Consider the following 239,799-nt stretch of genomic DNA (forward strand, 5'->3'; position numbering starts at 1 on the left):
GTGCACACACAAGTGAGCTATTGAAAAGACCATCTTATGAAGTTATAAAGCCATAGTAATACATCTTTCAATTGAAGATTCTTTTTAGTTTAAAATTTACACAAAAAAATTCCGAATATGGCATTGTATCTTAGCCAGGAAAATCACCACCCCTCTGATCAGAAACAGACCAAAAAGGACATCGATGAGCCTGGGCTGACCTGTTTTAAGAATCTGATTGTTCTACCAGATACACATATTTTAAAAATGCAATCCTTAGGGCAGTTCAGTGCCACAGGGAAATGAGCTTAAGTGATCTTCCAGGATTTCTTCCCACATTCCCCACTCACTCTGACATACAAAATAAACCTGTCCCAGTTAACATGGCAAAGCTTTTCAAATCGATACATTAATGAAGTCTAATTGGGTATTCAAATTAAATCAAGAAGTAGGGAAAGAAAAACTACAATGTACTTTCTAAAATTTCTAAAATCAATTTATCTGAAGAGTAGATAACGCATACCATAAAGACTGGTTTGAATCTGAACCATATTTCGTTTAGGTTACAATGAGGACATTTCTTTTTTCTAGCTGTAGAACATGACCTGGGACACCCTGAGTTCTTGAATCTTTGGCGTCAGGTGGCCTTGGGAAGTGGAAAGGTGTTCAAAGACCCTCTCTAGGGTTTCAGGGAAGACCCGTATTTAGCCAGCAAAGGTATGTGAAGGCAAAAGGAGCTGATTTTTACCACCACAATAAAAAGGTTCCCCAACACGTTTTTCCTTGTAAACAACAAACGTTTAAACAATTATATGCCAAGAAGATATGGCATATCCTACAGGGGAGCTGTATGCAGTTGTTTTTCTTATCTGGTATAAACATTCAAATTACTTTCCCCTAAAGTTCAGGATAGGAGACATTTTTTATTGCAAAAGACATAAAATGCATGGGGAGTGGATGTGGCTCAAGTGGCTGAGCTCCTGCCTCCCACGTGGGAGGTCCCAGGTTTCTGGTGCCTCCTGAATAAAACAAAAACAAACCAGAAGCAAAATAAATGAAAAAACCAACTCAGGGAAGTCAATATGGCTCAGTGGTTGCGTGCCGGCTTCCCACACGAGGTCCCAGGTTCAATAGCCGGCCCCCAGCACCTAAAAAACAAACAAACAAACACACAAAATGCATTTCTCATTGTCTCTGAGTAGTACTTCATTAAGCTCTAAATTTTAATGATCCTTTCTTGGAAACTCCAAGTGTGCCCTTTTCAAGGCTAGTTGTATAATACAGAGGTTCCCACTTTAGAAAAAACTTATATCCCATGGAGTGCTTTAATGTTCTGGGAAGGCAGGAAACTTATGCCATCTCTCTAGCAGTTAGAGGATAGCCATCTATTTATTATTAAGGGCACAGACAGAGATGCTCAGGAAGGGGAAGCTATGTTCTACACACTTGAAAACACTTCTTATTTTATCTCGTATATCCTTAACTTTCTTTGAATATTTGAGATGGGCAAGAAGTCCCTGATTTTGGCTGACTGTAAGCATTTCAGTTTGGCAACTGACCTATTAGGCCATAAAGTGTAAATAAATTGCCTCCAGGCACCCCCAAAAAGTGGGAAGTTAAGAAATCACTGTAGCCACTAAAACTGTCCATTGCATACAGTTTATTTCACTAGACTGCAATTTTATACACAGTATGAAGGGGTTTCCTGATAACACACATATAGTTTACTTTCTGTACTGCTGAAGAACCATTTTTTTTACATTATATTGTAATACCCTATCCATAAAACATTATTTAGTGAATTTTTTTCCAACTACATATAAATGGACATTTACCACACACATGGTGCAAGAATGTCTTTATAACATATTGGAGTCACAAGTGTGAATCTAAAAAACATCACTGTAATTAGAACGCTACTTAAAAATTACAATGCCCCATATTATATTAGCCAGATTTGATTAATCTCTGTATGAATCAAAGGAGTTTGGTGGATAACTTCTTGGATAACTGGCAGAACAGCTTTCAATTATGATTTCAAAAGAAATCTTTAAGAACTAAAATCTCACAATTTTCAAAGCTTCTTCCCATATGTGTTTAATATCTCAGAATCAAAATGGGACATATTTTTAGTTTATAAAGTTTCTAGAACAAGGAGAATATTTTCAACTTTGCCTTAGCTGAAAGACTGGGATTGTAATATTAGGTTTCACAGAAACTTAAGAAAAGCATTGTACCGGGGGAGTGGAAATGAGTTACAAAGAAACACAATTTCTTTAAAAACTTCTTGCACTCTTGTGCCCCTCCTCACCTGTCAAATACAGAGAAAGAATATAGTATTACAAATAAAAATGCATTTCCATGAAATGATGTTCTAAAGAAAACGTATGTAAACAAGTCAGAAAGAAAGGTTTCTTCATTTTCCCATTTTGTGGCGTGGGGCAGTGGGATTATATCAGTTAAATAAGAAAAAGAATTCCTTAATTAAAGAACCACTTCATCACACACAAAACAGCTAGGGATAATTGCTGAAAACTTCTCATCTTATGAGTATTTTTTTTCTTTTCCCTAAAGTTTGAGAATGTTTGAAAGTTCAATAAATAGTAGAAAAATAATCCTTTACTTAGAAATTTTGAGATGCATCATTTAGAGCTTAACATGAGTTCCATACAGCAATTGTGGTATCTAGGTACCGCTAAGAAACAAAGTGAAATCTTCAATGTGCACATTTATATCTGAGTGTGCCACATTCCTAGTCTCTGGTTGCCCAGATTTTTCTCTCTTCCAGTTAAGGAGAGCCGAATGTTTCTGGCTCCTTGGAACATTCCTCTGGCTCAGCTTAACGAAGGTCCCAACGTTTTATTTAAAGATTTCGTCTCTATGTTTGGAGGTCTGCCTTCTTTTCCATTCCATTAGTATTATGGCAGGTTCATTTATCAGGCTTATTTCCCCTCCGTTTCAGAACCAGCCTCACATTTTCACAAGTGTGGATTTTGTTGACGCTTCTCTTGTTTTTAAGCACATTAATAGGAAAGGAGCTAAACCACTGGACAAAGCACACACAAGGGGGTTCTTGCTGCGGGTTTTACGCTGGCTCATTTTCTCTCTTGAACATTCCAGATCTCCCAGAGCCTGTCTTCTCACGGAGGTTAGGTCGTTAGCATTCCGCATCCACGGTGTGTACTGTCACGGCTGCCTGTAAGTGGTGGCTGTGATGAAGGGTGGGGTGATGTAACCGGTAGTGGTGAAACTTGTGACTTAGTAGGGCAGCAGTCTGAGGCGGGGTATCCAGATCTAAGTCCTCATCGTGGTTTCCCACGTCAACCCCTGCTGACAAGGGGTCATTGTTGCCTGGAGGATTTTCGCTATCTTCCTGTGGGCTCATGGTGCTGTAACCTAGAAAATGAACAAAACAAAAAGGCAGCTGAGAGAGTCAACATGCAAGGAGAAGATTTCACTTAAAATTCACAGGGCATTGGAACGCATGCTTCTTTAGTGGCTCTGGGTGCAAGTGTTTGCAGACACTGCAGATGGTGAAGCAACATTTTAAAAGAGATCTTCAGTAAAATGAGTTTTCTTAGAACAATTACACATGTGTAATCTTTTTAGGAAATATAATGGATAAGAAAAAACAAAACAAAACCCAAAATGAATAATGATCCCCCTCCCCAAATCCCCAAACCAACAAAATGAAAACTAAAATCACTCTACCTCCCACCATCCCGAGGTAACCACCATTGACATTTGGGGAACTAGCCTCCTACAGTTCTCCCTGGGATAAGATTAAGAGGATCTACTTTGAAGAAATTGAAAAAAAAAAAAAAAAAAAAGGAGCTTTAAGGAGAAGATCTTAACAGGACACAAAATAGTTGGGGAATGGGTAGGGGAAGAAGATGGGCTTTAGATGGCCTGAATGTGATGCCACAATAACAAAAAAAATGCTACTATTAACCTGCACACCTGCCACAGAGCAGGCACTTATTTCATGCAATTCTTGTATATCAGTGAGGCATGTATTTGAATATTTATTTTATAGGTGAGAGAGGGGTCGGATCAGTGGTCAAGGAATTTGCCCAAAGTTCCAGAATCTAATGAAACACTAACTCCACACACACACACATATGTTACATCTCCAAGCAAAGGAATCAACTATTCTTTGTGTAAGCTTGCTCACCTTATTTAAAAATTAATTTCTTTTGGTATGATAAGTAATATTATGTTTCAAAAGAAAATGCTCTTGTTGATCAAAGGATTCCATTCCAGGAAGCTTGGCATGTTTTAAAATATTGCAAAAATCTCCTTTAAAATTTTTGAGAATGACAGCTCATTAATATTTCCACTGCATCTACAGTTAGCATCAATCAGCACTCACCCACGGGTAGTGCTAGTCACATTTGTGGCTGCAAAATTGATGTTCTTGCACACAGCCAAACAGGAAGAGTTTATGGCTGAAAATGTAAGCTCCATGCAAAAATGAGATGGGCAATTCTCTGTCTTCAATGAAACATTTCTCAAATGACAAAATTAATTAGCAGTCCAATTCAACAAATATTGATTAGGGTACCATGATAGACAAAGCACTGGGCTGGGCATGCAGGAGACACCTAGATGAAAACACAGTTCCTATACAAGGAGCTCTAAAGCTACTGTGTGGAGAAATGAAACAAGTTACCAGTACAGCTCAACTCAATTATTCATTGATTAAAGACCATTATGGGGAAGGAGGGAGGAGACAATGAAACATGAATAAGAGGTGTCTCCTTTCCTTAAGGATTTCACAATCAAGTATGAGACAGATGTTCAACAAGCTAGGTGTACTCTAAGTGCACATAATGACGTGTTGTAAATAAGGTATAATTAAAATCCAGAGGAGGGAATAACTAAATCTGGCTGGGGGATAAGAAAGCCTCACAGAAGTATTAATATTTTAGTTGGGCTTCAACACATGAGTAGGAGTTTGGTAAGTGGAAATGAGCAAAAGAACAGCATTAGCAGTCACAGAGGCATAGAAACCAACCATTCCTGTACTATGAGGCTTGGATGAGGGCTGGTAGGGAGCTGAAGAGGAGAGCAGATGGAAGGTGGAAAAGTAACTTGAAGTCAGGTCATAAGAGCAATGCCAAAGAATAGAAAATGGCGCAGCATTACAAGGTTCTGAGCAGATCAAAACAACGGCGCTGGTCAAATCTGTGCTTTTCTGTGCTTTAAAAAGGTAGTTCTGGTGGCAGTTTGGACGATAAATGGTAGGGAGGAAGGGGTAGCAGCAGGTAGGTTATTGCAACAGCTGGGATAAGAGAGGAAGTAAAACTAGGAGTGGGACTGGGCAGATTTAAAAGATATTTCAGATGTGGGAACAATAGAAGAAGTTGGCAAGCAGTTGGACCTTAGGGGCTGTGGGGAGGCAGGATGGTTAAAGGTGATCACAACTTTGAGTCAGGATGACTACAGAGGAAGATTCAGAGACTCTGAGTCTCAGGGAAGAAAAGGAATTTTGTTTCTGTAAGCCTGTGGGTTCTATATGTGGAAATACCTAGGAAGGAACTCAGGAAGTGAAGGCCATGAGAAGTCAGGGCAGACGAGGGAGATTTCATTGACATAAGCATCTATCCCTCCTGAGAGCCTTTCTGTGCCAAGTATTAACCTAATGGCTAAGTGCACAAAGGGCGAAGGCAGGGCAAGATAGTGTCAGAGTGAGGGCACCCACATCATCTCTCCTACAAAAATATGGCTGAGTGGGGACAAAATCCATACTGACTGAGCTGTCTTGGGAACCCACAAAGCAGGAGGCTGCTGAGAATCGGTCTGGAGAGAGTGTGACTAAAGAGTGATAGTTCAAGGCAAAACCGCGGGTTTCTGCCCTTCTCCCAGGGCAAGAAGCTGCAGCTTTCCCCAAACCTCACCAGTCACAGTCAGAGGAGAAAAACTCCGAGAATGGGAGGGTTCTGGTGAAGGGTGGAGAAGAGTCCTACAAATGCAGGTTCAACTGTCTGGACCCCCCTTTTAGAGCTTTGAGGAGAAACCAGGAAGAGGGGAGAGAATCTGCTGAGGCAGCCCAATTTACCTAACCTCTGTGGGATAGGTCTGGGAGAAGATGGAGCCAGGCAATTAACCAATCCTGTGCATCACACCTAAGGGAGTGGGACAGTAGGAAGTGCTTGGTAGGCTTCCAAGAACATATTTAGAGTTCCTGGCAAGGTGTGGGTGCTCTCTCTCAAAGTGACTGAGAGTCATTTTCCGGGGTAATATGGGCTTCCTGCTGCCCTGAGAGAGAGGGAAGTGAGAAAGGGAGAAAGGGGTTTATTCAATTGCAAAGAGTAGATCCTGCTCTACTAGAAGGGGACTTTTTCGAGGAGCAGGTTGACTCAGAAGGAGGGTTTGGCTCAGTGGAGGAGTTTTAGCCTTGAATGTGCAAGGTCTCTGGTTTGGTTCCCAGCTCCTCTTAGAGTAGTCACCCATTGGGACATTAGCAGATACTCTGAGACAGGGAAAACATAGATAGTTATCCTTGTATTAGCTTCCCTTGGGTCTTTTATTTTCCCTAAATAAAAGCTTAAGAGGGAAGTCTGTTTTTTTTTTTTTATTGTTTGGTTGACTCCTTGCTTGAGGGCTTATATATATTTTTTCTTGTTATCTTGTCTTTCCTTCCTCCTTATTCCCCACCCCACCCCCCATTTTTCTTTTTCTTTTTTTTTTCCATTAGGTGCTGCTGGCTGGTTTATTGCTTGCTGTGCTTCCTTGTCCTCACTTGCCCCTTTTCTGTGTGTACTGATTTTGGCTACCAATGTTATCTCTTTTCCTTCCTACATCTTTCTACCTTCCTTCTGTTGTTGCTCTTACATTCCACCTCTCTTTGTTTAGCCCCCAATTTTTCTGGCTTTTTATTTCTAACACTTCTATTCTGTTTTCTATCTTTTATTCACTCTTTATGTTACTCTCCTTTCTTTTCTCTTTCCCTCTCTCCTGATCACACTAGCCTTTTACTTCATACTATATTCTTTTCCATATTCAGTTTCCCATTTCATTGTAGGTACTCCACTTTCTTATTCCTATAACTATATACTGCTTACATGAGTTTAATATTTATTCCCCTAGGTCTTATTCAGTTGTTCTGCTAACACTTACTACCAATATTACTACTCTTTTCTTACCTCTTTTGCTTTCCCAGGCCCTAATCGTTTTCTTTCAAAGTAACTTAGACAACAAAAAGGAACTAGAGTAAGAAGAACAAAGTGTCAAAAAGAAAACTGAACACACACAGAAAAACAGCACCTAAAAAAAAACTGAGACTAGAGGGAGAAGCCAATCAACTGAAGAAACCCACCAGATAAAATGATGACCAGACAGCAACAAAAAATTACAAACCATACCAATAATCAGGAAGACATGGCCCAGTTCAATGAACAAACTAAAAACCAGGAAGAGGAGCAGAATATTGAACAACTAATCAAAGCTTTCCAAACAAATATCATGGACCAACTTAATGAAGTGAAGGAAGAGATTAAGGATATTAAGAAAACACCAGAAGAGCATACTGAAGAAACTGTAAAAATACATAAAAAGATAACAGATATGATGGTGATGAATGGCACAATCCAAGAATCAAAAATACACTCTCAGCAAATAACAGCAAATTTGAAGAAGCAGAGGAAAGAATTAGTGATGTGGTAGACAGTACATCTAAAATGAAACAGATTGTAGAATTGATGGATAAAAAGATAGAAAAAAATCCAACAGGGAATTAGGGATTTAAATCACAACACAAAACACACAAACATATGCATTATAGACATACCAGGAGAAGAGAAGGGAAAGGGATCAGAAGGGGTGTTGGAGGAAATAATGGCTGAAAACTTCCCAAACCTATCAAGGGAGATGGATGTCCATGTCCAGGAAGTGCAGTGCATCCCAAACAGTGGAAATCCCAACAGACCTACCCCAAGACATATACTTGTCAAATTATCCAATGCTCAAAACAAAGAGAAAATACTGAAGGCAGCAAGAGAAAAGAGAACCATCACATACAAGGGAAGCTCAATAAGATTAAGTGCCAATTTCTGGAAAAAAATTTCCAACCAAGAATACTCTACTGAGCAAAATTGGCATTCAAAAATTATGGAAAGTTCAAAATATTCACAGATAAACAGAAACTAAGAGAGTATGCCAGTAAGAAACCTGCCCTTCAAGAAATACTAAAGGGAGTTCTATAGGAGGAAAGGAAAAAAACCAGGAAAGACAGAGTTGGAGGAGCAGGTAAGAACAACTAAAAAGACAAAGCGAGAAATAAAAACAACATATGACATACATAAACCCAAAGAAAATATGGCTAATGTGAGTAAGTCCTTGAGAGTAATAACACTGAATGTTAATGGATTAAACTCGCCTGTCAAGAGACACAGATTGGCAGAATGAATAAGGAAATATAACCCATCTATATGCTGTCTACAAGAAATTCACCTTGACCCTGGGATTCAAGGAAGTTGAAAGTGAATGACTGGAAAACAATCTTACAAACAAACAATAACCAAAAAAAGGACAGGAGTAGCTATACTAATATCAGATAAAATAGACTTCAAATGCAAAACTATTTTGACAGACAAAGATGGACACTACATATTAGTAAAAGGGACAAATTTTCAAGAAGAAAGAACAATGATAAACATTTATGTATCTAATCAGGGAGCCTCAAAATACATGAGGCAAACATTGGAAAAACTAAGTGGAGGAATAGATGCCTTTAACAATTATAGTGGGGGACTTTAATATGCCATTATCACTCTTAGACAGAATATCTCAACAGAGAATCAATAAAGAAACATAGACTTTGAATAATATATTAGAGGATCTGGATTTACCAGACATATACAGAACACTACACCCAAATATAGCAGGATATACCAACACAATCTTAGACAAACAGTGGACCAAGGAGGAAATCTCAAAAGAAATCAGTAAGACCTTGAAACTAATGAAGAAGACAACACAACATATCAAAACTTATGGGATGCAGCAAAAGCTGTACTGAAAGGGAAATTCATAGTCATAAATTCATACATCAAAAAAGAAGAGCTAAAATCGAAGACCTAACTGCACACTTGGAGGAATTATTAAAAAAGCAACAAACTAATCCCAAAGGAAGAAGAAAGAACAAAGATTAGAGCAGAAATAAATGAAATAGAAAATAAGAAAGCAGTAGAAAAAATAAACAATACAAAGAGCTGATTCTTTAAGAAGATCAATAAAATTGACAAACCCTTAGCTAGACTAACAGAGAAAAAAAGAGAGAAGATGCAAATAAACAAAATAAGAAATGAGAAAGGGATGTCACCCATGACCCCACAGAAAAAAAGACTATCATAAGGGGATACTTTGAAAAACTATATGCCAACAAGAAGGACAATTAGAGGAAATGGACGAATTCCTAGAAACATATAAGCAACCTACATTGATGAAAGAAGAAATTGGTGATCTCAACAAACCCATCACAAGTAGAGAGGTAGAATCAATCATTAAAAACCTCCCAACTAAGAGTAGCCCTGGGACAGATGCATTAACAGGTGAATTCTACCAAACATTCCAGAAAGAAGTAACACCAATCTTGCTTAAACTCTTCTAAAAAATCGAAATAGAAGGAATATTGCCTAACTCTTCTATGATGCCAATGTTACCCTAATATCAAAGTCAAACAAAGACAACACAAGAAAGGAAAATTACAGACCAATCTTGCTAATGAACCTAGATGCTAAAGTCCTCAACAAAATACTTGCTAATCATATTCAACAACATGTCAAACAAATTATACACTATGACCAAGTGGGTTTCACCCCTGGTATGCAAGGATGGTTCAACATAAGAAAATGAATCATGTAATATATCACATAAACAGATCGAAAGAATGAAATCACATGATCATATCTATAGATGCAGAGAAAGCATTTGAAAAAATACAGCACCCTTTCTTGATAAAAACACTGCAAAAGATAGGAATAGAAGGAAACTTTCTGAACATGATCAAGGGTATATATGAAAATTCCACAGCTAACATCATTTACAATGGTGAAATCCTAAAATCTTTCCCTCTAAGATCAGGAACAAGACAAGGATGACTATTATCACCCCTCCTATTTAACATTGTGTTAGAAATACTTGATCAAGCACTGAAGCAAGAACCAGATATAAAGCGCATCCAAATTTGTAAGGAAGAAGTCAAAATTTCACTATTTGCAGACTACATGATTCTATACATACCCTGCGATTCTACACAAAGCTTCTAGAACTTATAAATGAGTTCAGTAAAGTCGTAGGTTATAAGATCAATGTGCAAAAATCAGTAGCATTTCTGTACACCAATAATGAGCAATCTGAGGAGGAAATCAAGAAAAAAACACCATTTACAATGGTAAATAAAAAAATCAATACCTAAGAATAAATTTAACTAAAGATGTAAAAGACTTATACACAGAAAATTACACAATACTGGTAAAGGAAGTCAAAGAAAACTTAAATAGATGGAAGAATATTCCCTGTTCATGGATAGGAAGACTAAATATCATTAAATTGTCTATCCTACTCAAATTGATCTACAGATTTAATGCAATCCCAATAAAAATCAACACAGCATTTTTTAATGAACTGGAAAAACTAACTATGAAATTTATTTGGAAGGGAAAGAGGCCTTGAATAGCCAATGACATATTGAAAAGAAAAATGAAATTGGGGGAATCACACTATCTGACTTTAAAACATACTACAAAGCTATAGTGGTCAAAACAGCATGGTATTGGCACAAGGATAGGCATACTGGCCAATGGGACCAAATTAAGAGTTTGGATATAGATACTCACATATAGAATCATCTGATATTCAACAAGGCCACAAAACCCACTCAACTGGGAGAGAATTGCCTCTTCAACAAATGGTGCTGGGAGAACTGGATATCCATATGCAAAAGAATAAGAGAGGATTACCATCTTACACCTTATACAAAAATCAACTCAAGATGGATTGAAGATCTAAATATAAGAGCCAAGTCCATAAAGACCTTGGAAGACAATGCAGGAAAGCATCTACAGGGTCTTGTAATAGGAAATGGCTTCATGAACTGCACACCCAAAGGACAAGCAACAAAAGAAAAAATAGATAAATGGGACCTCCTCAAAATTAAAGCCTTTTGCACTTCAAAGGAGTATATCAAGAAAGCGAAAAGACAGCCTACCCAAAGGGAGAAAATATTTTGTAACCATATATCTGCTAGAAGCCTGATATCCAGAATATATAAAGAAATCCTATATCTTCAAAATAAAAAGACAAACAACCCATTTAAAAAATGGGCAAGAGATTTGGACAGATCCTTCTCCAAAGAAGAAATATAAATGGCTAAAAAGCACAAGAAAAGATGATCAACATCACTAGATACTAGGGAAATGCAAATCAAAACTATAATGAGATACCATCTTACACCCATCAGACTGGTGGCTATTAAAAACACAGAGGACTACAAGTGTTGAAGAGGATGTAGAGGAATGGGATCACTCATCCACTGCTGGTGGGAATGTAGGAGGATCCAGCCATTCTGGAGGACAGTTTGGTGGTTCCTCAGAAAACTAGCTATAGATTTGCCACATGACACAGCAATTCCACTGCTGGGCATATACCCAGAACTGAAAACAAGGACATGAACGGAAATATGCACACCAATGTTCATAGCAGCATTATTCACTATTGACAAAAGTTGGAATCTACCCAAATACCCATCAGCAGATGAATGGACAAAATGTGGTGTATACATACAATGGAATACTACTCAGCTGCAAGAAGGAATATAGTACTAACACATGGGATAACATGGATGAATCTTGAGGACCTTATGTTGAACGAAGCAAGCCAGGCATTGAAGGACAAATACTACATGATTTCTCTGAGATGAATTAAGCAAATCAAGCTGTCTTGGAGAGCCAGAGAATGGAAGATAGGCTTACAGGAAATGGGGAGGGGGAAGAGGAAGGAAGTGAACCAATGCCCACAGGGGTGAAATCTATGATAAAGTGGAGGTAAGTAGTTGTGAAGTAAGGGAGAAGATGGGGCCCAGGGATACTATTGGGTTAGGCTTTGCAAGCTTGAGAGGGGTTGGGAGGTTGGGCCAGATGGTCCATGGAATTGGGGGCAGGGTTAGGGAGGGAGCAGGTGAATGTGAGACACTGTTGGGTATATGGTTGTAACTGTAATGTTGAGAAAACTCTTTAGAAAATGTAATAAGGAAGGGTTATTGGTTTAAGGTGTTTGACAGGGGCATCTGGCACAGGGTACACATGGGGCAGACTTTTAGGGAGTGTGTGAGTGCTCATCATGTCACAGTGTATTATTTCAGTGGGTGGAGACCTATACAATGAGTGGGAAGGTGTTATACCCTCATCCTGGGGAGGACTGCTATTCTCAAATAGAGGGAAGGGTGTCTCTTGAGATCATGGGTGGCTCTCAATCGGGGAGGATAGACTAGTGTATTAAGACCTCAGCATTGTTGCCAGTATCTAGCAATCTTGTCCTTCAAGCAGTGAAGCATGGTTGTCACTGTGGGACCTAATGGGAGGGGTAAAAGGAATAGAATAGTTGGAAGAGTGGGTAACTGGGGGGCAATGGAGGTTTCTACATGATCCTACAATGATGGATACAGGCCATGTTAACTTTACCAAAAATTTTAAAGTATATAGTCTTAAGTGTAAACCATAATGAAACCAAAAATTTATGTAAGTGTACAGTCTAAAATGTAAACCTTATAATATAAACCATAATGGAACCATGGTTGGTAGCTCTGTTTCAATATCTGTACATCAGTTGCAGCAAATGTAACACCCACATGTAAAAAGATCATTGCTGGGGAAGGTGGAAAAGGGTTTGCTGTTGGGTATATGGGAGTCCCCTATATTGTGTATGTGACTTTACTGTGATCTAAAACTTTTTTGAAGATACACACAAAAAGAATGTAAACACTGAGGAAGAAATGGAAGAGAATGCCTGTACATACAGGACAACACCTATTACAGTGATGAAAGGCAAAACATCAAAAATCTTTTTATGATATTTTTCATTTTTAATACCCCAATTAATTTTTTTACTTTTAGTTTTCCTAAATTATTATGTATTCTATCTCTAATCTTTAAACCTGTCATTACTATTTCATTTTCCTGTTAATTGAATTTGGCAATATATTAGACTTCATTTTTAAAGGAGTTCTGGATCACAGAAGGGTTCAACTATGGTAGGGGAAGAGCACTGATGGGGGATGTCATTGATGGGGGATAAATGGGTGGGAGGGAGTTCTCCAGGGCATGCATATAGGGCATATAGATAGGTTTGGATATTCGTTGGGTATTGACATAATGGGTAGAGCTTCACATGACAACTGAGGAAGTGCTGAGTTCCCATTCTGGGGAACTATGTCACACTCCCCAATGGAGCAGCAACAATCTCCCAAGTGTAAGGGCAAAGACCAGTGAAGAAGGATGGTTCAATGATGGGTCCCTGATACTGATGACTATGCTTAGGAGCCTATGTGCTGGAAATTTCAACTAGACCTAGAACTGCAGTGTGCCTAAGAGTTACCTCTTGAGAGCCTCCATGTTGCTCAAATGTGGCCACTCTCTAAGCCGAAGTCAGCATGTAAATGCATTACCTGTCCCCCAGCGTGGGACATGACTCCAGAAATGAGCCTCCCTGGCGCCGAGGGATTTCTACCAAGCACTAGCTGATGATGCAACTAGAAAAAGACATTGAATAAAAGGGGGAAACGGTAAAGACAAATAAGTTTACATGGCTAAGAGACTTCAAAGTGAGTTGGGAGGTCATTAGAGGGGTTGCGCTTACACACATCTCAGCAGGATCTCAGGGACAGCCAAAGTAGATATAACCCCAAGTTATATCTAGTAGTGGTGCTCCTGAGGGCTATGGAGACACCAGGCCCTATGGTCATGATAGATGGCTCTGGAGTTCAGTGCCTTGCCAGTAGGCCCTACTTTGGAATTTGTGTTCCTGAGTGTGATAGAGTTGGACTTAGATGTGGCCTCTCTACACATGCCTCTTCTGTCACTTTTACTGAACCTGCGATTGACACTGGGGTTGGTATATGCTCAAGAGACTTGAATCTATGGATTGACTGTGTGCTGGCTGGACCCTGAGCCTCAGCAGAGTTGTAGCACCTACTCTCCATTTTGCTGGACATGCCCACGTCAGCCAACAGGGAGATGAGGATGGTCAACCACCACACCAGGGAACTGAGAGAGTCTACAACGGCAAGCAGGAGAATTCCATCCATTAGCCATGTGGGATCTAAGTCCCCTCTCGAGTTAGAGGCAGAGTGGGCATCGCCATCCCAGGGTCCTCAGGATGCAGGAGTAAAATATAGATTAGAGTGGACTTACTGGCATTCTACTATAGAATTATTGTGACTCTATCAATTTAAGAAACTGTATCATTGATGTGGAGACAGTGGCCACGGGAATTGCTGAGGGCAGGGAGAGGGAAGAAGAAGTGTGATATGGGGATATTTTCAGGACTTGGAGTTGTCCTGAATGATACTGCAGGGACAGATTCAGGATATCATATATCCTGCCATAACCCACTGAATGGACTGGGAAAGAGTGTAAACTACAATGTAATCTATAATCCATGCTGTGTAGCAGTGCTCCAAAATGCATTCATCAAATGCAATGAATGTGCCACACTGATGAAAGAATTTGATGATGTGGGAGGTATGGGGGTGAGGGTGGGGAGTGGGGGTATATGGGATCCTCTTATATTTTTAAATGTAATAGTTTGTAAGATTGATGTATCTTTAAAAATTTTTAAAAAATCTATTAAAAGAAACAAAAAAAATTAATAAATAAAAGGAAAAAGAAAAATAAATGGACAAAGGGGTAAGATGAATCCTCAGCTCTAGAGTAGCCCAGAGTCAAGAAGGGGAAATGTGCATAGGCTAAAAGAGAGGAACATGGAAAAGAATACCAAGGCCCATTAATTGAGGAGACTTCAGGTGACATGCAAGGTGGCCCTACACCTTAAGAGACAGAAGGAGCTCACTGATTAGAAAAAGGGGAGGAAAGGTCTTGCAGGTAGGGGTATAAGGACAGCCTGCAAGGATATGCTGGATTTGGGAAAAAGAGCTCAGTGTTTGGGTGGGAGAGGTGGGAGATGGGGCTGGACAAGAAGGATAGACCAGTTTAAGAAGGCTGGTTGAAGCTGAGGGTTAGGATTTACTAATGGGCAATGGGGAAGGGCAGCAAGAGGGAGGACCAGGGCTCAGAGGACAGGGTTTGGAGCACAGGTGTGGAGAAGATGGTAAGGACCCAAAACGGGACAGTTGCAGTGTCTGGAAATAAGCAAGCAGCTGGCTTCAAGAGACCCTTCAAGTGCACAGAAGCCTGGATTTGGTGACCCAATGGACTTGTGCAGATGCCAGGGGAGCTGACATTCTTGGGTAAGTTTCGGAGGCTGGGGAAATAGTGATGCAATTAACCCAAATTAAGACTCCAGGAGCCAGCTTTGGCAATGCTAAGTCTAGAATTTAAGAGTAGATGCTAGGTTCTAAAACCTCCGTTACAAAGTACCACGTATGCTTAAACCACCTTATGCCATATCCATAAAAGACAAAAGCAGAAACTTCATTTTGGCACAATTTCAGTGCTTATGTTGATTGTTTGGGCTAACCTTTAGTGCTAGGCTGCCTTCACTTTGCCTCCAAATAACTGCTGGATGGCTTCCCATTCCTGCTCCTTCCAATCACCCATAGTAACTGATCATTTTAACATTCATTTAACATTAAATCACCAGGTTCCTTCGGCCTGGCTCATCCTCCTTGCCTTCCTTCATCTTGCTAGGGCACTTCATACTTCAGTTCGAACCTCTTCTCCTCTGGGAAGCCTTCCCAACCAACTCACCCCCTCCCACTTCTAGTCCTTTCAACCCACACAGGAGCTGGTGTCCCTTCTGTGAGTTTACATGGCCTTCTGTGCGCACTGCTTTCTTAGGTTTTACCATATACAGTGTCAGTCTTTCTTATCCTCTAGTATATTCTTTCTTCAAGGACAGGGACTTGTTTATCTTCACACTGCTAGCATTTAGCTCCATGCCTCTCACATGAAGGCATTTGAAAATGGTAAACTATATTCCCAAAGGAATTCCCAATGAATTTTTCAGAACTTCTCTGTGGCTTTGTCTGGTCTGACACTGACCAGCCCCACCTTCTAGAGCCGCTATTCTGGGGCTCGCTGGTCTTGCCCAGGAGTGCTGACAGTCCACTGCTGTTCGAACGTGTCCACCCTGGGTTGTGGTGGTGGTTGTCTCTGAGGCTCTGTGGAGGCTCCCCCTTTCTCCTGCTACTGCTTTCTGACGAGAACTATGGCAGAGGCCCTTCTAAACTGAAACCCTCACATGGGGCCATTCCACTTAATTTCCTCAACTACGCTACCATTGCCAAACCCCTCTATAACATACTCAGGTTTCTTTTCTCAATAATTAATGAAAATCTGTGACCAGAGAGCAGCACATTGTAGAGAAGCAAGAGAAAGCCAAAAACACACTCTTGGCAAATCAATCATGTTTCCTCAGTGCCAGGTAGTTCTGCTGCGTGCTGGGAACATAGCGATGAAGAGACAGGCATGGCCCCAGCCTTCATGACAGCATTTGAAAGCATATTTGAAAACACTTGGAAAAAAATCTTTACTATACAAAGGTATATATAGAAATGTTTCTGCAAAGAAAATCTCAATAGAGAAACAGTCTTCAGGAAAGAGGCCAGATGTTCTTAAAGAATGGAAGAGACAAGATTAGGCTTTTGCTCTTTTGCATTCTGCTTATATATTTATTAATCTGATAATTCCTAAGGAACTGCTCTTGAATGCAAAGGGACGGTCAGGCATCTCTGGGGACCAACTCACCACCTTGTGGCCACAGAGCGTAACTGCAGGAGAAAAATCTCTGCGCCTCTAGAAAACAGTCTTTTTTGTTGCTCCACACAGTTTTTGATGAGAATCTCAAGGTTCAGTATTTGCCTATTTAGTCTTTTGGAATTTTCCAGTATAAGAACTAGGGGGAAAAGCCCCCTTTTCGAAGAAAAAAATGTTGGTTATTATATATAAAGTAGCTATGAGATAACCAAAAATATAGATTCATAAAGAGCAAGTGTATATTGAAGGTTTTTAACTAAAAATTAAGCCAGTAGATGATTAAAAATAATGTGCTACTTTCAAAAGAAAAAAAATGGCCAAAGATGATATATAATTTAAAGTATAGATAGTAGCAACTGTTTGCAACCTCCATTTGTACATGTAACAGTTTATAGCAAAATGCTGAAAAAAACCATCATTCTCAGTTGTCCTAACTGAATTCAAACAAAAATGATTCTGCTTTAAAAATTTTTCTTAATCTGAATAGTCTTTTTTTTTAGTATTCAAAAATTAAAATGAGATTCCTCTGAAATCCAAAACTCTTGTTTGGCTGCGTAAAATATTTCTAAATATTAATAAAAATGCAACTTAAAGTTTCCAAGCTTAGTTTGGTAACATTCAGTTTTAAGTCTAGGGAAATCATAACTTAGAGCCCTATCAGAGGTTTGGTCTGTTCAGTACTCATATTTATAGATTTTATTCTTCTAAATTTCCTTTTGTGTCTCAGACCCAAGGATGCACACGGAAACATGTTCAGTGGGAAAAAAACCATGATGCCATGTTCCTGCAAGAGCCATCACCAATGCCACCTTGCCCCACCATGTCTTCCATGATTGATTGACAAAGCAGCCTACCTCCCCTTCACAAAAAACTTCGAGGTAGGAATTGCTCATACTGCTTTAATTATTAGCAAACTGAGGTCCAAAGTAGCTTTGCTAAGGTTTTGCAGTTTGGAAAGAGGGGGAGAGGTGGGATTCAAGGTGAGCTCGGCTTGACCTATCTCATAAGCTCTATACCACCCTGCCTTGTGGAAATGACACCCGTCCCATCTCTAACTCTTTGCCTAGCAAATAGCAGATGTTCATTACACTCACCAAATAGAAGAATACACAGATGCATGAAAAGCACACTGACAAAACAATTAAATTTGATTTCCCTGTTTAATGTGTATGCACAGCTTAACCTTTAGGCTTCACAGGTACATGAACCAGATGCCACCACTTTTAGGTGCCACCACTGCACAGGTACAGGAATAAAACAACATGCAGCTCAATGCTATTGATTTTGTGGTGCATTTGGAATTATGAGGAAAGTCAATGTCTTCTACTTCCTTTGGTGTTGCATTCTGTCTGCATGAGAAACTATTTTTTCATTCCTTGGGGGATAAGGATCCAATTATTGTGAAAAATGAAGGAAACCAAGCCTTTAGCTAGATTCCTTGGCTTTCAGATACTGACACTGCACCATTCCCTTTTATCTAAGCTGTTGCTTCATATGCCATTTTACTAAGACAATGAGAGAGCTAACAGAACATTATAAATATCACTCGGAGTTCCAATTTTATATTGATACAATTTCTAGTGGAAGAGAGAGAGAAAAAGGATTCAGTATTTCTACTGAATAAGAAATTATTTCTGTTGAACTTTAGTAGCCTCAAGCCTGTTTTATTATTCAAAGGAGAAGAGGCAAAGAAATGCCTGGCAGAAGAAATTTATGCAGGTTCAAAGGTTTTTAGGAAAGAAGCCAGAAAGTCAAAGAAACTGAAAAATTTAAGTTCTGCTTTGACTCTCCACAGAAACCTAAAGTTTCTATTTAGTTGGTAGGAACAAGGTCATTCAAAGCCCAATTAACAGACTTCCATTTACAAGAGTATTCTTCTTTAGTTTTTCCTATTTCCAAAGGGAACTTGAATACTTGGTTATAATATAAAAGGCAACACTGGTTGCTTTGACAAATAACCACTCCTGAATTTTTTAGCATAGGTGTGGGAGCATACTTTTTGAAGACTTTTTTTTTTCAGGGTATATGTGAAGAAAGCTGAGTCCAAGAGGCATAAATACATTATTTATGCTTTTTTATAAGACCTGATTCTGGGAAGAAATGCAGATTTCTGGAAAATTAAAGAGCCATCTTGAGAAATCAAAAGACTTTATCATGACAAGGAAAGTCCTACCACTCCAGTTATACTTTTTGGAACTATGACAGCAATGCTTAGAGACAAGGATACATCTGCTGTTCTTTGTGATGCTGAGTGATAGGGACACAGAGAGGGTGAGGAGCCCATGTGGTACGGCCAGATTTTTGGTGGAGCATTTGGACTTGATCACCCTTTGGCTCACTCAGCATTTGGTGCCTCTTCACAATTTGGCCCCAACCCTGGGCTCAGATGTGGCTGCAGCTGCTCCTTCCCAAGCCTCCTACAGGCACTTTATGACTAAACTCCGAGCCTCTGCACACACTAGTCCCTTTGCTTTAACGCCCTTGACCCTTCCTTTTCTTCAGCCATCCTTCAAGGCTCAGTCCACATGTTGGCCCCTCAGCGAAGGCTTCCCTGGCCCTCCCAGGTCAAGGCTGGGCAATGCCAGAGGCCAGCCTGGCCTCCCATCACGCCTCAGGAGTATGCGGCCCGAGGGCCCTTAGTGAGGCTGGTATTTGCCAGCTAGCCACACTGCGGAGCCTGATCTTAGGGGGCGCCCAAGCACTGAGAATCAAGCGGGGCGGGAGCGGCTTCCAGGTAGACAAGCGGAGGTCCTTATGGAGGCAGGAGTGCCGAGCGAGCCGAGGAAGCCACGTGCGTGCCCGGAGGTCGCCTGGCTTGCGCCTGGCCGAGCTGAGCATGAGTCAGCTGCCCCGGGGCTCTGCCAGCACCGCGCCCGGGCTGCAGCGTGTCTTCTGCGGAACACTGTCAAGGTAGTTAGGCACGGAAAGACAGTGGGGCGGGATGTGTGCGCTGGCCCACCGGCGTATCCCAGGTTCCGTAGGTCCCGAAAGGAAGGACGCTGGGCCTTACCGTGATCGCTCTCTGTCCCCGATCGGCCCCAGTAGCGCCGCCGCCGCTCCGGGCTGTGCGCGTGTCGCTCGATGACGGCCGCTATGAACCGCGTGTTGCTGACTGTGGGGAGGCAAGGGCGGTCAGTGCGCAGCTCAGGGCAGTGGCCAAGGTGTCCACACCTCTGCTCTGACTGGGCCTAGCACACATGGGGAAAGCTGTTCTTTGGAGAGCTAGAATAAGTAATTAAAAAAAAATTCTGAGGCGCAGAGAAGCTAGCTTTAGAACTAGTGCAGTGGGACATAATTATGTATCTAATGTATGCATCAAGAAGCTATGCTCCAGGGAGCTGTATCTCATGGTACACGGTACCTCAATACTAGGGGTACTTTCTTTTGATTTAAAAAAAAAAATGCTTTTTTTTTTTTCCTGACTTGGATACACCCAGGTAAGGGATTCTTAAAATGCATGCTTGAAGATCCTTTTCCTAAAACAATATACTGGAAAGTAATGAGGAGGACAAGGACAGGGAAGGGTGAGCAAGTTTAATGCCAAAGCACTTAATCCGCCCTCCAAAACAAACAAAACCAAACAAAAAAGCAGAGAGCTCGATAAATCTTTGGAGATTTATCTATACATTCGTTCCTAAAGAGAAGGGGCTGGGAAGAAACACGCGCCATGTCAAAGCTTCTTAAATTTTAATACAAGCCAAAAGGATATAAGAAAGCATATTTATTCTGGATTAGCCTCCTGCTGACATTCTGCAGAGAAGCAGCGGAATACTCACTGATGCCTCTGTCTTCGTGACTATCGTCGTCTCTTTCATCTCTGTCATTCTCCAGGTTGGACATACGCACTGACATTTCTACCCATCATTAAAAAGAGAGAAACATGACTATTTAATCAAACAAAATCACCCGCTTTAGTACCCCGCTGAGTGCTTGTCTGATGGCTGGGTGACAGCATTCCATCAAGGACGATTCCTATCTTGGGGAAAAATGAACTGATGCGCCATTTTTTTTTTTTTAACATAGGAGAGAAGAGGGAGAAAAAGAAGCGAATGGTCAAGAGAAGCACTCAAATTGATTTCTGAAGAAAGGTGCAAAGACGTTGCTGGAGGCCAACATCTTAAACCGTCTACCAAAGTACCTAAAATAGAAGAAAGAGGGTCCAAGCCCACTGCTAACTGCATTTATAAGAAGCTGTCACCAAGGTCTATAAAAGACCAGGCATAAGGTAAAGGTGGACTGGGGCCCTGATCAGTCAAGTCAAATTTTACCAAGGGGAAAGGGCTTTGTGATTATCCCTGTTAACATTATCTCTGCTCAACCTTGAGGAGTCTGGCTATAGTGAAACATTCCAGAGTAAACCTGCTACGACTGGGGCAGGGGTGAGAGGAGTCCTTGCTGACTGAAGCCAGGGAGAGATGTGTGAACCTGACCTCCATTCGGGCCGAGTCAGTGCATCTCTAGGGCCCTTAGGGAAGGATAGGTATGTGGTCATTAAAAGCTTTGTTCTCTCAAAGGAGCACTGACATCACACTAAAAAGTGTAGGTCTTGAAGCCATAGTTAATTACAGATTAATCACTCTGTCCCTGGTTTAGATTGGTTATGCTGTTTTAAGAGATAGGATTATTTAAATGGGTGTTTATGCAATACAACACAATAATAGCTGCAAAACCACAGATCCATTGTGATACGGGCTATTGTTGATTCGCCCATCTCTTTGGAACTGCAAGGGCAATGCATCTAACCTTCATGAAGACGAAACTTCCCACTCGGCCTGCCAGTTTCCCAGATTGGCTTATTCCAAAGGTAGGCCACAGGCTAATGTTGGGTAAGAAGAAAGAGCATCTGGGGATTTTCTGGGGAATTAAAATGGAGCTCCTGGGATTTAGGCACTAAAGAATGAGCAGTGGACTAAAGGGGAAAAGCAGGCTCGGTGGACTTCTGAATCTACTCCACGGGAGCTGAAAATGCAGCACTGCTCTTGCAATGCCTTAGAGGCTGACAATCCCGGCCACTGTCCTTCCAGCCTTGAAACAACCCCAGGGAGGCCACTGCCTCCAGGAGGAGATCTGGGATTTGTTTTCAGCTACCTTGGGCAGCAAGAGGAGACATATGCTGATGACTCCGGCGGTGAATTTGATGGCGATAGGCATACACGGCAAGGACCAGCACCATGATGCATCCCATAATACCTCCAGCCACAGGACCCACGGGGGCACTTTTAATCATGTTCAATGTGATAACCTCATCACCTACATGAAAGCAAACAAACAGGAGTTCATTGTAATTAGTTCCCAAGAGTGGGAGGTGGTAGGGTTGGGGGAGGGGAGGAATGAGATGGGAAGGAATAGAGGGGGAAGGGATTTGGTGAAGATAAGAATGGCCGCTTGAAGCTTTGAATTCCTCGAATATGACCCACCAGAAAGGGGGAGCAATGGCTTTGCTGAGTCCCTGCTTCTCAAATTAAATGTTGGTTGCAAAGCATAACTGGCAAGGACTAGGAAAACAAGTAAGCAGATGAGAACCACCTAAAGCCGCAGCACCCAGTGCTAACATAGTCCTAGCTCCCTGGAGTATGAGATACTCTTATTAGAAAAGAAAACTCATCTCCAACAGAGGTAGGGGCAATATGAGATTCTGTTAGGGTCATGTGATTGATCCACTGATGTAAATGGTATCAGGAACACTGAATAAGGGCCAAATGGATCAAATTTCAAAACTATGGATTCCCATTTGCTCTTTTTAGATAGGAAACTGTGGGTAGGCATAAAGTGATTTCTTAGAGCAAGGTCACTTTAACTATATTTTCACCTCATTTAGTAGTAATGTGAACCCCAAAGCCTTCCTTACTAATGAACTTCCTTCGACAGACAGGCTAACATAGAAAGATGTTAAAAAGCAAGGTATTAAGTACAGGTCTAAATATTTGACTCATCTGTCAGCCAGGCTTCAGGAGTTGGTACTAATTCCAAAATGGCACCAAGAGAGCCTCAGCTGAAGGAAGCAGCCTGCCTGGCAGTATTTTTGAGATGTTGAGGCTCATTCGAGGGGCTCTCCTCCCTACAGAGACCATCCTACCCACAGCACCCACCCTGGATGCAATAGGTAGCCCTGGCTTCTGTTGACCACAAGGCCCTAAGTAATGATTTGCAGCCATGAGACTTCTGCCTTGGAAAAGTCAAGAAGGAAGGTGGCAGCAGGAAATAAATGTGCAGTGGTCACTCCATACATAACTGGGCCTGCGCTTCTGACAGCTGGGACTCACATTCAAACAAGCTCCAGAGATCAAGCATGCAGACATCAGACCTGATAACTCTCTGAACAAGCTTCACAGGAATGAACTCCAGGCCTGCAAAGTTTGGCAGGACAGATCTGGTTGCTCTCTTGGCATAGCTCTGAAGGTAATTGTCTGCCTTGGTTTTGTGACTGACTACTGAAGAAGGAATTGGGGAAGGATGGTAGATAGAAAGGAGATTGTGTGTTCAAGAATCCAACTGTCCGGGGTTCCCAAAAAACATACCTATTGCTCCCAGATCATCAACGTAGGGACTTTTGGCTCCAACAATCCCCCCGAAGCATTCCTTCTGGGGTGCACAGTAGGACTTGTCCAGGTGTGTCTTTCCATCACTGTCCACCATGCACCACTCACAGTCCAGCACACCAAAACAGTCCCTGATAGAAAGACGATACTTTGTTTTCCAGAAAGCAGTATGGGGCAGGGGAGAGAGTGGGCTCCAACATCCGACAGTGCAAGAGTACTATTACTTAATAGTGCTGTGAACTCCTTGAACCTCCCTTTCCTGATAAGTGAGACTAGTAGTAGTCTGCCAGGGGATAGCTGTTTTATGCCCCTCAAGTACTTGGAACTGAGATTAATAAAACGATGAAATCCACATATAGTGGAATAATACAAAGTTATTAAAAATCATTGTAAAAGGCCAAATGGCCTCAAGGTTTGTTAAACCTTAACCTAACATACCCAAAATTATGGTCATAGGAAAAAAAAAAAAAGGAAGGAGGAACTGGCCAAATGCTAGGTGCATTAAAACATATTTCTTAGAGCTTTTAAATGTTAAGTATATTATGACTACTTAATTGGAGAATTTATGCAGTCTTTCCCAAATTAACTGACTTTGGGCTATTGTATAACATCTTAAATTAATGAATCTAATGCCAGACTTTTCCTTTGCTTAAGTATACACCAGTAGATCTACTTGTCCTTTCTATCCATTAATTATTTGTTTCATCCAACAGCACCTTGTAACTACAATAAAGTCATCAACTTCTACCCACATTGCCCTATCACAGTCACTATTCCAAGACTGTCTAATCCCAAACATCCTAGGAAGAAGTGGGAAGGGGAAGAAGGCAGGGGCCACATAGTTTATAGTTCTCAAAACTACCTTGAAGCAAATCTGCTTTCCAAGAAAGGAAAATTGTGGTCTTCAAAATATCACAGATTGAATGTTTTTTCATCAATTATGATGAATGTACAACATTAATGCAAGGTATTAATAATAGGGTTGTATATGAGAACTTTGTATTTTATGCATGGTTTTTCTATGAACCTACAACTTCTTTAATTAAAAGAAAAAAGGAAAAAAAAACCAAACCATCACAGGCAGAACTTTGCCTGCGGGGTTCTGTGTGTGGAATCTTATCCCTTGAGTTCCTGCCCCCTCACCCTTGCTCTTTCATACCAAGTCACCTCACATTTCTTTTAATTGAAAAACAAATTTCCCTTTAAATTAGAGAATTTGTGGATTACAGAATAATCAGGTATAAAACAGAATTCCCATATACCACCCTGTTATTAGCACATTACATTGGTGTGGAACATTTGTAACATTGATGAAAGCACATTTTTATAATTGTACTATTAACTGTAGTCCATGGCTTAAATTAGGGTTCAAAAACAAAACAAAATTCCCACCCACAGATGAGGCTACTCACATATGGCACACATGCCAAACAGCCATACCTAACTAGAAACATGAAAATCAAATGGCCAGGACAACCTTAAACGTGATGGATAAAGGCTAATGGAAATTAGTTTCATATCTGAAAAATTGATAAACCTTGTTAGAAATCAAGAAACAGAATAACATGTATTAGCTGGGAAAGTTCAATGAGGTTGCTGGTCAAGCTTGTTATTAGGTTTCACTATAGCAGCCACTGCCTTGGCCTAAGTACCATCAGTGCTGGGCACTGCTTACCCACTTTCCATCCTCTGATTGCACCTGCTGTTGATACACTGGTGAAGAGCATCTTGCAGTCCAGGGTCAATGGCGGTATACGTTACTGGCTCCTGGTGGACCTCGCAGCTTGGGTTTCTGTGGAGACAGCAAGTATGGAGGGTAGGACCACTACCACCCACTCACCTGCTTCTCTTGCCCCTGGCCTGAGGTTCCATCTGAATGGGCTGCAGGGCAGCTCGATGGAGTGGTCAGACAGATCTGGGTTTGAAATCTGACTTTACCACATAGCATGATCTTCGGCCAATTACTTAATCACTCTGAGCTTCAATTTTGTCAACTTCATGTATAATAGAAACAATAAAAAATTAAGATATCATAAATAGTCAATGAAACAGTAATGTATTAAGTTAAAAGTGAAGGTTACCTCCCCTCACTCTTCATTCTAAATTTCACTTTCAGGGAAGTGGACTTGGCCCAGTGGTTAGGGTGTCCGTCTACCACATGGGAGGTCCGCGGTTCAAACTCCAGGCCTCCCTGACCCGTGTGGAGCTGGCCCATGTGTAGTGCTGATGCGCGCAAGGAGTGCCCTGCCACGCAGAGGTGTCCCCCGCGTAGGGGAGCCCCACGTGCAAGAAGTGCGCCCTGTAAGGAGAGCCACCCAGTGCGAAAGAAAGTGCAGCCTGCCCAGGAATGGCACCACACACACGGAGAGCTGACACAACAAGATGACACAACAAAAAGAAACAGATTCCCATGCTGCTGACAACAACAGAAGTGGACAAAAACAAGAACACACAGCAAATGGACACAGAGAACAGACAATCGGGGAGGGGGGGGTGAAGGTAGGGGAGAGAAATAAAAAAAAAAAGAATATTAAAAAAAAAAATTTCACTTTCAGAAGTAATCACTGTTAATAGTTTAATGAAGTGCATTTTAGACGTTTTCCTCTATGGCTTAATCATATGTATATATATTTACACACATCATTCTCTTTAAAATTCTTCAGAGCAGATTTTCTACAATTTATTTCACAAGTCTTAAAATTTTCACTAATATAAATAATGCTGTGTTATGTGTGGGGTGGATATATGTGAATGTGAGAGAGGTACCTATGTTTTTACACGTAGGTAAAACTAAGTGGCTTAAGGTGTATAAAGCACCTGACATATGGTAGGCTCTCAGTAAATGTATGTAGCATTCTCATATTGTTTTGTATGTAGCGCATATATTCACAGCATTTATATTTAAATGTGAAAGCAGACTTCATCTTAAGGTACTATGGAGCTTAAAACCTGGCTCACTGGGATGCCGATTTGGCTCAACTGATAGAGCGTCTGCCTACCACATGGGAGGTCCAGGGTTGAAACCCAGGGTTCTCCTGACCCATGTGGTGAAGCTGGCCCACATGCAGTGCTGATGCATGCAAGTGGTGCCATGGCATGCAGGGGTGTCCCCCGCATAGGGGAGCCCCACGCAAAGGACTGCGCCCCACAAGGAGAGGCGCCCTGTGCAAAAAAAGCACAGCCTGCCCAGGAGTGGTGCCACACACACACACAGAGCTGACATAGCAAGATGACGCAACAAAAAGAGACACAGGTTCCCAGTGCCGCTGACAAGAATGTAAGTGGACCCAGAAGAACGCACAGCAAATGGACACAGAGAGCAGACAACGGGGGATGGGAGGGGATATAAATAAATTTTAAAAAACAAAACAAAACAAAACAAAAAACAAACCTGGCTCACTGCATACTTTTCATCATTAGAATGAACCATCTTCTTACCCCCCAACCCAAAATGGATCTATAAATGAGACCCCACAGTATTATTATTATTTTTTTACCGGTTCTCTGCATTGGTGAGGTTGCCAGTGCATTCATTGACCTCTAGAGGACATTCGCAAGGACATTCACATTCATTTTGTTCCATTCTTAAAAGCAAAAAGAAAGTTACTATGCAGAGAGTCAGCGACAAACTATACACTGTACATGCACTAGGGGAACTGTGAAGAATCCCTGAGCCAGATAAAAGGGATATAAAAAGGAAGTGATCACCAAAGGTTTAAATACACAACTGGCCTTAAGCCATTGCTCTCTGGACAAGGATGCTGCAAACAATTTGGCTCTAAATGCTCTTGTTACTGGGGCCTTCTTTTTCTCTGTGATGTACTCTAACGCTTTCTGTTTAGCCACTGCCACTTCAAAATGATTAGCCTCAGTTAAAACATTAAACAGAGTGGTAAACAGAGAGCATGACCCACTGAATTTTTACCGATGACAGTTGAGACAGAGCCGATCCACCATGCTACAGGCACAGAAGGCAAGAGAGTCGCATGTTTCATTGACAATACCGACAAACGCGTTGGTTCCCGGGATCCTCGCCAGTCTGTATTTAGAACAGTGGCTGCCATGCACAAGGTTTGTCAAATCCCCCTACAGAACAATCAAGAGGGGTTAGAGTGCCCTGTAAAACTTAGTTTATTTAATCATTTCTGATTACAAAAGTAATCTGTAATCACTGTTAAAAATTTGGACAATCAAGAAAAATCATCCAAAATCCTCTTAGAGAAAATTCTTATTTAATGTATTTTGTAAATTTTATTTCTTCCCTTGTTTATCTATGCTTATATGGATATAAATTTTTATAGCAATGTTGTAACTTGCCTTTTCTTTAATCACATGGCAATATATCACAAAAATGAAAATCACTTCAAGGAGCATTAAAGGCAACTTTCAGGTAAGGAAAAGTTACTTGAAAGGCAAACTTATTCAACTAGAAAATATGCAATTTCCTCCCGCTTAGATAAGAAACCTTCTTCTAGAATAATAAAATTCTTAACAAACCAAAGCCTCTTTAAGAGGCTAGTATTCTGCTTCCAGAATATGTAAACAATTCAACCAAAGCAAGTAACCTTTTCATTCTGTAACAAGTAAATATGATAGCCAACTTTTTGAAATGCCAACTTTGTCTGTCATATTGGAAAACCTACGATTCAAAGTGGGTAATGCAAAGTTGCGCATAATCATTTTATTGCCTAGTCACATATACTAGGCCAATTATTTAGCCCCATCCTGGTTTCCACATCATTAATCTCTTAGAAGTACATGGTGAAGGTAAGCTGAACTCAGAGAATCATGGCATTGATTGTATGGGTTCCTTAGAGATCTAATCAAATTTTCGACTTAATGGAAGATGTCTGCCACTAAATATAAGCAATATTATCTCGATATAAGTTTATCATCCCGTTAGCTCCAATACACAGGAATGCTCCAATTCCATTTTGGGAATTTACCACAGGCGGTTAAAAATTATTCTAATTCATACTGAACTAAAATTTGTCTTTCTGAAAAATTTCTACCCGAATATCCTGGCTTTGCTGGAGAGAATCATAAACCAATGTATAAATGGTGGAGGGTAGCCACATGTAGTAAGTCAGACTTTTGTGAAAACCTTCCTTGGCAGTCTTCCTCTGACTGCACACCAGTTGTCAATGTCTCCTGTAAAGAGAGTGTTGCTCAGAATGTATGGCCTCTAAACGGGGTAAGGATTATTTCCCTTACTTTGAACACACTATCCTATTAATACATCCATTTTTAAAAACTTCTGTCTTCTATCAGAAATTACTTTTTTGAGATTAAATTTAAGATTTTCTATTTAACCCAATAAACTTTTAAAATTAATTTTAATTACATGGTCAAGGACATAAATATAGCTCTGAATAAAAACTCACTTCCTGTGAATAACTTGAATCTGGTTTCTATCGATCCCCATTCTAAGATTATTTACTGATAAATAAGAATGTCTTTAAGATCTTTACCCACATCAAGGTAAATTTGCTGAACCTCAAGCCATACAAAGTATTCTAAGCTGAAAAAGATATTATTTTCAGATGATCTACATGAGAGCTCCCGTCTTAAGAGGGTGGCAGACGAAGGACCAACCTATTTTGGTGTTAGGAATTTAAGAAGACTGAGTGATCTCTAGAAGACAGGAAGAGAGGAACACATGGTGCCACATATATTTATACAAGAGTGTGGGAACAGACTTCGGTAGACATTTCAAAGGACTTAGACTGGGTGACTCTTTAAACAAATAAAACAAAAATAAAATCCCAAGCATGGGACCTTAAATCATTCATTTCACTACTCTGGGCTTTATATTCTGAAACTGTCAAATTGGGGAGCTGGACTAAGGTCCGTTCAGTCCTAGCATTCTGTGATTCTAAGGCAATAAACCAGCAAGGGATCCTATTCAGACAGCAACCATTATTCCGTTTCATAGTTCTGAGTAGGCGGGGAAACAGGAGTGTTAAACAATCAACTTACCACAAGGCTAGTGTTGAATTTATAAAACCTCTGGACTGTTCTGTCACTGAAGCTGTTGCACAGATTTTTCTTTACAAAGTTGGGATGGTTCAGGATGTCATTTGCCACCAGGGGCTCCTAACAAGGCCAAACAAAACAGAAGACATATACCATGTGATGAATTGCAGGCTGTTGGAGAATTGAGCTATCAGCTTCCCAACAAATACCTTGTGGGTGATGTGCTGCTGTTCCACAGGTGCATGTCCTTTGGGATCAATGAGGGTTGGATGTGCCACCAGATAACCTCTGTCCTCCATTATGAAGCACCTGTACCAAAACAAGTGACATCCCTTAGTCCCACAAGCCATTTTTCTATTCTTTCAGAGGGCACTTACCTTTCAAGCCCTGAAACAAATTGCATTTCTCTCAGGTTCTCAGTTTCACTGAAATAATGAAGGAAGGCTGGTGGGAAGGTACACAGGTACATTACTCTTGAAGCTTGAAGTGGTAGATCATACAGGTTAAGGTGAGAGTTGTACCTGACTCTGATCACCAACATAGTTCATACGGAATGTGGTCACCCAGTTCAATTAAGGTGAACTTGAAGATTTTTTGCAAGGAACTCTAAGTGGGAAGTTTCTTCTTTTTAAAGATTTATTTTTATTTTTTTATTTCTTTCTCCTCCCCTTCCCCGTTGTCTGCTCTCTGTGTCCATTTGCTGTGTGTTCTTCTTTGTCTGTTTGTTTTCTTGTCAGGCAGCACCCGGAATCTGTCTCTTTTCGCTGCATCATCTTGCTGTGTCAGCCCTCTGTGTGTGCGGTGCCACTCTTGGGTGGGCTGCACTTTTTTTGCACGGGGTGGCTCTCCTTGCAGGGTGCACTCTGTGCGTGGGGGGCACCCCTGTGTGGCATGGCACTCCTTGCACACGGCAGCACTGTGCGTGGGCAAGCTCATCACATGGGCCAGGAGGCCCTGGGTACCAAACCCTGGCTGGACCTTCCATGTGGTAGGCAGACGCTCTATCAGTTGAGTCATATCCACTTCCCGGAAGTGTATTCCTTTTTTGGGGGGTTGGTTAGGGCTAGAGCTTAGACTGAACCGGAAGTAAGAGGGCTTCAGTGCTTCAGTATTTATAGGCACAAACTTTAAGTAAACCATACACTTTCTTTTGATGATAAACATACACAAAATAAAACACTTAGGGGACATATAAATATATATTTGATGGAAACACTAAATAAGTAAAACCAGAAATACCTTTAATCAAGACTGCATTCTGCTCTATTTTACTCTACATTAGTCCTATCCTTTTCTCAAAAAGCTACATTTCCCCATTAAAGGCCAATGTAAAATTCAGCAGTGATATGAAGCATGGACCATGAGATTGAACTAAAAAAAAAAAAAGCTATTTTTAAAAGCCACCTGCATTAAATCAAGGGAAACCCTTGCTTTGATCAGACACATTCTTTTGAAATTCAGGAGGCAAAGATTTTTAGTTCCATGAGCTTCTCTTTGTAGGGAAATGTAAGAGGAGCAGTCTAAATGTCTGAAAATTTCACAAAGACTTCGATTTAATAACTAAGTCAACATCAAAAGTACTACCCAACAGTACGCTCTGGTCTTTCTAGTACCAAAGATGTGGGAAACCTCTATTTACTGATTTGTTGGGAAATAAGAGCTTTGGGTGCACCCTGTGCCACGATTATTCCCGTTGTTATGAGCTGAGGCTATTGGTCTAAAATAAATCATAAACAGCATGCTTCTAAGAAAATGGAAAGAAAAGAACAAATACCTTAACAGAACGCCCAGGCAATGGACTCAATTTCTGTTTCCAACCATGACTCTGTGGTTACCATTCAGTTAGAGATACCTGATGTATTTTTCTTTATATTTTCATGGTAAGAAGGGAAATGATGTCCTTAAAGGGCTTACCTTATTTTGTTGCCACCATCTTGGTTACAAACTGGTAATAAGTCCATCAGAACCTTGTAGAAGTATCTAAGCGTGAAGTCAATGCCCATCACAGCCACAGTGTGCCCAGAAGACAGCTGCGTACTTTAGGTGAAAAAGATCAATAAAAATAAGAGGCATTTCTCATGTAAAGGCAATGGCTATTTCAATCACAAGGATATAGTATGGAGTCAGATATATCTTCCCTCTGTTCCTTTCTACTTCCCAATTCTACCAAAAACAGACAAGGAAACAAAAGAAAACCAACAAAAAGATTAACTAAGTGTCTGATTTCACATAACATAGAGGTTTCATAGGAGAAAATGTTCAGACTGAGAAGTATATATATTTTTAAGCTAGGACTTTTTAAGAAAGGTTGGCCCTAAACATGGGCAGCTGTGGAATATGGTTAAATCTCTGATATTACAGATGTTCAGAGAGAAGCTGGACTGTCTTTTGGCAAGGATATAGGGGGATGGTAGTGGGAAGACATCATGTGGGAGAATGGAGATGGATGGCCACTTGGTTCCTTCTAACACATCTCCATACACCAGGAATCTGAGTGATCTCTTTAATTATTTCCTTCGTTTTATAGATAAGGACACTGAGATCTCATAAAGGTTAACCGACTGGTATAAAGTCACCCCAAACTTAGTAGGAACAATGTCTAGTCTAGATTTCTTTCCATGATACTAAGTCTAGCTCTACTTAAAGTACAGCTCCTAATCAAGAACAGGACTTTCCTGGTTTATAGGCTAGTACTTTCTCCGTTCCATGATGCTACTCTCAAAAGGAGGAACATCAAAGATGGGAAAGTTGGGTGGTATAACATGGTGTTAAGATTTTGGCTCTGGAAAAAAACATTCTAGGTAAAATCCTGGCCCAGTTGTTTTAGATATGGCCCCTGGATACTACTTAATTTTTCTAAGCCTCAGTTTTCTCATTTGAAAATGGGGATTATAATAGTACCTACCTCATAAGACCGTTACTGGCACTAAATGAGATAGCGAGTTTATAGTACTTAACAAGACACCTAATATATCGCAGACACTCAATAATAGGAAGTTACTTTAAAGAAAGTTAAACAGTGAGGGATTACAGTTCAGGCCTGGTTTAAGAATGAACTTATGACTTTTTCACAGAAAACAGACTCCAAGAAATTGCTAGATACATCAGAAGGGTGGACTTCTCACTTGGAACCTTGATTTTTTTTTTTTTTAAGCTTACGCTCTTGGGTGGTTGTAGAGGCATAGGTACTTGGCCAATGAACTCTTGTGCTCCTGTGGCTGGAAATTTGAAGGGTTTTTAACCCAACATGAAACTTTCTAGGCGCTAAGGCATTACCATCATCTACATTTCTGATTTCTTTATAACAGTGCTAAAAGAAAAAAGGCACTCTTATTGACAAAAACCTTAAAAATAGTAATTGGAAAGCTTAGAAGAAACTTCCCAAGATAAAATCATCTTTTGGAAAATCAGAACTCATCTTTGGAGTGAAATCAGCTTTGCCATGTTAGACAAATGCTCCCCTCTGGTTACAGTCAACATTAATACTAATGTATGTAACAAGAAAACCACTAGAAAAGGAACGATGACCCTTACTGAAATTTCTATCAGAGCTTTGCTATTAACATTGGAGGCATGGTGTGGAGGAGACAATGTCGTGGGGTAGTCCTACTGAAGTAACTTAAATTCTACCCTGGAAGAAATCCAAGACACAAAGGATTTGTGCTTTGTAGCAAACAGTGTTTTGCGGAAGTATCAGTCAAAAGAAGTTCCATGGTGGCACATGATCACATTTCACAAGTTTCTGTGCTAATGGACACATCCCCATAAGCCATGTCTCTAACACAGTCTCTCTGAGGGTTTTGGTGGCAGAACCAGCCCAATGTCCAGAGCAACGAATGGCATCCCTAGCTTGCCTGTACCCACATGTCACTGTGTGATGCTGGGTCAGTCGCCTCTGTGATGGGGATAGTTTTCCTGCCTCAGATTCAATTCTGTACCCTGCCCTGTGAACAGCATGTGTACAGCTTCCACCACAGGACAGATCAGCAAAGGATCCTCTGTTCCCTCAAACATGCGATTTTGAGGGCATTCTACTGCATAGATACATGGCTCTTTGAGAAAGACTAATTTTAAGTGACTGCCATTTAGTAAGCTACTTAAGCAACAATTACTAGAAGGCAGAATGGCAATAAAAGAAAGAACAGAAGCCTCAAGTTGGAAAGTCCTGGGTTCGAATCACAGCTTGTAGTTCAAACCGTGCTCTACTTCTGAAGTGTATGCCTTTGGGTGAGTTACCTAACATCTCGAAGCCTAGTTTGTTTTGTTTTTCCACTTAAAATATGAGTAATATTACCTACAAAAAGGAAACTACTGAGATGAAAAGAAACAAGATGTCTTCATACATACCTGCTAAATAATAAAAATTAAATAAATCTAGCTTCCCCCTAAAAAAAAGTTTAATCCTCTCTTGATTATCCAGGAAGGAGTGTTGAGTCTAAACCATATTCATCATTATGATAACATGAATAGCTTCCATTTTGGACATTCCACAATTTATAGGCACTTTGGCAGGCATTTGAAAGTATTGCAATTATTTCTTACAGCAACCTTATGAGCCATATCATTTTCAGAAAACTGAAACTTGGGAGGATTAAGTATTTGGCCAAGGACACACAATGAAGTAGGGATTTAAACTTAATGTCTTCCAACTCCAAAGCATATTCTCTTAATCACTGTTATACTGCCTCTTTAGATCTACAAAGCATTCAAGAATGATCAAACAATTTTATACATTCTATTTAATTTCTGATGAAGAAGCTAGGAAGAAATTCTAGTTCTCATTTTATAAATGAAAAAGAGTTAGGCTTAGAATGATTAAAAGACTTAAAAAAGTATGACTACCATTTATTTGAGCTATAGAGACCAGTACCCAGCTCTAGCTCTTTCTACATTACTACAACTGGTTCAACAAGAGATACAATGGAGTTTTTTTTTGGATAAATTAATTTTGTTTCTAAACTGCCCTGGTATGACTGCCACCTACTCCAATATGATCTTCAATGCATATTGACTATATAAGCCTACCATTCTTATTTTTACCCACATTCCAGAAATATACATTACCATAGCAACTCATAAAAAATAATTATGTACACAGTACATATCTACATGAATGGTACAACAGATCAAGGTATTTGCAGTATTTTTGTGAGATTTTCTTTTTCACCAAAGACTCATTTGACTTTAATCAATGAATCTACTCCCTCCTTTCTACCAGCATTATCATTCTCCAGAGAATGCAAACTTTGATTTTCAGTTCACTAATACTGCTCATGGAAGAATCACAACCCAGCTACCAAAAGTAATTGATAAGTGAGTGTTGAGTTGCAAAAAGAGACAGGAAATGGCTGATATGTAACTCCTCCCCTTATCAAAGGCCCCTCCCCCAAACTATCAGCCAAACCACTTCTGAAAAAAACAGCAGTGAATGGCAGGCAGTGCTTCATGAGAACACTAGCTTAAGCTTTCTTTTCTGCCCTGTTTAAATGCTAGAATTTAAAACACTAATAGCACAATAAAAAAAACAGAGGCCAATTATTTGGGATTCAGCATTGTCAAGTGTAGTGCTTCATCACTAATTTGCATTATACCATTTCAAAATGGGTGTTATTACATCTATTTTACACGTGAGGCCCAGGGAGGTTGTGAAACATAACAACAGGAGTACTAGTGGTTTATCGAGCCCTTACAACATGCTAGGCACTGTTCTAAGAGTTTTACATATATTATTTACTGTAATCCTTAAGATATCCCCTTGAGACAGTCCCACTATCCCTTTCACAGGTGAGGCAACCAAGGCAAAAACAAACTTGCTTTTCTAGTCACACTTTTCATAAATGGCAAATCTGCTTTTTGCAGAGTAGAATCAGAACTTAGGAGAAGGTAGGCTCTCAAGTAGGCATATGAGGCTCAAATCACTTGTCATCATTTGAAAACATATGTTTTCAACATGCAACTTTGCAAAGCCTAACTATCAACACCACCACAAAGCCACTGGAGCTTCGGATGAGCACCAGAAGAGGTAATTAACTTGCATTCTAAACTATGTCAGATGAAAAATGCACAACATTAAATAATAAAATCACACTTGGCTATGAAAAATGTTCAAATTATCAGGTCTATGGAACTGTATATTGAACAGGGCTAGAGCATGGATACTGATTCCGGGGGATATGATGCACTCAATGAACTGGTGGACAGCATCCAGGATTTAAACTATCATTTCTCATTCTATTGCTAAACTCTCAAAGCTAAATGTGTGTAGGTTAAATACACTATATTAAGTAACCAAAGATGGGATTTGAACTCAGATCTTTCTAACTTGAAAGCCCATAATATTTCCATCATGCTTCATTTGGACTGATACCATAAATACATGTAAATAAACCAAATCAAAATTCTTCTACCTATCCAAATCACAGGAAACACATGTCTACATACATATATGAGCATAAAAATCTACTGCCAACCCCGCAAAAGAATGCTGTATAGAAACTTCTTGATGATGAGTTGTCAAATGAGGGGAATATGACAGGATACCTAAAGACCAAGAGAAGACACACATGGATTTCCCTCTGACCCCACTGTAACACCTTCACGAGCCCTGTTCAAAGACCAAGGTGACTGCTGACCCCTCAAAGAAACAGCCTTCAATTAATTTTTCTCAACTAATATATATGAGAGGGATAACAAGTCTCGCTACTCAGACATTAGTAGGCATATGCCAACAGATGGTCTATTAAGGAAAATATTGAAGAGATCTGTTCTAAATGAGTGTTTACTTGTTTATATGTGAAATATTATATATGGGAGCAGCTGACAGAGCCAAACAGATACCATCCTCTACAAAGGAATCAACATTCGGCTGGCTGCAGGGTCCCACATTCCATGGAGACACCGATGATGATACTGAAATTCCATTCTGCTTCTCAGTGAACTTGTGCTAGAGGAATTCTACTGAATGTCAATCATTTGATATATAATGAGCACCACTGAACAGCATACTGTTAAGCAAAAAATGCTATCTCCTATACATTTTAAGGCATCATTCCAGGTATCAGTTGAAAGAGAATCTGAGGTTGTTAGGGAAAACAGCTATTTGTATAATGTAGGAATTAAAACAAGGTGTGTTACTTGCCTCTTTACCCAAAATTTTATTGACATTTTTAGCTTACTGGCTGAAAAGAAATCTCAAGAGGAAGAATTCCTCTAAATGATATTGGCATTTTTTAGCGTTCTAGAATATCAAATTTCAAAAGCCGTTTTTACTTTTTAAGAGACAGTGCAAGGACAAAGGAAAAAACCCACAAAACTCCTACACAATTCTAAAGTATTAGAACCAGGAAGGAGGTAATAAATGTAATGTCTTGGTACCTTTTTCCTACACTAAAACCGCTCTTTCATTTGGAAAGACACTCTGGCAATGATAATTTTTAGGTTCCAATTGCTATCTCTTCCATCGGTTTAAGGTTGGCATTTTTACAAACTGCTTTATTGCATCTGACATCTTTCTTTTTTGCAATCATTGTCATGGCTACCAAGAACAGGGCTAAGAGCCTTTCACTCGCTTACCTCACTTGATAGTCTTGTGAGGTAGGAATTATCCCCACAGACATCAGGAGGAAGCTTGGGAAATCCGAGGTCACATAGCTAGAGAAGATATTGAAACTCCAACTTGCACCACTTCAAAGGACATGCTTTTGCCACTAGTCCTTTCTGTCTACTATTCAAAATGTCAAAATAGCCTTCATATGTTAAGAAATGATTTGAACATTAAGTAAAACATTACCTGGATGAATGAATTGTATGACTGATGGTTACAACATAGCCAGCTCCTCCAACATCTAAGTAAGGGCCAGTCAAAGAAATCAACCCTGGATTAGCTACTGCATGCAGATACCTAATGAAGCCGTAAGAAAGTCATGTTATTTTCAGATATGAATAACGAAAGTGAGCTTGTAACTATAAAAACACCCAGTATAAATTGTGCTTACGTTACATTAAAATTCAAGAGGATTCTTTTCTTTCTGACTGTCACATCAACACAAGAGGTCAAGAGAACCTGAAATTTCTTCTTTTTAAAATATACAATGAACTCAGTACATATCTGAGCTCATTGTATGACCTATAATATAGCTATTTTAGAGACCAAAATAAAAATTAATGAAGGAAGTATTTGGTACATAAAAACTTACTCTGGTAAGTATGGGGGAATAGGCAATAAAAATAGCCAACAACTAATGAAGGACTCAGCTGCCAGGCAGCATGAGACTAAAAATCCTGCTTTTATGTTGAAATCAGCCCCCTGCTTTACCACCTGGCTAGCTTTTGTTTTTTTAAAATCAGAGTAAAAATAAAACCCAGAAGTCAAAGGACAGTTTTGAGTTTACATGTGTTCATTTTTCATGGGTCATACAGGGGCTATAACATGGTACTATATTCATGTGCAGTGAAATTAGTATATCTATTACATATACATTGTACACAAGGTAGTAATCATATAAACCACTAGGAATTAAAACAGCCAAGCAAAAAGCAGTTCAGTCTCAAAATTTCAATGAAGAGATAAAATTATTGTAGAGAGAAGAAACTCACAAAGCTTGTTGTTAGTGCTACATTAGAAAAACTATTTAAAAACATGTTTTCACCTCCATGAAAGTACTTTTCTTAATGTGGTTGCTTGAGGGTACTTTATTGTATGGACTCATGTCTCTCCAGGATTTGGGGGGATGTTTAATAATGGAAGCCCCTAAAACTCACCATTGTCTCCTAGTGGGATCAAATGCTTTGTCCATGAGGGAACCAGGATAAATTCTGAGGACGCCATTGGGTGTTGCTATGTAACGGCGGACAATGTAAGTATTCAGGCTACTCATTTCCATTTGTGTCATCCATTCATCTGTGACGTGGCTGGTAGCCATTACTTCATTTCTGACAGAGAACTGGGAAACAAAGGAAGACATAGCAGGGATCCTTTAAGACTCACATGAAAAGAGAGCGGGCTGCTGGCAGGGCTTCCCAAAGCTCTCTTGCAGAGAAGCCAAGCCCAATTACTTCTTAAAAATCTTTCCACAGCAGATGGATGCAGCTAAAGTTGGTGAAAACAAAAGCTTACTGAAATACGGTCAGTTGATGTGTCATAACTCAATTGTTCATCTTAGCAAGGTTTTCCTAGTTTAAGAGGAAAAACCCTGTAGTGAAGTACATTAAAACACAAAAACAAAACAGATCGCAACAAAAAACCCCAGCGAAATCTTTGCTCCTTAAGCCTTATATTGAGCTCAACAGACAGCAGGGGCACTTTACTTCTTTCCCCTGGGAAAAATGGGGCTGGGAAAGTTTCCCTGGTCTCTAAATCACACCCCCTCTATGTTGGAAATCCCCAGAGCATCTGAGGTTTGAAAAAGAGTCTTCATCTGGCTCCCAGGGCTTCTAAACCCATCAGAAGGGTCATCACGGACCAGCTTCCCCGGGCCACACACTCTGCCTTTCGGGCTCTCAGCCGAGAGGCACAGATCCAGAGCCAGGTTCTGACTTCCAAGGCTCACTGCCAGCAGCCCTTCTCCTGGGCTCATGGAGATGGCACCCCAGAACTGGGGCCCCATGCTGGCACTCACTTTGAGCCCTGGGTTAGCGATGAGGCGGGTGTTGTCACTGAGATAGGCTGTGTAGTGCTCCACCATGCGCTTTGTCTCCGGCTGGCTGAGGTGCTCGTAGGGCGAGGAAAAGCTGCCAGCAGACAGCATGACCGTCGGACTTTCTGAAAGAGAAGAAAACAGCAGGCCTGAGAACACTGAGACTTCCTCTCGGGTCAAAACAAAAGCACCACCAAGCCTGTGCTGAGGAGTCGGTTATGCTGGTCTCAATGTTTTCTATAAGCAAAGCCAAGAGCTTGGCAGTAACAGGAACTAAAGAGTTTAAAAAAAGGCACATCTTCCCCTCTCAGGGAGCTTATATTCATAAAGGTGAATCAGAAGAGATACACACGCAAATAATACAAATGCCCGAACTGGCAAGTGTTTAAAATATCTTGGATTTACACTCAATATTTTATCCTTTTTAGGATCAAGGAGGCAGGGTATGACATGCAGCCAGGTTGGGTTGAATCTGGGCTAAACCATTTCCTGACAGTGTGATGTTGGGCAGTTGCAATATATGTAATATTTTTCTCATCTGCAAAGTGGGGGAAATGACAGTCCCAAACTTAGAGGTATTGGGAGAATTATATGAGTTAATATGTGTAAAACAAATGAGTCAATAAATATAAAGTACTAGAAGAGTGCTCAGTAAATGTTAACTATTACTATTTATATTATTATTTAGGAAGAAGAAAAGATAGAAGATAGGACAGTGGAGTCAATGTAAAAATCAAATGGAAGTAATGTTCTCTCACATAGGGCCAGCCAAAGTAGCATAAATAAAAGCATGTGGAAATAGAGGACACATATTTAATTGTTGGCCCGACCTAAAAGAAAGACTCCAGTTCTCTATTTGAGACAAAAATCCTAACAATGAATGTCAGTATACAAAAACACTGTCTTTGAAATTTTTCTGTTAATTCTCATTATCTTTTTATTTTATAAGTTTCAAAATACTTTAGAAAACACTATCATGTGTCCTAGCTCATTTAAATCTGTGGGTTTGTTCCTATTCCTTTTATTAGTTCCCAATCATTGTGCCTTTGTTTCCTCCCTGCCTGGTTATCTTTGATTTTGCTGCATATTGTAATGAAAACTAATTTGTCAGGAGCAAATGTGGCTCAAGCAGTTGAGTGCCTGCCTCCCACATGGGGGGAGTCCCAGGTTCGTTTCCCAGTGCCTCCTGAAAAAGCAACAAGCAAAACAAAAGAAAAAAACAACTCAGGGAAGCCAATGTGTTCAGGGTTGAGTGCTGGCTTCCCACATATAAGGTCCCAGGTTCAACCCCTGGTACCTCAAACAAACAAACAAACCAAAAAACAAAACTTAATTCGTTTAAAGAGTTTGAGGCCAAAGAGGATGGTAGTACCTTCCTCCAGAGAGGACTGTTTAACTTTGCGAGGTGCCACACCCCAAGGTAAAGCAGAGTGGAGTGGGAGAAGCGTTCCCAGTAAAGAGCCTAGATACTGGCCTAAGTGCTTCATGTGTGACTTCAGTTTTCAACTTGTCCGTGACCATCTTATTTCAAGTTTAATGCTTGAGGTTCCCCAGACCACTCAGGTGACAGGAATCCCAAGTCAAGGGCTGGTATATCTTCAGCTCACCCTACAGGTACAGTCCTTCAGGATCTCTGCAGGTATGTGTGTAAGGTGTGAAGGGAAAGGGAAGTGGTTTCATTAATTAGAGTCCCCATCTTTTGCAGATCCTGGATTTGATTTGTGGTTTTTCTCCATAGCCCCAAGCTGCCATGTAAATCACAGAATCAATTTCAATTCAAATAATGCAAAGTATCTGAGCTCATAAACTCTAATATTCCGAGCATTCTCTATGATGGAGCATTGTCTAGCTGAAATATGATGCAATCCACAAATGTAATACTTGAAATTTTCTAGTAGCCACATTAAAAAAAAAAAAAAACACAAAGAAAGAGCTTAAAATCATTTTAATAATATATTTTATGGAATTCAATATATACCCCAAATATTATCATTTTAGCATTATTCAATATAAATAATTAAGTATTAAGTCTTTGAAATCCAGTATGTATTTTACACTTACAATATAGCTCAATATGGACTAGCCAAGTGCTCAACACCACATTGGACAGAGTATCTATGCAGGATTATAAGAAGGAAATAAAAGATGGAGGCCTGAGCTTTGTTCTCATCAAAAATATCTGCTGCACTTTATTGTTTCAAATTTCAAAACAGTGACCTTACTTGTACCAGCAATAGTGTTTAGCTTACTCACACAGCACTTAAAAGTCCTGCATGCATTAGCTTAGCTGTTCAGGAAGCATTTCTTGAAAACATGAACTAAAAGGCATATGCATTCTTTTGTATAAAAATAAAAAAACAAAAACCCCAAATCCTAAATGAAAACTAATAAAAAATGCAAAATCTACTCTAATTTGACTGACACCCTGGCTCTCTCCAAATTGTCTACAATGATGGAATGCATCACAGATAAGAATACTTACTTACCCTGGCCTGTCCTTCGATCTCATATCCAGGCAGAACTCTCTAGCATGGAATTTAAGAGGAACCCAAACACAAGCGGTCTTACTTGGAATCTAGAGATTAGTGACATCTGTCTTTGATCTTCTCACTTGCACCCCTCTCTTCAGTTTACCAGCTGTATGCTGATCCTTAACTATCAACTTGTTTGAACCCTAAGTATCTTCAATAGTGAAAAAGACAATACTTGTTTGACAAGAACTGTGAGTATACTGTGGTATACGGACACATACACCACAAATGCCTTAGTATATGTCTGGCCCATGGCAGCATACAAATAGAAGAGTCTGTAGCATGATACAGGGAAGGCACAGGAGCTAAATCTCAGCTTGGCTACTTTCTATGTTGTTATCTTGGGAAAATGGTTTCTCTCTGGCAAACCCAAATGTCTTTATATAAAACAGATCAATTCAGATGATGAATATAAAATACCTGACACAAAATAAATGTTTCCTTTGAATTAGTCACCAGTTTCCTAAGCTCTTTAGAAGATAAGGGCCTGTGGTCAATATTGTCAGCACTGTATAGATTTCCTTGGAATCCTCTGTGCCGTCTCCCCACCTGTGTGCTTGCCTCTAATGGGCTATATTTGCGGCTGTTTTTGGGCTACTAACATATCGTTGCCCAGGACAAGCAGAAAACTCAAAGTGACTAAGGAATTCAAAAGCCCAGTTCACTTCCTGAAGTCTAGACAAAACTCTGAGGCATAATTTATACTCCAAAGCTCCTCCACAAGGTCAGGTCCAGGCCGGAACTTCATGTTAAATCAAACTCCCGTTTGCCTTCTCCCTCTTCTCTGCCCTGTTTTCACTTCCTTTTTTTTTTTTTTTTCCTGAGAGCCCCTCCCTTGATAGATCACTGGCACACAAGTCCTCATCTCAACATCTGCAAGAACCTGGCCCAACCCCAGGCTTCAAATCCTCTTTGCATTTCTATCTCCAAATCACTTGGCACTGCAGGCATTCAATATCTTTCACTTTTGAAAAATTCACAATGACATTTATGGGGAGCTGCTATGATAAAGATCATGACGGGAGCTAAGAAACGGAAGGGCTTTACCTAGAGTTGCCAGCTGTTTGAAGTGTAGGCAAGAACTGGGCTGCCCCAGGAGATCCAGGCGGTGGTACAGCAGTTTGCTGCTGGGAACAGTGTTGAGGTTCTTCAGCTGTTTGACTGGTATTTCTGGTTGTATCACCACAATACACAGAATAAAGGAAGTGTCCTGTACCTAGAAAAGCCAATAAAGAATTTCTAATACAGAAAATGAAGGTTCGATGGGGACGGAGACTTTGCCTGAATCATTTTTTACCCTCTCTTTGTTCTATCCTCACATAGAATATGCTCCTTAAATATCTGACGAATGAATGAAAGACATGAAAATGGGGTGATAGAAATATCTCTAGCAAAAGTTTACATCTTATATTTTCTTTCTTTTTCATTGAGGCAAATTAATGTATGTAATAGAAAGTCATGGAGCTAATGGAAGGATTAGAAAGATGTCCCTTTGAAACAGTGACCCTAGGGACCGCCCCCCTATTTTTTTTTTCCTTACTCGGCTAATGGATACAAGCTGGAGTAGGGTATAAGAATACAACACTGGTTTCTCTTTGAGTTCGAAATTCATTGCTTTTACAGTCATTGTTCTGAGAACTGGCCATTTTTCAAGTCACTTCACACTTTTATAAAAAGAATTCAGGAGTAGTTCATACAGAATCCTATTTATCTATTCTATTCCCAAATAATGTTTTTATTTTTCCTGGTTGGAGACATCAGCATCACTACTAGATTCACGAAAGGCACAAATTCTACGATCCTCCCTCAGAGACTTCCTGACTTGTCAGTGTAGGTAAATGTGCTATATAGCTTAGTCTAATTTATTATGCTCACATTCAGAAACAAGAAAATAGTCAATTCTTACTTATTTGCAGATTCCATATTTGTGAATTTGCCTAAAACCTTTTTGTGATTCCAAAATCAATATCTGAGGCACTTTTGTGGTCATTCAGCAGACATACAGAGTGGCAAAAATTTTGAGTTGCCTGATGCACATGTTCCCAGCTGAGATCTAACAAGATGACACACTGCCTTCTTTGTTTCAGCTGTCATACTGTAAAGAAATGTCATTTTTGAGGCATATTTAGTTTTTCAACATTTTTGTGTAAAATTTTTGGTGACTTCATTGTTTAAAATGGCCAAGCATAGTGCTGAAGTGTCGTCTAGTTTTCCTAAGTGAAGGAAGGCTGTGATGTGCCCAACAGAGAAAATATGCAAGTTGGATAAGTTGCAGTCAAGCGTGAATTATTATGTTGTTTGCCAAGAGTTACAATTTTAATGAATCAACAATATATTTAACTATGTGTCTTTACACAGAAATGCACATAAAATGAGGGTATATGTTGATTAGTTGATGAAAACACGACCAAAAGCTCATAGGATTTAACCCTGTGTTTCCCTTAGAAGCAGTGGTTCAGTATTTGCTAATTCCGTGTTTGTGGTAACTTTACAGAATATAACTACTGCAAATAATGAGAATCATCTGTTCTTTCAAATTCACTATCCTCTTGGAAAATTGTTGGCTGAAACAAAATAGGTGGGAAAAATACCCACCAAAGAATCAAAAGCTAAGCAAACCTCCCTGGTTTTATTTCTGAAAAAGACTTAAAAATGTAATAAAGCTAAACTTCTCTGTAAATCCATTATTTAGAATGCAGAACCTACTTAAAAGATGATTTGTAATATATGAAGAGGGCAATGACAAGCTAAGCCAGAAAAAAAGCTGGTGCCTTATACAGCAGTACAAAGAATTTACTTTATGGTCAAGGAGAAATTTTTAACTAGGCAGGTTAGAGTTAAGTGTAATTAGGGTTTGTGAGGATGGTACAGAATCTTTAAACCTAGGAGAAATTAGCACATTCCTGGAATTGCTTTCATGTATTACAGCCAAATAAATTCAGTTAGATTAGCAAATTTAATCTTTTTCTCCATGTACCAAAGTAGAAAGTGACAGGATATTCTGAAGTGGCATTAGCCATTTCCTCTCTTTCCATCTCACACAGTCATCCTTTTCTTTTCCTGTGTAGAGTGTTCCAAGGAACCAGAAGATAAAAAAGAACCTACCCAAATGACCAGGGGATAATTTTATAATAGCGTCTATTCTGTAAGAGAAAAATAAAATGTTACTCTACTCTATCTAAAAGCAATACTTCATAAACAGTCCTTAGCTGGAAAGGGAAACCAATTTCAAAATAGCCTTTCTCTCCTGTTAAGTGAAAACAGAAATAGTCCCTGCATGAAGGAACTATGATGCTCCCAGATGAGCTCTCCAGAGCTACAGAGCAGTTTTTTCCACCGATTGAACATGGGATCAATTTTCTGTAGTGAACCATGATTGTGAAGCATGGCATCCTTCAATATCTTCTGATCACCAATACTTCCTTGGGATCAATTTTCTGTAGTGAACCATGATTGTGAAGCATGGCATCCCTCAATATCTTCTGATCACCAATACTTCCTTCTGTCCCAGCACAAGGCCTCTTCAAATACTCAAAGATGGACCAGGGCTTCATAGTGACAGAGTGATCTCTTAAAGCTGCTTATGTAGTTTCTCAAATTGTATATAAATTAATTCAGTGAAATAATCCATTAGTACCTGCTAAATCTGATGATACTAAGAAGGTTAGTAGAAGAATCCATTTTATTCCTCAGGATAAGATGTGTATCTCCTTCCCCCACTTTCACCCCTCCACTCACCCCCCACCAAATTAAATAGAGTTCTAAATATTTACTTATTGTTAGATAACCTGGCAAACATTTTACATTTTGGTTTCATTATTTACTATCTGCCTACTTTTTTCACTTAATAGTGACCTAATTGACAATTTCAGAACTGAGAAAGGTGACACTTCTACCTGAAATGATTATAGGAATATATCTAATTTGGCTATGAAGAATGGCCAGAATATTAGTGACTCTGAAAAAGGACTCAAAGAAGATAGCACTTCTTTCCAAAGTGTTAACATTGGCTTTATTTACTGAACAAAGAAGGTCTTTAAAAATGTCTACATTTCTTTCTTTCTCTTTTAATGCCAAAAATTATTAATGCAAACTTCTTCTTAGGTGATAAATGAACTGCTTTCCATCAGGATGTGCTGAAAGTAAATAACCACTAATTTTAAATACAAAAAGGCTATTTTGAACTAAGAACTCTATGGCTGGCCCACCCTTTCTGATGTGAAAATTAAGCAATTCATATTTACTTAAAAAATATATATATAAAGATAAGGGCAGAAAGATTCTTAAAAGTTCTGAAAATGAACTGGTTCAGAGAATTTCAAAGTAGACTTTGACCTTCCTCAAATTTGTATTATCAAACAATAAAATATCACTATAATTAGGCTTGTAAATGTAAGCTTCTCAAATGCTTTCATTGGTTATTTTGTTTGCTTGATTCTCTGTTTTCATAATTGTTGTGCCATAATGATGCTTTAAGGCCTAAACAAGAAGGCTGGAGGAGACTCCTATGTAAAGGCGCTCTGGCCACTCCAGGACCCTGCCACTCCTAACGCAGACACAGCCAAGGTACTGAGCTGCTTGTTTAATAGTCTGCCTCTACCACTAGGCTGGAGGCTCTAGGAGGGCAGAGAGAGCACTGCTCTTGTTCATCTTCTTAGCCCACAGGAAGTATTCTATAAGTAGTTCCTAAAGGAATGAACAAACAGATCTATTTGGAGTCAGCAAGTTAGACACCAGGTACAACCATCCAAGGGAATCTCAAGTATGACTGCATTTTAAGTTCAGTGATTAAAACTGAACTTTAAAAGACAAAAATGAAAGTCCACTCAGCTTTTGACAGTTACAGAATATTAAGGTGCCACAACGGCATTGCTACGTTCCGGGAAGCGAGGGTAGAGGAGAGGGCCACAGGTAACACGGACAGCATGTTCTAGATTCTGTTTCTATGTGATTCTTTGAGACCCAGTATCTGAACGAGGCTGATAAAAGAAAGCGTACATGGATGTCACAAGTTATGGCTAAACTGTCAATCAGTTCGTGCTGAACATGAATAATTCAATTTCTAATCTGAAAGCTTCTTCTCCTTGGACAATGTCAGTAGAGGGCATTTATATTTTCATACCTCCTTTTCAATTCCCAACTTCTCTATTCTGATTTTTTAAATGATAAAAATGATTTGGACATAATCTAAATGTACATTAATATGAGATTGGTTGAAGAAATTATGATCCATCTAGAAAATGAACAACTACTTAGTCATTAAAAGTACACATGGAAGCGGATATGGCTCAAGTGATTGAGCTCCCGCCTACCACATGGGAGGTCCAGGTTTGGTTCCTGGTGCATCCTAAAGAAAATGAGCAAGACAGTGAGCTGATGCAACAGGCAGGCATGGTGAGCTGATGCAACAAGATGATTCAATAAGAGACATGAGGAAAACGTAATGAGAGACACGACAAAGCAGAGAGCGGAGGTGGCTCAAGCAAATGGGTGCCTCCCTCCCACATCGGTGGTCCTGAGTTCAGTTCCTGGTGCCTCTTAAAAAGAAGACCAGCACAAAACAGACACACACAGCAAATGCAAAACACCGAGGGAGTGTGGAGAAATAAAAAAAAAAAAACAACAACTAAAAAAAAGAAAAAAGTACACATGTCCCATAAAGGCAGATATACCTGTGTGTGTATACAAATTTTCTGGAAAGTAATGAAAGTGGTTACTTATGGGAAGTGGGAGGTCAGAGGCAGGAGGCATAGTTTACTTTTCTAATTTATAATCTTTATATGGTTTGACTTATTCATCATGAGCATTTATTCATTTTATAAACAAAAAATGGAAATGGCTATAAAACATCTGTGGGATCTCTTCTTTTTCCCATAACTATAAAATTGATTGGTGTATTAGTCAGACTTGAGTTTCCCTAAAATCCCCACATAAAGAAGAGCGTGCACCCTATAGTGCCTTCAGACACAGGTGACTTCCTTTCACTCACCATCTTCCAGGCATAGCTAACGTTGTAGGCTTCCTTCCTCGTTTCTCTCAGCTTGTTTATGTGCCAAGACAGGGACGAGTTCACAGGGACCGCAATAATCTGGCTGCCCAGAGGGAGGCTGTGTTGGCAAACAGAATTAAATGCTTCAGGCAAAAGATGAAATTAAGCACTTAATTAAAGGCAGGGAAGAAGCTGTGAGTCAGTGACCACCTCCTGAGTTTGAAAGCAATGAAGCCAGTCACTCCTGAAGGAGATCATGAGCAATTTTCAATTTTGTAAAAGAATCATGTTGGCTCTGCACTAAGAACATTCCTTACTCTCTACACTTGTCCCCCCACCCCAAGTCTAATTCATCACAGAGACAAGACTTTCCTCAAATTGCTTGGCCATTAATTTCCTACCAATGAACTCAAAAGACCCATTTCTCTATAGGTTACCCTTTGCCAAAATAATGTATAACTATTGGAAAAAATCCAATCTCATCTTTATTTCAAAAGAAAATGTTGAGTAAGATTGTACTCTCAACTTGGAGTGGACTTTACTTTGCCAAGCTATAATTTTATCTACAGTAGAGTTCTCGACCTTTTTATTTTGCTAGCTTTTCTCAGTTTGGCTTAATATGAATCTTTTTAAAAAATGAGATGACACACATCTGATTTTACAATTAAAATCAAGGGGAATATGGATTTTTATTTACAAGATCCCTCCTCCCCTCCAAATAATAGTTCTAGAAGACCCTATATAAAGTAAATGAAATCTTGGCTATTATTCTTATGGAAAAACTTCTGAATATACTTTTGATAAGTTTAAAATAATTTATATACTTCTTTTTATCCATACTAAACACTCATATTTCACATCAATATTTCACTTCACTTTCACTTCTAAGAGAAAAACAAAATACTATGACCCTCACCTTTTCCTTACCTTAGGATATTTTGCCGAACCAACTCAAATTTGGGGATATTTTCATAATGTATGATATCAGTATGAAGTGGGGGTTCTGATAGTAAATATGGCCTGGTAAGAGATGGATGCATAAGTGTATACCCTGAAAATGAAAACGAAAAACAAAAATGTATGCTATGGGAAACATGTAGTAGCATGTACTTATTTTAATAAAAGTATCTATCACCGGTTTGAAGTGTGGGCTTCTCAGAGATAATGGCCCAGTATTCAACTTCTCAGCAAGTAACTCTCCAGTCCAATAAAAACTAAGCTCATTTTATATGTATTTAATAAAACAGATGAAGAATGGAGAGATGTCTTAAATTATTAAACATCTGTCTAATCAAGGATTTTTTTTTTTTTAAAGATTTATTTTTATTTATTTAATTCCCCTCCCCTCCCCCGGTTGTCTGTTTTCTGTGTCTTTTTGCTGCGTCTTGTTTCTTTGTCCGCTTCTGTTGTAGTCAGCGGCAAGGGAAGTGTGGGTGGCGCCATTCCTGGGCAGGCTGCTCCCTCCTTCGCGCTGGGCGGCTCTCCTTATGGGTGCACTCCTTGCGCGTGGGGCTCCCCTACGCGGGGGACACCCCTGTGTGGCAGGGCACTCCTTGCGCGCATCAGCACTGCGCATGGGCCAGCTCCACACGGGTCAAGGAGGCCCGGGGCTTGAACCGCGGGCCTCCCATGTGGTAGACGGACGCCCTAACCACTGGGCCAAAGTCCGTTTCCCAAGGATATTTTATGATACTATTCTTTTGGTTTGGTTTTCAATTTAAAATGTTATACTTTATCACATAAACCTTTATACCAATAAATATAAAGATAACAACATAGACAAAAAATGTCACAAAGGATCACAGTCTACACATCCTTCAAATTTTAAGAGTCTGATTTGTTGAAATGACAAATAACTGGTATCTATCCCTCAACACAGGACAGAAACAAACGCATACTTTTTAGATTTGCTCTGCCGTCATGTTGGTGTTCTACTACAAATGAGCAGTCCTAGTCAACTGTTTTTCTTTAAATACTATCATTCTCAAACTCTGTTAGTATCAGAATATCAACAGATATTTTCTTCAGCTTGCTAAAGAAATTATTCATCTCTATGATGGATTGTTAAAAGATTACCTTTGTCATCTATGAGAAAAGTATAGGAAGCCAGAGAGTCTTGGTAATACGTCACATCTTCAAGGATGTAAGCCAGGTTCACATCCACACCTACAATTCCCAGAAGTAGGTTTCCAAAATAACAGGGTTTACTCACTGTCATTATCAAACCTATGGGTTAAAAACAAAAAACAACAGGGAATAGCAGAGAAATCATTGGCTAAAGTCTTGAGGCTGTGCTCTACTGAATCTTGAAGGGTAATATCAGCCATCTCAATTTTGCTTGGAAAAGTTTCCTGTGTGGTCTAGTAACCAACAGTCAGTAAGCAAGTTAAGAGTGCCCTATGAGGGAAATGGAGTTCTTTGGAAGTTCAGATATCCTGGTTAATGTAATTGGAGGTAATTCATATATACTTTCCACTATATTTTCACCTAAATGGACATGACATTTTAGATCAGGGCAAAATTTAGCAGCATTAAATATACCATTCTATTTCTGGAAGTGGGGTGATTCTGCTGAACTTGAAAGACCGCTGGACAAAGAATCTAAAAATCTGGGTTCTAGACCAGCTGTGCCCCTTACGTACCTATGACCTTGGATTTAACTTCTTTGAGCCTCGGTTTCTACATTTAAAGGACATAGTAGTAACTGCTCTATTGATTTCTAGAGATTGTTTCTTGAAAAGAGATTGTGGATAAAGGAATGCCTATAGACACCATTATTACAATTCATTAATGTAGCCTTAAAAAAAACAGGAAGATAAGAAGAAAAAACTTAGAAAAGTACGGAATCTTATTTTCTGAGCACACATATGATGGAAACACTAAGTTTCCAAAGACATATTTTTAATCCACCTTGTCCAGAAGCAAGCAAATTATTATGTAAAGGGCCAGATAGTAAATACCTACACCTTTGTGGGTCACGTGCAGTCTCTGTTGCATATTCTTCAGTTGTTTTTTTTAACAACCTTTAACAATCTAAAAAACATTCTAAGCTCCGGGCTGTTCCCCAAACAACATGATAACCAGGGAAAGGGAAGAGCAAAGGGGAGGAAAATATGCCAAGGAGAGAGTATGACAGAGTGAGTTGATGCACGGCTCTGAGCACCAGGACACCTGGGGTTCTACTTCTGAATGTGTCACTTGGTTGGCAAGTTATTTCACTTCTGTGAATGAATTTCTTCGTGTATCAGATTGGGAGCTGAGACAAAATGATCTGTATGATCCCTAACATTCTATAATCCTAGGGCTGTAAACAGAATTCTAAACAAAAAGATGGATATTTTCTATTTGGTTGCATATTTTCCAGTACTGGATAGCAATGTGCATGGCTTAGCAGCATATCAGAAAGCCATTCTTCCAGGAAAGGGATTTGGACACTCCTGAAGACTTCCACAGAGAATGTTACACACAGAGAACTGTGTACAATGTCTACTTGAAGTATTATAAGTTGCTGTGATTGCAAAGGGCAACTAAATGCATCACCAGGTAGGCAGAAGAGGACACAATGCAGAAAACCTTGTGAAAAGTAATGCAACGGACATCTACTTATTGTAATTTCAAAAGCATTCTTTAAGCACTTTGCATTTAGGATGCTTTAGTCTACGATGAAAGCCATTTTCATAGAGCAGTAATGCCACTGAGATGTAAGTTCTATTCTCCCCTGGATATATTGAGAACAAAGCCTAAAAAAAAAATACAATCTTACTTTTAAATTATCAACTGGGAAAGTCATCCTGTTATGGCAAATAAACTATGCTAAGCTTTTGAGACACTAACAAAAATCCCCAAATGCCCTCCCTATCTTAATCTAAAGCACTTAAGTTTCCTTTATAAAAGAAATATGCCTGAACTGATATTTTAATCTCTGGAGGTTCTGCATTAAAGCCAGGTAACTATGGATTTCCCTAGACTCTGTTTCCATGTCATAGAGTGAGAGGATGTGCCATCCAACAGTCTAGGAACTGAAAAGACAAAGAGGGAAAAAAAAGATAATCTAGTAATCTAGTGGGGGTGGGGTAGGGAAGTGACCTAGACTTGTAAACCAATCTGTGAAACCCATTGCATAGTCCTCTGAGATCAGATATGTATTAAAAAGTCCAGAAACTAATATTTAGACAGTATCAGTCAACATGGGACCAAAGTTTGCACACAATTTGGATTAAAGCATTCAGGGGGGCTCTCTGAGTTGTAGAGCAGACTATGAGGTAAGCTCACACCCTACTTGATACCACTATTTGTAACAGAAATTGGGTGCATAATCACCCATTTTTGCACAGGACTTGATTTCTACAACTGTTTTTGTTCCAGTCGTAAAATGATTTGTTGATCTGTCTTTCTCTTATCAGTCTTAGACGCATTTTGAAGGTGGAATGTGTCCCTTCCCTGTCAATGTCTGCCACAATGCTTGGCCGGCACTCAATAATGTTTCTTAAGTGTAAAAAGTGCTACTTGCATTCAAGACTTAACATTCTCTCTATGAAGGGAAATAGCCTTATCTAATGGTGGGTAGCTTCTATTCTATACAAATCTGTTGGCTCTGACAGAATTAGGAAGGATACAAAATTTGAGGCATGACAGTAGCTGCAATATTTCTTCCTTATAGAAAGGCTATGTGTGGTGGATTGAATTATGTACCCCAATTTAGACATGCTCTTGATCAGCATTCCTGTGGGTGTGATTCCATTGCAAATAGGATCTCTTGAAGATGTTAATTTAGTTAAGGCATCAGAAAGGGATAAACAAGAATATGGATTAGGGTGCAAAAAAGCTCTACTTTTATCAAGCACATACTGTTGACCAAGCATCATTCTTGATGCTTTACATAAATTATTTCATTCAATCTTCACAGTTACCTTGAGGGAAATTTTACAGGCATGGAAATTCAATTTTGTGAAGGTTAAGTACTTCACCCAAGATTATATTATGAGTAATAATGAGAATAATAATGAGTAAAATAATAATATGGGCAATTAATACTATTGGGAGTACGCTAGGCTCTGATAAGCCTTACGTATATTATCTAATCAATCCTTCTAAAAATCTGAAAAAAGATTTATTAACTCCATTTTGAAGATGACCAAATGGAGAATTAATGAAATTAAATAATTTACCTAGGTCAACAATTTAAGGGGAAGAGAGGGAATTGAAACCTTATCTGATACTAAGCCTGTTTGTTTGACTATATTATGCCTTTGAGGCTGACTCTTAAGTTACTTCTGGACTTTATTCACTACCTGCTATACAACGCTACTCTTTTGTCCCAACTAACTTTTGGATATTGGGGAATTCCCTTCGAAGCCTTCCCAAAAGATACACCCAGTGTATCTACTGAGGTTGGGGTAATGAAGAAGAAATAGGTCTGAGGATTTGTCCTCTAGTAATTGGAGCTACAGAACAGTGGCAGGAGACTATGCAATGCTCTGATCCAGAGAAAGGGGACACCTACTGCCTTGTCCAGCCTAGATCCTCCAATGTCTGAATTCAAGAATTGAAAACCATCTAACAATTATTGTCTCTGTGGACACATGCCCATTTCTATTTGTCTACATCTTTTCTTCCTCCTTTAGTGGAAAGTTTTCCCCAAACTCACCATCTCCCATCTCATCAGAGAAGGGAAGGCTAAAAACAGCTTCGTCTATCATTCGGTTGGGAAGATTTGTATAGAACCTTCCAACTGTGGTCTCCAGGTTACTCAGCTGGTTCAGCACCATCATGCTGCCCTTAATCACAGGCAAGGCTGTCCGGTCCAGCACACCATACTTCCCAGAGTTCTGTTCAGCCAGGTCTCTCAGAAAGGCCAGCTCTTTCAAACCAGTCACTCCATCTGAAATGGAAACCCAAGGGAAGACAATGTAAAACAAAATGGCTGACATCCATATCATACAATACATCTATTTGCATCAAATAAGAGCACGAAAGAGGTCTCGTAGTGGTTAAAGGAGCATGCAAGATATACAGTTACTGGTTCCTGTTGGAGAGCAAAGAGAAGGCATGATCCTTTTTCCACCAAGAGGGAAAGGGATTCTTTAATAGGCAATGATGAAAAACACATGAAGAAATAAAGGAGTCTTGTTGGTCAGGAGGTGTTCTCTCCTAAAAGTTTAATTATAAATTTTAAATTATCTTTCTTCATTTAATCTTCAAAAGCACAAGTAATGATTAGCAAGTCTGCATTTAATTTAAATAAGTAGATGAAGCCTTAAGAGTTTTAAAGGGGAGAGGTCTACCATTTCATTCCTTACCTCTGCCTGTAAAATTTTCCAAAGTTTCATGCAACTAAATGAAAAGGATTATGGATTGTATTTAGTGATGCCCCCAAACACTGTTTCTTTAAACTCATTTTAATTACAAATGCTTTTCTGCTTGATATTGATAGGATAATATGGGATTTGATTTACTTAATGTATATTTTTTATATTAGAGGGTCTTAAAAACTTTGTAAAACATTGAGACATACTGGGACATTGTTCTACAACATCTGTAATCTATAGCATAAAAATAAATTTAATAAACTTTTTTTAGTTCTATTGTTGGAACTCAGTCAAAAGGATTAGTAATTGATCACACATGAGCACAGTTATACACAAATTCAAATGATTTGAGTCACTAGTGAAATTCTACCAATGATTTTTAAAGATTTTGCCTCACGTTCTTGATGATCCAATAGCAAACATGAAATGTTCAGTCTATTAGAAAGAATATGAAGCATCCATAGTTCATCTACTATATGTGCCTTTATCATTTCCAGAGACTTCTACTTTTAGAAGTCCATTTCTGGGAAACGGACTTGGCCCAGTGGTTAGGGCGTCTGTCTACCACATGGGAGGTACACGGTTCAAAGCCCGGGCCTCCTTGACCCGTGTGGAGCTGGCCCATGTGCAGTGCTGAAGCGCGCAAGGAGTACCCTGCCACGCAGGGGTGTCCCCAGCGTAGGGGAGCCCAACGTGCAAGGATGCGCCCCATAAGGAGAGCTGCCCAGCGCGAAAGAAAGTGCAGCCTGCCCAGGAATGGCACTGCACACACGGAGAGCTGACACAACAAGATGACGCAACAAAAAGAGACACAGATTCCCGTGCTGCTGACAACAACAGAAGCAAAGAAACAAGATGCAGCAAATAGACACAGAGAACAGACAACCAGGGTGGGGGGGGAAGGGAGATAAATAAATAAATAAATCTTTCAAAAAAAAAAAAAAAAAGAAGCCCATTTCTAAAGTTGTGGCAAAATCTAATGGACATACTTCCTTCTTTAAAACATTGCATTGAAATAATGTGGGTTTTACTCTACTCACATAATACTATAGGAAAAGAAAAATTACCTGGATCAAATTATTTTCTATTTTGAAATAGAAAGGTGACAAAGAAGAACATCTACTAGGCAAAGAGGAATACTGTGGGAGAGAAGGTGAGCAAAGTTGGATATTTAGTGATACTTTATTGTGAAATGTTATGCAGGGTTGGCAAGCAGTAGGGTGACAGGCTGGTAAAGTGCTAGATTGTTCTATTGTAACTATGGTCATGCTGGGAGCTACAATTCCAAGAATCTCCTTCCCCATAAGTGTGTGCTTTGAAAGGCAAAGAGAAGCAGCAGCCTCTAGGCCCTTAGGTTGTGATTAATAAGAGGTGTTGAAAGAAAACATGGAGGGAAGTGGACTTTGGCCCAGTGGTTAGGGCCTCCGTCTACCACATGGGAGGTCCGTGGTTCAAGCCCTGGGCCTCCTTGACCTGTGTGGAGCAGGCCCATGCGCAGTGCCGATGTGCGCAAGGAGTGCCGTGCCACGCAGGGGTGTCCCCCGCGTAGGGGAGCCCCACGCACAAGGAGTGCACCCATAAGGAGAGCCGCCCAGTGCCGAAAGGAGGGAGCAGCCTGCCGAGGAATGGCGCCGCCCACACTTCCCGTGCCGCTGACGACAACAGAAGCGGACAAAGAGACAAGACGCAGGAAACTAAGACACAGAAAAAAAAAAAAAACAGACAACCGGGGGAGGGGAGGGGAATTAAAAAAAAATAAAAATTAAAAAAATTAAAAAAAAAAGAAAGAAAGAAAACATGGAGACATTTCAGAGGGTTCTGCTTTACCCCACTCTTCCCAACTGCTGGCTTGCTCACCATCAGCAACCCCAGGCCCACGGCAGACCCTGCACTGAGAACACACGGGGGGAGTAAGCATGGAGAGCTACCAACCATCCATGGACTTCCATGCCTCTGCGTAGTCCTTACTCCCACAGCGAGATATTCTTACCTTCTAGAGTCTTTATCCTAAAATTCTCAGAGTGGTTCTGCTTCCTTGTTTGACTCTTGACTGAGAGTAAGGGGAGGGGGTCTTTCCCAGTGAACAGTGCTCAGAGATGGTATTTGGAGAGAGAGAAAAATGAGCAGTGAGAATGTGTATTCGGCAAGATCAAAGAGAAAGGGAAGAGAGAAGGATGGTTAAAGGAAGTAACCAGAGGCCCAACAAGTGCATAAGAGACTCTGAGGGAGGACTTAGGACAGTGAAAGGATGAAAGACAATAAGCAAGAAGCTTCTTTACTCAGGATATACCTGTGCAGACCTTCCAATGAAATGGAAGAGAAGCAGCGACCACTTTCTCTTGGCTCCTCTACTATAGGACTTAATTCATCTGCCTTGTCAGTCTTTCTTCCTCACTGGATTATAAGGTTCTTGAAGACAGACACTTGGTTTAACACAGCTTTAAATCATCAGTCCATTAAGAGCAGCATGTAGGTGCTTAATAAATTCATTTTCCTCCCTTACTTCTCTCCTTCCTTTTATTCCTCCCTTCCTCCTTCCCATGAATAAAAGAAGCTCAACTATAGGAGACAAGTGCCACAGGCAATCAGAGATGACACTCAGTAATAGGTGGCCTCAGCCCAAGCAGGCCATCCTCAGCTACCTCGGCTGAGCTCAACTCTGTGTTCAGAATTCAAAGAAAAAATAAAGCATGGTTCATGCCTAAGAACCTCACATTCTTGCAGAAAGCAGAGGGAGAAGGAAGGGAGAATAACACATGAACACATCGCTATGGTCTAATGGGAGACAAGCTTACAAGAAGTAAGCACAAGACCCTGGAGACATGGGTACTGACCAGGAGAGCTGGCCCTACCCCGGAGCGGTGAAGAAGTGCCTCCATCTCTGAGGTGTCCTACCTGGCAGGAAATCTCACAATCATCTGCTCCCTCATTCAGCTGGCCTTCAGGATCTATTATTTATCAGGTACTGCGTTAAGAACTTTAAACACTCCTATTTGGTTTATTTACTGTCACCACACCTCTATGAAGTAGATTTAATGATTCTCATTTTATAGATAAAACTGAGGCCTACAGATAATAACAATTTGCTATAAGCCACACAGCTAGGGAGTGGGGACTAGATCACTGGACATCAGAGACTGAATTCTTCCTTCCATGTGTCCACAAACTATCTGGAAAATCAGCATCCTCGCCGAAACACATAGCCTTGGACCACACCTAAAAGGGTCTAAATAAGAATTTGATGGTAGTACCTGGGAATATGCATTTTTAAAAATTCCCCATGTGGTTCCTAGCACATTAAAATAGGAGAACTTCTGGCCCTAATACCACACAGTTCTCCATGGAAATTTGGAAGTGGAGAAGAGAAATAGAAGTCTCTAGGTGTCAAGGGCTATTGGATCAAGACATGCCCTCTTAAAAACAAGAAAATGTAGCCACTTTGAATACTAAGGGCAAGGGGTCCAAAGAAGATTCTGTGAAAGAAAAGCAGTGCAATGGGAGACACAACACAGTAAAGAGGTCAGAAGACCGGGCTGTACTCATATTGGAGTGCAAGGAGGCTAGAAGAAGGAAAGAAAACCAGTACTTCCTCAAATTTGTCACATTACTGATCCCATTTAACTGCCACCATTTAATGAGCATCTAGGAAGTGTGAGGCATCGCCCTGGCATTTACTGTACATTCAATCCAATCCTCACAACCCTGTAGATTAAATAATTCTTATCTCCATTTTCAGCTGAGGAAACTGAGGCAGAGAAAGTGGCAGAAGCAGGTGGCAGGTGGTAATTCTACAGGGACATGTAATATTTGCAGTCTTGGTTATACAGAAGAATGATTTGACTTCCTGCAGCTTAAACCTATGAGATAAGTTAATAACCTCATCCAGCATCAAATCCCTAGATAATCCTAGAATGTAAAGGAGAACTGATAAAGACTGAGCCTTAAGAAATCCTCTGTGAGACCACATACCTGGAGAAGGTTTGGAAAGGAGCAGTGGTTGGAGAGGGATAAAGAGAAAGGAACATCCTGATGCACGTCCTGAATATCAGCAATTAGCTAGAGCAAGCTACGTGGGGAAGGAAGCTGCTTGGCTGCCTCTTCCTGTACACTTCATCAAAGCACACTGTTACGGCTCTTTATTTTAAAGCTGTATACACTCAGAGAAAACTTTCATCTGCAAGAAAAGTCTCAAACCACTACCTACCATTCATGAGGGCATAGGTGAGAATCATTACGGAGTTGTTTAGAAAGCTATTTTCTTCATTGATGATACGGAGAGTAGCCTTTTTATCTTCTTCAGAAGAGTCCTTTGATGTAATGCCAGCTGACAGGTAAATTATGACCATGTCTGTATCTAAACAAAAACATACAAATTGAATGATACTTTGGGATTCTGGCTAAAGGCAGCAGGCAGTTCACTTTCCTTTTCATCTCCCCTGGACTTTCCCTTCTCAAGGACCTGCGTGGCCCACTGTTTCTACTTCTACTTATTGACACAGTGGCTCTCATCTCCCTGCCTCTGCTTCCCCTCCATCTGCCCTTTGTAGACAACAAGGCCCATTTTCTCCAGTATCAGGTAAAGAGATGTTCCCAGCAAAGTTACCAGATAAAAGAAGGAGATTTCTTTAGGCACCCAGTGCTAGGAGAGTTTAACAATCCCAAATGGAAATATTTCTCGCTTTCTGAAATGGGAAGATTTAACCTTTCCTCAGTGAGTCAGCATCACCACTACCAACATCCATTTCTGGAGGACTAGGCTTTAAATGTTTCTCCCAGGGGTTCTTGAGACATGTAAGGTTATTTGTCCCTACACTAAAAATCTCTAGCTACATTTTTATTTTTAAAAATTCACCAGAGTTGTATCGCAGTAAGAATATGGACACTGGAGTCAGACTACCTGTGTTCTTTACAAGCTGTGTCTGGGTAATTTAGGCAAATATCTTAACCTCTCCATGCCTAAATTTCCTTGTCTATAAAAGCGGGATAATGATAGTACTTATATTTGGCATAAATAAAAGGGTAATTGGCAAAAAGAGGGTAGAAGAGAAAAGAAACACACCTCAACAAACACAAAACAAGTCTGGAACTAAAGATTAAAACTCTTCTCCAAATAAGGCTGATGGACAGAGAAATTGAGGAGTAATTTTTGAAGAAGTATGAAGAACTTTCTGCCAAGTGGATCTACTCAAAAATAAGAGTGGTGACTTTCCGACCACTAGAGATACTTAAGCAGAGACCGAATGATGGCTTTCATGGAGGGAGAGAAGGTAGGAAAGCTGAAATTTTCCATTATCTTTCTCATCTGACATAATTTGCATCTCTTCCTATATATTTTTAGGACATACTACATAGAGTCTATCTTTTTATTGAGAAAAATATTTTTTGGATAAGTTATGTCATATTTCTTTAGTTTCCTATTATTGTCATTTAATGGATGGTTGCTTTAGAGTTACTGCAATAGGAAACCTCCAAGTTAACCTCCCAATAATCCCGTCTTCCGGTAGTCACATCCTGTTGTAGCGGCCTCTCCTACTGGGTGTGCACTGGACCTGGTAACTTGCTTCTAGTGAAGAGAACGCAGCAGAGATGATGGGATGTCAAGACCAATAATAGGTTACTAAAGGACTGTGGCTTCTGCCTTGGGAGCTCTCTCACTCCACGGGAGGTCAGCTATGGTATATGGAGAGACAAAGAAAGGAGGCCCTCGGAACTGAATCCGACCAGCAATCATGCAAGTGACCTTAGAAGTGGATCTCCCTCTAAACTGTGAGATGACACCAGCCCTGGCTAACAGTTTGAAATCTCATGAGAGATCTTGAGCCAGAGGTGCCCAGCTATGCTGTGCCCAGACTCCTGATCTACAGAAACTGTGAAATAATAAGTTTGTTGACTTAAGCTACTAACCATGGGGTGATGTGTTATGCAGGAAGAGATGACTAACACAGTTACCCTTCTAAAAATTACTCTAACAATGAAGATAGAAAGCTTAAATTTCTTTGTATTTAAGTTTCCAATTTAGACCTTGAAAGAATCTTTATTATTCAGAATTATATAGTTAATTTATGCTGTATCAATTTTGTAGATAGTTGAACTGAATTTAATAAAATTTGACTCAAAGATGTAAATGCATTCAAAATTTCCAGGTCTTGGTTACTACTAAGATTTAAAAATCCAAGCAAGGTTTAAAGCCAATTTTGATGCTTGAATAATTCTCTAAATAAACACTAAGTGCAAATTTAAATTGCAATGTTTAGTTTTCAGAGCTCTGGAAAGGAATGCCAAAGCAAAAATAAAAATCCACAAGCTTAGGAATATTCTTGTCTTAAATTAGATGTCAATATTTTTTCATTGTTGTAAATAAACTGTAAATTTCTGCAGGACCCTAAACATTTCAATTTAGGCTTCAAACTAGAAAAAAAAAATACTGCTTGGCTCCCCACTGGAGGGACTCCAGATATACCATGAGACCTATCTATAGTGTGACCCCCAATGCGTGATAATTCTCAAACTGAGTTTTCTCATTTAGTCTAGATTCTGAATAAAATATGCCATTACTGAGAGCTGATTTTGACTTAGCTAAAGGGAGATGATCTTATTTGATATAATCAGGCCAGCCCTTGAAAAGAGGGCTTGAATCTTCCCTGAAGTCAGAGACTGGAAGCAGAAGAGATGCTTTCCTGCTGCTTTGTTGCGGGCAACTGACTTACCTGTCTGTTCCTTATTGTAAATGTTACACCTGTTCTATTGTAAATGTTGCAGTTGTTAAATGTTGCACTTGTTCTCTATTATTGTAAATGATGTTGCAGGTTTAATAGCAAACAGCTGCTTGGTAGTTTCCAATTAATACGAGGTAGAACCTAGGGTCAAGGCTCACAGTTCCAGAAGCTGTGAGTCTCCTGGTCCCAGCTTTATCTCCTCTCTATCCTTTTATTTCTTAAAGTTCTGCATTGTCTTCCCTTCGAGCCAACCTATTGTGAGCTGACTGTGGCATTGCTTGAAGAAGGAAGCTTACATGAGTTCTAGAGTTGCATGGAAATAAGTGAATTCTGCTACCTTGTGAGCTCATGCGAAGATGCTGAGCCTCAGATGAAGACCACAGCCCCAGCTGACACCTAAACTGCAGCCTTGGGAGAGCCTCAACAGGGAACCCTGTTGGTTACAACTGGATTCATGACTCATGGTAACTATGAGATGACAAATGGATGCTTTCTTAAACCACTGGGTTTATGATAATTCATTATGTAGCAACAGAAAACTAATACAACCAACAAATACAACTAATAATTAGTTGGTGTAATTACAGCAACTTTATTTTCTTGAGGGTCCACCATGGGCTAGACACTGGGCTTTGAGTTTTACTAATGCTGTCCCCGTTTTAATGCAGAGACATTAAAGAGCTTGAAAATGAATTCATTAAATTTATCAATAGGCTACGTTAATATTCTCAAAAAACAAACTATAAACAGACTTTCAAATATGGAAGGGAAAGTGATAGATTCCTTTCAGTAGTTTCAAAGCATGAGTCTCCTCTTTCAAATATCCTTTCCTTTCTTTCAGCATGCATCCCAATTCTGGATTTTCTTTAGCACATGAAAATTAAATTAGAGTGCTTTTGTACATTTGAAGTGCCATGCTCATCTAAATGACAGCTGGTTGGAAGAAGGAAGGATCAAGGAAAGAATTCTTGAGTGCAAAGGCACATGAGCAGACATCAGCTCCCAGTCAATGAGGAGGCTAGGCTGACAATTAACATTTAAAAGGATATTGATATTCCCTGGACAAATAAATGGGGATATGCTCTTAATAAAGGGGCAGGAAGAGGAGGAGGTTCTGGGAGTGAAGAGCACCTTTGATTGGGAAAAAAGAGAAAATCTAGCAAGATCCTAGTATTAGATGATCACTACAGTAATACATAAAAATGTTTCAAAAATCCCTCTTAACATATTTGTATCACCAATTTACAAAATTTTGCTTTCACTACCTTTAACTGTTATAAGTCTTCTGAGATGATGCACTTACTGGCTTGGAACTTTGTGTTATTGTTTGTGCTCCGAATCAGCTGAAATGCCTTTTGAAATCCCACTGCGTGCTGGGTAGGACTGTCCGAAGACTTGATGTTGCTAACGAAAGTGGACATTTTCCTTTTTGTCTCACTGGTGGCTGGAGATAGGAACGTCTTATAGCACTGGTCCAGTGAGCAAGTCCTGACAGTGTCTGCCACTGTTAACACAGAAATCTTGAGAAAAGAAAGAAAACCTTGTTACTCTATCATTTAAAGGCTATTAAATGTTGCAGAAGAGGATGAGAAGGCCCACAGAAAAGATTTTGGGAGTTTACAAATAAATGCCTGAGGCATAAAATCTATCAAATTTGAAAAGGATTAGTAAGGATTGGTAAGAGGAAAATAATAACAACACACTAGCTTTTGACTTTGGTTCCAAGATGAAGTTGGCAGTGTGGTGCTCAGAGATGACACTTCAACAACAACAACAACAACAAAAACAACAACAACAACAACAAGTATTTCATGCTGAGAATCATCTTAGCAAGGGCTAATCACCTTGGTTTTCATACCTGGGGTGAGGGCGGGAGTGTAGGGTGTATGTTTTAAGCTACTGGGTTAGTGGACAAAACCTTTGGAGTTGGAAAGTCAAAATGATGAAACAGAAAATGGACACAGGCAATAGATTATTGTTAGATGTAAGCACACCCATCTATGAGGTTTCTGGAAGATTACTAAACCTCAAGCATCCTTTCCTTCTCCCTTGCCTCCCATCAATCTTGAGAAAAAGCTCAGCCATCCACCAACATCCAAACTCTGGCCCTCCTTGCCGCACAACTGCCAGTGTGAAAGTCACAGCTAATTAGAGGAGGCCTCAGAGGATGCCACATGGAAGCATGAGACTCAGTGCGGTGGCGGCGTTGATTATGAGATTCTGGACCCAGGGTTGGCAACTGCTTTCTTAAATAGTAGAATAAAAACTAAACTACCCTTTTTCCCCAGTTTAAAAGAAGACTTTAGGGGAAAAAAAAGAGAAAAAATACCATAAAATAGGAAGTGCTTTGAAAAAAAAAAGGCATTCAGGGAGGAGCCACCACCACAGAGCCATGGGGATGGCGGTCACCTTATCGTGTTCATCGATGGCGCTGAGGATGACCTGGGCGGCATCCTTGGCGATCTGGAGCTGGGTGTCTGTGACTGAAGCCCCGTGGTCCAGGATCACTACTATGTGCTTCGACTGAGGCCGGACTGTGGAGACATAGATGGGCCTGGAGGGGAGAGAAGTTCTCTGGGGTTAGGCCTGGCTTAGCTCGAGGACTTCAGCCCCACCCTGCTGTGAAACTCATGAGGGGTGGCCACGCAATTTTTTCCAGGGACAGCACAGGGATGATGGAGAGATCAGCATGGAAGGAGCATCTATTCCGGTGCATTGAAAACGACACATCGAGGTGAGAGAGTACGTCTGCAGAAGAGGGACCAGATATTTGTGTCCTCTGAAGATTAAAGCAACCGGAGAAACCCTTGGAAAGGTGGCTTTGCGGCTCCACTGTACCCAGCGATGTTGCTCGATGTCACTCTACCGGGTCGCCACAGGAAAAGGAACGTGTGCTCCTTGGGCTGCACAAACAGCATAGTAGAGAGAAAACGGTCCCCTGGCCAGTGTTGGGCCCTCCTTAGCAGATCTACAGAGCAGGGTGCCGTGGGGAGCAAGGCACGACCTTGTGAGCATGTGGGCAGCTCTGCCTAGCAAGTTTGGTTCAACTCTTTCCAGACAAAGGCTCCCGCTGGAATGGCCTTTCCTTTCCGTACTGACGTAAATTCCTAATTCACACAGGTTAGCTACCAAAAGGGCCCTGATCTGAGAATTTAAAGCAGTGCCATCAAATTTTGTCCAAGCCTGTGATGGCCACTCTTCTTGCCAGGTTTTTGTTTGGCAACATCAAGGAAGGGGCGGGGGTGGGTGGGAGGAGAGCCCAAAAGGAGAAATGCCTCCCATCAAAGCAGGCTTCTGTAATGTGCAGTGCAGGGTTTGTGAGAAGAGGTTTAATGAGGTCCTATTCACAGTTTTAAAGCTGGAACAAATTAGGGAGAGCTTAAGAAAGCAAATCAGTCTCAAGAGAATTCTCTCCTTTATTGACACCCTTAAACACCAGATTTTTCTGTGAAATGTTAGATGTTAGTTGAGTCACAAAAGCCTGGGCCTGGGTACAAAATTAAGAAATGTAGGCAACGTACCAAAAAATTTCAAAATCTGGCTGAGTTTACATTGATTATTCTGAAGCCAAAAGTCATGCATTAATACTAAAGTACCAGTGGTTTTTTTGTTTTGTTTTGGTTTTTTGTTTCACTAGTCAATACCATTGAGTCAGTAGAAAAATGGCAATCTAGGAGAGGTGGCTTTAGAAATAAAAGAGGGAAAAGAAATGAAAGAAATCTGACCATTCCTACATGACAACTAGGTCAAGTATCTAACTTTTTAAGGTCTCTAAGGTCACCATAGCTAGGCGACAGGATTTTCTTTCAAATAATGCACTTTCCTTTTTTCTAACTCAACTCACATATATGAAAAGCAGAATACGCATCAGCATTGTCATAAAGCATTAAACCTGCTTTTGTGGGACACGTGAGAAGAACCGAGAGGTGATCCATACAGTACCGGCCAGTTCCTCTGCAATGTTTCTATGCTCCGGAAACTGCTCCACAGCTTCAAAGGAATGTAAAGAACTTGCAAAGGAGTCAGAGAAAAGCAGTTAGGACAAATAAAGAGACGGGAATGCAGCGGTAAACTAGGAGATGAGTGCAGATTACTTAGCCAAGAGAGGAGAGGGTGGAGTGTTGATTTAATGCAGATTTAGGGTGGAGATTTCTATAAAAACCTTCCTGGCATAGGTGAGTGTTGATTTGTGCCAAGGTCCTGCTTTTCCTCTTGGACTCTCCCTGGCAGGTATTTCTTTGAAAGAAGCACAGCATTTAAATCTATCTTCTTAGAAGCAAATAAGTAGTTGGCTCATGGAGCCTTTTGCTCTCATGACAGACAAGCCTGACTAGAACACAAAGGTCATGACTGGTCTCCACTAGGATGTCTGGGGAGGGAATTGAAGGGACCATACAAACAATCAAAGAGCCTCTCTGTGAAAAGCACAGAGGTATTTTCCTTGGGGAAACCCTAGACACAATCTAAAGTAAAGGTGAAGGAAAACTTCAGTGATGGCTAGTTTAGACTCCAACTAAAGACATAAAAAGTGGATACTTTTGCCTGGCTTCAGATGTTCTGGCATCAAACATTTATACTACTGCAAAAAGAAAACCATCAGGATTGAAAAGAAAACTCACTTTGCTTCAGGGATTCTGCAAATTGACAAGACTTGCCAGACAAATTATCTCACCATATGGTTCTTCCAGTGAAGTGGTACAATCTCAAGTCATTTCCGTGAGAAAAGCAAGATGTTAGTGATCTTTAATCCAATGCTTTCTGGACAACTGTACAATTTCTAAGCTAGATGAGGTGTGCATGCAAATTTCAAAACTCTGGCCAAGCACATAAGTATAGAAAGGGAAGCTGAGAATCCCAAACTCTCCTCTGAGATATGCTGTAAAGTCTTCCAGAGCTTTCAAAAAAATTAATTTCTTTAGTAAATATCTAGTTTTACTTGACTTGTTTACATAGTTCTAGAATAGTGTTAGACTTGATCATTTGTCCTACCCTAGCATTTCAATATCCACAAAAGAAAAATGGAGAAATCAAGGTAAGTACAAGTTTCTGAATACACAGTTTAGAGAAAGAGCTGTGTGTGCAAATGAGGAGTCTGTATTTCCTACTGATCACTATTAAGCAACAATTAAAACTTCAGCAATCAACGTACCTGCTGCGATGCTCATAGGAGCCCTTACACCGGAACTTGTGTGCTGGGAAGACGGTGAAAATTCCTTCTTCTGAACTGAAATACTGCCATTTAATTCCAGGGTTGGATTTCAAGTTGTCTGCAAGAACTACAGCAGTGGGCAAAATGAAATATCACTACCAAATCCACAGGTGCACGTAGGTACTGCTTCTCAGGCATCTGTTTTGCATGTACGACTTACAGTATGAAAGAATCCCATTAGAAAGAAGGTTGTAATTTTTCTACTAAACATTTTTTGTTTCTTAAGAAATGAATACCCATGGATAGGAAAAGTAGTCAGGTGAAGCTATTATTCTTAACCTTGTCTTTGACACACATGTGCTGGATTATTTTTTTCAGCTTGAGTGATGCCTTCGCCTGAACCTATCCCCTCACTTGGCTAATACCTCTTGGGCCAGAGTACGCTTGCTGGCTTGGGGAACATTCTCCACCTGTGGAAAACAGTGACATTAACAGGCAGAGTGTTCACAGGGGCCTGTGGCCTGGCCTTCATTTGTCTTACTTCACAATGAGGGAAGCCTCATAGATTTGAAATCCCAGAACCACAATAACTCAGTAATGGCTGCAACTTCTGTAACAATTTCCACATGCCAGCGGTTGAGATAAAGGCTTTCCACATATTATCTCATTTAATTCTCACAACCATCCTAGGAGGTAAGTGGGATTATTGTTCCCTCTTAGGGTTGAGTAAATATGCTTAGAGAGCTTAAGCGATTTGTCTAAGGCCCCAGATCCGTCAGCTGGCATTCAAACCTGAGCATACCTGGCTTCTGTATTCTTTACATTGTGCTGAACTGCTGTCCTTTCTGGACATCTTGATCCTTTCCATTTATCTGCATCTGCCATTCCCTTAGCTCAAGTGCCAGCCATCTCATTTTGTGCAACCCTGTGCTCAACCTCCACAAAGTCTTTCTTACACCTGCAATCAGATTTCTCTCCCTTCTCTGAGGTCTCATGCTCTTTAAACCTGTTCTGCATCAACTCAACTATTTATTACCAACTTACTACGTTCAGGGTACTGCTTTACATTCTGCAAGATATGCAAAGAAGAGCCAAAAAATTAAAAAACCCAAGTCATATTATAATAAGCGATATACCATATAATTATTATATGGATGGAAATGGAGGAGACAGCAATTCAATGGAGGGAGGCAATAAGGAAGGAAAGCATGAGGTATAAAGCCCTAAATGTCCACATGGCCAATCAAAGACCTGTTCAGATGGCTGTGGGAGCTGGGATGTGACTCTGATGATGATCATGGTCTTTTACTATTGATAAAGAACTTCACACAGGAGATTTTCTTTCTTTCTTTTTTTTTTTACTTTAGATTTTGGTTTTCTTTTTTTGAAAATGAAATTTTTTTATTGTCTTTTTTAAAAAAAATACATAGATCACACAAAATGTTACATTAAAAAATACAAGAGTGGGAAGTGGACTTGGCCCAATGGATAGGGCGTCCGTCTACCACATGGGAGGTCCGCGGTTCAAACCCCGGGCCTCCTTGACCCATGTGGAGCTGGCCCATGCGCAGTGCTGATGCATGCAAGGAGTGCTCTGCCAGGCAGGGGTGTCCCAGGGTAGGGGAACCCCACGCGCAAGGAGTGCGCCCTGTAAAGAGAGCAGCCCACCATGAAAGAAAGTGCAGCCTGCCCAGGAATGGTGCCACACAAACGGAGAACTGACGCAGCAAGATGACGCAACAAAAAAAGACACGGATTCCCATGCCGCTGACAACAACAGAAGCGGACAAAGAAGAACATGCAGCAAATGGACACAGAGAACAGACAATTTGGGGGGCGGGGAGGGGAGAGAATAAAATAAATCTTTAAAAAAACAACAACAACAAGAGGTTACCATATACCCTACTCCCCACCCCACCCCACTCTTCCCACATCAACAACCTCTTTCATCAGTGTGGCACATTCACTGCATTTGATGAATACATTTTGGGGCACTGCTACACCGCATGGATTATAGTTTACATTGTAGTCTACACTCCCCCAGTCTATTCAGTGGGCATGGCAGGATATATAATGTCTTGCATCTGTCCTTGCATTATCATTCAGGACAACTCCAAGTCCCGAAAATGCCCCCATATCACACCTCTTCTTCTCTCTCCCTGCTCCCAGCAACTCCTGTGGCCACTGTCTCCATCAATGATACAATTTCTTCCATTGCTAGAGTCACAAGAATGTGCCTGGTCTTGTCTGATCTCAGAAGCTAAGCAGGGTCAGGCCTGGTTGGTACTTGGATAGGAGATTTTATTTCACTTCTACAAAAGTTTACCAGATATGTGGCATCATTGCTATTTTGAAATGGAGGAAACTGAAGCTCAAGGAAATTATATGGTACTTTACAAGAGTACCATGTTTCATTTCTCTCATATCAGTTACCATCTGAAATTACCTAGCTTATTTGCTTAATACCAGTCTCTCCCACCCCATTAGAATTTAAGGTCCATGCGAACAGGGACTTGGTCTTGCTCCTCTAGAACCTAGAACAATGCATGGCACAGTGAGAGTCCAGTAAACGTTTTTTGAGCAAATGACTATCCACGGCTAGTAGATGGTCAGGTCAGACCACAGACATAGCATTTCTGACTCTAATGTACTCTCCACCAAATCCTTTTGTACTAAATATAAAATATTATGTTTTTGTGTCACACTTAGCATCAGAGACTAAAATTCTGAAATGGGAAACAGCAAGCTCTGCAAGGTGTGGTTGGGAGCCACACTATAATCTACACTTGCTCTTAACCAAAGGCTGAGAGGCGATCACACTATAATCTAGACTGTGATCTCCAGACCAGAGTGATGGTACACTGGGAGTCAGATGGTGTGGTGCCACAATGAATCTTGTGCCTTTCTCTCTTTTCCTAGATGACCATGAACTCAATGTGGACAAGACGCTGGTCTATTCTGTCTCCTTAGCATCTAGTACAGGGGCTGGCCTGTCTCAGTGGCTCATTATATTGGCTGAATGGAATTCCTATTTGAGACAGGCAGGCCATGCTTCAGGTCTAAAGGGCTGTCGTCTCAAGCTCATTGTATTTGCATCAACTGTTACCTTGATTGCCCATGTGGCTTTGATCAACTCTTCCTCATTTGTTCTTAGTCTACTATGCACAGAGAACTGATCTGTGGGACGTGAGTAAAGAGATCAAAAAGATCAGATTCTTACCTACAAAAGACTTAGAGACTAATTGAGGGAAATCGGAAATACACACTGGACTTTTTAATAATCACATTATCTGATTAAGAGCTTGGATGAAGTTCAGAGAAGGGCTATGGAAATCCAGAGATAACAAAGTTCTCCCTGTTGTTCACAAGAGGGGTTAGGGACAAGTCCTGAATAAGGGGCTACGAACTACCAGGTACTATGATAGGTGCCTCACACAGGCTATGGTGGAATTTCACCACTTGAGCATGTAACTTGAGAACAATCACCTCCCAAGATACAACCCATGTATGAGGGCAGGGGAGTGGGGTCACTCCAGGAAATTCTGAATTGGCAAGATGGGAAACCAGAGGCCAAGTTCTCTATAACTCATCAAGAGACAGTAAATATAAGTGCATGTCATTTGCTGTTGACAGAACACAGAGTGAAGACATCTTTGATTCCCTTTCTGAGTATGAGCAAAGCTCACCATTTTTAAGTTTAATTTACTTTGCTGGGGTCTTTCTGCCACTTAACATGTTTTCTAAGAACTATCTTTTATAGCTGTGGCAAATATTTTTATTCTTTTCCAAAAATCAACGAACATGACAGCAACTAAAATATGTGATGGATGTTAAAAATGCAGTTTCTTCTTTATTCTTGGTAGGTAAGAAGGATAGAGAAATAGGTCAATAAACTTTCAATTCATCGTTCAAAAAACTTCCAACTTACACTGATCATTAACAGTAACTTACAAAGGAGAACATGCTGGGACTGCGTAGTGATTGTGCCATAAAAGTGCCACATGGTGCTGTCTTTGTCAGCCTGCCCATTTCCAGGATCATAGCCCCAGGGTGGAGCAGCATATACCCGTCAAGGCCTCCATCAAGCAAAATCTAGAATGCACTCCAGCAAACACTTACCAGGCATTTCTATGGGTCAAACCTTGTGCTAACACTCCCAGATCTGTCACTTAGTTCTCACCTCTACAAATAAATCTATTAACATGTATCAGGTTGCAGGGGTTACATGAAATCAGAATGGGGTGAACCACACAGGCATGCAGGACCACTTTAGAATTCCCACTCATCCTCTATTCCTCAATCGTTTAAATGCCCAGACATCTGCATAAAAACTCTCCTTTGGTTTGTCTCAGGGGTCAGCAAGCTTTATCTGTAAAGGGCCAGAGAGTGAATATTTTCAGCTTTGAGGGTCACATGGTCTCAACTGCTCAACTTTGCTGTTGTAGCACAAATGCAGCCAGAAACACATAAATGAGTGTGGCTGTGTGCCAGTAAAAGTTTATTTACAAAAATCAGTAGTGAGCAGATTTGGTCAGTGGTTCTCCAACATTAGTGCGCATCAAAGCCATGTAAAGTGGAGGCCATGGAGGACTTAAAGCTTTTTCACTGCTTCATGCCTTTAGCAATTACCCGCTTGTTCCCCCTAACACCCTAAGTTGCTGTAGCACAATTTATTCTCACAAAAATCCTGGAGTACAAGTTATTATTCCCAAGTTACAAGCTCAGAGACGGTTTTTGATGTGCTCTAGGTGTCCCTGTGGACAAGAAATGGACATGGCGTCAAGTCAGCCAGTGACCTCAAGTCCGTCTCCAGTCATTTCTGCCAGGCAACTCGTCCTCATGAGGTCATCACCTGGACTAAGGCCACCACATTCTGGTGAGACGTCTGGCTGACATGCTGTGGGTGTAAACATGGGAGAGACTTTTTCTCTGTCTAGTCTCCTGGGGGTCTGAAGCCTTCACCTTGATCTCATGTTAGCACTGTTCTCCAGGCAGCCCTGCCAGCATTGCAATAAAAAGGCAAACACTGCCTTCGGAAGGAAAGGAAAGCCCAATGACCTCACTTAAAAGCAACATCTGTAACAATAAACAGGCTATAGTGAGACTATTAAAAGGGGAGCCAAAGGGAGCAAGGATGCTTTAAAAATAAATCAGAATTCATATAGTGCATAATACCTTTCACCACAAAAGATCATTTTGATTCCTTATAGTCATTCCAGGGCTACAGCACAGAATCAGGCAAAGTTTCCCAAACACTCCTGCTGAGGACTCCTTTGGAATCTGATTAAATCTCATCCATTATTTGGTACTAGCAGAAAGATGACGGATATGATGGTAATGAGGACCCCAGGGCCCAGAAGTAATCTATCAATGTGGTGTGTATCCCCAGAGGGCCCCTCTCTAACCTAGATGTGGAGGCAAATGAGAGCCTCATTATCCAAGCAGGCAACCAGAGGGGCGTCCCCCATCCACATGAGTCAGTGAGGTGTTCTGGCCACTGGTAACTTGGGCTGGTGTCCAAGCTCAGGGTCCTGCACACTCACGCTTTCCTCAAAAATGCTGGAAGCCATCCAGGAAAAAAAGCTGGGCAGACACCCAACCTGCTGGCCCAGGCGCACAGCATTAGGCTTCAAGTCTCTTAAGGGGCAGGGTGTGTATCTGTCTAAATTACTCTGCTCACCTACATCAGGCAGACACACGTGGAGGAGGCAACACATGATTTTTCCCCACTGGAGCTTATCCCCAAGCCAGAAGTAACTGAACCCTCTGAAATACGCCAGCATCTTAGGTCTCCAGATCTTTTGCTTAGTATAGTTGTTATGGGTAGGTTTCAGCTCCTCCATCCTATGCCCTAAGTTTCTGAAGGGCAGGATCTATAATAGACTCATCTCTGTATCCCTAAAGCAGAGATTCCCAGCTTCTTTCACGTCAAGGCACCCCCTCTGAGAGCTGTGAGACTATGATCTGCAGCATAGAAGTTGAGAAAATCTGTAGTGAAGTACCATTTCTCAGCTGTTGCACTATACCTCTGTTTGATATAGTCTAAAACGTACCCTTCCTCTATTGCCAAATCCAATTAAAAAATAAATTAAATATTGTGACTAAATAGAGAAGCAATGACCAATTTGGATTTTAAAAAAACAAAAACTATAAACTCCTTTCTCCCAACACCATTACAACCAAGCTCAGAAATAGATGATAAATGAATAGATAAAAAGACTGCCGGTATTATGGCTTAATGGGCATATACGTAAGTCAAAATGTATGAATGGTATACAGTTAAATATCTACATTTGTGTAGATCATTTTAATTATCAGATGGCAAACCTCAATAAAGCTGTTTTTTAAAAAATCTGCTGTGATAATAACAAAGCAAAAATACATTGAGCATCATATGAGAGTTTCACATGTGGTTTGTTCTTAAGAGCACCATTTTACAGATGCAGAAGTAACTTACTCCAGGCCACTATGGCAGAGACATGATTTGACCTGGATGTGGCTGCCTCCAAAGCTCTTGCTCTTTCCAGAACTTCTATGTGTCAATAAATACACGTGAAACGAATCAGCAAATAGAAAACACACCATCTAAGAGAGGTAGAATAAATACATAAGCACAATGGTGCTTCTCAATCAAATAATTAGTCATGCTGGCTTGTAAACATATGAATGCAAATAAATACAATTAAGGAGACACTTGGCAAAAGGAAATAAAGTCATAACTGAAATAAGACATAAGGCTAAAGTGGGCATTTAATTTGGTGAGAAAAACAACTGCTGAACTGCTACACATGGCACAGGAAAGTTGGAAAGTCCTAAGTCACAGGCTTCACCACCAACCCACAGGATTGGCTCAACCGGAAGATGGCACAGACACAAGCTGCAGCTTGTAAGCAGAGTCAACAGTAATTACAGCACTCATGATTCTGAGCGACATCAAACAAGTAATAACATTTTAAATAAGAGATGGCATTTATGTACAACAGAGGAACTATAGCGGAGTCCTCTTAATTATTTTGTGGCTGTTCAACAGGCTCAAGATGTGAGCCTTAAGTATCTTTTTATCACTGTCAACTTCAGTGGGCATAAGAAAGCCATTTGGACATGAGTTCAGAGCTACTTTGTACTTTCTATTTAATTCATGTTGGCATATATGAACTAGAAGGAAGAACCTGATGAATTAGAATGGATGGGGAGTGAGAAGCCACAGTTCAAGACCGGCAAGCTCTCTGATCTTAAATTACTCTTTCTATAGCATCAAAGGCATCATTTTTTTTAATGGCCAAATAATATTCCACTGGGCATACTAGATTTTGTTTATCCTTTCATCCATTGATAGACATTTGGGTCGTTCCCACCTTTTGGCTATTATAAAGAGTACTGCTGGGAAGCAGACTTGGCCCAGTGGTTAGGGCATCCGTCTACCACATGGGAGGTCCGTGGTTCAAACCCTGGGCCTCCTTGACCCGTGTGCAGCTGGCCCATGCGCAGTGCTGATGTGTGCAAGGAGTGCCCTGCCACGCAGGGGTGTCCCAACGTAGGGGAGCCCCACGCACAAGGACTGCGCCCTGTAAGGAGAGCCGCCCAGTGCGAAAGAAAGTGCAGCCTGCCCAGGAATAGTGCCGCACACATGGAGAGCTGACACAACAAGATAATGCAACAAAAAGAAACACAGATTCCCGTGCTGCTGACAACAACAGAAGTGGAAAAAGAAAGAACGCGCAACAAACACAGCAAATGGACACAGAGAACAGACAACTGGAGCGGGGGGAGGGGGGAGGAAGGGGAGAGAAATAAATAAAATAAATCTTAAAAAAAAAAAAAAGAATACTGCTATGAACACTGGTTTACAGGTAACTGTTCTGAGTCCCTATTTTCAACTCTTTGGGGGTATATTCTTAGGAGTATGTTTATTTCTGTGGCTATTTGTTGAATCTCTCACACCCATAGAAGCTATAAGCTCCACAAGGGCAGGAGCCAAGCCATTCTTTTCACTGTCCTATTCTCAGTGACTAGAACATACCTGGCTTTTAGTAAGCACTCGATCAGTATTTGTTGAGTGAACAATAACTTTGGCCAAGGTTCTTCATCTCTGTCCCCCACGGCAATTCACAATTTATTGATCTGAAAAGTAATGGATTTGGACAAGGTGTTTCCCCAAAGTCCTTCAGAAACCCAAAATGAAAAGTGGTAGGAAGGAAATACACAGGTTTACAGCTAGGGAGGAAAAACAATCTTGCAACATGTTTAAAACCTAGTTTACGCCAAAAAAAAAAAACAGACAAAAGGGTAGGCATCCTCAGGTTCTACTGAGGTGGAAGATGTAAGTCAGCAATAGGAAGTTCTTAATGGTGATCCAAGACTATAGAATCAAAATGCCCAAAGTAATGGGAAGTATTGTTCATATGAGAACGATGGAGAAAATTTAATATCAGCTTTCAAAGAACATGGAGTCATCAGAGATGGCTCTGTGTGATCTTCTCTGATGAGCAAGAGCAACAAGAAGTGTTTTCATTTCAAGCATTTACCTAATTATCCAGGCAATGATAAAATCTCTTTCCCTCTAGGTTCTTAAAAGCAGGAATAATACCTAATAGCTTAAGATAATTTGGATAGGGTCCCGTCTCAAGTTGGCAAGCAACAGGTAGCCAGTGGAATTTGGGTTTGTTCCTAATATTTTTGCTTCTGAATATATCCAAGATCTTTGTGTAATGGTAACTTTTGTATTTGGTTACACATTCTGGACAAATCTTCCTCCAATCAATTCTAAGGCTAGGGCTCTTAACTTACTTTGTGCCATGAACCCTTAGGTAGTCTGGAGAAACCCATGGATCCCCTTTTTAGAATGTTTTTAATGTCTCAAAGTAAAATGTATAGGATTACAAAGAGAATCCATTATAATAAAATAGTTTTTAAAATACTAAATTCAAGTTTATAGCAATCCATGTGCTTTCTTATTAAGGCAATAAGAAGTACTTAATGGCAGTTTTAATACCTTCCACAATGTGGAAAAAGTGATGAGCATAAATGATATTTCAAGACATCTTCAACAAGTATTATGTGAAATGAAAATAGCTCTGATCTCTTTGGTGACAAAGTTACTGGTGCGACAAATACACTGTGGATTACTGCCTTCATTTATAATTAAATTAGATGTTAGTGAAAATAAAGATCTAATTTATTTAATATCTAAATTCATGGCCCCCTGATTTCTTGCTTGGTGTGTATCTGTGGATACCAGATTTACCAGGTTAAAAAACCTTCCCTTAGGGGACAATACAGTTCTGCTACTTTTAATATTAATATGGATTAGAAGTCTGGTTCCAGAGCAGGTTAACACTGAAAGGAGAGTTCCCATTGTGGCCATTTTTAGGAAGGTGCACTTCTAAACAGCTATATCTAAGGCCAGGAGGGTATCAAGATACTTACTTTTTCCAAAGTTACTGTTCTACTTTAGTAAGTGCTTACATCAGATCAGAAGAGACCAAAATGTTTCTGAAAATTCAAACCTAGAAGGCCTATGATACCTGAATAAAAAGACTGCTGGTAAAGTCAATGGCATTGTCAGCCCAACCCTCTTTCTTTAAACCTTCTCCTCCAACTTAAAATTCCCATGTTGCCCAAGAGATTATAATCAGTAAAGAGGGAGATGGGATTGAAATAAAAACCATAATAGTCAGGAATTACTCTAGACATTTTATTTATATTATTTTGAAATCTAACAACAATTTGTTTTAAAAATCAATAAAATTACTGTCATGTTACAGAGGAGAAAACTGTAGCTGAGAGAGGCTAAGTGACTTAACCTTGACCACACAGTTATTAAACTATAGCAAGCAAACTCCAATTACTCTGTCTACTAAATCATCTTGCTTAAATCATCTTTCTTTCTTTCCTCCTTCCAAATACCACAGAGCCCTGATTACGTGTATGGTACTGCACAGGAATAATATCTTCTGCCTTTGGGTCCAGAACACTTTCGACGAAACCAAGGGAAGGTATTTCACATGCAACCGTGAGAAGGTGCAGTGGGGATGGGTGCTTAGACCTGACCTCCAGCACCTACCACCAGTATGCCCCCCACCCCTGCCCAGGTAATTCTTTCTTGGAGCTTCCCAACAAGTCAGACTCTTAAATACAAGGGCTACTTGGTAAATGCTTACAAAGAAATATCATTTTGACATGTTCTGTCCCCTTGTGCTCCTCTATGTAAGGCCTTCAACAAACTGACACTTTTTCTCTCATTGCTCCTATGTAATTTTAAATGAAGACCAACAATTTTACAATAACCATTAGCTTATATTTCTTCAGCCACAACACAAAATCTGTTGTCAGATAAGCAGCCTCTCCCTTTTACAGGCATTCTTCCCTTTTACTGAGTCTTGAGATCCATCTGTATACAGTATACTAAACTCTCAGTGAATCATTCTAACTCCCAATTCCCTGGGCCCCTAATATTTTCCTTCCAATTCCACCATCTACATCTGACCAGTTCTTATACCATCAGCATCTCCAGTCAAAACAAAATCAACCACGTCTCCAAACTCTTTGCCTCTTCACTCTCTTTAAAGCTTAAACTACCAGACCAATGAGAAAGAGATGGATTACAAACCACTTGTAGTTGGGCTGTGATTTTTTATTTCTTTCATAGGAGGTAGGGACAAAAAGAAAATTCTCTATGGTAGTAAGCTTATTACTATCAAAGAACACTTGCTTTCTGATGTCCAGCCCAATATCACTCAGTAAAACACACAGAACTGCCTACCTCCCATAGTGTGCTAAATGCAAAATAACAAGTACTGCCCTAAATACACAGAGAAGCAGACATGCAAAACACACAAACTTCCCAAACAGATCACAATTTACATATAGCACATTTCAGTACTATTCTGTCCCATGGCAAACATTTTGGTGGGGAAGAAAATAAGTTAATATTCTGAGAATTCCAAACAAAATTTCTGGCATCACCCCCAGTCACATTTCTTCAATACCTATTCCTCACTTACATCCTGAGTATTGTTTTACCATATTCTGGAAGGTACCATATTTTATGAACCTCAAGATGCCATTTATGCTGCTCCAGAAGTGGTAAGCATATTGCGTACTGCATTGTACCCCAGGCACTTTGCTAGGTCCATTATATACATTATCTCAGTTAATTCTTACAACAACCATTTGAGGTTTTATTTATTATTCAGGAAAGCAAGGACTCGAAATGTTAATCTCCTCAAGTGTAGAAAGTAAGAGCCAGAATGTGGAAGTTAGTCAAGGAGATATTGTTTTCCCATTTTATAAATAAAATATCGTGGCTGCAAAAGGGAAGAGTAACTTAAGCCCAGAGCCGTGAATGCGATCCAGAGCATCCAGCCCAGGGATTCTGCCACCACACTGACCATCCTAGCTAAAGCCAAGTGCCAAAGGTAGATTAATCACATTTGCCCCAGCCTATAGCTTGGGACAACTCAATGATCCTTTCTTCTCTCCCTGTATCTTCTTTAGTCTACTTCTAAGAAGAGGGCATTCTCAAATCTCTGATTCTGTTCTAAGCTTAGGGCTCTTCGTGTCCATTCTAGACTAATTTTATGATGTAAAAAAAGAACAAGTTTCTTCTGTTCTAGAGCCAATTGAGACAACATCACTGCCCATTTACTCCCTCTGTTCAATTCTTCTTCTTTCTCTTTCCCCACAGGCTGCCAGTTTCCATCTCAGAGTCTGGTTCCTGGGAAACGCAGCCTGATTGGGAATTTTGACATCTAAGGGTCTGGGAAGTGACACAAGTTGGGCCCTGAGGAATAAGCATTGTTTTACAACATAGGGAAGGCAGGCAGTGTATTTTAGGATGAAACAATAACATGAACAAAAATATGGAGAAGTGATACAGAATGATCAATTCTGAATAAATCAGTGACTCCATGAAGATAAAGCTCAAAGGATTTAAGGAGGAGGAACAGCAGAAAGTGAGACTGTAAGGCCTCCACTGTTATCTTAGAAATAATGGAAGGCCATCAGAGGTTTTAGAGAAATGGAGTTACAGAAGTAGGTATTTTCAAAATACTTACAGTATAAAGGACATTTTGCAGAAGAAAGAACAGAAGCAGAGTGCCCTTATAGGAGATATCTACATTAACTGGTCCTCAAGAGAGGCAATGAAGACATAAATTTATGGCAGTAGCAGTGGAGTAGATAAAAGGGATTCCAGACACATGCTTGAGCAATGATATCTGAGCCTAGTTTCCCCTTCCATAAGAAGGGAATAATGAGACCTGGGTCTCAAGGGCTATGTGACCAGAAGACTAACACGGGCAAATGCCCAAAGTGTCTAACACACAGTAAATGCACAACAAATATTTGTTCACTCGTGCCCTCATTTAGTCACTGCCTTGAGTAAAGTCAAAAGCAACAAACCTAGAAAAGTACTGGGTAGAAAAGGGCAAGGAATAATTCCCTGTGTAGGCAGGATGAAGTAGCAATAACAGCAATAGTGAACCAAGACTGGAGAGTATGTTTGGCAGAAAACTTGTTTTGTTGTTGTTTATGTGCTTACTTATATTTTGAGGTAGCTACAGGACAATCAAAGGGAGATGTATGTCTCAAAGTTGACTTTTGAATTAATTAGCTTAGGAAATAAATCAGAGCTGGAGATAGATTTGGAATCCATCAGCATGTGGGTGGGACCTGAGGTGCTGACTAAACTGAGAACTTTCAGGGAGCTAACTTCTGGGGATGTGAGAAAGGCCACACATAGAGGACATGTGGGGATGTCTATCCTTAGGAACAGGATCAAGGAAAAAGAGCTTGAGAAGGGAAATGAAAAGGAAGGGACAGAGAAGTCAATGATAAATAGAGAGTAACTTTATAGAAACCAAAGGAGGACAGAGTTTCAAAATAGAGGTTCACTCTAACTACAAAGTGGTCAGCTAAAACCGTATAAGAGTCACATGAAATCCTTTAAGGTAGAAATGACATAGAGTATATTAAACACAGTGAAAAACTGCGACAAACTAAATGTTGAACTGGAGTGGACTGGTTAATCTGACAATACTTTTACAATCATTACCATGATATTCAGAATAGTCATGATACATTTGATAAGTTTTTTTTTAAGATTTATTTATTTATTTAATATTTGATAAGTTTTAAGAAAGCAGGCTATATCCATTTTGATCATACATATTATTAGATGGCATATATGTACAATTTGTGCATATAATGGTTAATAAATCTGTAATCTGTAGAGTAGGGTGGTATTAGAAACTGTATGAAGACTAGACTTTGAAGTACCTTGCGGGGTAGGAATAGAGCTTGAAGGGGAATCAGGTTGAAGAAAAAGGCACTGTACTAGTCAGCCAAAGGGGTGCTGATGCAAAATACCAGAAACTGTTTTTTTTTTTTTTAACAATTTATTTTTTATTTATTTCTCCCCCCTCCACACCTGTTGTTTGCTCCCTGTGCCCATTTGCTGTGTGTTCTTCTGTGACCGCTTCTATCCTTAACAGCGGAATCTGTGTTTCTTTTTGTTGCGTCATCCTGTTGTCAGCTCTCCGTGTGTGCGGTGCCATTCTTGGGCAGGCTGCACTTTCTTTTGCGCTGGGCGGCTCTCCTTATGGGGCACACTCCTTGCTCATGGGGCTTCCCTACGCGGGGACACCCCTGTGTGGCAGGGCACTCCTTGCACACATCAGCACTGCACATGGGCCAGCTCCACATGGGTCAAGGAGGCCTGGGGTTTGAACCGCAGACCTCCCATGTGGTAGACAGACGCCCTATCCACTGGGCCAAGTCTGCTTCCCGGTTGGTTTTTATAAAGGGTATTTATTTGGGGTTGGAGCTTACAGATACCAGGCCATAAAGCATAAATTACTTTCCTCACCAAAGTCTATTTTCACGTGTTGGAGCAAGATGGCTGCCGACATCTGCGAGGGTTCAGATTTCCTAAGTTCCTCTGGGTTCAGCTTCTCTGTTTTCTCCACAAGGTCAGCTGTAGACTATTAACTCTGTCTCTCTCCCTGGGGCTCCAGTTTTAGCATCAAACTCCAATATAAAAATTCCAACATTAAAAGCCCTTCACTCTGTCCTTTGCCATGCCTTTTATCTGTGAGTCCCCACCCACCCAAGGGTGAGGGCTCAATGCCTACTGGCACAAGAGGTTTACCTTAATCAAGTAAATCTCTGAATCCAATATAATCTAATATGCCCAAAGGAAAAGATCAGTTTACAAACATAATCTAATATTTCTTTTTGGAATTCATCAATAATATCAAATGGCTACAGGCACTTTGTTCACTTAATTCTGTGTCAATAAACTCAAGAATCTAGATTTCTCAGGGACTGAGTAGTATTTAGATGTTATGTGAATAATGACCACATCCTTCATGACATTAATGCAATCATGAAAATGGAGTAATTAAGCAAAAAAAGGCACGTGAAATTCCTAGCTTGGTTGATTTTTATTCCTTGACATTAGGCTTTAGATAGACCATGGCTAATCATCGCACCATTAGTGGGAGAATTTTGCTAATGCATATTTAAGAGATTATTTTTATGGTATTTTAAGGAAAAGAGGAAAACATACAATACACAGCCAATCACCATTCGCAGATAGAAGCGCTGAAGCCACTGAAATCAGTAGGAAGTCTACAGCCCCTGTGCCCACCTGTACTTATGGTAGCATTTACTTCTGTAATGTACCCCTTACACCCCATGAATCCCTTTCTCAATGAAGACCGCAATACTATCAAGTTCGAAGTTTGCAACTTCAAATGCTCTTTAAATCAAACACAATAAAGTCCAGACACTTTTTCTTTTGGTGATAAAGACGAACTCAACTCCCACCTTCACTCTCATCTCTATTGCATAACTCAAGAGAGCAAGAGGCAACTTTCCTTGGACTCTTCAAATAAACTCTCTTTAGGGATCAGGCCATGCACAAGAAAATAGCTCAGCAGGAATTTGAGAGAAGAAGAAGAAGAAAAAAGAAAGTAAGAAACTAGGGATAAAAGCAGGAAAGGACCTAAGCAAAACATTACCAGCACCATAATATAACACATGCACTGTCAAATGTTAGTTATTTGACTGGAATCAGGCACAAGGAGTCAATTTAGAAAGTAGAGATTTGGCAGGGGTGGATTTAAGAAAAAGAATATACATGTGTGTTGGATGGATGGACACATGACCTAGTTTGGGGTAAATGAAGCTAAGAATGGTTTACAATTGAGTGAGTCTGTTTGCAGCTTGTCTGCAAGGCAATCTGAAACTGTGTTATCAATTAGGGGCCCACTGATGGATTATATACAATCTGAAAGAGCCTAAGCCTGAACATTTTACAGATATAAATATCAGGCATGTGAGAGCCAATGGCGTATATTAATTCTGCTCTGAAAAGGGGAGTGAGGTGAAGAGGAGGAAAAGGGGGAAATCTAAAGTCACCCTTCACCATCTACCATTCCTCTCATATTACAAATTGCTACTCAAGTATGTAGACTTTGGGATACAGCCACTGCTGGTGGAATGTCACAAAACTTCAAGTGCAAGCAAGTCAATTCTCAAATACCTACAGATTGCCAAAAGCCGCTTGTAAATCTAGCTCTATCAACTGTGCTGAAAACAACTTTTGTTAAGTGATAGGTTACACTTAAGACACACTTTAAGAAATAGAAAAATTCAAGGTCTGGCCTTTAACTATATTCCACTGACTCCTCCCCAACCACCCCCTCCTGCCTATGACCTACTTTTTCAAACTACCTTAACTATCTCTTCCTTAACAAGTATATAATGGAACAGTATTTTGTCAGAATTCTTGATTATTTACGCAGCAGAGTCTACTCTAAAGCCTCAGTAACAGAAGATAAACTTAGTACAACCAATACAACTTCAATGTCTTTTTCCCTCTCTTCACTCTCAGCTTTTGTTCTTGCTTCCTAATGCTCAAGAAAACAGTCAATAAGAAGGGAGTGTTCCTAAGTGGCTAGCATTACATCTACCATCCTATGGCCTCTCCACCCCTTTGATCTTCCTTCCTTCCCTTTACTTCGGATGAATCTGTGCTTCTAGGGGTACCACTGCCTCTTGCCTAAACAAGGAAAAGGCTCTAGCAATCGGCTGCATCACTAGCTTTTCTCTACTGGAACATTCCCCTTTGGCATATAAACGTAATGTAATTTGCCTCAATTTAAAAAATATCCTTTTGACCCTCTGTGCCCCTCCAGCTTTCCTTTACGCAAATCCCAGGAGTCCATGTACTGACTTGGCAACTCCTCTATTCTCAAGATCTTGATCCCACTTGGATCAGGCTTTCCTTCTGTTCTCACTATTCCAGACAACCCTTGTTGAGCGTATCACGGACCTTCATGTTGCTAAATCCAGTGGTAAGTATTTTCAGTCCTCGTCTTAACCTACTTGACCTAGCTGATCTCTCCCTCTGCCTTGAAACATTTCTTTACTTGACTTCCAGGAGATGACTCCCTTTTTTCTCCACCTACCAGACTGACTGTGCCCTCCCTCTCAGATTCCTTTATTGCTTCCTCTTTGCTTAGGTGACCTCTAAATGATAAAGTGCCCCAAGGCTCAGGCTCTGGAGCTCTTCACTCGCTCTCAAATTTCATGATTTAAATACTAGCTATATGCAACAAATCTCAAATTTATATCCTCATTATGGCCCAATTCCCCAAATCCAGACTTGTATATCAAACAACACATAACCCTTTTCCACTTGGATATCTTATAAGCATCTCCAACTTAACTTTTCCAAAACTGAACTCTTGATTCCCTTGTCTCTCACACAAAACTGCTCTTCCCCATCATTTTCCACCTCAGTAAATGGTAACTTCAGGCCAAAAATCTTGAAAGTTCTTCCTAAATTTTCTCTTTTTCTCACATACCCTTCCCCTATCCAATTAATCAGCAAATCTATTGGCTCTATCTTCAAAACATATTCAGAATCCAACTTCTCACAACTCTCACTGTTCCCACACTATCAATGTCCTCATCATCTCCCTCCTGGACTGTGGGATAGCCTCCTAAATGGCCTCCCTGTTTCCACCTTTACCAGTTATTCATAAGTGGAATCATGTCACCTCACTGGGTAAAACCCATTAATGGCCTTCTATCTCATTCAAAACAAAACGAAAGTCCTCCTAAAGGCTCTTGGTGATCTGCCTCTCCACTACCTCTCTGGCCTAATCTTTTACTTTGCTACCTCATTCACTCCACCACAATTACAAAGGCCTCCTTGATGTTTCTAAGCACACCAAACATTCTCCCAACTCAAGGCTTTTGTCTGGGATATTCTTCCTTCTCATGACTTACTCTCCCACTTCAGATCTCACTTCAAATATCCCCCAAGCAATGAGCCTTTATTAAATCTTCTTCTTCCTTTCACTCCCTTATCCCCACCTTACCATCAATGGCATTCCCTACGACTCTTCTCTGCATAACTTTTCCTTGGTAGCACTCACCATCATCTGACATGCATACTGACTTGTTCATTTCCTTAAGATCTATGTCCCCTGCTCCATGAGGACAGAGACGTTGTACAGATGAAACAATACAAAGAATGCTTCCCACATAGATGTGCTCAATAAACATTTGTTGTATGAATTCTAATTATACTTATTCATTCCAGTTAGTAGGTAGGAGGATCATACCTGACAAATGGCTCCTGTACTCATGAATAAAAAGATACAATAATACTTTATTTAAGGATGGGGACAGAACACAACAATATACTTGTTATCAGAAACATACACACATGTAAAATAAAGCAAAGAAGATACAGCCTTGGCTGCAGCAGCTTCCTGATCTTCTAAGGTCTGGCCAACTAAGGTAGACAATATTGACAAGGGAGCATCTCTCCCTGGACTTAATCCAGTCTTAATCCAGTATGATTGGAGTCCTTATAAGCAAAGGAAATTTGAACATGAAAGTAGAAGCCATGGGAGGAGAGAAAAAGAGACAAGTGGGAGAAGCGGATGTGGCTCAACCGACTGAACTCCTGTCTACCATATGGGAGGCCCTGGGTTCATGTCCCAGGGCCTCCTTGTGCAGGCAGGTTGGCCTGCACCTGCAGAGTGCTGGGGCAGCAAGATGACACAACAAAGGGAGACAAGCAGACACAGAAGAACGTGCAGCGAATGGACAGAGAGAGCAGACAGCAAGCAAGCGGTAAGGGCAGGGGAATAAATAAATAAAATAAATCTTTTTAAAAAAAACCAGACAAGTGGCCATGTGATGTAAGAGACTGATTGCCAATAAGCCATAATGCTGCAGATTTTGAAGGAAGGCATAGCTTGCTGGTATTGTGATTTTGGACTTCTGGTCCCCAAACTGTAAGCCAAACAATTCCTACTGGTTAAGCCAACCAGTTTATGGTATTTTGTTATAGCAGCCCTGCCAAACTGTGACAGCCCCAATCACATAGGCTGACAGGTAATGGAGTTTTATCTAGAACTTCAATACCAGATTGAGGATCTATTATCACAGACACACTAAGAACAGCATTTTGTATGAGAAATGAATGAAAATGAATTTCAAAGCAGTCTATAATTCCCTCTTGTTTTAGTTTTCCTAATTATGAAAGCAATGAATGCTCAGTTTAAAATTAAGAAAAATAAAGACATAAAAATACCCCACTTTTCCATCACTAAAAAAAAAACTATTACCATTTATGTGTGGATCCTTCTAGATCTTGTATGCATACATGAATAATTCCCTTATTTTTTATTAACTTAAGTTAGGTATCCCTTAAATTAACCTGAATTTAAAAATTTTAACTATGGACAATAATATATTATATTATGATTTCCGGGACACTTTAAAATCTGATCCTATGCAAAGATTGTTACTTCAACTTCAAGTTTTCAGACCTAGTAACATGTCCTGTGTTATCAGTAATTTTGCAGGAAAGAAGGAAAGTATTGAATTTGGGCACCAGAAGACATGAGTTGCAGCTTTGCTCCCTGTGCCAGCTGTAGGATCTTCTGAAATTTATTTTCTCTATTACATGCCCTTCTCTACTTCATTATTATGAAAAATATTCTCAGTTTCATTTCCAAAACTTTTCCAAAAGGCTTCTAGATACTCTGATCAGTTAAAAAAAAAAAAGGGCTGATTCTATTATATATTGGCCCAGACATTATGTGCCTGGAAGACTTCTATTGGATAGCTTAGATAACAGCTACAGTTTTACTATCTCTGAGTGACATAAAGCTGACCTAAGATAATACCTGATGTGTGTTTACAAGTCCCAATGTCTAAAATTCCTTCCCTTGAATAGCTCTCATTGTAAATATTCTAGTTCTCTGGTTTCTCTTCTGGGTTTCATGTGTCTACAAGAGACATTGGACTTAAAATACAGTTCCTCATGTTTAAGGATTAGGTCTTCATCTCTACAGTAATAAGGTCTTAGACTTTTCTAAGCCTCAGCATCATTCTCAGTAAAATGAGAGGACTGAGGCTGGTAAGTGATTTCTAAAGTCCCTTCTAAGAACAGGTGAAGCCTCCAGGTACCAAGGACCATCACTTAACAAGTATAAATAATAAGATACAAATGGGTTGGAATTTTAACCTACCAGGGCAAGAAAACAGGGACAACATGCTACTTTGGAGCTGTATACAGTAAGATGTACACAGGTAACTTAGTAGTTATCACCACTGCATATAACTGAATTCTAATGAGAAGAGGAAGAAAGGTTCAATCTCAGTATACAGCATCACAGCACCAACTTTATTGATAGCAATGTTCTCCCATCATTCTTTTAAAACAAAACTTAAAACAAATTAAAAATTATAAATAGGGAATGCAAACAAAATTTAACAAAGATAACCAGATCTCTAAAATAATATTTAAAATAATATTGAACTCCTAACAAATGAGATACAGGATATAAGAACCTAGGGCAACATATGTGGCATATGCCATATATGTAGCCATATAGTAAATGTTCAAAAAATGTCAACTCCCTTTTCCTTTTTCCTCTCCCTCTTACGAGGGTCAATTTCCCAGTAAGAAATATTCAATTTTAAGTATATGATATTTTTCTTCCAATCATAAAAAGATGCTTAAAGCAATACATTTATTCAAGTTGAAAAAAGGGAAATCTAGTTTGCCCTTACAAAACCAATGGATTACTGACCTGAATTTAAATCTCGTCCTGGATTGAAGGCCCGGCTATTAACAGTAGTAGAAAGTCGGTCACAACTGATTGTTCTAGAAACATTGGTGTTAAAGTTCCCATCAAATCTGAAATAATAGATAAGAGTTAGGGATATTTACTTGGTGATTATTTAATCCAGAAAAATAAACCAACAAAAAATAGTAGTTCCTATTGTGAAAGAAATAGGTCAGCCCACATGCAGCACAATTGTGATTTGGATTTTAAATATTCAAAAAATCACTTCAGAACAGTATGAGAAAAATCATCTCCATGGCTTTAGAAATCTAGAAGCTTTTAGAAGTCAGGTTAAAATTCTAAGGAGATTAAAAAAATTAACCATCCTTAGTACCATTTTTCACCAATGAACTGGGAGTCAGGGACTACTGGAAAAAAATCATTAAGAAAATAGATTTGACAAAATTCAGACTAGAATTACAAAATTCAAATTTGAATCCTAATATTATAGGAGAACCAGTAGTGATTCTTTAAATCATCCCAGCTGAAAAGAAAAATAGACCCTAGTAAAGGAAAAAGAAAGGATCTGGGAAAGGAAGGACTTGGATTTGAATCCCTGCTCAGGCACTTACTAAACGTGTAACCTTGGACAAGTTGTTCAAATATCTAAAATTTTAAAAAAGATAATAAATCTTACTGTCCTAGATGCCAAAAAAGATTAGAAATAGCATACCAAAGTTACCTTCGTGCTATGTGACACATACCTTGTACCTGATAGACTGGAGTATAAGACTAAAGTTTTGTTGATTTCAAGTGGCTAGTCCAATGCTAATACTAGTGCTGGAACAATACTAGAGCTACAGCCAGTACTGTGACTAGTAGGTAATCAACAGTGTTAGTGGAATCAATTACCATTTGCTAGAACAAACAACAATCTGAAAGAATATTATGGGAAATGTTCCAACAAATTTATATATAGTCACAAGAGTATTTTTACATAAATTTAATCCAGAGACAATAAAAGAGAAAGATTTTGAAATTTATTTAGGATTTCAGATACTGGGAGAACTCAAGAAGCTCTAAGAGGTCCCCAAGTAAATTCAACCTGGAATTAGGTTTCATGAAACTTGTGAAAAAAATGAACACCTTGGGCAATAAATGTCATTAATAAAACTCCACTAACACAATTGGAGTAGCCGTACTTCTAAAAATCAAGATACATTTGATTATTCACATGGACTTTGATCATCCGTTGATCACATCGGATGACATATAAAGAAAATTACACTGAAATAATTTGAATAAGCAGGGGGATAAGTTTTCAAATGGTGCATTGGGTTCAGCAGCAAGTTACTAGTCTTGTTTTATCTTATATCTTTTCCAGAGACCTCTTCACAGCCTCTAAGCCAGTGCAGAACAATATCAACAATGTCAACTGTGCCTCAAAGGACACAGTTGCTTCACCAATGTGTCTGCTTTCTCTTGGACCGCCTCCAATTTGTCTAGACGAGAAGACTGCTGCCTCAAAAACCACAGACGGAGAGAAAAGAAGTGATTAACACAGCAGCAGCTGCTTGTGGGCATGCTGGCAAAGCAACGTCACTATAACCTCATGGACCCTCCCGTTTTAGCATTTGAACATCTGTGAAGAAAGAATAGCATTACACGAGCAACTCTAGTTTAATGTTCAATTATTCAAACTAATGAAATAATGACATTGGTAACCCCATATGGTTCTGGAAAATATTCATGCCTTAATGCTTGAATCTGTATGACCTATATGACTTTGTGTGTTTTGGCCTCACCTATCTCTTAAGCCTTCATGAATGCAGGTAACTCCCAATGCTCTAGCTAAGTCATGCTATGCCTATTTTCTTTCTAGACCTGGAGTTGACAGGCTTTTTCCATGAAGGGTCAGATGATAAATATTGTAGGGCTTTGTGGGCCATACAGTCTCTGCTGCAACACTCAACTCTGCCCTTGGAATATGAGAGCAGACACAGACAATACATAATATAATAAATAAAGGAATGAGTATGATTTTATTTACAAAAATAGGTAATGGGTCACACTTGGCCCACAGACCCTAGTTTGTCCTCTACTAGTCTAGACCAGTGCTGAACAAGAGAACTATCTGAGATGATGAAAATATGTTATATTTGCACAGTCCAAATGGTAGCTACAGGTAGCTACCGGGCATTTGAAATGTGGCTGGTGTGACTTAACTTTAATTAATTTAACTGTGAATAGTCATTGGCCAGTGGCTATCACATTGGACAGTGAAGTTCTAGAAGGTCCTCCTGATTATTTGTCCAGTAATCATTCTTCAGTTTTCTGCTCAAATACCACTTCTTAAGAAAGACCCATTCTGACTGTAGATGATTTCCTAGTCTGTATCAGGTACCTGCATATTTTCTCAAAGCATGGGCCATAATGTGCAATTTATGGGTCCATTTTTGTATTTTTATAACATTAGGCTCCTTGACCAGATAGGAGCCCTGTGAGGGCAGGCACAATGCCTTGCTTATTTAATTCGCCACTGAATACATAATGTTTAGCATTATACTTGGCAAAGGTAAGTGATCATATTGACTAGTCTTTCATGAACACCCGCAGTACCTAACTCTGACTTGGACTCCCTGAAGGTTCCAGCAGCCCTGCCGAGTGAGGACCAAATGATGAAAGTTTGGCCGCAAGTCAGGTAAAACCAGAAATCACCCGGGATGCTTGCCGGCGTGCTGATTCCTGGATACATCCTTAGAGGAACTGCCTTAGTGCATCTGTAGCGATGCCCAGTAATCTAATTTTGACCAGCTTAACAGGGATGAGAACCCCTCCAATTTCGTCGCGCAGGTTCTGTTAGTAATAAGGCATTAGATTGGATTTCTAAATGAGCGCAGCTACTTTCCATGTATATCACAAAGAGAACAAGGGCAGAGGCTCTTTTGATTTGAATCAAGAGAACAGAGTGATTCTTAGGTATGTCTGCAGCTCACCGTTGTATCTGTTGCATAACTTATGAAGCCCTTTTACACCTACCCATTTGACAGTTGAGAAGAGTGATGCCAAAGGTCACACAGCAAGCAAGGGATCTAAAAGAGACCTGAACCTATCAACTCACTCCTGGGCTAAGAGGTGAGCCACCACACTGCACTACTTAATTTAAGGGACATGGTAGAAAGAATCTGCTGAAAGGGGCAATCTAAGAGGGTTACTGGCAATTCCTCCCATGAAAAGTCTAAGCCCTGGAGAGAGCTCCTGTCTACCTGGATGAAGTCTCCAAAGCCAGGTCCTCAGGGGTTAGCCCCACTCCTTGAGGAGGTCAAAGTCCCATGATGAGGAGGATGGATTCCCTGAGCCTTTGTGAAATGAAAACAGGCTCCAGGAAACCAGGGCCTGTCTGTACTGAAAAGATCATCTCCTCCAAGAGCATTAAAGAAAACATAACAATAAAAATTTAAGGGACTCATTAAAAAGAGCAAGTGCTCAGTAAATATTTGTTAGTTGTAAAATTTCTACTCAATGTGGTTCTTATCAATGATCTACCCAACCTTCTCTTCCCACTATCTCTCCATCTACAAATCTAAGCAAACCAATTCCTCCCTGGTGCATGTATCTTTCTCCCCCTCGCCCCTTTTTTTCTTTATTTTTAAAGACGTTTTAGAATACATTAAAGTTACATAGAAAATATAGGGGGTTCCCATATATCCCACCCACTCCCCTCACATTTTCCCCTATTAATAACATCTTTCATTAGTGTGGTACATCTGTTACAATTAATGGACAGATATTGAAGCATTGCTATTAGCCTATACCTTGTACTGTACAATCTCATGGGTTCTGACAGAAATGTGCAATAGCCTGTATACCGTAGTCTATAGTTTACATTATGTTTTACACTTTGGCCTGCACAATTTCATAGGTTTTGACAAAATACATAATGGCCTGTATCCTTCATTGCAATGTCATGCAGAGCAATTCCAAAGTTGCCAATATGCCCTCATGTTACAACTATTCTTCCCTCTCCCTCCCCTCAGAACTTGTGGTGACCACTGTCTTTATATCAATGTTACAAGTTCTTCCATTACTAGAATAATAATAAGTCTACTTTGGTCCATAGCTGCATTCCCCTCTTATGTTTGTTAATTTCTCAATCTGGAGGATTTGGGGATGGTGAGGCCCACTCGGCTTCTGACTGAGAGGGGGCTTAGATCCCATGGGGCAGATGTATGGACTTGTCTTGCTTGTAGTTGTAGATACTCTGTTTTTACTGGGATGGGCATTCTCCATCATCGTTCTTTTGTTAGTTGTTCTGGGTGAGTCTGATGAATTGGAGAGTAGGTGATGGTGTTAGCCACAATTCTGCTGAGATTTAGGGCTCAATCAGCATATGAACAGACAGAAGATTTAGTTTCTAGGACATATATTTAATGGTTATAGTGCTAATTATAGGTTGAAATAAAAGGGGCAGAAGAACCATGTGTAGGAAACTTGTAAGTGTGTCTAACTCCGTTACACTGGGGAGAGAGGTTAACATATGTCCAAGGAAAGGCCCCCTGCCTTTGTTTGCCCTCAAGTGTGATGTTCACCAGAATCCACTGCACCCATCCTTCAGAGTCCAGCTCAAATCACATTTTTTTTCTTTGAATTTTCTCCTGTCGGTCCCAGCCTATGATGAACCATCCAACAAATGTAAACATCCACTAAATGATTGACTAGTGCCATTCTTTTTCTTAATCCCATGCCTGTGTCCCTGTGTCTCTTTTTCCCTTTTTTTTTTTTTTTTTTTTTTGAAGTATTGCTTTGTAACTAAGCTTAGCACAGTATTATTCATAGCAGATGTCTGATAACACACTGGTCGGCTTTAGATTCTGTTTATATCAACAAAACACTTACCAATAGAAATTTACATATAAGAGGGCATAAGTAATGAGCAAATTGTCTTAATTATTTTGCCTTTCCCATATCCCAAATGAAGGTGCGTTGAGTAGAAAACGGATGCTGAGAAATTTTGCTGTGGAAGCCCTATTGTTTAAGCCCCACCATTCATCATTTGAACTCCCATTTTTCTCTAAAATATTTCATGTACTTAAATTGTAGCTTCCCCAAAGGGATTTTAAGTTACTTAAAGATTTATATTTCTCTCTTACGTCTACTATATTGCTGGGAATGTGTGCTACACTATAAATTCTTATTGGTTGACTGACTAATGAGAAAGGACAGAGAGATAAGTCACTGGAAAATTCTGGATTTTTATTAAACTGATAATATTCTTTGAACAATGAGCTGCCACTCAGGCAAAGCATGATATGGGCTTCAGAAGTAAGCAGGCATGGTTGGAGTTGGAGTTTGATTGCTTTCTGCTGTAAAATCTTTGCATGTAACTTAAATTCCCTAAGCTTGTTTTTTACATTTATAAAATTGAGATGATAGTAGTACCTATTTCATAAGGCTGTGCCAAAAATTAAGTTGGAAAGTGGCTCTCTAGGGGCTGGTACCTAATAAGCATGTAACAAATAATTATTAGTAATAATAACAGTTAATAGCTATAGCAGTTTGATAATATTGATGAATTCCTAAAAGAAATATTAGATTATGTTTATAAACTGGTCTTTTCCTCTGGGCATATTAGATTTTTTAAAAAAATTTATTTATTTATCTCCCTTTCCCCACCACCCCCCCGTCCCGGTTGTCTGTTCTCTGTATCTATTTGCTGCATCGTCTTCTTTGTCTGCTTCTGCTGTTGTCAGCAGCATGGGAATCTGTGTTTCTTTTTGTTGCGTCATCTTGTGGTGTCAGCTCTCTGTGTGTGCAGCACCATTCCTGGGCAGGCTGCACTTTCTTTTGCGCTGGGCAGCTCTCCTTATGGGGCACACTCCTTGCACGCGGGGCTCCCCTATGCAAGGGACACCCCTGCGTGGCACTGCACTCCTTGCACGCATCAGCACTGCACATGGGCGAGCTCCACACAGGTCAAGGAGGCCCGGGGTTTGAACTGCGGACCTCCCATATGGTAGATGGATGCCCTAACCACTGCACCAAGTCTGCTTCCCATCTGGGCATATTAGATTATATTGTATTCAGAGGTTTACTTGATTAAGTAATCATGTAAACCTTTTGGGCCAGTAGGGCATTGAGTCTCCACCCCTTGGTGGGTGGGGACCCACAGATAAAAGACACGACAAAGGACAGAGTTGATGGATTTTAATGTTGGAGTTTTGATGCTGGAATTTGAAGCTGAAGTCTTAAGCTGGAGCCCCGGAGAGTAAGCACACAGAGGAAAGAGAAGCAAGCCCTGGGAAGAGAGGTACCCAGGAAGCCTGAAACCTGGCAGACATCAGCAGTCATCTTGCTCCAACACATGGAAATAGACTCTGGTGAAGGAAGTAACCTATGCTTTATGGCCTGGTATCTGTAAGATCCTACCCCAAACAAACACCCTTCATAAAAGCCAACAGGCTTCTGGTATTTTGCATCAGCACCTCGTTGGTTGACTAATACAATAGCTATTAAAAGCTTATCATGGAAAACAGATGTGGCTCAACCAATTGGGCTCCTGTCTACCATATAGGAGGTCCAGGGTTTGATGCCCAGGGCCTCCTGGTAAGGGCAAGCTGGCCCATGCAGCAAGCTGGCCCACATTGGAGTGCTGGCCCATGAAGGAATGCTGCCCTGGGCAGGAGTGCTGCCCTGCACGGGAATGCATCCCAGGGTGGGAAAGCCACCCCGTGCAGGAGTGCCAGCTGATACAGAAAGCTGGCGTAGCAAGATGACCCAACAAGTGACACAGAGGAGAGACAATGAGAAGACATAGCAGAACAGGTTGTTGACGTGGTGTGAGAGATAACTGCCTCTCTCCCACTCCATAAGGTCCTAGGATTGGTTCCCAGAGCCACCTAATAAGAATACAAGCAGATACAGAATAACACACAGAGCAGACAATGAGGGAATGGGGGAGGGGGAAAGAGAAACAAATAAAATAAATCTTTAAAAAAAAAAAAGGTTATCATATATCAAGTATGTTCCAAGTGATTTACATAGGTTAACTCATCTAATCCTCACAAACCCTGACTTAAGTATTAATATTAGCTCTACTTTACAGATCAGGAAACTGAGGCAAAGAGAAGGTAAATTAAGAAAAGCAAGGTTCACAGCTGGGAAGTAGCAGGACCAGGATGTGAACGTAGGTATCTCACATCTGAGCTCGCATTCTTGATGCGTACATTACACTGTCACCTCAAGAAATTAACAAATTCTCATCACTATCTAAAACAGCTGAAGGAGAACTGTATCTCAGAGAAAGTATTACTCTCAAAGATGTGGAGGCAAGCAGAAGCCTTGACTTTTACTTATAAGAGAACTACAGCTATAAAAAAATAATTTCACAGTGGACAGCTACAGAGAAAGAACTCTTTGTCCAAAGAAGAGGATGTTAAGGAAGAGGAAGAAGGCAATGAAGACAGGTCTTCTCTATTTAATGTAAATACCTTGGATTAAAAAACAAAACAAAACACTGGTGTAATTATGACATTGACCATTTACTGGTCAGTTTCTATTATTTCAGGAGCCTTGAACTGGCTTCCCACTCCACCCTGACATTTGAGAGGTTTCAGGGAACCAGGGGCAGTTAGGAGTTTTGGTGGGGGGACGTGGAGGGCAGAAGAGTGGACATACTTCTGAGATGCAGCAGGCCTGGTGATGGCTCAGATAGTTTTTTCCTTTGACTGGTACCAACTTCTCCTCTGAGAGAAAGACCCTGGCATTTTGGTGATCTGAGGACCTTGAACAAATGGTTTATTTGCAACAAGGTAATAAAACAGAAATAAGAAGAGAAAATCAAGGCCAAGAAAAAAAAAATCATATTTGTGATAGACAATCAGATGTGGCTCTGAGTTTCCTGGCAGCCAAGGTAAAAGGGAAACCATAATGGGTTACATATATTTGGAGAAGGGAGAGGAATTAAAAGAAAAAGATGTAACATAATTCCTCAGAGGGAATACAAATCTCCAAGGCATTAAATTCTGAATTACTCACATGGGATAAAGATAAGGGATTTTGAATGACATAATAGGTAATATCCAGAACTAATGTTTTCTTGTAAATATGGGCAAGGCCTAATATGGGAACACAGCACAGGGAAGCCCCAGCATTCAATCTTCCAGAGATAGAACTTGATCTGGAGATAAAATGTAGAATGGCTGAAGAATATGGCTATACGAAAGTTCTTTCTCTGAAGGAATCCATACAACAAATCCTGATAGTTTAGAATTAAGTGAATTCTTAAGGAGACCCTTAGCCAGTTCGACCTTATACCTCATTAGTCTAAGGAATGAGGCTCTTTTAAGGACATCTTTAAAAAAGTTTTCTATTGAGGGATAAAAGAGACTATTGCCTCATTTGAGAATTTGAGTTCATTTTTGCTCCCTGGATAATGGGCAGATAGTGAATGAGGGTGGCTTTAAATTAATTTACTCCTATCAACTCTGCACTTCCTAATATTTAAAGAAGTCAGAGGCATCACACCCACTGTCCTTCTTCTTGCTAGATGGTATCCTTTAAATGGCAACAATCTCACAATAGCTTCAATTGCCTTGAGTTCCCTCACACTTGTTGAACCTCAGCGATGGATGGTGCACTGGCCGGCCAACTTACCATAAAATGCCTAGAAATAAACCTGACTCTGCTGCTCTTCAATCAGCGCCTATATCGCTGACATCCCAGTCAGGTAAGCAAGCAGGTGTCAAAAGGGGTTTAAAAGATAAAGGCAATATGTCCAATGTTTTTGAGCATACTAGAAGTAATTATTATATAAGAAAGCAAAACCCCATTGATTCTCTCTCCACCTGTTATGCACTCTCATGAATGTCTGCTTCTATTTCTAGACTCTGGACTCTTTCTAGACTCAGGGTAATACTTGCTTATCCATTATCTCCCTCTGGACCCCAGAGGAATAGTTACTTTGCAGAAGACAGAAATGCATTTTATGCATGTGTGCCTTTTAGAAAAGCAAGTTATAAAAAAAGGCATATGCTATTCATCCTGATTTGGAGAGTGTGAGGAATATAAAGCTCAGGCTTAAGATACTTCATAAAGGGAAGCGGACTTGGTCCAATGGATAGGGCGCCCGCCTACCACATGGGAGGTCTGCGGTTCAAGCCCCAGGCCTCCTTGACCCGTGTGGAGCTGGCCCACGTGCAGTGCTGATGTGTGCAAGGAATGCTGTGCCACGCAGGGGTGTCCCCCACATAGGGGAGCCCCACGCACAAGGAGTGCGCCCCGTAAGGAGAGCCGCCCAGCGCGAAAGAAAGTGCAGCCTGCCCAGGAATGTCACTGCACACACGGAGAGCTGACACAACAAGATGATGCAACAAAAAGAAACACAGATTCCCGGTGCCACTGATAAGGATAGAAGCGGTCACAGAAGAACACACAGCAGCCAGTGGACACAGAGAGCAGACAACTGTGGGGGAGAGCAGACAACTGGGGGGGGGAGGGTTGAAGGGGAGAGAAATATAGAAATAAATAAATCTTTTAAAAAATACATACTTCATAAAAATATGTTGGTTTCTCTTAGGGTTTACCTAGAAGATTTTTCATTCAGAAGTATATTAGCTGGCAGTCACATTTATATAATGCCAGGTTTATGGAAAGGTCAAGAACTGGTATTCCTAGGTCTTTATTTTATTTTATTTTTTTTTAAAGTTTTAAAAAAATTTTTATTTGTCTCTCCTTCCCCTTGACCCCCCCCCCCCAGTTGTCTGTTCTCTGTGTCCATTCGCTGTATATTCTTCTGTGTTTGCTTCTATTCTTGTCAGTGGCACCAGGAATCTGTGTTTCTTTTTGTTGGGTCATCTTGCTGTGTCAGCTCTCTGTGTGTGCAGCACCACTCCTGGGCAGACTGAGCTTTCTTTCGCACTGGGCAGCTCTCCTTACAGGGTGCACTCCTTGCATGTGGGGCTCCCCTACGTGGGGGACACCGCTATGCAGGGGACACCCCCGCGTGGCAGGGCACTCCTTGTGTGCATCAGCACTGCACGTGGGCCAGCTCCACACCGGTCAAGGAGGCCCAGGGTTTGAACCATGGACCTTCCATGTGGTAGGCGGTCGTCCGCCCTATCCGTTGAGCCAAGTCCGCTTCCCCCTAGGTCTTTATATAAAATGAGTGGGCAATCCAATTTAAGAGGTGTTGTTTACTTCATTTTATATACCTGTGCTTAGAAGGATTAGTAATGACAATAAGAGAAAAAATCCTACTGAAATTTCCTTTAAGATCTTCACTATAAAAAAAAAAGGGAGATGCTGAATTATAACTACTTTTTACTCTTATTTCATAATATAAAACCAGTTCCTGAGATTCAGTTTCGAGAGAAATAACTCCATCCCTCCTGCCCCTTAAATGGAATAAAAACAAAAACAAACAAACAAAAAAACCCACAAAAAAACCCCAAACTCACGTCCTTCTGGATTTACTTTCATGAACAACTGATCGAAACTGCATCCTGAGGGAGAAAACAGAACTGTGACTCCCACTTTGATCTCTTCCCCATGGAGAAATTCACTCCCTGCCTGGCTTGCAAGATGTTCATTTGATTGACGTTTGCTCTGATGTGCAAACTGCTTTGAACTTCAGACATTTAATTCCCATCAGGCTGCAGTCATTTTTATTCTCCTTCAACAGGATTTACAAGCAGGAGATCAGCAAATGTAGAAGATAAAATAAATTTGCAGAAGCTTTGAATCTTACATCAAAACAGTGTTCAAGTGAGCTCCAATTGGATTTCATTCAGCCTCGATTCACAATGTAAATCAACTTTTCAGGGGAGCCTTGGTTTGGAAAGTAAAAGATATAACGGAGAGAGACACATTAGTTGGGGTTTACTTCCTGAATCTCTTTCTTGGTCTTTGTTTAAATTTCCTATGGATGGTGATTTGCCAGGCACATCACTCAAAATCCTTGGTATTTCTCAAAATTTCCAGTGAAGCCTGCCCAATTTATCACATACCAAACAAGCCACACCCACAGTGTGGGGCCAAAGCAGGGTGAAATGCTGTATTGTTCGTGGATACATTTTAAGGTAATAATTTACAAAGCAAATCCTTGTGGATTTCTCAGAAGAGCAAGGCTTACTCTTAACAGTCGAATCCACAACAAAGCCAACGCAATGACAGCTAATAGGATATGGAATATTTTTCTTTTTACTCGTTTGCTTGTCTGTAATCACTACTAAAATGCTGAGGCAGGTGTAAGTGGGGAAAAGCATACCATTTTACCTGGAAGCAAATCCTGGTATCAGATAGGAAGCTGCTGTGATACAAAGATGGTGAGGCTTCAGAGTGCTGCTGAACTACCAAATTTCATTTTAAGAACAGCACACGTTCCTCTGGGAAGTAAAGGAGGCAAAAGTCCTTAACAGTAGCTGCAGGTACTTCTAGAAGAAGGGCTGGACATTGAGACATGCCCTTCCCTACCAGATCTCCTGGTCCAAGTAAGAGTCTCACAGCGTCTGGTTTACTGTGATATGACAGGCAGACATATCACTTCACCTCCATTCAGCCAGGTTCCTGCTCATTCTCTGGGAAGTGCGGCTCTACAAATATTTGAGCAACACCAGTGAAAAAGAATTAAACAAGATCCCCCTTATCTTCTACTTAACCACCCATGAGAATAAAGTTAAACAAAGAAAGAGCTAAGATAAAAATCAAACATCTGCACTGGCAAATATTTAAACTCTGTTTGAATGGTGGAAGAAAAGGGTAAGAGTAGGATCACTTCAAAAAGCAACTATCACATTTATAAAGTAAATGATACTCCAAGCCCCACCAACTGAGTTTACTTATTCAAACACCTAAATGAATGGGCAAACTGAAACACTGTCAAATAACGTGTAATCATGCTGGAGAAATGGTTTTCCCTTCCATCTCTGCAGAGATCGGAGAGATAAGTCACATTCTTTTTGTTCTTATCAGTAATAAGGATTAAATCTTTAGGGTTCAGCAACTCAACCAGCTGGAAACGAGGGCAGTTTCAAACGCTCTTGGAAGGTAAGGCTTTGAGTAATAAAGCTTCTCCCTCTTAATTAGAGTCTTATTATCTTTGAATCCCCAAACTTATTTCTTTTCTGCCATTTCCCAACTAAAAGAGATCACTGAGAGGAGGCCCTGCTAGGATCATGTGCATCACTTCTGAATTCAAACTACTGGTATTCTTGGTTGAATCCACTGTTGCACAAAAGCTTGGAAAATTGAACAGGTGACATCTGGGGAATTGGAAGTGATTCATAATCAAATCAAACATTTATCCTTATATTCCTTATTACTTGATTGAGGTAGGGATGCAAGAAGAAAAAAAGAAGGGCATCTGGAAAAAGAAAAAAGAAAATAGGCAGAGGGCCAGAGGCTTGGTGGGATCTCCAGGCTCCCTTTGTGCTGTTCCATAGTCCTTTCATCTATCTAGCCACCTGCCCTCTAATATAAGAATTTAGCACCTGCACAGTTATGTTTATATGCCCTTCTCCCTTGGTAGGAAGACACAAAGGGAGAGATCCTTTCTTACATTTTTTAATCCCCAGGGCCTAGCCCAGAGTCTATCTGAAGGAAGTTCAGTGTCCGATGAATGGATGAAGAATGGATGGATGAATGAATGAATGAATGAATACAGAAACCTAAAAGGACAACCCTTCCTAGGACGAGAGACCAGCGATTATAAGAGGGTGTGCTCTCTTCTGCTCATATATACTGAGTATTTAGCAAATAGCAAACCACTGTGAGTGCTAAGACACAGACATCAAAGAGAAGCACTAAGAATCTCAGAGGTGGGCAATGACCTGTTCAATCTCTCAGGCACAAAGGCACAAAAAAGGGTCAGTCCAAATGTTTCTGGTTCTGTAAAAGAAATATGAAACAAAATTGCAGAATACCTGTGGCTAATGTTGTGTCCTTGAAAGGAGGTCTTGAGCTGTATATTAAAGAATTGATAAAGCTATGAGTGTAAGCGTAAATAGGCACATCACAGTACCTGACAAGTCAAGACCCCAGAAAGAGATTACAGATGGAACCATTTTAAAATCTTGGCCTTCTTTGAAAACACTTTGCTATTTTTATACAATAAAGCACATAAAGAGCTCAAGGGAAGTTTCTGGTCCTTGGCTAAGATAGGGTCCATTTCTTCAAGCTGGCAGAGAGCACTAGCTAGGATCCTTTAAAGAACAGATTTTTTTTTGGAAAAAGTCATAAGGCCAACTCTGCCTCAAATCCATAAAAGGCAGCTGGTAAAATTAAATATTCTAGGCAGTATGGCAGGACCCCTGTCCTTCCTCCAGTAAAGGCCACACAAGGAAAATTCAGAAAGCTGGTGCTCAGCAGACCCAAATGCAGGTGCTTCTGCTGTGAAGGCACTCACTGATAGGCCTGAAGATACAGGTGTAGGCATAGGTAGAGAACCCTACTTATCTACACACACCACATAGGGAAACAAACTGCTGCAGGATCCTGGTTTTAGACTGACGAAAAAAGTATCCAGACTAAAGCAGCTTATATTCAGTCAATTTAGAAACTTCAAAGGGTCATACAATAGCCTCAAGTGAGATTCTAAGAAGGAATACGTAGTTCGTTTCAATTGGCAGAGAAGCCACTTCAATTTTCCACTGGTCAAAGTCTTTGATCATTTAAGGAAAAAAAAAAAAGATTAGATTCTAAGCCTAGCTCCCCTGAGCCCTGTCACAACCTTTCTGAGTCTATTTCCTCATCTGTAAAATGGGGGGAAATAGTTCTTACCCACCCAGTTATTGAGAGGATCATATAAAGAACGCAATGTAAGTAAAGCATTGTTCATGGAAGTAAAAACATACGTATTTTACTGATGCATAAACATCTGTTAACTCTTTTAAAGTTAAATAATGTAACTGAGTAGGCTTTCTGAAATGCAGTGTTCTGCAAAATCCTTGTTGAATTTTGAACTCAATTCCTGTCCTCTGGTACTAAAATCCATAAAAACTGTATCTGTAACATTTAGCCTCCCTGCCGGTAATAATCATTTCTTAGGAGACTGGAGATGAAGTTTTGAGATAAGGCAGTGAGAATGACTTGAAAGACTGGGATTTGCTATACAGTGTTTCGGAGGGCAAAAGCACAAAACACATCTTCCTGGGGAAAGAACAGGACCTGCAATGAAATTAGAGTCAATTGTGAAGGACCAAGCTTTTCAGATATTTTGTCCTTGAGACACAGAGAGAATAAACAACAAGAGCCGGGAAGTGGATGTGGTTCAACTGATAGAGCTTCCACCTACCCTATAGGAGGTCCAGGGTTCGAACCCAGGGCCTCCTGGCACATGCAGTGAGCTGGCCCATGCGCAGCACTGCTGCGTGCAATGAGTGCTGTGCCACGCAGGGATGTCCCCATGTAGGGGAGCTGCACGTGCAAGGAGTACGCCCCATGTGAAAAAAGAGCAGCCCCCCCAGGAGTGGCGCTGCACACACAGAGAGCTGATGCAGCAAGATGACGCAACAAAAACATACACAGATTCCCAGTGCCACCGAGAATGCAAAGCGGACACAGAAGAACACACAGCAAATGGGTACAGAGAGCAGACAATGGGCAGGGCCCCAGGGCGGGTGGGGTGGAGGGGGGAAGAGGGGAGAGAAATAAATAAAATAAATCTTTAAAAAAAAAAGAACAAGAGCCATGAGCATAAAAGCACCTGGCTAAGTCACGATGTTTTACTTTTCATAAAAATACTAATACAGAGAAATAAAATTAGTATAGAATTAAAGATTTTTATATTGTATTTTACATATGTACTACCTTAAGAGGTCTAGAAATACCATTTTACATAAAACTCAATCATATCTTAACATTAAAGATATATCTATTTCTATTTTGTTCTCTCTCCTGAACTGCCATGTACATAACTATGCAGATAAAGTGATATGTGGGATAAAAATAAAATGATGCTATAGGATAATCTCAAATGCTTGCCAAACACCTCCCAGAAATGATCTGTATGCAACTCAAAATCAAAACCAGCGCATCCATGCAGAATATCACCTTCCCCTTAAAATTTCTGTTTTGCTCATATTTTCACCCTTCAGATAATAGATCCCCATCCTCTGAGAAGCTCAATTTAAAATTTGGAGCCATTTTAGAAAATCTTCCACCCCACCCAAGTCCCAAATAAAACGAATTGCCAGATTCTATGTATACTTCGTATCCTGCCCTCTACATTCTGTACAGTACTCCTAATGACACCTGGAAATTTTCACATTCCTTCCAACCTTTCTCAAGGTGCCATCACCTTTCTCCTCCCTTACCGGAAGAGCCCAACTTGATAAGCTCCTTGCCTCTCCACCACAATTTATCCTTTGCTTGTCAACTAATTAATTTGCCCATATCATAGCAAGCCTTCCCTTATTCCAAAGCAGACTGCTTACAGAAAGAAATTTGTCTAGAAGACCTATGATTCTGAGTGCACCCCATTTCACCTTTTATCCACTTGGAGAAGCTACATCTCCGCCTCAAACATTCAGCTGCTTACAGATTCCTGTCCTTCTCTGGCCTAAAGCATGCATCCCCAGACCTATCCGTTGAAGGGCCACCTTTCTCAAGTCCTCAAGTAGGACTTCCCCCTTCAAGCCTGTGATCAGAGGCCTCTGCTAAGGATCAATCTCTTTCACCTCCAAGAGACAGCCTTTGGATTTCTTTCATGACACTTTCCAGTCTGCCCTAGCACATGCCTATGTCTTATGAGCTCCTGCAGGTAAAGACTAGTGTACAGTGTCTTTCACATTAACTTTCTTGAACATGATACAGGTGAGTTGAAATAAGATATATGTAGGTATTTGGAAATTCCGTGTATTTTAAAATTTACACTGGATATAACACAAAATACTAAATATAACTAAAGCAGAAAACTAAGGCAACATCAACTTACAATTCCTATCACAGCTTATAAAGATGGAATAATGTTCAGATGAAAGCAATGACCATCATGAATAGGGACAGATACTTAATAATATTGCTCAATTTCTGCCTAGAGGTAAAAAGTAGCCCATTAAAGACAAAAGTGGGTTTTCTACTGTTTTAGTCTATCAAAGGGGTGCTGATGCAAAGTGCCAGAAATCTGTTAGCTTTTATAAAGGGTATTTATTTGTGGTAAAAGCTTACAGTTACACAGCCCTAAAGAGTCTAATTCGAGGTTGCTTTCTCATCAAAGCCACTTGCCGCGTGCTGAAGCAAGATGGCTGCTGATCTTTGCAAGGGTTCACCTCCCGCTCTGGGCTTCGTCTCTCTTGGCTGAGGGAGGCACAGGGCTCGTCTCTCTGGATTTCTCTCTCTTGGCACGAGGCTTCTTTCTTTCCAGGCCTTCTATATCAGTCTCGGCTCTCTTCCCAATGTCAGCTGTAAGCTATCAGGCGAATGGTCCATCTCTTCCTGGGGCTTTAGCTGTTTGACCACTAACGTGGTTGAATTAAAGAAAGCCCTCAAAGTAATCGTAACAGGTAATCCAATCAAGGGCCCCTTGGCTGAATCCAACATATTCAAAGGGTATCATGCCCTGAAGAACAGATCAGTTTACAAACATAATCGGTCTCTTTTTGGGATTCATAAATAATCTCAGATTGTCATAGCTACATTCAATAACTCCTTCAAAAAATATTTATTGAGCATTTATTCAAGCAAGGTATTAAATACCAAGTTGAGTCTGACAGGGTCCCTGAACTGAAGTAACTGAGAGGAAAGATGAGATGGTACAGAAAGCACAAAGCACAAATATGCCTTTGAATCTGGTACCACCACTCTCACAGCCACTCAGAATCAAACTTCAGCTCTTAGATTCCCCGCTCTTCCATTACCCAAGTTATTGGGTGCTAAGAGCCAAGTTCAGGGCTCCCTTGCTCCATGCTTACATAAATGAAATCAGACTAGGTCTTCCAGTCTTTATATAGCTGACAAGTAAGATCCCCTTAAAGCTCATGCTTCATTTATACTTCTTTCTCAAAAGTCTTAAATTAATTCCCTCATTCGAGCAACAAATATGTATTGAATGTCTATTAAGTGTTGAACAGTGGTGACACAGAAGCCAAAGAAGGATAGAAATGGCCCTTTACTTCATCTATGGGGACGAAAAACGCTGAATACAGTTCAAATTCTTTAGCCTAGCATCTGAGGCCCTCTGATCTTACTTAATCCAGCTTCTCAGCTGTTTCTTCTGCCAACTTGCTCCAGACACAACACGTACTCTTCAGTGCTGCTGGCTATTTCCAGCCATGGGCTTTTCTTCATATCGCCTGCTCTCTCCTGGAAAGCTCTTCCTCCATATCATCCATAAGTTCAGGTCCTTTCCCTTCTTCAATATTTAGCTAAAATGTTTCTTCCAAACCATTCAACAGGTTTTTTTTAAATGAATTAATGAACGAATGAATTTGAGCAATCTAACCTTGATAGGCCTTGTTCCACAACTTCATCTTTTATTTTTTTCTCTAAGTAATGCTCAGAAAGATGAAAACAAACTCCCTCACAGAATCCAGAATTTACCAGTTTGGGGAAGAGGAGAAGTTGCCTCTAATGGCAATGGCTCCAGTTAAAAAAAATAAGCCTTCTAAGTAGTTTGTGGGAAATTAATGAATTTTGAGCTTTGGAAGGGTCTCTTGATTTTATTTAGTTCAAGCTACTCCTTCATTTTACAGTTGAGGAAACTGAGGATGAAAGAAGTTATACGAACTCCCCAAGATGACGAAGCGAAGCGGCAGAGTGGAGACCCAGCTAGTCTTAGTGCTGTATTACTTTGATATATCTGCATCACAGCTGAGCTTAAACTGAAAGGAAAACTCTTTTACTTGCTTAAGGTATTTCTTTTCCATCATGGTAAAGACTGAGCTAATAATTTTTTAAAAAGGCTTGCTTTCTCTTAAAAATGATTGAAAGCCATGTTTGAGTTCAGTTTTTAAAAAAATCCTAAAACCCTAACCTGAAGCCATCGAGTTCCCTTAGAATAGGAATTGCGCCTTTTAAGTCTGTTTAAATGTCTGAAGAGAATCTGAACATTATGGGTCTGCAAGTTAATAATCAAAATTAAAAACAAATCTTAAAAAAAAAAGGAAGTGGATGTGGCTCAAGTGATTGAGCTCCCGCCTACCACATGGAAGGGGTGGGGGGGGGGGAGGGAGGTCTCAGGTTAGGTACCTAGTGCTTCCTAAAGAAGAAAAGCAAGAAGTAGATTTGGCTCAACTGACAGAACATCTGCCTACCATATGGGAGGTCCAGGGTTCAAACCCAGGGCCTCCTGACCCATGTGCTGAGCTGGCCCATTCACAGTGCTGATGCACGCAAGGAGTGCCCTGCCATGCAGGGGTGTCCCCTGCATAGGGGAGCCCCACGTGCAAGGGGTGCGCTCCACAAGGAGAGCCACCCTGTGCGACAAAAGCACAGCATGCCCAGGAGTGGCGCCTCACACATGGAGAGCTGACACAGCAAGATGACAAAACAAAAAGAGACGCAGATTCCTGGTGCCGCTGACAAGAAAGCAAGCAGACACAGAACAACACACAGCAAATGGACACAGAGTAGACAACTGGGGGGGGGGTTAGGGGGAGAGGAGAGAAATAAATAAAAAATAAATCTTAAAAGAAGAAAAGCAAGACAGTAATCTGACATGATGGGCTGGTGTGGTGAGCTGAAGCAAGAAGAGACACATGGAGGAAAACATAATGAGGGACACAACAAAGCAGGAAGGAGAGTTGGCTCAAGAGATTAGGCACCTCCCTCCCAAATGGGTGGTCCCAGGTTCGGTTCCTGGTACCTCCTTAAAAAAAAGAAGACCAGTACACAATAAATACAAACAATGAGGGGGTGGGGTGAAAAAAATAAAATAGATCTTTAAAAAAAACCAAAACAAAACTATGTCAGTGTCATATTTCTGGCTCCTGTGATAAAGTAACTTGAAATGCTAATAGAGATTTCACATCTAAATCATGCCACAAGATATACAACCAATTTACATGGTACGAGAATTACTGGAATGCTAAAACTGCTTTCCAGGTGGCTCATTAACCTGAGCTTTAACTTCTTTAGTAGAAGAAATTTCTAGAAGTGGCAGTTTAGCACTTTCCAGTCCAAAGTTGAATCAGTAAAAATTTAACTTCAATGGTAACTTTCCAGCCCAATTTTCTTTCCTTTCTCTAAGAGGGTCATAGCAATGGCTATTCATGAGAACTGTAATCAGGAGCCTGTGTTCTTGTTTCAGACCCATGTTAGTTGCTTCGTCTACTGCACCATGTGCCCAAGAGGTTGAGTGATAGGACCTGACTTCTGGAATCATATAGTTCTAGTCGGCTGGGGATGAATTAAATTTGGGTTCTAAGAAAATGAAATAAGTAGTATCTGCTGTACCCAGGGGCTGTATCAATCTTGGTGTATGTATGCCCTGTCAACTCAAAAGAGACAAAACTCATCTGACAAAAATTCCAGGAGTGTCTCATTCATTCATTCATTCATTCATTCATTTTAATCAGTGCATCCTTTTAAGTCTCCCCTGATAGATATGACTGAATATCTCAAGAGTTAAAGTATTTACCTCCAGGAAGCTGGCTTCAGAGAGCCTTGGATACCAGTACCTCACTTACTATTCCTCTATCAGAGTATCATTTCACTCATCTAAAACCTGGTCTAGAGGCCCGAATGCCAATTCTTACCACAACTAGCTAATCAACAAGCAATAATTGAATGAGGATACAGCATTGAATTCTACTTGGAGACACAAAAATGAATAAAATTCAAGTCCATCTTCCCCATATGTCCTATTTCACTTTCTACTTTGCTTCCTTCTTAAAGACATCAAAAATAAAAATAGGGAAGAAGCTGTGGCTCAATCGATTAGGCTCCCATCTACCATACGGGAGGCCCTGGGTTGGTGTTCCAGGGCCTCCTTGTGAAGGCAGGCTGGCCCAAGCCCGGGGAGAGATGACGGCCCGAGCCCTGCATAGAGCTGGTGCAGCAAGATGACTCAACAAAGGGAGACAAGCAGACACAGGAGAACACGTGGCAAATGGACACAGAGAGTAGACAGCAAGCAAGACACAAGGAGGGGGCAGTAAATAAAGTAAAATAAAAATAAATCTTAAAAAAATAAAAATAAAAATGTCCACAGCCTGTAACATCTATAGAGGGTTTTAGGGAAAGGAAGAGAGGAATGGATTAAGAAAGGAAGAAGCTTAGGTAATTGATTGGTTTACTTAAAAGCAAAAGCAAAACGCAGGATCAGCAGGGCCTGTTGACTAAATAATAGCTTTAGAAGCACATGGTAGAACCTGATCTCTGGCAAGCCAGGTTCCAGGAGTAGATGCTCTTAATCCTGTGCATAAAGGAAATATTTTCCTTAAAAGCTGAGTGAATGAGAATGGATGTTTAAGTTAGCATTGAAGAAAATGAATATAGACAAGACGGATTCTTTAGTCCAAGTTTATTAGGGTGACACTGACATTTTAGATCAGTTGCAATCTCACATGATAACAAGGGCCAGGCAGGTGATGAAAGGCAGGGAAATGGGTTGGGCATAATGCACAGAACTAGTGGGAAACCTGGTAAACACAAGAATGTGTGACCTTCCAACTAAAGGGAGCAGCTCTTCATGCTGCAAAGGAGGAACGCAGACCATGTACTGTCAGATCTTCCATGTTTTAAAAAAAAGGCAGAAATTTTAGTTTTTAAACTGTAATAATTTCCCAAAGTTTAAATGTTGGCAAAAGATTTAAAAACTTATAAATTGAAAAAGCCTTTAAAGCCCCATGCAGCCAAATAAAATACATGTGCAGGCCAGATAGAGGCCGTGGATGTGTGTGTTTATTGTCTGAACATTCTCTGTAGGAGAGCCCGGGATCTCCTGCACCCTGAGCACCCTACCCAATGCAACACAAAGGGAGCTATTTACTAAATTACATGCACAAACGAAGTCTTTCTTGAAACTCTGTTATTTTAAGGGATACTGTTGAAAATGAGTTTGTCTTAAGACTTAACCTATTTATTTTCTTTTCTCATATTAGACAATGTTAATCCTGCAGATCATTCCTTCAATAAACATCTATAGAGTACCTAATCACTATGCAGGCCCTGCTCAAAAGAATTAACTTCTAAGGTGTTTGAGAAAGAATTTTAAGAGGTGACTGGTCTCAGAAGGAAAGTATTAAAAAGCATCTGAGAAATCAATTTTCTGTCCCTTTGCAGGTTCTCCCAGTTGTCATCATAGTATAACCTTCAGGGGGTATTGCACTGAATGCCCAGTAATAGAATGCTTTAATGCCCCTCTTTGGAACTGGACAGTTTATTTTATATTTTAAAAATATGCACTATCAAGCCTTAGTAAGGAAAATCAAATACGTATTATAAATCAGCCTGAAACAAAAAGTGAAAATTAACCATCTGTCAAAATGACTACTCATATAAAAATACTGTCCTAGTACTAACTCACCTTTAATACATTTGGAGAAGAAGCACGATCAATAAGTCACTGGCCCTTGAAGTGCCAATAACAAACTAGAGTGCCATGGGCTAGTGCCGAGTTTTAAAATATGTCTACATGGCCTGGATGATCTAGGAATGGACAAGATCCAGATCTACGACAAAGATCCCTTACCTCAGGTCCAATTGCCTATATTCGTCACTAACGGCAGGAGTAATACATCTGTTTGTAGCCAGATATAGTCCAGGTACACAAAGAGTTTTAAAAAATTTGCCCTCGAGAACTGTGAAGTCTTGGTTTGGAAGGACTTAAGCAATACAGTCATCTTAAGTCCATTTTTCATAAACTTTAATCACTACCATTTTATTGTCAAAACTTTAATCATATTAGTCACTTAATTTTATATAAATTAATTCAATATTTTATTTAGGTATATTTATTTTTAAAAAGAAACTTCATGTTATTGTAAGAGAAAAAAACAGTGTTAAACATAGAGGGTAATAGTGAACAAACACATAATTTTCAAATAAAATTTAATAGTCAATGTTCAACATAAAAAACATCTCCCCAGTAACATCCCTGTGAGGTAGGTACTATCACTGTTCTCATTTCACAGATGAGGAAACTGAGGCTCAGAGAAGTTAAGCCGCTTTCCAAAATCAACTTGTAAGTGAAAAAATATGATGCAAACCAAAATCTCTCTAACATTTTAAAAAACTGCTTCTAATCATGTCCATAAATTACTTCTCAAGACTAGGAGAACTTCCCTTCTGCACCTAACTCCAACATGAACTCCCTGAGAGTCAAAATGTAGACCTCTTTAGAGGGATTGGAATACAGGAAGGAATGAATTGGAAATGCATTCTGCTAGATACCACTGCAGTTAGAAAACTCAGATAAAAGCCCTGAATGATGGATTGGAAGCAAGAACACACAGGATTTTTATCCTGGTTTGCCCTACTAGCTTACTCTTTCCATTTTAAAATCTTCGTTAACAAGCTAAGAGAGTTCCATCATTTAGAAAGTGCTAGTGTTCAGCCAATAGTCAGAAAAGTCTTAGCTTGTTTATACCAGAAATGCCCACACACATTTTCCTAGAAAGTGAGCTCAGGTCAAAGCTAAGAAGAACCCTTCTAAGAGAAGGATAGTCCTCACTTGCCACCTCCTGCTGCAAACAGCTGTTATCAGATAGCTCTTTAATAGGCCACAAGATGTTTCCTTGTTTTGCTCATCTGTAAATCTTCTGGTTTTATAAGTTTCATCCCAGCCAATCTTGGCTGGGTCAGCTACACCCAGTGAGGACAGGAGCCTGCAAGCAGCTCCTGGGAGTGCCCATTCCACCTTCAATGCACAGGTTCCAGCCTCTGAAGGAGGAAGGTACTCTCAGTCTATTCCACTTACTCCACATGTATCCTTGTTGCAGGAAAATTTCTGGGAGCACATCCCTTGGATGTTAAAAGAACTAAATGAGAAGCTCTGGGAGGGCAGAAACTACATTTATATTTTATTGTAGCTTCCAAAAGGGTGTTGCCAAAATCTACATGATCTGCATCTCAGACCTCAACCCTTAACTCAGCATGTTTAAAATGCAAATCATTGGTTTCACCCCAAACATTTTGACGTATGTCTTCCCAAACTTTTTAATGTATGTGTGTGTTTGTGTGTGTATGACCATTTTCACATGTCAGCAAATATTGTTGTAGAGCACGGCTGCATCTAATCCTCTAACTATATGAAGGTGACACAATTTCCTTAACTAATCTTCTATAGTTAGACTAGCAGGGTATTTACAATTTTCTCTATTCTAAATGGCACAACAACAACTTTCTTTACATCTTTATCTTTATGCAGATGTCTGAATATTTTCTTGTGATATTTCTCCAAATGGCCAGATCAAATAATACCACACTTCTAAAATCCATGGACTCTTCTCTGATGCCACCCATTTGGGGTGTATTTCTCTGCTCTGACGGAACACAGCACTTCCCTGATGTGTCACATTTTAGTCCTATTACTTAATTCGGTCTTTCCTTTCTCCTCCCAATAGTTTGTAAATTTCTTGAGAATAGACATTGCATTATTCACCCATATATTCCGATCAATTCAGATTCCAACAAATAGTTACTAAGCAATTAAAACTGCCAGATGCAGGGGGCACAAAATGGATGAGGTGGAATCCCTGCCCAGAACAGCAGCGGAGGAAGGCTGACCAATGACAAGGTATGTTGCATTAAGCTCTACACTATGGGAACAAAGATGAAGGAGTGATGATTTTTTCCAGAGGCAAAGGGAAAGAGGGGGAGAGAAAAACAGGTATTAGGAGCCTATGGAGAAGATAATTGTTGAGTTAGGTATTATAACATTAGTAGAAATTCACCAGATGGACCATTAGAGGAAAAATGGGGTAAATTCATCAGAAGCCATCCAATTATATTTCTTGTTTTTTAAAAAAACACAAAAAACTCTAGATCACGAGTTCCACTTAGGAAATTATGAAGGTCCCTAATCTTCTAACAGCATTTCTTAACCATGGTGAGACTGACATTTTGGGCCAGGTAATTCTTTGTTACACAGTCTGTCCCTGTGCTTTATAGGATGTTTAGCAGCACCCCTGGCACGTACTCCCTTGATACCAGTAGCAAACCCCTCCTGTTCCCCAGTTTTTTTTTCCAATAAAAAATGGCTCTAGACTTTGCCAAATGTCCCATAGGCAGAAAAACCACCCTTAGTTGAGAACATCTCATCTAAGCATAATTCTAGTTCTTGTGCTTTCTCCCATATTATATTATCTTTTCTCTCTGCTCTGAAATAATTTTTGCTTGAGTTTAAAATCCAACTGGATCCTCATTTTATTTTTATATAAAAGAGAAGTTTGTTAAAAGTATTAAGTTATTGGTACCAAATATGAAAAAGGGCATTTCCTTTAATTAAACTTAATAAACAAAATAGTGAAATGTTCACTATGATATGGAATTTATAAATAAGATGGCTAATACCTACTTATAACTTTTCCGTTTACAAAGTATTTTCACATATATGGTATCACTGAAAGCTAACAAATATCCTGTTAAATATTAACATCATTACCATTCTATACATAAATAAAGGGTAGCTCAAAAACACCAAATACTCAAGACCATCTGGGTCTTAAGTGCTACGGGTAAGATTCATATTCAGATATGTTGATTCCAAACTGTATATGCTTTCCATTTGGTGTGGTGAACAACTTATACGAGCTTCTTTAAGGCTGCAGACAACGTAACCCAGAGAAAGGCTAATCCTAACATCATCATACAGATGGGGTAATAAAAGGACATGAGGATGCCCAGATAATCTTCACAGTCCACCAAGAAACCCTATTAAGTAAAAACTTGACTGTGGAACCAAAACATTTAACCACTGAAAACAATGTTATATTTATCCCTTGCCTAGCCTTAAGAGCACATATTGTGCAGAGAGGAATACATACTACTTATCATGACATTTACAGTTATATAAATTTTAAAGCATACTAACATCTTTTACTTATTCTATATAGCCCTAAAAATTGGTATAGATTATTATCCACATTGGCTGGTAGAAAACCACATAATAATAAGCATTAAGCAATTTGATTAAGGTCACAGAGCTAACTAGAGGTCAAGTCAAATTTTAAATTATTTGTACCTCTAGATAAGTATTCTTTCTACTACAATTCCCAGCATCACATGACCCTGCACCCCTCCAGATAAAAATATCACTAGGCCAATAAATAAAAATATCCTCAACCACCCAGACACTAGTTCTGTTTTAATATTATCTGAAACCACATTTCCCTTTATAGTTCTGAAGGCAATATCTACTAAAGTAAGAACTAAGTTTGGGGATGGGAGGGTTACTATTATTACAGACAAATAAGCACTCAAATTATGTAAGTTACCAGAATCAGTGGGACTATCTTACTCATGGCTTACTAGCTAACACACAACTACACTTACAATTTTCTACTCTTAGCTGATTCTGCAATTAAGCAACAGTTGATACTCCTGAACCTGAATTTCAACATAACTAAAAGGTGATTAGATAAGGTTCAGAAATTTCCTGGCAGTAGAATCTCACATTGGACCTCTTAAAAAATGACTTGCCCATGAAAACATAAAGGGTTTATTTAAGACAGGAAGTAAACCATATACTTTGTAAGTACAAACACAGGTATTTGAGTACACAACGGACAGCATAAGCAATTCAATTCCTGCTTTAAATAAAAAAAAAGTTTAAAGTCTTACTCCATCATGGAAGGTGGGATGGTACAGCAGTCTTGAATTGCCGTTAGGGGCGAGGTCAGGTGAGCCGTATAAGATGCTTCCACAACTTGCTTGTTCCGATTGACCACATCTAAGTAACGGTTGAACTTTTCTCGGATTTTTTTGGCAAGCTGTGAAACAAGAGTGAACAGAATAAATCAAAAGCCCAAGACAATAATTCATTGTATTTTTTCTAATACGCTAATTACTTTGTTGTGAGCTCTGTATATTAAAGACACACCCAAGTCTTGCTCTACTGTTCTGGTTGAGATAAAAATTGCAAAATGCCCAGGAGTCACAGAATGATACTTAGACAACAATAAAATGATACCACCTCTCTCACAACATACAGAAACGTTAATAAGTTGTCACATGTTCAAATTCAAATACAGCAATGCCTACTTATAAAATGTCTTGTTGATAAAAGGAAAACAAAGACCATGGATATTATTACTGTCAGGATGACGGTGGGTCTTGGGAGCTACAGATTGGAAGGAGAAAAGAAACGTTATCTGTTACTCATGGTTCTGGCTTCACAGAGATTTGGGGAGGGTGGATACATGAAGGAAGGAAAACGACATTCAGTATCTCCTGCTTCTGTGTGAATGCCAATTCTCTAGAGTTATACGATGCAGGCAGTAAAATAAAACGAAATATATACTTAGAAATACACTTGTGTTTGGTCTGCTACACCTTTAAGATGGACAAATGTCTTTCTTAACTGCTAAGAACAGAACACTTCATCATGGTTTACTTTCATGTGGGAATAATGAAAGCAAATTGATAAGCATACTGCTTTTTCCTCCATTGTTTCCATCAAATACCACAGCTTAATTACAGATCTCCAAGGAAAACAGTGTTGTTTTTCTTCCCCTCAAACAAAATGTTACCCAAATGAAATGACTGATGGAATTATAGCTAATTGGTTTTGTAGAGCTATTCATTATCAGCACACTAGAGGAGAACTAATCATCTCCTATGGGTCATGCTTCTCACGCGATCCAATAGCTTGCAGGCTGAGAACATGGAGCCAAATCAGAATATCTTCATTTGTTATTTTCAAGCCAATTTTAAAGTTTGATTTTTTTTTCCCAATGACATTCTTGAAATTTCAGAGTCCTAATTAAAAAACAGGTTCTCAGCCTTGCTAAAAACTGCACAAATTATAAAGTTTAGAAAGATTTCTGGACATACCAAAACATTATGAATATAATGTTTAATTTGATAACGAGTCGAGTGCCTCGAAATGTAACAAGTCCACCCACAATTCAACTCCCAGAGCTAGAGATCTTACTATAAAAAAACATGCTTCCCTCACTGAGGTCAATGTAATAAAATATAAAAAACACTTTAATTTCCCATCTTAGTTTAGAGCAGCGGCTTTCAACCAGAGGAGATAGTTGCCTCAGCTGCTCCTCCCCTGGGCCATTTGGCAAAATCTGAAGACATTTTTAGTTGTCACAATTGTATGTATGGGAGTGCCACTGGCATCTACCAGATTGAGGGCAGGGATGTTCCTAAGCATCTTAAAACCCACAGGATTGCCTACTACAGCAAAACGCCAATAGAATTAGAGAAAAAGGAACGATAATTAACTCAACCTTAGTTTAGCCAACAGGTCCCACACTAATTCTATTTTAGTTCTCCACCCATCTAAAACTATTACCTTAAGGGGGAAAGGTTCTAACAAAATTCCGACATTCACGAACTTCTAATTTGTTCTTCGCTTTTCCTTTCCCAAAGTAAGGCCAACATAAATAGCTATAATTCATTAAAATGCAGCCCAAACACAAAATTAGGACTCTTCACTCCTCATCAGTAGTGTGTTGATTTGTTCTCTAAGCAACAGTTTGCACCACATTTAATCTTCTTTCCTAGACTCTCACATTCAGTGGGTGGTTGAGGATGAAAGACAGAGTAACAGGTCCAGCTTGAAAGCTTACTGCTATATTCTCACAGTGTTTACAGGCATGTCCTCACATAACGCCATTATATTCTAGTGTTATTAGCTGTTTTACATCTGGTTACTCCACTAAACTGTGTGCTCTGTAAGGTAGGTGCTATATATGTTTTTCTTCACTTCTGAATCTTCAGCACTTAGTAAACTTCCTGGCATTGTAGGTAGCTAAAAAATAATTAATGAATTAAAGGCTAAAAAATTCAATTCAGAGTAATTAATCTTATCCTTTAGCCCAAGGATTAACAATCTCTTTAAAAATACACAACACTTATTTTTTAAAATATATAACAATATATATTACTGGAAACTCTACAGAAAAGCAAAAGACCTATCGTTTCTCTTTAGGTTCTGGTTTCTGATAAAATAAAGTATTAAGAGTGTACTTCTTGCTTGCCCTTGGGAACAAATGTTATGTAACAGGTTGCAGGTGAGGTGTATGTGAAAGTACTGAATTTGCATTTAAACCTACACAAATTTCATCTTAAAACAAAAATGAAATAATCATTTCTCTCCAATAGGTATGTACACACACACACACACAATAATTAACTCCAGGGAAATTACGAGGCATTTCATCTACACAATTGGAGAATTCTAACTTTAAAAAAGTCAGCTTTTGCTAAACTTATATATATTCCTTAGAAGGATTGGGCCAAATGTGGCCCACTGTCTGTTTTCGTATGGCCCATGAGCCAGAAATGGTTCTTGTGTTTTTTAACATTTTCTTTTTGTTCTCATGTAATTATTATACAAAATTCAAACCTCAATGTTCATAAAGTTCTCCTGGGGCAGAGTCCCACGCCTCTGTTTACATATTGCCTATGACTACTTTCATGCTACCATGGCAGAATTAAGGGGATGCAACGGAGACCACACAGTCTTTAACATCTAAAATATTTATTCTCTGGCCGTTATTAGAAAAAGCTTGCCAACTCCTGGTCTAGAAAGGGAATATAACTTGCTACAGATAGAATCAAGAGCCCCATAAACACCTGTGCAGCAGTTTTTAAACTAAGTGTTGCAAATTCTTTAATAGCCCATCTCTTTGAGAGGTGAGGGTCTGTGTTCTCCTTTTCCCTCACTATTTGAGTCTGGGTCAGTCTGTGAGGCTTCTACCAATAGAGTATGGAGGAAGTGATACAATGTAACTTCCAAAGCCAGATCATAAAAGGCCATGCAGCTTCCGCCCCTTGGAATGTTCTCCTTCTTGGTAGTCGCAAGCTACCATGCGGAAAGAAGTCCAAGTCACGTGAAAGCACCAGGGGTAAATACTCTGGTTGACAGCCCCAGCTGGATGAGTCTTCAAGTCAGGCTCCAGACACAATTTGAGAAGCCTCCAAATGATTCCAGTGCCCACGAGCCTTCCCAGATGAAGACCCAGACATCATGAAGCAGAGACAAGCCATCCTCACTGTGCCTGGTCTGAACTCCTGACCCACAGAATCCGGACACATTAAGAAATAGTTATTTATGCCAGCAAGTCCTGGGATGGTTTGTTATGCATCAAGAGATGATCAGAACACAGAAGACAGGCTGAATCCTATCCTACGGGAACCATATGAAAGCCAAGCTAAACAAGGCTGATCAAACCGAGGCATTTCACCTAAGTGATCAAAATTATCAAAATTGTGCCCTGTGGGTTGTAAACCCGTTGCAAAAGAATTTCAGGGTTCTTCAGAAAATTTTAAAAGCTACTATATAGTGGTACTTACCATACACTAGGCACAAGGACCCTACAATGTAAATGTTGTCATTTTATTTCTTTGCAGTCAAGTAAGCCACTCACTCAAATTCAGAACTGTCCTGCATATAAAGCTTGTGTGCTCTTAGCTACAGTGCCACAGACAAACCAAACATAAAAGAAGCTGTCACAGTAACAGAAAACTGACTTGAAATAATATAATATCACAAGTCACAAAGGCTGAGGAATGGAATGCCTATTAATTTAATTGGTCAAGGCAAGGAGTGGGCTGGAAGAAGCTCCTTAGCCTTGGTTTGGCTGTGGAACTTAGTGTTCCTTGGGGTGGGGTGCGGGTAGGAAGGAGAGGGGCTCTGGAAGGGGCGGGGGAATGGTGGAGATATGTGCCCTTAGTTTACTAGTGAGGGTCTGCCTCAAGCTTCATTCTTCACAGTGGAGACAGTAACCCGTTTACAGAGCCAAGCACAGAATCCAAACACTCACAGACACTTAACAAAGGTCACAACTACAAGCTCTCTCCACTCACAGATTCATACTTCTCAGTCGGAGACTCTTTAATCTTTCATGTTGTGACACCCTGCTTACCTTAGCTTAAAAATAGCCAATATTTACTGAGTGCTAACTATATGTCAGCACTATTCTAAGCACCTCATATCCATGTACCAATTATATCCTTCCGAGAAAGCTATAAGGTAGATACCTCCATTTTCCTGAAGTGGACACCGAAGTTAAGTAACTTGCCGAAGGTCACAAAGCTAGTGAGTGATGGCGCTGGGAATCAAAATCAGTACTCTGGCTGCAGAGCCCAAACCATTATATAAGCCTGCTTCCTTTTGTCATATACATAGACATACCTCCCAGCAACTCCTCTCCTTCTTTCCAAACCTAACAAATGATGTGAAATCCTTGGCAGGATACCATAAACTATACACAACATCATAACTTTGTATAATAATGAGAATTAGATATTTCAAAATCAGTATGATTTCATGTAGAATTCTTCATAGTTTCTATGAAAGTCAAGTACAATGTGGTTCCCAGGGTCCAAAGAATGCAGGAATAAAATATGGACTAGAGTGGACTTACTGATATTCTACCATAAAACTATTGTGATGAGTAATAGAAGAAATTTTATCATCAAGGTGGAGAAAGTGGTCACAGTAGTTGCTGAGAGCAGGGAAAGGGCAGAAGAGATGTGATGTGGGGGCATTTTTGGAATTTTGAGTTGTCCTTAATGATGTTGCAGGGTCAGATGCTGGACCTTATATATATCCCACCATAACCCACTGAATGTACTGGGGGAAAATGCGAACTATAGGGTAAACTATTATCTATGTGGTGCAGCAGTGCCCCAAAATGCGTTCACCAAGTGCGATGAGTGTGCCACAATGATGGAGAAGGTTGTTGGTGTGGGAGGAGCGGGGTAGGAGGGTGAGGGGTATACAGGAACCTCTTATATTTTTTTGGTAATGTATATATCTTCAAAAAATACAATTTACAAAAATGATGTGGTGGGGAGTTGGGAGTGGGTTATATGAGAACCTCTTATGTTTCTTGCTTTTTTATGTTTTTTAATGTAACATTCCTTGAGGTCTATTAACTTTAATTAAAATTTTTTCTAAAGTACAATGAGGAAGTTTAGAATTGCTGAATTCTACCATCAGTATGAAAAAGGGAAATAAGAATTTCCAAAAACACTGCCTACTGAATATTGCCTGACTACTGTGGTCTAAATCATACCAGCTGAATTTAAATTGTTCTAATTCCTCAAGTGTTGTGTCTGTAATCTGGGAGAACAAAACAGTCACATTGTTTCTTTTCCTCAGAAAGTGAATTGCAGCACTCTGCTATTTTCCTCAGGATTTTCACCTTAATCACCTTCTCTGCCATCATAGGACAGTAAGAGAAAAATCGTAATTCTCATTTTACAAGTGCAGAAACTGATGAAAATGGGGTCTAAGGGACCTGACTGCCAGGAAATGCTCTTTTCTCTCAGTGCCCTTCCGACAAGGAATGTGAGGTTGACTCACTATGGAAACCTCAACTCATGCTCCCTTGAGAGTTTTTTTCTTTTCTTTTTTCAACCTCTCTTGCTCTAAAAGCAATGTCTCTTTAGCATGCCTCCCAAACCCAGGTTGCATGAGGCATAACACAATCTCTCAGAGTAAAGATAGCCCACTGAGAGATTAAGTCCTGAACCTATCTGTTTGGCTGAAGAGGAGTGGCTACCAATATGTCACCTTCTAAGAGGCCAGACAGATTCGGGATCTGTATCCTGCCACAATCCCGGCAGACAGGAGAAAACAAAGGACATTCTCAACAGAAAGCTACAGGTGGACCCACAATCCCCCTCAGTGTAATTAAAAACATTTTTCTTTCCACAGCTCAGCTTTCATCTTTTATCCTTCTTTATCCTTCCCCCTTCATCCCCTAAGGGGTTCCTGAATGCTGATGAGACAACGGGACTAAAACCATCTTGTCATCTTTTGGGTCAATTCTTAGGCTAGCCAACATCCAGCCACGGGTCAAATGATCAGTAGGTAGCTCGCCGGTCCCCATGGGAACGGATTCTAATTTGTCATCATCTCCAGTGACAACGTTTCATCACAACATCAATGAATTTCTTTCTTGCTGAATTTTGCCTCCCTTAATTTTCCCATAGACATTTCTGCCATTTGCATACTTCCCCAGAACCTTTTTTATTTTTAAAGCTCTTTTTACCTTATCTTTATACTTCTGAAGACTGGGGGTGGGGCGGGCAACAAGGTTTGAAAAGGTAAAAGATGACCAAAGTGCAAAGGCATAGCAAACATTTTATTTCTGTCTGCTTCCTAAAAGGAAGGGCTGGAAGGAGTTTTGAATGTTAGGGACCGCTTTATTTAAAATATAACACAATGGAGCTGACAGGCACAGGCAGGAAATGTACCCTAGGGGACTAGAGAGTCATAGCAAAATTCCTCTTGAATGTGGAAGAGTTTAACATTTGACATTCAAAAACCTTTGTGCCGTGGTAAGAATTTAATAGCTGATCCCACTTTCCTTCAATTCCAGCCATATTACTCAAGAATAAACCTTTCATTTTGTTTTCTATCAAGTTTAAGGGTTTGGTTACTTAAATGCATGTGACATAGAAGTAATTTTTAAAGTATATGCCAACACAAATATTTAACACCTCTGAACAACATCACACCATCGTATTCTTAAGTTTTCCATGTAGAAACATTTGCATTGTTTCATGTTGCCAACTATATACAGTATAAGGAAAAGAGTAATTCCTTGCTATTATTTTATTAGTAAGAGTGGCAATGCTGCAGATACAGGCACAGAGCAGGCGCTGAGCTCTTGCCATTTATTAGCTGGGAAGTTTGGGCAAGTTCCTTGACTTCTCTTAGCCTAGGAATAATACCCTTTCAGTGCTCACTGTGAAGTTCAAATTAAACAAGGTATAAAGCCCAGGATAAGGACAGGGATTTTTTGAATTGTTATATCCCAGTCATTGGACTAGAAAATGCACGTGGTGGTGACAGGGAAATAATACGAGATCTAAACTTTCTAACAATAGAGCTGTAAGCAAAGAGGGTGAGAATACATGAACATTAACCATTTTATTCATTTAACTCATCCTCGGGCTTAATCCTACTTATAAAACCTGGCATAATGTTTGGGGTAAAAGCATCTTTTCTTAGATTAAAAGCAATATGGCACAAAGGGCTTAGGATTTGGAATCAAACAAATCTGAGTTAAATCCAGCTCTGCTACTTACTAGCTAAAGGAAATGAGGATAAATTATTTCTCTAAGCCTCAATTTAATTACTGGGACTAATAATACTTGCTTCATGATATTGCTTGAGAACTAAACGGGATAAGGTTTGTAAAATATTTAGCAGAGTACCTAACATCCAGTAAGTGACAGATAAATGATAGTGGCAGTCATTTACTATTATTGTAGTTACTATTTGGGGAATTTATTGCTCAGGGCCTCAGAACAGAGAATCCAATGAACATCTCTGCTCTTGGAGGAGAGTGCACAGTCAATGTGGTGGGATGGATATGTTAACACAAGGCTATGATCCCTACCACAGCTGTTAGTGCCTCTTCTAAAGCACTATGTCATGTAGCTTTGCTAATTACAGTCTCAGACAGCTTGGGATTCTTCTAGAATCCCTTTTTCCTAAACTGAAGCATCTAATAACGATTTTACCCTTGACAGCATATTATCATGTTCAAAGCATTTTTACATGAGTTGTCTCATTTATGCCTGACAACCCTGGGAGCTAGGCATGGCAACATTCCCTGTCCCATTTTTACAATCAAGGAAATCCAAGGCTCAATGGTTTGCCCAAGCTCACGCCTAGTAAGAGTCAAAAACAAAGAGATCATTTCTTCTAACCCCTAGTTTAGATCGTTTTCTGCTCTATAGCTTCCAAATGGCAGAAAAATGTTAAACTCTCAGATCAAATCAACTAAATTCTACTCATTCTTCTAGTCCGAGCCCAATATCTGCCTTCTCAAGGCCCTTCTTTTCCAAAATTTCCTAGGACTCACCATTGGTTCCACTTATATCCTGCGTCAAGTCACTGGTAACTTTTCCTCATATAAGGAGCCCAGTTTCCCCCAAAAGATCCATAACATAACAATGATTAGCATTAATTCATTGCGTACTATGTGTCAAGCACTATGTAAAGTGCAACTTTACACAATTCCTTGTAATCTTCTCATCAACCCTAGGTATCTACTACATGCCATTTTTACAGATATTTTACAGATAGTGCCATTCGATTAACTTGCTTAAGGCCATTCTGCTAAGAAACAGAATAATTAGATCAAATCCATCCTCTTTAATCAATACACTATGTAGTTTTTAAAAAATTAATGTAATGCCTAGTACCTAGAAGGAACTTGAATGTGTTCATTACTGTAAGCATTTGCCCTCATACAATATGTCATTACTTGCCATATTAGAAAAATCTGCTTCAGATCTAGAAAAAAAGGCAGATGTCCTATGAGTATTAGTCTTATCTGGTTCAAGTCAATCAGATTTTGGGCCTGTCTGGATCCCTATCTTTCTTTACCTGCCTCCTGGATAATATCAGATGCTATGGAGCAAGACTTGGCAAGAAAAAAAAAAAAGGCACTCATTCAGAAAGGGTATCCCTGATGGCAAGTGGCCACAGTTGTGATATGGCAACTCATCCACTACAAGCTTTGGTCTCATGAAATTACCCCATTGAGCAGAGACTAGGCACAGCAGGCAATGATGTAGGACAAGACCAATGAAGACCCAGAGATAAATTAGGGCCAGGCTGAATTTCCAATGGCCCATGAAGGCTTCAGGGTTGCCTGAGAGATGTGTGGGAACAACCCATCCAACGGAGAAGCGGGGCAGCCGCTGACAGATGATCTGCAGGTGGACCAGGAAGATTTATGTGCAAGGCCGTCTGGGCTCCAGGGTCACATACCCTGATCCTGAGAGAACTGAGCTCAGGAGAAGTGCAATGGAAAAAACAGAAGGCATGTGCTGACATGCCAGAGAACCGGAGGAGGCAGAAGCCTGGGAAACAGTTGAGAGCACGAGCTCCTCTCTTGAAGCAAAAAGCAGGTTTGCATTAAAGGTGATAAGAGGGCTTGGTTTGGGCAGCCGTTTGTATTAGGTAGGTATTCCAGGAGAGTCCTGGAAATATACACACCCGAGCTTCATGAAAGCCAAGGTTATCAACTTAAGGGGTCAATGGGCTCTTGCCCTATTTTTCCCCCCACTTTACCCTTAATGACCTGATTACAAAAGAAACAGTAGGAAGGGCAGGCTTCAGTTCACTTCTCACTTCACTCAGTCACGGAAGCCCCTGAGGTTCCTCTAAACCTGCAATAAGCAAGCTCACACCTTGAAAGTTTACAGCTTGTTCCTTCACCACAAGGAAAAAGTTTAACCTAGTCTTGACCTTAGACAGAATGAAGAGGGGAAAGAAGAAGACACAGCGTATAGAATAATCTCTAACATTTCATGTCACAATTTTTTTGGATAAATTTGTATTGAATTTTAATCGAGGAGAAAGGAAAAAATCATACTGGATTCGTGAGCTCTGGTAACTTGTAAAGGACAGGTACGACCATGGGAAAAGAAAGCAAATCCAGTCTCTTTTAACACATAAAGCTCTTATTTATATAGAGTATAACTATCTATGCATATCGTAACACCAAGTATAACTTAGAAGCATTCCAAGTAAAAGGATAGCACCCAGAGGATTTGGGAACCTGCAATTCCACTCTAGCCCAGACTTATTTCCTCCATACCCAGTGCAAATAATATGCCATCACAAAACCAACCTTGCAACCTGGGCCAGACCTGGCACGCTGCAGGGACTTAGGAAATGTTTGTTGCAGAAATGAAGGATGAAACCTGACCCAGTTTCCAGTTAGAGACCAAATGACCAGAACATTTATGGTTCTTCAAGGGTCCCTTTGAGGGCATATTGATCAAACACTTGCCGGTTAATGTCAATTAGCCCAACAATGAAGTGGAAAGATGACACTGGCAGGGCAACAAAAATCTGCTACCACTAAGTACTTTCTTACCTTTGCACTGGCCAAGAACCTATTAAGTTAAATTTCTGGGAAGATGGTCCTGAGACAAAATGACCTTGTCCAAATTGTTTAAATGTGTAAATGTTTCCATTTTCCCTTTATTTGTTAATCTTATTTACCTTTTCAATGGAATGTAACATTGTGACATTTTAGAATTTCATTGATACACAGTTCTTCTAAGTATAGTGGAGGGCAATTGTAGTAATTTTATTCCTAGTCCCCCCTCACTAAGGAAATGTAAGCCAGAGCAAGACAAAGTCCAAGGCAAAATGTACTTCCACATTAGAGTAACAAATTTCCACAAAGTAGATCCCCTTTAAAACCAAGGCAAAGAAAACAGAACAAGAGAAATCATGGTCTGAACATCTGAATTCTTCAGTTGTTTAAGACTGCCCTTGAATAGCCCCATCAGCTGAGTCTCGCATATTGCACGACAACCTTAGGAGGCTGGAGAAGCAGTCTCTCTCCAGGTCCTACCTGCAATCAATGAAGCCAGCTTATGATGTGCCATGCCACTCAACAGAGAAAAGGCATTTCTTGGTTTTAGTTTCCAGATACTGCAGCAGTAATAAAACGAAATGCTACAATAGAGACAAAAATTCTACATGAGCCACATCACCAGATCCACAGACCAGAATGAGTGCTGATTTTGAGGGACAAGTTATTATTGTTACTTTCTTGGAAAAAAATTAAAACAACAAAACATCTACACATATGACTAAGATGAGGTACAAATGTTGGATGCTAGCAAACGAAGCTTTCAGTGTTTGAGTAAAAAGCCCAGGCTTGTATTTTTCCAAGGATCTGCTTCATTGAAAGAAGGCATTTGCGCACATATGGTTTGCAGAGTCACGTGAAGCTGAAGTTCCAGCTAAGGCAGGGAGGATGCACATCCTAGAGGGAGAATGCTTGTCTTTCCCTGCTCTGCTCCCAAAGCTCCACCTTCCCCTTAACTGACTGGAACCTATTCTCTCCAGCTCTGGCCTGCCTGCAAGAATCCCCACCCCACCCTGGCGGCTCTGCTGGAGAAAGTACCAGCCCTTTCATTTGTTCCTGTACAACCAGTGGGAACACGAAGCCTGGGAATCAAGGGGATGAAGAAATATCTGGGCTTCTGTCAAAACAACAACATAAAAAAAACCAAAACAAAACAAAACCCAAGTCTTAAATATTCGTGTGTGCTGGTGCCAGTGGTAAGGGAGATTTTATTTTCTATTGTTGATAAAGGTATAGCTATACAAGTATAAAAATAAACACTACGTAAAAAGAGCATAAACATGTATTTCAAATATACAAACAACAGATACATTCTGTCTCTCTATATGTACAGAGCACATTATATAAAATAGGTGAGTACACAGGGTGTGTGTGTGTGTGTATGTGTGTGTGCATAAGCAGGATTATCTCAGCTTATTTCAACACCAGGCACATACATTTGCTAGTGCGCAATATAACCCCTGCAGTCAACTAGTCTATATTTAGTACAGGAATTAAAGCTTTCATGGATGCATACACACATATTTTCACTGCCAAATATATGCAAGGATACGGAACATACGCTGTAAATATATTTCCTTAAAATATAAGCAGGGTTGCTAAATACTTCAAATTCCAAATTGCCATTTCTTAAATAGCAAGAAGGGTAACTGGCAAGCTGCTTCCCCTCTCCTTGCTCACCTTGTTCTTTCCCTAAGAAGCTAGCAGAGGAGTATCCCATGCATTCCTGATCATTGTCAAAGCTTCATATTGGGAGAGAAATCCGGGCATTCTAAGAGGTATCTAAGGTTTGCTACATCCTCCAGGGAAACTGTACAGACAAAAGCTTCACCAGCCACAGTTCCACACTAAGAATGTGAAAGTTATCTTTTTCTCCTTCTGTGTGACAGGAAAGATGCTCACTATATTATACTTTAATCCTACATATAGTCCAACAGCTGCAGTTTTTCTCTCAATTAGCTGAAAGTTCTTATTTAGGGGCACTTATTTTAAAAAAAAAAAAACAAACAAAAAAACCCCGAATAGTCCAATAGAAATTCCACAGTGACGCAAATTATAACCAACTGTCTTCAAGTTATGTTAATAAAGGAATAATGATGAATTGTAAGACGAAAGAGTCATCAAGGACTTCGCTTATTTTTATATCTTGTTTATGTTCCTTCAGGACAATCCATTAGTAATATAACGCTCTTCCTCCTACAGCGCACATTAGAGCCCTGTGATTTATGAGAGTTAAAAGGCTCGTCTACAACAGTGCAGAAATCACCCCCGCCACTGCCTCACCCAGGGCAACTAAGCATTTAACTGGGATCTTTTCTTCATTTAGAGGCTAAGTTTTCATCATGGTACTTACAATGTTTAGACATATTTATCTTATTTCAGTTGATGTGCAAGACTGTCAGGAGAGAATAAACAACGCTCCTTTTAAAAATTGAAAACATTTACAAGAATTTGCTGAGTAAAAGGATGGAAGGCAACACAGCACAGTGGTTAAGAATAGGGCTTTTTAGAGTCAGACCACTTTGGTTAAAATCCTGACCCTATCACCTATTAAATACAATTTGAGCAAATTAATCAAGGCCTCCAAGTCTCACTTCCCTCAACTCTAAAATGGGGAGTGGGAAGAACTGAATATCACATGGCTGTGTTAAAAATTAGATACCGCATGTGAAGCAGTTCATGTTAAATGAACACATGTCAAAGACGGTCTCTTTCAAAATTCTAGTTTTTGTACCCATACCCCATTTATTCAGATTCTAGAAAAATACACATACTCTGAACATGGACTAAAGTACTGCCACACTAAATGGGCTCCTCTGTCCATTTGGTGCAGCGGTTCTTAAAGCAAGCAGACCTCCACTTTCTCCTCGAGGAGGTGCACCTCCCAGGCCTGCTCCTCTTTGCCTCTTATAAACACAGTCAAGACGTATTTCCTAAAGAGGACATTCCTGTCCTTTCTACCTTGTGAATTATTCTACAAAATTTGTCTCTGCTATAAAAATATTGAAAGTTTCCTTACCGCTTCCAAAAGTTTAAGGAGTACCTTCTATCAATATTTTTGCATTTCTTCTCAAACAATTCAAATCCAACCTTGCATGATTGTTTCTGGTAAGCAGCAGGGTGTAATGTAATGGTTTCTACATGGTTCCCTTTTTGTAAGTGACAGATTACACACAAAATAAAACCTTCCACTAAGCCCCAATATATCAGATAAGGTCAACTGCTGGACAAGAAAAAGGAGGAAGACAGAATCTGGTCCCTGTTAACAGCCTCTGCAGCATCAACCACACACTGTAGGGACTAAACTTTTGAAAGCATATAGTGGAACACTGAATCTAAATACACTTGAATTCAAAATCAGGTCCTCCAACTTTTCACTCAGGTGACCTCAGACAGGAAACCTCTTTGTGGATAATTTTCCTTGTCAGTAAAGCTTACTTTTTTGTTTGTTCATTTTTGTTTTTGAGGATTAGTTAATTCATGCAACAAATATTTACTGAGTGCTTTCTATATACTATATGGAAATACTTTTCTAGGTGCCCATCAAGGAACCAAACAAAAGTCCCTGCCCTCTCCTCATACAGATTGTTTTCTATTAGGAAAATACACACAATGGAAGTTAAAAAAGCCCAATATAGAAAAGTCCCAAGTGATAAATTCTAGGGAGACAGGTAAAGCAGAGAAGGGAGGTAAGAAATGTTGAGAGGTCAATATATGAAATGTATAAAATGATGGTCAAGGAAGGTTTTGCTGAGAGGTAACATTTAACCCAAGACTGAAATGAAAGCATGTGAAGGAGCAAGCCAGGTGGCAATGTGAAAAAAAGACATAAGTGCAGTGATAATAACCTGCATTCAATAAATGATGCTGATTACTATCATAGCCAGAATAATATAAATAAAGCCCAAAACTAGGATTATAAATCCTGCCTCTGTCCCTTATTACTTCTATGAGAACTTAAATTACTTATAATTACCTTTCTGAGAAACAGGTTAGTCATACAGAATATAGGAATAATACTGTGCTCTGCCTACAAAGTCATTAAGAGGATTAAATGAGAAAATACATGTGAAAACACTAAGAAAATTGATATAGCGCCACTATCACATCCCCTCTAGGCTTAATCTTTCCAAAATGACAGACCACCACTCCCACCTTCGTAACCAAAATCCAATAATTTGATAGGTAGCCCGTCTTTGTAAGATAGTTAACTTTAGTTCTGGAATCAGACCAAGAACAGAAAGAGCCAAAACAGACCTAGATTGATTTCCAATCAAGGAAACCTAAACACTAACCAAGTAAACTTGTTGGGGCACTGGCTTAAGAGAACAGCCATCTGTTTGCTCTGGTCCTTGCCTGATTCATTACAAATTTCCCATTTGGGTGGCCTCATTACCTCTCAACCTTTCCTTTGCCTTCCTAAGGATTCACTGGCTTATTCACTCATTGAGCAAACATTTAATGAATACTTCAACAAACAAAGAATCAACGATCAATCTAGGTAAGAGGGTGAACCAAATCAGGACCCAGCCTAAACAAATCCCCTGGGACAGATGGGGAGGAAGGTTTGGGGCAAAGAAAGAATGGAATCCATCCACCCTGCCTCCAGGGTTCCTCCAATCTGGACAAGTCTGAGCCTTGCACATATCTCACTAGGTAACTGTAAACAAAATCAGAGCCCTCAGGCTAACACCACACTGCATTACACTTGGCAGGGCAACCTCAAACACATCCAGAATCTAGAAATATGAATACTGAGATGTAAGTACATATCCCTTCATTTTTCTCAAAGAGAATTTACTGAATGCCCACCAAGTGCCAGGTCCTGGGACGTAGAACTCAAAAGAGGAGAGTCCTTATTCTCCATCTCACCCACACTTTCTCTTCTTGTTCAATTACTGTCCCTTTCCTTCTTGTGGTCCAGTATACAGTTCAAAAATACAACCAAATTTTCCTACAGTGAAGTTTCTAGGAGTAGAAATACAAAGTTAATATAAATACAAAGTCAATGTAAAGTCCAGGTCCAGTCCTATTCTTCTCAGTTAGAGGGGCTTCTATTTAAAGCTCCTGCTTTTCCTCCCAGGGGCTTTCTGTGATCATTCACTTTGGAAATTCTCCTTTCAGGTTTACAGATCTTTTCCTCTAAGCCTCATCTAGGAGGCTTAATTAACAGCCTAAGAATGGAGCTCTTCCCCCTTGTTTACTCCTAAATCCACACTCTGTTATTACCCTTTTGTATTCTGGAAGCAGAACACAAAATACGAAATGCCTACCTGTGCCAAGTACGTAATCTTTAAATAATCTTGCAAGATAGATCTTATCCTCATTTTATAGAAGAAATTGATGTAGGCAAATATCCTGCCAAAAACCAGATAGCCAATGAAACAGACCTACCTGGAATTTAGGTTTTCCATCTCCATAGATGACGTTCTTTAATTCTCCATCCCAAGCTACCCCTAACAAGGGGATGGTCCAAAAAAACAACAGAGGAAAATTTTCTAATTTTTCTGTTGGTTCCCATGATCTCTATGGTCCCTTCCAGCTCTAAAATTCCAAAATATCACACAGTTAGGACTACTTATATTTTTGCTTATAAAGAGCCATCTCTCTAAAGTTGACTCTCAATTCATAATCTCTTTTAAGGAAAAGCTATTTTGGGGGAAGTGGATGTGCCTCAAGCAGTTGAGCACCTGCTTTCTACCTGGGAAGTCCAGGGTTTAGTTCCTGGTGCCTCCTAAAAAAAACAAACAAACAAGAAGCAAACAAATGAGAAAACCAACTCAGCAGAGTCAATGTGGCTCAGTGGTTGGGTGCTAGCTTCCCACCTGTCCCTGGTAACAATAAGAAGCTATTTTGTATTTGTAAACTGTTCTTATGCAAAGCATCTTTCCCCTACTGTGTATAAAGGAATATAATTTTGTGCAAGATCGGTATCTTACTTTCCAGGTATACTCTAAACTATTGTTTTGACCTGGTCCAAATTCTTCCTTTGAGGTTCAATATAAATATTAAATACTAATAAAAGGATAATTTGGGGGTATTTGCACCCACTAAGTATCAATCTCTTACAAAACCAAAATGATTCTCTTTACTATGCCCCAGGGAATGATATTTGATGAAATGAAACAGCTAATTTTAAATATTTCAGGTAGAATTCTTAGTATCAAAGAACCACTCATAAAAATAATTAAGGAAAACTAAACTTCCGCCAGAATCTATTTTAAACGCTAGAGCTTTGGGGTCAGAAAAAGTCAGATCCCTGAACTGTACATAGGCCAATGAAAAGTCCATCAAAAAGAACTAAACTGAGATTTGAGCTGCTGTCTCTCAAGAGACAGATCAGAAGCTTGAAGTTCAACCAAGTTAATTGCCTACAAAAAACAAACAAAAAACAAACACTCCTCTGAGAAATATAACAGAATCTAAATATTTCATAATCTAGATACAACTGAAATTTTTGACATATGAAAAAATAGTACAGTATGACCAATTCTTAAGAGAAAAGACAATCAACAGAGATCAACTCCCAAACATTTTAGATGTTGTTTATTAGCAGAAAATATTTTAAAAGTTATAATAGGGAAGCGGATGTGGCTCAACTGATAGAGCATCTGTCTACCATATGGAGGGTGCAGGGTTCGATCTCCAGGGCCTCCTGACCCATGTAGTGAGCTGGCCCACATGCAGGGCTGCCATGTGCCCCGCGTAGGGGAACTCCACAGCCAAGGAGTGTGCCCTGCAGGAAAAAGGCACAGCCTGCCCAGGAATGGCACCACACACATGGAGAACTGACGCAGCAAGATGACTCAACCAAAAAAAGACAGTTTCCCAGTGCCGCTGGATAATGCAAGTGGACGCAGAAAAACATACAGTGAACGGACACAGAGAGCAGACATCGGGGGGGGGGGGGGGGAGTGGGGGAAGGGAAATAAAATAAATCTTTAAAAAAAAGTTATAATAAAATCTCCAGAGAAATAAAATCTATAAAAATAAAAAATGTGAAACTGAAAATATGATATTTGAAAATTTTTTAAAAATCACTAGAAGGACTAACAGCAGAATGGACATAAGAGGACAGAATTTACATATAACTAGAAATTATCCAATCTGAGATCAGAAATAACAATTAAAGAGGCATTGTCTGAGGGACTTGCAGTAAAATATAAAAATATTTGGCCTACATGTAACTGGAGTGCCAGAAGAACAGAGAATGAGAGAAAAAAATATTAGAAGTAATTGCCAAAAAACTTCCCTAAATTTGATGAGAGATGTTAATATAAAGACTCAGGAAGCTCAACAAACACCAACTGGATAAATGTGAAGACTGCCATGTCACAGCAGTCATAGTAAAAGCAAAGACAGAAGAAAATTCCTGAAAGCAGTTGGGGGTAGAGGTGGATAGGAGGTAGAAGAGGGCATTGCATACAGAGTAACAATACCTAAAATGTCCATTGTCTTCTCATCAGAAACTATGATGGCCAGAAGACAGTGGAACAGCTTTTAAAAAGTGCCAAAAAGAAAAAAACAAAAAACAACTACACACACTCATACAACAAACATCAAATGATAAAAACCAACCCTGTCAATCTAAAATTCTACCTCAAGTAAAATATCTTTAAAGAATGAAAGTAAAAATAAAAACATCTTGTGATTACAAAATATAATTTAAAAATTAGGAGAAATTTTCACCAGCAAACATGCAGTATAAGAAATGCTACAGGAAGTTCTTTAAACTCAATACCAGCTGGTATCTTTAGGGAAATAATGAGTATCAGAAATACTATGTGTATATATACAATAATATTTTTCTTTTAATTTTTAAAAATATGAATGGCAGTTTAAAGCTAAAACCATAACATTGTCTTGTGCCATGAGATATACATAGATTTTATACTCTAGTGTAAAGGATGGTGGTGGGGAATTGGATCTATAAGGCTACAAGGGTTTTAGATTTTATATGAAATGATGTCAACCTTAAGTAGAGTAATAAATTAAGGATCCACACTAAAATTCCGAGTGCTTCTTTGTGTGTATACACACACACGTGTGCATGTGCACATATATATGATAGATTAACATGAAATTTTTAAAATATACTAAAAAACTCAAAAGGGAGCAGGAGAGGATGAGCTAAAATGAAAAACAAATGGCAGAAATGTAAAACAAACAAAAAAATTGTTGGTCCAAATCCAGACATATCATTAATCAAAATTGAATGTTAATTGACTAATCCCCAAATCTTCCCAATTAAAAGGCAGAAACTGTCAACTATATGTTGTCTACAAGAGGCACACTTTAAAACAATAAAGATATTGAAAATAAATGCTTGTGAAGATAAACCATGCAAACAGTAATCATAAGACTAGAGTGTTTTAACATGAGAAAAAAATAAACTTCAAGAAAAAAGTATCAGTGCAAGAGATAATGAGTGACATTCCATAATACCACAATTCACCAAGAAGACATAACAATATTAAATGTGTATGTGCCCAATAATGGAGCTTCAAAATACGTGAGGCAAAAACAGACAGAATTAATGGGAAAAACAGATAAATCCACAATCATAGTTGATGATTGTAACATCCCACCCAGCAAATGATAGACCAAACCAAAAAAAAATGAGCAAAGACAAAAATGATCTGGGGGAGCAGGTATAGCTCAGTGGTTGAGTGCCTGCTTCCCATGTACAAGGTCCTGGGTTCACTCCCCAGTACCTCCTTAAAAAAAAAAAAAAAAAAAAGACAAAAAGAAAATTTTCAAAAAATAGTAATTTAAAAAAATGATCCGAACAACACTATCAACTGCCTTAACCTAATGGATATAAAAAGACAACTCAAAATTACAGAATATACATTCTTTTCAAGTTCACATGGTTTATTCACCAAGATAGATCGTATGTAGGGCCACAAAAAAGGGATTGAAAGCCTGGATGTGTTGAATTAAATTAGAAATCAATAATAATAAGATATCTAAGAAGACTCCAAAAACTTTGGAAATTAAGCAACAACTTCAAAGGAACTTATGGGTTAAGGAAGATATTATAAAGGAAATCAGAAAATATTTAAACTGAATGATAATGATAAAACATCATGTCAAACTTTGTGGGAGGCAAGTAAAACAGTGCTTACAGGAAGTTTATAGTTTTAAATGCCTCTATTTGAAAAAAAAAAGGAGGTAAAAAACCATTGACCTAATGTTCCAAGTTAGGCTAGAAAAAGAGCAAAATAAACTTTAAGTGGAAGAAAGGAAATAGTAAAGAGAGTAAATCCAAGAAATAGGGAAAAAGAGAGAGAGAACAAAGCCAAAGTAGTTTTTTTTTTTTTGAAGAATGGGTTATCAATAATTTTTTTTCTCATTCTTTCTCAGTCTACTAGCTGTTAGCCTAGCTAGTGGATTATCCATTTTAGGCATTTAGTGATTTTTTCAAAGACCTAGCATTTAGTTTCAGTGACTATTCTCTATTCTTGTCCTGGCCTACAGATATTAAAGGATAATAAGAATATTATAAACCACTTTATACCAAGAAATTTGACAACTTAGCTAAAACAAATACCTTGTATGTATGAAGGGGGGAGAAATCAACCTAGCAAAATTGACAAGATGAAACAGAAAATCTGAGACAAACAAACAAAAACTACCTAGCTATTAAAGAAACTAGACTCCCACAAAGAAAACTCCAGGCTCAGGGGGTGCAATGCACTAGTGAATTCTATCTAACAGGTAAGGAAAAAGTAATACCAATTATATATTCTTTCAGAAAGAAAAGGAAGAGGAACACCTCCCAACTAGTTTCATAAAGCCAAAAACACCAATGCTCTAATGCCAAAAAGTGGTGATATGGAAAAAAGAAAGTTAGAGCAGGGTATAGAGAAATTTGAAGTATTGGTAGGCGGTAGGTTGGTGGGAGTGTGGAAGAGACCTGAAATTTTAAATACGGTGATTTGGGCAGGCCTTCATTCAGAAGGACGGGTTTGCAGAGCCCACAGAGACAAAAAACCAGGAATGTGTCAAGTACTCATGAAGCAGCAAGTGTGGTGTCCTGAAGCCCAAGTTGGGAAAGTTTATCAAGGAAGAGAGAAGGGATCAACTATTCAATACTAATGTTAGTCAAGTATAATAAAGAATCTGGATTTAGCAAAGTGGAGGCTATTGGTGACTTTTGAAGAACAAAAACAGTTTTGTTGGGTTGGTAGAGCCAAAACCCTTACTGGAGAAGGTTTAAGAGAGAATAGAAGAATTGGCTCTAGTGGAGCACAGGCACCTCTCTTCTAACGAGCTGCCCCTCAAAGGGGAAGAAGAAATGAGGCAGCAGCTAGAGAACGATGTGGGGTCAAGAGAAGGGATTTGTGTATATGCTTTGTAAGATGGGTAAGATAACAGCATGTTGGATGCTGAAGGATATGATACAGAAGAGGAAAAAAATGATACCACAGAAGAGAAGGGGAGGTAGAGGAGAGGAGGAGAACTGCTTGAGGAAGGCCACTGGCCGGATGCATATGATGTATATACAGTTCTCTTATCACACTAGCCCATTTCAAAGTAATTCTAAAGTCCTTTTAAAAACCCTCTAAAGTCAGCCACTGCCAGCAATTCAGTAGTATATAAATATGTTTGCTATTTCATTGAGTAATTTTTTCACCATAAATAATTTACTAGCATATTCAGGGGAAAAGTTAGGTTGAACTCTTGCAACAACATATCCAAGGTCGCTCTGACTCACTTAGTGATCCAATCAAGCACCCAAGAAGCTGTTTCTCCCCTCATTCATTCTTCACTGACCTGTATTTTATGAACACATACCATATTTTGCTATTTTCTCGGGAACTTTATAAAAAAATATTTTTTCTTGATTCACGTTCAGTTTCATATAATGCCCTATGTGTACACCCAACTTAATTTCTTAAAGCATTCAAAAATGGACTTTATGGTAGGTGATATACACAAGAATGTGTTCCTGGGGTTATATTTTCCCACAGCTGTTGCCAGAGTTTCTTTGGCAGCAAAACTCCATATACTAAACTAATTAAAGATTTAAAATATATTGTTGGTCAACTTAGATCCACACTTTGTAGGTAAATGGAATAAGAAAAAGCAAAGAAAAATCTATACCATAGAGAATTTTATTGTAAAACTCAAGACTCACAAATGTTTTTTTATTAGTTTTTAATTACTTTGCTCCCCTAACCAGAAGATATTAACACCACATTAGATTTACCGCCAAGGCTGAGTCAAATCCAACTCTCATAAAGATTTGATTGGTAAAGAGGAAGGACAAGAACCCATCGGGCTCCAGTTTTCATTACCTTAAAGGAGAAATCACGGATAGAAAGTTCAAATCAGGATTAACTAGGAAAGAGTTAAAAGATGTTTGGAAATTTTAAAACACACTTTTTAACAACTCATAAGTCAAAAAAGAAACCACTGAAATTAGAATATACCTAAAACAAAACAATAAAAATACAATGTATTATGGATGGCCACTATTACTATTCTTGTTCAATATTGCTCGGAAGGTTCTAGCCAACGTAGCAAGACACAGAAAACAAATAAAAGTTGTAAGGATTAGAAAGAGAATCAAAATGGTTTTTATTTGCATATACAATTATCTATATAGGAAACCCAGAAGAACCTACAAATAAATTATTAGAATTAATATGACAGCTCTAGAAGTCAGCTGGATATAAAATACATCTATAAAACTCACATTACAACAGTTAGAAAAATGTAATTATAAAGAGATTATTTATAATATCAACCACAAAAGTAAAATATCTAGATATAAATCCCAAACACATGGAGGTCTTTGGGGAAGAAAAGTACAAAACCATGTTAAAAGTACTAAGGAAATGGTGAGCTATACCATATGTCAGTAAGTAAGAAGACTTATTATCACAAAGTTATTCTCCCCAAATTGGTCCATAGCTTCATTGTAATGCCAATTAAAATCCCAAGGGGGTTTTCTTCCAAAATTGGACAAGTTGATTCTAAAATTCATATGTGAGAGCGGAGGGTCAAAAATGTTTTCAAGAAAAAAAAGTATAGCTTATGTCACCAGATATCAAAAATGATAAAACTAGCAATTAAGATAATGTGTAGAGGCATAGTGATAGATAAATAAACCAGTGGAAGCAAAACAAACTTGCCCATACATGGAAACTTGACTAATCACAGAAAAACACACTGCAAACAAAGAAAGAAAGGAAAGATTGTTCAATAGATAGTGCAAGTACATTTGGAAATACATATGGAGAAAATATGAAACTGGATACCAATTTCACCTTTAACAGCAAAAACAATCCCAGGTGGATTAAAGTCTTACATGAGAAAGGCAAACCAACAAAAGGTGTAGAAGACAAAATAGGAGAACATCTTTACGTCTATGGGGTAGAAAAGAATTTCTATAACTAACCTTAAAAGCAGGAACCAAACAAGGAAAGATTAACGTGTAAAAGTTGACACCATTAAAATAACACCCCAATTCTCTAAAAGATATCACAAAGCAAGTGAATCTACAAGCCACAAACTGGGAGTTTATTAAACACAAAACTTCAAGGGTCTCTAATGTGGGAAGCACTAGCCTCATGTGGCTATTTAAATGAAAATTACTTAAAATTATATAAAATTTAAAACTTAGTCACAGGTAGCCACATCTCAAATGCTCAGGAATCACATGCGGTTAATGGATGCTCTACAGTTAAGGAATATTTCTGCCATTGCAGAAAGTTTTCTTTGACCGCACCAATCTAGGAATATGTATACAATTTTTTTAAACTTCTAAAGTTAAAGAAAAATGACCCAATAGAAAAATGGACATGGCATTAAGAGGCATTTTACAGAAAAGAAAGCCACAAAAATGTATCATAAAAATGTAAAAAGTCATTTCAACCTCATTAGTAATCAGAGTAAACAAATTAAGCTCATTAAATACCATCTTAGACACCCCCAATTGGCAAAAAATTAAATATCAGGCAATATCAAGATTGAAGAGGATGTAGATGAGAAAATGTCTAGTATGGTGCTTACAGAAGGTAACCCATGACAGCTATTTTGGAAGCGGTGGTGTTGTCCAGTTGCACTGAACATTCTAGTACCATAAGAACTAACAATACTTTAGAGCAGTGATTTTCAATCTGGACTAAACAATCCTCCATCCCTACCCAGAGGACTTGGAAATGAGAGGACTTCACATTTCCCCCCTCCTCCCCACCCAACCCACCCCCAAAATGCCCTACTGTCATTTAATAGGCAAAGGCCAGAGATATTAAAATTCTTCTATTACACAAATTATTCCATCCAAACTCTGCACTAGGAGATATAAACAACAATGTTCATAGTATCACTACTCACATTGTCAAATACTAAAAACAACCCAAATATCGTCAACAGTAGAATGAATATATAAATTTCATATAATGGAATACCATAGAAATAGAAAATAAATGAACCTTAGCTACAAACATGAACATAGGTGATTCTAAGGAATTTGACGACTAGAAAGTAGCAAGATTTATGAATATAAACATGATGCTTTATATTTACATAAAGATAAAAACAGCAAAATTAATTATTTGTGGATATACATACATGTGGCAAAAGTAAAATATGGTAAGGGAATGATTGAAAAAAGAAAAGACTAAGTGAGGGAAAGAGACCTCTGGGATGATCACCCAAAGTTCTTCTAAATGCTGGTAATATTTTATTAATATTTCATTAGCTGGGTAGCTGTTCATCTTAATATAGTTCTCTAATCTATACACACGTTTTATGCATTCTTTGCATGTTTGAATTAGCACACTTATTTACTGGCAGGGATACTTGACCTTTCTGAACATCATTAATAATACTAATGCTACCTTCCCTCATGGAGTCATTCTGAAGCTCAAAGAAGATAATACAAATGAAAGTGTGAGTGATCATGGTGGGGATGTTTTACAGAATAGGGACTATTTATAGACTAGATAAGCATTTCTCCCAAAGATCTCATCCTGAACTCTTTCCAGGATCACAGAGTCCAGAGATCCTGGGCAGTTATTAATCAAGTCCAAGTGACATTAAGAGTCTGCTTTCTCACTATAGAATGGGAATGACCCCTGCCCAATTCAACCTGCAGGAGCATCATCATAATGAAGGGATATCAGACATTATTTATTATTGTTTATTTAACAAACGTGCACATAGCTAGCTAACTAAAGCAATGATTTAAGTCCAAGCTTGCTATTGTTGTTGCTATGGTGAACAGAGTACTGAAAGGGTCTGGAAATCATGTCATAGAAGAAGAAATTATTTAGGATCTGGTTATATTGAAAGTTTGCCTGAATAATGCAAGACACGATAACTATCTCCAAATACTAGATGGAAAAGAAGCATAGAATGTATTTGTTCAGGGTTCTTCCAGAGGGCAGTATTAGGCCTTTTGGAGAGAAGTTAAAAGTACAATCAGGATCAATATAAGGGCAAACTTGTCGCCAATCAGAGAGGAGACATGCAAAAGACTGTTGGTAATACTCCCTCACATGAATTATTTTCAGATAAAGGCAGAGTTTCACAGGAACTCCTATTTTGGACAAAAACATGAATTTACATGTTTTACAAAATAGGAGTTGTGTTATAATAAAAAATTATAATGTAAATTTTTACATTATATATAATTTTTAAAATTATTATTGAATATTTAACAAACATGTATATAGCTAGATAACCAAAGCAATGCTTGAAGTCCAAGAAAACAAAACAACTTTCATGTTTGAAAACAGCAGAAGGAAGAACTTGTATCTGTTACTTCAGGGAAAGGAGCAAAACCGATATCCCTGGATCAGTTTCCTTAAAATGTTATCAAATGGCCTTTGAGCTCCTAAAAACTTCCCTCAAACATGTCTGTATGTGGAAATCTTTCCCTATAAAAATGCTTTTAAATTTCATGACCCTAAAGCACTCTCCACTATGCCAGAATAAAAATATAGTAGGGATTATGAAGACTTGATACAGTAAACCACATCACATTCATAACAATTAAGGTAATTCATTTTTTTTCTTCAGTCTAATGCTGAACTGGAGGGGGTAGAGCTCAGTAGTTGAGCACCTGTTTACTGCCATAAAAAATAAATAAATAAGAGAACCATAACTTTATTCTTTAAAAAAGAAGAATCTAATGTTAAAGAACATAATGCACAAACATAACTGCTTAGGCCTTCTCAACGTAACCTGCAGAAACTAATGAAACATGCCAATTTCTATAAACAGGAAACACTAAACTTTGAAATTAAACCACAGTAATTTATCATAAATAAATATCCTATAAATGATTTCACTCTAATCATGCTTGCAAAGCTTTTTCTTCTTACAAAACACTTCTAAAGTTTAGATAAACTCAAGTTGTTTTCCATGAATTAAAATGGCATCATCTCAGAGTTTAAATTATTGTATATTTTACTAAACTATCTTTTTAGTCTGTGGAAGCACTCTGTTACAGCATCTGGTTTTTAGCTTGGTTCTGTTTTTCACTTAAGTTTCAAACCTAGCTTCAAATTACCAGTTGACGGTTACATACTGTAATGAAGTTGGTGGATTAGCTGAAATTAAAACCCAGAATCCTCTTTAACACCCTTGTTTTCAAGCACGAATCAATTATTTATGACCAAGTTCACCAATACTGTTTTAATTCAGGAGTAGTCCATTTGAAGCCAGCCATAAATAAAGTAAAGAGAATCTGGCTTCAATACTTTCGGGCCCTGCAAAACATTGAAGGAAGATGGAAGGAAGCAGAGAAACAAAGGAAGAATACAAGAAAAGAAGAAAAGAACAAAAGCCAACATTCACTGAACTGCTTTTATGTCAGAACCTTCCACAGACTATTTTATTTTTAATTTCATTTAATTTTTATTACTTCATTTTAAGTCTCACAAACTCATAAGGCAGATATTATATTCCCCTTATTTAACATTGGGAAATTGAAGCACAAAGAAGGTAAATTGCTTTCCTGAGGCAACAGAGTAAATAGGAAAAACAGAATCTGACCTGTATGTGTCTGATTCTAAAGCAATTTCTCCTATATCAGATGAAATAATTTCTAATATTTTTACATTTTAGTTGATTAGGATTTTTTTGTTTAAAAGGAACTAAATATTTCCAAAGTACAACATGAATAGCAGAAAACCATCCACAAAATTATTTCACCTTCTGAGAACTTGAACAGCGAGGTTGTTGCCATTACAGTTAAGATGCATATGAAATTATATATATGAGAACCAGAGGAAACCACAAATGGACATCACTTAGAGTGATGAAGCAACATCCAAAAGCAAGACAAAGACAGAAAATGTAAAGTACTTACTAGCCACTTACCTGCTGTACTTCACTTTCTCCATTTGAGATTTTCTCAGTGTACACAAAGGAGTTGAATATCCTCTGCAATGAAATGAAAATGAGCAAACATTAGATCTTCTAAATATGACAGCTATTTTCTTTGTGTGTGTGAATAATTTGTTTGCAGCACAAACAGAATCAAGTAGAAACATTTTAATTAAGATATAATAATTTTACAAAGAGAAATTCAAATATCAGCCAAAGTTAATCATGCTCCTATAAGCAATACCCAGGCAACTCTGTAGAGAAATAAACCAGATGTTACACTATATTTTTCATTTTCAAAAATACACTTAATTATAGATTTCCGGAGCCCATGCCTTTTTATCTGACTGGTGTAATTTAACAAAGTTGTGTTTCTCGTTTTAAATCCTGTACTCTCTGAATGTGGTAATTGTTTACAGACATTAAAATCCAATGTCATAAAGCTCTTTAAAAAGGATTCTTTCTATATTCTCTCAAGTCCCTGTCCAGTCCGTACCTACCCAATGTTATCTATCCCCTTCATTACCAAGTACCCCTTCAGGAGAGTAACATAATAGGGCTTGTCAAACATGTGCAACCTTAAGAGAAAAGCTGGTTCTGACTTGCCAGGAAATATGACAACTGTGCCAAGACATTAGCCCAAACTATGGCACACAAATGCACACATTGTTCCACTGGTGTCTGCCCCGCTAGCACCCACTCCTCCAAACATTGCCTGTATTTAAAACGTCTCTGCAGTTATGGCTTTACCAAACCTGACCATTACTGAGCAATCATAAGAGATAAGTATATAACAAACAAAAAACCATGAGAACACTAGATTGGGATCTGCATGAAGTGTAAAAAAATAAAAATAAAAAAAGAGCAGCAGCTTCATCATTTATACTATAGCTTTAAAGATACTCCTGGAACTCTCCAGATGAGTAAGGAATCAGACCTGGAGATGTCAGCCAAAACTGCCTTTTTCCTTTCTTTCCTTCTGCCAAGGATTTGTCAGCATCTGGGACAGCATCCCAGGCAGCCTAACACACCTGCACGATTGTGGTGAGGAAGTGTCAAGTTCATCCAGTGCTGAAAATTCTAAGCAGAGTGCAAAGAAAGAAGATCAAACTGGGGTAAGAGGGCAGACAAACTTGGGAAGGACTGGGGTGGAATTCAAATCTGGAAAATTATAATAACGAATTATCACAGTGCTTCCCATCATATTCCTCATTCGCTCTATAGGTATTTATTGTGCTTTTCTTTCCTAAAAATGACTCTGATGACAGGAAAGGCTTTATTACAGATATCTAATAATGATGATGATGATGATGGTGATATTGGCTAGTATTTATTGTTTACTATGGAGCAGACACCATTCTAAACAAGTTATATCTATTTACTTATTTAAGTCTTATAAAATCCTTTAATGGTAAATTCTATTACCTCCATCATATAGATGAGGAAACTTATAGGTATTTATTGAATGCCAAATGCATTGCAAACATTGTGACTTGCATGCATATGTGACTCAATCTCTATAACAAATTTATTACAGCTTTAAAGATTAAAAAAAAAAACACTCTTACAGGTTAAGTCACCTGACAAGGCTGGGATCTGAACCCAGGCAGTGTGACTCCAGATCTGGGTGTTCTTAACTCTATGCCTCAAAACAATTTGCTACAAGTTTGCTGGATACATATATTTTTTTTAAATTCCTGTCAGGATCTAATACCCAAATATAATGCAGATGAACAATCCCATACGTGTACTCCAAAATGCAAAATTCTCCGTTAATCAAAAGTTTTCAAATAACATATTTGTCAGCAAAATACAACATAGCCTGAACTTACCGGGCAGTAAAACCTAAGCTGAACAGATACGTGGTCACAGTCTTTACTAAGCCTACTTAACATGAATACTCATGCATGTTTCTGCTGTTGCATTAATGCATTTGATTACGAGGCTGACCCAGACCTCACTATGGGTGTTTTATAAGTAATTCTGAATCCTGAAACACATCTCATTTTAGGATAAGGAGTGTGAACCTGGAGAATTCCAAGGCTACACCTCTGAGTTCTCAGGTTTCAGGTGAACATCCTGGGGCTTTTAGGGACTGGGTCCGTATCTGACACATCATTACCACCCACACGCTCAGATTATTTCAATTTTTATACAGTTGTGTCTCCAGAGCTTGATGAGCGCCATCAATTTCTATTTCTTTTCTGGCAGTGATACTCCAAATGCGCAGCATCTGTCTCTCCTGACTGCTAAAGCAATGGATGGAGTTCTCCAGGGAAGCAACCCACACCACACTGCTCAGGCCATCACCCACCAAGGGCCCATCATAATGAATATCAGATCCCTCCTTCCCCTTTCAGTTAAAGGAAGGTGGGTTCAAAGAGAATGTTTCCCTGGAAAGGCTCACAAGCATGTGCTTTGGCCCCTATAGTACTCATTCATTACCTGAATTATTAATAATGATTGCTAATATTTTTATGTAGAACTTTTTATGGCTTATGAAGCATTTTTATACTCTCTACCCCTAATTAAGGTGGGTAGGTTAGAGAAGACTTAAAAAGCAAAAAAGAAATTTTAGATGTGAATGAACAGTGGTCATTCTGTAGAGCATCTATTTTACACAACCCTCTAAGCACCCCAGCTGTGAAGGATGACCTGTTAGGATCAGAGTTTGAGGCTATAATCAAAACAAACAAGTGTTAGCCCCTCCCTAGAAAAAAGCAAAACAAAATAGCTTTAGCAAGGAGGTCAGTAGAAACTAGACAAGTAACTCAAGACATGACCGCTCAAGATGAAAAGTTCAGGTTTATGTGTGCACACAAGATTTCAAGGTATGAGTGAGTTTCCAGGAAGCTCGGAACTAGGTCAGTGGATAGTAGCTGGCGTTCGGAAAACGTGGGGCGTGCTAAGGTCCAGCTCTCAAACACCTAGTCCTGTGTAGTTTAAAATTCTACATAAGTTATCTCATTTGATCCTTAACAACCTTGTGTGAAACCACTTTTTACAGATTTTAAAGGCAAGGCTCAGGAAGCAGATGTGGCTTAAGTGATAAGGCCTCCGCCTACCATACAAGAGGACCCAGGTTCAATCCCTGGACCTCCTGGTGAAAAAGAAGAGAAAGGGTGCCCGCGTGGTGAGCTGAGCACCCACATGAGTGCCCGCGTGGTGAGCCAGTGCCAATTCGGTGAGCTGAGTGCCCACATGAGTGCCTGGGGGTGAGCCGGTGCCCATGCAAGTGAGTCATGAAGCAAGATGATGACGCAACAGAAAGAAAGAGGAAGGGGAGAGTCAAGGTGAAGCACAGCAGAGATCAGGAACTGAGGTGGTACAATTGACAGAGAACCTCTCTCCACATCAGAGGTCCCCAGGATTGAATCCCTCTGAATCCTAGAGGAGAAAGATGAGAAGAGAAGACAAAAAAGAGAAATAGATACAGAAGATCATACAGATAATGGACACAGACAACAAAACATGGCACGGTGGGGGTGGGGAAAAATAAATCTTTAAAAGAAAAAAGGCAAGGCTCATATATACCACCTAAAATGCCCCTTTGAAACCCACATTCAGATATATAATTCAGTGGTATTAATTACACTCAAATGTTCTGTTACCATCACCACCATAATATGTTGCTAGAAAATTAAACAAACAAACAAAAAACCCCAGAAAACCACAACATAGTACTTTTCAACATAATAGTAAACTCTAATGTAAACTATGGACTACAGCTAATAGTACATTATAATAACTTATTTTTTAAATTTTTATTTCTCTCCCCTTCCCCCTCCCCTCCAGTTGTCTGTTCTCTCTTTTTTTTTTAAGATTTATTTATTTATTTATTTCTCTCCCCTTCCTCCCCCAACCCTGATTGTCTGTTCTTTGTGTCTATTTGCTGTGTCTTCTTTGTCCGCTTCTGTTGTTGCCAGCAGCACAGGAATCTGTGTCTCTTCTAGTTGCATCATCTTGTGGTGTCAGCTCTCCGTGTGTGCGGCGCCATTCTTGGGCAGGCTACACTTTCTTTCGCGCTGGGCGGCTCTCCTTATGGGGCGCACTCCTTGTGCGTGGGGCTCCCTTACGCGGGAGACACCCCTGCATGGCAGGGCACTCCTTGCGCACGTCAACACTGCACATGGGCCAGCTCCACATGGGTCAAGGAGGCCCGGGGTTTGAACCGCGGACCTCCCATGTGGTAGACAGATGCCCTAACCACTGGGCCAAGTCCGCTGCCTGTCTGTTCTCTGTGTCTATTTGCTGCATGTTCTTCTTTGTCCACTTCTATCCTTATCAGCAGCACGGGAATCTGTGTTTCTTTTTGTTGTGTCATCTTGTGGTGTCAGCTCTCTGTGTGTGCGGTGCCATTCCTGGGCAGGCTGCACTTTCTTTCACGCTGGGCGGCTCTCCTTATGCAGTGCACTCGTTGAGCGTGGGGCTCCCCTACCGGGGAACACCCCTGCATGGCAGGGCACTCCTTGCGCACATCAGCACTGCGTGTAGGCTAGCTCCACACAGGTCAAGGAGGCCTGGGGTTTGAACCACGGACCTCCCATGTGGTAGGTGGATGCCCTGTCCATTGGGCCAAGTCCGCTTCCCAATAATAATATTCTCATCAATTTAACAGAGTTACCACACTAATGTAAAACATTAAGAATGGAGCAGGTATATGTGAACTGTATATTTTGTGCATGATCTTTCTGTAAATCTACGATTTCTCTAAAAAAAAATGGCTCACAAATTAGAAAATGTATCACAGGTAAAAAATTTTTAAAAAGGAAGCACTGAGGGAAGCAGCTGTGGCTCAACTGTTTGGGCTCCCGTCTACCACACGGGAGGCCCTGGGTTCATGTCCCGGGGCCTCCTTGTGAAGGGAGGCTTGCCTGAACACTGTGGAGAGCCACAGAGTGCTACCGGCCTGCAAGCACAGCAGAGAGCTAACTCAGTGAGGTAACGCAACGACAACAAAAAAGGGAGACAAGTAAAAATATAGAAGAGCATGCAGCAAATGGATACAGAGAGCAGACAAAAAGCAAGCCAAAAGGTGGGGGGGATAAATAAAAATAAAATACAGACACACAGAAGAATGCACAGCGAATGAACACGGCAGACAGCAAGCAAGCCGCAAGGGGGGGAGGGATGAAAAAAAAAAGGAAGCACTGAGATCTGATCCTAGTAAAAACAGTATTTCTACTGTGTTGAGTAAAAAACAGGTATTTCTTTTAGTGAAGTGTTAAACAAATGTATTCCCATCACCTTTTCATTCAGGATACGAAATGTAATACCTGAATGTAGGGGGGGAAACTGGATTTGTTTTTGTTTTTTTTCCTGTCCATTTTATAGTGTGTTGGCATAACCTTACATAGGTGACCAAGTCAGAGGTAATTAAAGAGAGTCCCAAAAAGGCTTTGTTTTTTACTACTTTCTATTGGTACATGAAAGTGAAAGGAAGAGAACACAGGTTTTCTTAATTTTGCTTAATTTGATAGCCAGAAATTCCAAATGATATACTTAGCTGACATTTCGGTAACTTCGGGGGAAGACTTTCTTGATTATTAGAGGACGAGAAAATGGAAATGGAAAAGACTTCCTAAACCATGAATATGGTAAGTGATTCCAACAGGTCAGCTCCTTCAGTCCTCCTGGATGACTGACTCCCAGAAATGGGGTTAAGGGCTGGTGGGCGGGTGGGCATTCTATTCCAATCAGCTTCAAGTTGTCACTTTCCTTATACCAAGTCCCAGAGGGACCAAAGGAATTCCAGAAATCTGAACTCTTCATTTAACACCAACCAGGGGAAATCAGGAGTAACTCCTCTATGTACAAGTGCCTGGGAGTGAAGGCAAAAATACCCCCACTTCTGCCCATCCCTCTTTCTAGGTCTTTATGTTGGGTGAAATAAGCCAGACACAAAGGTTCAAATATCTGTGATTTCACGGACATAAAATAATTAGAACAAGGAACTTCAGAGAGTCACAAACTAGAATACAAGTTACCAAGGGCCGGGTGAGGGTAGGGAACAAGGAGTAATGCTTAATTAAATTGTACTGTTTGAGGTGAGGGAAAAGTTTTGGTAATGGATGCTGGTGATGGTGGCACAACATTGTGAATGTATTAACAGCACTGAATTATATATTTGAATGGGGTTTAAGGGGAAATTTTAGGTTTTATATATGATACTAGAATAAACATTTTTAAAAAGCCTATAGGACTACGCAATACAAATAGTGAACCCTAAACTATGGCATAGTAAACTATGGACTACAGTTAATAGTATGATTATAATAATATTCTTTTATCAATTGTAACAAACTTACCACACTAATGAAAGGTGTTAATAATGGGGAAGGGGAGTATACGGAAATTCTATTTTCTGCGTGATTTTTCTTTAAGCCTACAGCTTCTCTGATTTGAAATGTTATACTTAAAAAGTTCTGTTCAAAGGCTAAAATTAAAAATATGCTTTCATGCATAGTAAAAAGATTAAAATGTGGGGGGGGGGGTCACAAAAGTTATTTTAAAAAGAATTATTTCATTGAATCCTCTTCATTAGTTAAGTTTATTTCCACAATCAAAAGAAACAACAACAGAAAACATCTTTTCTATGCTTATGAGAATGGTGTACTTTGACCTAAAAACAAAACTGGCATTTCTCTCATTAAATGCACATACTTTGGAACACTTTAGTTCCTTCTAAAGCTTTTCACATGCTTGACCTATGACCCAGCAATTCCTGTCCTTGATATATACCTCACAAAAATGTGTTCACACACTCATCAACAAACAACTATGAGAATGTTCATAGCAGCACTTCTTAGATTTAGCCCCAACCTGGAAAATGCCCAAATGCCTATTAGCAATAGACAGACAAATAAACTGTGGTGTTTTCACAGTAGAATATTTAGTAATGACAATGGAGCAATTAAAACACATCAACATGATGATTCTCACAAGCATAATATTGAATAAAAGAAGCCAGACACTGAGAACACATTGTGTATTCCCATTTACACCAAGTTCAAAAGCAGACAAAACTAATCTATCCTGCTAGAAGTCAGGATAGTTAGTGGTTACCCTTTGTGGGAGACTGAAGAGAAAAGCACAGGAAGAAGGCTTCTGGGATGCTGGCATGCTCTGTTTCTGGATCTGGGTGCTTGTTACGGGGAATGTGTAGCCTATTGTGAATTCATCAAAATAGCACATTTTTTATTGTTCACTTTATTGGACATATGGCATACTCCAATAAATTTACTTTTTTTAAAGGTTTGTTTTATTTATTTATTCCCACCCTCCTCCCCCATTGTTTGTGCTCGCTGTCTGCTCTCTGTGTCCATTCACTGTGTGCTCTTTGTGTCTGCTCATCATCTCTTTAGGAAGCGCCAGGAACCATGTCTGGGACCTCCCATGTGGAAGAGAGGTGCTCAATTGCTTGTGTCATTCCTGCCTTGTTGTGTCTCTCATTCTTTCCTTTGTATCTCCTTGTTGCATCAGCTCACCATGCCGGCCCATTGCACTAGCTCTCTGTCTTGATCATCTTCTCCAGGAGGCACCAGGGACCTCCCACATAGTAAGTGGGAGCTCAATCACTTGAGCCACATCCGTGTCCCATAAATTTACTTTTAAAATACATTCTAGACAGTCCCTTTAAAATAAACCCTATTCAAATATTTTCTTATTTTTTAAAAACTATTCATACATTTTTAAAAGGGAAAGTTCAGAATCCATTAAGCAGGCTATTATACTAAAGAAAAGTCTAAGCGACAATCCACAATTCAGATGAAATTGGGACTGTACTAACTAGAGCGTCAGCTAGCAATTCACAGAGAAGGTCTCCTGAGCCTTCCTTGGGGCTACATATTAATTGCTCCCTTACATTCTAAGTACACTTACTTAGTCCCTCAGGTTTCCTTCCAGTGGGACTGAACAAACCTGAGTTTTCAGCAAGAAAAAAAAGTATTTTGCTTTAAACTTATATAAGTTAATCAAATCCCCTCCCCTTTGTATATTCTGTTCTCTTATTTTCTAAGCAATGCTTCCCCCTCCTCCCAATAAAAAGGATGTTCAACCCACATGAAGTTAAAAATATGAGGTACATAATAACTACCTTCAGGCCAGAAGGAGGGGAAAAAAAGACAAACATCCTGAAACGTGGGTATCCTCCTTTGCCCCACCTGACTAGGCTGCACCTCTGTCCTTCCCTGCCTCCACTCCTCACTCCACGGACCCCCATCTCCTCCCTTCCAAACCTCCCCATTTAATTGAGCCTGCTTAACATATGGCAAGAGAATTCCACTTTGCCGGAAGAGAAACAATTACATGAGTGTTTAATAAGATGGTCAGTTCAGACTGTTGGCCCCACCGTTACTGCCCCAACAGCTGGCTAAATTTTAACTAGATATTTAAATAGCTGCTATAGCAGAATACCAAAGCCACGAAAGAAAAGAAAAAAAAAAAATTCTCTACAAGTCTAATGAGATTCTGTTGGTCTCTCTCCCCCATTTCTGCTAAGAAAATGAAGGCTGAATTTTTATTCGAAAGCTTATTTTCTTGCTATTTACAGGTCTCCGGGGCAAGCCAGTATGGACCGTCAGGTCACTAAAGCTTCCTTCAGCTCTGGATCTGTTCCTATGACTCTAGGCATTGTGTCCAAAGAGGAGGAAAATATAGATCAACACTGCAGTCACAAGTTGGCTAACACCAGCCATTAAAAAAGTTCTGTCCATGTAAACAACTTCCAACAATCACTGGACTGGGAACTAAAGACAACTTAATTTAAGTGTTTCAGGAAAGAAAACATATGCATGACTCTATTCTCCCCTAGACAAACCCCATGAATAATCTTTAACTAGATTTTAAGGGATCCTTCCTGCCCAGAAGTTAAGACATCCTCTGATTTTTACCAGACTATTTCACCTAACACCGTGAAACATAAGGAAATTCCAGAAAAGTGGCCTTCACTGAGGAGGCTCATCACTCTACATTCTGAGGTCACAAATCTGTTGCTATAAATATCACTTTTAAATCTCTCAACTTGTTCATTCTGGATACAAATGGCTTAAGAAAATAGTTTGCCAAAAGTATTCAAAAGGTTATCGCGAAAAAGAAACATTGAAAAATAACCAAAATGTCCAAAAAACAGGGGACTAATTACTCTTCGTCCAATTAAAAACATATTGCATATCTACTTATTATGATTTTTAAGAATAACAAATGCTTATGAGAATATTTTTAAAGCAGCATTTTAAAAATACAAAGATTCTAATTCTAGGGAGGGGATGGGGTGACTATACATAATAATGGTCTCACGTATATTTCCAAGGGCTGGGCACTGACTCAGGTGCTTTACCATACATCATCTTATTTAATTTCCACAACAAGCCTTTCCTAGTTTTGTCCATAGTTTTACAGATTAGGAATATTCATAAATGGCAGGATCTGGATCCAAAGTCAGCCTTATTACAAAGTTTATGTATATTCCTCAATGCTATCATCATCTTGATAAAAAGAAAAAAGCTTATGTAAAATATAGAAATTAACAAAAGAATAACAGGGTGTTTTTTCTGTGAATAATGAATCCAGAATATATTTTTTGCATTTTTTCCAAATCTCGAAATTGAGTGCATATACATTTATGATACAGATAAACATTATTTTCAAAAAGTTGTCCAACAAAAAAGGGCACACATTGAGAGTTGCAATTAAATTCTGCAAGAGCCATTTGCCCTGGATCACAGAATTCTCAAGAGTTTTCAGAGAAGAGTATAAGGCAGGGACTTAAATTTGTCCCTCACTGTAACAACTGAATCTTGGGGAATGTGTGTAGCTTGTGGTTGAATGCCTGCTTCTCATGTATGAGGTTCCAGATTCAATCCGCAGTACCTTATAAAAAACAAAAAACAAAAAAACAAACAGCAAAAACCCCAAATTCTTGAACACCACAGCGACTTGCAAGAAACAGGGATATTCCCATTTTTTATAACAAAGGAAAATGCTTAAACAGTGAAAATTATGGCAGAGGAAGAGGCCTAGATTTGGGTTTTATAACAAAACTATAGGCAACACAATAGATGACCTTGGGCAAATGGTACCCTGGGTCTACATGACCAACAGACTTCCTTATTTTGTTTTAGGATTACTATGAATAATGATGTAGCTAATGCTTATTTAGTGCTTTCTACCTGTCAGTTCCTACATGATTTACTCATGTAATCTCATTACTGGGGAGATAAATTTATATAGAGCGCTCTGAAAACATGAATCTTTTTCACCCACTGTTATTACAGTCATTCTAACATTCTATGGCAGTTATTCTATTAGTATTCTTTTCTTTGATAGCTAACCTATTAAAGAATAGTCTCTTCATGAAAGTTATTCTAAGCAAAAATATCTGTGTAGGTATTTACCAATTCTTGTCCCACCTCATTCTTAACCCCGTGCTAATGGTAATCTCTCCATTTTCTAAACTTCTGCACAAAGACTGTCTATGCTATGATGGATTTTTTAAAAAGGGAATAAAGTTTTTAAAAACTTTTCTCATCATAAAAGTATTATGTTCACAATAGCAAATGTGAAAAATATACATGCATAGGAAGAAAAAAATTTATTGCCAAACTGCTCAGTAAAAAGAAAACTATTATTTACATTTTATTTCCTTCTAGTCTTTTTGGAATTCTAGATCCTAATATTGTGAATCCTCTGACAACTGATCATGCTACCTATATTTATTTCGCTATGCCCGTGATACTAATGCCACAGTACATTGTACATAGTAAGTATAAATAAGAATTTGTAGACAGATTACTCTAGACATTAAATCATGCAGATCATTATTTTGTTTGGCTACTTCAACATGCTAGCAAATAGAAAGAGGTATCCTTTCTCTTTAATATAAAAAAAAGTTCCCCTTTTTTTTAATCCATTAAAGTCTTTTCCTGCTATTTTCTTTCCCTGTCTTCTTTGGGCTCTAGGTGCACCCCCACACGCATACACACACACCCTTCAATCCCCCAAAAGAGCAGATACTTCAAGTTCACCAAGGCACTGAAAATATGTATTGCTTAGTCTGATGGAGTTTCATTTTAGCACCCTTCAAACCAACATGAACTCTGAATAGTAAGAAATCATGTGGGACAGTCACAAGTTGGTGTCACCTTTACAAAGGCTGCTTGTTTTGGTCCACCCTATCCCTCAAAAGAAATTACAGGGAAAAGGAACAGCCGGCTTTCTGATTTAGCAGGGAAAATCTAAAGCAATAATCTCAGCAAGCAAAGTTTCTAGTTTTGATCGCTTGATTTCCTGTTGTAGCATTCAAAAGCCAGAGAGCTGGTGGGTAAAAATGAACCTGGAGAACAAAGGCAAGCAAAACAAGACGGAAACACTTCCCTAAATGCAATAAAGTTTCTGAAGGGTTATTGGTTTTTTTGTTGTTGTTTTGGCTTTCAAAGGGGGTAAGAGGGGAAAACGCAAGAAAATCAGTTCCACATGTTGGAAAGATTCAGCCTTTAGCCAATGTAACTTGACTATAAGTAATATTCATGACAATGCACATGGCAACCTCTCAGAAATGGAAAGTTGAGTTGCCCAAATGCTTAAATGCAAAGCAGATGGCGCTGAATTTCCATCCCTAACTTCCACTCTCCCTAACTCCTAATTCCCCCACCCTAGACCCCTCCATCCCCATTAAGGCAATTTTTTTTTTCACCTTGAAAAAAAAAGTGTGGGTGTTTAATGGCTATGCTTTTATCCCTGGGGCTTAGCGCGTTATGTGCAAAAGGCTCCACTATTCAGTGTTCTGTTTGTGCACAAGTGTGCACACATTCACGCACATGCGCAGGTCTCTGGGAATACACCCACTAAGGACAAAGGGAACTGGAAACCCTGAAATGCTTAACCTTCCAGACCTAAATAACTGATGTTTAATTAATAGCTCAGTCAATCAATCATGTTGTTTCTGAAGGAGTCAGAAGTCATGTAAAATATGTTACATTACCTTAAAGAGCATACTCTAGTTGGGAGAAGAAACCAGGAATAAAAAACAAGACTAACAGTGAACAATACAAAGCAGATTCGGTATGAATTCAGTATGTTTGGCACAGGCCCAAAGTGCTGACAGAGTTCAGCAGTGGGGGATGCTGAAGAGATGGGACTCAGTTTCGAGGCTGGATTTAAATAGGGAAAGAGAAAAAGAGCTTGGGTGAGAGCATTTTAGAAGATTCACTGGGAGGGGCTGGCATGCAATATGCAATCAAAAGAAAATATTATTAATCCCCTACTTTGGGCCAGGTACTATTCTAGACACTGGGAATACAGGAGGGAGAATAACACAAAAATCCCTGTATATAAAGACCTTACATTCCTTGGCTTCAAGGAAACCTTTGCAAAGGACTTTGTAAGCACTGGCCTGTACACTTGGAATCAGGGTGTTAAGGATAAGGACACTACTTTTTCCCTGGAGAAAAGCTCACATTCTAGAGAGAGACCCCAAAGCCAATAACTATGATTTCGAGTAATAGGTGATAACAGAAAGCTGGGTCTTGGAAGAGGAGCCTTTGAAAATAAAACTGAGCTAAATGGAAAAGAAAGGATGGGGCTGGACTGAGAAGGCTTTATAAGCCAGGAAGAGTTGGAATTTTATGCAAATGACAGGCATTCAGTAAATATTTTTTGAATGGGTGAATGAATAAATGTATATTTTCCAAGAAATAAAGAGCTATTAAAAGGATTTTTAGCTGGGGAGTGACCTGATGAAATAGAAGCTTTAAGAATTTCATGTTCACATGCCCAAAACCTTGCACCCAATTTCCTAAACTGTTCCTAAGACTTCTCACAAAGAAGGAAATTGAGTCCATTTAGAAACCAGCTACCATCCAAAGGTCCCTGACACCTTTAAGAACCAAGGATCATCTTCCAGTATGACGGTTAAAAGATCTTGAAAAGGAGTTACTTGTGTGTTATCTCCGTTCAGATTATAAAATCCCTGCAAGGGACTGTTTTATTCAATTTTGCAATCTCTGTAGCACTTGAATGGAGCAATACTTTGAAAAGAGATTTAAGAAATAATTGCTCAATAAAATAATTCAAAGAGAAATGATTTGGGGTTTAAAAATATCATTGCAATCTTAAATTCTGAGATGAAGACGAGTGTGTGTATATACATATATATGAAGTTGTGAACTTACAAACCAATCATGCATAATGTGCAGAATTCCCATACAACACTCCTCTACAAACACCTTACTGAAAACTAGTTTTTGACATTATGAAATATGTTACTGTGAGACTGCATATTTTGCAAGTGTTACACAAAATGTTCATTTATACCAAATCCAAAGAGAGAAAATTTTTATAAGTGTGATTCTAGTATATTCTTTTATTTAAAGGGAGGTTTTACCAGTACAATCATTAAATATAGAAAGTATGAATTAAAACTTACAACAAAACCTAAACAACGAATAGCATCAACCCTGTACAAACTAGCCTGATAGTCTGGTGAAGCCATTTAACCTAATCTCTAGGTCTCGTTTTCCTGACCAATAAAGTGGAAAATGGGTTAGATTATACAAAACACTATGATCCTAAAATTTTCACTCTTCTATTGTGCTGAAATTTTATTGAAACACCTATTGCTAAATTTCTGAGAAGCCACTGATACTAAGAGTCTGCCATACGGATGTTTCAAAAAGATTATATTTGGGGAAGTGGATGTGGCTCAAGCAATTGGGTTCCTGTCTACCATATAAGAGGTCCAGGGTTTGATACCCAGGGCTTCCTGGTAAAGGCTACATGGAATGCAGGTCTGTATGGAGTGCTGCCCCACGCAGGAGTGCTGGCCCACTTGGGGAGATGACACAGCAAGATGACGCAACAAAAACAGACACAGAGGAGAGACAGTAGAGATGCAGCACACCAGGGAGCTTATGTGGCGCAAGAGAATGACCAACTCCCTTCCACCCCAGAAGGTCCCAGGATTGGTTCCTGTAGCCACCTAATGAGAATACAAGCAGACACAAGAAGACATAGCAAATGGACACAGAGAGCAGACAATGGGGGGGAGGGGGGTGAATAAAATAAAAAATAAATCTTTAAAAAAAAGGAAAAGACTACATTTGCTGATGGAACTTGATTTATATTACTAAAAAGATTTTAACACTCATCTCTGAAACTTGCTGCAAGGGGAGTGGCCAAGTACTGAACAAATGAATTTTTTAAGACAAAAATTTAAATAGAGTGACAATACTTATCTTAAAAGAGAAGGGTTTAAATGTGGAAATTTAAGACAAGAATCAAAGCCTTTATGGAATAAATATGCTGCTAATATGATTACATCCATGTCTCCCAGGTCCTCCTGACTGTATCATTTTTCAGGCTCTCACAGCCAGAGTGCCTGTCATGCATATCGAATACCATGGTAACAGCCATGCCTGTAATAGTGCCAGCACAACATGCCATGATCCTCAACAATAATTGTTAAATAACATCTTGATTGAATGATGGCTCTCTCTGGGCTCAGATTCACAATATAACTAACGGGAATGAATAAAAGTTGGTTAGAAATTTGGTTCAAGTTTTTAGGATAAGGAAAAAAAAGGAGGGGTAAAAAGGGAGTTTCGAACAAAAACCTTGCATGGGCACTTACCAGCTGGTGGCCTTCTAAAAGTTACTTAGCTTTGCCTCAGTTTCCTAATTCGAAAAATGGTGGCAGTAATAGTAGCTACCTCACATGGTTTTGATGAGGCTCAAATGACACCATGCGTATACAGCACTTATCCCCTGCATATATTAAGAGTTCAGTAGATAGTAACTTTTAAAAATCCTTCCCAAAAAAAAACTAGCTATTCCCAGAAATAAAAATTCATAGAGACTTGAGATCATCTGCTTCTCAACCTCAATGTCAGGAACTCTTCCAAATCAGCATTTCTGAAGCATTCCAAAGTGACACGACTTTTAAAAAACTCTACATGTTCAGGAAATGGCTTTGACATTGAAGAGCCAGTTGTGACATCAGCAACTAACAGTGACTTTATAACCTTGGCTTCCAGTCTCAACAAACAGGCTTCTTCTTCAAGTCCCTGTAAAAACTAGCAAGTAGAAGGGGTGCTTGAGAAAGTCACCTTTCCCTTAATTATGGATAGTACCTGGTGGGGAACACCTGTCTGAGCATGAGCAAAACCTCCAGCTGACTTTAGCCCAGGGCTTTGGACACATATACCAAGGAGGCCAAAGGAGTAAATTAGGTTTGAAAATAGCTTGCAGACATGCTGGTCCCTCCCAATTCAGCAGTGTTCAATAGGGCTCTTCCCCTCATGCAGGGCAGCACAAGCCCCAGGGGTGGTGGGCAGTCTCAAAAACCCAACCTGTATGAACTATGCAAACAGGTTGCAGGAAAAGAAAAAACACAGTAATCATCTATACCTCAAACAGAATCCATGGAATCATCAGCAACACCTTCCAAGACCTACCATTTGAACAGAGTCAAAAAGATTAAACCCCACTTGCTGCTGTCCCTGAATATTGACTTTCACACTATATTGCAAATATTTGTTTTCCGGTGTGTGTTGTGACTTTCCAGAAGGCAAGAACAACTCATGCTCACCTGGAGAGGCAGTCTAGTGTGGTGACTAAGGTCTGGGCTTTGGAATCATCTGGACCTTAGCCATCTCAGCTGTGTGACTCAGGACAGCTTATTGAAACCTTTTGAGCCTAAGTTTCCCTGTGGGAATTTAAAGCAACATGCTTCTAACCCCACAGAGGGAAAAAAGATGGTAACAGTAACCTACTAAGTTTGCTATTAGAATTAAATGGGGTGACAAACATTAGCCAGCTAGGACAGTGTCTAGCATATTCTTTTTACTCCATTAAGCAGACTGGTATTAAAATTGTCGTTTTTTCTGAATATCCAAGATCTAGCATAATTACTAACACATAGATGTCCAATAAATTTTTAGTGGATAAGTAAGGATTTGGTACCAATCACTCATTTGATGGAAGAGGAAATTGAGGCTCAGAAAAGTGGTAGGTTGCCAACCAGAGCCAGGACTAAATACTAAATTTCTCCTTGTTTCCAATCTCCCACTATAGCATTTTTTACTCTGCTATTTCTTACATAATTGTTAAATCTGGCTGCACCACATACTGAACTTTAAAAAAAAAAACTAAATCATATTTATTTACCCCACAATGCCAGTTGGAACAGGAAAGGAAAATATATTATCTAAAACTACTGAATAAGAACAAAACCAGAAGACCAAATCATTCTCCCTACCAAATATTTAATTTGGCTTAAATTCCTGAAAAGGAGCATGGTATAATGGAAAGGTTGTGGAGGCAAGGAAATCGGAGTCTAACTCCCAGCTCTATCACGTACTGTGCGGTTGGACGTATATTGTTGAAATGCCAAGAACCACCATTTTCCTGTCCCTAAAAATGTGTGTAATAATATCTACCTTTGGGGATGACTACTAAATGGTACAGGTTCTTTATGGGATGATGAAAATGTTCTAAAATCAGATTGTGGTGATGGTTACACAACTCTGTAAACATATGATAAACCACACTTCAGATGGAGGTAATTGTACATAAACTATTCCTCAGTGTATCAACCTTATAGTCATAGCTGTGAAGACAGTTACTGAATGAGCAATATGGCAGAAGGTACATAGTATTAATAGATGTCCAATAATAGGTATATAATTTAGATCTCCATCACCAAGGCAGGGGTTATCAAACTTGAGGGTCAAAAAGCAAATCGTTGGTTTCTTGCTATGAAATGAAGATTCCTTGACCTCCTTCTTTGGAAAATGGGTCCGCATTCAGAAAATGAACCTGGGGAAGTCAGGTTCATGTATCTTGGAGGTGATCCTGATGGAGGCATCTGAAAAACAATCCACCATTTGAAGAACACTACATCAGAGAACCTTCCGAGTCCAAACTCCTCTGTTGTGAATCCCTCTGAAAGGTCAGTGATGATCACCTATATTGAACTTCTGCATATATCCAACATATTTCCATAAAGTGTACTTAAAGTAAGTCTGGCTAAAAGGAATTTCTTAACTACCACCAAAAAAAAAATAATAAAGGGGGGGGGGTGAGAAAGAGGAATGAATGCCCACTACTGGTGAACTCTGGAGGGGAAAAAAGGGACATTTTCCAAATTTTAGGTACTAATAGCCACTCTTCCCTTGCTACTAATAAGCTCAGGATCAGAGATGACAGGGATTCCTGAGAAAGACAGGCAAAAGAAAAGAAGGAGTGGGCACTTCTCATTTGTAATGTCTCTACCTTGCAACCACCCTGAAAAGTATGTATTAATATCTCTGTTTTAAAATGAGGAAACTATCTGCATAATGAAGCAATTGCCACCAAGGTCACAAATCCAACAGGTGGCAGAGCTGGGGCTGCTCTTTCCACAACTCTAGGCTTCCCAAGGGAATCTAGGATCAAGATCTGTAGGTCCCTCAAGCAGCTGGAGAAGTTGACAAGCCTCTTTTGTCCTACCCTTAGCCTTCCAAAGCTGAACATTCTGGAAATGTTCACTTGCCAGTCTTGGACCAGCTCTGTTCTCAGTTACTGGGCACAGAATATGGGCCAGCCCTGAAGGGACTCTGGGGAACACAGAACCAAGCCAGTCCTATCTTTCAGGAGTTCAAGGGGCAAGAGAGAAGGTGTGTATGTACAAAGGGACAGCTGTGACACAGCAGGGTTTAAGTGGAGGCAGTGGCAGGCAACAGGAAGGGACTTCCAGTCCAAATACAACACAAAAGTCATCAGGAGCTTTGGTCCCAACATTCAACAGGGAATATTAACACTTGATGTGCACAGCAGGGGCAGTAACAGGAGTTAATTTGCCTGGGATTAATATTTGTCAGGAGCTTCAAATCTACCTATTCCTGATCTTCTCCTCTAATGAGACTTTACATATAGTCACAGAGATAAAAATGACAGAATGGAACTTGTGTTACATTATTAAGACACACCAGGTGTACCTAGTATTCTCTAATATTTTAAAAATCAGTACTGCAATTAGCTCATAAATAGCATGATTATACTGCATTGTCATTTTCTGTGTCAAGAGTTAATGTGTTAAACAGAAACACGTATATTATAACAGTGTTGGTAACTGTTTTGCCATTTCTTCATTTCCTATAATATACCAGCAGCTTCAAAAACTGGAGATGAGCAGGCGATCCTTCAGTCTCTCAAAGACCTTGTGGCCCTGTTAATACCCACAGATGAACCCTGGATACCCAAGTATTTGCAATATTTACCATCTACAGCCCTGGACACAGCCCAATATCCCTGAGGCCTCACTTCAAGGCTCTGCTCAAAACTCCAGCCTCCAGAGGTGCTTGACTTGAAGGATAGAGCTCTGGTTACTTCTTGGCCCAAAAGTCTCCAATGGCTTCCCAACCGGCCAAGAGTAGAAAGAAGCCCACGTCTTTATCCTGGTTTCCAAGTCCCACCCTCAATGCCCATTGCCCCCCATTCCCCCACCCCTGGCAATATACTGGCCCATAACTACCTCTTTGAGCTTCTCTCCTGCCCTCTCCCTCAATCAATCTGCTCCAGACACATTGTCTGGGTTGCTACTCAAACCTGGGGAGCACTCTGCAGCTGCAGGGACTTCTGCACTCATTCCCTCTTTCTGAAAGACATCTTCCATGGATAGGCTTGCTCTCGCCCTGCTTCCAGGGCTCTGCTCAAATGCCATCTTATACAGAGTAGTAACCCAAGCAGTGCTTGTCACTCTGTGACATCCTGTATATTTAACTCTTTGCTACCTATCTCATCATATTGGTAAAGCATGTCACATGAGTGCAGGGACTTTGTGTTGTTCCCACAGTGGTCCCAGCACATAGAACTAGCATGTAGCAGGCACTCAATTAATGAATCTGTGAAGGAGGCAAAAGCAGTATATCTACCAGGAGAGAAACATAACTGACTGGGAATTCATAATATGGGGGAACTTCCAGAGACGCAAGAATATCCTTTGCTCTAATATACCTAGTAAACTCATCATTAAGGCTCCCTTCATTTTCATCTCCTTGAAAAGTCTTTCCAATCTCTATGCATTGGAGACTTCATTCTATTCCAACAATTGGCAAAATGCATCGCAACTGTTTATGTACAGATCTAGCTTCCCCAGATACCATGGGAGATTTTGGAAGGACTGTTTCCCATTTATCTTTCCATTTCCAGAGCCCTATCCACCACCTAACACATAGGAAGCATGCTGGTTTTTTAATGTATGGTGTCATTCTACTGTCCCACAGAAGCTGCCAGTATTTAGGTAACAGTAAAAGAATCTGCCACTAACCTAAACTGTGACACAGAAAAGATTTTCCCATCACAGAGATCAGTATCAGCAACTAAACCTGTCAGAGTATATGAACAGGCCCAACCTGTACTGATAGAGCAAGCACTTCTCTGTTTGGGCAAAAGAAGGACATAAGGGGGGCAGTAAGCAAACTAACAAGCTGAAAATCACTCTAAGCACATCTGTTTGTAGACACTGGCTCTTCAGAGTTAGGCAGAGTTTGCTTGTATTGCTGTTGATCTTGTTTACACTCCCCAAAGTAAGTTCTTTAAGGTAATCTCCTTTGTAACTGGTTTTTCTCTGTCTCTCTCTCTCCACTCTCATACACAGCACACACTTGCATTTTTATACCCTGTATATACATTCACATTCATCCTAGGTCACTAATGAAAAGCAAAGGAACCTTAGAAGGCAGAGCTATTTGCCAGCTATCAAGAGTCCTGGGGTTCATTCACTTTTGACTTAAATTAGTCTGGATTCCTCACTTCTCAATCTCTTTACCCCTAATTATTAATCTGAGGAACCTGAAAGAATCCATAAGCCTGTAAAAATCCAGCAGATAAAATCAGTTTGCTTAACACCAGAGTAGAATTGCATTAGACTGCAGTGAATGGAATTCCCTGAAGCTGTCTGATTTACAGACCTCTCCAGTGTTTCCTTTCAAAGAGGGTTTTGGGCAGGCACAAACTAAGGGTGCTTTTCATTATGTCCACAATGCATTAATTCCAAATTTAAGGAATGAAGCCAGGGGAGAACCATGTCATGCAATGAACAGACTTGTTCTGCATTATAGAATTGGCTGAATCTGATATACAGTTAATTGTCAATAAGGTTTACTCAGAATTTTTAAAAAATCCTGCTGGAAGGCAATGAGATTTAGTGAAAATGTATTTGTTTTACTTTATTCTTACTTTAGAAAACAGAAGCTGAAATGCTGACACACATCTGGGCTCACTATTTTCAATCAACCATTCAAGAAAACAGTCAACTCATTAATAAAGGTGGGAAAACCCTTTATGACTCTTCAACATGACCAAGTAAGACTAAAGGTATGTCTCACTTTAAAGTTTTAGTATTTTTTAATTGTTTTTTCTTTAATTAACTTTTTTCCCAGATGTATATACAGTGATTTCTAAGATCTTGTCAACAACTTTGATTTTCATCTCAAATGTTATTTCTTAAAGTTAAGTTTTCACCTACCCCTTAGAACTTGCTATTCTTAAACCTGCAAGGAATGATGGGACTCGCTGTGGAGAAGAGATCAGGAAAAGCAAAATGACTGGTACCATCAAGGCTGAGTTATTCAGTCATCAGGTATCAGCACTGATGCATCCAGTGCTTTTCCAATTAAACTACAGGGTAAAATGCTGAACATAATTTTAAAGTTGAAAGGAAGAGTTCTGAGAGAAATTCCATCATATCCTGACCACAACAGACACCTGACTCCAACTGCCGGGAACTGTGCTACTTTAAATGATCCTAACTATAGAATCATCAATGTTAGTCTCAAAGATATCTTTTTGTTTCATCTTGTTTTTTATTCTAGCCAGTCAATCATTATCAATCACAAACAACAGTAAGAATGAAAGAGTAGATTTAGGCCAAATCATGATAGGCGTATAAACAAGGTTGTGAAAACATGAGGGAAATAAAAAGGTTCTCTGAAGGTTATTGAGCAAGAGAATGATTTGACCTGATTTGGACTTGTAGTCAAATAATTTGGCAGCAATCGAGAGAAGTAAGACCAATTTGCAAATTAGAACACAATAATGGAGAATGGACACTAAGGTCAAGACTGTAGTGGATTCAAATCCCAGCTTGGCCAATTACTAGCTGAGTGGCCCAGAGCAAGTTACTTCACCCCTAAGAGCTACACTTTTCTATTTCATAGGGATGTTGTTAGTATTAATAAGATGATTCATTTACCTCAGAGACACAGTAGCCAGCACATGCTAAACACTCAAACAAATGATACTTCTATTGCCACTATTGTAATAAACCAAAAAAGAAAGATGGAAGCCTAGAATATAGTCATCGTTGTAGAACTGGAAAAAAGAAAAGGAAAAAGAGAAACAGATACAAGGGACATTTTTGCCTCTCAGTTGAGGTATTGAGAGATACATCAAAAATGCCAGAGAGGTTTGAAAGCAGGGTAATGACAGGCCCATAAATGATAGGTTTCATTTTTAGTGTGTTAGTTTACCTACTCAAAATGAAAGAAACAGGAACAAGAAGCAATATTTTCTACTACTGCTGTAAAGGCAGAAAAATTAAAAGCAGAGTTGCTGAAAATTACTATACCCTTTTCACACTGACAGGGTACAGATATTAAGCCACTGCTTTTTAAATGGGGATTTCTTAAGAAAAATTCAGGGAGTTTAATTTTAAAAAAATATTCTGGAAACAAATATACTCTTTTAGAAAAGCAAATAGACTATATAAACTCATGAATTAAAGTCTCATTTGCTCAATATATAAATAAATACTCAGGATAGCATGCAACTAAAATATAATCCAATCAAAGGTAGGAAAGTATGGTAAAAAACACATATAGGTATGATATTTTTAAAATGCCAACTTGTAAAACAAATCTAAGAGTTGCCAGTTAGCTACCATGCCATTAAATTAGGAGAGTATCATCAGTTATTGGGATATTTTTCAAAAAGCAAAAAAATTATGTGTAATTACAAATATTGATCAGAGTTATTCTTTAACAATGATGATGATGATGATGATATGGTTTCTTTTCACAGACCCACAAAAGTATTTATAATACCCCAAATCTCATGAATCTACAAAAGCAAAAAACCAGTTTTAGTAAAGCAATAAACTTGGGAAAATTTCTTTCCAACAAAGGAGTTTCTCTGGCCATTTGACTTTACTCTCACCTTTGAACAAAATAAATAAAGAGGATAGAGTGATTAATCTCCAGAGACAAACTAGTAATTTAGTCAAAGTTAATCTCTGCACTGACATTATTCAAAAGAATCATATTTATATTACCTTCATTACTTAGGATGTCCCTATGCTGATCAAATACATAATGTCATTTTCATTAAAAATAATTAAGATTCCCTAGGCAAACACACGCCCTTGAAATGGGGGTAAAAAAATAAAAAATAAAAAACCTCAATTTCTTATACCACTGCAAGGTTTTCTAAAACTCATTCATATTTAATTTTTAAGGATGCTTTGCAGCACATTAAATATTTAACAGTCAGAGGTTTTCAAACCAGAATGCTAAATGTCAACCTATTCCTCCAAAATACTTATTTCATTTGCAGTAAATTAACTGGACCTTCCTTCAGAATTGGAGTGGGGGGATTCCAACTTAACTCACATTAGGATGTTGAGATAATAATATCTATCTATATAATTGGACCATGTAATAGATTTGATAAGTATGGTAGAATTCTAAGATAATACTGTTTGCATTATAAACGGAGATAATCTTCAGAAACTCATCCCCTCTCCTTTCCAGAATTCATTCTGCATCATGCAACATATATTAACATTCAGAATGGATCTGATAAGTCAGCACCACCAGGAACAGAGGCAGCGAGATTCCACAGCACAGAGCTAATTAGCAGTACAAAATTACAACTGAGAAAAATGACTCAAAGGCAGGCCCTAATTAAGAAGGGGACATAGGAAACCCAATTTTTAATTTTGGATGGAGTAAGTATTCTAAGGGCACAGCCAACATGATAATCAGTGGTTGGTGGTCCCTGCTATAAGAGCTGAAATAATATTTTTATAGTTTGTATAATCAGGCCAATAAATGATAGTAATTTTAAACTATGGTGATAAGGAGAATAGAACGTATAAACAAAAAGAAAAATAGAAAATCTCCAAGGCCCAGAGAAACTGTGAGACACTGGACCTTCTCAGGTCAAAACTCAGTTCCTCCATATCTTAAAAGCTCAACAAATACCATCACATAAAACGATTTCACAGCAGGATTGCATGTGCCAAAGTGTGCACACCCTGTCACCACATAAAAGATGATAAGAACTTCCCAAAGAAAGGCCTCCTTTTCACTAAATTCAGAAGGATGATCTACATGATTTGGTGTGATGGCTCACATCAAATAAGAATCTAGTGGCTTCCAATGTTTTGGTAGTAAAGTAAATAGCACACACTGGAAATGCCGACAGGGAAATGGGGGTAGATGTCGCTTGAGCTGCACTCAGTGGTGTCCTGGCTCTGAACCTTCCATGTGTTGAGATGGAACAGTGGCCAGGGAAACAGCAGCCCAGACCTCAAATACAAGACTGCATCTGTCTCAGCTCCGTTCCATCCCTGACCTGCTCTTACTATGCCACTCAATAATAATCTATTTTTTCTGACCAATTTTGCCAAAGATGTCCTTAAAAACCAAAGCTGCCCTCAACTCCCCATGTTGTTCCATCCCCTCGACCCAATAAGAAAAACTAGGCAGGACCTGCCGACTCCAAATTGCTTACTATATATACCTTTGGTCTATAGCAAGTGCCTAGAACAGAAAAGCGCCATTATTAACCCACCCAGGACTGTGGCTAAAGGGTGTGTGTGGTTGTCCTTTCCCAGGAGGGAATAAATAGTTTTGCAAAAGGATCGTGGTCATAAATTGGGGTCTGTATTCTACCATCCAGCAACTTAAACCCAAACCAAAGGTTGGGAGGGAAGACGAATGAAGGGATGGGGGTGGGCAAACATGGTTCCTGCAAGAGCTGAGGCTCTCAAAATACCAGGACCCCAGATGCCATAAGGAAAAGAACAGGTTTCTGATTTACATGGAAAAAAAAATAAATCTGAAGAGCTTTCTGCATTAGTAGAAATGGGAAAATTGCTTCACTTCATTAATTTTGAAACTTAATTGCTGCTTTCCTCAACACTCCCCTACCCCCAGTCTCTTTAAACTTCAGTCTAAACTAAAGGAAACCTTGTTATAGTGCAATCAGCCCTCTTGGGACTCAGCCCAAATTCCAAAACAAGTTACAGCAGGCTGGAACTTTGGTTTCTTCCTGGAGTAACATTGTTATTGTTATTAACTACTTTTGTTTCTCTCATTCTAAAAACAACAACAACAACAAAACATTTTTAAGGCACTTGCAGTTTTCATGGTCCCCAGGTTTGGGTAGACACGAATGGTTTCATAGACCGAAACCATGGTTTTCACCACCGAAAGATAAATGAAAAAGAAAGAGCAGCAGAGAGGAGAAATCATCCACAATTTAGAATCCTGCACCTTCAGAATGGCTCAGGAACATATTCATACCACATGGAGAGCCTTAAAAATATGACAGTATACACAGTCCTTTTTGATGCATACCATAATAAAATCTGTGGGAAAGGATTCCATTGCAATTATGCCCATTTTAATATTACATACCTGGGCTCTGAGGGGTTGTGGGTTCTCAGAGTGAACTGAGCTCAAATTCCCATTTTCTGGCCCTAAATTCACTAAGTTGCACAGACTCTAAATCTAATAATACAATGCTGGGACAGTGTGGCAGTTTGAGATTATTTATGAATTCCAAAAAGAGATACAGATTATGTTTGTAAAGTGGTCTGTTCCTCTGGGCAGGATACCCTTTGGTTGCATTAATTTAAAGGTTTTCTGTTTACTTAATTATGTTAAGATTAGGGCTTTGATTCAACCACATCATTAGGGTGTGCAGGGTTGAGTGTCCGTCCGTTCCCCCCACTCCTTGTTGGATGATCTAAACGGACACTCACTTAAGGAGAACACAAAAGCAGATACACAAGAAAAGAGAGAGAGCTCCACGGGCATCGAAGAGGACTTTGATCCTGGCCCCAGGAAGAAAAACGAGACATTTGCCTGATAGTTTGCAGCTGAAGAGAACAGAGCAGCTGAGCCCTATGCCAGCCTGCAGCTGAGATTTGGAAGAAGTTGGGCCCACAGAGCCGAAGAGGAAAAGAGGAAGGCTGAAGCCTCGCAGGTATCCCCACCATCTTGCTTTGACACAGGGCAACTGACTTTTGATGAAGAAGTAAACTTGGACTCTTGAGGGCCTTGAAACTGTGAGCTTTCACCCCAAATAAATACCCTTTCTAAAAGCCAACAGAGTTCTGGTACTTGGCATCTGCACCCCTGCAGGTGACTAATATAGGCAGGTTTTTATTTTGGCCGTAATAGTCGCACTTAATACAAATTCAATTCTTTCTAGTTCCTGGATCATCTGTCCATTTAAAAGTAAGCATACACCCATAACAAGAACAAAATTTAAAAGGTTGCTGAGAGTCCTAAGATTTTCATAACTACTTTTGGGAAAGCAATAAATTAGCAAATCGGTGTTCCACCTAAAGTGGGGCCCCTTCTGCCACCCTTGCCTCCCTGCCTAGGTCTTACCAGTTACTCTCACAGGCAGGATCAAGGATGCACTGTTGCCATTACCTAATGAAAACCTAAAGTGTCCAGAGTGAAATCTAACCAGTTAAAGCACACTGCACATGTGGGATAAATTAGGTGCAGGTGACCTTTCTATTTAGGAAAATACTGAAATGCCAGCCAGCCCCCATAATGGCTGACCTACATCTGAAACTGAAGACCAGCAATGATTCTAAAGATTAAAGCACTTCAGGCTACTGTATTTGATCATCAGGACACAGTGCAATAGAAAAGAGCCTGGGTAAGAAGGTAAGTGAGCTGCATTGAGAATTAGCATGTCAAAACTGGACAAGATTTCTCAGAGTATCTAATTTGACCCAATCATCTTCCAGGAGAGGAAAAGAATGTCCAGATAGGTTATTTTTTGAATCTTTGGAAAACATCACGTTGACATTCTTTGACTATGTATTAATCACTGGGCAATCCCTTGATACGGTCTGTCATTTTAAATCCTTGGAGGAAAATAATTTTTACTCTGTCTCTGATCTTGAGTAATTTCTCAATGCCCTTCTTGGCAGAAGATTTATGCCAAACTTTTCTTGCCTAGGTTTCTAGGAGCTGCAAAAAAGAATAACAAAGCAGAATACGAAATAATATTATGATTTCATATATATGCTATCTGCAGGGAGAAATGAGAAGACATTTTCTGAGCATGGCCGCTGGTATTGCAGATATGCTAGATATGGGCACACCAAGATGTATGTGAGATTCATTTTCTGGCTTTCTACTCACTAGCAGTGTACCCTTGGCTAGGCACTTGGCCACTCTGTTGCTCAGTTTCCTCCCCTGGAAATGGGAACAGGTCTCTCCTCCACAGGATTGCTGTGAGTCTTAAATAAAACAATACATGGAAAGCAGAAAGGAAAGGCCTGGAATACAGAAAGCACAATAAATGAGACATCATCGGTCATCATCATCATCAGTGCTATGTTCCAGAGCTTTTCTTCATTGAACATGTTATTTTTGTAACTTATAAACGTTATTAAAAATATCTCAAGAATAGAATTTTTTTTTCTCTAATTATGTCTTCAATTGTTCTTATAATACAGAAAGTCATTCTGGAACCATTCTGTTCCAGAACTACTGTTACTTTGGATTTTGGTAATAAGCTACTAGCTATTATTTAGCCTTACAAATTCAGTGAGGTAGACAGGCAAATATATTAATAATCAACAGGAAAATATTTTTATATAGTTAAGTGCTAGATATATTCTTCCTAGCCCTCTCTCATGAGGGAGGAAAACTGAAGCCCAAAACAGTCCAATAATTTGGACAAGGTTGTATAGTTTGAAAACCCATTGGTCTGGTGCTATTTGATCTTGAATCATGTTGCACAAAAGCAGATATGGAACCAACTATAAAAAATGCTACAATGGAAATGCTGACTTCTGGTAAAAGGGGAAACTTCCCTACATTCAGATTATACACAGTGATCAATACTCATTCACATATTCGCTTTCATTGTTCAAAATAGTCAAATAATCTAGAACTGTTGAAAACTGCTCCTCCTTTCAACTATAACAGCAGACAGTTTCATTGAAGGCATGCAAAAACAAAACCAAAGAAGTCAGCAAAACCTTTACAAGGCTTTTCAGAGCCTGGCACCATTTACATCACAAAGTTTAACAATTACAAGAAGTTAGAATGTTCATGTTTCATTATACTAGCAAAACCAAGAATAAAGCATAGATAATTTCCAGATGGTGTCCTTTTTTGTACAGACTTTTCAATTCAACAATGTTCTGAAAGCTTTACTGATCTGAATACAAAGCTGTAACATTTCTATGCAAGAATTGTTCTTGGACAAGATAAAGACCCATATACTCCATTTACTGAGATTCCTAGCCATTAGAAAGTGAGAGCAAAAAGAATAAAGCATGTGGCAGTCTTCTACAAACAATGGAATCAGTTCAAACTCCCAAGTCACCAAATTCTCTATAGGGCATTTTTTACTTTTTCTGGTCATCAAATATAAATTTACATCTTATATATAAACTTTTTTTTTAAGATTTATTTTATTTATTTATTTATCCCCACCCCCTTGTTGTTTGCATTTGCTATGTCCATTTGTTGTGTGCTGGTCTTCTCTTTCTAGGAAGCACTGGGAACCAAACCCAGACCTCTCATGCAGGAAGGAGACACCTAATCACCTGAGCCACCTCCACTCCCTGCTTTGTTGTGTCTCTCATTGTGTTTCCTTGCTGTGTCTCTTGGTTGCATCATCTCACTGCATCATCATATTGCATCACCTTGCCACGCCAGCCCATCGTGCTAGCTTGCTCGTCTTCTCTCTAGGAGATACTGAGATCTGAACCCGGACCTCCCACATGGTAGGCTGGAGTGCAGTCACCTGAGCCACATCCACTTCCCTAAACTTTCAATACATATGTAAACTTACATTTTCAAAAGTGCAAAGATTTACAGAATCATAGGTATAAGTAGCTCAGAAAAATGAACTTATGTATCTATGAAATAAAGGGTATTGCAGATTAGCTTCTATAAGATATACAGCAAAAAGGACACTGTGAGCATCAGATGCATTCTATTATGGCTCAAGCAGGCCTCTGATGGGTCCAGGAAGCCAATGTAAACTAAAGTTTACCTCTGAGAAGTGTGAGTTTAAGGAACTGCTCCCAAATGCTCCTCCATATCAGTGGAAGCAAGAGATCCAAACGCAGACAATCCACTTCTACGTAATGCAACCCCAGATCTTACTGGAAACGGCTCTCAAATACCTCAACTGCTATATTAAAAGCAAACACTCCCCTCCTCTCCACACAAAAACCTTAGTTTATTATGGAAAACCAATTTTTTAAAAAGATGACAAAACAGTATAACAGACCCCCACATACCCATGATGTGGCTTGGGACTTCAATAATTACTGAATGAGTCAAGCTTGTTCACTCATAGCCCATTTTCTCCAACCTAGATTATTTTTGAAGCAAATTACAGACACCTATGACCAAAAATAAGTTTGTATGAAACTGCAAAGGATAAATGGTCTTAAAAACACAAATACAATAACATTACCAAATTTTTAAAAACTAAAAATAATTCCTAAATAGCACCAAATACCTAATCAGGTGAAACTCAACTGCTATACTTTACAGTGGCTCTACTGGAAAGAAGGAATGGCAGCAGAGAGCAGGACTCTCATCGTTACTCATGCATTTGCTTTAAAACTATACCAGCACTTCTGACATAATGCCATAGTTCTTTGGATTCAAATCATTCCAGACTTTACTAAAGGTCCTCTCTTTCTCTTGCAGCCAAGATGCAAGGTTTTCTACTTGGAAAGGAGGTCACCCCAAAGTAAAATACAGGAAGCTATTTTCCTCAGTGATGTTTTCCTAATTAGGAGGAAACTATTAAATGAGCCAAAATCTTCTGACTTTTGCCCAGGCCCAAAGAAGATATTTTAATGTTTTATTCTGAAATAATTTCAGACTTACAAATTGAAATAATAGTACAGTGAATTCATTTGTACCCTTCTCGTAGCTTCCCCCAATGACAACATTTTATATAACAAAACTTTAAGAATTTGCACCAACCTATACATCTATGGTCAATTGATTTTTGACAAGCGAGCCAAGACCATTCAGTGGACAAAAGTCTTTTCAACAAATGGTACTGGGACAACTGAATATCCACAAGGAAAAGAATGAAGTTGAACACTTACTTCACACCACATACAAAAAGTAACTCAAAATGTATCAAATAGGGAAATGGACTTTGGCCCAGTGGTTAGGGCGTCCGTCTACCATATGGGAGGTCCGCGGTTCAAACCCCGGGCCTCCTTGCTCCGTGTGGAGCTGGCTATGCGCAGTGCTGATGCGCGCAAGGAGTGCCGTGCCACGCAAGGGTGTCCCCCACGTGGGGGAGCCCCACGCGCAGGGAGTGCGCCCATGAGGAGAGCCGCCCAGCGCGAAAAGAAAGAGCAGCCTGCCCAGGAATGGCGCCGCCCACACTTCCCGTGCCGCTGACGACAACAGAAGCGGACAAAGAAACAAGATGCAGCAAATAGACACCAAGAACAGACAACCAGGAGAGGGGGGGAAATTAAATAAATAAATAAATCTTTAAAAAAAAAAAAAATGTATCAAATACCTAAATGTAAGACTTAAATCTATACATCTATTAGAAGAAAACAGGGGTATATCTTCATGACCTTGGATTTGGCAAAGGCTCTTAGCTATGACACCAAAAGCATGAGCAACAAAAGAAAAATAGATAAACTGGACCTCATTAAAATTTAAAACTTTTGTGCGTCGAATGATACCAGCAAATGTGGCTCAACTGATAGAGTGTTCGCCTACTATACAGGAGGTCCAGGTTTGAACCCAGGGCTTCCTGGCCCATGTGGTGAGCTGGCCTGTGCGCAGTGCTGTGGCACACAAGGAGTGCCATGCCATGCAGGGGCACCACCCGCATAAGGGAGCCCCACGTGCAAGGAGTGTGCCCCGCAAGGAGAGTCACCCTGCATGAAAAAGCACAGCCCACCCAGGAGTGGCGCCACACACACATAGAGCTGACACACACAAGAGCGCTGATGCAAAAAAAAGAGACACAGATTCCCGGTGCCACCGAGAATGCAAACAGACACAGAAGAACACACAGCGAATGGACACAAAAGCAGACAATGGGGAGGGGGGGGGGAGGAGAGAGGGGAGAAATAAAATAAATATTAAAAAAAACAACACACATGAAGAAAGTAAAAAGACAACCCACAGAATGGGAGAAAATATTTGCAAATCTTATACCTGATAAGGGCATATCATATATCTGACAAGGGAAAATGATTTCCTCGGAGAAATGCTGGACATTCATAGTCAACAGGGAAATGTAAATCAACCCCATAATGAGATACCACTTCACATCCATGAGGATGTTTAGAATAAAAAAGTCAGACAGGAACAAGTGCTTGACAAGGATGTGGAAAAATTACAACTCTCTTAAAGTGCTGGTGGGAATGTAAAATGGTACATGTGCTGTAGAAAACAGTCTGGTCATTCTTCAAACAATTAAACACAGTTACCATATGACCCAGCAATTCCACTCCTAGGTATACACACAAGAGATAAGAAAGCATATGTCCACACAAAAACTTGTACTAAATATTTATAGTAGTATTATTCCAAATAGCCAAGAGGTTGAAAGAACCCAAATGTCCATCAACTGACAAATGGGTAAACAAAATGTGGAATATGCATATAATGGAATATTACTTAGTCATAAAAAAAGGAGTGAAGTATTGATACAGGTTACAATATCCATGAACATGAACCCTGAAAACAATACCCTAAGAAGCCAGTCTCCAAAGACCATGTATCACATAATTCCATTTATATGAAATGCCCAGAATAGGTAAATATATAGAGATGGAAAGTAGATTAACTGTTGTTGAGGGTTATGAGGAAGATGGAGTTAGGAGGGAGTAGCTAAAGGGTATGGGGTGGCTTTATGAGGTAATTAAAAAGTTCTAAAATTGACTGGCATGATGGTTACACATATCTGTGAATATACTAAAAACCATTCAATTGTACACCTGGATGAATGGATGAATTGTATGATAGATATATATTTTAAATTTTTTAATTTTATTTGTTTTTTTTTTAAGATACATAGATCACAAAAAAAGTTACACTAAAAAATATAACAAGTTCCCTTATACCCCACCCCCACTCCTCTCACATCAACAACCTCTTTCATCAAGGTGGCACATCCATTGCATTTGGTGAATATATTTTGGAGCACTGCTGCACTGCATGGATGATAGTTTACGTTGCAGTTTACACTCTCCCCCAGTTCATTCAGTGGGATATTTCAATAAAGCTATTAAAAATAAAGAACCTGTACCAAAAGCTTTCTACACTTAGTTCTGTTGTTTTAACAGTCTTTCCTGTCTACAGTGAAGCATACCTTACTTCCCTACAAAAGAGGGGCAAGGGAAGTACAGATGGCTCTTGGAGATATCAGTACTTTTCACAAGTTCTAAGGAGACAGCCAAAAGGGCAACATCAAAATTTTTCATTTACTACCTCTGAAGGAGAGAAGTGTCTGTGAGCACAAAACACTTTATTCTTTACACAGTCTACCATGAGCTATAAAGAAAACACTCAGCTGGAGGAAAGAGAGACAATGCTTTCCCCACCTACATCAAAATCTCTGTTCAAGAGTGACTTATATTTGATGGTACTCAATAAGTACTCAATGTGTTTGATTTGCTTGATTTGGGGACAAAACCAACTGACAATTCTTGGGATATGAAATTACCAAAGTATGCTCCAGAGTCTTGAACAAGATGACATTCTTGCACCTAGTGTGTCTACTAGGAAGGCCTGTGGTCCAACAGAATAGCACCTTCTGGAAGCAAGTGCTCACGAGTAGAAGTGAAAGATCTGTTTTCCTAGCTGTGCTGATTACAAGACCCACTGCTCTCTGTGTCTCCTTTTTCTGTTTCTGTGAATAGTGGTTACCTCTGGGAGGACAGAGTAACTGGGAAAGGGTACAAGTGAGCCTGCAGGGGTCCTGGAAATGTTCTATATCTTGCCATTAGAGGGTAAGTTATGCAAGGATACATAGATGTAAAAAACCATCAAGCTGCACATTTAAGATTTATATTATTTTACTGTATCTTGTATCTCAAAAATAAAATCAGAAAAAACTGATTTCTGTGAAAGCACTTGTAAATTGTCAAGTGGATATTATCATTTTAAGAGGCTGTTTTAAAAAATAGCAGTAGCTTTCTAAGTCAGAACACATACTGAAAAAGAAAGGAAGAGAGAACTAGTAGTACATTCTCTAGTAGCCCTCAGTTCGACAAAAGATACTGTGTGAGCACTAGAGATGATACAAAGCAACCCTTCAGTGCTCTGAAAGCACAGGCCACTCCTGGGCTGGTACCCTGCTCACCACAGTGTTAACTTTGAGGGACAAAATAAAACTCAGGAAGTCAAGCCCTTCTCCATAACTAAGGCTCATTCCGTTCTTACCGGGGCCATGATCCAGGGCCTGTTACCCTATGGTTGTTTTTAGGACCAGCTCTAGGCAAAATGAGAAGCACAAAGAGTTTATTTACCTTTGGGTCTCCCGTACCTAGGTGTCCATACATTTAGGTTGATCCCTTCCAACCCCATGATGAGGAACACCCACTGAGGCACCAACCTTGGGTGCAGCTCCAGCCATTTCTCTCTTCCCTTCCAGATCAAACTGATTAGGGTTTGGTAGCGGAATTTTTAGGTATCCCCGGTAAAATGTCCCACTCCTGGTATACATGCCCTGCGTAATCCCTCAGATGGGAGACTTCACTCCCATCATCAGGATATGTTATATGGCACAAGTGACTTTAAGAAAGGGAGATTATCCAGTGGGCCTAACCTAATCACAAGAGCCCTTTAAAAATGGGGTTGGTGCCAAAGGGGAAGGCAGAGAGAGGGACGCACTCCAGCTAGCTTGGAAGACAACAACAGGGATATTGTGAACTACCTATAGAATCCATATGGCCAAGAACATGAGCAGCCTCTGGGAACTGACAGGTAGAAGAAAAATGGGGGGACCTGGTGCAACTACCCCAAGGAAATGAAATCTATGTACAACCAGTGAGCTTGGGGGAGGACTACAAGCCCAGAAAAGAACTGTAGTCTCAGCTGAAACCTTCATTTCAGCTCAGTGAGACCCTGAGGAGAGAATCCAGTCACCCCATGTCTGGATTTCTGACTTACAGGAACTGTGATATAATAAATATGTCATATTTGAAGTCACTAACTTGTGGTAATTAGCTACACAACAATAAGAAATTAATATCTGGGTGAAGGAGAGCTCTAACTGCAGAGTGGAACCTTGGTTTAGATGAGGACTCCACTGCATCACTTTCTCAGCCTCAGCCCTCTCTATAAAATGTAAAATGGAGTCTACCAGGGAGTTAAAAGGACAAATAAATACAATGTACCTAAAGCGCTTGAAATACAGTAAGTGTTCAATAAATGGTAACTAGTAGTATTTTCCAGAGTGAGAAAAAAGGGTTCTGAATAAGTGAAAGTTAAGTGACTCTTTTAACAAAGGAATCCTGACAAATCATTTATAAATCTTTATCTGCTATAGGGTGCCATTAGTAAAAATGGTTTTCACCATGGAGTTCCAAAGGCAATGTTAGGATACTAATTAACTAAACAGTAATTCAGTATAGGCAATGTGATATTATGCTTGAGTTAATTAGGTTAAACTATAACTCAAATGTACTTGGCATTCTATTCACGAAGGCACTCTCCAGGGAAAGGCAGCTGGTATTCTAATCAAGAAGCCCATACTCCAGAGAGGGCCATACAGCAACACCAGGCTCTCTGCTAATTAGCAAAGCGAATGTCAGAGGTGGATTTGTGTGTGTGTGGTGTGTGTGTGTGTGTGTGTGAAATCAGTGCCTTATTTTCTAGCATGATAAATGTTGGAAATGGACCCTCAATGGAGAAATTAAAAATATATTTAAATCAGGAGGATTGACCAAACCATTTTAGAGTTATCCCCACCTTTGCATGAATAAGAGTTGCTCCTCAAATTGCCCTTGGTCCAGCCACAGTTGGAGGATTTTCAGTCCCTTGAGCAACTAACTATTAAGGATAACAGAACAAAATGCTCCTCTAAATGGAAAGTTGTCACCTGCGAATGAAGTTTTCATGCAAGGTTGTGATCAGAGCAACTGAAAGAAAAAGCTGGAAGTTTATCAAGCATACAGAATGATTCTGTATGAGTTGTTTTGTGCCTGTGTGTGTGTGTGTATACATATATGGTTGTTAATAAATGTCTGTAAGTGGAGCAGAGTCGTGCCTAAGATTTGCTTCTATTATAACTTGGTAATAAGGTTGTGGGAGAGTAGCTAAACACGACTTACCTCAAACAACTTGGCTGCTATCAAAATCCACGCCCCCACCCCAAAGGAAAACACTAGGAGGTATATGCGACCAAATTGGCTTAAGTCAGTTTACAACAGGTGACAAATATTGAGAGCTATTTGCAATATATGTATGTGTGTGTGTGTGTGTATTTAATGTAAAACATTGCCTTTCATAACACTAACCAAAACATAAGGTTTTTTGGTTTGGGCTTGGAATTACACCACTTTAGTTCTGTAGCTCTGTAGTTTGTGATACTCAGAAGATGTGACTGACAGTTAACAGACAGCCATTGAGAACTCTTTTTGCTGGAAAGAAAAAAATTAGTTTAGACTTACTAATAGTTTTAGTAGATCTCTTTCAAAGTTAGAGAATAAAAAAATGTGCTCCCTATTAGTGAGTTAGTCAATTCCTTCATTTTAAATATATGGAAAATGAGGCCAAGAGCAGATGGAGAGATGGATGGTAATTTTTCTAAGGTGTTCCACATGTTTCCTTTTTTGAAATCAGAACTCCTCAGGGCTTTTTTAAAATTAAAAAAAAAATTTTTTTATTTATCCCCCTGTTGTCTGCTCTCTGTGTCCATTCACTCTGTGTCTATTTGTCTTCTCTTTAGGCAGCACCAGGAACCAATCCTGGACCTTCTGGAGTGGGAGAGAGGTGCTCAATCTCTTGCATGACCTCAGCTCCTTGGTCTGTTGTGTCTCTTATTGTCGCTCTTCTGTGTCTCTTTTTGTTGTGTCATCTTGCTGCTCCAGCACTCTGCTCAGGCCACACTCCATGTGGGCCAGCACTCCTGCATGGGCCAGCACTCCTGTGCGGGCCAGCTTGCCTTCACCAGGAGGCCCTGGAATCGAATCCTGGCCCTCCCCTATAGTAGGTAGGAGCCCAATTACTTGAACCACATCTGCTTCCCTCCTTAGGGTTTCTTATGTGACTCTCTAATAGCAGAACCCACTATGCCTCAATCAAAAGTTTCCACAGGGGGAAACGGATGTGGCTCAAGCAGCTGGGCTCCCGTCTACCATATAGGAGGTCCAGGGTTCGATGCCCAGGGCCTCCTGGTGAGGACAAGCTGGCCACATGGCTAGCTGGCCCATGCGGAGTGCCGGCCCACGTGGGAATGCCACCCTGCGTGGGAATGATGGATGACACGGAAAGCTGGTGCAGCAAGATGATGCAACAAAAGACACAGAGGAGACAAAATAAGACATAGTAGAACAGGGAGCTGAGGTGGCATAAGAGAGTTATCGCCTCTCTCCCACTCCAGAAGGTCCCAGGATTGGTTCCCAGAGCCGCCTAATGAGAATACAAGCAGACACAGAAGAACACACAGGGAATGGACACAGAGAGCAGACCATGGGTGGAGGATAGGAGAAATAAATAATTAAATCTTTTTTTTTTTTACAAAAAGGTTCCACAGGACTCAACCTGCTGACCCCAGGCCAGATTATTTCATGTCTGGAATTTTCCCACATTTCCATTCTTGAAGGCAAAAAGTTTATCGATCAGAAGTTTTTAGTGCCTCTCAGGGATTTTTGAGCAAATGCTCCCTTAAGTCTTTGCTATCAAATAATAACAAGAGGTTAACGAGTTATTAAAAAGAAAAAAAAGCTAATGTATAACCCCTTCTAGGTAAAGCTTTAATATAATTAAGAGATGCCTATCTCTAAAAAAACCTCAAACAATTAACATAATATGGATACAATTAGGTATTGTGAAGGGCCCAAAAATATTACTAGAACTACTTGTTTGAATGCTGGTTGGAAGACAGCAGTGAAGGTTTAGTCTAGGCCCTTATCTATGGAATTCTAGAGCACAATAGGTTGTAAATGACCAGAAGGAAGCCTCGCATCCAGGCAATGAGGCAGCAGCAGAGTAATACCCATGCTTGCCCTGTTGGTGTCCTCTATAAAAGGTTTTACAAGCACTTTCCAACCTTCTTTCCCTTCCCAAACAAAAACTTCACCAGAACAGTGATTCCCACCCAGCATTAGAAGTTAACAAAACTACAGTAACTTGGTGACATCTGTATACTCTATTTTGTTCCAGTCCTGTGAGGCTTTCAGAAAGAGCAGGCTTCTAAATGACACCTCCACACCCTACTTTGATAAAGCTGGATGTGGAACCCACGCCCTCTGAATGCAATCCCATATAATTTGTGCTCAATTTTTTTCACATCATGACCCATTCTCATTGCCTCTATAATTCCCTAATAACACATATTTCCATGCAAGCATTTTAAATAAGACCAGAATTCAAATTTAACTCAGTTTTGAGAACAACAGTGAAAAGAAACAGTGGAAGACTATCAAGGATGTCAAAAGCTGGGAGAACCACTGATTCAGGAAGCAGCTGTGGCTCAATCAGTTGGGCTCCCGACTACCATCTGGGAGGCCCTGGGTTCGTGCCCCGGGACCTCCTTGTGAAGACAGGCTCGCCTCCACACTGCAGAGAGCTGCCGGCCTGCAAGCACCCAGAGAGCCAACTCAGCAAGGTGATGCTACAAAAAGGGAGACAAATAAAAACACAGAAGAGCGTGCAGCAAATGGACACAGAGAGCAAACAATAAGCAAGTCACAAGGAGGGTGGGAATAAATAAAAATAAATACAGACACACAGAAGAACACACAGCGAATGGACACGGAGAGTAGACAGCAAGCAAGACGCAAGATGGGGGATAAAAAAAAAAAAAAAGAACCACTGATTCTCATTGGAGACATAACACAGAAATGTTTTCCATCCCCTTGTGTGCTGAAAGTATGTCTGCTGCTGTTATCTTGGAGTAAAGAAGTTAAGCAAAGGTCATGAGCTGACAAATTGCTACACTTAAGCTCTTCCTCCTACCCCATAATGGATCCTCCTCACTGTAAGGAGATACAAATATTTGAAAAAAACACTCCACCAACCCAACACCTCCAGGATCCTCTACAGAGGTTTCATAAGGGAAGCCTGGAAGACATCAAGTCATGTTCAAAGAGGATCACAAGCTGTGCTACCACAGGATTCTACTTTCCTCCCCTCTTAAGATCTAATCATTTCCTTTGTTTCCCAAGGAATACAACCATTACAGCCACAGGGCTGCCAAGTTCAATCAATGACACAGAGTGGCAGAGCAGCTACCCTGGGGTGGTGGGGTAGTTTTTTTTTTTCGTTTTTTTTTGTTTTTTCACTTTTAAAATATAAAAGGTTAGGCTAATAAAAGAAAGAGAAGAGAGTAGGTAAAGGTGTTAAGATATCCAAGTCCCTTCTAATGAGGAGCACGGATGATGATGGTCACAACAGAAAGTCAATCAAGTTGCTTCTCTGCTCGTGCTCTAAGGCCCCAGTGATCCCCTTTAGAATTTGCCTCCTTGCTCTGTTTCCTCTGCCTGGCTCCCCTCAGATCCACGTGGCTGACTCCCTCACCTCCTTGCATCTTTGCTCAAATATTTTCCCAGAGAGGCCCACCATGAATACCCAATTTAAATGGCATCATCATCGTCCCCCACATACACTCTTCATCCCCCTTACCCATCTTTACTTCTTTTTAATTAAGTAGCAGTCATCACTCCCTAACATACTACATAATTTACTTTCCTGTATTCGTTTTGTCTACTGTCTATCTCTCACCTCCAGGTATGTAACTGCCATGTCAATTCCATGCAGAAAGGGACATTTGTTTTGTTAATAACCGATGAATCCCCAGAACCAAAAATTGCCCAGCACATAGAATGCTAGGTATACAATAAATATCTGCAGCATGAATGAGTGAATGAATGAAATGTTGTCTATGTGCTAATAACAACAGCAGTTAGAACATATTGAGCATTTATGTCTCAATATCTAGCAAGTGCTTTACCAGCATTATCTCATGTGACCCTCACAAGCCTGAGATAGGTACAAATAGTCCCCTAATTTCATGACAAAACAGACTTAAATGACTTGCCCAAGATAACACAACTACTATGTAGAGAAGTCAGAATGAAAACATGGAAACCTGTCTGACCCCAGTTAAGTCCTAGATTACATTTTCCATTCTGTTAGGCAAGCTTTTGTGTTTTTGGTGGAACTACGCCAGTATTTGTTAGTGAGAAGGTTTAAAATATGAAAAAAGAATAATGCCAGTAAAGTCAGATAGAAAGGTTCTAGAAAAAGCTTTCCTAGAAATGTTTCTACATCATATTATAAAAAAACTTTCTGTAGTACAGTGGGAAGAAAAACAATCAGAGAAAGAAACCCTGGTTCAAATCCAGGCCCTTCCTCCCATCTAGCTCTGAGATCAACATAGGGAGATAATAATCCATGAAAGAGGGACAATGACACCTAACCTACCAGACTGTTTTAAAGACTAAATGATGAGATAATGTTCATGAAAGTGAATGATGCAGTATCTGGCTTGTTGAATGTTCCTTCCTTTTTGACATCTTTTGAACAATCAATTATTAAGCATCTAGTATGTGCCAAGCACCACTTGGGTATTGCAGATAAAAACACAGTAAGAAGGTCTGTTACATAGTAAGGCAGACTCCAGTCTAGGGATGCAGGAAGATCAGCAAACTAGCTATCCTAGAATCACATGCAAAGGGACGCTGCAGGGTTATGTGCTGAACTTCGTGGGGTACAATGCTGAAATTAGCTGCTTTTACTAAAATGAGGTTGGTGAGACATTGATAACTGACTGCAGAATCACCAGAAGGAGAATGTGAAAAGAATAAGCATATTAAGAGTTGGGACATCATCACCCAAGAAACAACTCACATGACATTATCCTTTCCTTTAGGATTAATCTGAAAATGCTCAGTTGTCGGTCTAGTTTATATGCTACTTATCAAGAAAAAGACTACTTGAATAAACAAATATTTCCTCAGATATTTGCAACCTATATATGAAAATACTATTAACAAGCTCTTCCACCAATTCATCTCCAACATTACGATGCACACCCTTGGTTCAAAATACTAGATCTCAAAATCTCAAGGTTTAAATATGCTTTAAATTCAGGAAGTAGGGCTAGGTGGGGGAAGGAGTAAAAGCAATTCCCCCCAAATTAAAATAAATACAATAGAGTTGAAGCCATGATCCCAGCCATTTTTCCATAAACATAGAAAGATTAGCATGTTAGTTTAATTTCTGTACATCACTTCAGACCACCTGCATCCCCAAACAGTGTCAGATAACAGGCCTTTCTTCATACATTAATTTTACATTACCTTCTCTCCCAGGCAGCTAGGGAGCTAACTAACAAGCAGTCCCTCTGGCTCAATCTGAGCAGAATTGGCATGCATTCAGGCAACACAACTACAGCTGTTGTATAATAGCATTTTTCATATGAGAAAACCATATCACTACAAATACTAATAGTTAAAAATGATTTAGGAAGGGAAAAAAAAAGCTTTGCGATATCTTCAACTTGCAAGGAGAGAAACTCATTTTCGTTTTTAATTGCTTAAATTTATATTCCAAAGGTCCAAAACAATGTCAAACCAATCAGACTGGAAATGCATCTGGTTTTCAGGAGACTCACAGGGCAATTTAAATTCAGTCTCTAGCACAAAGTGGTAAGATCTGTATTATTTTCTATCTGTTTTCATTATAACCTGAAAGTCTAGCTTCCACAGCTCCCCAATTCTGTTTTTCCAAAGCATGCCCTGAAGAAATTAATTTCTGGAGATATGCTGTTCAATTAAGGTGAGTAGATATTGTCAGAATTTGTTAAATAGTTTTCATTAATAGGACTTTAGGATTTCTTAGGGGGAAAAAAAGGAGGAAAATCTCATCTAAGGATTAACACCATCCACATTAATCTAGAACTTAAATATACTCTTCTAGTCCATATATATATACATACACGTGTTCATTTATGTGCATGTGTATTTTCCTCTCAAAATATCCAACACTGTATTGTGATAAAATCATAAAATACTTCAACATACCAACCAACAGAGCCGGACCGCTTGAATATGGGAAAAATGTCTCCTGGACCAGCTCTGAACCAGTCAACTTCATGCTCTCCCGCAGCATAATAATAAAGCAGATTATTTAACTGTAATTACTAAGGACAAACAAGGATTCTGTAAGAATAAAACTGGCCGAATTACGTACTTTAGAACACAGTAAAAATTGTATTGGCATATGTATATCTTGATTTCATCGAGCCATTTGGCAAAGACTTGTTTTATCCTTGAGAACAAAAGGTGTACTGAGCTAGACAGACTATCAGAAATGGAGCTTAGACACCATCATATAAAGCTAAATTATCTCTGGAGTCTGAAAGGAACATAAACAGGGGTTATCACATAGTTTTGCCGCTGAAGGATAATACCAATAATAGTGGCCAACTATGAATCTAGCTCCGCAGAACACAAACACAGTCCTCCCCCAAACCCCACCGTAGGTCAAAACCTCTGAGCAAAAGGAGAAGGAATGCTTTCCTTTCAATGTTAAAGTGAAAATACTTTTTGGAAAGCTACAAATAAAGAAAACTCACAGTCAAGCTAGCTAAAGTCCTCTTTAGCTAGATAGCCATATGGACACCTCTTGAGAGAAGCCATATGGTTATACTTGTTATTTTTGGCCTCTTTACCTTTAACTCCTTTCTTGCATATATAAGGCCTCCAGTTATTACCACCAAGTGATAAATCACTTGGAATTTCCAAGGCTACAAAAGGCATTTACTGGCAACCATTCTAGCTTTCAGTTTTAGCCGAGGACCCTGGAGAATTCTCCGCGGAGGGATGTTCACGTTGTCCAAAAATGCCTTTCACTTAAGCTGAATCAAAACTTAACATCTTAAGTTTACCTTGGTAATTAAGGATCAAATGGAGAAAGTAAAACTTGGGTGGAAATGGATAGTATAAATTAAGAAGGAACATACTGATTTAACTTGTCTTCCAGTAATTTTTAAGGGATGGGATGAGAGCAGAGCCCTCTAAAAGAGTACCTGGAGCACAGACTACATACACACTGGCTACCTAACTTGATCTAGAGAGGGCTTCACTTTGACCAGCACAATGTTGCTATTGTTTTAAACTGAGCCAATTGTTTAAAATTCAGGAAATTTAACTTTTTTTTTAATCTGGATTTTTCAAATTCTTTTGAAAAACTGGAATATCTGGCATGGCTGTACTACTGTTCCCACTATCAAAAACTGGCTTTTATTGAATAGCAGGTAGGTCATGCAATCTCCAGTTTGCCACTCATTCAAGGCGTATTTCACTTATTTCCATTTTCTGACTTGAATAGAGAATAGAAATTAAGCACTGGATCCTTCTGGGGGTCCTTTCCATCTCTACTGTTCCCTTTTACAGTGCAACCCAAATGCTACCTTTTCTTTGCGTTATCTTTTGAACCTTATAGATTTATCACTTCCTACCTTGCATGACCTCCCCTGTGGCTCCCAGAAGCAGGGACAATAACTTACACCTGGTTATTGCCCTCTTTTCTCCATCGCACTCTGTACAGTGTTTTACGTGTAGTAGATATTTAATAAAATGTCTAATAATTAACTATCTTATAGCTCTTTGGCTGGCAACAGGTTTTTACATACACTTCCTTAGAACAATGGTTCTCAACTGGGGGTGATTTTGCCCACCAGGGGTCAGCTGACATTTTTTATTCACAAAAAAATGGGGTGAACCAAAAAATGGGGAAGGGGTGCTACTGGTATCTAGTAGGTAGAGGTCAGGAATATTAAGGCTAAATAGCCTAAACTGCACAGGACAGCTCCCCACAACAAAGAATTGCCTGGCCCCAAATGTCAGTAGTGTTGAGGATGATGAAAACCTACCTTAGAATGATAGGATTGATCGGCCAAGAAATAATACAACAAATTTACAGATGAAGAATCTCTAGCTAAAAGTCAAGTGACTTACTCAAGGTAAAAAAAGCTAAAATAGAATTAAGATTTGAACTCTGGGGACAGGCTATTGATTCTGACACTAGAAATTGATAATAGAAAAGTCATTGTTGCTGAGGAGCAGTAAATACAAATGACTGAAATGACAGTTTCATTTATTTATCCCCCCTACCCCTGTTGTTTGCATTTGCTGTCTGCTCTCCGTGTCCATTCACTGTCTGCTCTCTGGGTCTGCTCATTTACTCTTTAGGAGGCACTGGGAAATGAACCTGGGACTTCCCATGTGGGAGAGAGGTGCTCAATCTCTTGAACCACCTCAGCTCCCCTGAAATAGCAGTTTCAAAAGGAAACTCCTTTTCAGGAAAAAGAAGAGGAATGCCAACAACTTGAGATACACAAGTGTTGAATTTCCATTAAGATTGGTAATTTTTCAACATGGACAGGCTCTTTTATTTTGTCTCAGTTACTCCAGTTGACCTGGAATAGCTTCTGTCCCTTCAGAGTAGAAGGGTGGGAGAGTTAATTTGGAAAGAGCAGAAGTTGAATCATTTGCTCTTGCACCCTAGGGCTTCCACTGGCTTGTTCTGTGATCCTTAGGCAGGGTCTTACCATGTGCTTTATCATGTTTGATCCTCATAAGAGCACTATGAAGTGGTCACCACTTATGCATGAGGACACCGGGCTCAGAGAGGTTATGTGACTTGTACAAGATAGCAGCAGAGGAGCTAGGATACAAGCCAAGGCAATTTATTTCTAGAACACTGGTTCCTAACGTCTTTGCTCCTAGCTTTACAATTCAAAGGGCTAATTACATGTTTTAATTACTAAGGTTATTATTAGTAGACAGGTAAACTTGGATCCAAAGGAAAACCTGGGGTCAAAGGGAACAATTTTCTAGTGGTCAGAGCTGGCCAAAGATGGAAGAAACCACCTTGTGAAGTAAGACGTTCCCTATGGCTGCTGCAGCAACAGCCTGGGTGGCCAGTTTTGGAGATGTTGTAGATTGGGTGATCAACTCGAGAGGATGGGGAGCTTTAATCCTTTAAGGTCTGTTTCAATCTTGCAATCTCCCCAATTCTTTATCTGAGTTCTTTATTTTCCAAGAACCCATTTCAGAAACCTAACGGTAGTTTTTCTAGGCAACCTCTATTCCTTTCTCTTGTCTTTCTCTTTTCCAATTTCTTCTTTATCTTCCCATGACCCTAGGATGATATAATGGAAAGAGCCTGGGCTTTGAACTATGATAGCCCTAAATGTGAATGTTCAATCCTCCATGTAATAAGCTAATCAATACTGGGCAAGTTACTAAGACTTCCTCTCAATGAGGATTTTCTCATCTATAAAAAAGAAAAGGAAGTTGACATCAAACGAGATAAAACAGATTTTAGTATAGTGCCTGCTATATAGCAGAAGCTTAATAATTATTTGCCCCTCTCATTTGCAATGCTTCTTCAATCCTAATTAGTACACTATCATACTCTCACTGCCTGCCTTAATGTCTGCAGTTAATAGTGCCTGTACAGCTCTATGGTACTCTAAAAATAAGTACAGTCCCAAAATATCTATTTATTTTACCTGCTCTATAGGAAAACGTCCTGTATCCTCTGGCTCACTATGGACTCCCCACTGTAATAGCCAGACAAGAACAATGACAAAATCTTGGGGCCTTTCTTTGATACTTAATCCCAACTGTACCCACAGCCATATTAACCCCACAGATTTTTCTCCCCATCAGAACCTCCAGGAATAACAAGTTACGAATGCACTGAACTCTCAAGGTTACAGAGCACTCCAACATGCAATAGCTCATTTTAAGTCACACAAGCATCTTGCAGTGACTTATAAGGGCACTTGGTATTATCTGAATTTACAAATGGAAAAATCTTAGACCCAATGAGCCAATCTCTCTGCCAATTTTCCAGTCTGAATAGTTTAAAAACAGTGCAGGTCAGGATGCTGACCACCATAAGAACAATATTTTGAGATAGAAATTAACTTAAATCAGAAAAGGGATTTATTCCAAAGACATAGGGCAGCTCACCGACTCAACAATAGGTAGAAACTAAGGATGTTAGGCAACCAAAGAAAATTCCTAGGGAATAAAGCTACCGAAACACCCTTGCTGGAAGGCTACCAGGGACATCCAGCTGCCCTGTCACTGGAACCTTGAAGTCATTAACTGCCCCTTGTCTGTTGCTTCCTGAATGCTCCAAGTCCCTAGCATGTGTAACATGTCCATCATGCTAGCTGTAAAAGAATCATCTGCCCTTGTCCAGTGCCCATATGGGAGGCTAGTGGAGACAGAAGGGAGCCCAGATGCTGGACAGCCAAAACAGCAATAAATGTCTAAACAGCCACAAACGTCTAAACATTCACTGAATCTTCATCACAACTCTGCAGGAGTGATTCTAATGTTATTCTTACACCACCTTTTTTGACAAATGAAGATAATGATTTGCTCAAATCACATAGCACTAAGAATTACCCAACTCCCTCTGGTGCCTGTGTCCCAGAAAAAGTTTGTTTAAAAAGCAGCTTTAGGGGAGCAGGTGTAGCTTAGTGGTTGAGTACCTGCTTCCCATGTATGAGATCCTGAGTTCATTCCCTGGTACCTCCTTAAAAAAGCAGCTTTAATTAGTACCCTAAATCACCCTATACATAGGTTTATATGAAACAAAATGTTCCTATCCCACTTCACGATTCTGTCATGGATATGACTTAAGGGGTATGGGCATGTACTGAGTTTTTCCAGCAAATTTTAAAAAAAGTATTTCTCTGAAATCTATCCTTTCTTCATAATCCTGAACTTAAACATCTTAACAATAGTTGTGCAGGTCAAAATATGTCAGAGACTTGGTTTGAGAATCACTGTCTCCACTAGATTTTAGATTAATCCTTCCCATTATTAATAAATTTAGAAGCTATACAAATGACACTAATATTAAAATAATTGCATATATTTGGTTTTGAAAGATAACTTCACAAACCCACAAAAATTAGCTTCACATCTATATATATTGTGGTGTTTTTCTTTGACACTCAGAGATTTAACAAAACTTGCCTACATTAAAAAGCAACCAACCTAGGGCTGATTTTTATTTCATGGTCAAAGAAATAAACCTTATAAAAGAACTCAATAACTTCAGTCTTTTACTTTAAGATCCTTTTCCTTCCTACCCATTTTTTTTTAAGCCAAGAAAGATAAATGAACGAAAGCTGTTCATCTTTAGCCTTTTTAATAACAGGTGGGTGAAGCCAATGAAAGGATTAAAGATGGTGTTCTTTCAACAAATTCTTATTACAGCCTGGGATTTACTTTGCAATTTGCCCTCCGAGGCAGAGCAGAGGCCCAGTGAACTGGTTATTACCCTGTCTGGAGAGCTCTAAAAAAATGAAAACTCCACACTTGCTGTAAGGGGAGGGAGATACCAGCATGAGAGATGCCATGATGGAGAAAGTCATAAGGCCTTTGCTAATGACAGTTCAAAGAAGTTTTGAGCCCTCAACCCTCAGAAATAAAACCAGAGAGCACTACAGACATAGTTAGGAACAGAGTATCTGAGAAAAAGACAGTTTGCATTTCATTAAATTGTGAGTCCTATATAGGCTTCAGAGTACTTTTCTGAGTGTCCTATTGCTTTCTCAAGAATTCTCTTAGAATTACCAATAAAAGACTAGAGAGAAAAATGGCCTGTGTGCTTGCTTGCCTTTTGGGTAGCAAAGATAGGGGAGCAGCAGCCAATCATGGAGAAGAACCCTGAGAGCGAGAGAGGAGATGGTGGGGTCACTAACAAAAAGGAAAAGTAGGCTGGGAGCCAGGGCCTTTTTTTTTAAGAAAAGAGGAAACCCGGAATGGTACTGTATCCAGGCTGGGGAAGCTATCTTGGCTTTAGGAGTAGCCGAGTCTGTGGAGGTGAACCAGGGTCAGACCTGGTAGAGTCGTGACAGGACAAAAGGTATGGTTCTCTGAACGTGTCACAGCTCCATCTTAGCAGCCCACAACATGATCACTAAGAGAAGTAACAAGACAGGGACTTGGATGTGTGAATAAGAATACACCTAGGGAAACGGACTTTGGCCCAGTGGTTAGGGCGTCCGTCTACCACATGGGAGGTCCGCGGTTCAAGCCCTGGGCTTCCTTGACCAGTGTGGAGCTGGCCATGCACAGTGCTGATGCATGCAAGGAGTGCCCTGCCACACAGGGGTGTCCCCCGCGTAGGGGAGCCCCACGCGCAAGGAGTGCACCCGTGAGGAGAGCCGCCCAGCGTGAAAAGAAAGAGCAGCCTGCCGAGGAATGGCGCCGCCCACACTTCCCGTGCGGCTGACGACAACAGAAGCGGACAAAGAACAAGACGCAGCAAAAAGACACAGAAAACAGACAACCGGGGGAGGGGAGGGGAATTAAATAAATAAAAATAAAAATCTTTAAAAAAAAAAAAAGAATACACCTAAGTAAGTCAGTAGCAGGTACTCAATGCCAATGAATGAAACAAGATTTCCAGGACTCAAATATGTTCTTTGCCTTGCAAACCCATTACATAGAAGGTAGATATGACCCCCGTTTTAGACATGAAGCAACTGAGATTTGAAGAGATTAATTTGCAAATCCAGGGTCACAAGAAAGACCACAAGCTCTTGATTCCTCAGGATCTAAATCCAGTGCTCTTTTTCTACATCAAGCTCTCTCCTCCATTCCTACACCAGCATTTGTGTTGGACTTTATACATTATAAGAATGCTTCACAAGGCATTCTCAAATGATTCCTACAAAAACACATTAGGCAAGAGATGGGATATATTATTTTTCCTATTTAAGATGACAACATGGAAACCTCAAGTTTAATACCCAAGTCTTCTGATTCCCAAAGTTGTACTCTTTCCTCAGGGTCAACATTTATGACATATAAAAAACGACTTATTTTCTTTCCACTCCTTCTTATGGAGTCCAAGGTCCTTCTCACTCCCAGCTCCTCAAAGCTCATTCTTGCCTTATATCTGACTCTTCCTAATTCAGCCTAAGCTTCTACACTCTTATCTACCTGGCTGTCAGCAGACTGCTACTATACTTCCTCCATTCTCTTGTCCCATCTCTTATCAGGGGGCCTTTGAATCTGTATTCTAGGACTATGTGAAATATTCCTTTTTTTTTCACCCCAGAGAGTAAAAGAACAGCAGCAAAAAGTAAAAACAGCACCTTCCATCTGAAAGTTAATGAGGCAACCCATGAGTTGAATACAATTAGCATGTGCTGTGGAGTCAACTACGTCTCAAACTCAATGGCAAAGCAAAGGAGAGTAGGAGAGTCCCTGGACCCAAGGAGCACATAGTTGGAAAGGCATTAGTGGCTTCAACTAACCATAAAGCAAGACTCTGATAAGTAGAATAACAAAGGTAAAAACACAAATATTATGACTGCAGAGTAGAAGGAATTGATTCTGGCAAGGGCAAATGAGGGAAGGCTCCTGTGAGGGTAGCTATGACCCTACATGGCTGTGTTCCTGTCCAATACGAACACTTCAAGAACACCTTTCATGATATTGCAGGGTCAGATGCTGGACATTATATACCCTGCCATAATCCACTGAACGGACTGCGGGAGAGTGTAAACTACAATGTAAACTATAATCCATGCAGTGCAGCAGTGCTCCAAAATGTATTCACCAAATGCAATGAATGTGCCACAATGGTGAAAGACGTTGTTAACGTGGGAGGAGTGGGGGTTGGGGTGTGGGGTATGTGGGAACCTCTTCTGTTTTTTAATGTACCATTTTTTGTGATCTATGTGTCTTTAAAAAAATTTTTTTAAATAAACAAGAAAAAGATCACCTTTCAAAGTATGAGGCATGAAATACTTATAAGTAGTGAGCTTTCAATACTTTTCTACCTGGAGCCTCAAAGTACTCACATCTCACTTATAATCCCAAAAAGAGATTGCAGAGTTATTATTAGCCCCAATTTATAGATGAGCAAGTTGAAATTCTTTGCCTAGTAACATGCCATTAGTCACAAAAAGAACTGAAAAACTCCTATCTGGCATTAGTTTTCAATTACTTTTGGAACTTCCTAATTGCTCTCTCCCTAAAATGGTCTACTTGTGGAAGCTACTCCCACAAAGAGCAAGTAATGTCAAGTATTTATTCAGGAAAATTCAAGTCAAAACACTAAGGTGACTTACCTCTATTCTTAAAAAAATTTTGGGTAACCTTTTTTTTTTTTAATACTTTTTTAAAAAAATTTCTCTCCCCTTCCCCATTCTCCCCGCCCCCCAGTTGTCTGCTCTCTGTGACCATTCACTGTGTGTTCTTCTGTGTCTGCTTGTATTCTTGTCAGAGCACTGGGAATCTGTGTCTCTTTTGTTGCGCCATCTTGCTGTGTCAGCTCTGTGTGTGTGTGGTGCCACTCCTGGCCATGCTGCACTTTTTTCGTGCTGGGTGGCTCTCCTTACAGGGCACACTCCTTGCGTGTGGAGCTCCCCTACACAGGGGACACCCCTGTGTGGCATGGAACTCCTTGCGTGCATCAGCACTGCATGTAGGCCAGCTCGTCACACAGGTCAGGAGGCCCTGGGTTTGAACCCTGGACCTCCCATGTGGTAGACGGAGGCTCTATCCGTTGAGCCAAATCCGCTTCCCTGGGTAAGCTTTGAGTATCTTCTATAAACAAGCATCACATGTGCTGGCAGGGGTAAAACCATGACATACAAGATACAACAGTTACTAAGTATAAGGGTCACATCCTCTCTGAATCTTTCTCAACAGCCTGCTCCTCCCCATAATACACACTACCCTCTGCTGCTAAACAGCATGTGGCCTTGAATAAAGCCATTTCATCCCTGTTCTTCCATATCTCCCACTCTATTAAAATAACAAAAGTAACTACTGCATAGGTGGCTGGGAAGAGTAATCAAATTAATACGCATACAGTGATTGGACTACTCCTGACTCATAATAAGCACTCAGCACACTGTGACACTTTATATTTTTTGATGTAGTGGTTAAGAGTACCTCGGTTTACACACTGACTTTTCCATTCATTAACTGTAACATGCGGTAATCATATTATCCTCCCCATAGCAATATGGTAGGGATTGAATAAGATAATGCAAGTGCATTTAGAACTTAGTAAGTACACAATAAATGATGCTTATGTTACCTATCTGAACCCGCGAGGAGCTTTGGCCTCTCTGAATGTCTTTTATACCTAGAGCCCAGAACAAAGCCAAGTGCTTATTAAACATTAAATGAATGACTGAGTGGAGCAGTCCAGTTGGGCACGTGAAGCAGACTGGTACTTCCTGTCTTGCTTATCCACCAGAATCCCCCACATGGCACTCAGTGGGAGAATGAAATGATGATACACCGGGGAAGGATCTAAATTATAGGTCCCCATCATGTTTTGAGTGAGGTCCTCTCCCTCCCCATTAAAACAAGAAAAAAAAAACCCTTTTATTTCATCTTACTAACTTTGATTCAAAACTAAAACTAAAGACCAGAGGGCACAGGAGTGGGAGGGATGCAGAAGTGGCAGAAGAGACAGCCTAGCTTGCCACCACCCCGAGGAGCAGCCTGAAGTTTGCTGGACCCTTTTGGGGCAAGCGAGAAGGGCACAAAAGGCACGGCTTGAACTGGGAAAAGGAGTGGCTTGAACAGGAAGAAAGGGCAGCTTGAACAGGGAGAAAGGAGTGACAACGCAGGGGAGCCAGAGGAGGACAGGGCAGAGGGACAGCTATGTGTGGCTGCAGGGCCGAGGGGTTGCATGAAGTCACAAGTGTGGAAAACAGAAACCAACAGCACTGCGGCAGGCTGTGGGTGTCAGGGGGCTGTGGGTGCAGGGGGCTGTGGGTGCCGGGTGGCAGGCTGAGGGTGCTGGGCGGCAGGGTCCATCCCAGTGTCTATCGGGAAAGGAGCCTCGGCAGGGGGTGGGGCGTGGTCTAGGAGGGAAGGGCAGCAGGTGGGGGCTGCTGAGGGAGGAGGGGTGATGGAGGACAGGGCCTGGGGGAAATGAGAAGGAATGCGATAGGAGAAGGGGGCAGCGGCGCAGAGGGAGGGGGTGTGGAGGGAAGGCACTGGGCCAGGGCCTGGGTGGTGGGTAGGGTCCACTGTGGAGAGAGCCACCTCAAGTACCTGGTAAGCAACTGAGAACCGCGGGCCCTTCCCAGGAGGTCTTGGAGGGCCTGGAAAGCAAAGTCTCTGCCTTGGCCACCAAGGGCGGGAAGGAGGAGATGTCGGTGTCCTCTCCCAGACCCCGCTGCATATTCGTTGATGCTAGATAAGAAACAATGCTGCAGTTTTTACTTCTCCCTTTGGACTGGAAGGTGTTTATTTACCACCAGCTCCCAGGTCCCTTCTTTCCTGAATAGAGAACTGAAGCCCTTTTCAGTAGGATTTACAGAAAGGTGTGAGACTTGTTTTAGAAGGAGTTGTGTTTACAAAACCTTACTTGTCCAATATCATTACTTTGCTCCTTGAAATCTATTTTCTTTCTACCTTCATAGCCTCAAATGATTTTCCATCTCTTGTTTAGGTGTTAAGATGTTTCATCTCGTTTAGATATTTTTGACAATGGAGTAACAAGAAAACCCTGATCAACTGGCTTGAACAAAAATAGTGTAGGAGAATGGGACCTCATAGTTTTTGAATGTAATATTTTTAAAAAATGAATTTAAAAAAAAATAGTGTAGGAGAGTGGTTCTAGGACGGATTACTGTAGTGTCTCATTCAAATCTGCTTTTTCCATCCTTCTAGTCTGTGTTCCTCAGCTGTACCCCATGTAGTTGCATGATGGCCAAATATTTCTCTGGTATTAAGACACTGTCCTCAGCCCCTTGGGCTGAGTGGTACCACCACAGGCTCACCAGTGGCTCTTGGCTATCCTCCTGTTTTTTGTCCCTTTCCTCCTGCAGCAGGGATAATGACTTGAGGAAGATAATGGGCAACTCTCGCATAGACATCTAGTAGCTTAAATTTGTGTGATGCTACAAATAAAAAGTTAACTCTAGTTTCTCCATTTCTTACCCAGTTAAGATGCAGCTCTAATACATGACCTACAACCAGAAAAGAAAAGCCCTTCTGGATGGACAAAAACTTGGCCTTTTTTTTTTTTTTCCCAAGGAAAAAAATTAGTAGCCTTGGTCTCAAGAGTTGTCTTTTGAGACCAACAGCATCATAAAGTATTAATGCATGGAAATTAAACTACAAATAAAGGGTTCTACCCATTTATTGATTAGCTAATGTGTGCTGCTTGTTATGTCATCACACTTTGTCTTCACAGTCCATCCATTCCGTAACATGCACTGTGCTAAATGGCTGAGTTTATAAACCTGAGAGTACCCCAGGTCACATGAAATGTGCAGTTCACCCAGAGGTGGGTACAATTTACAAGGGAGGAAACTTATAATAGGTAATTTGCTATGGTTACACCCAGGTCAGTCTATCTTTCCACTACCACATGCTGCCTCTTAAGTACAGTGGAATTTGAGTTTGAACATCTGTTTCTACCTTTCTACTTAGGAAAGCATGAAGAATGCAAGGAGAGGTACCTGTTTACAAAATGAAAAAATTAAACCTAACAGGTAAATGCACAGACTACAAAACTGACACAAATCAAATTCTGGTATACCCAGGAGAGAGGAATTGAGACTTACTGGAAAGTTCAGTAGGTCAAAGATCGTTTTCCTCAGATTCAAATGTAAGGAAATTCAGCCCAAATGTATACCATGGTCTCCTATGATAATATGCTGTGATCAAATTTAAGTAAAAAGGAATTTTATCCATTTTTAATTTTAACCTTTTAATATGCTTTTCATTTGTGCTCAGTGTTACTTCTATATTGGTAGTTATCAAACTTTGACCTACATTTCAAAAGAACAAAGAATGACAACGCTAAAAGGGTCCTCCAACATCCTCATTCACAAAAGAAGAAGAAACAAAGTCCCATATAGGTTCAGTCACTCTGGCAGGGGCTGGCAAGGTCAGGAATTAGAGCATAGCTCCCCCCATAAATGATCTTCCCAGGAGATATACAGGAAATTTCACCTTTTAGTCTAACAAACCCCTGGCTTATTCATAATTTAATTCTCCAGAGAAGTTCTTCAGCTTCAAAATACAGAGATTGAAAGCTTGAATTTATGTAAGAAGGACTAGTCAGGGAAGTGGACTTGGCCCAATGGATAGGGCATCCATCTACCACAGGAGAGGTCTGCGGTTCAAACCCCGGGCCTCCCTGACCCGTGTGGAGGTGGCCCATGCGCAGTGCTGATGCGTGCAAGGAGCGCCATGCCTCGCAGGGGTGTCCCCCGCGTAGGGGAGCCCCACGCACAAGCAGTGCACTCCGTAAGGAGAACCACCCAGCGTGAAAGAAAGTGCAGCCTGCCCAGGAATGGCGCCACACACACGGAGAGCTGACACAACAAGATGATGCAACAAAAAGAAACACAGATTCCTGGTGCCGCTGATAAGGATAGATGTGGTCACAGAAGAACACACAGGGAATGGACACAGAGAGCAGACAACTGGGGCTGGGGGTGGGAGGGGAAGGGGAGAGAAAATAAATAGATAAATAAATAAATAAATAAATCTTTTTAAAAAAGGACTGGTCAGTCAAGACACTTATAACTAACTGAATGTCTCATATTAAAATAAGTTATAAATATTTCTGACATGCAACAAAATTTGTCAGCTCACACACCTCATTACACAGAAACACATATAGAAAACGTGGGCTAAAAAAAGTAATTCAGCAGGTAGGCTCTTTTTTTTCACAAGCAAGAGTGCTTTAAAACAACTCAAAAATATGAAATCATATTTTTCAGGAACAAAGATGATTCCTAATAGGCATCACTTTGTACCTTGGCTCTGTAAGTGTGGGGAAGGCATCTACTTGCATTGCTTTCTATTTGGTAAAAAAAAAAAAAATTTTTTTTGTTCTTGTTGTGTTTTGCTTTTTCACATAAATATATTCTGTATTTTCTCTAAAGTGAACCAGTGCTTTGACAGATTTTAGATTTTCCCCCTTAACTAAAGGCACTATTCAGTTTCAATGTCCTTGGAGTGTTTTATCTGGGGATTAGACAACTGTACTAAAACACAGCTGTTCCAGTTTTTCCTCCTTTATTTTTCACATTAAAAAACTCCCACTATCAACCAGTCCAATTAGTTACTCACTATCAAAAGCCGGCTTTGGTCTTTCATCTTCTAGAAAACTGGATCCAAGTGACAGGGTGTCATGGAAACTGTATCTCGGGTCATTTCCTGTTTCAATTGTTTAGCCACAAAAAAAGTACGGCTCTATCAGATGGAAATTAATGAATACGTGGTGTTGCCTTTTGAAGAGCATGCAACTAAATAAAAAAGTAATTATCCTTTTTGACCAAGTTTTCCCACCAACACCAGGGAATACTGGGAGATCAGAGCACCCAAAATGGGGAAAAGAAAAGTACTTTGATGCAATATGATGATGCCTTTTACAGTTCAGCTTCCATAATTCAGTGGTCAGTTTTAAAGCTGTCCTTTGGGTTTGGGACATGTAACCAAGGGTTAAATGGTTTTAATTGTACTTAGCTTTCTTCATACTCTCCCATTTCTAACAAATTTTCACCTCTCCTCACTTATTCTACTGTACCTCAATTTTGACATTAACTATGCAGAACTAGAAAGAATTCATTTTTACCTGCAACCTCCACATAAGGGAATGTATAATAGCAACAAAGATTGTAATGCCATCTAAAAGGATTTCTTGATGCACCTACTGTCCTCTGCAAACAAAAGAAACAGACATGTTCATGTACGCATGCGCACACACACACCACACAGAGTAGAGGAAAAGTAGAGCTTAAAGCCTAAAAGCAATACCAGGCAGGCACATGTGTTTAGGAAATGAAGTCCTGGCTGGAATTCAGTAATAATGAGCCCCTTAGTGATCTAATGTACACCAGCGTACATTACAGATAGAAACAGAGTGCCAGACAGGACAATGGGGAACTCAACCAGTGTTTAATGTTTCAGCTCTGTCTAAATAACTGTTGGCAAAAAATGTGGAAGCAATACAACAAATCAATTTTAGGGCTCAGGAGGATTTGCTCAAATAAGACAGCTATGAAGTATACATTACAGGGTAAGTTCACAGCTCCAATGCAGGGAAGGCGTCTACTAGCATTGCTTTCTATCCTATTTGGATTGCTAGATGTCTTCACTATTCAAAATGTAAAAAAGTCAGTGCTGTGTCTTTTTTTTTAGCTTTGAAAACAAACTACAGGAAAAATATTCAAAACAAACTTTAAATACTATGTAACATAAGCTAAGCCTTACATTACTTATATCCGACATTCTATTTGGATAATTCCTATAGAGGAAAAACAAAGAGGGGGCTGGAGATACCAATGGCACCTGAGTTCTAGACCTTTCATCCACCACTAAGTGGCTGTGTTTATTCAATCAGCACCAGCAAAGAGGCATGCAGGGCCAAGCTGGTCTCTAGTCTCTCCCAGTTCCTTCACATGAGCTACTCACTCCTGGGCTCACTGACTAGCTCTCACAGTCTTTCAGACTCCTTGCCTATGTCCCTAAGAGACTATCTCTGTTTTATTAAAAATAAGATGGAGCTGTTGATTTCAAATTGGAAATCTTTTCTATTTCTTTTTAGTCAGCCTTCAAGGTGAGTGGAATATTCATCCTTCTACACCTTTCTAGGAGAAAGTCCCTAACTTAGGAGAAAGATATTGGCAGGCAATCTTTCAAAGTGTTTCTATTATATTTGCCATGGTTTATTTAGTCTTTACATGCACTAAACACCAGAGGTATAAGCTAATTTTACCAAAGTCGTAATTTCTAGAAACCATTCAAATAGTATTTTTTCTCACACAAAAAGTAGTTAAAATATGACATTAACTGCTGAAGGCATCAACACAAAAAGGCATAAATCAGTTCAAAGAGGTAGTGAAACTAGAACTAAAATAAATCCAAGAAAACAGCTGCCAACTAGACTGAAAGGCCTCTGGTCACTATGAGTGAAGTTGGTCTTATCCCAAGAGAAACAACACATAAAATAAAGACAGAGCTGGTAGAAGAAAGGGTTGTGATCCATAAGAGAGACAAGAAATACAATGTGTCAAGACAGACCATTTTTATATTCTGGTCACAACTCACTCTTTTTCCTTTAATTTCTTTACCTTAGAAAATGCAATACTGGTAAGTTCACTGCACTTTCCTCATTTATTAAAATGGGGGAGAGGAATAAAAAAATCAGTTTGTGGACAATAGCTCAATTCTAGGAGATGCAGTATATAGTAAACTCTTAACTGCCTGCATAGCAATAGGTAAACTGTTGTAACTAGTATCTGAACCTCAATATTGAATTTTATGGAATTTTAGTTCTGGGTTTTATGTTTGCATGTACAATCAAAGATAGTATTTGGAACACAGATACTTATTGGGGCACCTTCGGTGTGCCAGGCATTGAAGATAAAATGCTGAACGCTCCGGGCCAATGAAAAGCACACCATTTTTGCAGAGACATTTTCTACTTCCTGGACATCTGCGTGCACTGCCAAGTATCTCACTCCCTTGAGTCAGGCAGGGTCAGGTGACCAATTATGTTCAATGGGTTATGAACAGAAGTGACTCTGTAGTAATCCAGCCTAAGCCTATAGGAACGAGAATGGAGTTCTCCTGCCTCTCTTGCCCTGTGGAGGCAAACCTGTAAGTCACAGGTTGACATGCCAAAGTCCCAAGACAAAAGAGACCTACATCAATCCATAGAAGATACTGGCTAAACAAGAAATAAACGTTTATGTGGTGAATCACTGAGATACAGGAGTTGGTTTGTTACCACAGCCTATTCTCCACCAGAGGGTCTTCTTTGTGTGTCACGGAGCCCAGTGACAAGGGATGAAGTGTGTGAACCTCTTCACAGAATCATGTATTCACATGCATAAAATAAATCACATAAGATTATAAAGAACACTGACTATATAATCTTTCTTTAAAGTTGTGCTTTTTTAAAGTAAACTTTATTTCAACTTCAAAAAATAAAATAACAGACAAAAGGGAGCTTAAATTATGGAAGCATTACTCTAAAAAATTTTGTCCAGGCACATTTGTCTCATTTAATCCTAAAAACAAACTCAATTGTTTCTCCAATGTTCAGAATGATATATAAATGAGCAAAGATTGGTTAAATGACACTTAGGTTTCTTTATTCATGCACAAGATCTAGCAATTACTCTAATAACTACTGAAATTTCAAAGTACTGAGGGTAATGTTATTTCAAGTTACCTATAATATCTACATTGATATGAAAATATCTTTGGTTTGTATCTGTGACAAAGGCCAAGGTACTGCTAATACCATTAGGATTTTTGTATATCACAATTGAAGGAAATGTTAAAAATTTCAATTAGCGGTTTGGCTTTAATTTTTTTCTCATCAAGTTTCACTGACTCTCTGAATTCTGTGGACCTCAGAATAAGAAGCCTCGGTCTTGCTCCAGCCACTAAAACCATACCCCAAAAACAAACATTCACGCAATTCTGGCTCTCCAGAATTGAATGTTTCGCAGTGTGTGGCATACTCTTCCTGTGTATTCTTCTTTGGCTTCTCTTTGGGCCTTTTATTTTCTGTCCTTTATTTTGTACACTGGCTAATATTTTGAACTTTATGATAACTGATTAGGGAAGAGTATCATTCAGGCTATTAAAAATGCAATTTTACAGAGGCTGAGGTGCCTCCAAGGGAACAGTCAAGAAAATGGATGCAAAAATCAGCCTATTATAAGGGACTGGTCAACTCCTTTGACATTATAAACATTGCCCAACCTGGGAAAACTGAACAACAATTCTAAGAAAGGCAGCTAGAAAAACACCATGGTCAGGGACTCACCATGACTTTAAAGAACATGAAATCACCCCCAATTTGCTCATACAAGCTGCTGAGGCCATCATGTCAGGATGCTTTTCAATCTTGAGCCAGGCGGTAGAATTTCTGTGAATACACACCTCACATCAACTGGGAAATAGACATATAAAATAAGTTTATAAAGGGTGGGTAAAACAAAGCTGAGACAATCCACACCTTCTGAGACATTCCTCTATTCTACAAGTTGTGAAGAGAGGGAAATGATCAATGCAGTTTATGCAAACCATGACTGCACCTTTTTCTAGGACTGCAGCAGTAGAAACAGTCAACCCAGCAGGGCAGTCAACACCTTGCTCAGGAATGTATGACATGGTAGACAACTGAGGTGGTTGTTCCCTGTTCTGACAGGGAGACGAGGGATCAGAGAATCAAGAAAATATGTGAAATCATGTAATAAACTCTGCAGGCAAGATTTGAGATCCAAGAGGAGTTTCAAGGCCTGGGAATCAATCTTGTTACACATTTCAAATACTGAAAGCTGAAGTAGTGTTGTAGAAGTGCCCCTGGATCAAAAGTCAGGAGACCCAGATTTTAAAGCAGGCCCCATCAACAATTATCTGAGTGAAATTGGGCAAGAAGCCACACTTCTTGGAGCTTCAGATTCCCCTTCCTTATACTGAGGAAATGAGCCTTGAAAGCACCCTCCTACCTTCCATGCAAAACTAAAGATTCTATAAACTTCTAAAATTACAGAAAGACAAGGCTGAAAGAAACAGAAAGCACTGGTGTAGAAACACAGCCAAATAGAGATTTAAACTAATTTGCACGTGCAAGACAAAGAGTGTTTCAGTGTCAAATGGTAAGAAAATGAAGGGGAGAAATGAAGAGTTGCCGTTTGCTGAACCACAGCACTGTGTTTGGTGCTGTACATACTGTACGTGATGGTAAAGGTTACTCTAATCAATGTCTAAGTGCTACTGTGAGTCCCTTCTGCTTTTCTTCTGGTAGCCCTCCCTCTTTGTGCTGTATCTAACTGCTGAGTTAATGATGTGTCAGCTCCATGAGGCGGGAGGGGTATATTCCCCCTGCCTCAGGAGAATCAGGGAGGTTTCTGCAGAAAAGAAGAAAGCCTGAAGTCCTGTGAAAGGACTTGAAATCTCACTCTTGGCCCCTACCTCTTTTGGCTGTCCCTGTCCTGTTTTGGCTGACCCGGTTACTGAGGGCAAAGGCTCAAAAGATACGTGGGAGAATAAGTCAGGGTTTATGCCTGCTGATTCCAGCTCTCTTTCAGGGATTTTTTTCCTGAACTATATGACCCCAAAGACAATAAAAAGCCTCAGTTCCCATAACCATCATATTAATTTAACCACTCTTTGAAACAAAAATGTCTTGCTGGCTATAATTATGGAACTGATCATTCAAAACTTGGAAGGACTCAGATTTCACCTAGCCCATGAGCACAGTAAACAGATGCAGGACCCTGGGTCCTTTGCTGTATCTGTGTCTTCATCTATAGAGCTTCCCATGGTACTATGGAGCATAGAGTGAAAACTAAAAAAAAATTTGGTTGAATGCATGGATGATCAAAGGGTCACTGCAGGCCAAAACCCTGAAACAAACTGCCGACAGAAGAAAAAAGCTCTGCTTTCATTTTTGGGATACAGGTACTATAAAATCAGACTATTTTTCTTTCTTTCCATTTCACTGTAAATCTAATGAATAATCAGGAGTCAATGGGCTGAGATTCTCTCATATTTTGGAAGAAAAAGTAAACTTACCCAGAAAAACACATACACACACGATTTAATAAAAAAAAAAAAAGAAACAAATTTACACCCTTCTTTGAAACATAAATCATGAGACTCCACAGGTTAAAAATGACAGCTAGAGTCCTTTAATCTTGAAAATGCTTTCTCTATGGAAACCTTAAGTAACAGGAAATAACTTAGGCCAGTTTTTTTTTTTTTTCTTTTTTTGAAGGCAACTAAGCTAAGGAAAATTTAGGTTTTTGAGGAAATTAGGCTTCCATGAACCGACTATCCTGTAGGAAGGTAGTCTGTGTCACGTGATTTCATTGACCCAAAAATAAACTCCCCCAGTTTGGCTCAGCTCAAAGAGGAGACTGATTCATTTTGCCTCCCTAACAGATTCTCCAGCAAATGCGCCATCTCCACCATTACATTTCTTATTATGCAGAACAGGGATTCTACACTATGGGTCACTGTTTTCATCCAAAGTTAGTGAATTTTGCGAGCTGTAATTTCCAAGTAGACCTTCTGTCCTAAATATGACACTCCTGCCCATAAATGAGTAGGAAAATTGAATTTAGCACAGAATCCTAGAAAATTAGACCCAAAGAGGGTCTAGACTACAGGAGGAAACGACAACAGAGAGGTTAAACAATAAACTCAAGGCCCCACCAGATGTATAACCAAACACAGAATATGGTTTCCTACCTCTAGAATTGCTAGACTGCCTTCATCTCTCTATTATGCCAGCTCTTGGATAATTAGCTTATAATAGGCTAAAAGGCAATCAAAAATATTTTCAATAATACTAAGGAGGGGTCAATTGTGCACCATCCTGACATCACTTATAAAACCCTGAGCCTATGAGCAGAAGTGAAATACCCTACATATTTCAAAGGGTAGGTCTAAATGTAATTCAAACAAGCACCCAAAGATCAAGTCACTTTCACAACCACCCAAGCTCTAGGATGCATTGTCTGGGAAATCAGCCAGGTTGGCAAACAAATCATTATAAAATGTAAAGGTATTAAGTGCCCTCTTGCCTTTGGCAGTATACTCAAAGCTATCCAAATATATTATAGTAAAACTAAAATACAGTTACCAAGGTCCCAGCCAACAAAGAGGGGAGAAGTCCAAACATGTATGTGTGTGTGTATTTATATTTAATTAACGGCTTAGATATTCCAACTTCTGTTCTATTTTCTTGTAAAAGGCAAACCTGGAAAGAAATGGAGAAAGGGAAAGAACTAATCCTAAGTAGAAAAAGAAGGAAAAAGAAGAAGTAGAATTGGATGAGGAAATTTGGTGATTTCAATGCTAGGGGTCCTCTGAAAATTCAAGTTCAGAAAGAGTCAGAACAAAAGAAAACAAAACAAAAGCTAATTCTCTTAGCTCTGGGTCAAATAGTCCTTTCTGCCTATGAGTACCTTTCCAACCCTCTCCCAACCAACAGATGAAAACAAAGACCTCCTACCAACCTCAATCAAGGTGGAGAGATCAGAAATTTTGTGTATATACCCTTTTGTAGAGTAAATCACTTGGAGATAAGGAAGAATTTAGCAGTCTTTCAAGTATATAGAGAGACTTAGTGTGAACAATGACAGTAGTCACTTTATCTGTTTCCACCGAGAGAAGGCCAAGAAGAAATACACTTACATTGTACAGATCTTTTCCTAACACATTAGGAAAGAATTCCAGAATACAAAACAGAACAGACACTGTATACTTTACAACTTAACCTGAAACCAGAATTTGTCAATCTGTTCTCAAATTCTTCTCTCTCTCTCCCTTGCACCCCAAATGATAATAATACTACTTTACGTTTGCAAAGCAAGGTATCATTTCCAGTTTTCAAATTATTTCTACATGCATTCCAATCTTTCTAAGCTGTATGGGGGTGGGGGATGGGGATTCTCATACACATTTATTTAGAGACAGAGGAATGAACTAAACAAATGTGCCTTCAACCCCTGAATCTGCAAAATAATAAACATTTCCTGTTGACTAAGCTATAGTAATGCCAGGTCCTTCTATAACTCACTCCCATATTCTCTAGAGCCCCCTTTCTAAGATAATAAATATTCTGGTATTCATTAAATGCTGTGTTGATGAAAGTAATTACTCTATGTGCTCAAGCAGAAGTTGACATGAGTTTGAATTCTACCTCTGCCAACCTTTAAAAACCTTGTGTAAATAATTTATACTTTCTGAAGTAACCATCTGCATTAGAAATATAATGCTAACCCTTGGCATAATATCTGGCACATGGAAGGTACTCCCCAAAATAAGAACTACTAAAACTCCTACTTACCAATGAAATGCTGTCCTCTTTTGGGATTTTTTCCCTTCCTTTCCTAGCAATTTAAAGAACCACATCAGGTATAATCCTTCAAAGCTTTGTTTCACTGCTAGGTAACAGGTAGTGAATAAAAGCAGCTTCTACTAGGTTAAATTCTAGATTCCAGCTTACAAGTTAAATTTAAAGTAAAAGTACAAAACCTCTGTCAAGCAAAGCTTTGGGACGTTCTTGTTTGAAAACTCAAAATCTGCTGTCCCATGGGAAGCAGATTTGGCTTACCTGATAGAGTGCCTGCCTACCACATGGGAGGTTCTGGGTTCAAACCCAGGTGTGGTGAGCTGGCCCATGCGCAGTGCTGATGCACGCAAGGAGTGCTGTGCCATGCAGGGGTGTCCCCCGTGTAGGGGAGCTCCATGCCCAAGGAGTACACCCCATATGGAGAGCCGTCCCATGTGAAAAAAGTGCAGCCTGCCCAGGAGTGGCGCCGCACACACGGAGGGCTGATGCAGCAAGATGACGCAACAAAAAAGGGACAGATTCCTGGTGCTCCTGACAAGAATACAAGTGAACACAGAAGAACACACAGCAAATGAACACAGAGAGCAGACAACTGGGGGGGGGGGAGGGGAAGAGATAGAAATAAAAAGAAATAAATCTTAAAAAAAAATCTGCTGTCCTTTATAAGTAAATCCTGTCTGTGATAACTGTTCACAATATGTCACTGTAATGATTACTTTCACGTGTCAACTGGTCTAAGTAATGATCTCCAATTGATTGGCCAAGCAAGCAATGGCCTGGTTGTTACTGTGAGGGCATTTCATGGATTTAAATATTAGTCAGTTGATTGCATCTATCACTGATTACATCTACAATCAACAAAAGGGATTGCCTTCAGCAATGAGAGAAGTCTCATCCAATCAGTTGAAGGTTTTAAAGAAAGAACTGATGATTTCAGCAGTCTGAGAGAAGAATTTCCATCTCTACTTCAGCCATCCAGCTTCTCCTGGGGAATTCATCCATACTCTCAACAGAGTTCCCAATCTACCGCCTGCCCTATGGAAATCAGATTTGCCAATTCCTATAATAAATCTCACTATATAAATTATATATATCCTGTAGGTTATGTTTTTCTATAGAACCCTAATACCATTACTAATACTGTTTGTCTTGTCCACAAATAAGAATGCAAAATTGCCTTCAAATTAAGAGAAAGCAGGATTTTAAAAAAGAGAGAGAGATAGTTTAAGAGATGAGAAAAATTTTACAAGCCCCTACTTGGTCTAAAAGAAAAATCACCCAAGGCATTAACTAACAGGATAAGATGCCAGCATTGTTGCAGGCTTAAAGTGATCCACTTTCACTAGAGCTCTTGGTAGCAAGGCCCTCATTGAAAATGCAAAGTCCCCAGCTGGGGGTAAGAAGAACAGAAAGTGTTAAGATGCTCAGATCTGGAGTGCCAAAACCAATGGTCTCTGCATTCCAGAAAAGTCTCCTCCCTCCCCCGCCCCACCACTTGCTCCCATTATTCTCTGCTCAGGCTTCCAGGGAGCAGGTCCCTCCCAGCGCCACTATCCAGTGTCAGGGAGACTTGGGAAGCACCCCAGGAACTGCTGAGAAATACACAAAGGCTCCCTTCCACAAAGGGTTTTTTCACAGTGGCAGCCGTGTCTATTAAATACGTCCCCTTCATATGCGTAAACTTCTGTAAGGAGATTATGAGGACCATGAGCTCACTAAATCAGCCCCACAAAATGTGTTTAAACCCACTGCAGGGAGGAGAAAAGGTGTGTGTGGTGGGGAGGGGGTGCGCTTAGAATTAGTGGCAGGGAATCTTCCTGCTCCTTGGCAATTCCCAGGAGAAAAGAAGGTATAGCCAAAACTGTGAGATTGGTGTTGTTCTCATATTGCCCAACTCTGGGCCCCCATATATTAAAAATATTCCTACCTACCTAGAAGTCACAAGCTGAGAAGAAAACCTAAGAGGCACAATAATTCCCTATACAAGTGTAGGCACTTTTCAAACTGCTTCTCAAATCTTTGGAAGCAGGAAATACAAAATGTGATAAAAGCACTTATACAAAACTTATGATAAAATTTCTCAGAATTTTTAACAGTACAAGGGAGTTACACAACTATATATGTTATTAAACTACCCATGGGTCATCATTGGCTTAATGAATGATTAAGCTTTTCACCTCATTATTGCTTCATGATTGCTCCCTCCTGGAGGGGAACAAAACAATTACACAAAGAGTAAGTCAAGTCCGTCATAGTAATAAATGGAACGTCCTTTTATTTACCTAGAAATCTAAAAGGCAAAACAAGAAAACTTTCATTCAAGAAGTATTTCTGGGAAACGGACTTTGGCCCAGGGGTTAGGGCGTCCGTCTACCACATGGGAGGTCCGCAGTTCAAGCCCCGGGCCTCCTTGACCCGTGTGGAGCTGGCCCATGCGCAGTGCTGATGCGCGCAAGGAGTGCCGTGCCACACAGGGGTGTCCCCCGCGTAGGGGAGCCCCACGCGCAAGGAGTGCGCCCGTGAGGAAAGCCACCCAGCGCGAAGGAGGGAGCAGCCTGCCCAGGAATGGCGCCGCCCACACTTCCCGTGCCGCTGATGACAACAGAAGCGGACAAAGAAACAAGACGCAGCAAAAAGACACAGAAAACAGACAACCGGGGGAGGGGAGGGGAATTAAATAAATAAAAATAAATCTTTAAAAAAAAAAAAAAAAGAAATATTTCTGAGTTCTTATAACAAAACGTGTAAATTAGTTTATAGTTTACAAAGAGATTTTAGAAGCATCTTATTTGTAATAACAGGTCTGTGAAGTAGATATTATTTATCACATATTAAGGGTCAGGAAAGAGGCTCAGAGATTAAGGTTTATAGTGACGGTGACCTAGATCTTTGCTTTAAAAGTCATTAACCTGGGTGCATCTTACTCCTCAGCACGCATGCCTTGGACCACATACTTTTCTTGTTTTCTTGTTTCTTAATAAACTCTTTACTCCCTTGACTAAAATAGAAATAAAATAAATACAAAAAAACAAAAAAAATCATTTATTTGTACTTATGGAGGTGTTTTAGTTTGCTCTATGCTTCCACAGCAACATACAGAAATGGGTTGGTTTTTACAATGAGTATTTATTAAGTTATAAATTTCGAAGCCCATGTGGCTCAGTGGTTGAGTGCCAGCTTCCCATCTACAAGGTTCTGGATTCAATCCCAGAGCCCAGTACCTCGAAAAAAAGAAAGTTATAAGTTTATAGTTCCAAGGCAGAGAAAAATGTCCAAATCAAGGCATCAGGTGAAGAAGCCATTTCCCTGAAGGTTGGCTACAGGTGATCCTGGACTGCTGCCACATGGCAGGGCTCTATGCCTTCTCCGCTGGTCCCTGCCCTTTCCTCCAAGCCGTGCTGCTTTCGGCTTCTTGTTCCCGGTGGTATTCTCCTGTCTCTGAGCCTTCTTACATTATCTGTGTCTTTTTATTCCACCGTTTAGAAAGCATTCCAGTAAGAGGATTAAGAACCATGCTGGGCTATGCCTACTGGAACAATCTAATCAAATAGCCCTTAATTGAGCTTCACAATAGATTCAATTTAAGAACATAATTTTCTTGTTTCCACAAATGACTAAAACCAACACATGAGAGCTTTCCCTTGTCCTGGGCACTGTACAGGGTATACTGGGGATAATTTCTATCCCTAAATATCTCACAATGACAAGTACAGAGTTCTAAGGGATCACAGAGGAGCAGTACCTAACCCAAACTCAGATGTAAGAATGCAGGCAATTTTTCAGAGAAGATAATCTCAGAGCTGAGTCCCCAAGCATAAATTCAGTACTGTCTTGACACCACAATATCTCCCATGACAGTATTAAATTAGGGTAACAAAAAAAGTGAACCTGATGATAGTGTTTGTTCCAGATAACAAATAACTGAACTATATACCCAGAAAGTTCCACTGGTAGCACTGTCTTTTAAACTTATAATTAACACTAAAATAAGATACCTAATAAATAAAGTGTCAACACAGTGCTGCTAGGCATATAGTAGGTGCTCAATAAAAGGCAGCTCTTGTTCATGGGAGCTTATGAACAAGGAGTACTTCTAAGAAGGGATGTAATGAATAGAAAAACTTATTCCTGGGAGATTGGCCTGGAAAGATCTGGAGCCAAAGTCCATTCAATGTTGTCTAACAGCATTAAATAGACACATGGATTTGGGCTGGGAAAGGTAATGTGGATGCCAGACAGAAATGACAGAACCCAAATCTGTGTTATCAGAATGAAGGCTATTCTTCCCTATAGCTCCTCAAATTAAAAAAATACCCTTATCCCTCAAGCAACAAAGAGTTCCAAAGACCTTTCATTAAAGTAAAAATATCCAAAAAATGTAGGCTATTTATAGATTATCTTCATCTTTCTTTTTCCCATATGAATAATACTACCCAGATGAAAAAAATATTTTTTTTCTTCACCTTTCAACTGCTAAAAACAATTACCATGTTTTAAAATTCATAGAGAAATATTTAGGGGAGTTCCAGACTTTAAACCATGTTTGGTCAAGAAAGAAAACTATGGAAAATTCTTTTCAGAAGAGTCTGTGATTTCAACAGCGTCTCACTGTTAATTATTAAAAAAAAAAAAAAAGGTGTGAATTCTTGAAGAAAGATAACTACTTTGAGTTACTGCATAGAGAACCATGGCATTCATGGACTGAATATTTACAGTCCTGACAATTTGAGGGTAACCCTGCCCTAAGCCCTAAAATAAGGTGACAAACTTAAGGAATTATTAATACTGCAATTTATATCATAGTGGTCTCTACTGACTATAAGACAGGTTTATTCTTTTTTTAAAGTTAATTAAGCAAAATTTCTTCTAGATATCATCTTTTAATTTTTTTACATAGGAACTCCATAGGGTTCAAAGTTTACTAAAAATTAAGTGGCAGGAGCATCTAGTCCCATATTTTGAAAGAAAAAAGTGTTGTTCTACTCATATATCCCCAGCACCATCAAGTATTTGTGGACCTCTTTGAGAACAAATAGTTATAAGTGAAAAGCAAAATATAACACACTTTAATATGCATTCTTTTATTTTATTTGGTCTTTACCACAATCCTGAGGTAGATACTACTACCCCCATTTCACAGATAAAGCAATTGAAGCTCAGAGCTCTGAGCCACCAAATCACTTGGCCTTTGTATAACTACTTTTTAATCGCTCTTAAAAGGCAGAATATTTTTTAAACTCCCTGGAGAACAGTTAGCAAAGCACCGCTCCTCCCACAAAGTGCATTTCCTCCTATAAGATGTTGAAGGGTACACACATCTGAGAAGAAGGGAACTCCTCAGCTTCAGGAGAAAATGCCAGGTTTAAAGCGAGGCTTGTTAGAGAGGAAACCATCACAGATTATTAATTTAGCCTTCTCGCACAGTGCGTGTTTGATATAAATGGCAAGGGTTCGAAGGTCAAAGAGGAAGAAGTATGTGCTTTAATTTCTCCCCCCTAGAGATGCAGGAGTGTTTTCTATTAACAAAAACCCTGTAGCCAACAAATCCTAGGCTTGGATCAAACGGCCATCCAGCTTTTAAGTTATAACATCACAGGAAGGCATTTCAAGAAGAAACCAGGCCCAATCAGACCTGCAGTACCATCAAGAAGGCTGCTTCTGCCCTTTGGGAATTTGAAAAGCATCTTCCTTTTTGCTGAAACTGCTTAAAAACATTCCCAAATAGTTATGCTCAATCTATAAACAGAAACTAAACTGACAAAACTGGGGAGAAGTAATCAGGAGCTGAGGTAGAGCTGCTTGGAACCCAGGGACCTCTTCCTGTGACCAAAGCTATTTGGAACAGACACTTTGGCAACAAGCTGGGTCATGCCTGTTAAATGAGTTAAATAACAATGGCCAACACGGAACCTGCTAGCACATGATGTGGTGCGTAGTAAGTGCTCAATAAACAGTGGCTAAAACTATTATAACATTTCCTTTGCCCCTGTCCTTAACAACAGTGGCGATTTATCCTATTCGTTTCTCATCCTCACACATAGCCAGGACCCTTATACCGGCTCCAAACCTAGAGGTGAGGGGTGTAGCATTAAATTCTAAAAAGCCAGCAGTATCCAATTTCACATGAAGGAAAGGAAGCTAGATATTCTTGCAGACCTTATCACATTTAACCTTTACAGCAACACTGGACATATAACCCCAATTTTTACAGTGAGGACCTAGAGGTGAAGAATAAAGAGGGAGCTTGAAATAAAATCCAAAATTCTATAAATAGGCTTTTGGGGGTTGGCCTGGGAACTGACCTCCTTTTAACCCCCGCTGGGTGAATGTTGTTCCAAACAACAGACTTAGAAATGAGCTTTGGAGGCTAGGCGATAAACTGTAAGCTGGGAACTGCTGGAACTGCTCGCATCCCTTGCCTTTTCCAGGGAAGGCCTCTGTACTACTTTAAAATGGCTTTCAGATTGAAGGACTCACTCGACCTTCAAAAGCACAGCTGTAAAACCTACAAGAAGGTAAGCATTCACTTAGTGACCAGGCAGTACTGGGAGAATGGATCATAGGCTAAGTCTGAAAGCTTGGGTGGAAAAAAGAAAAAGAAATTAAAAACAAAGTTGAGGGTTTACAGGAAACACTCAGAGGAAGAGTAAAGCACTCATTGTTTACAGGCCACTAGTGAGTCTTCTGAAAAATGCCATAATTAAGAAATACAGCTTGGGACAGACTAGCCTGAAAAGATTTAATCCTCTAAACAGGGTCTTCTAGTTGCATCCCTCCAGCAAGTCTTGAGCATGGCATTCGCATAATTCCCCTGAACTGATCCTCATCCCCTGCCTTTCAGCCAGCCTGCTGATCTCCCCCAGTAGAATGCCTGCCCTAGTAGAATGCTCGCTGTTCTATCTTCAGCAACTACAGGAGCGTCTGCCTTGCAGTAGGCATTAAATGAATATATGTTAAATGAAGGAATTACTCCATTAATTAGTTAATTTTACTGATTAGCTTGCTTACACCCAAGAATCCTTTCTAAGGTTTTAGAAGTGTTATATAGTGACGTGACTGCTTTGAAGAAAAGGGCATTTATATAATTCTAATGTGATCATAGAAATAATAAATATTCCAATGTCAGTCTACAGAATGACTAAATTAATCTCATAACTAAGAGAACCAATGTATAAAAGCCAGTTATAATGAAATGGAAGATACCTAAATCCACTGAAAGAGGCAGAATGTGGGTACACTGTGTATTGAAAGAATGAATGGGTGGAGGAACAATAGCAGTTATATGATATGATATATATATAGTGTATATATATATATATATACACACACTAGCAGTTATATGATATGATATGATATATGATAAATGTCCTATCTCTTCATTCAATACAGATGTTTTGGGAAATGGCCTCCACAATATCTTTAATAACATATAAGCACCAGTGCTAAATGAAAACTAAACAAGAAAGTCACTGTGTTAAATGCAAGTCCTATAATAATTCAATTCAAATCAAATAGAAGACAAACTTCTGGGGTATAAACTGAAAAAGGAATTATACTTCACTTCTTTTATGATGTTTTACTGTGTTCACAATGAAATTCCCTATGAAATTAATTCTTGATAATGCTGTGCAAAAATAGATGCTAATTGTCCTAAAAACTGTAAATGTCTTAATAAAAAAATCATTCATTAAAATCCAATAAAAATCTTTTTCATGTCCATTTGAGAAGGTATAAACCATTATTTCATTTGAATAAGTAACTGAACCTAATGCAGGCTATTTAATACCACATTCTAAAGTAACAATTTTCTTCAGAAATCTTCCAAAAGTCATCATGGAACAGACACAGCCATAAAAGGAATTAGAATTGGTAAAAAAACTGAAAAACACAAATTATATAGAAATCTCTGCCACTGGTGCTTAGGAACATTATTCTTTCAATCTACAAAATGTATTATGTTGTGTTAAGATGAATCTGTAGCAATATGTCTAACATGTAAACCCACCAGCCTGGACAATTGCAAACTACAACCACTTCACAAAATGTCAAAAATTTATTTTAATATAAAAAAATATTAAAATGGCCTTCTAAACTAATTTGATTTGGATTCTTCTACTAACCACATAGATTAAGCAGACCCAGATACTTAAACTGACATTAATCATCATATGCTTCTGATATTTAGTATCACTCTTGAGATTAGGCACAGCAGGTACTCAGTAAATACAAATAAAAATTTTTAAAGGGAGAGGAGTCCAACATAACTATGATTTTAGCCAAAATTATTCCCTAGCACTGGAATGGTGACAATAATAATGATAGTGAACATTGAGTATTACCTCCCTGCTGTCTAAACCACTGGATGTAAGCAGTCAGATGTGGGTGGAACCAATCCCATTCCCAGTTCCTGATTGGCATAATCCAATGTAATCCCCCCCTCCTGCGTGCCACTAACCACAGTAAATGGTTCAAAGCAGCACAGCTCAATCAAGGTGAAGCCCAAGGGGTTGGTTGTTCAATGGGTGGGGAAGGGAGGTGCCCTCGTCTGATGCACTCCTGGAAGTCTGGAATCACTGCACTCATTTTACTACAGGCAAAGCCACCTGGGGACACCCAAGGGGTGACCAAGAATAAAAACGTGAGAAAACGGAGTCAGGGCCCTGATCAGACTGTGAAGCTCACACTCTAAATCTTACTGTTATGTAAGCCAACAAACTCCCTTTATCTTTTAAGGCATTTCAGATGGGACGGGTTGTTACCTACAATTGAAAACATCCTAATAGATGTGTCGATGATGGGTGTGCGACACACATATACTGATACCCTTACAACAGCCCAGGGTTGGGGCATTTTTTATTATTTTTCTAGTCATAAAGTGAGAAAACTGAGGTCACAAAGGGAGAAGGGACTTGCCGCAAGTTACACAGCCGGTGAGCCAGGATCCTGACTGTACTCCCCCCAAGCTTGGCATTTCTATTGCAGAGTGCTGCAGTGATCAACCATTTAGCAGCGGGTATCTGTAAATATGAAGATTGCATCTTTTCTACATTGAAATGCCTTATTTTCTTGAGTCCTTATTCCATGGCAGCTGTCCTTTGTTTTTTCAGATCGTGGACTTGGCTCAGTGGGCCTTTGCTGGTGTAAATCAATTTCATCCTTTTTAACTGAGGTAATAGTCATGCCAGCTTCCCCTGAAATAGAAATACCTTCATTACTCTCTAACTGGTTTCCCTACCTCCATCTCCGTCCCCCAAATCCACCCCAAACACCCAGGACAAGTCACACCAGAGGGGTATTTTCAAAGCAAAAGTCAACCACGTCTCACTCATGCTCTAAACCTTCCAAAGGCTTCCCATTTCAGCCAGAAAAAAATTCAAACTCCTTATGTCTGCACAACGATCTTCTCCCTTCTCATCTTCTTCCACTCCCACCCTCCTTCAGTACCTTCTTTCAGCCCCTCAAACTCACCAAGCTCACACCTTCCTCAGAGCCTGGTGCTACCACCCTTCCCCCAGCTCCACCACGGCTCCTGGCTCTCAGCATTCATACCTCAGTTCAAGTATTGGCTCCCAGAAGGGGCCTCCCTTGAATGTCACATTCATCTACTTTATCTCCTTCAGAGACCTTACCAGGATCCAACATAGCTTCATTTTTACATGTTTAATGAGGAACCCCACTTTATAGAAGGTAAATTCCTCAAAGACAGGGACTCCATCTGTTCTGTTCACCACTATTCCCCCAGAACCTACAGCAGTGCTGGAACATGGAGATAAATCAATAGTTACAGAGTGACTGATTAAATTTAAGAATCTACACATGCCACTTAACTTCTGCTTTTAGTGACAACTCAAAATCCACAACTCTCTTTTGCAGGCTTTTATATATCCTGAATTATAATTTATTCCTTCTATATCTGGATGTCATTATTCTTTAAGCAATTAAAGCAAATGTCCTGTGAGAACAGTGTCACTTAAAAAAAAATCAACTTATAATAGTTAAATCTGGCACTCATAAGGAAAATAAAAAGTACATCTGAATATAAGAATTCTCAAATTTCAACAATAAATGGGCACATGGGAACTTCTGGGGATGATGGAAAAGTTACAAAAAACAGTGATGCATAGGGAAGCAGATGTGGCTCAAGTGATAAAGCTCTGGGTTCGATCTCTGGGGCCTCCTGGGAAGAGAAAGTGTGCCTGCGCAGCGAGCCAGTGCCCGCATGGTGAGCACAAGTGCCTGTGTGGTGAGCCAGTGCCTACGCAAGTGAGTCACACAGCAAGATGATGCAACAAAAGAGAGTCAAGGGGAGAGTCATGGTGAAACGCAACAGAAAAAACCAGGATCTGAGGTGGTGCAATTGACGGGGAGCCTCTCTCCACATCAGCAGTCTACAGGATTGAATCCCAGTGAATCCCAGAGGGGAGAAAATGAGAAGAGAAGACAATACGGACAACAAAAACAGCAGGGTAGGAGGAGGAGAAGGGGGGAAAATAAATGAATAAGCATTTATTTTAAAAAGCATTTATAAAAAAAAATAGTTGATGGGTGATAGTTGCACACTCTTCAAATCTAATAGAAATCATTAAATTGTTAGGAAAAAAATCAAGAAATCAAACAATCCAATTAAAACATGAGCAAAGATTTTGAATAAACATTTTTTAAATAAAATTTTATTGAAGTATATCATTCATAGATGAACATAAACAATGTATAGTAAAACTTGTAAACTTGTTTTTTAAAGATTTATTTATTTACCCCCCACCCTTGCCACTTGCTTGCTGTCTGCTCTCTGTGTTCATTTGCTGCGCATTCTTCTGTGTCTGCTTGTCTCCCTTTGTTGTGTCACCTTGCGGCACCAGCTCTCCTTGGGCATGGGCCGTCAGCTCTCCGCAGGTGCCAGCCATCAGCTCTCTGTGGGCACGGGCCATCAGCTCCCGGTGGGCACGGCCAGCTTGCCTTCACAAGGAGGCCCTGGGATGCAAATCCAGGGCCTCCCATATGGTAGACAGGAGCCCAATCGTTTGAGCCACATCCGCTTCCCCTTGTAAACTTTTTTTAAACAAACATGTATATCATCATATGGGGTTCCCATATATCACCCCACCACCAGCACCTTGCATCGCTGTGACACATTTGTTACAAATTATGAAAGAACATCCTCAAAACATTATTAAACTATAACCTATATCTTATATTTGGTGTATTTTGCCCCCAAACCACCTGATTATTAACACCCTGTATTGGTATTATATATTAGTTACAGCTCATGAGAAAACATTTGTCATATTTGTCCTGTTAACCACAGTCCATCTTCTGCCTCTGGATTCCCTGGGTTATACAGTCCCACGTTTTATAAAATCCATTCAAAGTATATACTCAGTGGCTGTCATTTTCATCAGAGTTGTGCTGTTATCACCTTAGTCAATTTTAGAATGTTTTCATTATTCCAAAAGGAAAAATCCCATATCTCCCTATACCTCCCTATAGTTGTGTCTCTTAGAATTGATATAATTTCTTGTCACTGTGGCAAAAATATTACAATATTACTGTTAAGTATCGTCCATAAGTTACATTAGTTATAATTTTCCCATGTATCACCATTTCTTAACACTTTGTAAAAGAAAAACATTCTTATATTTATACTATTAACCACAATCTTCATCCATGACTGAAATCACTTTTATACACACCCTAGATTATTCTCTAGTTTCCTTTCAATTAACATTTATGCCCACAGACTAGCCCTTTCAGCCACAATCTCATTTATAAATGAGCAGTGTTAGTTATACTAAATAAAATGTGTTACCACCAACTCTATTCATTTACACATTTTTACAATAAATCTTATTAAAAATTCTACATACACAGCATCAGCTCCCATTCTCAAGCCCCATTCTACTTCCTAGTAACCTATACTCTAGAGTTTACCTCCATAAGTTCATTCATCATATTTAGTTCATATTAGTGAGACCATAAATATTTGCCCTTGTGTCTGGCTTATTTCACAGAACATAATATCCTCAAGGTTCATCCATGTTGCCATATGCATCCTGATTTCATTTCTTCTTATAGCTTAAGAGTATTCCATTGTATGTATATAGCATATTTTGTTTAGCCATTCATCAGTTGATTCCATATTTTAGCAATTGTGAATAATGCTGCTATGAACATGATGTGCAAATGTTAGTTCATGTCCTTGCTTTCAGTTCTTTTGAATATATTCCTAATAACAAAATGCTGGATCCTATGGCAGTTCTATATTCAGCTTCTTGAGGTACTACCAAACTGTCTTCCACTCTACATTCCTACAGTGAGGGAGTGTTCCTATTTCTCCACATCCTCTCCAGCACTTGTGATTTTCTGGTGTTATTTATGATGGCCATTCTGTAAGCTGTGAAATAGTATCTCATTGTAGTTTTGATCTGCATTTCCCTAATTGATAGCAAAGTTGAACCTTTTTTATGTGCTATTTGTATCCTCTTTGGAGAAATGTCTGTTCAAGTCTTTTGCCCATTTTTAATTGGGTTGCTTGTCTTTTTATCATTGAGTTGTATGACTCGTTATACAACATGACTCTTAATATCAAACCCTTTTCAAATAGGTGGTTTCCAAATATTTTCTCCCATTGTAGGCCAACTTTTTACTTTCTTGACAAAGTATTTTGAGGAACAAATGTGTTTAATTTTGAGGAAGTCCCATTTATCTATTTTTCCTTTCGTTTCTCATGCTTTTGGGGTAAGGTTTAAGAAACTACCACCTAACACACGATCTTGAAGATGTTTCCCTATATTTTCTTCTAGAATTTTTATGGTCATTTGAATTTACACTCTCTATCCCCAAGGTTTCAACTGTAAAACACCCATAACAAATGCGATTGGTTCACAATCAGCATACAGTCTAGTCCACCCAAAACTAGGGGGGCAAATGCCTTACTTCACATGAGGGTCACTGAAGCCAATTTAGGTCAAATAGGTCAAGACTGTCAAAAATCTCAGTTCTCTAGGCTTTTTCTGAAACCCCTAGGGTAACCCTGTGATCAACATCCCTCTAGGTAGGGAGCAGAACAAGCAGTAAAGAGAAAAACAGTCAACTGGCTTCTGCAAAGGCCAAGGGCAGTTTTCTCTTCTCTGGGCTACAGGGGAGGGACTGGCAATCAATGAAAACAGATGGAATTAGGGCAAAGGAGCCCAGTATACAAAACAGAAAGCTTAGGGAGCAGCCCATGTGGACAAAATTGTCCCAAGAAATCTCAAGTAAATAGGAAACTGATTGAGGAAGAATAAAAAACTCTGCAGAGATCTTTCTACACCTCTAATTTCTCATAGGCAAATGTGATGATCACTAAACAATTTTAAGTATGTTTAACTATATACACACATATACATATATACAGATGTGGATATATATATATACGCATACCTATATGTATGTGCACGTGTATACTGTATATCTCACAACTATTAAGGTCATAGAAATAACTTCAGCCCATTAAAAGTGTACTTTTATATCAGAGAGATAATATACTTCCATATTTATTCTTTAAATATCCTTTCAAGGTTACACATAGCATAGTAACTGCCAAGCCTTTATGGCTTGCCTGGTGATTTTTTTCCCCTGTGTGGAAAACTCATCTTATTTTCAAGTGACATGGATACATGAAGACTATTTTAAACTGGGTTAATTATTTTATATATAGAGTTGGGGCAGGCTGATGAATCTGTACATCAGTGTATTTATGGATCATCAACTTCAGCCATTCCTCTTTTGAATTGTTTTGTTTGTGTTTTGTTTTTTTAAGAAAGTGAAGAAAAAAAGTTGGCCATTATATATTAGACTGTTTGTGTTGTTTCCTTCACATTCGCCTTATCAGCTCTGCCACAGCTGAAGAGATTCCAAATTGCTTTATGACACACTTGGATTTTCTCCTGCTAATAATTCCTCCTTCCTGCCCATGACTGGCAGGCTTCTTCCACACTGCAGCAACGTGGGACAGCTAATTATCTACCAATCCACCTTGCTATTCCACACTTGGCAACTTTTATCTGCACAGGACAGCTGCACTCCCTGCATTTGAAGTAAAATGTCAGTCTCTGCTAATGCAACAAGACTTACATCACTAATGATGTCTCTACACTTTGAAGAAACAACTCAAAGCCTAATTAAAAATTCAGATTCATTCTTAACGGCTCACGCATTCTCACTGCCCTTCTACCACAGCCTGGAAGTATCTTTCAAAATACTCCAATACAAAAATAAAATTTAACAAAACAATCCGATGGGAATAGAGCAGAGAACTGCTGCAGTCTTGGGCTTTGACTAAGCCTTAAAATGATTGTTATAGTTGGAAGTGAACTAAAACATCACGTACAATAGATAAGATTTTACTCCAGTGCTTCCACCCTACTATTACAATAAAGCACACTATTTCCAGGGAAATATGGACCATAAGCTTACTTTTCAGTTGATCCACTCTGGTATTTAGGTAGTGGAACTTTTCAAACTGTAATGTACTCAGAAATCAACAATCAGAACTCAGACTATATAAATCTGAAGTAGAGAAAAGCTACTTGTGACCTCAGAACAAAGGACAAGGTAAAGAGGCATTCAGATGACATGTATTTTATTTCATTATCAAATCAAACAACCCCTTTCAAAGTGATATTATTGCACTTTTCACCAAAAAATAAATAAAAAATGAAGTAACTTCATATATTAAACAGAAGAGAGAAACAGAACTACTCCCAAAAATTAGAGATAGAACTTCTTCCTTTGGCTTTTAAGTAAACAAACAACAAATATAAAAAAACAAATTGAAGAACTTTGGTTATTTTTTTTTATTAAAAATTACTTTGGTGGCACAAGTTCACAATTATAGATAGCTAATTACCACTTAAATTTGCTCTTTTAAAAAAATATATCTAACCTCATTCTAGTAAACCGCAGAATTTTTTTATTTCTTCAGGGACTCATCGACTTCTAGGAATTTAGAAAACAATTTTTTTTTAAAAAGTCTAGTCAGCTGTTAAATTAGATCATCAGCTTTAAGGTCTCAGCCATAAAATAAGACAAAAAAAAATTTTTTTCCCCAAAAAAGGAATGAATACAATTAAGTAAAGTTTCCTTTACATTTTAAGGCCACCTTCTCTTGGAACAGCGAGGCTCTTAGAGGAGTGTACTGTGAAAAGGCTCAGAAAGCAAGAGTCAGGAGACTAAGACTTGAGTTCTCAATTACTACTATTGCTGCTATGATCTCCAGAGACCCATTTCTCAACTGGACCTGAATTTTCTCATCTGGAAAATGAGGAGCATGGATTCAACTACCTCTGTGGTCCTTCCCAGCTCTCGCGGCACCCAGGGATCTGAGGATCTGGGACATCAGAGAGAAAAGGTCCTGGAGGGCAGGCCTGCCCAAGCTGGATTTGCACAACCCTTCAAGGTGAACCACAGTGGGCAGCCAACCAGCCTGTCCGTGGGCCACACACAGGAAGACCACAAAGCAGCTCCCGACACAGACTGGAGGAGGGAGAGCCTAGAAACGGGGAGGCCCTGGCGGCTGGGTCTGAAACCTCAATCACTTCAGCTGAGTTTTCTAGGGACCACACTCTTTCCAGATTCCTGGTTCCTCTTCGCAGAGCATATTCCCTGGAAATACAAAGGAAAACAGCAGCTACTTCCCAACTCACTGCTACTGCCAGCCCTCCTGAAATAGAGAGGAGAACCTCTGAAGAAGGTAGGCATGCAAAGAGAGAGAAACAGGGCAGGCTATTGAGTCCTAGTATAGTCCTGTCCAAATATTTACCCCAGGCTCTTCAACTGTATAAGACAGTTAGTTCCTTTATTGTTCAAGCCAGTGAGTCAGGTGTTCTGTTACCTGCTACATAACAAGTCTCCGCAGACATGAAGGATCCACAGCCTGAGAATCCTACTTCTCAAGCCTCTTCTTGTGCCCTTTCTGCCTTCTCTTTAACTCTTTAAACTCCCAACCTTACAGTCATTTGTCCATTCTTCGAAGTTGCTAAGTTTTCCCTCACCAAGGAAACTTCTGGAAATGCCACTCTCTGACCAACCTATTATTATTCATTCTACTTCCTCAGGGAGGCATTCCATAATCCTGTCCAGCCCCAAACAGGTTAACATCCTTGATGTACTACCTCTTCACGTCTGGTACCTCCTCTCTAATAATATTTATAAAATCCAAAATTAACCCATGGATATCCTAGGCCTAACATTGTGCCTGGTACAAAATAAACATTTAATAAATATTTCTTCAAGTAATTATGATGACAGGGCGCTCATCTTTCAAGGCAATCCATTTCAGAATTGTCTTAGAAACTTTTTCTTTATATTTAACAGAAATTTCCTGGGAAGCGGATAGGGCATCTGCCTACCACATGGCAGGTCTACGGTTCAAACCCAGGGCCTCCTGACCTGTGTGATAAGCTGGCCCACGTGCAGTGCTGATACGCGCAAGGAGTGCCGTGCCACACAGGGGTGTCCCCCACTTAGGGGAGCCCCACGTGCAAGGAGTGCGCCCTGTGAGGACAGCCGCCCAGTGTGAAAAAAGTGCAGCCTGCCCAGGAGTGGCGCAGCACACACAGACAGCTGACACAGAAAGATGACGCAACAAAAAGAGACACAGATTCTGGATGCCGCTGACAAAAATACAAGTGGGCACAGAGGAACACAGAGTGAATGGACACAGAGAGAAGACAACTGGGTGGGGTGGGGGAAGGGGAGAGAAATAAATCTTTAAAACAAACAAACAAACAGAAATTTCCTTCTTTATAATCTTTACTCGCCAGCACTGGTTTATCTCCTGGAGACCAACAGAATGACATGAATCCAGACAATGCAAATTGGTGGCCTCTGACTCAGTCTAGTATGCAGACAACTTTTGTTTGGCCTACATGGTTTTTTTTTCCAAATCTGAATTTTAAGAATAAAGAGATTTCATATAAAAACCAGATTTCTAGCTTCTCCTAAATTGACCACAGTGGCCCCACTTTGCCACAATCAGAAGATATGAGTAAGGCCTAACCCCCTTCAGCCAGGACCTGTGTCCCCTAGTTGGTTGAAGTCAACCTCACTCCCTGCTCCCCTACATTTGGCCCACTTCACTCATTTTGTCTAACCCCTGTAAACATTAAATTAAGGAATCCCAGGTATACTCCTTTTTTAGCATTTCTTTCTATAATGTCTGGAATCACACAAATGGGTTTAACCTCCCTGACAAGCCTTGGGGTCTCAGAGGGCAGGAACTGAATGCCCCGTATTTCTCCTGCACACTCCCAGCCTCTAAGACAGCATGAATGCACCCCCTGAATAACTGCTGACAGACTGAGCAGAAGACAAGTTTTTATACAGTCCAGTTCTTTCTCATCAATTTTCCCTTCTCTCCCACACATAGTTTTTCTTGTCTTGTCCCTTTCCCACTCCAGCAGAAGGGAGAGAGAACAGGAACAAGCAGAAGATGTGGCATTCACGGTGGTCCACTCCCCCATCAAAGCAGAAGATGTGGCGTTCACCGTGGTCCACTCCGCTGTCAGTCAAATATGTGTGCACAGACTGTGGGAGGCCACTAAGAAAAGGAGAAACCTCAAAGCCTTGTGGGGAAAGCCAGGCATGACAATGAGGACAGGGCAGCATAAGGGATAAAAAAAGGTGTGTGTGTTGGGGTGGCGGGGCAGAGGAGCTTCCCAAAGAAAGAACCTTGGACTTTATATTTGGAAGGCTAAAGAGGAAGTTGCTGGGCAAGGAATTAGCTAATTGTAAAGGTGTGGGGGAGAGGGGAGGCAGGGCACAGCAATGGCTTTTCTCAGGGACATTGTCATAAAAAAATAAGCATATACACTCCAAAATATATATATTTATTTATAAGTTACAGATAATATAAACTCCTATACCAATATATAATGCACATTATAAAACAGACATTAAGATTGCAATAAAAGAACTATATTACAGATGAAATTATGAAATGTCTGGAATTTTCTTCAAAATGATCTGGGAGTGGGGAAGAGCAGGTAGAGGTAGAGAAGAAACGAGCACAACCCCGAACTGATAAGTATTTAAGTGGGTGTGGGTACACGGGAGTTCTTACACTATTTTATTTCTTCATGTTTTTAAAAACCTTTACTATAAATAGCAGCTCTATTATTTCCTTCATATATCCCAAGGATGATCTTGCACATGCTCCAAGGCCTGTGTACCACATTTTGGAAATCCCTGGGACAGAGGACTGAAACCAACGACCACACTGAAATCTGTGGGTTCGGAAATTAGATTTAGGTTTCATTCAGGTTCAGGAGCTACATGGTTGTTGCTTTCCAGACTCTGTGCCCTGACACTCCCATCTTTATATTTATGTTGATTGACTGATCCTAAGCTTGGCCCTGTGCTATACATTTTAAAATATATTTCTCCCATTAATTATATGTGGTATGGATATACTGAAGTCCAGAGAGATTTAACAACATGCTAGAAGTTACACTTAATAATTGGCTGTGTCAAAATTGTTGTCCCTTCATATTTTGAATTTTAATAAATTCTCACAAGTTCAAGCAGATCTAAAATAAATCATACTCCTGGTGAAAGGTAATACCAAAATTCCAGAGTTTTGCAAGGTTCCTCTCTGTTCATCCACTTAAGCTCAAGGAAGGAACTCCTCAAGCATCACCCAGAAATAGCACCAACAAATTCTAAAGTGTGAAACCATCTCCCACCCTTCCCCCAAACTCCTCCAGACTCAAGTAGAATTGGCAAGAAAAGCATAAGCCCAAGTGAGGATGCCAGACAGGCATTAGCATGGAGGAAGTTGAGGAGGCTCTGAGGAGCGCAGGCACAGGCAATCAAAGGTCATTCAACATGCTTTTTCTTGGGCTCTTCCCAACCCAGATTCATCCATCAGTGGTCAATTTTCTTCTATCCCAAACATCCAATTTCAGAAGAGCAAGGCAGCAATTTTTCCACTAATGCTTCTATTTACACAGGGCATGGAATCAAACCACATTATTTGTAAATGAAGGTGATTTTTCCTAAAACATTCCATATTGCATAAGAACATGTTCAAATCAATAAACCATGCCATGCCTGATAAATGATTCAGGGGAAAAAACACAAATCTTTCCTAAACATGACTTCAAATCAATATGCAATTATAATAGAGCCATCAAGATGTTTATGTCCAATAACTACAGAAGCTCTAGGTGGTGACAGGCAAAGAAATGAAAAAAAAAAGAAATGGGAACCATATCAAGTGGCACAATAATCAAAGCCACAGCTCTCCTATTTGGGTGAAAAGATACGCCAGCTATGTTGTCCAGTACCACCAAAGTGAATTAGAAATGTCTGCTGATTAGCTGATTTGGTTACCCTTTATGTTTAAGACTGCTGCTGCTAGCAGGACCAGCATTTGTGTTAGGATGTGTCCCGTGTGCTCCCATAATACCATGTGCCCATCTCTAACCATTGCACTAGTGCACTGCATTGTAATGCCTATATGCCTCTTGCCAGCCCCCTGTATCATCACACCTCTTTTGGGGTCTATCTCCATCATTCATAGAGAGACAAAGGGCCTGGGTCAGACTGACTCACCTTGTATCCCCTGCCTAGTGTAACCTAAGCTGCCTCGTAGAATAAGAGGGCACCCAGAAGTTTGCTGATGTATGCAAAAAAAACGAGCAGATGAATTTAGGGACTGATGTTCTGCTGCATGCAAAGAAGGTCTGCACTGTCACCATCAGCTGCAATTACTATTTACAACATTGCTGTCAGGCAAGACCTCTGCCCCAGCTGAGCCCCTCAGTTCCTGAAGTCACATCTGTCCTGGCTGCTGGCTTTTCTTCGATTTGAGATGAAGCTACAGTTTGGGCTTCTGGTATCTCTTCTGCCCCTACTGGAAGGAACCCCCTTCCAGGCCCCACTCAGCAGCTGTCTGACCAACCTGCTGGTGTGTCTGCCAAGTTCACAGTAAGTATGCCCAGCCTAGCCGATCTGTGTCAGAGCAAACATCAAGGCGGGCACACTGGCCATGTGCCAGGCCCTTGCTGTTAGGAAGCCTGAATTGTCATATAATGTTAAATGGGCCTTATAAGTGCCTAGTGAAATGAATCCCGAGACAGATATGCCTTCCAACAAGCAGGCATTGTTACTTAACTGTGTTACCTATGCAATTGTACCTCCTCTACCAAATTATAAACTCCTTAAGGGGCTATGCTAGAATACTTTTGTGCTCCCTCCCCTACCCCCACACCTGACCAACTAGCAGTGTTCTATGCTCACTAAGCAATTAATAATTACCCATCAATTTCAGAACAACTGCATCCATCAACATTTTTCAGTTCCAGCTTAACAGGTGACTTCACATACACTAGTTCATTAAGTACACAGGGAAAATCTCTAGGAAGAATCATCATCCCCAATTTTACAGATTAAGATCACCCAACTCCTAAGTGGCAAAACTGGAACCCAGGTCTCCAGTCACCCAATGTGGGGTTCCTGATGCTGCTTGATAAAAACCTGATACATGAATTTTAAAAATAAGCAGAAGCAACTCTCCCTGGACACAGCCTCTCACTGTTCCCCAGACAGTAACTTTGATGGCTCTACTCTGCCAGGCCCCCAAGGAGCCAATGATTTAGGTTTCTGACTTTTATATAGATAAAAGTCTATGAGGTCTGCTGGGGGTGTGTGTGTGGGGGGGGCATTCAGCGGCAGCTTTCCCGGGGCACTGACAAAATTAGTTGGCACAAGACATTTAAGGATTTTTTTAAATTGTGCCAACTACTATGAAGGGACAACAACAACAACAAAAATGAGTAGACCGCTTCCATTAGAAAAGCTTTCCAAGAAAACCCTTCAGAGGAACTGCTTTCAGACCGTCTTCTTTATCAACAAGCACAAAAACTGTGTCACAGGTAACTACAGTGCTGAAAGAAGGTCTGGTTTGTATTTTGTAAAATATTATCTCTTGCAAACTCTTGTGAGCATTACGTGCTGCCATTCCAAATGCTGCAAAACAAGAGGCCTATGTTGAGGGATAATTTGCAGTTTCTCAAAATAAAAAATTTGCCCTTGGAGAACTTCAGCAGCAGAAGCAGTTTAAAAGTTTGAAAATGGACGTGCAACATATAAACTAGCCTACAGAAAGTTTCCTATAACATGAAGTACTGTCCTTTAAGGGCTGTACTGTACTCCAAATGACAAGGTCAAATGAAAGTAGTCAATCCTTTAAGCAGGAGGCCATTCCTTTTTGCACAAAGAACCCTCCCTTATGCCCCAAATCTGTATATGGAAATCGAACCTGGCTTACCTTCAATTCTGCATGAGGCTACCTCTGAACAGATTCGCGCCACATCTGTAAAATCCACAACTGCACAAGGGCAAACCACATAATCTGCAATTTAGGTAACTAAACCCACATAATTTCAGACTCAATGAACAAATCCCAAAGGTTTACAGAAGAAAATGTGAGGCTCACTGTCTTTGTTCTAAAGACCAAACATCTAACCTGCATTAAATTTTCTTTTACAAGTATTTCCCCAAAATGCTGTCAGTCTAACTAACTTAAAGAGACTCTTTTCCCAATTTTCCCAGATGGAGGCAAGTGGCAGATCAATGTACAGCTCAAGAAGAGGATTTTAAATACAGTATGTGCTTCCCCTTTCAAAAAAGGAGAGAAGCCACTTTACATTTTGCTGACAAAACCCTGTCCGCAGGAGGCCAATTTCCACAATGAGATTGCCAAGGTGTTAGAAAGAGGCCAGTTGGGAGGAGATAAAGGGCCATTTGGGCACAAACCCCCCACTGACCAGAGCTTTTTTCTAAAGTGTCTTCTTTTCAACAGGGAAGCCTTTTAAAACTACATTTGCTTTGGATCCCTACCTGAATGACAATGTGTTGGGATCCGATTTCACCTTTTGTCGAAGATGGGTGAGAAACAGTAAAACTGCTGTCAGCATCTTAGGAAAAGCAAATCCTTAGTTTACAAGGGAAAGGGGGCGGGTGTCGGCGGGTCACAACCTAAGATCCAGGTTCAACCCTGCTGATGGGGTAAAGGGAACACATTCCTACGAATCCTACAAGGACGGTCTTTAACTGTAACATATTAAATCTCCTTTATAAAAAGAGGTGCCACAATGCAAAAGAACTCAAAACAAAAACAAAAACAAAACAAAAAAACCCCACCAGTTTTATTTGTGCTCTGAATTGAAATAGTCAACATGGGGGGGAAGGGAGGGATTCTAGTCTTATCCTAACATTTTAGTTCCATCTCCTCTAAAAGTCACTTCCCTCCCAAGAACTGTCAGCAATGATCAGAAATCAGAAAATACACATGGAAAAAAATTATAGCTGAATCTGAACCTGAAAGATCCCCATAGAATGGGATTGTTAACTGATGCATCTTACTTAAAAAGCTTATCTATTATTATGTAAATGCGTACAATCCGATTATTGCACTTCAGGGCCCAGGGTCTGCAAATAAATGTAAAAGTACCTTTCAAGCGAACCATCCACTCCTCAACCTCATCTCACCCTTAAGAAAAAATCCAATGGTCTTTCACTACAGTGAAAAAGGTCTGGGGAACCAGTTTTAGGAAAAGTATCATCTTGGAAGGGGCCTTTGGGGGTAGGGGTGGTATGAAAATTTCGTCGGCCACCGGAATCCCAAAGTGACTCAAAACACCTCTCCCGGTGGGAGGTGGTAGGGGTGGTCACAGGAGGAAGGGAAATCAGAAACCTATTCCAAGAACACATCCCTGGAAACTTCGCTTTTTCGAAGACCGTATTCATCACCATTATAGTTGTTAGACTGCACAAGTGAACGTTATTTTATGTAAGAATGATCTGGCACAGATTTCAGAGTCGGAATGCCATCACAACCTCTCCTAATCTAGTGGGCCTTTCTGGCCAAATAGATTAAAATAACGGCGGGGCAGACTCTCCAGGTGGCTGCTGTTAGCAATTTTTACTACCGTTGGTTATTAGTACCTTCTTCAGGATTCCTTATTTGCCATGGGCAATTTTTCTGTAAGCCCCACTTCCTTTCCTGGGGAGGCCGGACATGGTGAACAACCTGGAGAAATGGGAACCTTATTCACTTTGCTCCCTTCTCCCTCCAAAAAAGCACACACAGAACAGAAATCACACAGCGGACAGCGCACAACCGAAAGCGGCAACGGCAGAAAGCAACGAAAAACATCCCACACACAGGACGAGAGTCCGGAATCTACCAGGAATCCACCAGGCCAGCCCCTCCCCCAATCCGCCCAGCGGGGACCGCGATCGCAGAGCCCACTCCCAGGACCGCTCTCCTCCGGGATCCACGGCGGCCGCGGAGCAGTTGTGCACGCTGTGGTGCCTTCTCTCCCCCGCGCCCACCGGTGCGCCTTGGTAGTGGGGGCCTCCGTTAATCTTCCGAGCCTGGAGGGGTCTACTGCCCCGGGATGGATACACAAAGAGGAAAGGCGGGTTTGCAGAGGTGTGGGGTGAAATGTCCGCTGGGGAATGTGTGCAAATTAAGGAAGGAGCTACAAGGAAACCGGAGAATCCTCACCCAGATAAAGAAGCGGGTGCTTACACCAGGACTATGCAGGGGGAAAAGTGGGCACCGCGCAAAGGACTCTGCAGAGGAGAATGTGAGGGGTCTATGAGTGCATGGAAGAGTGCATGGAGTTCATGTGTAGTCAGGGAGATCTCTGCAGAGGACAGAGAGGATCGGGTAGAAAAGGGAGTTTTGCATACGAGAGGGGTGGATGCACCGTCAAGGGGACCAGTGTTGGGAACCAGACAGACTTCTGGGCAGAGGAGAAACTCGGGATTCCTGGCAAGTTCCGAGCCGCGAAAGGGGCCACTTACCTGCATGGTAACGACCCCCAGTTCCTCGACCGCCAGCCTACGCATCTGACTCGCCAGCACTTGCGCCTCATCTAGGATGGAGAAGTCGGCGTCGGCCACGGCACCCAGGAGCCAGCACACTACCAGGCAGAGCAGCCAGAGGGGCGCTCGTCGCGCCCCGGCCCCAGCCCCGGCTTGGCCGGGCCAGCTCCGGCAGCGGCCGGCCAAGGCGGCCGCCCCCGCTGTCTCCTCTTCCTCCGGCTCGCGGGTCATGCTGCCTGCCGCTGCTCCCCGCGGACGAGCTCCAGGAGCCGGGAAGCGAGAAAGAAGCAACCGGAGGTGCGCCCAGGGCCCGCTCGGCGCACCCCGCAAAACTTTCTTCCTCTTCTGCCGACTCCTCTCCGCGCCGCCGCAGCGGCTCCCAAACTTAGGGGGCGCCCGGCTACCACGCGGGAGCGCGGGCGGCCACCATCGCCGAGCTCCGGGGGCGGGCGGGAGAGGAAGCGGCCGCCGAGTGGCCCGAGGGACCCCGGCGCCCCGCCGGGTCCCCGCCGCGCCGCGGGCGTCTCCGAGAGCCGCGGCACCCGCAGCCTGGGGTGTGCGGGTCGCTGGCTCGCGCCGCCGGCAGTCGGGGCCGCGAGCAGTGGGGCTTTCACTTCCCCGGGTCCGGGCGCAGCCAGGCGGCGTTGGCGGCGGCGAGGGCGGGCTGCAGCGCCGGGGGGAGGAGGAGTGGCGACCGGGCTGCGAGGCTGGAGCAGTCACCCGAGCGTGGACGGAGAGGGGGTGGTTTGAAAAAAAAAAACTGAAAGAAAGAAAGGTGGGGGAAAGGGAGGTGTCTAGTGCCACCACGCTGCGCTCGGGCTCCGTGCACTTCCCTGCTCTACCGCCGCCGCCGCTGCCACGGCTGCGGTGATTTATGTAACAAGGGATAGAGGCGGGGAAATTCCCCCAGCCGCCCCTCCTTTCTTTCCCTCGCTCCCGCCTCAGAAGCTCCCCACTTCCCCGCCCCACTAGAAGCCCAGGGGTAGGAGACCAGTCGCTCCTCTCCAGACGAGTGAAAGGGGGGCGTCATTTGCACCCTTCCCGCTATGGGTGACAGCGACCTCCGCTCTCACCTCCTCCGCCCACGCGGAGGACTCCGGGGTCCCAGGTGTTTAAGGTTCCACCCATCGAAAGTCCCTTTAAGTTCTGGGGTGTTGGCTTTCTGCGTGATAGAGATTTGGAAGGAGGGGGCCGCCTTTTGTGCGTGCACTCCCTGTCTTAGATGTTAATAATATCTAGCGCCCATTCCATCATAGACTTTTTTTTTAAGTAGCTACTGTGTGCCCGGCACTGTGTTCTGGGGTTTGTATACATAATCTTTTAATCCCCACAACATCCCCACGAAGTAAGTATCTTTATCCCGAATTTTTAGGTAACAAAGACGGAGGCTTAGGGAGATGGAGTAAATTGCCAAAGGTCACCCAAAGGATAAGAGGCAGATCCAGAATTTAAGCACACGTCTGACTCTGAGGCTCTTGCTCTTAAATACGAAGCAGGTCTTTCTCTTTGGAAATGAACCATCTGATCCTATCAAAAGCAAGAAAACTACTGAACCCGAGTTCCTCCCACACACCTACTTACAGAAGCAGGGGGATGGAAGGTTAACCTTCCTGTTTGCGCCTGACTCCTGGCGCAGGCGCCCTGGGAAATCACCTGTTGGAAGCACTTGGAACCGTAGATGGGGACAGAGCGGGGTGGGGTGAGATGGGAATGCAAGACAGTCATTCCCCTTTCCTAGTACCGTGAGTTGATGATTGTAGGCTCCTAGAGAACAGAACTATGCCGGGGAAGATGAGGGACTTGCCCAGGCCTACCTAGCAGAAGTGCCAGCAGGACTAGAACTGGTTTTAGGGCTCTTTTCACCTCACTCCAAAACCTTCTTTTTTGTCCTTGTCTATATATTGTGTTAAACCCTCACGTTCTGCCTGGCCCTTTTCACCTCCTTGTGATCCTTTTTCTATCCTTGATTCCCCAATCAGTTTGGTCTCTGCCACATTTATATTCTCTTGTTTTGACACTCTCCATTCTATAACCACCTTGAGGCAGCCACATGGAGCTTTTGTAGCACCATCATCATTCAGTATGTGCAATGTTTGTTTTATGTAACCCTCACACCTCCTGGAACTGAGGATTGCTTGTTGAGGGCAGGGACCAGTCCATTCACTGCCACATTATCCACACGTAGTGCAGCACCAAACTCATTGTAGGTATCATTAAAATGATTCTTGCATTAATAAATGGGTAAAACTAAAATTGTGTCTTCTATCCCCAGAGTTGAGCTGATATTTGTTAAAAAGATGATCCCATGACTTCCATTTTTATAGTTATGCCTTTGCATACCATAGTTAATCAGTGAGTCTCAAAACATATTAAGTCACAGAAATAATGCCAGTGAGCATTACATTTTTGTATTAGATTCTTCCAGATTACCATTGCCAAGTTGCCACTTACTATCCTTCTGACACTCCTTCTATATGGCCTCTCCTTTTTGGAGCATCCTTTGTACATTTCTCAAGACTATAATTCTATGTACAATTTTCTTTTTTTTCTCTAAAGTTCTTTTTGAGAATTCTTACAAAAACCCCTGTCATCAGTTATCACCAAAATGCCAGGATTTTGCAAACTTCTAAATACCTCTTTTCTGAGCTGGAGCTCCATTTTTCCAACGTTGACTTCTACATGTCTAGGCAGATGTCGCCTGCTCTCCAAGCAAGGCATCTCACTCCTCACATCCACTCCAGCTCTCTATGTATCTCTCACATCTGTCCTTTGCTGTCCATCTGTATCCCATCATCCAACTTCACTTCCTTATTACAGCTCACCTGCATTATGACTACAGTCGCTTCATTCATTTTCATTAAGACCATCTCTACCCCATCATTCTATTGTCTGCGCTGAAACCAAAATGATCCCTCAGAGTCAAATCCAAACTTGTCATTCACTAACCTAAACACTCTCTGAGGCCCTATTAAAGAAAAATGAACTCCACACAACAGACAAGGCTCTTTGTGATTTGGCCTATATGTATGCCTTTCTGTCCAGTTTGTAGCCACTTTGTACCCTCCCACCCCCTAGTACCTCATCAACCCCAGAAAACAACCTCATCCTTTCATCTGAATGCCTGGGCTAATCATTTTCTGAAGGTCTTGAAAGCCTTCCCCTTTCTCCATCTGGGAAGCCCTTGTCTGAGGATATGTCATCTCTGTGAAGCCTTCTTGACCCCACTCCCCACAAAGGTTATTGCCCCTCTTTTGGTGCTTACTCCAAAAGTCAAAGGGTGGTCCATCAACCACCTACAGCAGAATCACCTGGGATGCTTGTAATAAACTACAAATCATGAGACCCACCCGGGGCCTACTGCAGCAGAAATTTTTTGAAGTGACTTGGGCCCTGGAATGTGCTTTTTACAGGATCCCCCAAATGAGTCTTATAAACACTGAAATTTGGGAACCACTGCTAGATTGCTAGCAAGTGCCCCAAAATGGTAATTCATGCATCCTGGAGTTCAGGAACTTAACCCAGTACGTACTATCCAGTAGGTTTTCAACATTCAGGGAGGGGCACATGACTATTGCTATGCTGTCAATAGGGAAAATCTTAGAGAAATAAAGTCATGTGCTCAAAGGTAATACAACTTTTGGGTGGTGGTACCAATGTGCCAACCCATGTCCTCATAATAAATTGTAAACTCTGAGCTACTACTCTGATGTCCTACAGAAGGTTTATATACATGTAGATATTGGTACATAATAGACCAATAAAAGGTTTGACTTGTTAGAATACAAAAAAATACCTCCAGTCCACACAAGTGAAATTGTCGTACTCATCAACCCCTGCTCAGCACCACTGAATTGTTTGCCAAGGAGGCAACTGATTAGACCAAGGTGGGCATGTGACATCAAGGCCCTATAGCACTCAAGGCATGGTGCAAAAAAATTAGCTGGCCCAAGAAAAATTTCACTCGGTATTTTTAAATTATGAAATACTAAGAGGAAAAAGAAGGTAGAAGTGGTAGTTAAAACTGACAGAGCATGAGAGAGGGCCAGAATGGCCCCGATTTCCATGTGGAAAGCCATACAGCATGGTAGCTACAAGCATAGACCTTGGAATGTACAATGTAAACAAATATCCAGATTTTTTTTTTTTAATGAAAATGTCTTAATGTCACACTAAGGCTCAAGTTCAATTTTGCGCTCTATGTAGAGAGAACTATTGACCATGTAGCTATTTGAACTACAAAATGCACGGCACCTGCTACATAGAAGCACCCAATGACTAGGGGTGGTTCTGCCAGCTCACGTTAGGAGGGCACAAACACCACAAATAAGCTAAGAAAGCCAGTCAGGGAGAAAGGAGAAGGGAGGACACACATGGTCTGTCACAGAGAGCAGCACCAAGGCCCCAAACTAACTTGACTTTGGAACTTTTCCATTTTAATTCCAGTATACATGCACTACTGAAAATAGACTTATTTTTTTCTCACTTTTGTTATAACTTTAAGAATTGAGTTCAATCATCTAACTCTATACAGAGAAAACACTAATGACGATGTGGCTATTTGAACTACAAAATGATTAAAAAGACTTGTAGGTGGGCCTACTGTCCCTAGGAGAACTTAGACCACCATAAACCAGTTTGCTGACTCTACCTTCTCCTCAGAGTGCTCCTGTACACTTAGTGTGTGACTAAATTGAGACACCTGCTCACTATCTGCACCCCTTCCAGAAGCTCCAGTACTTAACAGCAGCCTTATGATTGTCCAACTGCAAGTCTGTTTTCTCCTTAATGTTTCTCTAAGTATAGTCTATCGACCACCTACAGCAGAATCTCCTGTCAGGGACGGTGTCTTCCTTATTCACTGCCATGCTTACAGTATCTACTACAGTTTCTCACCCAGAGTAGAAACCCAAGAAATGTTGGTCCAAAGAATTTTAAAAGGAAACTTAGGAGAATTTATGGATCATTAGCTCTGTGCAAGGAGCTGTACTAACAATTTTGTTCATTAACTTCTAAAGAAGAATGGACCAAGGTTCCTCATCAAGCTGGCTTCTTTTCCATATTCTGGGAGGTAGAAAGCCACTTCAGTGAAAGACCACCTGGAGCTATTCCTTGGCCATGGTTCCTGCCACAGAAAGACTCCCTGTGTCCAATTGGTTGAAAGAATCTGGGTCAGATTTCCAGGAATGTGGTATGGAGTTTCCAAGCCACCATGATTCCCCTTTGCATGATCTGAGAGGAAAACAAGAACCACATTAACAACAAATTAACAACAAATTGTCAGCCTAATGCTGCTGGCAAGCCTTCCATTCAAAATGATAACTGGCTGCATTCTAATGAACCTGTGAACTCAGGAAGCTTCAGAGAACAGAACCAACAATTCCAAGGGCAGAAATTAGCTCTTACCCATTAACTCTACAAGACTTCAGGTCTCAGCTAGTATGATTTATTGCTCAATAATGGAAATGGCTAATAGTCTAGAAAGAATCCTAGATCACAAATCCACCCTGTTTTTTCCATTCTTCCTGAAGCTTTAAAAAACCATCAAATTTCCCTTCAAACTGAGAGCCAGCAAAGATAAAATAACAGTAACAGATAAATTTACTGAAGCCCTACCATTGTTTGGACACTGTATATGACCCACAACATATCATTTAGCATGTGCCTTCTATGTTCTATCATTTACATATCAAAAGAGAGAAGATTATTATTGTGATTTTACATATAAGGGAACAGGTTCAGAAAGGTTAAGTAACTTGCCCAAGGTAACAGACTAGTAAATAGCAGAGCTAAGATGGAAATCCAGGTCTATTTGACTTTAAACCCCCTTTTTTTTTTTTTTTGGAGTTCCCATCGTGTACCTCTCTATGAATGAGAATTTAAAAAGAAAGGAATAATGACTGGCACTACATGGCTCTCTGCCTAAGAAACATCCCTACTTTTGAGACAACAACCTTTTTTTTCTGTTCAACAAACATTTATTGGACCTTTGCTATGTACCAAGTATTTCACTGGTTGCTAGGAATACAAAGATGAAATGATTGATCACCCTTAAGAACTTGAGAATTAGTGAGAACACAAGAGAATTTCAAGACAATTTCACTGTCAAGCCCTGTGAATAGTCTGAGACTATATGCTACTTGCAAGTCAACAAGTCAGCCCACCACAGCCTCGTGGATGCTGGCAGAAGGCACGAGAATTCTGGGTTAGAAACAATGGACTTTATTACTCCCAGCAATAGCACTAGCCAGAATGTCAGCATTTGTATCAGTTCTCTAAACCCTTATTCCCATAGGGCAATGTGAAGAAAGCCAGGTGACACCCGCATACACAGTGGGTAGCACTAAAGGAGAGGAACCTCAAACTTAGATAACCTAAATCTTTTTTTAATAAGATGCAAACTAAACTGTCCTTTGCTGCAGAGTGAGATATCTTTGATATGCTGTACAGAAAGCAAATTTGCCCTTTGCTCCAGAGAGAGACACTGTCTCTACCTGGCAAGGCTGTTCACTATAGAAACATCCTTGAAATTACAGTTCAGAACAAAAGGGCAGTGTGTACCTTGATCACAAGGCATGCAGAAATGCAAGAAATCCATGGAGAATTGTCTCCCATATCATCTCCTTCTATTAAATGCTCAAATGTGAAGGGAGACCTTCCCTAACCATTCTATCTCAAATTGCAACCCCTTAACCTTCCCTTCAAGGAGCTCCCTACCTCTTAGCTCTCTTTTCTACTGATGTCATCTAATGCAATATATATTGCCTTATTTTGTTTGTTGTAAGCTCCATAAAGGCGACAATTTTTGACTGTTTTCTCCAGTGTCTAAAATAGTGCCTGACACATAGAAGGTATTCAAGTAATATTTGCTGAAATAATGAATATAATATAGAAAGTTCTAGGGTTGGAGTTCAGGCACCAAAAACTACGGGAGAAGCATTTACGCCATTGTGGGAGAGAGGTCAGAGAAGGCTCCCCAGAAGAGATGGCACAGAGGAGTGTCTTCAAGGTTACGAAGGAGTTAGGTAAAGAAAAGCATCCCTGGAAGAGGGAAACACACAAAGACAAAAACAAAACATTGTGCAGAAATGAAAAAAAAGAAGTTTAGGATTTCTACAGCATCATGTCGGGAGGGGTAGGGAATGAGGCTGTGAGGAAGAGGGGAGCCTTGGTCCTTGGCCAAGGCAAGGAGCTTGGATTTTCTCCTGGAGTGATGGGGAACAACTAAGGTTTTCAGTAGGGGACTGACATTTCAGAAAAGTTACACCATGGTTGTGTGGAGGATAGCTTTATGGCTGGGACTCTTTACTCAAAGATCATGAACTGCATTAAACAACAGCTCAAGCATATCCAAATATTTCTCATAGGAAGCTGAAATTTCTAAAGGAAATTATGATGTAGGTTTTTAATTTAAAAAAAAACAAAAAAATTAAAACATACTAACAAACCATCTAAGGAAGGCATATGAAACAACATAACTCAGAGAGTGTTAGGAGCAAAGAGCAGGATTTGACTCCCAGCTTATTTCTTTACATTAAAATCAAATGACATTTTCCCCCACATGGGCTTAGTGACTCCTTGATTCAATATAGTAAGCAAGGTACTATTTTGCATTTTACTAAATGTTTAAAAATCCTCTAACAACCTATATAAGAGTAATAGAATCACCAATAAAGCAAATCAAAACGACAATAGTGTGTCTAATATGTGGAAGGAACTGTGCAGCTAGCTCTGAGTTTACACTGTAACCAGGGAGGCAAATTTTAAAAAATAAAGTTAAATAGCAAAGCGAGATTTAAACCACCAATGAAGACTGCAATAGGGAAGAGGGAACAAAGCAAATGAATTGCACAGGCAGTAGTTTGCATAGTGAAACAATGACTATATATAGAAATAATGTTAATAGTTAATATTTTCTGAATGCTTACTAGTGCTTTCAATGGGATTATCTCATTTAATCCCTAAAACTCTATGAGCAATAGTAATTACAGCTAACTTTTATTGAACTTTCACCAGGTTCCAGGCACTATAACAAGTGTTTTAAATGGATTGTTTCATTTTATCCTTGCAAAGAACCTATTTCTAATCACACCCATTTTACAGATTAGGAAAGGGAGGTTTAGTGAGATTAAGTTTTTTGCCCAAGAGTTTCACAAATGATATGTGATAATCACCGTGCTAACCTTTCTCATAATAATAGACAGGAATTATTATCTAATCCATTTTACAAAGGAGGAAACCAATGCTTAAAAAAATTGAGCAACATACTCATGTCTGTATGAAAGCCAAAGGACAGGAATTTAACCACAAAACATTTTAAAGTTTCAGAAACATAGATAGTTGTAGATTTTATATTTTGTCAATTTCATCCAATTGACTTGAACTTGAATTACTATATGCATAACTTAATACTGGAATCTAATTTTAGACTCTTTATCAAACATTCACTGGAGGGGCTATGCCACATGCCAGAGAGTAAGGATGTGACTGACAGGCATACTACCTGCCCTGAGGAGCCATGGCTTGGTAGCAAGGACAAACTGTGAACCAGGAACTTTCCAAAAGGCAGACGCTGTGCTAGGCACTTTCAGATCTGTACCTCTGTTGTACTGCTGTCCCCATCATGTTAGAGAATTCTAGAATTCCCACTGAAGTCCATGTATGTACTGAGCTTTGTAACTTCACCTTAGAACTCCAGGGATAAGGAGGAAAACAGAACATGTTTATCTATATCCTCTAGCCTTTCCCCACTCAAAGTGCCCAAGCAAGGCATAAAAAGATGCAACAGAAGTCAGCAAGGTAAGTCCAGAAGAGCTCTCGTTTCACCTGCCAGTTGTCTCTCTAGTTTTTCCTGGACCATTCAACGCCACTCTTTTATCTTTTCATTTTGATAGATTGTATTTATTTCTCCCCACCCCTCATGGTTTTGCACTCCCTGTCTGCTCTGTGTCTGTTCGTTTTGTGCTCTCTGTGTCTGCTAGCCTTCTTTTTAGGAGGCACCAGGAACTGAACTAGGGACCTCCCATGTGACAGGCGGTGCCCAATTGCTTGAGCCACATTGGTTCCCCCAACTCCATTCTTGACCCCAGACTCACTTTCAGCATCCCTGGGTTTGATGAGCCATGTTGGACTCACTGCTTCAACATGTTGCCTCAGACTCATTTGGATTATTCACATTCTTGTGCTGGGCATTCCAACGTCAGGTGCCCTTCCCCTCAATTCACAGCACTGACTGGGTGGACCTGCTTCCTGCCTGACCCGTACTCATGGGAGGGGATCACGCAAGTGCAACCTGAGGGCATCAAGTTTGAAATGAAAGAGTTGGACATGAATTTTTTTTGAACTTGATTAAATGATTTCATTTCTCCATTTATTTATCAATGATCCCACATAAGCTTCAGATGAGATGGAAATTCTTAAGGACATGAGGACTTGCAGGATCTGGTCCCAAATGCATCTCTCTCTGCTTCCCTCACTACCCTCCTCCCAGTACCCACCTCCTTTCTAAGCACCAGCCAAAACAAGCTTCTGGAATCTCTGGTTACACAACCCCTTGCTGTTCCACAGCTCCCTGCCATTGCTCTTTAGATTTCATCTGTTTGGAGTGGCTTCTCCCACCTTTTTCACCTGCAGTGATCTTACCCTGGGAGACCTTTCTTGACCACACTGTCCTTTCCCTCAGGTAGAGAGAGGCCTCTACTTGATGGTCCCTTCACCTGTCCCAGTCATCACCTTATCACTGCACATTGTAAATGTTAGCTTCTAGCTGCCTTTCTTAGAGGGCAGTCACTACTGCCTTCAGAGGAAAAGCAGCTTGTTTTTGGCCTTTTAATTCCTTATTTCTCAGCAGCAAATGGCCATCATGGGGACTTAAACATTTATTAAACTAACAAATACACAAATCTATCTCTTACTGCTTAGCCTCCTTACAGATCTCGAGACAATCAAGTGTTTGCAGAAATATCACTTTCAAATGCCCTTCAAATGTATTAACTGGCCAAGTGGGGATGTGTCCTATCTAAAGTGACTTCTGGTTGAGGCACATGAAATGTCTCAGAGAAGGATGGAGAACTCAGAGAGATTGTCTGAGTTCCCCTTCTGACAAGAGATGAAGATTTATCTTTTTTTCATATTTCCACAACTCTCTCTCTCAAAGTACTGTATTGATAAGATTAATATTAAAACATCAAATTCACCTTTATCCTTCCCACTGAGTTCTCTACCATATTTCTCTGCATATCACCATGAGAACAGAAACAATATTGTTCACATACTCTGTTTACCACTTAGCACATGGTGGGTGTTTAATTAGTGTTAAAAGAGTAATCATAATAGCAGAAGGTGAAAGAAAAAGTTATGTATTTTTAATGAAAGAGTGTGACCATAATTTTCCTTTTGAAAATGCATTCAGCCTAAATGTTATTTCTTATTTCTAAAACCCCTGGCTTTTTCCATGCTATATCAGCAGTAGGAGAAAAAAATAAGTTCATGTCACCATCAAAAAGGTGTTTAGCTTACAACCCTCTCTATTTCTGGTCATTCTCTCATTCATTCATTTATCCATCCAACAATTGCCACACACTGTGGTTATTACTCCAACTCTACTTGCACCCAAGGGGTTGCTTTCCATTCACTCCTTGCCTTTCTTCCTTAAAAGTTCCAAATGGTTCTGCTCTTCTCCACTGTTCCTTGTTGCTGGTTAGCAGCCCATCTGGCCCCAGGTTCTAGGCTGCTGCTATGAGCCAAAGGTGATTTACAATATATTTAACAACCACTTTGGCATCAGAGTGGATGCCGGCTGGGAACACATTCTGCACACTCTGCCCCTGGGCTCTAGAGCTGACATCAGCACCCAGCATCACTGAGCTCTTCCTGAGCACCAAGTGCTCTCTGCTAAACTTTTGACTCTCATCCTCATTCAGTCTTTCCAATGAATTGACGAGGGACACACTACTATTATTCCAATTTATAGATAAGGAAGCTAACTGACAAAGCAGGGTCCACACATAGTCCTGTTCCAGACACCAAGGTGGTCATTGCTGTGTTAAATTGCCAAGAGTCACCCCTGACTGAGATGACTCTTTCAGTCAATAATACCAATAATAAAAACAATAACAATAACAATAACTCTGTGTGTGACAAGGACTCCTAATTTTCTTTGAATATCAAGAATCCCTCTCTTTTATGGTACTAGAACCTTTAATTTTTGTTTAGCTAAATGGCCACTGAAATAAAGAGTACATTTCCCAGCTCTTCTCTCTGGGAAAGAGCAAGAAGAGCCACATGACTAGGCTCTTGCCAGTGGGATGAAAGCAGACGCCTGACAGCTTCCAGGAACTTTCTTTAAAAGAGAGACTTTGAATTTTTTTTGGGGGGGTAAAGATTTATTTATTTATTTATTTCTCTCCCCTTCCCCTCCCCCACCCCAGGTGTCTGCTCTCTGTGTCTATTTGCTGCGTGTTCTTTGTCTGCTTCTGTTGTTGTCAACGGCATAGGAATCTATGTTTCTTTTTGTTGCATCATCTTGTTGTGTCACCTATCCATGTGTGCAGCGCCATTCCTGGGCAGGCTAACATTTCTTTTGTGCTGGGCGGCTCTCCTTACAGGGTGCACTCCTTGCATGTGGGGCTCCCCAGCACACCCCTGCCTGGCATGGCACTCCTTGCGCCATCAGCACTACATGTGGGCCAGCTCCACATGGGTCAAGGAGGCCCAGGAATTGAACCGCAGACCTCCCATGTGGTAGACGGACACCCTAACCACTGGACCAAGTCCTGCTTCCCTGAACTTTTTTGACAGCAACCAACAGTAAGACATACATTTAGATTATGCTATGTTATGTCATATCATATATCATACATATCATATATATTACACACAGTTACACATATGCTCCTGAAGCAAAAGTTTTATAAAAAATATCTACATTTAGAATATGGATATTTTCTCCTGTATTCCATTTCATTTTTTTTTAAGCTAACCATTCTATTGATTGTATCACCCACTAATGAGTCATGACCAACATTTCAAAAAACCATTGCTCTAACAGACACTGTCTATGTGTACCTCTCTCTTTTTTCTTTATTCATTCCACCATCCTACAGCCTGAAACACAGATGCCTCCACTTTGGACCAAGAGATCAAGAACACACACAAAGGAAGATCAAAATAGAAGAAACTTGAGTCTCTGACATTTTAAAATGCCTTAACAGCCCTGGATCAACTACTTGGGCTTTTACATAGGAGAGACATGAGCTTCTATCTTATTTAAGCCACTGTTATTTTGAGTGTTCTGTCCCTTGTGGTCAAAGTCAATCCCAACTGTGCTAATAAATTGTGTGTTTCCTTTCAGATCCATTTCTATTGTGCTTTGCTTTCTACTACAAAGGGGTTGGCCCCTGGGTTCAGAGAGTGGAAAATGCAGGTGGCTTACCTCGGCTCTTGGTCTCTGGGAACCATCACCCTGTATCTCTACAGGCTATGGACGGTAGTAGCTTCCTGCTGTGGCCGAGCTCTGGTTTTCCTCACTGTTCCTTATTTGGCTTTCTGTTCCTCATCCCTCACGTAACTAATTCCCTGAATTAAAATTCCTTTGTTCTAACTACTTGAAGTAGTTGCCGTTATCCCGACCAGCCCCCGATTCATATTGATATATCATACAAAACACTTGAGGTATTTTTCTCATTTTCTCCTCACTCTGTAAGTTAACACTATTTTCCTCACCTTACAAAGGATGGAACTGTTATAAGACCCATCTAAGGTCATATGGTAAATAGTGAAGTGTCCAAATCCGCTACCCATGTAACCTACGTTCAGAAAACCTGACTTGACTCTATTTTGGACTTTTCTGACTTCTCGAAAGTAGCCATACTCCATCAGGTTAATTTTCAAAGGTCTGGACACGAAAGCTATTCTTATGACCTCGCTTCATGTTACCCAAGTAGGTGGTCATCCCCATGCCCCAAGTGTCTTCCCAAAACTGGCCAATGCCCACCCCCCTTTAAAAGACCAGATAAATCCGCATCTACTTTAGAAATAAAGCATTTCCAAAAAAAGAAAGCCATTTTCCACTTGTACTCATTTAGCTCCTATTACGTGTCAGGCATTCATTTTTAATTCCACAAAGGTTCAATATTTTTCTCTGTAAAAGTGAGAGACCCTGAAGGTCTGAGGACATTCCTCTGTGGCTGAGGCAGTTATTCCTCTTTACCCACCTCTTTACACATCGCTTTGGCCTCTGCTTTTCTCCATCCATTTTGATAAAGTCCAACTTTCCTACACAATGGCTGCTAATTCTCACTAACAATTCCTCTCTTTGGAGAACTTCCCTCAACAACTATATCCGAAATCAGCTGAACTCCAGAACAGCTCCTGTCAATGCCTTATGAAAACATTTTGCCTTCTTTTCCCAAGTTAGAATGCTCCTTCAGAGGCTTCTCCAGCTCAGCATTTAAAAATAAGTGTTGATGTCTATGGTGCTTTAGTTGACTTTCTTCTGTGTGAAGGCCAATGACCTTCACCTTCTCTCTGCTTTCCTCAAAATCCCTTCTCACCCTGGGTTAGGGACCTGGTTAATATCCTTTCCTATCAAAGACTTACTTATTAAGGCTTGCATTTACTCAATCATAAAACTTATAAAATGAAACTGTATCTTTCAATCATAAAATGTATTGAATGTATAGTATGTGCCTAAGGGCTAGGGTCTGGGGCAAAACAAACCTAACTAAGACCCAGTTCCTGCACCTAAAGAGCTCATTGTCTAAGAAAGGACAGAAGAGGAGACACACATATATAGAATGATAAAAAACATTCTTATAAGAAGAACTATAGTAAAATCAAGCACAATAGTAGCAGAGTGGAGATGTGGATCTTAAGCTGATTCGTGAAGAATTAGTAGGAGTTTGTGAGGCTAAAGGGGATTGGAAGAGCATTTCAGGCTGAAATAAATGACATATGCAAATGCTCAAAGGCATGAAATATTTCATTATCATTGAATGTGGGCTTGGAGCTTATGCCTCAGTATGAACTTCTTATGGTTTTTTTTGCAATGGGAAGCAAAGGAATTTGTTCTAGTTCATAGAACATTCTTATATTTGTACTAACAACAATCTTTTCCATATTGCCAGCATATTAACATAACTCTGAAAACAAAGGATAAAGATGAACAGAAGAATTAACATCATGTATTATCAAAGTAAGGAAATCTAATTGCCTGGATTATATTGTAACTGTATTCACACACTAACTGTATTGGTGTGACTATATTTACCACACCAACAAATATCTAAGAAACAATGATTGAAATGTAAGCCATAAACATGTAGCTTTATACAATGGCATTCCTTCATAGGGAAAAGTGTAACGGACCTTGCAGACTCAAGTTCCTTTCTGGAAAACTATTAAAGAACATGCCCTGTAATCATTGCATTTCAGCTGAAAGTAAGATGTGAGTAGAAAGGATATTTTTCATTGGGCTGGAGTTAGTTCAGATCCATCAGTTTGCAAAATGACATTCTGTCCAAAATTCCTTTTACTCAGGGTAGCACAGACTCAGGGAGAAAAAAGGAGTCAATCTAATAAATACTGCCCAGAATTCTCTAAGGAGGCTTTGGTAAACCTACTAAATTCTCAGCCCAGCAGTGTTAGCCTGGTCCTGCATTACAGCAGTGTTCTGTGTTCAGGAGCTCTCCCATACCTTCCAGCGCAGCCCTCCACCCAGCTGGAGAGGTTATAGCATCTGCAGAACTGGGTAGATTTTATATTACTTTATTTATAACATATTGTCTTATCTGTCCAATTAGCTTGTAAGGTCTCTGAGGACAACCAAACTCTCATAGACTTAGCTTTTTGGATATCAATTATACTGTTTTCTAATACATACCTTCCAGTGGGTTTCCTTTCTTGGTCTTCCAATTTCCTTCTGTTATTCTGACCTCAGGAAAAGAGAAATATAAATCATACTGTGGAGGAGGAGAATACGATGTAGGGGAAGGCCCTTTCGGACAGGGGAGAAAAAAAGTCCTCTTGGCACCAACAAGTACGGCTTTAGAGGAGAGAAGAAAAGGGTGAGTAGAGGAGGTGAGACGTGTATCTGACTGTCTCCTCTGGCCTGAGGGAGGGTGGAGGAATGCCTGAAAACCGGAAGATACATTTGAAAAGATCCAAAGCTGAGGGCTTGTTCCTTGCTTCTCTGAGAAGGACCCAGAAAGCCCTTCATTCATTGAACTCAGCACCACCAATCTGTGAGTGAGAGAGAGCAGAGCCATAGCAAGGTGGCAGAAGGCAGAGCTCATCCCAGGTTTGTAAGGAACCACGGTCGGCAAGCAGAGGATTCCTAGAGGAGCCCGAGGAGGACAAAGGGACCATGATCCATGTCCACCACCTTCCCAAAAGGTTGTGGGATGGACCTGCCCCTAGGAATGACAGTGTACATGGTTCTGCCTCTGGAGAACTCCTAACAGCCTGAAGTGGGAGAGGCAAAACCCTAGAGGCACTTAAAAATGGACTATGTGATACAGCAGGCAGCAAACTGCTACCAGCACCAGAGAAGTGAGCTTCTATAGCACCACCAGAACAGATCATATGTTTTTTTAGCTGCAAAATGTAGCAGTGGGTCCCAGCCAAATGGCAGGGATGAGAGCATAGTCAAATGGCATCAGACACTGGCAAAGATCCAGTGGACAAGATGGGACCAGGAGCCCCCTCTCATCATCAGGAGTGCAGGCAAGTTATCTTCCAACCAAATGCAACTTTGGAAGAAGGGGGAAAGAAGGAGACCCCTGGAAAATGAGTATTTATCCTAAAGAAAGCAAGTTTAAATAAAAGAGATTAATTTAATTGAATGAGATAATTGTTTGGCATATTCAAGTATATCTTCCTTTTACTCAGTTGGATGGAAGCTATTGAGGCAGTTTAAATCTATCACAAAATTTTTAAATCTACAAGTTTCCCACATATTCTGAGTTTTGTACTAGGAAATGTTTAACTCAGCTACATTTATTAACCGGGATTGGCTCAGAGGAACCTTATACATGGAAGGCATGTGATAATATTTTAGTTAATGTCTTAAATGGGTAAATAGGATTCCATAATTCACTTTGTCCTGGTAATTGTTAGACTATAAAATTTACTATCCACAGCTAATTGAAGAATCCATGGGTCCTAATTAACCAAATCTTAATGTTTGAAGGTAATGAATTCTTGCTTAAGCTTGTAAGCAAGAGACTTAATACTTAAGCCTTATAGGACCTACTAATATGCAAATTATCATTTACATATTCATAAATTCCATTTCAAAGATCTGCCCTACTGTATTTACTGTGCTTGCCAACCATTCCTGGTCACTTCCTATTAAAGGCTCTAAGACTTGGAACAGAAAGAAGAAAAATAAATTGTGCAACCTAAATGTGTTCTT

General features: G+C 40.0%; 1 protein-coding gene across 1 annotated transcript; it reads right to left on the minus strand.

Moving 5' to 3' along the window:
• Positions 1-1,624: 1,624 nt before the first annotated feature.
• Positions 1,625-224,246, minus strand: CACHD1 (cache domain containing 1). Its single transcript, XM_004483667.5, has 27 exons — positions 223,368-224,246; positions 138,172-138,234; positions 111,575-111,723; positions 85,883-85,989; positions 65,757-65,883; positions 63,017-63,161; positions 61,911-62,127; positions 58,096-58,245; positions 53,231-53,464; positions 49,660-49,809; positions 48,511-48,634; positions 47,584-47,701; positions 42,642-42,810; positions 39,046-39,188; positions 38,189-38,370; positions 37,218-37,328; positions 31,343-31,465; positions 29,638-29,737; positions 29,432-29,548; positions 27,378-27,538; positions 26,950-27,036; positions 25,128-25,244; positions 23,432-23,583; positions 22,002-22,163; positions 20,690-20,767; positions 19,924-20,025; positions 1,625-3,375 (listed from the first exon to the last, which is right to left on the minus strand). Exons 1-27 carry the CDS (start codon positions 223,617-223,619, stop codon positions 3,137-3,139), a joined length of 3,879 nt encoding a protein of 1,292 aa, XP_004483724.1. The 5' UTR covers positions 223,620-224,246; the 3' UTR covers positions 1,625-3,136.
• Between the last annotated feature and the right edge of the window lie 15,553 nt (positions 224,247-239,799).

This window comes from Dasypus novemcinctus, chromosome 9 (assembly GCF_030445035.2).
Source record: "Dasypus novemcinctus isolate mDasNov1 chromosome 9, mDasNov1.1.hap2, whole genome shotgun sequence".
Taxonomy (NCBI): Eukaryota; Metazoa; Chordata; class Mammalia; order Cingulata; family Dasypodidae; genus Dasypus; species Dasypus novemcinctus.

What these genes read in the sequence shown, in the direction of transcription:
- CACHD1 (XM_004483667.5), bottom strand. Translation starts at nt 223,619, where the DNA reads ATGACCCGCGAGCCGGAGGAAGAGGAGACAGCGGGGGCGGCCGCCTTG. An exon ending in ATCCCACCTTCCATGATGGA is followed by an intron (nt 85,990 to 111,574) that starts GTAAGACTTTAA and finishes CTATTATTTCAG; the next exon opens with ATTTGATGGGAACTTTAACA. An exon ending in CATACAATTCATTCATCCAG is followed by an intron (nt 31,466 to 37,217) that starts GTAATGTTTTAC and finishes TTTCACCTAAAG; the next exon opens with TACGCAGCTGTCTTCTGGGC.